This window comes from Parasteatoda tepidariorum, chromosome 5 (genome assembly GCF_982258835.1).
Source record: "Parasteatoda tepidariorum strain Cologne lab strain chromosome 5, Ptep-v5.0, whole genome shotgun sequence".
In the NCBI taxonomy this organism is placed as follows: Eukaryota; Metazoa; Arthropoda; class Arachnida; order Araneae; family Theridiidae; genus Parasteatoda; species Parasteatoda tepidariorum.
Window position 1 is genome coordinate 63,727,859 of NC_141759.1, and position 247,647 is coordinate 63,975,505.

General features: G+C 29.3%; 9 protein-coding genes and 1 long non-coding RNA gene across 13 annotated transcripts; 5 read left to right on the forward strand and 5 right to left on the reverse strand.

The window, feature by feature from the left end:
* The first annotated feature begins 1,405 nt into the window (after positions 1 to 1,405).
* On the forward strand, positions 1,406 to 5,003 carry LOC147809424 (uncharacterized). The gene is made up of 3 exons (XR_015433756.1): positions 1,406 to 1,478; positions 3,939 to 4,088; positions 4,880 to 5,003. It is a non-coding gene; the product is annotated as an uncharacterized LOC147809424 (long non-coding RNA).
* A 4,279-nt stretch (positions 5,004 to 9,282) lies between these two features.
* LOC107438929 (REST corepressor 3) lies at positions 9,283 to 31,245 on the forward strand. Of its 2 annotated transcripts, none has more exons than XM_071185529.2 (14): positions 9,283 to 9,584; positions 11,314 to 11,367; positions 13,349 to 13,423; positions 18,354 to 18,406; positions 19,321 to 19,482; positions 19,625 to 19,746; positions 19,922 to 19,976; positions 20,085 to 20,191; positions 21,893 to 22,088; positions 22,625 to 22,702; positions 26,444 to 26,501; positions 26,584 to 26,756; positions 28,118 to 28,327; positions 31,012 to 31,245. In XM_071185529.2, exons 1-13 carry the CDS (start codon positions 9,470 to 9,472, stop codon positions 28,298 to 28,300), a joined length of 1,431 nt encoding a protein of 476 aa, XP_071041630.2. In that variant the 5' UTR covers positions 9,283 to 9,469; the 3' UTR covers positions 28,301 to 28,327; positions 31,012 to 31,245. The 2 variants fall into 2 exon arrangements, with proteins under 2 accessions (XP_071041630.2, XP_042902485.2); XM_043046551.3 differs by having other exon boundaries at positions 9,285 to 9,584; positions 28,118 to 28,293.
* An 8-nt stretch (positions 31,246 to 31,253) lies between these two features.
* On the reverse strand, positions 31,254 to 129,894 carry LOC107438918 (spectrin beta chain). 3 transcript variants are annotated; one of them, XM_087164089.1, is made up of 48 exons: positions 129,659 to 129,894; positions 123,920 to 124,072; positions 121,015 to 121,166; positions 117,498 to 117,671; positions 115,728 to 115,900; positions 114,268 to 114,383; positions 114,018 to 114,130; positions 112,225 to 112,412; positions 110,099 to 110,281; positions 109,261 to 109,518; positions 107,923 to 108,061; positions 107,083 to 107,239; positions 105,562 to 105,809; positions 103,057 to 103,257; positions 101,868 to 101,984; positions 101,695 to 101,772; positions 100,502 to 100,666; positions 98,547 to 98,749; positions 97,674 to 97,770; positions 97,193 to 97,321; positions 94,040 to 94,090; positions 93,902 to 93,967; positions 91,838 to 92,113; positions 89,795 to 89,962; positions 88,359 to 88,531; positions 86,966 to 87,056; positions 85,549 to 85,695; positions 82,767 to 83,030; positions 80,333 to 80,463; positions 78,575 to 78,761; positions 75,112 to 75,312; positions 72,643 to 72,851; positions 71,346 to 71,550; positions 70,126 to 70,389; positions 68,525 to 68,635; positions 66,273 to 66,517; positions 63,568 to 63,706; positions 61,617 to 61,701; positions 59,241 to 59,332; positions 54,984 to 55,088; positions 53,875 to 53,967; positions 52,451 to 52,545; positions 49,478 to 49,551; positions 46,040 to 46,133; positions 42,477 to 42,552; positions 38,334 to 38,437; positions 36,700 to 36,742; positions 31,254 to 32,344 (listed from the first exon to the last, which is right to left on the reverse strand). In XM_087164089.1, exons 2-48 carry the CDS (start codon positions 124,047 to 124,049, stop codon positions 32,192 to 32,194), a joined length of 6,963 nt encoding a protein of 2,320 aa, XP_087020215.1. In that variant the 5' UTR covers positions 124,050 to 124,072; positions 129,659 to 129,894; the 3' UTR covers positions 31,254 to 32,191. The 3 variants fall into 3 exon arrangements, with proteins under 3 accessions (XP_087020215.1, XP_087020217.1, XP_087020216.1); XM_087164091.1 differs by lacking the exon at positions 53,875 to 53,967; XM_087164090.1 differs by lacking the exons at positions 123,920 to 124,072; positions 129,659 to 129,894 and adding an exon at positions 122,133 to 122,286.
* Positions 129,895 to 138,114: 8,220 nt separating this feature from the next.
* On the reverse strand, positions 138,115 to 145,632 carry LOC107438930 (protein timeless homolog). The gene has a single exon (XM_021147378.4). It carries the CDS (start codon positions 145,297 to 145,299, stop codon positions 140,419 to 140,421), a length of 4,881 nt encoding a protein of 1,626 aa, XP_021003037.3. The 5' UTR covers positions 145,300 to 145,632; the 3' UTR covers positions 138,115 to 140,418.
* Positions 145,633 to 145,767: 135 nt separating this feature from the next.
* SA1 (stromal antigen) lies at positions 145,768 to 157,285 on the forward strand. The gene is made up of 4 exons (XM_043046554.3): positions 145,768 to 148,009; positions 148,731 to 149,277; positions 151,902 to 152,276; positions 156,551 to 157,285. Exons 1-4 carry the CDS (start codon positions 146,064 to 146,066, stop codon positions 156,953 to 156,955), a joined length of 3,273 nt encoding a protein of 1,090 aa, XP_042902488.2. The 5' UTR covers positions 145,768 to 146,063; the 3' UTR covers positions 156,956 to 157,285.
* Positions 157,286 to 163,208: 5,923 nt separating this feature from the next.
* On the reverse strand, positions 163,209 to 171,643 carry LOC107438932 (extracellular tyrosine-protein kinase PKDCC). The gene is made up of 5 exons (XM_016051353.4): positions 170,463 to 171,643; positions 169,461 to 169,592; positions 167,407 to 167,866; positions 164,769 to 164,945; positions 163,209 to 163,396 (listed from the first exon to the last, which is right to left on the reverse strand). Exons 1-5 carry the CDS (start codon positions 171,009 to 171,011, stop codon positions 163,317 to 163,319), a joined length of 1,398 nt encoding a protein of 465 aa, XP_015906839.3. The 5' UTR covers positions 171,012 to 171,643; the 3' UTR covers positions 163,209 to 163,316.
* A 125-nt stretch (positions 171,644 to 171,768) lies between these two features.
* Dhpr (dihydropteridine reductase) lies at positions 171,769 to 181,602 on the forward strand. The gene is made up of 5 exons (XM_016051355.4): positions 171,769 to 172,354; positions 173,579 to 173,768; positions 174,805 to 174,945; positions 175,033 to 175,225; positions 179,850 to 181,602. The coding sequence occupies exons 1-5, from the start codon at positions 172,265 to 172,267 to the stop codon at positions 179,947 to 179,949; spliced, it is 714 nt and encodes a 237-aa protein (XP_015906841.2). The 5' UTR covers positions 171,769 to 172,264; the 3' UTR covers positions 179,950 to 181,602.
* A 2,176-nt stretch (positions 181,603 to 183,778) lies between these two features.
* Nsun5 (Nop2/Sun-like domain containing protein 5) lies at positions 183,779 to 195,276 on the reverse strand. The gene is made up of 6 exons (XM_043046555.3): positions 194,955 to 195,276; positions 193,578 to 193,836; positions 191,183 to 191,309; positions 189,179 to 189,320; positions 188,942 to 189,057; positions 183,779 to 186,005 (listed from the first exon to the last, which is right to left on the reverse strand). Exons 1-6 carry the CDS (start codon positions 195,102 to 195,104, stop codon positions 184,079 to 184,081), a joined length of 2,721 nt encoding a protein of 906 aa, XP_042902489.2. The 5' UTR covers positions 195,105 to 195,276; the 3' UTR covers positions 183,779 to 184,078.
* Positions 195,277 to 195,460: 184 nt separating this feature from the next.
* On the forward strand, positions 195,461 to 218,730 carry LOC107438921 (uncharacterized). The gene is made up of 9 exons (XM_087164092.1): positions 195,461 to 195,813; positions 196,496 to 196,566; positions 197,608 to 197,857; positions 199,808 to 199,913; positions 200,096 to 200,304; positions 202,736 to 202,847; positions 204,033 to 204,276; positions 207,093 to 207,284; positions 209,615 to 218,730. The coding sequence occupies exons 1-9, from the start codon at positions 195,758 to 195,760 to the stop codon at positions 209,713 to 209,715; spliced, it is 1,341 nt and encodes a 446-aa protein (XP_087020218.1). The 5' UTR covers positions 195,461 to 195,757; the 3' UTR covers positions 209,716 to 218,730.
* Positions 218,731 to 219,382: 652 nt separating this feature from the next.
* On the reverse strand, positions 219,383 to 242,103 carry LOC107438919 (fatty-acid amide hydrolase 2). Its single transcript, XM_087164093.1, has 8 exons — positions 241,964 to 242,103; positions 238,385 to 238,567; positions 236,422 to 236,641; positions 233,763 to 233,972; positions 224,795 to 224,914; positions 222,871 to 223,028; positions 222,020 to 222,112; positions 219,383 to 220,220 (listed from the first exon to the last, which is right to left on the reverse strand). The coding sequence occupies exons 1-8, from the start codon at positions 241,982 to 241,984 to the stop codon at positions 219,636 to 219,638; spliced, it is 1,590 nt and encodes a 529-aa protein (XP_087020219.1). The 5' UTR covers positions 241,985 to 242,103; the 3' UTR covers positions 219,383 to 219,635.
* Positions 242,104 to 247,647: the final 5,544 nt, after the last annotated feature.

Genomic DNA, 247,647 nt, shown 5'->3' on the forward strand with positions numbered 1-247,647 from the left:
AATAATAATAAACTAAACTATTATAAATAATTTTGAAAAAAAAAATCGAAAATTTTGAATTGCGCATTTAAGTCTTAGACGCTCAAATCTAAATTAATTTAGATTTTAGATCGCTTTTTTTTCGGTGGTTATCTTCCTACGAATTTCCATAGTTTTAAAAATCCCAATGGTTTAAGCACGACATAATTATGATGCTTGAATTTCGAACTTTAGAAAAAACTTTTGAAATTCATAATTTGTGCCCATTTCATATTCAATCCAAAAGACTCGATCGTGCTTTAGAAGGCTATATTGTCTGATTTCCATGTACATGTGTTTCTTAAAATACTCTTTATATTTATTTGTTTCAATTTTATCGTAAATCCAAGCTGTTTCTCACTCTTTTTTTTTTTTTTAACTATGGTTTTTAAAATCCCGATATTTTTTAATGTGTACGACACTCGAATCGGGCGCTTTATTTGCGCTGATTTTATCGAAAAACTAAGAGATTATTATTATTATTATTATTTTACTCTTCTATCGTTCTTTCAACAGTTACTGCTACGCTTTTCCACGAGGTTTCAAAAATCCTGATTATTATTATTATTTTTTTTTTAATCCGGTGCTACACCCTTATGAAAATTTAAGGTATATTTAAGGATGATTTGAGGTATTTTTGAGGTATTAAGGTTGTTTTGAGGTATATTTGAGGTATATTTAAGGTTGCAGAGAAAACAGAAATAAAAATTATACCTCGTAAAGGTTGTAATTAAGGTGTACGAGGTTGATTTATATATACTTCAGCTTGTTTTGAGGTTGTTTAAAATTCACTTCAAATCATCCAGACTGATAAGGTGATTTTTAAGGTATACCAGGTTTATTTTCTTACATTTGTAACAAAAGAGGTATTTTTGAGGTGTAAAATTTTTTACCTTATTTCAACTAAAAAGAGTGAGATATTTATTGAGGTATATGAAGTCATTTTATTTATACCTAAGCTTATTTTGAGGTTGTTTTAAATTCACTTCAAATCAACCAGACTGATAAGGTGATTTTTAAGGTATATCAAGTTGATTTTCTGATACTTGTAATAAAAGAGGTATTTTTGAGGTATAAAAAAATTGACCTTATTTCAACTAACGAGAGTGAGATATTTATTGAGGTATATGAAGTCCTTTTATTTATACCTAAGCTTATTTTGAGGTTGTTTAAAATTCACTTCATATCAACCAGAATCATGAGGCAGTTTTTAAGGTTCACCAGGTTGTTTTTTTTACACTTGTAACAAAAGAGGTATTTACGAGGTATAAAAAATAAAATTTTTTTCAACTAAAGAGAGTGAGGTCTTTATTGAGATGTATGAAGTCATTTTATTTATACCTAAGGTTGTTTTAAGGTTGTTTAAAGTACACTTCATATCAACTAGCTCACTTCCCAGAGTTCCGTGTTAGCCGGCAAATGGCGTGTGTGTTTACAATCGAAAGTTTCTTTAAAATTCGGTAAGTGTGCGTGACATTTATTAATTTAGCTTTGTCACTTTTAATCAAATATGCCTCAACTTTCAAACTTAAATTTCATTATTTTTGTTTTAAAGACGCGTCCTGATCTTACATTATTTAAGTCGGAGGATATTCTTTGAGGCTATTGTTGTAGGCTTAGCAATAAGACAGATCAATCTAAATATTTCTCGTCACTGTTTAGGGTAACGTTACTGGTGAATCGTTACAGCAGGTTACGCACAGTATATTTTATTGTTTGTAATTTATTCAAATATAACTATTCTTTTTGTTTTGCTTAAATGTATATGTTTTAACGTAGCAGTATGCAAGCTGATTGAGTAAAAGGTTCATAATTTCTCTTATAAATAAATCACTGAAAATTGAAAGTTAACAGTTTCTATATATTGCAGGTAATAAAACAAATAAACAATACTATTGTAAGGAACGAAATGCATATTTGTTGCCTTCAACAAAAATCTAACATACATATTTAACTAATAAAATAAACATATACAATAAAAATTGCAATCAGGGTAAATACATCACACAAAAATTTTAATATTTCTTCAAAAGTTGCATTTTCATAAAAATATATATTTACAAACATGAAGAAAAAAAACAATCCTGTTTTTCGAAGTAAATATTCATTTTTTTAAATTAATGTTTACTATTAACAGGTGGTTCTAAGGTAGGAAACAAGTTTACCATATCAAATCAACAAATTTCATTAAAAAATATATGAGAATTCCTAATAAAATCTGAAATTTTTTTTTAATAAAAATATATGTAATATGAGATAAGATTCAAGCTAATTTTAGTGAACTAATTTTTTAACCCCCCTCAAATTAATAAAGCAAACTTCATAAATTTTCATAATCTGAAAAATATTTTGTTTTTAAACTCCAGAAATGATGAGAAATTGGAAATTCTAACATTATCGCAGAGAAAGAAAAGAATTTTTTTTATTTTTAAATGTGCAGAGTAAATAAAAATATAACGCTAATAAATAAAGAATTTTGAAAATTAAATTCTAATAACATTAAATTATGTAAGGATCACAGAAAACTATAATATCAATGAAAAAAAATCAGAACCGAATAATTTCGGTAATAATAAGTGATTGATATTAGCAGCGATTACATTATATATAAGCGGGGATTACTGAACTTACATATACATTGCCTCTAGAGAGAAAAAAGTTATTCTAATTCTAGATTGTTCACCACATTAGCAAAATAAATTTTTCCAGTGTCATCGCACTGGATGGAAATACAAACAGAAGATATATTTGTCACAGGAATTAAGTTAAAGTTGCCAGAATTAGTTACTTGTGTAATATGGCTTAGTTCAACATTAAAATTAAGATTAAGAGAACGCATCTTTTCACCAGAAATCATTTCTTCAATAACACCATAATAATTCCAGCAACAGCATATTGAATTCTGACAAGTACAAGTTACTAAAATTTTTACGAAGAAATTAATGCAGCCTAGTTTAAGTTTACTTGCCCTTTTATACATAAGCTTGGTTTAGTTGAGTATCTTAAAAGTATTTGTATGTGTATCACCTATTAAATAATATCTGAAGTTAGTTAGCAAAAAGGCAACTATAGAGGTAAAGGAAAACTGGCACCCACTTAAAAAATTCTCATGCAAAATTCAAACTTTTTGTCCGTTTAGTCCACTAAGGCAACTCCCCGCTCTTCCGTGCCACAGGTCCTGGGTTCGATCCTTGGGCCGGGCAAGGTTGACTCAGCCTTTCATCCCTTCAGTGGGTCGATAAATGAGTACCAAGCATGCTTGGGAACTAAACACTGGGGGTTCCGCGTTCGGCTGACCACCTAACCGGAACATCTGCTCCTGCATCCCAGAGCCCAAGGTCAAGAAAACTGAAATGGGCACAGTAGACCTTGGCCCTCTATGGGCTGTCGCGCCACTGTGTTTAGTTTTATTTTAGTTTTTAGTCCGCTAAGGCAAAATCTTGAATATTATTCTAGATCAACATGATGCAGTTTAATATTTTGGAATGATTTTCAATTTATTTTTAATAAGACTCGTGAAGACTCGTAAAGAGACTAAAAGAACATGAAAACTTTTCGTATAAATAGTGTGCTCTAATAAAATAGTTTTTATCCTTAATCCACAAAGAATATTGTATAAAACAAATTTACTGAGACAGCTATTCCAAAAAAATAATTTTATTATTTCAATTAAATATTAAAATCATTTTGGTGAACCTATACTTAATCTGCTTATATTGTAGTTAAAAAAGTTTAAAAGTATTATTGACTCTGGATTTTTGTTGTCAACATTAGTAACTTATCAAAGTTATATAAATATATATTTCAATTTCCTTCAATTTCTTAAAAAAAAAATCTCATCTGAAAATTTCCAAATGAAACTTGCTATGCAACTTTTATATAACTTGATTTTACTCAACTTGAACATGCAACTTTTACAGAGCTGCTCCGTAAATGGCATCCAGAATTTCAAGGTTTGAATAAGGCTGTCAATAATACGTGCTCTGCAGCTAGGAGGAAGTGGAGACTAGTAACTGGAGAGCCTTCCCCTGGGAGTAACTCTAAATATACACCAAAAAGAAAAAAGACAAGTAAATTATTCTCCTTTGATTCAATGAAATCTTTTCACCTAAAAAATTACTGATAAAGTTTGCATGATCTTTGATTTTTGAAAACATTATTTTATAGCATTATCTTAAATTATTCTCTCAGGCAAGTAAACATATAAACTTAATGTTGCTTTTATTTCGATGGGGCATGAAAAACACAAAACATTGATGTTCTACATTCTTTTATTAAAAGATGATTGATTCTTGATCACATTAAATAAAAGGTTGAAAATGACCTTTTGTTTTTAAAAACCTTACGCGATAGACAATTATTTTCGGAATCAGCAGCATTGAGAATTGGTTTTAGTACAATTTCTTTTGCGAAATTGGACTAAAAATTTAAACAAGCAGGCCAGTGTAATTGAATTTATTCAAAATTTGCTGAGAAAAAAATTTAAATATCAGCATAACAATCCATAATTAAAAATGGTCGGTTGAATTATTGGAAAATTAAGAATTTCAATAAGCGTGTTATTTCTACAGCAGTTTTTATATGCATCTTATAGAAAAATTAGCTTTTTTAAGTGATATGTTTAAACAGTCAAAATAAAGAATTGAAATATACTGGAAGGAGAGTTTTGCAGGTCATTATTATTATTCTTATTCATCTGCTGTTACTAAAGAAACCATTTATTTATTCAAAATTGAATAGAAATAATAATAAAAGGTGATTTATGCAACGAAATAAGCTTTAAAATATTATTCTAATCTTTTAAAATTTGTCATTATCAATGTAAATATGACTCTCGCTAATTCAAATTTTTTATTTATAGGTTCCAATGCTCCAAATAACGTAAGCACAGCAAACTTGCAGAAGAAGCAGAGTAATTGTCAAGAATTTTGATTTCTTGAACGAAAAATTAATTTTTTTTTGTTAATAAAAGTTTTTATTTGTAAGCTGGCTAAATTATTTAAATTTGCTGTTATTTCGCTTTTACAAAAAATTAGCGCCTTTAACATCTGTTCTATATAAATGAGTTCCCACATTTTTCTGAAACAAATGTATCCTCTTTTCACGATAGTTTAATTGAAATTATTAAAATTACAGAAACATTTGAAATGTTCTTTTAAGGTTTATGAGTCAGCATACTTAACATTATTCAACTCTACATGTTAATTCAAGATTAATAAATTTTATGAACTATTTAATTGCAAATTAGCACAAGGTTCACAAACTATAAATTAAAGGCGTTAAGTGAAAATTCCTATTTTGAATTGTGTGAGGAAGAATACATTCCAATGGGTTGTATTTCAAAATTAAAGGAAGATATATTCTTTGCATTGCATTTTACTTTTCTTCACACAATACATGGAAATCAGTCGAAAATTCTTTCGAAAGAAAGATTCATCCGTATTCCGCCTATGTGTTTAGAAAATAGTTTCTTAGCATCAGGATTAGCAGTGAAAATTAAGACAGACCGTAAAAAGTTAATAAGTAATTACCACCTAATGTGTAACATTAAAAACTCCATCAGAGTGATAAATACCTCTACAAGTGAAAAGATATATATTTTAGGTTAAAAATTAGCAGTCTAAGGAGAAACATTTTAATTATATTTAATTACCAGCATTAGCATAAAAAAATATAACCTGAAGGGAAAAATGGCATATTTTAGTTTGATTAAAAAAATTTCCTTTACAAGCATAAAAACTTATATTTGAGGTGAAAAATAATACACCTTACGTTAGTAAAAAATCACCTTTCCAACTATCAAAAATTACACCTGAGGTAGATTTGAAATAACCTGAAGAGTAAAATGACATGCCTCAGGTTGAAAAATATATACCTCTACAAGCATAAAATTAGATACCTGAGGTTGAAAAATAATTACCTGAGGTCGAACAACATACACCTGAGGTTGATTTATAATAACCTAAAGTGTAAAATGACACACCTTCGGTTGTTGAATAAATACTTCCACAAGTGTAAAAAAATATATTTCAAGCTGATAAGTAATAACCTAAGGTCGAACAAAATACACCTGAGGTTGATTTGAAATAACCTGAAGTGTAAAATGACACACCATACGTTGAAAAATATATATCTCTACAAGCATAAAATTAGATACCTGAGGTTGAAAAATAATTACCTGAAGTGGAACAAAATACACCTGAGGTTGATTTATAATAACCTGAAGTGTAAAATGACACACTTTAGGTTGTTGAATAAATACTTCCACAAGTGTAAATAAATATACTTCAAGCTGATAAGTAATAACCTAAGGTTGAAAATGAAACACTTTAAAGTAGTAAATATCTACCTCTCCCAAGATGTAAAATTAAACACCTCAAGTTGAAACATATATACCTCTGGAGATATATATTAAGGTATATTTGAGGTTGGTTTTGAGGTATTCATTTGCACCCTTTTCAACCTCAACGACGTCTTTAAATAACAACCTCCTTTATACCTTTAAAATATACCTTGTTTATACCTCATTTATACCTCGATTTTTTCATAAGGGCAGCGACTTTCGAATCAGTCATTTTAATGATCACCTTAATTGACGTGCTTTGTACCGTGCTTTATTCTTGTCGTTGTCGCTTATAACAGTTGGGCTGAAAAGTTCGTAGGCTGACACATAGATGAGGCTACTATTCAGTTATAAATTTGACAGCTGTTGGACTAACAGTTTGTAAGATATAGTATTTTTAGTGAAGCAACATTTGTTAGTTTAAAAACAATGGATAAAAACGAACTTTAATTGATGTGATTTGTACCGTGCTTTATTCTTGCCGTCTATAACATACATGCTATTTTTAATTTTTTTTTTAAATCTTTATATTTTTAATACAATATATTACAAAATATGATATTTGATTGCCGTTTTTTAAACTGCTTACTGCTTTTGAACTTTGTTTCTGATTTTTTGTTGCTTTAAAATTGGTTTTAAGATTTAACATTCATAAAATCTCTTATAATTCACTAAATATAAATGTCTTTAAGTTAAAAATATACTGAACTGAATTCCAACTGAATCTTAAATCTTATTTTGAGCTATAATGCGTTTGTTTTATTTTGAACAATATACAATTTCTTGAATTAAAACATTTAGTTTGCATTTATGTTGTTATAAAATATATATATTTTTTTTGCCTTAATTAAAAAACATTTCAGTTAATTTATTTTAAAATAAACTTTTGTTTTACGTTCCAATATAGTATTACGCTCCAATAACTAAGTTAGCCGGAAAAAAGAACAAAAATTAAGATAATAAAAAAAGAAAATTACTTAAAAGAATTTAATTTTATGCAAATATATCAGTAGTTGACGTAATAAAAGGAATTGTGTCTGAAACAATGATGCTTACAAAAAAAACACTGCATTGTAAAGGTTGTGCACCTCTGCATGAAGTACAATAAAAATAATTTTTTTTCTTTTATAAGAAATTTTTTAATTCAGTTAACAAATAAAAATAATTCTTAACTAAACTTTGAATATAATTATTGTAAGGTAGAAGTTATTTTCTCATATTTTAAAGATTAATTTCATTTCAGTGCAATAAGTCGGTAAATGTTCCATTATCGAACTTCTTTTTAATTTTCGACTTTAAATCGGGATTATTAATTAACATAGCAGTAATTTAAATTACATAAATTAAATTAAAATGAATGATTATAAATACCCGAATGTCTCTTCATTGTGTTCGTTTCATATTATAATTTTAAGAAAATTGTGTTAAGTTTAAGACGGAGCATTTTTATATCTTGCAGGGGTCGCACCTACGTACCTATAAGCCACAGGCATCTAGGAATGAAATAGGTTATTGGTTAGTTTAATAAATATTTTCTTTCCAGAAAGGGCATTTCTTGCTAATTGTGCGTGGCCGTAGAAATTAAGTTCTTTTACAGACGAGATAACCGTGAACACTTTCGAAGTTTATTTTTTGCATGTAAGACAAATAAGCCTTCTAATATATAAGTTTCTCATGAAGGCGAGTTTTTCGCAATGTTTGATCCAAAAGTTACTTTCTTCTGTTGGGTTAAAAATTAGTAAGATACTATATGAATCTATATGGATATTATTATGTAGATTTTCTGTTCAAAGTAGGTATATTCTCCATCCAACAAATAAAAAATTAAGGAGTTTGTACCTAGGTAGTTTGCACGCAAATTAAGTTTGAATTCATTGGGTAAGGGAGAAAAAAATGAAAGTTAAATAATATTTTATTCAATACACTGTCATTTTATGAAAATACTTTAAAATACTATGATTAACAGAAGCTATACAGAAATAAATGGTCTTTGATGTTGAAGTTAGTCAAAGGAAAAATGAATAAATTTAAATATAAAAAGGAATGTGAAAAGGTTTTTCTTTATGTAAAATCGATTTTATAGCACATCCATGTAGCAATAATGCTAAATTACTACTACGATTTTATTAACTGTTTTTCGTCTCTGTGAGGGGAGATGTTCCATTTGAAATTGGGACCACTTTCCAACTAGATAGAGCGATTAAATTTCAACCAGAGTTTTGTGATTGATGCTTTACTACCTTACTAAATGTTTTTTACCATGGTGTTTTCAAAATTAAGCTTTATTTTGTCAAAAATTGAAATTTTAATTACTTTTCTACATGAACAAAATAAATAAATAAAAAAAAAAAATTATAAGCTTCTGTTCAGCAAAATCATACCAATATCTGAGTTTAGCACATGCATAACAAATTTTTATTAAGAAAATGTGGTTTTAGAGTAAGACTTCGCAACAATCATCCTAATAAGCAGAATAAATAAATAAATCAGGCTTTACATAGGAATTGGTTCGATTGTCAAGACATTATTTTCAGTTGTTTTTTAACGGTTTATATCCAATCCTCGGTCTTATTGATGCGAGATCCCGTCGAATCAAGTTTATTTTAAAGGAGGTTATAAATTAGAAATTAAAATACGATCCGTAATAGTCTAAAATTACATTTTAATTATTCTTTATCAAGGCCTCCGTAGATTCAACGCATGCCTCATAGTCGCCACTTTTTTGGTTGTATTACTATTATGTTTTCCAATCGTTTAAGCTATTCATTAGTTACGACTGATTAAGGCAGAGCCTGCAATTTAATTAAGGCCAGGGAAAGTCCAATTCATGACTGAAACTAATAGGATTTTTGTCTTTTTTGTAAAAAAGTGTCATTTTTCAGAAAATAACCCCAAAATGCTTATTTTTTATGTAATACGAAATGGCAACAGTCAAAGTATATTTTCGTTACTTCAGATTTTAAAGAAAGCGCAAAAGTTGATGGAAACTTTTGAAGCAAAATTTGATATCGTGAATTTTTAGGATAATTTTTATTAAGTTCTGTTCTTCATGACGGGGATTGTTGCTATAAAATTCCTGAAACTGGTTGATTAAGTATCTGCTCCAGAATGGTTTTGTCCGAGAGAGGAGTTCAAGATATTAGAAGTGGTAGGAGATCCAGAGCTGCGAGTCCTAATAGTCATAATTCGGATGAAAGTAGTAACACTGATGAATCTGAATATTGTAAGTATGGCATTTTAAAGACTTACATCGTTTTCAGTAACATAATAAATCTTGTAGCTAAATTTAATGATGTCCTACTAAATCTACGTATGCCTCCGCTCTAAGAATATTAGTAACCTTGGAGAACAACCAATTTATATTCTGTCTACATTAACGTCTGTGGTATGTTTATAATAATCTGCTAGTTTAGCAAGTATTAAATTTTTTCTCTATTTGAGGCTGTTAATTTCATTAGCATACTATGTAATTATAATTATACGGAGGCTTCAAATAGTAAGTTCCAAAAATAAGTTCTAAACACTTGCGGCCATCATACCACATATATTTAAAGCTGTCATATGTCTCAATGCTTTTTCTTGCTATAGGTCAAAAGTAAGTTAAATGACATTTTTTAAAATTAAATCGCTAATTAAGTTTACCAATTTAAAAATTTCTAGTCTTATATCCCCCTACAAACCTGTTACTGAACTAGAGTGGTAATTTAAAAGCATGAAAAATATCCCCTTGTTTTTTTTAAGTGTTAGAATGAATAGTAACAGAGAGTAGTGTGAATGTTATTGTTTTTAAAATTTGTTTTATTTGAACTTCAAATAATATTTTTTTTTTTTGGTCGAATACCGATTGATGTAAAAATGAATGTTCAATAATTTATAAAAGTAAATTTTCTTGAATAAATTAGAAGTATTTCATAAAATTTGAAAAATACTGCAAAAAATATATAAAGAATTATAACACATGTATTTTACCTATATCTCGAATTTTGATTAGTTAAATTTAATTGTTCTTAATATTCATTAACAACTATTATATGGTATAGATTCATATTCAAATGTGCGCTTGAAGAGAATAGAAAAATAACAAAAAGTTTATTTGAATGGTAGGTATAATTTGCTCATTTTCATTGAACTGTTATAAATCCTAGCTTGTCTCATAGTGCTAGTAGTGGTTTTAGTAGTTCTAGAATCCTTTGAGGTGTGCAAAATATTGATCAGCAGATTCAAACTTTGATGTAAGAAACAAACCATGATAATTGTAATAAAAAATGAGTAAAATAGTAATTACTACTGTGAAAGGAGAACACTTCTGTATGTCTAAATAACTTGCCTGTGTCTAAATAACATACTTATGTCTAAATATCCATCTTCTGGTTAGTGGCACACAAGGAGCTACAAATAATAGATTATAAAAAAAAAAATGCGACAGGGGGCCGATTAAAAGGGTATCTTAACTCCTGGTCACTTATGGGCAAACAATTACATTTTATTTTAAAAACTATTGTGCTATTTCAAAACTCTTTTGGCACCTTAGCTATTATGGTTGGCACAAACAGGTACTAATGTGGAATTCCCTCGTGAATGATTTGTAGATTTAAAAAAAAAAAAAATTATTTTTTTGATGTGAGCGCATTATATGAATACATTACAAAATGAATCTTCAATCTCTATAAGTTAAGTCTTTTTTTTTCTTCCTCGTTAAATACATTTTTGAGGGATTGTAAGAGAAGGTTTTCATTAGGGCTAATTTTAAACAATAAAAAAATATGTTTGTGATGTTATTCCAAAAAGTTTTTTTACTGTATAATATCAGCTTTGTATCTTTACAAAGCTTTACACTGCTTTGTAATTTAAAATTCTGGGCAATTTTCCCACATAAAAAATTCATGCGGTTGTTTGAATGAATAATAAATCTATAACTAGTTGATATCTTTATAATTGTTATTTTTTTCTAGCTATGAAAGTTGGTGATGAATATCAAGCTTCAATTCCAGCATTGATTTCATCTGGTATGCTTATTTTATCTTTTGTTTTGCTAAATTTTAGTTGAAAAATATAAGAAAAGAAGAAAATGAAGTCAACTTGTAAAATATTTTCATTAAATAAAAATCAACTAATAAAATAATAATAAAAAAATAAATACTTGATTAGAAAATTAAAGTAGTTAATTAAAAAATTTAAATTGTGTATTAAATAACTAAAATTGTATATTAAATAATTAAAATTGTATATTAAATAATTAATATTGTAAATGGATGGATGTCAGCTGTTGAGACCTGTAAGTCTCTTTTATCCAAATATAAAGTTGTTTTAAAAATATGACTGTATTATCAAATTTGCTATCTGTAAATATTATAATGATAACAATATCAATATAAAATCAACTCATGAATTGTTTTTATTCAATAAAAATCAACTAACAAAAAATTCTTTTAATTTAATAAAAATTCAGTCAAAATTGAAATTATTAATTAAATAATTAAAATCGTACTTCGAATTGAGCTTGCAAGTCTTTTGCATACATTTTTCTGGTGTTGAATTGTTTAATAAAGAAGCTTTTTGTAGAATTGTTAAGTGTTACAAAAAATCATGGTTAAAAAGAGATTTTTTTTTCCCTAAAAAAACGATTCAAAAGGATAAGATGTAAAAAAAAAAAAAAAAAAAAAAAAAAAAACAGTTTAACTTTTGATCTAAATGTGTTTTATTATTGCATTTTTTGAATAATTTTATAAACTCTAAACATTGAGATGATGATGATGGCCTGTATTATTTATAGAATTTTTAGAGACATTATGACTTGACTTTAAATTTACTCAAATTATTTCATAATTATATTTTAGCAGAAGAGAATAATACGTAAGCTTTTTTAAAAAATACACATAACATTTATTCATTTAAAGTAACAAAGACTCTCATTTCTCAAAGATTAAAAAGGTTTTTATGGCAAAATTTACTATTTTTATTTTAAGTTTATATGTATTTATGTAAATAATTAATTATTTATAAGACTTTTTTCTATTAAGAAAATCAAGATTGCATTTAAAAAAAAAATGGTTTAGTTTTAATCTAGTTAATTAAAAACAGCTGACTCTGCACAAAATAGATATAAATAAGACATTTTTATTTATTTCAGACATTAATGTAAAAAAGTGAAGAAAAGAACTTTTTTTCTTTCTTACAATCTTAAACACTAATGTGTATGAAGCAAATATGTGTGGCGACCATCTAAGTTGGCTAAGTTATCGTCTTCCAGAAAATAAAAATTCTTCTGTTGTTGGAAATCCTGTTGAACAAAAGATAATGCCTTTTGTTAACTGCTATCCTTTGGATCTTGTGCCAATGAATTCTACATTCAATCAATCAATTAAATGAAATCTATGATGTCACTGATTTTCCATCTTGACAGATTTCATAACGTAACATATGACAGAAAGTGACATTCAGGGTTATCAATGAAGTCAAAAGTTATTGCACTTCATTTTATTTTTTCCTTGCATCTTTCAAAAATTTCTTATGTTAAGGCAACTTGTTGGTTTTTAACTTACTAACTTGTTGGAGTTGAAATGCTAGTCAAAGTTTAGAACTTAGTGTGAGAATATAGAACTAATAAAAGACACATAAATTGATAACTTTATGATATTTCCGGTAAAAACCTAGTTTTATAATGTCTAAAAAAAAACTTATTTCCCTGGTAAAAAAACTCAGCATTGCTCACAATAAGACCTTCACATCTAAAATTGGCAGATTATGTTATTTAGATTTTTCATTTAGCAATCTAGTAATTTGTCCAGCAATGAATTCTTTAAAAAAAGGATATAACTAAAAAAAAATTATGATAAACAAAAAGTTGTAATAAAATCCAGTTTGATTGTAATTATCAGTTGTATTTACGCATGGAGTGCTTTTAGTTTCATTTTATTATGATACATAATGATCCAATTAGGTAAGTTAAAGTTATTAAGCTTTTCATTTGTTTTATTATGATTTTAGGGCCGTGTCCTACTACAGAAGTGGAAAATGCCTTATTGGTATGGGCGCCATGTACAACTATTGATGACGAACGATGTAAGTTAGTTTTCTGAAATAGATAAGCTTTTAAATTACTTTGCTCACTCTTAGGTTTCGGTTATTAATATATTGAATTTTTTTTTTAAAACTATTATTATTCTGATTGCATTCAGTTTAAAAAGTAGTTGCTATCAGTCCATTTCATGTTACTGGGTTCAATTATCAAAATCTGGGCTGAGAATATGATTACACTGTATTTTTTTCTGATTACAAAGTCCAAATGGTTAATGTCTTATTTTAAACCATATGCAAAAGCATATAGAGAAAGTAACTCAAAGCATAAACCAATGCATGACTGCCTTGATTTAACCATGTATTACTGTTGAACTCTCTCATAACGAACGAAAAGGGGCCACACTATTTTTTTGTTTTTTCCAAGTACTCGTGAAATACATGCTTTCGTAAAAAAATCATAAAAGTTCATTTATACTTCCTAAATTATAATTATAGTACTTTATTTATTTTTCTTATTTCTGTACAATAAGAGAGAAGTTAGATAATTCGCTTTGAACTGTTTTATTGTCTTTTTTTGTTATAGTTCTTTGATTAAGACTAGGGGTGCACAACCTTTTTGAGTGAAGGGCCACTTGCACAGCAGGTTGGCTAACGAAGGGCCGCACATGTATTTAGACATGTTAATGACAAATGTAATAATGTTTATTGAAACATTAGCGTTCCATTTTTTTTATCAATAAACTTAGTAATATCAATAGCTTAGTAGTGTTCCATTATTAGAATTCATTCAAAAATAAAAAAAGCTTGATACTTTTTTTTTACGAAAAAAAAAGAAGAAAAAAAATAACTTGCTATTTTTATCATATGAACAATAGATTCATCAAAATAAATGAACATTGAAGAAAAGAAATATTTTTTTTTATTCAAATTAAATATTTTAATTGAAGAAAATTTATAGGTTTTAAACAGAAACCTAAAATAAAAACAAAACTGTGATAGTTCAAAATAAAATTCAATGCTTATTTTGTAATGTACTTTATTATTTTATTTTATTAATTATTAGATTTTTATATCGTAAACATTTTCCAATTTTTTATCGAAAAAGATCACTTAAGCAACAAAAAATTGAAATCTAAACTACAAACAGTGAGCAGTTTAAAAATTCACGTTTTCCGCCATTTTATGAATTTCTCAAGTTGCAATAACATTGCATTTAAATTAGGGAGGGATGTAACGAGTATTTGGCCCTTCTGTGAAAAATTCAGTTGGTTGAATGATCAGTCAAATATTTGGCAGAATATTTTTTAGAAATGTATTTTTTAGAGTTTTTTTTATTTTTGAATTTTTATAAATATTACTTTTTTTTTTAAAAAATATAAGACAAGTCAATTTTGTCATTTTTTCGATACTTTAAGAATTGAGAAGGATCCATTTTTTGCAGTTTTTATTATAACCCAGCATTTTAACAGAACGTCTCATACTATTAATTTATTATCACTCTTTCCCTGTACTGTAATATAAATAACCAGTAACATAGAAAAGTGTGATTTTCAGTATTAAAGTTTTGTTTCAGGAACTAAGAAAAATTTGTTTTTTCTGTTTTTCTTTTTTTAGGCATTTTTATTATGACTCAGCATTTTTTTTTAAAAATAAAGTTACAAATAAAATTTATTTTATAGCAATTTTTTTTCTTCTAAAATTATGGCAATGAGAAAAATTTAAATTGAGATTTTCGGCATAAGATTTTCACTTAAAAAATTAAGAACATTTTTTCTATCTTTTTATTTTCTTTAAATAAAAAAAGTACCGCAGTGGACTGATCGTTAAGACACGGCTCCCAGCAGATCACCGAAGTCAAGCATCACTGGCTGCGGTCAGTGTGCGGGTGGGTGACCCCTTGGATCAGTCTGCGTAGGGACCGAGGGTGTGCGATATTGGTCCTCGTTAAACTGTGTTACCGTAAAGTGCTCGACTTCGCGCGCAGGTCGTCCCCTCCGCAGAGGATCAAAATTGTGATGGCATGTCCTCGGATCATCCTCCGTGATGTTTCCCAGATCGTCGCCAATAGCCCATTGTGCAGCTCTAGTGCGACGTAAATGAATAAATCAAATCAAATTAAATTAAAAAAAAACTTTTTTTAGACGTTTTCATTATAACGCAGTAATTTTTAATAGCATTTCTGTTGACTTAATTCTTTTTTCTTGGCTTTTTCTGGTAATTGAAAAACTGAGATGTTCAGCTTTAAAAAAAAATTTCAAAAATTAAGATTGATTTTTATGTTCTCTGTTTCGCTTTTCGACAGATTCAAAAATGTTCTTGATTGGCCTTATTTTTTAGAGTTAATTTATGAATACATTTTTCAAGGAAATATTATTCTGAGCATTGAAATTTTAGTTTCAGTGTTGCTATACTGCTAAAAGATTTTGCTATTTGGCCCCAAGTGTACGGCTTTCAATAGATTTTTTCTTCTTTTTTTTGCCGAATATTTGGTTTTTGATCAAATCACAATTCATTACCACATTCGACCAAATCATATTCGTTGCGGAAATAAAAACGAAGGAAAGATAAATAGGATTAACGATTAAACTGTACCGTAATACCGTATCAAAAAGTGATTATTTAAATTTGCGATCTGAAACTCGCGTCGTAATAAAAATTCGGAATTTTCAAAATCACGTAGAAAAGCGGAAATAACTGTTTAAAAAAAATCATTTATATTTACGATAAATTCGGCTTCAAGAAAGAGCGTTAAACGTACGTTTACTAAAGAATCTGTTAAAATTGATTGTGTCAAAGCGTGATGACTTAAAAGTGCGATTAAAAATTGCCATTTTTTAAAAAAAAAATTTATTGTATTTAGAAGCTCTTGCGGGCCGCACTTCAGTAGTCGAAGGGCTGCATTTGGCCCGCGGGCCGCAGGTTGTGCACCCCTAATTAAGACTCATTATCAAAATAATATTGTCATTTGCACTCCTGCTTTCAAAAAAAGATCCTGTGTTCGTTTGATTTGTCATTCATCACTAACTTTCAGTTGTCTTTGGAATGCTGAACAAATTTTTCTATGAACAAGAGAGGTGGAATCTATCTATATTACACCTATTCTGGAATATAAATCTATATTCCACCTATCTACATTCTATATTTGAGCAAGAAAGGGGGAAGTAAGTAGAAATTTTATAAATTGCAAACATATTGTTTGCTAAAACCAGGATTCGCTCATTAAATATCACCTATTCTCTAATAGATTTAATGTATCAAACAAGTATTTCCAGTATTTTCATCAAATTCAGTTTCTTGTTAAATCAGTGCCCTTTATAAGAGAGTTCAACTTTATTATATATTATTATAATTTAGTATATGTCTTTATGTAAATAATTCTTAAAGCAGTATTGATTTATTTGAAATGTTGTACAAAATAAGATACTTTGCAATTAATTATGAAATTTAATTGTTTTCTGTAAAAAAAATAGCTGTATTATTTTTGTTAATGTGTTTATTTATGTTATGGCTAATAAAGTCTGCTGTCTTGTTTTATATTAGAAAATTAGTATTTATGTTTTTTATTGCATTATTCAACAGATACTTTTGTCTATCTCATTAGTATCAGTAACCTTTTTTTTTACAGTCTTAATAGTTTTGAAAAAACCGTAGTAAAACATTTTTTTTTACTGAAAATAATGACATTGCTTATGAATTTTATTTCTTTAAATAAGGAAAAGAAAATTAACTTTAACTGTTTGTAAAATACAAATAAAGGGTAACAAATTTTTTAAAATAGGATTCTTCATGCACAGTGGAATGTCCCATATCCACAGTCGTCGGGACTTCGATTAGTCCGGAAAATAGTTTTTCTGGAGAATAGGTCTTTAAGGTTAACAAATATCAAAACATCTTTATTCAATAAAAAGTAACAAAAAGACGGTAATTAATGTCAATTCCAATCAACAACTAATAAATCCACATGGTTGCGCTATTTTTGCAATTTTTGTTACAGATTTCCACACGGTTTTTAGAATCTCAATATTTTAATATGCCAAAATAAAATATATCGCAAATTCCACAGTGAATCCAAATGGCTTTGAAGATCGTTTTTCGGTAGTTATAAAAACGAATTTTGGCTTGGGGTTTTATAATTTCAATGTTTTAATAAGATATTATTTCCTTCAGCAAACTTTGAATTACGCATTTCACACTCAATTATTAATGATTCACCTGCATTCCCGCATGGATTTACGATTGCATTTTTGTCAGTTATTTTTACAGATATAGCTTTTTAATGAATATATGGAAAATTTCGAATCTCATATTTATAGGATTACTTTTTGATGCACTCTCTTAGTGACAATTTTATTGTCTACCTGGTTTTGTCGGTTGCATTTTCAACAGTTTGGAATTTCCACATAGTTTTTAAAATTTTAATTTCATTTTCCATCTAGTATTACGGTCCTTAAATTATAGATTATCAGATTATAATGGACATTGGGTTAAAAGCAAACAAAAATTAGAAGTCTGGTAAAAATCATAAAGAAGCGGAAAAGTGGAGGATTCTCTTCGCTGCATGCTATTTTTTTAACAGGTCGCTATTGTCAAAATGTTTTTTACTTATTTATTTTGAAAAAGGAACTAAGATTTATTTATTTTGATTGTTATAAAGTATCCAAGAAAGAGACCCTTCTAGTAAACAGATGTGCAGATATGGGAATTTACTGTATTTTAATGTCATATGGCCAATGTCTTTAGTTTAACTTTTGTTCAGATAACTTCTAAATAGTAACTTTTTAAAAAAATGTCTTTTATTTTTAATTAATCAGATCATAAATGATTTCTTAACTATAGCTCATTTTTTATTTTAATTAATTAATCTGTGAATTTTTCTTAATTTGTAAGTGGTAAAAAGTCATAGTTGAATTCAATGCTATAATGTTTAGTAATTTACTATCATACTGACTGATTGATTCTCTTTTTTTTTTAGTAGATAAATATATCAATGAAGCTAAAGAAAAATGTGGCTATAATGTGGAACAGGTATGCTTCACTATTTAACATGATTTCCCCCCCCCCCCCCATAAAAGTGCTTTTAATTCTTCAGAAGTTAAACTACATGTCTATTCTAGCTATAATCTGTGGAAAAGTTTTGTATGGTTTAGATGATTGCCTATTAATGTGTATTTCTGTGTAAATGATACAGTGTCAAAACAGGACAAAAATAATTTTGACTAAGACATTTTACTTTTTTTTTCCAGGAGCTTGATTGCCGTATTCATTTTAAGAAGATGAGATCTTTTTTTTTAATATTTAAAATTTTTTTTCCAATAAAATAGCTTTAGGTGGTATTCTTTAATATTTAGAATGGATCTTTTTTAATATTGGGGTTAAAGGTAGATTTTTAAATTTTATTTGTGGAAATAATTTTTTTGTCATCTAATTAAATCTTCAACTTGCATTCTCACAGTTACAAAATAACAAATATAAAAAAATCACACATATAACCTGTAACTGAGTAAATGTAAATTTTTTTAATTAGGCAGGGATTATTTTTTAAAATTGTTTTTTTCCTTCTTTTTTACTGGGTTTGGAGGTAATATACTTGCTATTCCACTCAAAATGGTGGTTTTTTCTTAATGTTAGATTTACATTCCTTTTTTGTCTGTATTATTTTTGTTTTGTTTTGTTTTGTTTTACGAAAGAGGAATTATTCAGGCTTCATTAAGATGAGGATCTTTGTTCATGGAATTAAACATTTGCTGCTAAAAGTTAACACATTTCTGATCACTAAAATCACAGATAATTTTTTTTTAACAGTAAACATTTCTTAGAAATTATAGAACTGCAAATAAAAAGGAAAATATTATATTTTATTTTACTACCTACATTGCAAGTTTCTTGATTTTTATTAAATTTTAAGCGTGTATTTTTATTTCTGTTTTTTTTTTCCTTAGGCTCTTGGCATGTTGTTTTGGCACAAATATGATTTAGAAAAAGCAACCGCAGATCTCCAAAACTATACACCTCTTCCTGATGAATGGACTGTGGAAGACAAGGTTCATTTTGAGCAGGGCTTTCAATATCATGGAAAAAATTTCAATAGAATAAAGCAAATGGTAATAATATAATTTTTTTTTTTTAAAGAAAGTAATTGAAATTTTTTTTAAAAATATATTATTCTATGGATAATTTTTTTCAAAATATCTAATAATTTTTTTGATAATGTTTCACCATTCTACATGGTTCTTTTATTTGTAGCTGCCAGATAAGCCTCTCTCCAGTTTAATAAAGTATTATTACCTCTGGAAGAAAACCAGATCTCGCACGAGTTTAATGGATCGACAAGTACGCAAACTAGGTGCTCAAAAAGATGAAGGAAGGTATGTTTACTACATTCATAAGGTTTTTTTTGCTAAAAAGTTAATTATTTGGTCTTTTAAAATTATGGCAAAATGTTCAGTGATTTTTTGTGTTTTTGCTAAATTAAAAATTAATTTTCTGTATTATTTATTTTATATTTTGGGCTAAAATGACATAACTTTGTAATTTTTTCAGTGGTTCTGAAGCACCCTCAGACAATGAAAGTGATATGGATCAGGACAAAGATAATGTATGATTTTTTTATTATAGTTTTATTATCAATTTGTCTCTGCATGTGTTATAAAATTTATATTGTTATATTTGACCTTTTTTTTTTTTTTTTTTTTTTTTTTTTTAGAAAGCTGAATCTTCCGGTAAAGGAAATTGTGCTAATTGCTTTGTGTCAGCTCAAGTGTATAATACTGCAAAAGGACTATTGTGCCAAGCTTGTATGCAGTATTTCAAGTGAGTATAATAACACTGTTGTATTCATTTTGGGAGACATGCAACCTGCTTCCAGAGATTTAATACCTTAATATAAATACATCGTTTTTCTTCATTTCAAAAATACTTGATTATACTTTCATCTACTTTATGATGTCTGGCTTTTAATACAAGGCCCAGTGATATAACACTGAACAACATAAAAAATGTCTTTTAGGTGAAAATGTTTTTCTTCTAAATTTTTGACTAAAAGTAACAATTTCTGTATTTATTTATTTATTTATTTTTGTTTTCCGGGTATCATTTTCTCAGACATCCTTCTTTTAACTTGGCCACTTGATGCATTTTAAAAGCACATAAATACAACTTACTGTCAAAGGAAAGGTGATCTTATTGACCGAGGGACTGTTGCCAATTTAGCAAATTAGGTGATAATTTTTCGAAAAAAGCTTTATTTATCTTCTCAAAATTTTTAAGGCTCTTGGAAAGCAAGGTATTATAAAATTTAGTATAAGCTTAAAGTAATTTTTCTCCTACAAAACTTTACACAATGGGTTATTTTGATATATGAATCAAACCACATTTGCAGCAAAAAAACCTTATTTACTTTTTGGAGGTTTTGAGGCTCTAGATGCATTAGAAAGCAAGATGCTTCACAACTTTTCTCCTACTAAAGCAATGCATGATAGACCACATTAGTTTTGATATGTGAATCAAACACCCTTTGTTTGAAATCACACAGCTTCATCTAAAATCAAAAGGGGAAAAAAAAGTGTTCAAATTTATTGTACAGTGATAATTGATAAATTTTTTGAAAAACTGATCTCTCTAAATGTTGAGAAACCTTATTTCATGATTTGATGAACAACTTGTACAGTTGACTATTTCTCTTTCTATCTTTATTTTTTATTTCAAGTTAGGTAGGCAGTGTTTTCATCATAGAAAAAAAATGGGTGAGAATTTCTCACCCTTTCTCAAAAACAGGGTGAGATTTCAGAAAGTTAAGTGAGATTTCTAAAAACTGAAAAAATACAAATAGACTTGGAAAAAAAAAATTTTTTTTGTTATAATACATTTTGAAGGTCTTCTATTTTTTAAAGCATTGAATATTTTTGCTGCATCATCATTGAAGATTTTGCCTTTACTAGGTATTTGTCCATCTTACATTAGCGCATAAAAAAATTTGAACGTCTTACATGAAAAACCATACCTACAGTAAACACGTGGTTGCAGAGAAATGTGTTCTGAAAGGGGTTCCGTGGTTCGGAGGGGTTGTGTTCTGTTGTTCGAAAAAGTTCTGAACAATGCCTACTGGTAAATAGGGAAGCTGGATAACGGGGCAAGTGTTGAAAATAATGAAGATCCAGGAAGAAAAGTGAAACGGATTTTATTCTAAATGACATAATTCGAAGCTTTTTCCAAAATGCGAGAAATTCGCGAATTTTGAAATTGATTTATAGAATGCGCGAATTTCTCGCGGCAATCATTTTTTAATGCGAGAAAAGAAAAAAATATGCGAGATTCTCGCGTTCTCGCGCTGTAGTGAAAACACTGGTAGGTATGCATTTACCTGGTATGTTAAACCGCTGCTGCAGGGATTCATAATTTTTATTTTCTGTTTTATCTTTTAAACATGTAGAATTTTTTTTATTTCAAATTTTTTTAGTTTAGGTGGTGTGATAATGTTTATATTCAGGTTTTCTTTTTTAAAAATTCTTTTAGGCGGACTGGCACACTTCGTAGTTCTGGTACAATGAGAACAACATCTCGTCACAATCCAGCCAGAAGTAAGAAAAAGCCACCACGTGGTATGCATTTGAATTATGATGATTTAGTTGCTATAGTTACTAGCGCTAATGGTGAAGAAGATGCTATCTTACGGAGTATGGACTCTGAAATTATTTCTTTCAAGAGACAGGTAATTTGAAATATTTTTCTGTTGCAAGCTAATATGTATGTATGTATGGATGGATATATACTGTACATATGTATGTAACATAAAAAGCTTCAATTCATCTTTTTATTTTATTTCTTTTCTGTAAATTTTTTTCTTTATTTATTATTCAAAATGAAACGATTTCTCACACTTTTAAATTCACATCCTGTCTATTAATCTGTTTTTTGTTCAAGTATGCACTAATTAAAAGACATTTTTCTCTTTGCTTTTTGTGGGAATTGTGCGACCTATTTAATAAAACAATTACAATTACTAAGATTTCCCTGAAACAAGACATTTTGCGGATTTTCTTTGCAAGATTTTCCCTAACTTTTATTAAGGAGCACAATGATTTTGTGTTACTCTCTCTCGTTTCCATCATCACATAATGATTAAATAAAATCAATTTGCTCTTTTTAAAATCCTGTGCCTGTTTGTTCTGCTCACACGACTGCCACCATTATATATTTATACATATATTTGTTGCCAGATAATTATTTTCTCTCACTCTTTTCTAGGTTCAAAATAATAAGCAAATGATATCTCAGCTTAAGCATAAAATGTCAGCTGGTATTGATATGTATCGCCCTCCAGAAGTAAGCATTTTACTCTTATTCTTTTATATTGTTAGCAATACATCTGAATTATTTAAATCTTCAATACCATTAATATCAATTGCAGAGTTGAAAAAAAAAAAAGAATTTTGGTTTAAAACAGATTTTTTCGGATAAAAAATTTTTTTTAAAAATTTTTTTATTTAAGCCTAAGGCTAAATAATAATTTATACTCAAAATTAAAAATGTTTAAGTCGTTATAAGTATATAAGCCATCATAAGTATATTCATAAAATTTTTCAGCTATTAATTAATGTTATCAATAATTAAGTAAAGTATATCTACTTTCATCCCATAGATATACTAACATAACAAAAAAGAATAACTGAAGATTTTGAATGTGCTAATACATTACTTAACATTTCAACTTAGCATGCAAATAAAAATTTAATATTAAAATATTATATTAGTAATGTGCAAAAGAATGAGTTCCCCTTTGTCAGGGTATATGAAAAATCTCATACATTAGCATAATTTATGGTTGTTAATTTATTTAATCTACAATATTTTTATCAATGTAATTGAAAAGGTGATTATTTTTACCCCCTATTAAAATAATACAAATTTTAAGGAGAGCCTGAAAAATTTAAAGCATTAAATTTTTTTTCTAAATTTAAAATCATTTGAAGATAACGTAATGATGAGTAGGACTAAAAATATCAAATTGACCATATAAATATGTGTACAAAAAATAGTAACGGAAGTTTTTATCAGGGGAATTTGACCAATTGTAAGATTAAATTCGGCGGAAGTTCATGCAGCCCTTGAAAAAATTTTGTTCTAATTAAATAAAAAGAGTATGCTACTAAGTTTTTTTTTATTGTAAAAACAAATGTGTTTTACAAAATTTTTCACTTCAGAACAAAAATTAAAAGGAAAATTATCCCTGTTAAAAAATCTTACAAAAAAGAACAAGGATGGGCTAAATTTTTGTGTGATCGGTAAATTATTTCTAATACAATATATTTTGATAAATTTTAATTTTTAACACGTATGCTAGTTCATTTAAGATTAGTGTAAAGCCAATTTTTCTTCTTTTTCTAAGGGAAAAACTATAGTAAAATGCTACAATTTTGGGAGGAATTTCAAACCAAAAAAAATGTGTTCTGAAAAAATATTAGGCTCTGATAATTTTTGGCTCCCTGTGTATTATTACTAATGATTTAATGATAAATTAAAAAGAAATATAATACTTTTTTTGTTGTTTTTTAACACACTGAAAAACCTCATTTTCCCATTTATTCTTCTGACTGTTGACATGATTTATTTATACTTGCTGCAATCAATCATTATGCTGGCTTGCATTTGATCTTAACTTGTTTGATAATTGTAGTTTTTGAATAATTTTAAAAAATATCTGAACGTGTAAATAATGTTGGTCTGTATTACTTTAAGAATTTTTCAAGATATAGCTGAAAAGAAATAAGGTATAAACTTTTAAAAATTACATATTACGTCTATATTAATTTTATGCAACACAGACTCATATGAGCAATTAAACTCAATATAAAAAAGATTTTTATGGGAAAATTTATTATTTTTTCGGTTATATTTAAACTAACAATATTTATGTAAACAATAGAAGCTTAAGTTGAAAGAATTTTCCTCTTAAAAAGACTTATAAGAAGACATATAAGACTTAAAAAGACTTTTAAGAAGAAAACACTTGGTTTAATCCACATTTTGAATCCGCCAACCCTGATTAAATCGTTTTTAATTTAGGCTGTTAGTTTTTAATTTCATATTTTAATACTGCTGGTCATGTAGCCGATGAGGAAGCTATTGGCCATGGTTTGAATCCCGCTCAGGGTCTGGATGTCTTTCTCTGTCCTTTGTTGTGTGAATGTGGCACACCTATGAGTTATCTTTGTCAGTATGTCGTGGTTAATGTTGCTTGTTTCTGTGACTTAAGTTCACAGATGCCTACCAGATAACATTAAATAAGCAGTTCATGCTCATTAGAGGCATCAGTACCAGTCATTAGAAGAAGGAAAAACTAATTTTATTATTTCTTATTAGGGCCTCTGTTTCCATGGTAAACTATTGCAAAATAGCATACATTCTATTGAAAAACATATATAAGGATTCTCATTTGTATTGCATTGCATTAGTTAGAATTGATGTAACATTATTTCTTATTAAGATTAAATAATAGTCTTCAAGAGGCATATAAGTTATGAAATGTTTAAACTAGGTATAATATCGCATGTAATTTTCTTTATTTTGCAGTTAGCGACAAAAAGAAGCGCTATTTTCAAGTCATTATTCCTTAAAGAAAATAAGTATTTTTACAAGCTTTCTAAATCAAGGAGATGAACAATTGCTGTTTTCAAAATTTAAAGTCTTATAAGTTTAATTTACTTTCTGGACTAAAAACAAGAGTCTGTTGTTAATTTAATGTCAAAATTTTTTGCTTTGTATGCATTTGTTTATTAATAAAGCTTCTTTCAATAAATTTTTATTTATTTTTAAGTTAATTAAGTTTTGATAAATTATTTGTAGCAGTAATTGTGCATAATTAGTTATATGTACTTAAAAAATTACGAGCATCAGACTTTAGAATCATGGCACGGATATTAGAGTGTTCGTCACCTAATATGGTGACTCAGGCTCAAATTCCAGTGGTGGCTGTTTGGTAAGAATTTTGCTCCTGGCTTGTACAGACTACAGTGCTGACATAAAATATTTTTAGTGATAGACTAATCCTAGGTTAGAAGACCTTTGCCATCAGACTAAACATGAGAAATTTTTGTGGATTTCCTCTCATGGTTTTAAATCCCCTTGCCAGAGTAACTGTGGGGGGGGGGGGTCGTGGAATTCCACTCCATGCATTGCAAATGCGAGTTAGTCCCATAAAAAATACTTCCACAAAGGCTAGTTTAGTCTCAATACTTGATCCAAGAGTTCCCCTTTTTTCAGGGTTGGGTTCAAAATTACAGGGCTACAAAGTTGAGCATTGATAGTTGTAAATTCAGAATTGGCTTGGCTTAGTTAGGTTTTATGTAATGAACAATATTTATTACCTTGCAATGATTAACATGTTTTTTGATAACCTAGGCTTAAATATGTCTTTAAAATTAAATTACACCAACATTCCATATGCTAATTACTATTAATAGCATATTAACTCCTATAAATATTTAAAAAACCTATTTAAGCTTTATTATAAATTGAAAAAAAAAATCTATTTATTATTGAAACTGATATGATGGCTTTATCAGTAAAAAAAACTTGTATCTTGTTGGAATATTACTTAATTTTAAACTTAATTGTATTATATAGGTACTTTTATACTCTTAAATTAACATTTATTTGAAACTGATGTTTATTGTTTTCATAGAACAATTCAAAACTATTTTCCTAACTTCGATGTGTAGTAACACATTAAAGAACTAAAATAACTAAGCCTTATATTAATAACTTAAATATGTATGTTTCAGTACTAAATAAAAGTTTTGGGACATATTTTTTTATGTTATTTGACTATTAAATACTGAAACTATTGTCCATTTCTTGTAAGGAATACTTCATCAGAGATATTTTTTTTTCCTTCTCAAAAGAAATATTCAATTAACAAAAGTTTATCTGTCTCATTTATTTAAGGTGTTATTACATTCCAAAGTGGCATAGATAATTTTACATCCCACTGTATTTTATTTCATCAATTATTCTATGTAAATGTCTGATAAGCACTTTTATAACATTTGATCTTTTTAATTTCAGGGTGGAAGTAGAATAAATACTCGTTGGAATAGCGACGAATTGCTACTAGCCGTTCAAGGTTTGGGATTTAATTCTTCTAAATAATTACTGTTTATTTTTACAATGGAGGATACACACTCATAATTAAATATTAATTATAGGAATAAGAAAGTATGGAAGAGATTTCAAAGCTGTTGCTGAAGTTGTTGGAAATAAGACAGAAGCGAACATTAAAACATTTTTTGTGAATTACCGTAGGCGATTTAATTTGGATGGTGTATTACAAGAATATGATGCTGAACATGGAACATCTGCTGAAGACTCAGAAGAAAAGGTATTTTACTCTTGTGACCATTCTATTTGATGCTCAGTATAACGAGTATAGCATATTCTGAGATGTCCGCAATTACGACCAATATCCGAGTCACCATCAAAAAGTTTATTAAAGATACAAAAATTGTATATCTATGATGAGTTAAAAGTTATTAACCTTTTCACTGTTACAATAACAATGTTTTTAGGGAAATACATTTTTCCGCTATTTAAGTGAGTAATATTATACGAAAAAGGTTTAAATGGAAGGCATTTTTAGTTATTTCAGATATAAGTGCTGAAAAACAAAAAATGAAAATTGTTTGTGCCTTATAATTTTAAACCCTTATTTTTATAAAGTAGTGTTAATTTAGCTGGTTGTAGCCTCAAAAGAAAGTACTTTAAACTTTTCCAATTTTTAAGACATTCAATTCAAACTTTTTCATTTGTTTCCAAATAAAATTCACTACAAAATTAGTTTTTTTAAAAAAATTTTTTTTCTGCGTAAGCGCAGTTTGAAGGAGCTGCTTTAAATACTCATGTCTTGTGTGGTTTTTAGCGTTTTTTAAAAAAATTTTAAATCTATTAATAATTTTTAATCTATTAAATTGCTCCAAAAATTTTGTTTAATTCCATTGAATATTTTTTAAAAGTTATAGCAAAGAAATGTAAGATAAAAAAATTAGTTTTTCATAAAAATGTCCATATCTCCATAAATATTTACGCTAGGTTTACAAAAAATTATGCAGTTATTAAAAGTAATATAATGATTGAAAATAACAAGTTACTAAAAATAACAGTAATCAATACAAGTTACGAGCCTTTTGTTTGGTTTTTTAGCATAGGGTGTTAAAAAAAACTTTTCTTTTGTCAGTCTCTCAAACCTCTGAAAGTCAGTCTCATCTTATTGCTAAGTATATAAAAAATCGCTTGAAATAATACCTCTATAATCTCTTTAAATATTTCTAGAGAAATTTAAAAAAGTGTCAAAAACTGACCATTATTGTAGGGTTAGTTAATTGTTTATTTTTTTAAAATTAGAATATTTAAAAATCTTAGCCTCTCTTAGTCACAAATTTGTAAGGTATTTTTCCTGTTACTCTTTTTCATTGAATATCCAGAGAATCTTGTTTTTTGCAGCAAAGCCACCAGCTAAAAGTTTAGAAAACAGTATATAGGGTTAATATAAATTATTATTAAATAAAATCAAAAATATTATAAGTGATATAAAAATTTTAATATATTATAATAATATATTATATTATATAATATATTATTTATTATATAATATATTATAACAATATATTTTAATAATATGTATATTATAATATTTGAATTTAAAGAAGGAAATATAGTTTAATGTAGTGTTAAAATTTCATTTAGATTGAGACTGAGAGTGTTACTTCTGTTGGCAACAATAGCCATCCAAACTCTCCTGGTTGTCCTCCACAAACAGCTCCTCCTCTTCTACATCCACCACAGAGTCCTTCTAGTACTTCAAATAATTCTGCTCAACAGAGGTCTTGTCCCCCTTCACTTCAACAGGCAAATTCTACGAGGTATTGAAGGAATTCTCTTGAAAAGAAACTTAAGGTTTCAATACTTTTATTTAAGTATTTTTTTATACTTTTAGGGGAAAAGTAAATGGAAATAATCTTTCCAGCTTAGATATACTGAAGTTGATAAGTTCTTTTGATCTCTTAGTTTATATTATTTATCTTTCAAGTCCCATAGGATGCACAAATTCATACCTGCCCATTCTCCTGTTTTTTAACAAAGACTCCTGTATATGACTATCTCCTGTTAACCTGTATATTCTCAAATTTCTCCGTATTTGTTGAATTTTGCCGATTAAATATCTGCTAATGGCAAAATACTTCTCTAATTCCTCAACAAATGGTGCTATTGGCAGTAGTGCACTGTGTGGAGTGTTTATAGTTTAAGTAATTATAAATAATGGTTTAAAAAAATCTAACTAAACTAAGATTTATATACACATTTTTTACTTCGCTAAGTGCTTAAATTGTTTCCAATTTTGAATTTATTTATTATTTTTTATTGACTTACATGATTATGCATTATGTATCAAAACTTTGCTCGTAGCCTAAGAAATACTGGTACTAAAATCTCCGTTATTTTATTTCTCCGATGTTAGCAGGTATGCATATTTTTGCAGAATTACAGCCAGAAAAAGAAATTTGATTTATCTCGGGCTGTAAAAAAGTTGCTGTTAATTAAAATTGTTTCATTTATTACTGCAATAATAACAATTAATTATTGCTACGATAAGAATAATTAATTAGTTATAACATGTTTCTATTTTTTCTCTATTGCAAAATTATTTTATTTTTTTACTACATAAATTACATACATGTATCTAAATAATGTTGGATTAATATTTTTTTAAAGGAAGGTTTCTTTAATTCTTGATATTTCGAATCTGCATTTTTTAATTTATTTTCTTCGAGTTTATGAAAAAATTGCAGCATTTTCTTTTGCAAATTCTGTAGTTTCTAAATTGTCTCTGGTTAAAATGTGGAAGGCCACTCGTGAGAGTCTTCAAAATCCACAATTAAGTCCCTAGAACATAGCAATTCAATTTTAACTTAAATGTGATATTTAGAGTTGAGATTCTTCAAGGACTTATCTCAGATTAATTTGAAGACAAGAACTGAAACTTTAAAAATACTCTCTAATATGTTAAAGAATTTTTAGATCAAATCTGATTATCCCTTTGATGTTAATTTGACGTGTGACTAATGCTGCATATAATATGTGTAAAGCAATCTATGAATAAGCCACTTATCCGAATGTGATATATATCAAATATATCAAGCTGTTATGAATTGATTCAAAATAGGTGCCTCCCTTAAATTCTTTTAGATAACATCACAAAACATATAAACATCTACCGTAATTTGCAAAATTATTTCCATAAGATGCAATTTACATACTATCAATAAAGATATTGTGGTTTTTTCTTAAAACATTCTTTTGAACAATTTGATAATTTGGCTTATTATTATATTATTGGCCCATAAAGTCATTCAGTATTTTGTTGCTAATTAGTATATTTACCTTTTAAAAAAACTGGAAAATATTTTTAAGTGTAGTTGTATACTGTTTAAAACATGACTAATATACAGGGTGTTTATAAAATACCGGACCCATTTTGATGTTTAATAACTCATAAAATAATAAAGATAGATTAAAATTAATAACATAAATGGTTAGATAGATTAAAAAAGTTTCATGACCCTTGTCAATGAACTTCCACGTGTGCCCCCTTCGTCGCACGGAGAATATCAAGTGGATAGTCAATTTCACGCCAGGTAGCGGCAAGCATGTCGGCATCCACAGAGGCTATTGCGGTTGTAATTCTGGCTTTTAAGTCATCAATGTTCGGCATGATCCTCTTGTAAACATTGTCATTTATAAATCCCCAAAGAAAAAAGTCCAGCGGCGTTATATCAGGTGATCTGTGTGGCCAAGGAATTGGACCTCCTCGCCCAATCCATCTTCCTGGAAAATGGTCATTCAAAGAACTATGAAGAGAAAGAACCATCTTGTTGCAAAAAGACATATGACTGAAGATCTTCTAGTTGAGGAAATACGAAGTTTTCCAACGTGTCTAAGTATACGACTGATGAGACCGTCTTTTCTGTAAAAAAGAAAGACCCAATGACTCGGTCGTGCATTAGTCCACACCACACATTAACCTTTGGGAAATACCTTTGTGTCTCACGGTATTCATGGGGGTTTTCAGATTGCAGATTTCAATATGCGCACATTATGGCGATTAACAATGCCAGAAATATAAAAGGATGCTTCGGCGGAGAACATTATGCGCTTCAGAAAATACTACCGATACCTGGCGTGAAATTGACTATCGACTTGATATTCTCCGTGTGACGAAGGGGGCACACTTGGAAGTTTATTGACAAGGGTCATGAAACGTTTTGAGTCTATCTAACCATTTATGTTATTAATATTAATCTATCTTTATTATTTTATGAGTTATTAAACATCAAAATGGGTCCAGGACTTTATAAACACCCTGTATATATAAAATAAAAAATATTATACAGAAACTGTTGTATGCAGAACTATTTTACAACAACAGAACTTTGAATTATTTTAGTTTTTCTTGCATTTCAAAGTTGTAAAATATTTTTTGTTAATTATACTTATAGTATCTTTTAAAATTTTTTTAAAAATACTTATTTACATAGAAATTGGAAAATATGATGAAGTGTTATGGAATTAATTTGTTTCAGAAATAACACCGGCCGTACACTATTACAACAACCACCTCCATTAATATGCCCATCCAACACATATGTTAATGGCACAACAAAAACTACTTTGTCTGGACATGAAAACATGTAATTTTCTGAACTTGTTGGATTAGTTAACACATCTTGATAGTTGTGGATATTATTTTGTTAACATTATGCGAATCACTGTGGATGAACTGCCAGATAAAGGTGTACTACTATGAAAAAGAAAAATCACAAACTTGCTCATTAATAACTTTATTGAAATCTGAACTGTAACAGTTTAAAAAAGTATAAATATCTCATTCATTAAAAAGTCTTTGAAACCTGTAGAAAAATAAGATTAACGGGATGAGATCCTCAAACCTTTGATTATTTATAAATATATATTATTTTTGTTGTATATTTATATTGTATATAAAATATTTTTCATCATTTTGTATCCAATTCTTCATATTATAGTTCCTTCAAAATATAATACTGCTTAGTGATAGTTTTTTTGTAATTACTGATAAATGAAATATCAGTGAAAAAAAAATCTTTTCACTGAATATTATATACATATTACCTAGTTATAATATAAAAATTCATTTGCTCTCTGTAGCCTATTATATGTGAAATTTCAAAATTAAATCAATAAAGTTGAAATATTTCATATTACATCATAAACATTTTTTTATATGAGTTATCAAAATTGAAAAAATTTATTAATGAAGTTATATAATTAATAAAACACTTTTTTTAGTTTTTTGTTGTACATCTTGTGACCATTTTAATAAATTTTTCTTTTAAATCTTATGCAAATGTTATGTTGATAATGCTTAAATTTTATTGACGGATTAAAGATTTTAGAAATATAAGTTTTCTCAAATATTTACTTAAAAAAAGTTATTAAAAAAACCATTATTAATTTCAACTGTATATGATTGTATTTATGGTTTTATAACTATACACTCTAAAATATAATAATGAGACTTTAATTAGAAAAGAAAAGTCTCATTATTTCTTCACTAAATACACTATTCACAAACAAATGAATGAATGTTTTGAAACAATTATAAATAATGTTGAAGATGAATAAGAATTAGTCATTTAGGCTGTTAGTCTAACTGTGGAAGTTTCTATGAAAGTCAAATTCCATTCAACTTTTCATAGATATAAACAGTATTTTTAAGGGTATTTATTTCTTTTTCATTGCAAAAAGACTTCTTCGTTTTTGTTCATCTTTCCTTTCTTCCCTGCGCAAGGGTAAGGTTTGAGAATAGCCTGGGCCTCCAGGAATACCTTCTGAAGATATTTGTTGGAGTTGAGAAATCCATTTAATCATCTCTTCCTGTTAGAAAAAAAAAAAATTAGTTCTGGAAGTTCTGGCTGATTTAAAAAAAAAAAAAGATGAGTTCTAAATACAAATTTAAATTAAAAATGCTAATTTTTGAATTTTATGTAACAAACTATTGCTGTAAAACAGTTTGTAACCTAAAAATTATTCTAACATGTCTTATTTTATTAAAAAATGTGAAATTTATGTCAGGAGTTATAATTTTTAGAATCCTGTTTAAAAAATGACGTAAATAAGTATAACATCAGGATCACTAATTAATATGCAACTGAAAAAAACAAAACAACTTATTTGATGAAGTTTAGAGGTCTATCTAATGACCCCCTTTCATTAGAAAAAAAAAATTAGTTATGGAAGTTAGGGCTGATTAAAAAAAGATTTTTCTTTTGTTTTTTAAAAAGGTGAGTTCTAAATACAAATTTCAATTAAAAATGCTAATTTTTGAATTTTATGTAACAAACTATTGCTGTAAAACAGTTTGTAACCTAAAATTATTCTAATATGTCTTATTTTATTGAAAAAATGTGACATTTCTGTCAGGAATTATAATTTTTAGAATCCTGTTTAAAAAATGACGTAAATAAGTATAACATTAGGATCACTAATTAATATGCAACTGAAAAAAAAAACTTATTTGATGAAGTTTAGAGGTCTATCTAATGATCCCCTTTCAATTCTCCATTTCCTGTGGCAATAAAACAGGTTTTGATGTTTGCAGTCAAATCTTCCATATTAGTAATTTGTCAGATTTGGATATTTTTTTCTCACTTAATATTTTGAAATTTCTACTTTTTTCACAACGATTCTATAAATTTGCATTAATGATAGACTAAGGAACACCCTTACAACTTTTAGTAAAACCTTTGAATTTATATTTATTTGCTTAAATTATTATATGTATTCTGTAAACTTGCAAAACAATTTCGTAGTTTTTGACAATTAGTTTGCAAAATTGTTATGTCTACTTTGCATTTCTTGATGATAGTATTAAAATTTTAATATTTAAATATATACATACATACTAGTTGTCTGCAATCTAGTTGCAGGTAATTTTGAAATAAAATTTTGTAATCGATCTTCAAGTTGTTAGCAATTCTGGACAAGGGTTAAAATTATGTTCGAAGATTGAGTGTCAAGTTGTTTCTTTAAAAAATTTCAAATTCTATTTTGTTAAAAAATTTTTGTGGTGTACAGTGCATGAAAAAAAAATCTTTCTGAGTACCTTTTGATCTAATGATCGAGTTTTCACATATTGGGACTCAATCTGAAAGGTTTGAGGGAGCAATCTCGAATAAGCTCATTAGTTAGAGCAGTCGATATTTTATGTTATGAAATGAGGCATCAAAACTTATTTTATTTTAATAAACATACCTTTTTCTTAAAAAACGATTCAGATTCTTGACCTCCAAAATATCAAAAGTTTGCACCTTAATTTTACTCTGCGTATTTTGCCATATCTCAAGAACTTTGCAAGCAAATTAAAAAAGATTTTAACGAAATAGGTCCAATAGTTCCTGTGAAATCAAATTTTTTCATTTTCCATATAAAATTATATACTTTAAAATGATAAAAATTTGTATACCTTACAATTCAAAATTTTTCGACTTAATAAATATTGTAAGGAAATTATTTAAATGAAATTTATATAAAATTTGTATGAATCCTTAGATAAACTAAGTTTATAACTGTGTTAAAAATTTTCAATTTGCTGAAAAAATTCTCAAGGTATGACGAAAAACGCAAAAAGTCAAATTAACATTTATGGGATCAAACTTTAGACTACCCTCCTGATCAAACTATTGTGACCATATTTTCTAGATTGTTGCTAAACCTCATCATAATCTGTTGCAGAAAAAGTATGTTTATTCAGAGAAAGAATTTTTTTTGTGTTTTTGTAACTTAAAATATCATCCACATTACCTAATTAGTCTATTTGCGACCACCCCCATGAACCATTCAGTCCTAATACATGAAAATCTGATCATTAGATAGAAAGTTTTTCAAGTTTTTTTTTTTTTTTGCACTACTGTACATTAAATGTTATTAAGAAATTTAATGGTGAATGCTGCTGATTAAACTACCATGTTTTGTTTATAGCAAAAGTTTCTAAACTGTGACTTTAAATTTTTTTTTATTGTATTCGTTTACATTTAAAAACAAAACAAAGTTCTACACTTAAAATTTTGTTTGATTTGCTTTTTTATACATATTACATATCTGGCAACTTTAACAGGTTTTCTGCAAAATTTTAAGTGATATTAACCTAATTAATTTATGAAAGCAAAATTACTAAATTATAAAAGCAAATTAATTCATAAAAGCATATTTATATCTATAAATATAAAATAAATGATTTATTTATAAAAGCAAATTTTATGCTTTTATAAATATAATTTAAGATGATTTTCACCTCTATATATAAATTAATTAGACATATATATGAATGTATGATAATCATATGAAATCTTAAAGCTCTGGCAAAAAAAAAAATTATTCTCATTTTGACTTGGGAAATTCATCTTTAGAAAGATTAAAATTTAACAAGTATGACATGACGTTTTTTTTTTTAACAAAAAATTTCAAGTTATTTTTTTGCTCTTGATGTATAATATGAATGAAAACTATATAAATGAAAACTATATAAATGATTGAAAATGAACAAAATACAGTGAAACTTCCAGGAAAGACCACCTCTTTTTAACGACCTCCTCTATTTGGGGAGGCATGGAATTTTTTCTTTCCATTAACTTTGTGTTGAAGAAAACTTCTCCTAAGCTCCGATAATCCTTCCCACCATATGCGGAAAAAGTTAATTTGGGAAATACAAAAAAATATTAAAAAACAGATAAGTAGATTACAATGTTTATTTAGATGTTTACTATGTTCAATGTGTGTTAGATATGTTTACTCTTATATAGGGAGCTCTTTTTGATGATCTGTGAAAGAGATATACAACTTCATGTAGCAATCAGAGTGCACTAAACACAATGCTACCAATGATTTATTTTTAGAGTTGAAAATTAAATTAGAAAAAAAAAAAGAATTATTTTAGAAAAAAACTAAGCATCTCAAACAAACTTTAAAGTAAACTAATTTTTATGATATAAAATTAAATGCAAACTTAAACGTAATTGTTTATTTCTTTAAAATATTTCTGTCTTTCATATAATTGGTAAATTTGTTTTTATACACAATTATATCAGTAGGGATAAATTTTATTGACGTTGAATTTTATTCATCGATCCAGTTTTCATGACTCCACATTTCAGCATTAAGAAAATGACACTGACTAAAATCAAAATCACTTGGAAAAAAATATACACTTTCATTTTGAAGTTAATGGAAGCAACTCCAAAAAATGACCAACCCCAATAAACAACCATTTTACTGCGATACAGAGAGTGGTCACTCCCGAGAGGTTTTACTGTATGGGCTTTTGTAATGTTAGACTACAATAGAAATTTATGAAAATATTTTTTTACCAATTCATCATGATTCTTATTTGTTTGTATTTAATTATTTTTCATGATTCTTTTTCTTGAATTTTGTATGTGTAACTCTAGGGCAGGGTTTATTTATTTATTTTTGCTCATGTTTTGGTGTTTCAGGACTTAAGTACTTATTAATCACTTACGCTATATTAGTATTTCAGTCTAGAGTTAGGAAGTAGTTGATAGTACAAAGTAGCACACAAATTTTGAAAGAAAAAAAAGACTATTTTTTTTTTATTGACTCTTTCCACAGATGGAAAATGTGATAATTTATAGCTTCCATTGTTATATAGTGTGTTTAGAGGCAGTTCTAAACTTTTTGTTTACCTTTTTCTCCCTGGCAAGCTGCCAGCATTAAAAAAATTATGACTTTTGAAACTATGTTTTTTTTTTTTTTTTAATTCATTTTGTTTCCTTATATTTCTTGTTAGATTGCCAACTAAAAATTAAAAGTAAGAATTGTGGTTAAATGGCACGCTTTCTTCTCAGTTTATGTATATCCAATCAAGTTAGAAGGAATAAAAATTTCACTTAGAAAATCTTGAATTTAGTTATATTTTTATGAGTAAAATAATTTGACTCGATAGTTTGTAAATGTGTATTTGGAATTTTAAAATTCTGATGAAAACATGAGTAAAAATATTTGGATGACTTGAAATTTTCATTATTATATTATTATTATGATTGTTTATTTATTTATATTAGCTTAGAATTGATTTTGTAAAGAATGCTGTTTATTTGTTTTTGTCTATTAAAGTATATCTAAAATTAAAAAAAAAATTTTTTTTTTTGTTTGAAAAAATAAATTTTTTTTTCACGGAATGTGTTGAGTGTATTATTTAAAAATGCAATTTTTACCTCATCCTTTGCCTGGAAAAGATCTTCACCTCCTCCCATCAACCTAAAATAATACAAGATTATACTAGTTTCCTTCCACTAATAAATTCCACAAAAATTATAATTAATTCAAACTCAGTGATTAAGGCACTGAATTGTCATTATGAAGAACTGGAGTTCAATCCCCAGTGGCAGCTTAAAGCCCACCCAGTTCCAGAGAAATAGGTACCAGTTAGTCTGTTAAGTAAAGACAGTGGGTATGCAATGCTCACCACATTGTTGCTCACGAAATTTCAAAGCCTTAACCTTTATGGCTCCCCTGACCCACAATGGGCTGTTTCAGGAGTGCCCTACTTTATTATAATTAATTCAATGATGCTGTTCTTAATTATCTAAATAATCTTTATTGCATACAAAACATAGGGAATTTCACAAAATTGTTAAAATTCTTTCTTAATTTAATGCACTCATTCATTTGAATAGAACATGAATGACTAAGTTTAGATCACTATTTACAGTTATGTACGTATAATTAATTAAAAATTTGTTTGGCATGTAACTTCCAGCTATTAAAAATCCTAACTACCTATCTTTTAGTTTTAATATAAACCTAAAATCTAAACCGCTAAAAATTTTTTTGAATTAACTTAAGGCCATGATAAGTATACTTACCACTATTTTTAATAATTTTTAAATGTCGATTGGAAGCTATTTTTCATTTGTTCATCAATCTGCTGACAACTTCACTAAATACTTAAAAATAAAAAAATGTGTGTAACAGTAAAGGTCAGCATAAGGTCACTGACGAGCTATTTTCTCTTATGCGTTCGTTCACATGCCAATTTCAATTTCTAATCTAGTTTATTGGAGGTATAAACAGAGAATTTCTAAATTCGGTTATTTCATCATCAGCATTGGCACGACAGCACTTCGTGAGCCTGGGCCTTCCTCAGAAGCGTTTCTCATTCTGCCCTTCTCCCAGCACTCCCTCATTCTGTCCTTCTTCCAGTTCTTTACTTTTAGGATGGCAAAATCCTCATCCACACAGTCTTTCCATCTCTTTTTGAGCCTTCCTCTTGGCCTTTTATTGGAGGAGGTTGCATTACAGACTCTTAATGCTGTTCGTTCTCGGCTCATTCTCACCACATGCCCGGCCCATCTCATTCTACTTAGTTTAATAGATTTAATGATATCACTATTAAAGAGCTTATATATTTCAAAATTATATCTTTTTCTCCAGTTGTTGTTATCGAGGATAGCACCACAGATAGTTCTAAGACCTTCCTAATTCGGTTATTTCTAAGCATAAAAGTTCGAGTTTGAGGTCAATTCTTTACAGTGTGTAAGATTTTGAAAAATCTCACCCACCTTTCCTACTAAAAATAAAAGAATCAAGTTCATTTTAGGTAATGAATTAAAAGATTTTATTTTTTATAAATCAATCTCAATCCGAAAAATATTTTAACATAGTATTAAAAAATTTCCCTATAAAGACGAAAAAAAAAAAACTTAAATTATTAATTTTGAGTTCCATTTAGCGAACTGGTTTTAATCTTCACAAAAGCTTCTACTTTCATAAAGCATAGACTGGTAAATATTTTGTAATTTAGTTAACGGAAGTGTAAACAAATCTGTCACAAATATTGTTAACTTACCTTAGCCGGAACACGTGTCTTCGTTTTGTGTAATCAGTTGCAACCTCAGTTGTACTTCCTCTTAAATCTACAGGGGATTCTCCATGATGATAATTTTCAGGTTCCTTAAAAAAAATTAAAAATATTTTTGTGATGTAGTTCATTTACGTCGCACTAGAGCTGCACAATGGGCTATTTGCGACGGTCTGGGAAACATCCCTGAGGATGATCCGAAGACATGCCATCACAATTTTGATCCTCTGCAGAGGGGGTGCCCCCCCCCGCTTTGGCAGCCCAACGACCTGCACGCGAAGTCGAGCACTTTACGGTAGAACAGTTTAACGAGGACCCATACCTCACACCCTCGGTCCCTACGCAGACTGATCCAAGTGGTCACCCACCCGCACACTGACCGCAGCCAGTGATGCTTGACTTCGGTGATCTGCTGGGAGCCGTGTCTTAACGATCAGTCCACTGCGGGACTAAAAATATTTTTATAATTTGCGAAATTAAGGTAGTAGTAATACTTTATGTACATCGCTCTAAAGCTGCATAATGGGCTTTTGGCGACGAGTGGGAAACATCCTTGAAGGTGATCCGAAGACTACCATCACAATTTCAATCCATTGCAGAGGTGATTTGCGATATAAGTTTAATGATATGAAAAGTTTTAAGTTACACACGAGGCAGTTAAATTTGTCTAATATTCAAAGTCTTCCTGGTTTTACTAATGACTTCCTGGTTTACTGAGTTTTCTTCAAAAGTAAAGTTTGGAAGCATTTGTAGAAATCGTAAATAACAAATATTTTTTTTTTTAACAGCCGGCACTGGACTTGTCGTTTTTCGCTATGGAAGGTGCCGGAAGTGTTGCTCATTTTGTGTTGTCCGGTGAGCACCTTGTGACGAAAGTCACACTGCCACGGATACCCGTTCATAGGATGGGCTCATTCACAATCGCACACAACAAAGGACAACCAACACCTCCTAGAAGAAGGAAGGCCTCAGCACGGATCAATTTAGTAGTCCGATGTGACGAAGTTAACTGCGCAGTTGATGAAAAATAAGAAAGATGTCATTACGTTCGGGGTACTAAGCTGCGCAGTGGTTGAAAATACGAAATATGTCATTACGTTTGGACTACTAAAGGATATTTATGGTAACCCGTGATGAGGCCTACTCTTTTATAGGAGGTGTTGGGCATGCTAACCGCTCGGCCATCTAGCCAGCATAACAAAGGATGTGAAACTATCTCCATTCAAAGTTGTTGCTGTTGTTGTTAATTTACGTCGCACTACAGCTGCACAATGGGCTATTGGTGACGGTCTGGGAAACATCCCGGTGGATGATCCGAAGACATGCCATCACAATTTTGATCCTCTGCGGAGGGGACGGCACCCCCGCTTCGGTAGCCCGACGACCTGCGCGCGAAGTCGAGCACTTTACGGTAGCACAGCTTAACGAAGACCAATACCGCACACCCTCGGTCCCTACGCACACTGATCCAAGTGGTCACCCACCCGCACACAGACCGTAGCCAGTGATGCTTTACTTCGGCCATTCAAAGTGATAATAACGCCTCAACAATTAAGAATGTAGGCGAAGGGGATAAAATTATTAAGTAAGCTTATAATGAATTTAATTTTCATCAATAAAAGCTGTTGAATATTTGCTCTACTTAAGACTGTATTGATAATTGTACGAGGTCTCCACTCAATCAACATGGGGGATACGGATTTTTCGTGCCAAAATTACGCCTATACACTTTTGTAATCATTATTTTCAAAATATAATTTAATATTCTGGGAACTATCTTTATCAGTCTGTTTTTAAATATTTTAGAAAATATCAATTTTTGTATAATTTATGTTAAAAGAATTTTTTTGATATCATTCAAATCTATTCTCGTCGGAGGGAGAGAGAACAACGCAAAAGAAATCACACGAATATTCAATAACTAAAATATAGGAGTTATAGTATTCAATGAACCAGTTACCGGTGATGTTTCTATAAGATGTTCACAAATTAATTAATCGGATACTAATTAACCAAATATTTATTAAACAGATACTTTTAGTATATATATATTTATTTCTGTTCTTCAATGTGCTTCTTGCAAGCCACAACCTTTCATAGGATAGTTCAGTATCGAAAATAAAAAAATTCTAAAATAATTGTTCTTTTTTTTTAAATGAAAAAAATTATAAGAGCATTTTGTTATCTCGTTTCCGAAGATAAAGTCGAAAAATTGTTATCAATGTAATAAAATGCTACCATTTGAGTTTTCCTTAAATTGTAAAACTTCACCGCATAATGAAATATCCTGATGGTCCAATATGCTACTATCTGAGTCCACGATTTCAAAAAGTGCAATTCGTTGGAAATAAATCCAGTTCACCTGCATAACTTTTGATTTTATGATTGAACTAGTTAGGTAACGTGATGCAGTCTTACAGGTTCGAGGACATACCTTCTATTCAAAATGGCCACAATATTAACAATCCACAAATGGCCTACAATCCCTTTATTAGTTATTGTATATTTTGCTATATCTCTGGATTTGCTCAAGCAAATTAAAAAATTTCATTTACAACAATAAAACTTGTTAAACCAAATATAATTCTGAAATTTTCACGATTATTTATTTTCTAATTTAATATGATCAAATATTTTTTTAATTGTATAATAGATGCATTTATTATAATATTTTCATATTTTGAAGCTTATTTTGAATTACTAATAATTCCAAAATTATTTGCAAGAAATGAAAATTTATAATACAATCTTTTTAAAATTTTATAACTACTCATAAACTATTTGACTGATTTCGAGCACTTACTTTAATGCATTTAATTACATTTAATGCATAAAATTGTTTAACACTGTCTCTCGAAGCTCTATCGGCAACGAAAATAAAATAGCCATAGTTTAAGTGCCTTACATTCGAAGCAATGTGATATTGCTAAACTATACATATTTATATAATCTGGCCATGAAGAATTATCAGGGCTTTAGAACAGACAAATAATTTAAACATTTTAAAAGTTATAAAACTTATTTAAAAATCACCAATTTGGTGACATTTTTCAACCTAGATGAAAACTATCAAAATCACTACCGTATTCTCAGTTTTTGCAAATTTTTATAAGCCCAGGTAATGCAGCATTGTAGTAAGTTTTTAAATATTAAAAAATTAGACCACAAATGCTTATCATTTTTATAAAGTGGCTCTTCTCCATATTGACGTTTTGCGCCATTTTCAAAATAAGCGTAGACAACTTTGACTTTTGATAAACTAAACTTGACCTAACAGTCATATGTAACAGTTGCAAACTCACAGCAGTTATAAAAATGGCATATTATTCGCAAAAAAGCATCATTTCATTTTACGACATAGCCTTCGAAAAACAGCCTTAAAACTGAAACTGAACAGACTTAAAGCTGACTTATGATTCGAACCATAAAGAAACAGAGAGCTCCTTCCCCAATTAAAGACATTATCCTGAATAACTTTTGTTTTATTGATTGGATTTTCAGGAACTAAGAACCATTTTCAATGGTTCAAAGAATTGATCTCAAATACTATAATTTGCTTTAACTATTAAGGAATTGAACAAAAATTTAATTTTTCTGCATAAATATAATTTTTTCCACAGATTTGGAATCTTGTCTACCAAAACATCTTTCCTGTAGCTTAGTCAGGATAATGCTCAAAAGTTTGAACCCATTAATGTTAATTTCACTTTTTGTATTTTTCGAAATTTTTAAGCAAATCGAAATATTTTAGCAAATTATTATAAAATTCGTTTATACTAAGATAATTTAGAGAAAGTACATTTTTATGACTAATTTCGTAACTTAATCTATCGTTTGAATGTATCAATTTACATATTTTTAGTTGACCCTTTGGACTATTAAAATTGGTTTTTAGAACGTAAAAATTCGATCATTAGAACAAAAGTTATTTAGGGTGATATCTTCTGTTTTTTGCTTGCTGCCAAGAAAAATTGTCGTGTAAAATAATAATTAAACGTATAGATTTTATTACTCTTGCAACAACAGCACAAAAAGGTTATTGTACCAGTATATTCTACATAAAATGGTTTACCTTATTATATTCAATAATTTATTTATATAAATATTCAGCAAAGAAGAATGGATACTTACTTGTTTGCAATGTTTTTGATCTTTGTAGGTATATAACTTGTTATCTTTGACCAAAATGTATACTTTCTCCCATGATCTGCAAAAAAAAAAAAAATAAATCTATATATATGTGAACGGCAAAGTATGAAATGCCGGCATTATATAGAATGCCTAGGCATTCTATATAATGCCGGACGTTTTTAGGGTAAGTATGAAGCGTGAGAAGTATTACATACTTTCCCTAGACATTGTATATAATGCCTAGACATTCTATAGAATGACAAATGCTATTTAGGCAAAGTATGAAATAAACGTCCTGATGGGGTTATTATGTAAATGATGTGCATGTTACTGTGAATGACAGTAATCGGTGGTTGTTGACTTTCACCGGTGAATGTTGACAATCACATAGTCGCTTTGGTGAATGTCCGAAATATTTATTACATCTGATTTGATATTAATTTATTCGTGGATATAATTATATTTATTCGATATTTTAATACTTACTGACGATAGATTAGAAGAAACATCAGTGTTTGGAGTATCGGGCAAATATATACCGGGCAATGGCACTTGACCTTAAAAAAATATCAGTGTCGGATATACCGGGCAAATGTATATCGGGCAGTGGCACTGAGCCTTAAAAAAACTTCAGTGTAGGATATACCGGGCAAATATATACCGGGCAATGGCACTTAACTAGACCTAGTATGACTAGACCTTTGGTAAATGTCCGAAATATATACTAGGTCTAGTATATATACAATGTGTGAAATATAAACCATTTTATACTTTGCCGGCTAGTTTTAGGCATTATATAGAATGCCTAGGCATTCTATGTCCCTATGTTTCATACTTCTACGTTTCAAACTTTGCCGGTAACATACATAATAAGATTTCTCGAATAACGCGTATTCATTCAATCTTTAGCTATAATGCGGAAAAGTTTTGCAAGGGAAAATGGAATTGAATTTTTAAAATCAAGTTTCAAAATGCGATTTTTTTGTGTGGATTTTGCCAAAGAAAAGTAGAGGTTAATATTGCCATCCGTGAAAGAAAGATTTTGTGAACCATTTTGGACGATTAAATTTTTATAGAAGAATTAACCAAATATAGACAAAATTTATAACGATATTGATATAATACAATTAAGATAAACAGAATGAGGTGTGCACGGCATATTTGCCGGTTAGATACTAGACCAACACATAAGTTTTTCAGATATAAAGCAATTGATACTAGAGATAAATGACGTCCAGAACTTCGATGGCTGAACTTCATTAACGTGGATTCCAAAGCCATAAAGCTGGCGAGATCTGGGAACAAAGAAAGTTAAGAGCCACCCCGGCTTTTCTGCCATTGATAAAGACAAGGCTTTTGTTAAAAAATGTGGTGATTTTTTGTCCACAATTTCGTTGTTTTACTATAGAAATGCTTTTTTTAAAAAATGTGGTGACTTTTTGTCCACAATTTCGTTGTTTTACTATCAAAATGCTTTTGTTAAAAAATGTGGTGATTTTTTGTACACAATTTCGCTGTTTTACTATCGAAACGCTTTTGTTAAAAAATGTGGCGATTTTTTGTCCACAATTTCGTTGTTTTACTATCGAAATGCTTTTGTAGTCGAAGTGTATTGTACAGTTGGAAGTGTGGGCTTAGTAGATTGTAGTTGTATTTTTGTAGTGGTAGATACGCTACAGAAGAAAACGGTTGAAAAAGATTATATCAACAACTTTTAATGTTCAGGGTCTGCGCATTGAGTTAATAAATTGTTTTTTTTTCATTTTACTTTCTATATAAATTCTAAATACATAAGACTGCAATGCACGAAAAAAATTTTTACCTTTCGATTTAAATACACTACAAGTGATATTGGATGGCACGTTTTTTCAAGAGCAGGTATAAAAATCAGTCGGAAATAGTAACCAGGAAATCTTACGTCGAACTTTGACCCCCTAGCGCCATAGGGGGTCAAGCACAATCCATGAACTGAAAATCAAAATGGAGGAAGAAATAGTACTAAATTACGGGCCCACAACCTGTGGCCTACTTGCAGCCCGGTCGACTGTTGATGTGCAATTTTTTTTTTTTTTTTTTTTGAAAAATAAGAAAATGTAGAAAATTTCGAATCACACATTTGAGTCATCACTTTTTGATGCGCTTAATTTGAGCTGATTCTATTCCAAATCTATATTGTTTCTTGATCCTTTATCCAACGTTATTACTGCGAAATTCAGCATGATTTCAAAAAATCCAATGTTTTTAATACGATATTACGATGCAAGATTTTATGAATTTTGAGTAATTACTTATCGATTCGCATTATTTTTGCAGACTTCACAGTAAATACAGAGGACCGGTGGCTGAGTTGTAGCGATTAGCGCTCCCGTACCACAGGTCCTGGGTTTGATCCTCGGGCCGGGCAAGGTTGACTCAGTCTTTCATCCCTTCAGTGGGTCGGTAAATGAGTACCAAGCATGCTTGGGAACTAAACACTGGGGGTTTCGCTTTCGGCTGACCACCTAACCGGAACATCTGCTCCTGCACCCCAGAGTCCAAGGTCAAGAAAATTGAGATGGGTACAGTAGGCCTTGGCCCTCTATGGGCTGTCGCACCACTGAGAATAAATAGAATAACCTAGTAAATACAAATGACGTTTCAATTTTTTGTTGTTGGGGGGGGCATTAATAACTACCAATTTTCATTAGGTTTTTAAAAACTTGATACATTTATACCTGATACGTGAGTTAGAAATCGCTCATTTAATTTATCACATTTTGATGTGCTTTATTTGGTCCGATTTTATCGTGAATCTGAATGATCTTTTTCTTCTTTTTTTAAAGGCAGTTATTGCAACGCTTTTCCACGTGTTTTTTCCTGTATTTTTATTACGATATCATTACGACGCGTGAGTTGTGATATTAATCGCCCATTTAATAATCACTTTTTGACGTGCTTTGTTCATTATGCCAAATGATACTGAATATAGTAAATTTTCATATCAATCGGATGAACTACTAAATTCATCCCATCAAATAATCATTATCATTCGATCTTAATTTAATAACGTAAAGTTACTGGGAAAAATAACAAATAATAAAACATTTGAAGAAAAATAGGAGTTATTTTACTTTTATTAACTATGTCGGTATTTGTTTTTAACTTTTTAGTATGATTTCAAAGAGCAAATAAATAATGATTAATTGATTATTTACTTTTTTTCACCTTCATTACGATAAACGGATATACAGCTAGCATTCCATAATATACAGTTTGTTAAAATGTGGTTTTTATTTGGAAAGTAATGTATACCGAATATGCATTTGTGTCAGTACAAATACTGTAATGAGATCATCATTATTAAATTTGTCATGTCAGTCTAGGGTGGGCCAAAGCCTTTTGATAAAGGTTTCGGCAGGACTACCTATTCTTTGACATGAACAGTCAGTCTTTTACCCCAATCATTCTAAAATCAAGATACCACAGATTGAGCCATTGTTGTTTTAACTTTCTACTTTTTCAACTAGTGACAGGCTTTTGCACAAAAATCAGTTGTTAAAAATAACAAAAACTTCAAACCTTACCTGTTGTTAGCTCTTTTGTTCGTTGATTCTAAATTGTGCTTTCTAATTAAAACTCCTTCAAAATCTTTATGTGGTTTAGTGGGCCTCATCAAAACTAAAAATAAACATAAACCAAAGATGAAAATCTCATTAGTTTGAGCAGCAGGGATAATTTATAACTGCGATTGTGTATTGATTCAAAAGACTTAAATATTTGAAGCAATACAAAAACATAAAGATTGTAACCTAAATAAATTGATTATTAGCTTTAATTTCCGACAAGCAAGACATCACATCCACAAGCATATCTTAATAATAAAAATTCATATTCGATTTTGAAATCATATATATTCCAATGTTTGAGGTGTATGCGAAAAATATTTTGCAGAGGTAGTGAACTAACGCAAAAAGTATTAACATAAGTAGAATAGAATTATATATATATTTTTTTAATCAGAAATTAAGAACATGAACATTTGTCAGCATGACCGTGTACATATGGCTGTTTAAATTATTTGAATGTCGTGACGGACAAAATTAATTTAATTCATAGTTATTAAGATACTAATACTTCCACTTTTGCTAATACTAGGAAAACAATTTTCGGAAACTACGGAAAATTCGAAGTAGTTGGAAGTTATGTAATCACATTATTGTCATTTTTTTAAACCAAACTAGTTGCAAAATGTTTTTTTCTTCTTTTTTTTTTTTTTTAAATGGAGCAAAAAGTGTTCCTGATCACCACAATATCTTGAGAACTCCATTACACAAATAGAAATTTGATACATAATAGGTGAAAAATATTTTAAAATTTGAGTGGTATAGCCTTGTCAAAGCGTGAACCAGATTGTGAACTGGTCAGAGAGCTGACCTCATATCAGAAAAGTCCTGGGTTCAAATCCCAGACAAGGCGTGGATGTTCTTTCGTTTTCTGTACTCTTGTCTTATCTCCAGGTAATAAGTTTCATTTTTTAGTAATTATAAACAATACATTAAAAACTTACCTGTATGCTCTCCTCTTTTTAGAGGGTGATTTTCAAGGGTGATTTAAAATGAAAATTGAATTTCATATAGAAAGGCAAGTGAGACATGCTTCGGATGTATTTTTAACGCTAAATTGAATTAAATCAATCCCGAGACAATCAGGCTACTAGTTTAGACGTTACAAGGGTTTCATGTACAAAAAAAAAAATCACAATTTTGTTCATGTACCTATTTACGTATCTATCATAAACAAATTAGACATTGTTTTCTATGTATTTTTTTATGTTTAAGGTATCCGACTGATGAAAAATTCGAATTTCTCCAAAAATTATAATTTTTTAAAATTATTATTATCCATATTGGAACTTCACTTCATTAGCTTCCTAATACCTTTTAAATTTTTAATCTCTGATTTATAGAAATGAAGTAAGGGTAGTTTTTCCGTATGCAGAAAGACAACATTGAAACTTTGAAAGACAAGTAAACTGCAAAAAACGAAACTATAATGTTTTTTGTCGCATTCTGAGTATTTTAAACTTTTTGAATGAATTATATTTTTAAGGGACAAATAAAATTAAGTTTCAGGAATTAATTTTAAAATTTTTAGTTTTTTTTAAATTTTTTTTTCACGTTTTCAGAATTTATTTAGAATTTTTCTTTAAAAATTCAATATTTAGTTACAGATTGTTATATTTAGTATATTTATGTTAAATATATTGTTATATTTAGTTCCATTTCATTGTCTTTTAGAAATTTATTTAAGATTTTAGTTCAAAACAAAAGTAATCTCATTATTGATCTAAAACAAAAAGATTTTTTTTTTTTAAATTTATTCATTACACTTTGTTGTACAGCTGTTAGCTGGACATAAAAAAATTTGCAGTTTTTGAGCTCAAATTTGCCTTTATTTCGAATAATATTTTATAAATATTTAAACTTTACTTTAAATTTGCAATTTTAGGTCCCCTGCTTACTAAAAATAAAATTTTAATTAAGTCATTTAAAAAAAAAAATTGCGTCGAAGCCAATCGGATACCTTAATTGAATTAAACTATTAACAAGTCAAAGTTGCAAGCATCTTCGTGTATAAAAAGTAATAAATACATTTGATGAGTTTCTTATGTATATACACTTTTTACTTTGATATTTGGAGTCTATCTAAACATATAAGGCACTCGTACCGATGTAATTTTTCATGCTAAAATTGAAGGAGATAAATTGCAAGCATAGTAGTTTTAAAGATGTGAACAAGGCCGGGATAGCCTGGCCAGTAGGGCGCTGGGCCCATGCCCGAGAATTCATGGGTTCGAACCCGGTCGGCCGAAGATTCCCCGTGTTCACGTTAAAATTCTGTCGAGTCGCAAAGTCCTCCATGTTCCCATAAAAATCAATACCTCTGGGGGTACTGGATTGGAGATTGATCGTTCTCTGATTCAGGTCAAAATTACGATCTGTGGATGAATGAATGGGTCCGCCTTATAAATAGGTGTGGCGTATGGTGAAGCAGAAGTCGAATTCTTGGCCATAGATGGCGCCACTGAAAAACAGGAATCGCACACTCTGCCTTAAATTTGCTCGCTTTTACCAAGCAGGCGTGCCCGTGTGGCAAGTGGCATTAGAACCAACCAACCAACCAACCAAAGTTATGAAGGGTTCCTTAATTATAAGTGTAATTGCAAAAAAGTACTTTTTGTGCGAAAGAAAGAAAATATGCACATGGAAGAAATTAAGGTAGTGTTCATGTATCATTTAAAATGACCATAGGTCGGGTGAGCCTGGTTTATTGTACGTTGGCTTGTGTTCGTGAAATCGAAAAATCCCCGTGTATTAAAAGGTGACTGGTGCACGTTAAATCTGTCAAGGTCACAAAGTACTCTAAGTTCTCATAACAAATCAATACCTCTGGGATTACTGAATCGGAGATTGATCGTTCTCTGGTTCAGGTCAAAATTACTATCTTTTGATGAATTAATGAAGTATGAACGGGTCTTCCCTGTAAAATGGGCTGTGACGTGTGTGTGCCTGAAATCAGATTCTTGGCCATAGATGTCACCGAAAAACAAGAAACGCACCCTCTGCATTGAAAATTCGCTGTGATTTCTCACAATTCAAATTTATAAGAAAAAAATGTCTAATTTTATCGGACAAAATATATTTAACCCTTCTTACTCAAGGGTGCCTTTCCGGCACCATAAATTATCTACCATTCTGAGAGTTAAAATTTTTACACCCTGGTCATAGGTCAACATCACTCAGAATGAATCATGAGAAATTATTAAACACTCTAAAACTATTTATGTTTCGGAATTGGTGGGTGTTGTATTTCTAAATCAAAATACGTGCCCGGCAGCGAAACTATTCCCACTTATCTAGAAATATCAGAAACGGTATTAGAAATAATTCGGGTAATCATTATAATACTCTATAAAATAAGTTTATTGAATGGTCTTAAATAATAAAATGGTGGATACGTACCTTCAGCTTTTTGGGATTTTTCACGCTCTGACAAAGATGACACTTCAGTAATAGATGTATCGACATCCGTGGAGCTGTGAAAATATTAACAGTTAGGAATTTATTAATTAGCAATAAATTTGATAATTAATTAGTTTAATAGAACATATTTGCAATGTGACAAATTGTCATAATGTGTTAACCAGGTAATCCTTTGTAATGATTAAAAAAAATACATAATTCCTTAAGATTACCAGACATAGCACAACATTCTCGCAGTTAATAAATAAAACTTAGAAGAAATCAACGTACAGAGGTTACTAAATATTATCATATCGTGTAAAAATTTAATATTCAGAATGGTGGGTAGCTTACAGGTAGCAATGGTGATTGTGAGATATCTCTTTATTGTGAACAGTTAAAAATATCTGAAAAGTAAAAAAAAAATTAAGCTGCAGTTATAATAGGTTTAATTTTTTTTTAAAAAGCGGGCACTTGGGTCTATTTTTCATTGACCTCATGCCATTGACCAAATGCCAGAATTGCTACTCTCTTACCATTACCCAGTGAGCACACGTGGCTAAGCCACGACGGTGGATTAGCGTCGTCCACGTCATACAACCACAAATCCGTTTATAGGACGGATTGCATTCACGCAATCATACAGAAGATGCTGTTGCAGTTCATTTACGTCGCACTAGAGCTGCACAATAGGCCATTGGCGACGGTCTGGGAAACATCCCTGAGGATGATCCGAAGACATGCCATCACAATTTTGATCCTCTGTAGAGGAGATGGCACCACCTTTTCGGTAGCCCGACGACCTACACGTGAAGTCGAGCACTTTACGGTAGAACAGTTTAACGAGGACCAATACCGCACACCCTTGGTCCCTATGCAGACTAATCAAGTGGTCACCTACCAGCAAACTGACCGCAGCCAGTGATGCTTGTCTTGCTGGAATCTGCTGGGAACCGTGTCTTAACAATCAGTCCACTGAGGGACTCATACATAAGAAAGGACATAGAACACAAAGAGAAAAATTTACATCTGTGCTAACAGTGGGATCCGAACCCAAACCACTGGCCCAGTAGTCCAGTATAGTAACCACTAGACCAGTGATTGGCAGGACTTAATTTATAAATCTAAAAATGTCTTTATTGGAAGACAAGTCACCTCACAGAGGGGAGGGCGGGTGTGAATTGAAATTTATCATAGATAATTTTCGATCAACAATTACTTTGCTTTCCCCTTAATCCTAATATTTCTAAACAATAAAAATTTTACTTAGCTAACACTTGTCGAAATTTTCCCAAAAAGCATAGAAAGTTGGCAGGCTTGCGTTAGTCCCGATCGAAGCTCTTTTCTTCTTTATTTACAACTGGCGCTGAACTGCCGACTCGATTTTGAGTTAACGATTATCAGAGGAATAAAATATCCATAAATACCAGGACTTTTTCAAAATTGAAGAGCTTAGTGGATGTTCAGTTTACGACTACCAATGTTCAACTCCGTAGCCTTGTAATTTTGAACTCAACCTAGAAGACAAGGGAACTCCTGGACCAAGCAGTGGGAGAAACTAATCTTCGTGGAAGATTTTGATGGAACTAACTCACATATGCGTTAAATGGAGAGAAAAACTATGAAAATCCAAGGCGGTCAGCCTGACTGATCATGCCCATGATCCTCTACCACTGTCTACGCTGTCAACCAACTCCGCGCCCTCCACATCATGTCCTCTTCGTGGTCAGCCCATGATCCTCTACCACTGTCTACGCGGTCAGCCCACTCCGCGTTCTCCAAAGCATGTCCTCTACGCGGTCAGCCCATGATCCTCTACCACTGTCTACGCGGTCAGCCCATTCCGCGTAATCCACAGCATACCCTCTACACTGTCAGCCAATGATCCTCTACCACTGAGGATATTTTAACTCAGCATCGGTGCGCCAGGAGCAGAGTCCACCAGCCACCACTGAGATTCAAATATGGGTTATTTCATTTAGAGGCGAACACTACATTTCTTGAGTCACCGAGGCTCAAATCTAACGCATCAATGTTAAGGGGATTTTAAATATTAATGTACAATAAGGAGGAAAACTAATAACGGTAAAAAGGGGAGATACCGTTATTTTGCAGAGGATGGCAAAAATATATTGGAATTTCGTTTATGAAATATTTTCTACGATGAAATCAGCGATAAGATTTATTTGTAAAATTTTAAAGGAGATTATATTTTTCCTATTCCACCTATGTTAAAATAGCTAATGTTGAGATAATTTTTGTCTCTCCAATATAGAGGTTTTACGGAAATTTTCAAATCGACACAGCTGCGATCTTTTCCCGTCCCCCCGAAAAAGATTTCAGTTTTATATTTAAAGCAGTAGTAAAATGTATGCCTTTATCTTTATATTTTGTTGTTGTTGTTACTTTACGTCGCACTAGAGCTGCACAATGGGCTATTGGCGACGGTCTGGGAAACATCCCGGAGGATGATCCGAAGACATGCCATCACAATTTTGATCCTCTGCGGAAGGGATGGCACCCCCGCTTCGGTAGCCCGACGACCTGCGCGCGAAGTCGAGCACTTTACGGTAGCACAGTTTACCAATACCGCACACCCTCGGTCCCTACGCAGATTGATCCAAGTGGTCACCCACCCGCACACTGACTGCAACCAGTGATGCTTGACTTCGGTGATCTGCTGGGAACCGTGTCTTAACGATCACTCCACTGCGGGACCTTTATATTTTGACTTAATAAGTCAGGTTAAAAATATTAGCCTTTCGAAACCGAACCAGTTTCAACACATATCTAAAAGGTCTGTGTGAGACATTTGCATGTGCTGACGAAATTAAAAATTATTCTGCTAACTGTTATCATTTGAATTATTATTTCGTAATTACTAGGAAAGACGTCAATGAAGAAATGCAAATGTTGGCAGCTTTGCACCGATGCAGAATAAAAATTCTGTCGTTAACAGGTTAATATACATACCTTGGCCTCTCAATTTCTTTAGAGGTCTCTGCAGCCTGACGTTCTTGTTCCTGCTTTCGCTCTGCTTCAGTTTTTAAAGCTTGGTCTCTTTCATACTACATCAAGAAAAAGAACTGTGTCAATAATTCATTTTATTCTGATTTTCTTCTACTCATTGCTAATTTAATTCTAAAACGAACACTGAAAATAATTAATTAAATTGTTAGTGGTGCGCATTTGCTAATACATGGTTCAAAATCTACATGCATGCATATTTGAAATGAGTTATTCATTTTGTTTTGAAAAAATTACCATTCTGACGCCTTCTATTAATTGAATGAAGCAATCAAACTTTTGACGGCTTTGATCATGCATTAATAAAACATGAATAGGGCATAGATAATGGGACAAAAACATATATACTATAGTTTCAGAAACAAGAACCTTACTTTGTGTCGATACGCAGAACGACAGAACAAAATACGATACAAACAAGTTACAACAGGGAAAAAAGTAGTTTAACCAATAGGGGAAGAGAAGATCAAGGTGGGTAAATCACTTCCTCAGTGTTGAAGGGAGATAAGAAAATTATGATTATTTTGTTTGGGGTTAATTATCTCTTTTCTTTTATTTCATAATATTGTTCAGACTTGTTTATCTTTCCCTATTGCTTAAACCATTCAACTTAGTTTCAACTTGCTTATCTCGTGTTTTTTTCTCTCATCATGTGTTTCATCACTGAGGGAGGTTCTTCTTCATAAAAACGAAACTATAGTTTTTCCATAGAAAGTAACTTCCCTCTCCACAAAGTATAAGATATTCTGCTGCTATGGAAACAAGAAATGGCACATTTTAAAGAGGGAAGCTTTTTCTCTCACCAGATTTCTTTCCTCTCACCACAACCCGAACCAAAACCGGTTAATAACCAAACATTTCTACTGAAATAGTTAAATTTGGTAACAAAAGTTACCGCCACTGCACCAGACAAATGGCGAGAGAAGTTTTTTCCATAGACAGACTGTGTATCTTTTTTTGTACCCTTTCTTAACATTGCATGGCTTTATTTATATGCAACAAATAGATATAGATAGAGAATGTTTTTTATAGGAAAAAAACTATACTCTATCCTCATTTGGACATGCATAACTAGATTTTAGTAAAAATTAAAAAAATTTATAGCCGGAATTAATGCAAATTTCATGGTGTTAATACTGTGATATTTCATTTATTCTGTAATGCCACGAAACAACTTTATATTATATTTTATCGTTTGTAGTTCTTATTATCCTCCAATTTCAGCATGCGTATATCAAATAACTGTTAGTTTTGACAAATATCAGATAGAAATATGTTAAAAAATAAGATTTTAGAGAAGTGGTTAGTATAATTGGCTTAAAAAAAGTAATTAGTGCTTCAGGCACATGCATAATTAAAAGTATGAATACCGGCTCATAATAACCAGAATGACGCATGTGGTCATCTAGCTCATAAAATGCTTGCTGATCTCCACTTTTATGACCTTGATCTTTCAACTCAAGCTTCAAATAAAAATATAATTATTAAGAACCATAAGTTTATTAGCATATAAGGAACAAAGTAAAACTGATTGATTTAGAAGTTTTTTGTTTCAGATTTAAATTGCGCATAAAATTATAAAATTATATGTTTTAATTATTTTTATGAAGCAGCAATATTTTGCGTATTGTACTTGTGTACTTGTTAAATATCTATCTAAAAACAACACAAAGGAACAGTTTGATACAAGATTGACAACTTTTGAGAAAGTGTGGCATGTTATTATATTGACTCAAGTTTTTTTATGAAATAGATAAAAGATAAAGTTTTTTCTAACTGATGCGAATGTGTGTATTTTGTTTATTCATTTAAAAAGCATTTTTATTGACGTTTAAAGATATTTCGTAAATCACGAATTCATTGGACACAGAAGTAAGCTCTGCAGAATATTATATACTGTTGTGCATTATAGGGCAAAATTAAGAAATTTTGCTACTAGCCACGGGCCTGTTTTAGCATTACTAACTACTAACAGTGACCCTTTTTTAAAGGAACTGAAAATTTGAAACGAATAAATTGACTGTTGATATCAATAATATAAGGAATGTCTTTTGAAGCATTTTTCAAAATATGGTTAGCATTACAAGAGAAAATTTAAGAAACAAGAATGAAATAATTTTCGAAATGTTATAAAATCTTCATATTTATTTTTAAAAAAACTAATAATGAAATGCACAAGATGAGAATTTTGAACGAAAAAAAGTTTAACCGCCATCTTATTATGTTCAGTCGCTGTCCTGTGACTGTTGGCGACTGCTAATTTTCCCCTGTACTGTATATATATATATATATATATATATATATATATATATATATATATATATATATATATATATATATATATATATATATATATATATATATATATATATATATATATATATATATATATCGTTTTGAATATTAGAACTTAAGAATCAAACTTAAGAAAGAATAAAGTTTATTTTACTATAGTAATTTTCATGAAATAATAACATACCGTTGTAAGTATTTTTAGTGCAGCAAACCTTTCTTCCTGAGCTGCGGCTGACTTTTCGAATGCTTCATGTTTCTTTATTAGTTGGTCAACTTCGTCCAAAGTATGCTGTTAAAATAAATAAGAATATTAGAAGCACAAATAAGCTTAATATCAACACAGTTTCATAACGTTTTTTTTTACTTATTAATCACTAGCCGCAAAGGCGGCCAGCTGTCCGCCACGCTAAAGGTTTCCACAAATAAAGTTTTTTAAAACATAGCAGGAAATCTGAAGATTAGTGGACAATTAAAGTGTTTCTGTCCTGCAATTTTGTCTTCATATCCAGTTCTGCTGCAGATGTGTTATAGCTCTTGAGGATGTTTGAAGATGTAACTTTGCTATGGTAACCTAACCTATAATATAACTATCAGGTGGAGACTTGTTTTTTTTTCTTAAAAAAAGGCCTCAGAAATTGTAAAAGCATACAAAAGTTGCTTTAAATACATGAAAAGAACACGAAAACGAATAAATTTTTTATGGTATCTATTTCTCTATAATTTTTTTATGGTATCAATTTCTATTTCTATATCGCTACAAAAATTAACGTCGGGTAGACTATATTTGAGGGTGCCCCTTGATTCTCGCCAAGTTGTGATCGCCAAGCTGGGTGATGTTGAAACCCAATCGTGATTCTCAACGGTTTAGATTTTAGCGTTATTAATGTTCAACGGTATACGTAATTTCAGAGGTCCATTAGTTCTTCGTTAGATACCGGCTGGTAAGGTTACTTTTACTTCTGGTCAATAAGATCGAAGGTATGTGGGCAGTCATAAAAAGGGACTTTATAAAAAAATGTCATCACCAGTTCGGTACCACAAACGCCATTTTCGATTCATATTTCGCCGAATTTATGTGACGATGGAGGTACACAGATTCTATTCACGATAAATTTAGACAGTATCTAACTGTTATTAGATAATTCTGTGCGCCTAAATCTGAGAATATTCAAGCTTAATGAAGAAGTGAGTTGTTGTTTTTTTCCTTTTCTTTCTGCACCTACTCCATTAATTTTTGCTTCGATTCAAAATCCTTTCTATTGGATTTATTAATTTTGCTTATATTGGGTTCATTGCAAGCTTTATCCGATGTTTTGTTGAAATTTTCCAATGTTTTTTGAAATATCATTATGTTTTGGCCGTTATTTCTGTTACCACGGTGTTCCGCGCATACAGGAATAGCGCCAAACATAAGTCACCAATTTCGCCAAGGGGCATCCTCAAGTATAATTTTCCCTTATCGTCTTCGCTTAAGAAAAAAAAAGAGCGTGGAAAGAAGAAGAAAAACTTATTATAACAATTATGAGCAGCGATAAATATATCAAAGCGTAGCGTTCTATTTACGTATCTAATATGTTGCCACATTTTTAGTACAAAAGTTAAAGTTTTATCCACTTTGATAAATGTAAACTAATGCGAACCTTACAATTAAATTATTAATTCCTTCGTATATTATTGGTTTAAGTTGTCGAAAATTAATGTTTCATTTGTAAGGTTCGCATTAGCATACATTTATAAGAGATATGCATTTTTTAATAGTTTTTTGAATTCGCGATCGCAACGCTCGAGTACGCCGTCTAGCGGGAGCCTGTAAATATCGGACATTAATTTATCACGTTTTCATTTAGTTCCATCAAAGTCATTGACTGAATCATACGCCATTTTTTAGCAGCAAATAAGAAACAAAATTTCCCTAAGGAAAAGGCCGAAGGACTTGAAAAAATCTCCAGAATATTAGTAAATCTTTCAGGAACAGAACACGCCAAACATTTGAAGAAAAATTCCTCAATAATTTTTAATTTCTATTATCAACAAACTTGCAACTGATGACTTCCGATTTCGGATACTGTTACAGATGTGTGTATTAAGGTAAAATGCATTTCTTCTGTCTTCAATTCATTACGAATTAAAGTGAAGTCAACATTGCTTTCGTCATTCCAGTGAATAAATATGAATTCAGAACATACAGAATTGTAATAGTTATAGCATATTCTTCTTCGTTATAGAATAGTATATATTTCTGTATCCATATAATTCGGAAAACAACAATAAAAAATTATCCAAGTTACTTGAAATAGTGCCATTTGTGCTGATTCTTAATTAATTTAAATCGTTTTCTTGGTAAGTTTTTTTTAATTTTGAAAGAATAAGTTCAACTAGAATTCAGCTATTCTGTTTTTAGCTACATATTCAAATTCATATCAATTATAAAATTTTGCTGCTTAGTATGTTATCTAAAAGTAATGAAGGTATAAACTATGTATCTATTATTTGAGAATAAAGTTTTCAAACAAGGAACTTATCATTTTGGAATTCTCCGGGAATCATAAATCAGGTAAGTGCAATGATTTTTACAATAAAAAATTTGCATGTAAATATTTTTTTTCCATTTGATGATGGTTCTCTACAGAATGGTTTTTTACGTCTGATTAAGAACTATAAGAATAATAAAAAAAGAAACAATATGAAAGTTTTTATTTCAATGTTAATAATTCTTAAAATCGTTTTTTTTATCCTAAGAATTCTTTATTTTCCGTTTTTTAGTTTATAATTTTTTGATAAAAATTGTTCTCAAAATACTTTTGAAAAATTAAATAGTATAACATTATGTGTTTATGTATACTTCTTGTATATTCCAATGTTTGAAATAATATGATTCAGAAAAGTATGGAATAAAAATTCGGTACTTACGACGTATTAACGCCACCGCCGCTACAGATTTGGCGGTTTTTAAGTGCCGCCAATCTACACTTAAAATTTTTGCGACAGTTCATAAAATAAAACACTTTATTTAAAATCAAAATAGTTAATTGGATTTCGGTGGAAAATGAGCCGATATAGAGTTTAGCATAGATTCAAAACAATCATATCGCCATATGAACTCTGATGAATAAGATTCCAAATGAAATAACATTTCCAAAACGTACGTTTGCCAAGATAAAGTTTTATGTTGTGGGAATTGGTACATTTTCGTTTTTTCGGTAAAATATTTCCCTCCTGAAAAAATAAAATTGCATCTTGTTTTGTTTTTGGCAAATCCCAAAGACGAATATTCGTAGCACTAAAAATGGCGACAAAAAAGAATTGTTTTTTTTTTTTTTGTTTTTGTTTCGTCAGCATTCTTTATTTTACGTTTCTTAGTTTCTAAATAATGATTTTTATTGAAACTTGAAATTTTTTGATAAAAATTGTTGTCAAAAAACGTTGTTTACAAAATTAAATTTCATAAAATTATGAGGCTTATGTATACTTTTTGTTCATTTTAATTTTTGAACTAATATGATTCTTAAAACTATAGAATGTAAAGTTTAAATGGGCCTTTCATGTTATATCATTAAATTTAGTAATACTATTTCTCGGGCATTAGGTTTTAACTCTTATAAGAATATACATATTTTTTTCTGTTAATGTACAAATATTTTTCCGATGTGTTTTGGATATTCCTTCTCTAATAAAAAGAGATACCATTTTGTTTTCGGTTGTACAAGAAAGAAGATCAAGCATTTTTCTTTTTTAAATTTAATAAGCCACATTAAAGAAGGAACGTTGCAATGCTACACGCTACATTAACGACGTCTCCAGAGTAACTGAATGACGGTTCATATGGAAATCGCAGGTAAGCGTCTCATACAACAACGCCCCCTATAGTTCGTTGCGATCGCGAATATGGCTCTTTGAAGACGAAAAAGCATAGATTTTCTTACAAAATGACTGATAACTAAAAAACTAATCCAAATTTTTGAAAAAGAAAAAAAATACTTCTTCATTATGTCAAAACACAATTGGGTATAATATAAAAAAAACACAACTACTTCCACTTAGTAGGAATAACATTTACCATGACGCAATGCTAAATTCTATGCCACTATCCACATAAATGCCACTATCCACATAAATCAATTATTAATCAAAAATCGAATATCAATTACTTTTCTTTATAATGCAATAAAATCTGGCGAGCAGCTATTTAAACGATCAAACACTTCGTTTGTTTATTTGTGGCTTGAAGTTAGGCTCGCAGAAAATGCCGTTCATGGGTTAAATTTAGTAGGAACAACACAACCTGTGACGTAGGCTATATTATACCCAATTATGTGTCGAGTTTCGAGCCCGGGCGAGGCTTCTGGGGCGATATATTGTGATTACAGACACACACACACACACACAGCCGCTTTTATTATTATGTATAGATGTATAGATTATGATTTCTGTTTTAACTTACCCCTAATTCTTGACTTAAAAGGTAAGGTTCTTGAGCTATGAGCCAGGCTTCCGCTACTGCAGCGTCTCTGGCAAATTGATATACTTCAAGAACTGTGCAAAAGATTAAAAATATAGATATATCCTTCAACTACTACGGAATAACAGTAGATGAAAATATTTTTTCCTAAATATTAATATTTCTTAAATATAGCACAGGCTATGCATTAATAAATTAGAATTAAAAATTTTTGCCAACTATTGCGCAAAATAATTTGAGCAGATAAGGAAAAGTAACAAACATGTTACTTTTCCATACATATACTGAGATGGAAGCCTTGAAGTCAATTCCTAAGGCCACCTATCAAAAACTGGTGGAAAGCAGTCCCAGACGTTTTCAGACTGTCATCGATACAAAAGGGGACCACTATCCTATTAATATGTGCCTCAAGTTCATACCATTGGGTGTCCGGATAATTTTGGCCAGTGTGACAAAATGTAGTGTTTTGGCCAATCAATCTATTGTAGTGTTTTTGCCAATCAAAGTGAGAAAGAAAGATTGAAAGATGTTGCCAAATGTTAATCTTAACAATTATACTAAAAATTTTAAAAATAAAAAAAACTTAATAAAGAGCCATAAAAACCATTTGAATACTGTTATAAATTTCGTCAAGGAGTAAAATTATTCCGCGTTTATTTCTTCTTTCCTTGAACCAAAATCTTCATTTCTTAGGTTAAATTTTTTTATCAAACATTGATGAGTATTTTTCAAATCAAGATAATCGTCTATTTCGTAATCTATAGAAAAGAATTGACGTTTTTAAAATTTTTTTAAATTATTTTATTTTTTACTTTTTCGTCATAAGATTCATTAAATCTTTGAAGAAAAAAAACGCACCTGTATTTATTTTTCTTATAGAAACACGTTTTTAAAGCACCACTATAAACAAAATAAACAAGTCGTTTCAGATAACTTTAGACATGCTGATTCGGAGACGTAGCACCGAACGAGATGATATTTACGTTGATGACTGAACTAGTAAAAAATAAACAATTAAGAACGTGCGATAAAATCTTTCACAGAATCATTCACTCTTTTAATTGTAACAATGATTAATATTAAACTAATGTGAAAATTTTTTTTTTTCAAACATTTCTACCGGACGGAATAACTAAAATTTATAAACGATTTTTTCGGGTCGGAGGTTAGAACTGCTCCTCGTAGTTGATGTTCAATTTTCAGAATCATGTCTCCAACGATTCTGGAGCTATGAGATTCGAAATAGTGTTCCGTGGCAAGGACAGGCAAAATATTGTGAAAACACAAAAGAAAAGTGGAAAAAGAACCACGAAAAAGCACTTTAATTTGCAATAACTGTGTTAAGTATCTAAGCAAATATGGAAATATAGCCATTTCAGCATACCGAATTTCAACACTGTAGTTACATTTCTGCTTCCAGTAAAATCGGCTCGCGTGTTTTTTCCCTACAAGTGTAACTGTCAACAGTTTAACAGTTGTAACAGAAATAATTCTCGAAGGAGTACTAAATGCGAATGGGGTGCAGCTTCTTAACTCTTTAGTTTTGAAATTTACTATTAGTTTTAACCATTTTCTTAACTATTTAGTTTTTTTGGAGTAGTTTTGAATGTTTGTTTGCCTCACAAGTATGATGATATCCGTTAGTTAAGATGTTTTGCCGGTTTTATTACATAACGAGCTTTGTTTTAGGAAGAAAAAAAACCTCTTTGCACGTTTCAGAACCGGTTTTTATTTAAAAAACTGGCTTTTATGAGGAAAATATTAGTGTTTGTCCAGTGAAAGAACTCCCCTCACCACTACGTCTAAGACCGTTTGCTTCTATGGGAAGAAGAAATAGCGCATTTCAAGGAAAGGAGCTTCTCTTTTCCCCCAATTCCCTTTCTAAAGCCGACCTGAAATAAAACGTATTATAAATATTGATCAAACACCCATACTTGAAATAGTTAAACCTCGTAACCATAGTCACCACCGCTGCTCCAGACGGATGGCTAGGGGAGTTCTTTCCATGAACAGACTATAATTTTTTGCTTTAAGTTCCGTTACCAGCTAACTTAGCTATGTCGCTAAATGAAAATTTGACTAGTTGTCCATTATCGAATGTTTAAATTTATTCAAATGTACTCCCAGTACATTTTTCAACTCACTGCCGTAATTTCAAGTTTGGAAGTTTATAGTTTTTGCGTAGCAAAACTAAATGTAACGGTAAGTTGAATACCCAAAATAGCGTCGGCGGCTGCCCTTACGATTTTTTTAATAAATGGATAAAGAGAAAAATCAGAATTTTATTTCCAAACTGTAATTAAAGTAGATATTGATGTCTAAAAACTAACATTCTTCAGATCAAACAATACAACTTACTTAATTGTAAATGCTCCCATCTTTCGTCCCATCTGTCCATCATTAATGTCCTTTGGTTTGTTAAAGATAATAGTTTTTCTTTTATCTAAAATTAAATATATTGGATAAATATATTGATTAAATACTCAGATATCAGTTGAAACTCAACTTTGTAATTGTTGGTGGAAATAGATTAGTAATGCATAGCTGCCAGCTTAAGCTTAGACACTCTTAAAAAGATTTATAACTAAGCTGATTCATTTCGATCCGGAAAAAAGAAAGAGCTTGGTAGTAAGACCATTTCCTTTCTGGCTTGTTTCTGAAAGGAATCGAATATTCAAAATTGAAGAGCTTAGTAGAAGAACCAGGCGTAAGTGACAAATTCAGAGAGTCTATAATCATGGTAAGACGAAAGAAAACTGTCATACGAATTGTTCTATTATAGATTTATCAGAAGACAAGGCTAATAATTCCGTTCCTTATTTTAGGTAACACATCTTAATTTGAGGTAAAAAATTATGCGAGCATACTCAAAACTTTTTTTGATTCATAAATACCCCTCAAAATGTCCCTTACTTAACTCTTTCACTATGCTTTTCAATTATTGTCCAAATCAAAAAAGCGTCATATAAGTTTTAACTGTTAATAAATTTTGGTAATCAGGACTGTTTTATAAAACAAGCTCTATATGAAACAGTATTTAAGTAATTTTTTTCCCATTTTTTCGGGGTACTAACATCTCAGCTTAAATTATTCTCACGATTTGGTAATCACTCTACTTAGCTTATCATCAAGTTACAGACAAGCTTCTACCACTAAATAATTTCTGAAAGCAAACTAATTATATATAAAAATAATTATATAAAATAGTAAAGTTGTTTGCAAAGCAAAATTTACACTCTTATCCAGCAAGATTTTGTAACCGTCGTTGAACAGCCTACCGAATTTTGAGTTTACGACTACCAATGTTCAACTCCGTAGCCTTGTAAGTTTATTCAGTCCAGAAGACAAGGGAGCTCTTCAATCAAGTATATGGAGAAATTTGCCTTTGTGGAGGACTTTTTGATGGAACTAACCCGCATTTGCGTTAAATGGTGAGGAAAACCACGAAAACCTCCAAAGGTTAACTTGACGACAAGGGAACTATAACCCATAATCCGTCTACCAATCAGGATGCTTTACGTCAGCATTATGGTCAGATCAAGTAGAGTGCGGAATTCAAATCAACCAGCCATAGCTAGGATTCGAACCCGATTCACCTCACTGGTAGGTGAGTGCTCTGTCCCTGTCCCCTGAGTCACCACGGCTCCCAGAAAGATTTTTAAGTATATTTATCAGTCTTTAAAATTGTTAAAAAACGCATGTGAAATATGTTAGCTCTTATTAGATTTATTTAAGTGTTGTCCAAAATTTTTTTTTGCAATTTGTTCAATTAATCTTCAGATTCTTTAACTGCTACGGAATTACCGTAATTTTAGGAAATAATTTTTCTAGTGGTAGCAAAAGCAGTTTATTATTGTTCATATTGCAGTGTATTTTAAAGAATTAGAGTTTAAAGAATATTTTCCATTTCATATAAATAATTTAAGCTATACATAATGAATATAAGTTAATTATAGAAGATCAGATAACAAAAATACAAACAAACAAGTACATGAACAATTCTATTTGATTTTCAAAATGTCAGCTTTGTTATACTACCATTGCAAAAATTATTTCGCAAAAACCTAAAATGTTAGAAAGTTTGTATCTCTTTACAACCATTAGTTATATTTTTAGGAACTCTTATAAGCAAGTGAAAAATTGCTGTACTCTTTAACTACTTAATGCATTGACGAATATAATAATGAAACGGTTATTCCGTAGCCGTTATAAGACAGAGATACAAAGGACACTGATTTTATTACCAACAAATGTGGAATGAAAATTAATTTAATTCCTAAAAATTAATAGTGTATGATATTATAATTACCTCATTTGATGCATAATGGTTACGGGCGAGCAATTCTTTCCCCAGATTTATGCATACGGATATATTATCTTCACGGGTATCGATCTCAGCTTTCAAACTCTGGTGGTTGTTCATTAATAGCTCTACCCCAGAAACATCTCTGTTTAAAGAACAATTAAATTTCATTAGGTTACACAAGAAACATAATTCATAAAACACAGTCATGTTCTATAAAGGAGAATCATATTAGTAGTTCTCCTTTAAAAATGAAGGAGCAACATAAATCAGGTAGGTTATTTATGTCGCACTAGAGCTGCACAATGGGCTATTGGCGACAATCTAGGAAACATCCCTGAGGATGATCCGAAGACATGCACTTTTGTGTGCAGGGAAGGAACGTTTACCTGAAATTATTGCTTCTTACCCGTATGGAGACAGCTGATACATCATTTGTACAACAGATATAAACTATTTTAAGGATGGCCAGAGTACAATATCTGTGCCATATGATTTCTCCCCTCGATATTTTTGAAAGCATTTTAACTTTTTGTCAAAGTTGTGTGTAGTAAATGAGCATTTATGTGAGATGGTGTTTTTTTCTTAGTCTCTTGGGGACCGGTAGAAGCAATCTTCTTTAAGGAAGGTAAGAGCACATCTGTTTAATATCTGTGTCATATGATTTCTTCGTCTGTGTCAGGCAGTATAATATTTGTTTCTCATGCATAATCTTATCCTAATAACTTAACTCTATTTACTTTTTGTCAGTCATGTATGTAGTGTATGAACGTTTATGTGAAATGGTATTTTTTCTTAGAATTTTAAGAACAGGTGGAACAACATTTGTATCACAGATATAAGTTCTTTGAGGAAGACAAGAGTACAATGTCTTTGTTATATGACTTCTTTCCTCAGAATATTTGAAAAACTATTAAATTTTTATCAGCTTTGTACATAGTGAATGAAAGTTAATGTGAAATGGTGTTTCTTTCTTAACCTTTTGGCGACAGGGACTGCAACTCTTACACTACAGATATAAACTTCTTTGAGGAAGGAAAGAGCACACTATATGTATCATGTGATTTTTTTACTCCAATAATTTTAAAGCATTTTAACTTTTTGTCCGTCCTTTATGCAGTGAAGGATGTTTACGTTTAATAGCGTTTCTTTGGTAATATTTTGGGGACAGGTGGCACAAAAGTTTTACCACAAATGAACATTTAGGAAGGAAAGGGTGGAAGAGCTGTATCATATAATTCGTTCCCTCACTAGCTAATTACACTTTCCATACCTCAAATCAGAGATGCCTACTTGCTCCTGACTGCTAATGAATATTTTCTAGTGGTAGTGTTTTAATATATGATTCTACTACTACTACTAAACTCAGTGGCACGACAGCCCATAGATTCTTATTTATTAGATATGATTCTATATTATATATGATTATATATGATTTAATATATGATTCTTAGTTTAGAGCTTTTACTTCCACTTCGATTTATAGAGCTTTTACTCTCCAGTATTTTGAAATAATTCAAAGGCGTATAATATGATACGCCACCTTGTTGCAGTTAAGACGTATAGAGCCTTTTAAAAATTTGGCAAAATTAACCGATAATCTACAGTTCATTAAAATGTTTTGTGGAATCCGGAGTACTTGGCATCTCTGTATCAAAGTATACTAATTAAAAAACACCCACTTTTGTTAGATAGATAAGACAATAATTTTGAAAAGGTGGTATGATAAGGCTAGTAGAATTTTGTTTTTAAATATACTACTTCATTGATCAGAGATTTAGCAGCTTAGAGTTCTCTTACAGATATATTTTCTTTGAAAAATAATATGTAAAGATATTTAAATATCGGAGTTTGTCTCAAATTCTGTCATCATTTCTTAAACTTTTCAAAGCTCACGGGAGCCTTGAAATAAATTGACACCCAGATAATGTATATTTGACTTTGTGAATTGGCATACTCAACAAAACAAATGTAATCAATTTTTATGTTTAAGAATAAAATGAATGTAGCCAAAAAGTTTAATCGAAATAAATAAAAAAGCTATAAATTGAGCTTAGGTGTCTTAAAATAAAAGGAAAAACAATGAAAACAAATGTACAATTATTCAATTTAAGGAAAATAACAATAGCTTCCCTAGCAGCAAAATAACTTGGGCTCTTATAGGACAATATTTACGAACCTTGGCTCAATAAGGGTTCAAAGGGCCGATATTTTTCCGATATGGGACCTATATAGATTTGTCCAATTCATCCGATATTTCACTGCCACTTTACAACCAATATCAGCCCCATATAGAATTGTCATATTTACCCGATATTTTATAATCATTATTCAGCTAGTATGAGCCCTATATTGGCCCTATATAGGCCGATATTGACACTGCATAGGACTAATATGAAAAAATCTAGACATCCCAATATTGGTCCCTCGGGGAATGCTTATGTAGGACCTATATTGAGCCAATTTTGAGCCGAACTGGGGCGAAAGTGAAATTGTTGGTGGGGTTGTTTATTCAAGCTAAACTTTATAAAAGAAGAAATTAGCCTTCAACTTTTTTTTTTCTATATTTTAAAAAGACCTGTCATGGTAAAATAAAGTTTGACGTATTACGATAACGCGCGATTTACCGTCCAAAGAGTATACTTCCATTTTACTCGGCTCCTAAAGGTTAAAATTGTATTCCATTACAAAAAGAAATATATGTCCCTTACCTTGGTTTTTCGGATGTGTTCATCATTCGGACAGTCTCTTCCATCCATTGCATGAGGTCTCGGACCATATTCAAGAAACGGAAGAGGTCACCAGTGTCAGCCAGTTTTTCTCTTCTGGTTTCACACATATGCAACAGTTTTTGCCAGGCATTCACAACTTCTGAAACTTTGTTACTGATTTCATTTGCTCGTTCCCCAGCATAAATGGAATTAAATTTAATAGCATCGTCTTGAATTTGTTGCACCTAGAGAAAGACATTCCCCAGAAAGGAAAATATGTATAGAATTTATGATTTGCATGTCAAAGAAAACTTCCTGTTTTTAAAATATTGCTGCACGTTGTGTCATTATGCAAATGTTAACTATATAACTGGTTGAGCTTATGCTAGCTAAGCTTTACTAAGATGATAAGTTAAATAGGCAACCCCCAAAATACTAGTGAGTTATCTTTGTTTTTTTTGTTTTGAGCATAGATGAAGATAAATTTATGCAGTATCTTTCGTTGTATGAACCTACATTGCAAGAAACCTCACGGCAAGCGCTGCATTTTTATTTTCATTTGGTTGGCATAGAAAAGTTGACTAATTAATAATTTTTTGAACTGGTAGAAATATTAATATGCCAAGTTGTTTTTCTAACGGTTGAATAAAGGCATGCAAAAAAATTTTACGAAAAATCTCATTTTTTAGTTTTTACTGCAACCTTTGTTTTTGCCTTTTTTTCATTCTAGCTTTGTCCGAGACCTCAAAAGCAACATTTTGTTTGAGATGAAAACTTAATGAACAGGCCAACCTTCACTTTTTTAAGTATTAAATAAAGTATATAATAGCTTGCGTAAGTAAACCTTGTTTCAGTGATGGTTATTAAATATAAAATAAATCTTCAAAAGGTAAATGTGCTCTTGATTTGAGAACGCTTCGAATTTCGCATTCAGGATTTGCGGAAAATGATTCATCCCCGATTTCGGAAGGTTTACCTAGCCTTGTTTTGTAAAGGCATATTTAATCTTGATATGAAAGGGTTGTCTAAGCAAGCTTAATTAACCTCATTGGGTGTAAATTTGCATAATTATATTCAACATTGTTTTAAGCTGACATGGTTTATTTACCAAACCTTTATAAACCTTGTTGAGCTTAGTGATAAAGGTTGTTGCTGGCATTAAAATCAAACTTACACTGCTGTCTAGAATAGTTTTATGTAAAGTTAAATATTCAATTAGTAATCCACGAGTTACATTTTGTTATTACTGTGAATTTAATTACTGAACAAATTACTGAGTTTTTCATGTATGGCAAAAAAAGACAATTTGTTTGTTAATAAATTGGAAAGTAACAATTAAAATCACATAAGAAAATCAAGAATTAAAAAATTTTCTGTTAGGTAATTTCTGCCAGAGAATTCAGTTCTCAGAATATTAAATTAGAAACGTAAAGCAGTGAATTTATGTAAGTTCTTTTCAGAAATTTTACTACCAGTGTTTTAGATTATTAAATATAAAATATTATTTGATTGTTAAATATTTTTCATACACATTATTATATACATAATTTATATACACCGAAGAGCCATTACATAATGACCACCCTCCATCTATAACAATAAGCTCACCCAGGTTTTCATGGTTTCTCGCCCAGGAACAATGTTGCACATTAGGATCCATAATCCTCATAGAACAATCCCTGACCTCTGTAAGCTACTTGAACATAGTTGCAGACCAGGTTCACCCATTCATGGCAACAGTTTTTCCTGTGGGGGATGGTGTTTACCAACCGGATAATTCACCATGTCATAAGGGTCGAATCGTCGAGGAACATTATAGTGACTCATGTCTTGGCACCTAAATTCACCTGACCTAGATCCAATAGAGCATTTGAGGTCCTACTTGGAAAACCAAATTCGTGCTGCCACGCTTTTCCCTCGCAGTGTGAGGGAATTGCAGGACCAGTTGGTGAGCGCTTGGTACCAGATACCTCAGATTACCTATCAGCACCTTGTGGAATTAATGCCACTACTGGTGCTAGCAGTTTTGAGGGCTAAAGGTGGTCCTACATGTTATTAGCAGGGTGGTCATAATGTAATGGCTCTTCGGTGTATATTATAATTTCAGCAATGATTGCAACAAAATATTTTGGATTGCATTATTATTTTATGATCGCAGCAAAGTTTTTAATGACGCGAATTAAAAATTTTTTACAACACAAATTTATGGGAATATTACATAATAAAGCAAATAAATATGAAAAACAACTTACGGCTGATCCCAATGTCTGCAGGTCGTGCTCGAAGCCAATGTGCTTGCGTTGCAAACTAGACACACTAACTGCGTCTCTTCCAAGTTCATAAGGCATAGCATTTTGTTTTTCCTAAATAAATGAAAATCAATGTTATTACCGAAAAATCTTCATGTACACCTGCAAAGGGCATCCTCGAAACATTGCCTTTGAAGCATGTGTTTGAATCCTGGTTGAAAATAAATTAATGGTAATCTATATAAATGGAATCCCAAATGCATCGATGGCGGATCGGGTTAAGGCACCACGCTGGTGGATGATGCACGTCCTGTCGCTGTTTGAGGTGTGAAAGTTTGGAGAGAAGTGTACCAGATAGGGCCCTACTGAGTTGAAATTGCATAGCATTCCTACCATGGCTATTAAAATATAGAGCCCTGAAAAACAGGGCAAGATGCTTGTGATTGAGAGAAGTGGGGGTAGCAAATAAATAAGTAAATAAAAATAAAAATTCAAGTGAAGTAAAATTATTTATAAAAAAGAATTTAGCGAAAATTGAACTTAAAACTTCAAAATTATTAGTTCCTTTTTTTAAGAATTTTATCTAAAAGAAATTATTTAGAACGTATTTTATTATTAAAATTACGAGGCGCATCCAGAAAGTAAGTTTCCCGAATTTTTTAAAAAGAAAGAGCTCGCACTTTCAGGAACATATTTATTAGCAACTAGTACAGCAATGTTTCAGCTATTTTTCAACATAGCCATCACCAGAATTGAGACACTTGTCGTATCGTGGGATCAACTTTTGTATCCCTCTGTCGTAGAACTCTGCCGGCAATGAATGGAATCAGCGTGTGGCAGACGTCTACCGTTACTGTGAAACACTGCGGAAATTGTGACGTGTCATTCAAAACAAGAGTCGTGGAATGCTTACTGCAAGTGTTGCGCTCCTGCATGACAATGCTTGTCCACATACGGCACGACACACAGCAGCTGTTTTGACGGAATTTGGCGGGGAGTTGTTTGATCATCCACCCTACAGCCCTGATATTGATCCCAGCGATTTTCACGTTTTCCTGCACCTCAAGAAATTCCTGTCCTCCGCTGAGCGTTTTGGCAACGACAAAGAGCTGAAGACGTCTGTCACACGTTGGTTCCATTCACAGGCGGCAGATTTCTACAACGGAGGGATACAAAAGTTGATCCCACGATACGACAAGTGTCTCAATTCTGGGGATGGCTATGATGAAAAATAGCTGAAACATTGCTGTACTTGTTGCCAATAAATATGTTTCTCAAAGTTTTGAAAGTTGAAGTCCTTTTCTTTAATAAATTAGGGAAAATTACTTTCTGGATGCGCCTCGTATTGCTCATTTAAATTCAACAAATATTTTGGTGACCCTTTATAGTGATTGACGTTGATAACTATTCGTCAGTTTTAAAATCGTGTTTTATTTTTCTTATTGTAATCGTGGCTTTCAATTTCTATTATGTTAGTCCTTAAGATTTCCATTTTTAAAGGATTCCACACTACCTAATAATTTAGAAGTAGTGATTACAGAACACCCCACGTTTTGGACAATACTAATTTGTTATTGTTATTAAAATATTTAAAAATAACTTACTATGATTCGACCTAAGACATCGGCACAGTCATAGAAAAATCTGTGTAGTTTCCACGATGCGCTTAACATTTGTGTTCTAGTTTCTACAAGCTCCAAAAGATCAGCCCAAGCTTCATTCAGCATATCCTTCCATTCAGCAATGGTGGCACTGTCAGCATGATGAGCAGTGATTAATTTGTCAGCGTGGAAGTTAACACTTGAAACCCTTTCTCTACCAATGGATTCAGTCTCTTTTGCAAACTCCTTGAATCTAGATCTAAGCATCTGCAAGAAAGTTTCGTAGCGACCAATTAAGAAAATACATTCACAGAGGAAATAAAAATTGCATGCTAGAAACATCAAGCTTTTCCCTCTTTTGATAGATAATTTTTCTTAAATATTCAAAGTAATAACTAAATTCAATCAAAAAAATATTTTGGTATATTTTAATTATAAGAAAACAGTCTAATAGTTATTAAAAAAAATCAGATTATTTGAATTATATTTGTAACAAAATATAAAATCCAATTAAAGTAGTACGAATTTTTTTTTCATTTTTATTCAAAAATTTATCAATAATTGATTTTGAAGAATAAAGAAATTTAAATGATGAATAACTGTTTCGCTCTTATCTAATATGACCGCAAAGAAGTGCAAATTGAAAAATTATTGTTTGGAAGTGAGGCGTGTTAGGAAGATTTTACCTTTAATGCAGGCACCGGTGTTTCATACTGTATATTCTAAAAATAGATCATTAAAATGCTAAATATAATTTTTTTTACTTTTTTCGATCTAAATTAATGCAAAAAAGGAAGAAAGTGTGAAAAATATGCTTAATAAAAATCCTGAGTCAAAAGGTTACGTTCTGATAGCTGTTGTTTAATTAATCATTCTATTTGTATTAACGCATATAATTTTTGCTTTAGTTTTCTATTACTGGAAAAAAATGCATTTCAAGACTCTCAAATGTTGGAGGGTATGCTTTTAAAATGTGTATGTAACATTGTTTGTAAATTATTACAATTATTTGTTTCATACTTAATATACTTAAGCCATTTGAACTTAAAGCATATGACACACAATGAAAGATGAAATATCTAAATTTTAATCTTCATATTGTATATTTATATTTCTCTGCTAACATATTGATAAAAGTTTTTATTGAATACAAAATGTGACATTTTCACTCGCGCGTTTAGTACGTAAAATTAAATTTTAAGTTTATAAACCATATGCTTTACCGTGACGTGATCGTAATCTTGCCCAAGTTCTTGAGAAGCTGCAACTACTTCTTTTTCTCCAATCCATTGCATCAAATCGTCAACTTCTCTATTCAAATTAAACAACTGCAAAGCTTCTTCTAATTTTGTTCTTCTTTCAAGCGCTAGATCTTTCAAGCTATTGTACAACTTGTCAAGCTGAGCTTGCCTTAGAATTATTTCATCACTAAAAATTACAAAATAAGTTAATTATTTTATATTGAATTAATACGTTAAATTTTATATGCAATTAAACAACTGCAAACCAAGCCTATTTCGCATGACTTGCCCGTCTGGCAAAAATGGTAAGTAAATTTGCAATTTTGATAGATTTTACTAGTTTTTTTAAAGGCTTAGCATGACGTACAATAATTTCTTCAAACCATTTTAGTAACGTTAATAATATAAAAATATCAAAAATATACTCGAATTATGTGTTTCTAATAATCTTAGCTTCGCCAGTCACCGGTGATCCCCATGGAGCTACGAAAAAACTCAGTGCTGGTCACCGGTGACCCCATGGCATTCAACGTTTTAATATACTTGCTTCAAGAATATTTCGTCACTAAAAATTACGAGATATGTTAAGTATTTTCAGCTGACTTTATATACTTGCCTCAAGATTATTTTGTCACTAAAAGTTATACGAGATGTGTTAAACATTTTACATTTATCTAATTCTCTTGATTTAAGATTATTTCATCACTAAAAATTACAAAACAAGTTAAGTCTTTTATACTGATTATAATATTTATATGATTTAATATAATTATATAATATTGATTTAATATAATTATATAATATTGATTTGATATATATTTGATATATATTTAATACTTGTTTCAAGACTATTTCGTCACTAAAAATTACGAAGTATGTAAAACATTTCATGGTGATCTTAAATACTTGCCTAAATATATTATTTTGTCACTAAAAATTACCATATATGTCAAGATTTCTACGTTGATCCAATATATTTGCCTCAAGATTATTTTGTTACTAAAAATTACATGAAATCTTAATCAATCTACGTTAATCTAATATGTTTGCCTCAAAATTATTTCAGCTCTAAAAACTATGAGATATGTTAATTTCATTTATGTTTATTTACTATGCTTTCCTCAAGGTTATTTTCTCCCTAAAAATTAGGAATTATGTTAAGAATCTATGTTGAATTCATATACTTGTGCCTGAAGAATGCTTTGTCAATAAAGTTACAACATACATGTTAAGCATTTTACGTTGATCTAATATACTTGCTCAAAAACAAAGATCAAACCTGCTGGGATGCTTCGCAGCCACTAGTTGTTTAGCAATATCTCCGAGTTGCATTACAGTTTCATAAAACAGGTCAATTTCATTTTCAAAGCTGGCATGTTTTTTCATCAAATTTTGAGCACTTATTTCATCTTTGCCACGCTCATCAGACATCATATAAAGTTCCTGTTCACTCATCCAAGATTCAGCTTCCGTCGCATCGAATAAATACTATAAGATGAAAGAATTAGTAAAAGAATATTTGTTTAGCTTCACTACATTGACAGACAATATTGTTGGACAATGACAAAACATCGAATAAATATTAGAAGATAAAAGAATTTTTTTAAAAAAATGTATGTTTAGCTTGGCTAAACTGTGAAATAATATTGTTGTCGTAATATTGTTTGAAAATGATAAATTGTCTACATCGTGGGTATTATACTAAAATTAGATTCTCAAATGTGCCGGCCAGGTGGCCGAGCGGTTAGCGTGCCTGACTGCGAAGCCATAGGCTGCGCGTTCGAGTCCCGCTCTGGGCATGGATGTTTTTCTCTCTCTTTGTGCTGTCCGCTGCTGTGTGTGTGAATGTGGCCCACCCTATAAACGGGTTTGTGGCAGTGTGGCGTGGGCAATGTTGCTCGCCTCCGTGACTTTGGTTCACAGGTGCCCACTGGATAACGCGAAATGAGCAACAATTCTGGCATAGTATAGACAAAGATTCAAATTCAGTGCCTGCCATTGGAGAAAAAAAAAAAAAAGATTCTCAAATGTTGTCCAATTTCGTGTTATGTAAGCCTTTTTAATTAGCTGATTAACTTGTTATAGCTATAAAGTTTATACAAAATCAACAATACACAATAAATACAAAATCAACAACCCAAGGTATATGAAGTTGTTGTATTCATATTTGAGGTAGTTTTAAGGTTGATGGGCACTTGCTTTAGAGCAACCAGCTTAGGGAGGTTGTTTTTTAACCTTACAGGTAATTTTTTTCTACACTTCAAGCAGATAAGTATATTTGAGGTGTGAATAATTTCACTCGATATCAAACAGTATCGCTGTGCTATATCTGAGGTTGATTTTATAAAGTGAAAATGATGTTGAAATTAAGGTTTATTAATGCATGAGGTTATTTTTGTTTCAAAACATAACCTCATTTTCTACCACAGGTGTGTTTTTTATTTCTGTCAATCTCAAAAACACCTTATTTTTTTTGTAAGGGAAGAAGTTCTAGATTTGTGCAAGGTGTAATATGTATAGAGTTACTCCACAACATCTGCTGAGTTGTGTCGCTTTGGTGCAGGATGACCTTTTAAAGCAATCTGACATAGTGCTGGGGTTGATGAGGGCGAACAAACTAATGGGTCTAATATAATTTAGATTAGAAAAATAAAAAAGAAGAATAAGACACAATAAGTAACGTAATATAAAAACAATATATAAGAATGTATAAGAAAAACCGTGTACTATGTAATTAAATTATTATACAGTCGGATCTCTATTTAACGAAGTCGCTAAATCCTGATAATAAGTTCGTTATATGGAAAATTCGTTAAGTAGAAAATTACCTTTGAAATACTAAAACAACACAAAACAAGTTTTACATTCATAAACACTAGACATAATTTTTTTTATTTTTTATTTTTTAATAGCGGGCACTTGGAACTATTGTCCATTTGCCTCAGAAAGTGCCAGAACTGTTACCCTCTTCTCGTTACCCAGTGGGCACCTGTGGCGAAGCCACGGCGGTGGAGCAGCGTCGCCCACGTCACGCAACCACAAACTCGTACTAGACATAAAAAAATAGCAATTACTCCTTTATCTTGTAAATACACCTTTATCTTGAAAATTTGTATCTACTATTTATTTTGTAAATCTTAACCATAAAAGAAATCTGCATAAAAGACAAGAATAGAGTAAAACATTATCCAGTGCTACACTGTTATGCTACATACATTTTTAACTAAAAAAAGATAAATTTACGTATAAAATTATAGTTGCTTTTATTATAAAAGTAATTTTAAGCATATATTACCACATACGTTCTTAAGTTTAATTGCTACTGATAAAACCCATTAATTTTGACTGAGTTTTAGTTTGAAATGCAAACAAAAAGGGAAAGGGATTTTACTGCTCTCTTTAAAAGTTAAGTGGCTTCGAAAATCAATTCAAGGTCATTCCCCCCCATAAAATGTATAAACAAGTTTGAAATTTTCTGAAATATATTGGGCAGCAGGGAATGTGGATCTCAAAGAAAAGTACGTAAAATAGAAAATTCACTTCACTATTTGGAAGTTATTTTACAAAGACATTCCTAAAATGTTCTTGGTTTCTCTAAAAAATAGCAAAATAGAGAAATTCGCAAAATGGAAGTTCGTTAAATATAGATCCAACTGTATTTTTGTCGTATTTTTTATCGTTATTCATCAATTTCGGTTGCATAAGTATTTTAATATTTATAAGCCTGATAAAAAAAATGATGTCTTACTTGTTGGGCTTTTTCTGATTCGTCCAGCTTGAGACGGCGATATTGAACAGCACTCTTCAATTCCAGCCATAAACATTGTAACTCAGCAATCAGTTGCTTAAACTTTGCACCATCTTCATGGCCCTCTCTGATGAGCTTGTTCCCGTTCTCACAAACATATACAATTCTGTGTTCATGGTTGTCGATTTCAGTCTGAAGAGACTAAAATTTGGCAAAGAAAAAGAAACATTTCATCTAAAGTCAATCATCATTGAAAATGTTATTCTTGAATATAGTCAAACCCAGTTATAGTGAACCTTCAAGGGACCGAAATTTCGGTTCACTATAACCGGGTGTTCACTATATCCGTTACGCAGATAATTTACCTAATGGTTCCCAAACTCCTCCCTTTTATTGCACATTATTCAAATAAATGACTGAAAAATATTATGTATTAGCAAAAAATGTGTTATTTTTCATTACTCTTCGTCTTGCGTACAAAAAAAAAATTAGTAATCTTTAGCTGATGAGCAATCCTCAACATCAGTTATGGAAACATTTCCCGACTCTCAGATAATTTTTCCTGAATTTCTGTTATTCCGTTTTTTAAACCTGTCTAACCAGCCATTCGAGCACATGAAAGTAGTCTCATAAAAACATTTAGCAAATTCATCCACATTTGTCCAGATACAGGAAAATTGCGGCTTCTTCGAATGGTGAACCACTTCAGTTATGCTTCTTCGTCATCCTTGTGATCTGCTTTTCTCAACTTATTCTGCCATCTAAATTTTTTTCAGGAGCAGAAATTATTAATTTCCATATGTTACAAACTTCAGATTTGGATAGTTTATATTCCCTGAAAATATCAAAAAAATTAAGAAAAAAATCAGTCGAAGACAGAAAAAAGTTCATTATATCCAACTTCCTCACTTTTTTGGTTCACTATATCCACAAAAAATGACATTATGTGTGTATAGCAAGGCAAGGGACCGAACATTTTGGTTCACTATATCTGGGAGTTCACTATAAGCCATGTTCACCATAGCGGGGTTTGACTGTATTATAAAATAAAATGTAACAGGGGTATTATCAGTGTAATGATAGAAATTTTGGAAAGTCATGAACCATTACATCGCTGAAATTTACTTTAACGTCAATCCGTCAATAATAATTAACGTTATAAATTAATTTAATACAACGAATATAAAATTGAATCAACGAATGAATCAATGAAACGAATATAATACAATGAATATATTTACGTTGAACCGTATTTTAATGTGAATTTATCCATCCTTGATCCCATGTTATTAATATGGTTTAATTTGGATAAGAAATGCTGTTCAATTTAGTAATTTATCCAGACTGCATCAAATGTTCGCAATATTATGGTTCGGCGAGTGAAATCGAGTCATTTTGCGATAGTTTATGTAAATTATGAATATTTATATTTACTTTCATGCGTGAAGCAAAGCTTGAAATAAGAATTGGAAGGCTCTCAAAAATTAACTCACTATTCGATGATGTGTTAGGATCTGAACGACGGACTAACTTGCACGATAACAAGGTTCTACTAGATAACTTAATATAATTGAAACAAATTTACACTACATTATTTTTTAAAATTATCTAGTTCAATTCTAAAATTTCTCTCTAGATTGAGTTCATTAACCAGTTAAGTGCATTTGACGAGCTTACTCGCCGGACCAAGTTTCTATTGAGATGTGTGTTTGACCAACACCTCCTAGTAAAGAGAAGACCTCAGCACGGATCAATTTAGTAGTCCGGCGTAACTGATGTAAACTGCGCAAAGGAGAAAAAAGAAGAAAGATGTCACTACGTTCGGGCTACTAAGGTGCGCAGTAGGGGAAAATACGAAAGATGTCATTACGTTTGGACTACTAAAGGATCAAATTTCTTGTTTATGGTAACCCGTGCTAAGGCCTTCTCTCTTCTAGGAGGTATTGGTTTGACGCGTGTACACGTCATGCAAAATAAAAAAAAAAGTCAGTGACGATCTAAACTTGAAATTCTAATAAAATACAATAAAAAGTATTATTTGGTGATATGTATCCTTTATATTACCAATAGAACTTCACAATGTATATTGCGGAGTGGGGGGGGGCACACAACCTGAAACCACTCAATTTTAATTATAAACTATTCATCTCTATTTTCTTTATCTTAGATGGAAAAAAAATAGTCCCATATATACGCTATAACTGTTAAAGAAATCTTCGTAATACGCATTTCATAAAATTTAGAATAAGACCATTTGCCTTGTGTTCCACGTGTGTAAATACACGTCAAGGCTTGGTTTTAATTACGTACCCGGGAAAGGATTTCTAAAATTAAAGTCTACTCTTAACTGGTCAAATATAAACTCTTCATCACTACTTACTTCACTTAAAGTAAGTAAACAGGCCTAGATGTATGTTAAAATAGTTAAAGAAATCCTGAACGCATTTAAACGCAAGAGCTCTATTTTTAGAGCATATCTCTTTTTTGAAATGTTAAAGACTGGTAACTCTATTCTTTCAGTTTTAGCATTTGTATTGGAGAAAATTGAATATTCCTATCCCAAGCGGAGTATAATATGAAAATCCTATATGTATGTAAATTTTTATTGATTTTTAGAAAAAAAAAGTTGTTTCTAAAAAGCAAGCTACCAAACCAACCAAATATGAAGTTAAGAGAAGAAAAATGCCATTAGATTTATATGCAAACTTGTTGCCACTATTTTCATAAAGAGATATTTCCCATTACTGCAAAATAAGAGTCAGGCATGTTAGTTTGGGATAGGGGTAGCTTCGCGGCCCAGGTGCCCAATAAAATCGAAACACTAGGACTAGGACGGCAGATTAGCGCCGAAATGGTTCAACTAACTGTTTTAGTAGTCGACTCGTTTTCGACCCAATTTACTCAAAGATTTCCGAAAAGAGAAAAAATTTGTAATAAAACTATTAAAAAATTAAGATTTTTAAAAAAATGCAAAATGGAGACTTTAACAAATTTAAGTTATAAACTGTACACTATATTGATTTTTATTTCAGATAAGATATAGTTCTTTGTTTATATGCTAATACCGTTAAAATCAGGAAAAAGTTTACTCCTCCCGAAAAAAAAATTGTATAGTTTATCTACGGCAAGAACTCCCCACCACAAAGTCTGAGGTTGTCTGCTGCTATGGAAACAAGAATAGTGCATTTCAGGGAGGGTAGCTTCTCTTCACTGCAGAGATAAAACATAGACCAGAGAAGAATTACCTTTTTCTCGCCAACCCTAGCCAAAACTTGTCTTGAACAGTGACCCTACATCCTTACTTGAAATAGTAATACCCCGTTCCCATAGTCACTGCCATGGGTCCAGGCGAATGGCTAGGGGAGTTCTTACTTTAGACAAACTACAGATATGAAGGGGTTTTATTTCAAGTTCATCATAATTTTTTTTCATTGAACAAGAGGAATATGCATACGTAACTTACCTGGTTTTTCTTTTTCAGCATTTGAACGCTGTACAAACTATTACCGAAATCAGATGAAGTTGCTAAAGGCATCTTCTCGTGAATCCACAATTTTTCATCTTCCACATCTCGGCAGAACTGGAATGCTTCTTTCTTTTTCATTAGGCGTGATTTACGTTCGTCTAATGGACCCAATAGCTTATTGAATCTAAGAAAAAGGAATTTTACATGATCAGTGTCTCTTTTTTTCGAAAAGTCCCGAAAAAGGCAGATTATTTGAAAAAAAAAAAAAAATTAATAAAAAAATAATAAATATTTACTGCAAGTTATTTTTGCATGAAATTATCTTAGGATAAAGAACTTTTATAATTGTGTGCAAAATTTTTCGATTCACTTTAAAAGTATTTATAATATGGCGAACTATGCAAAAAGTAAAATTAACATTAACCCTTAGACGCAAATGGGACACCGGTGTCCCTTTAATGTATATATTTTCTGATTTGCTAATTACAAGTAAAATATATTTTGGTATTTTTTTATATATAAAAAGCAGTTTATCTGTTACTAAAATTTTTTAGATTATTGGAATTATATTTGTATTAAAATACGAAAGAAAAAAAAAAGTAGTGTACAAATTTTTTTAATCATATTCAAATATTTAATCAATAATTGATTTCGTAAATTAAAGAAATTTCAATGAAAAATAAATATTTCTTTTAGATCTAAATAACTACGAACAACTGAAAATTTTGAAAATTATTGTTTGAAAGTAAGCCGTGTTTGAAAGATTTTACCTTTAACACAGAAAAAGACACCAGTGTTTAATGCTGTATTTCCTAACAATAAATCATTAAAATTTGAATTATAATATTTTCTCTTTACTTTGACTTAAATTAGTCAACCTAATTGCGTCAATTTAGGTTAAGGGGTCCACACTTATAACCACTCACCTGACCAAACTATTGGGACGATATTTCTCAGATTGCGGCTTTCCCCTATACGTTTATTCAGAAAAATAGGTTTTTGTATCCGATTTCATAACTTAAAATATCGTCTTCACTAATTAATAAGCATATTTGAGGTTTCTTCCTCGAACCATTAAGATTCGGTCCTAAAGCGTGAAGATCCGATCATTGCATCAAAAGTTATTCATGGTGATCTTTTTTTTCACACTGTATGTGTTGACCTACTTATGCTTAGTGATCTTTTAAAAATACATTTCTTTTTTGTCCAAAAATGAAAGAACAAGTGTTGCATTATTAGGATTAATTTTTCAGAAACACGATATTTCTGTCTCTACAATTTACAAATAGTATAAATATTTATATTAGAATAATTATTTATTTTTATTATTCTTTTATTATATTTTTTTAAAAACTAAAATGGTCCGTAAGAGAAAGAAATATCCACTTGATATAAAGGCATGCATTACCATTTTTTTTATATAGGTATTTTTTTCTATTTGGATATGGCTTTAATAGGTTAAAATTAATCAAGCCATATGTCATAAGCATACCCTATTTATTTATTTAATATTTTTTTATTAATAAAGATGAAATTAGCAGTTTTGTTCACCATCCTCTCTTATTTAGTTTGCCAGTTTAATTATATTTCAACTTCTAATTTTAGTTTTGAAATGTTTTCCTGGTGGCACGAAAATTTTTCAGGTTTGTATTTAGAATTGTAATTACTATTTTTTCTTCAAAAAAGCACAGAATACTGCTGATTTCGTGAAAAGGTAGAAGCTGCTAAAATATTTCGGATTAGGGAACTACTTACCTATCTTCAACATATGCTTTTTTGTATTCAATTTCATCTGTTTTTTCCGGAGTCATGCTTTCAAGGTATTCAGCTTGACTTTTTAATTCATCAACTTGTTTTGCTTTCAAAGCCATTTGCGTCTCGACAGCCTGAAAGAATAAAACAAAAACAAAATTTAAAAGTAATAAAAAAATACGAACCGTTTTAAGAAAAATTTTTAAATTTAAGGGCTTAACTATTTGTACGATTCTGGTACATCAGGAACTTCATATTAGGTACCTTGTCTCTATATCTGTATTTTATAAGGGTTGTCTAACTGAAAATTGGACAAGTTGTATGAAAAAAATATTTTCATTGGGAATCAAAAGAAATCACTAAGAACGATGTGACACAGGTAACATCGTTTAGGTAGCATGTCTATGCCTTTGCAGTAGAACGACTCTGGTTGATTCTGGTGGAAATCTTGCACAGTTTCCTTAACTTCGTCCTCTGAATGGAAACATGTTCCCTGCAATGTTCTCTTAAGTAGCCCGAAGATGTTGAAGTCACAGGATGACAAACCTGGACTGTACTGTGGGTGCTCCAACACTTCTCAATAGAATTTGTGTAAGGTCGTATAGGCTTCAAAGGAGTGTGCTAGTGGGGCACAGTCAAAGAGAAGAATCACTTGTTGTGTGAGAAGGATTGGCCGATTGCTTTTGATTCCTTTCCGTAGTTTCGTCAGAGTACGGCAGTATTGTGTTCAATTGATTATTCTCCCTTGGGGCAGAAAATAAATTTTTGTTCCGATTTGAAAGCATCCATGTATAGCACGACTTTACTTTCGATCAATTTGCTCTACCACAAACATTTTTCACTGTTAAACGTATTGCGCAATGCTCACATCTCAACACCCTTTATATCCCTGTTCGGTGGAGCTTCTATAGTTGCAGTCGGTCTAACACAATTACACGTGTCCACTTTTCATTTGAGCAATCCTTATAGTTCTTAATTTTGAGTTTGTGATTGATCCAAACAAAATACTTAATTAAACTCCAAGAATAATAATGGAGCTATCTAAGCTGCCATGCCTTCCAAGTATAATGACAAAAATCCAATAATGATAAAAAAAACAAAAAAAAAACATTTTTAGTGTGTTTCTAACGTAATTGAAAATAAAGTGGTTAACAAAATAATGGAACACATAAATACTAACTCTATGTAAACAATTTTACTTTAGGCAGCAGAAGTTTTGGAAGATTTTACATGGCAAAACTGATGGCTCAATTTTAAGGATCTCGCTTGAAGCTTTTAGAAATGGCGCCCATTTCTAAAAGCTGCATCGATTAAAATGAGCTTTGTAAGCTAAAAGGTGATTTCCTATTTTCAATACCACCGTAATTAAGAAAGCATTGTAATATAAATATAGCAATCATACGGAATGATTACAAAATTGCTTGTATTAAAGTTAAAAAGAAGTTGTTAACTTCTTTTCCTTATTTTGATCAATCCGAGTCCTGCACAGAAAAAATGGCATTATTTTTAAATGCTTCAAACATGATCCTTTGAATTATACTAACAATTTTGCTGTGTAAAATCTTCCATGGCTGCTTAATTTTTTTTTTTACATAGAGTCATTATAGAAGCTTTTCCATTATTTTGATAATTCGATAATGCTATCTATAACAAATTTATCTACCACAACAAAGACCATTCAGAGAATTAAAGTTTTGTTAATTTTCTTAAAACCACTATTAAGTTTTTTAATTTTCCTGACAAAAAATTAATAGTTGGGCCGAAAATGAGACAAATCTCTATTCTTTAATACAATTTTGACTTCCACTATATTTTAGTTTGTGAAAACAAATACATCTGTAAAAGAAAATTGTGCCTAACCAGACCTCTAAACGTTAAAGCGGTCGCTTAAAATGAGAAATTACTGCTAACACTAAATTTTTCTAAGACTTGAAGGAATCTTTATTTTTTTCACCCCATTCATTAACTCACTTATTCACTCACTATATCACTATTCTTCTTCTTGATGAACAGTCATCATAGTCACAGTTACCATAACGACACGTAATTTATTTCTAAAAAATATAGAAATTTAATAGTTACTCGTGCCATAACCGAACGTTCACATACTCATTAAACGCCAAACAGATTTCTCTACAACAGAACATACTCACGAGAACGTGCGCAATTAAAAAATATCGCATTCTCTCGTTGCATCCCGCGTTCTCATGCGTAGGTTCTGCGCGAAGTTTGTTTGGGGGTAGCTGTGTTGCCCAGATCTTACGTTGAGGAACATGCCGCATGCAAGGTGAATATGCAAAATTTCTCTAGTCTCTCTAATATCATACGGTGCTCGCTAAATATCACATTTTTTTACCCTTAAAAATATAGATCTTTAAATCTGTTCAGTTAATGAGCTCTTGTTTAGTTGAAATAGAATGTTTTTTTTTTATCTTACTTGTTGTTTTTGCAGTATTAGATTAACACTGGTTAAATCTTGACCAGTTTCTGCAGGCAATACTTGATTTTCTAATTCGGTAATCCAGCCGTCAATATCATCACATGTCTGCATGTAGAGAACTTGCCTGTTTGCATCAAATAGCCGCTCACCCTTGTCTTTGGTAGCATTTTCCAAGGCTTCAAACTGCTGTTCGAGTTCAGAGAGTTGAGGATAAATAATAGCAGCCCAACTTCTTTTTTCAGTAACGAGCTCTTCACCACTCTATAAAATAAAAAAAAGTATCCTCAAATAATCTATTGCAGTGTAATTCATTGAATATTTTTAAAACATGACTTTTTAAAATATCTATACACAGCGACACCGTATAAATTAGTCTTCTTATTGGTATTACGTTTATTTATGTTTCAACATGTAAATCTTTCTTTTTAAATTTCTTATTATTTTACTAACACTTCGCAAGATTTTTCACAACTACTGTACCAATCATCACTTAATTTTTAATGCATATATTTTTTTTACTATTCCAAAAATTTAAACAAATAACCAAAATTACTAAAATTCTTTTAAATTTAATTTAAACATTAATAAATAACACTTAAAATAAGCTAAGTGTATCTGATTTTATTACCAAACTTTAAGCATACCTAACTAAGGTGACGAAATTGCAGCCAACACCCTCACTTTTTTAGAAAAGTTTTCTTAGTAATAGCGAAATTAACAAAACTTGAACAAAACTTTTTGAGCACCGAAAAATTACCAAACCTTTTATATCATATATAATGGTAGTACAAATAAGTTTAAGTCAAATTATGCTACTACTTTAAATATATAAAAATAAAATACTTCCAGAAAATTGGGAAAATTGGTAATCAAGTAATGAAAGGTTAGGTGGCCATCAGGGTTATTCAATCTTTTTTCTTCTACTTTATAAATTGTTCTAGGTCGTTGTCACCGTGGAAAATCCTAACTTTTTGTAGTGATGTAAAAAGTTTACGAAAGGCCTTTGTGCAAAATGGTAAGACATTTGCGCATAAATTAGATTGATTTTTTCAGTATCAGCTACAATTTCAGTAAAAAATTTTTTAAAACAGATCAAAATCTATTTCGTTAAAAAATTAAGGTAATACGAACACCTTGTCTTTTTTAAAATAAATTTGAAGAAAAATTATTGAGCTACCAATTTTTATTTATTTTTCTCTCCATAAAAATACCTAAGCGCTTAAACCTAAGAGCTTAAAGTCTAGTTAATTACCCGATTTTACTTAAGCTAATCTCAGTTAAGTTCTTTTATTTACATACACGGTATTACACAGCTTCAAGTTGTCGGACATTTTTTTTTGAAAAACAGTAGCTTGCTCGAAATTTGTTTCAGTTGCATAAGGGTTTTAATTCTTGGGTCAATTGATAGGTAATCAAGTGATAACATTCGGATGATGACTAACCCAGAAACGAGTCATAACCTACCAGAATGACTGGGCCATCACATGAACAGAAAAACGGACTTATGCAATTTTTTTGGCTTAATTGATATGAGTTAATGTTAAATAATTATTCTAAATTATTTAGTCTTAGTTAGTATGTCAAGTCATTTTGGAATTATGTTTTAACTTGACTTACTTATTGTACATAAGTATTGTGAATATTTCATTTCTTACTCTTATTTTTGCTGAATTTTATTATTCATTTTATGTCGAAAGTTTACGATTTTGCATTGAATTTTGAACTTACTAACTTATTAGTGCATGGCCTCTACTTATTATTTCTTATTACAATAGTTCATATTACATTCGTCTTTAAACTCCAACGAATCAGTTAATGACACTTTGTGACAGAGCACTAAAATAGTTGTCTATTTTTAACGTTCCAACTTAATGACAAGTTATAGGTAGTTATCAAAACTTGTTCTGTCCAATATATATATATATATATCACTGTTTTTGTAAAATTTACTAATTGAGATATTTTCAAAACTTATTTAACACTTACTCAAATTCTTGGTTTACCATATTTTAACTTGATTTCTAATTTAGCGACGCTTATTTCTTAAAACAATGGTTGAAAGTATAAAAATTGAAAAAAAAATACGGATTAGATGTGAATATTTTGCTCTGTGATTTTAAAGTGGCTTAAAAATTCTAAAAGAGTTAAAACAATAAGCAACTTCAATGTTTTCTAAACACCCAAACATGTATCTCAAATCAATATCTGAGTTTAGTATCCCTCTGTAATTTTTGAAAAAGTGTCCATTCTTTTTTCAAGTATGATGTAGTATAATCAAAGCTAGATTTAGGTAAGTGTCTCTGTCTATAGTTTTTTCCTGGTGTTGAATACACGATATATTTCTCTGTAAAAAAATTCTCACCCTAAATATTCAAATTTTATTTTTCTTATTAATTTCAAAATAAAAAAAAGCTAATAAGGAATTTAAGTGTATTAAAAAATTTATAGTTTTATTTTTGTATAGATGCTTTAATTTTTTTTTTACTAAACGCGTTTAGGATTCTGGACAATAAAGCAAACTGCCTTAATACTATTCATCCATTGAAATAAAAGAATCATAATATCAATCAAATGTACATGCATACAAGAAAAACAACAACAATTGCAATTAAAATAAAAGTTGCATTATATTTATTCGAAAAAGTAACTGAAAATTTAAATACCGGCTGTTAATCTTTTTTTTTTAGTGGTTTGATTTTTATTTTTGCAATAACTGCAATATGTTTCATTTTTTTACTTAGGTCATTTTTATATTATTTACGGAGATTAAGCATCGTACCTGTTGCAGTTTTCTTAATCTATCTTTATTGGCCATAACTTCAGCTTCAAATGCTTGATGGCGTGTCCATTTGCTGTGAATAGTTTTAGCACTGCGATATGTATCGTCTTGAGCTGTGATGTACTTCTCTTGAGTCCATTCAGAGAGCTATTTGTAAACAAAATGCAATAAATGTGAAGAATGTTTTATTATAACATCTTGCTAAAATTTCAAAAATATGCTATTTAAATACCACATTGTAGAGCTAATGTACCATTTATTCGAAGTATGCATTAATTAATACATTTTGTCATTCTAGAATTCATGTAATGACTGTATTCCATTAATACCGGAACAAATTTCAGTATGTATGCAATGCACAAACTTTCTATTAAAGTTAGAATATCGGTCCATTTTGCATGTAATGAATACAGCAACACTAAAATATTCTAGTATCTGCGGACTGACTATATTCAATTATTACTAAAAAGTTATTCCAGTATGCTTGTAGTATGCATTTTACTTTTCCAGAATACGATTCTGCGCACGCAATAAATTCATTCCATCAGTACTAGAACATAATTTTCAGTGTAATAATATATCTAATATATCTCTTACGTGGCTCCCAAATTTTGGCTGTATTTCTTTTCCGCCGGTGGCAACGTTTGCTTTGTTTTATTTACGTTACTATTTCTCTTACACGGCGAATCGACCAATGATTGCGGCTAAAAATGTCACATGCCAAATCAAGATAAGGTGGCTCAACATATAGCGCTTTTAAAAACGGAAACTGAAATATCCAGAGAGCATCAGCTGCGGCAATGTCATACTGTTAAGCTAGGCAGAAGTGAGTAATCTTTGTCGATAGATCTCTATTTTCAAATTTTGTTGAAATCGCTTTTTTCACGAATTTATATATTACGAATTTATTTGACGATTTTTGATTCATATCACGAATTATACTATAGCACATTTCTAATAGGTTTAACGAATTACATGTCATTTATTTGAATTCAAATTTATTTTAATGACTTAGTATTTACTAAAAAGATGTAATTTTTTTAAAAAAAAAAGTTTTTATATGGATTTGAATGATTGTTTTGAATTCTTAGAATTCTGTGCTTTTGCAATGTTCCTAAGTTAGTAGCGAGCGAAGCGAGTTTGGTTTGCTAAGCAAACCATATAAGATTACGTAGCAATTTTCTGGGGTTGGCGAGCGTGAGCGAGCTGGGGGCGCAGCCCACTAGTATAATATAATATAATATAATATAATATAATATAATATAATATAATATAATATAATATAATATAATATAATATAATATAATATAATATAATATAATATAATATAATATAATATAATATAATATAATATAATATAATATAATATAATATAATATAATATAATTAATACTAATTATCTTATCGCAATGCTTACTTCTTTGCAATCTTGTAAAAAGTGCTGCAGTTGTAATTGATCTTTTAATTTATCCATTCTATGGGTTGCTTTCTCGTGATTAACGTTTCGTCTGTAAAATAAAACATATTTTTTGTAAAATAGTTCAATTTGAGGGATAGAAAGATATAGATAAAGATATAGAGATCGAATCAAATTGGAGAAGAAAAATAAATTAAAATGGATCAAAAGAAACATGTATGCCAGGATTTCATCAGGGGACATTCTGCTTGCATTTATGTGTAATTTTCTGTGAATAACTGTTTAACAGAACAAAAATGTTATTGTCTTGCAAAAATAATATTGTACAGATGGGTGACGAACTATTTCGTCTAACTGTATGTAAACAATCTTACCTTTATCAGCAAATGTTTTGGAAGATTTACACATCAGAACTGTTGGCACAATTTTAAAGAGAATGTTTGAACCTTTTAGAAATAGTCACATTTTTACCAATGCGAAATTCGGATCGTCCGAAAATAAGGAAAAAATTTTTTAATAACTTCTTTCGAGTTTTAATACCAGCATTTCTGAGAATTCTAATTCCAATTATTATCTACATCTCGGTACCTGTCGCCGCAGGTAACACCAACCTATCAATCTGTGGATATTTAATTAAAATCTAAATTGTCACATAGAATGTATATAGTTGGATAAGGACGTTATTGACAGCAGCTTCGTATCACGTTGACTTCTTTAGTGCTTGTAAATGGTACTAAGGACAGCGTCCAATAGAAAGAAAAAAGCAACTGGATTATATTTGGTTTTTACATCTTGTTGAAATATGGTGTTGAAGTTAGTAGTGCAGTAGTCAATGACTTTGTTGTAAAATGATTTATACAGTTTTTCAATGTAATGACTGATTTTGTCTAATTTCATGTCTTTGTGTACATTTTCGTTGGTCATGTATCTATGTGCGTTTTGCCTGCATCGTAGTAATTTGTTTTGAAAGAAATCGATTTTGTATTTTTGAGGTGTGGTTGCAGTCGCCCATGTGGTTGAGGCTTAAGTGATGATTGAGCGTATGTACATGATATAAAGCAGACATTTGTTGTAAAATTCTGAGGATTCTATAGGATTGTGATATTTATATAAGAATGCTTTTAGAATTATAGCGATATTGAAATAGGAAAAAAGTTTTAAACTTTTTCTCTCCATTTCGGTCGATCTGAATTTCGCATGGGCAAATATGACATATCATTTCTAAAAGTTTTAAGTATGATCTTACACACTGTACCAACAGTTTCATTGTGTAAAATATTCCAAAACAATTTCTGCTTGTTAACATAGAGTTAGTACAGAGTGTTCTTATTATTTTGTCAGCCATTTGTACGTATTTAGCGTCAAAATCATTAAAGTGATGCAAAATTAATACCTTTCAGCCATATTTTCAGCCTTTTTATGGATTTTATCAGCAGCAAAATTACCATCTTCACATAACCTTTGAGCAAACTGTATAACAGCGTTGACCTTTTCATCATTAGCTTCCATTGTTGTCAAAAATGTCTCATGTTCTTTTATGAAACACTCAGCTTGTTCTAGACTAGTCTGAAATAAAACATTTGTCATTCGTCGAAATCGAACTATCATATACATAACTCTCATACCATTTTTCCGAAGCCACAGCAATTACTATACAGATTTAGAAAACTAGTCAAAAACTAAATTTAAAAAAATGCAAATATGTATTACGTTTCGCAAATTAAGATTTAGGTGAAAGGTAAACAAAAACTCAACCGAAAACTGTCAAATAACTGGAACGGGAAATGAGGTTAAAAATATCAATACCAGTCTGATTGTCTGAATGAAACTTAAGAGATGCAAAGTGCAAAATAGAAAAAGGACCACCCTGAATAACTTTTGATCTAATGATCGGATCTTCCCGTTTTACGACTCAATCATAATGGTTTGATGGGGTGACCTCAAGTATGTTAGTTAATTAGTGCAAAAGATATTTTAAGTAGAGAAATCAGACATAAAAATGCTCTTAACATATTTTTCTCCTTCTACGGATTCGGATTTTTGGCGCCCAAAAAAAAGAGATAGTTGCAATCTTGAAGATATGGTTCCAATAATTTGGTCAGGAGAGCGCTTCAAAGTTTGAACCCCTTAATGTTAATTTTACTTCTTGCGTATTTTGCTATGTCTCGAGAACTTTTTAAGCGAATTAAAAAACTTTTGCACACAATTCTAAAATTCGTATATCCAACGATAGCCCATGCAAAAAATAGCTTTTAGTAAATATTTATTATCTTTCATCCATCAGTGGGTCGATAAATGAGTACCAAGCGTGCTTGGGAACTAAACACTGGGGTTTCCGCGTTCGACTGACCACCTGACCGGAACATCTGCTCCTGCACCCCAGATCCCAAGGTCAAGAAAACAGTAGGCCACAGTAGGCCTTGGCCCTCTAGGACTGTCGCGCCGCTGAGTTTAGTTTTAAATATTTATTATTTTTTATTATTTTATTTAATAATAGTCGAAAAATTTGGAATTATAGAGAGCAAAATACAAAACTTGAGCGAAATCGGTCGAATAGTTCTTGTGAATTTTAAAAAAGTCGTATTTTAAAAATATGATTTATAAAACAGGTTTTTATGGTTTCAGTTCTTTTTTACACATTAGCAATTTGCTAGATTTCGAAAGTGCTTTTTTATTGCTTATATATTAGCTTGCGCCGCCTGATGAATATACATTTTTGGCTTGAAATTCAAGGCAAAAGCTTCTAAAGTAATTAGGAATCTTTGCAAAGATTACAATGGCTGTAATTTTGGGATTACTATTTTTATGAGTAGGAGTTTAACTACTTACTGGAGTTTCATCTTTAGCCAGGTAGTGCTCTTGTTGACTCAATAAGACTTCCGCTTGCTTGGCATCACGCATGAATATCTGGAGATCCAAACTGTTCGACAAAACCATTTGTCTGTTTTCCCACATTTGTAGAAGTTCTGTCCAACCATCTTGAAGCGCTCGTAGTCTCTATAAATTAAATATAAACAACTGAAGCAAATCTTGAGCGACAGACACCACTTTTCGATTCATTGAAGGATACAATAATATTGCTCGAAATTTGCATAAAAATTTTGAAAAAAAAAAGAGAGTTTTTGTCACTAATGCAAAACTGTAAAAATATAAATTCAAGCTTGGCATACGGAATAGAATACGATTAAGATTTGAAATAAATGATACATTTCATACTTAAAAGTAAATTATCTAAAGATCATAGATAAATCAAATTTAAATGTTAGGGAGCAAAATTACAAGAAAATAACTTTTTGTTGATTAATCATTACGTTATTCGCATATATATATATATATATATATATATATATATATATATATATATATATATATATATATATATATATATATATATATATATATATATATATATATATATATATATATATATATATATATATATATATATATATATATATATATATATATTTCTCTTACGCGGCGACAAAAAAGCCTCATTACAACTCCCCGAATGGCAACGCTAGAAAATCGACCAATGATTGCCACTAAAAATGTCACATGCCAAATCTAGCTGAGATGGCTCAACATATAGCGCTTTTAAAAACGGAAACTGAAATAACCAGAGAGAGCATAAGCTAGGCAGAAGTGAGTATAGTCTTTGTCGATAGATCTCTATTTTAGTATTTTGCCGAAAGCGCTTTTTTTCACGAATTTATATATTACGAATTTATTTGACGATTTTTGATTTATATCGCGAATTTATTTGTTTTACTAGAATTTATTTGTTTATGCAGGTTTTTCCGTTGCAATTCACTTATTTCAATTTTTAATAGACTTAATTATAGCCAAAATTTTAACCTTTTTAAAGAGATATCAGTTTTAGAAATTTTATCTTAAGATTTTATACTATAGCACATTTCTAATAGGTTTAACGAATTACATGTCATTTATTTGAATTCAAATTTATTTTAATGACTTAGTATTTACTAAAAAGATGTGTTTTTTTTAAAAAAAAAGGTTGTTATATGAATTTTAATTATTGTTTTGAATTCTTAGAATTTTGTGCATTTGCAATGTACCTAAATTAGCAGCGAACGAAGCGAGCTAGGTTTGCGAAGCAAACCATATAAGATTGCGTATAGCAATTTTCGGGAGTTGGCGAGCGTTAGCGAGAAGGGGGCGCAGCCCACTAGTTTATATTTATTTCATTGTTCATCATTGGCAAATTTTTCATCCCCGTGTTTATTCACGATAGGCAAAATTATTGCGTCCAAAATAATACAAACCAAACATTTGAAAATCTTCATCTCATCTACATCTCTTTCAAAGCACAGTAATAATTTATCCTTCATATTTTAGGTAACAGAAGAAAACATTCACTTAGTTTGAGTGAAAACGAATACCACTTTGCAGGGGTGCCAACTGCTCCGCTTTCTACAAAAATTTTAATAAATTGGTGGCAAATTAAGTATTGAACCTTGTAGAATAAGGATAAAATAATAATTGCATTTCATGTGATACTTTGAATTTTTGATACGTAGTGCGTGGTAAAATTACTTAAAACGTAAAATGCAAAACTAAAAGTAACTTAAACTTCGTTACCACTAGAAAATATTTTTTTACAAAGCGGTGCAAATTAACATCTCTGCATTTGTTCATAAAGAATACGTGTTCATATTACTACGACGAAGTTAATTTGGCAAATAAAGGATTAACAGCAACAAAATCAAGTTGGTGCTTTTGCAGTTTTGCAACAGGAAAACTCAATTGAGTCTTTAAATAATAAAACAATAGGACTTTTAACGAATAATTTAAAAAAATCTAGTTAAATGCAAAAAAATGATATATATAATTTCAAGAAGCTCAACTTACTTCTCTGAGGAACATGTATTGCGCATCGGTTTGATCTCTAGTAATTTTTTCACCATACTCCATCATACTATTATAGTCCTCAGTGTAGTTGTCGATTTCTTCTCTGATTTGTTGGTGTTGGGTTATGAGATTTTCAGCTTCCGTGAGGCTTGATGGTATGTCTTCGGATGCAACATCGGTTTGAGATTTAGTTAACCAAGTCTGGAAGTGATCTAAATCTCTCAAGAAACGGTGGAGGTCACCGGCCTCTTCTAACTTTGCATCTCTTTCTTTTAGCTACATTTGAAATAAATAAATAAACAATCAATCATGAAAATCAACAAAAGAAGTTTACAACAAGGTAACTGATTTAAAAACTAGATTGACTGTGCTTTAGTGAACTTACAGTAACTCAAGTGAAATGTATTTTTCTGAAGCAAATAATTATTGCCTCATTTAGGCAAAAGAAATGTTGTACCATATTATGGTTCAACTTATGATTCAAACAGTGAATCAGCATGTTTGACAATACTCTAAAATATAACTGTAAATTCTGCAGAAAAAACAACATATTTTTACAGAAAAAAAAACTGCTTAAAGATAAATATAGAGCTTCTCTGTCTTTAATCGTTACCCGCATGTTGTAAAAATTTTTCGCTTTTTTTAAAAAAAGTATTTTTTTTTACGGATTTTCTTTGTCTATTCAACAGTTTAAAACTGTTTTTTGCACAAAATAGAATTTTGCTGTTTTTCACCCTAATCATAAACATATTGAATGTAACTATAAATTCAAATTCTAGTTTTTGCCATGCAGTTTTGCTTACCGTAAAATAATACTTTTTTCCAAATCATTTTGCGGTTATTTTTTATTCTCGCTCTTACATTCCAGAAATTATTTTATGGTTCTTGAACATCGTATAAATATAATTGCGATTCGATTTCATCGTCGAATTGATACTCTACAGTCAACATGGTAATTATCTATCTTTAGATATAATTTTTCGCTAAGTTAAATTGTCAAACATTTTTATAAAGGTTTTGGACAAAATAATTCTAAACGTTTTTACACTTAAATATGATTTTAATAGGCAAGACTTTTAAAATAAAGACAGTTTAAGGTTTTTCTTCATAACCTAACACCAGAGCCACGATGGCTCAGGGGGACAGAGCCAATGAGGCAGAGCCTTCCAATGAGGTGAACCGGTTTCGAATCCCTGCGATGGCTGGTCTAATTCCGGATCCGGTTTACACCGACCACAGTGCTGACTTAAAATATCCTCAGTGGTAGACGGATCATGGGTTAGAGTTCCTTTGCCATCAGGCTGGCCCTGGAGAGCTCTCGTGGTCTTCCTCTCCATGTAATGCAAATGCAGGTTAGTTCCATCCATAGAAAAGTCCTCCACGAAGGCAATTTTTCTCTCAATACTTGATCCAGGAGTTCCCTTGTCTTCTGGATTGGGTTCAAAATTGCAAGGCGACATAGTTGAACATTAGCAGTCGTAAGTAAACCCACAAATAGGGGTTTAACGATGGTTATAAAATAAAATATCCAAACACCAGAGCCGCCGTGGTTCAGGGAATATAGAGCTCGCCTACCAATAAGACGATCCTGGCGTTGTTTGGTCATGCGAATTCTGCACTCGGCTCGCACCGACCACACTGCTGACATAGTTGCTTTATAGAATTTTTTTGTTAAAACAAGAGTTTGTTAAAATAACAGTGCATAGATGCCTAAAAGTCACGCGTCCGTTTTTAAACAATATTTTTGTGTGAAATAAACGGTTTTAAACTGGCACACTAGCTAAAAGTTTTTTTTCTGAAAATTTAACAGATTATTATTATTATTTATATATTTATTTATTATTTTTTTTTACAGTGGACATGAATCTTTTTTTTTTTTAACGCTACGTGTCAGTTTTTATAAATTAAAAAATTGGTTAACTTAACACCTTATTGAGGCGGAAGAAAAATGGTTCGGTATTTATGGTTCAAACTTATCTCGGCGTTCTGATTCAATTTTGAATCGATATTTTTGACTGCTTAGTTTAATCAAAAAAGGGAAAAAAAAGCATGAAAATTTCTTACTAGATGAGTCAGTTTTCCCCACGATACTTTTATCTGCTCAAGATTTCTTTCGATTAGTTCTGCTTCCTATAAAAGAATAAATTAAGTTGAAATTGTTTAGCTCATAATGTTTTCAAGAATGAAAATTTGGAACCTTACCTCTGGATGCTCAAGTTTGTTTTTCTCAGCTTCTTTTTTCAAATTTTCCAGCTGATATGAAAACGAATAAATTATTACTATTTATTTATAGAACAACATTTAAGAATATTTTAATTAAATTTAACTCTGATTAAACTGGGGAACAAATTTTTTGGGGGTTCCTGTTGCATGAGATTTTTTACCGGATCTTAGAATGAGACTTTTTGACAGATACGATTCTTTCGTATCACTAATTTCCTATCTGCAATCAGTTCCTCTCTTTTCTACAGTTTTTTTTTTTAAAAATAACGATTTCAGCATATTTTTGTCGAAATGTACTTATTGAAAAATGTTATATATAGCTCGCGTAAATGTTGCAAAAAACTTCATAGCCCATTGCATAGGAACCTATGCAATTTACCAGAAATGTCGCTATACGCCGATAGAGGCGTTTTCCTATCATGAACTGTTTTTTCATGTGCTTCTGAACAAGTCATAATAGGAGAAGCATAGCTTGCGACGACATTTCCGGGCATGGGTTTCTTGCCAATTTTAATCCTGATTATGTACCCCAACTCCTCTGGAAGTTTGTTGTAACATTTACGCGACCCCTGTTACGTATAACGTTTTTAAACTTCTATATTTCGACAAACAATATAGGACAAACGAAACTAATTTTAGATTTGAAATCTCACACACGAATTAGACAAGATCAATATTTGTATGAATGTAAAAAAAAAAAAAAAAATTGCTCTCCAGTGTAATCAATCAAGAAAATTCATTAAATTTTCCATTTTATTGCTAAATTATGTTTGTTATAAGTAGCAAAACGAATTTGTTTTAGCATTCGTTTCTGAAAGTAGGTATCATGAGGTATTAATTTTTCCAGTATCACGTGCAATTGTATTCCTGTATAATTGTATCACGAATTAAATACATTGTTCTAAATTAGTTTTAAAATGGCTTAGACGTAATTAAGACTTTCTATAAGTTAAACAATTTATCGTTTCTTTATCTTCTTCTACTTTTTTTTCCTTTTTGACCTGCGAAGTGACTGAAACTAAACGGAACAATGATCGTTCAGTGTGCAATTTACAAGGCTAGTTAACGAAATCACCATTAAAATTATAATTGTTACAAAATTATCATATTTTCGATTTTCTATAATGAGCAAACATTTGGGAGCGAAATTCAAACTTGTTTTGGCCATAATATATTTTTGATGGGCTCTAAAGATTCCCTAAAATGAGCTAACGTTTAGAGGCGAAATTGAAACTTACGGTTACCTGCTTTTAATAAATATAAAAATAATTCAATAATAGAAAAATAATTTTACGCGCAATAATGAAAAATTCAATTATTTTTCATCTAATAAGGAATAAAGTCGATGGGATAGTTTTTGTGTGGTATCAATGGGCTGAAGCTGATAGACAGGTTCTGTGGAAAACGCGATTGAAGTTTGAAGAATAATGGGCGTTTTGTGTAACATAAATTTCTGTATTGGTTACTGAAGCTCCTAAAAGATTGTAACTTCAAAAAACAATAGTTACTTATTCATTTGTACTCTTTATTACTTTCAGAAAATGTATAAAAAAGTTCAGAGTAGAATGCCACTTAAGTAAATGCAAAATAAGATAAACGCAAATTGGCCTCAGCTCTTTCTCTTATGGTATGTATTTTTTATTTTAAGTTATATATAGAGATGCGTCTAAGCTGACCTAAGCTGTCACTTCACTTACCTGCTTTTCTTAAAATTCCTCAATGATCAACCAGTTACTAGTTGCATTCAATAGGAATATGTTTCCATTGGAATATAAATAAGAATCATCCAATAGGAATAGTGTAAGCCTTGGTTGCCATTCACAACCATAAAGTTACGGCTATTAATTGAATTACTCTAGTCAGTGATATAGTTTAGCTTCTGGCTTAGACCAGTGGCGTACGCAGAATTTTTTCAAGGGGGGTGTTCATAATTTTCTGAAACTACTAAAAGAAATTCGAGTCTGTAATAAAGCACTAGTATTTCCCTAATTTAGACAGCTAGACAATTTTGACTTTTTATTTAGACAACATTGCTTAGTTAAATTTTGATTTGATTTTTTAAGTTTAAGAACATAATGCAATATCTTCTGAAAAAAGTCCAACGTCATATGGGTAGGAAGTAACACTTTGAAGGTCACTTTCACATTCATCAGATTTTGTTATGCTAGAAACGTTTTCTTCAACGGAAGTATCACATTTCTGTGCAACAGAAAAACTTACATTGGTACTAGATACTGTCACCTCACTAATTTCAGGTCATGATTTTTTCTCGAAATAATTAAAAATTGTTAAATTCTTGCGTTTTGACATCCAAGAACAACCAAAGAACAGCGAAGATCCAAGAACAGCAAAAAAAAAAAAAAAAAAAAAAAAAAAAAAAAAAAATATATATATATATATATATATATATATATATATATATATATATATATATTGGCACGGAAATATCCGCTTTGCTACGATCTCAAAGTTTCGAGCTGGAATGAATAACTTCAACGAGCACAGTATCTCCAATGGTATTGTTACTGATTTCTTCACTAGTCGAAATAGTGGCGACGACGGATTCGGTGATTGAAGGAACTTTTTGTTAACACAAAACAAAACAGATTTAGCGACAAGTTCCGAAAGACAAGCAGCAGAGATAACTCTTAGTCTGACTAACTAAATCCACTGTACTCCGTTCCCCCTTTTATATAATTTTTCACTGCATCTCCAAAATTCTCGAACTGTCTCAAAGACGACAGAACGTCTAGGATTCCAGAATCATCGCGTAAAGACCTCGCGAATGACAGCCAGTTTCGAAATCTATACTGGCAGGACCGAAAGGAACCAGTCCGTAACAGTATCACGTGAATTTGGTCTTAAAAGTACAACCCTATTATAGTAAATGTTTTTTCAGTATTCTGAGAAATACCGTGAGGAAAAAAAAGTAGGCATAATGTAAACAAAAATGTATAGTCTTAAAAAATAATAGCTCGCAAAATTTCAGCTAAAATTTTTATTTTTGCAATTTTGTTTGAGCTCAAGGGGGGTGTTTGAACCCCTAAACCCCTCCCTTGCGTACGCCACTGGCTTAGACACCTCTACAAAAGTTCATCTATAATGCATTATATGTATCAGATTTATACTTACTTTTGTATGAATAGCAGCTAAATCTCGTTCCATACCGCTCAGTCTTCTTTGTAAAGTCATAATACCAACCAAATCATCGCCGAGGTCTTCTGTCGCTTCCAGTAACTTCTTTTTCTCTTCAATCCATGTCTAATTACGAAAAATATTTCATTTATTTTTAATTACTTAAGACAAGTTTTAAAGAATGCTTTTTTCAAACTACTGCTTTTTACTAAATGCTTTTTTTAAACTACTGCTTTTTACTAAATGCTTTTTTTAAAACTAATTTTTTTTTCTACTTTAAAATAATTAAACAAACTTTGCATAAATTTGATTATCAAGGATTTTGGCTTATCCGGGATGAAACGTTTCTTGACTATCTCGGTTAATCCAAATTTTTAATGCATTAAGTTCTGTATTGATTAAGTTTTGAAAATAAATAAGTTGCTCTAAGTTCTATAGTGAATACATTTTGTTTTGAAATAAATTTCACTAGACTTACAATAGTTTCTTTACACTCGATATGAAATGATTGAATGCCATGAGTCGATGCAATTTGAGCTTTCTTTCGTTCTGCGGCATCTTTCAAAGCAGACCACCTACGAAGAAAAAATAAAGTTTGAAAACATTTGCGAATTCATGCTCACCATAAATTTTTTTTCTTTAAGAAATTTAACAAACTATTAGTACTTTTGATTACTGCTTTTATTAATATCACAAACATTATCAACTTTGAGACAAATTAGTGTTTTTTAATTAAAGCACACTTACACCGAAGAGCCATTACATTATGACCACTCTGCTAATAAAATGTAGGACCACCTTAAGTCCTCAAAACTGACGGCACCCACCGTGTCATTGATTCCACAAGGTGCTGATAGGTAGTCTGAGGTATCTGGTACCAAGCGCTCACCAACTGGTTCTGCAATTCCCTCACATTGCGAGGGGGTAGCGTGGCAGCATGAATTTGGTTTTCCAAGTAGGATCATAAATGCTCGATTGGATTAAGGTCAGGTGAATTTGGGGGCCAAGACATGACTTGAAAGTTACTGGAATGTTCCTCGAACCAAGCCATGACGATTCGACTCTTATGACATGGTACATTATCCTGTTGGTAAACACCATCCCACGCAGGAAAAACTGTTACCATGAATGGGTGAACTATGTTCAAGAAGCTTACAGACGTCAGGGATTGTTGTATGAGGATTATGGGTCCTAATGTGCCCCATGAAGACATTGTTCCTGGGCGAGAAACCCTGAAAACCTGGGCGAGCCCATTGTTATAGATGGAGGGTGATCATAATGTAATGGCTCTTCGGTGTATATGCCTGTATAACTTTGATTACAAGTTGTTTATCATTAAAAATAGACAAACCTTTCATTTAATAAACTCTGTTGTGCTAAGATTTCTTCAGAATTAGGGTGATCAACATGGAGTAATTGTCGTGCTAGCTGATTCACGACAGCAACTCTCGAAGCATTAGCGTTCATTTCTTGCTCAAAACCTTCGAAACGGTGTCTCATCACTTCAATATCTTCGATATCATTGTTCATTACCATTGAGTCTAGCATTTTTTCCTACAAATATAAAAGACATTTTTGTAAATAATTTGCATGCCTTACACAAATTTATACCTAGTGAAGTATCATAAATTTTAAAATTAATAATACGAAGTTATTCCTTTAAGTTTTTACACTATTTTTTAAAAATATTGGATAAAATTTTTTTCTTCATTAACATTACTGAAAAAATTCATTAATGTTAATGAAAAAATTTCATTAACATTAACTCATTTTCATTACAACAAATTTCATTAACATTAATTAAATTTAATAATAACAAATTTCATTAACATTAATTTTTTCATTAACAGAAATGAAAAGCATTTCGTAGTTAAAACAGAACATACTATGATGTTCAGAAAATTTTACATTGTACTGCGTTACTTTATGTAACTTTTAAAACTACAGGGATTTTCAATAAAATATGTATAGAATATTGATTACCCAAATATTATTCGATAGTCACAAGACAAAAAAAAAAAAAAAAAAAAAAAAAAAAAAAAAATCAAAATTACCTACATCATCTGCATATATCATCATCTGCGGACATTGCATCATCGTATCATTTTTCAATTTTAATTTAATTTGGCCATACGGATGTCAAAACACAAAACTTAATTACACAGATTTAGATCATAGAAATAAAAACTACAAATACAAGAATGATCTAATGGCATACTATGTTTAGTAAAATTGTAATAAAAATGTTAAATTCAAATATAGGCTTTGTTAAGAAGTAAAGTTTAATTGTTAAACCTTAATACACGAATTTCTTTGCACTGTAAAAATGTAAATTTAAGAGATATGAAGATATATTACTTGTTTTAAAAGCTTCATATCCCATACTTTTAACAGGGTTTCTTTCTGATTTTGACAGGCATTTTAGGCAAGTATTTTCTGAATATGGCTACTCGTTTTAAAAAAATCTTAAAATTATTTAAATATTTTGTTGATAAGAATCAGTTTAAAGGAAATTTTTTGACATCGATTAGGCACTTTTTTTTATTAATTTAGCGAGATCTTCGGGTAGAACTTGGAGAAGTTGTTAGGTTGGATTTGGTAGAAACGTGATTGTAAAATGAGGTAAAAGTGAATTAAATTGTTCGAACGGAAACACTAACCCTTAAAAAAAGTATATATATATTTTTTGAAATACATATCCTTTGGCATTTCTTTGCTTATCAACAAAAAGCTTTTGCACAAAAGAAGCACGAAGAATATTTGAAACAACCACCAAGTATAGTTTTACCATTCCTGGCTTAAATTTTTATAACTAACCAAAATCTTTTCTAAATTATTAAAATGTCTTGTTGGTCAGAATTAGTTTAAAAAAAGTAGAACATTATTTTATTATTATCATCTTTTCAAAATTTTCTGAATTTTCCGGTAAAACTCGGAAGTTGCAGTTGATAGAGATTTGATAAAAGAGAGATCGAATGTGTTGTGTAAATTCAAAATAGAGATGAATTTTTCATTGGTTGCACGAACTGAAAGCACCGACCTTTTACAAAAATTTTTAAATCCATAATATATTAGAGTTTCTTGGCGTAGTAACAAAGAGCGTTTGTACAAAGAGAATGCAAAGAGCTTCTGCAACAACATCCAAACACAAATTTTAGCATAGTTTTATAATTTCTGGACTAAATTGTATAACATAAGTTAATAAATTGTATTATTTCCTGCATCTTGATTGTTGAGATCTATTTTTATATTAGCCTTTTTAAATTAAAGATCTAATTAAGCACTAATTAAAAAGATTAAATGTACCTTTTCAGCAATCCATTGTTTAATACCATCAGCTTCGTTAAAAAGTTTATACAGAGAAAGGGCGTCTAGAAGCCTCTGTTTTCTTAACTTGGCTAATTCAACCAATTCTTTATACCTACGATCAATGCTCTCAAGTCTTTGCAAAACATCAGGTGCAGTTCGGTCCTAAAGTTAACCAAATAAAAACAGGTGTTCATTGTATAATTTATAAATAACAGAAATTAAATGTAAAAGAAAACTTAAATTCTAAGTAAACTCTTTCCTTTTAATAAACTTTTTGACTAATGAAAATTTCACAATTCAAACAAAAAATATTAGTTTTAAACTCGGTTTATAAAAATGATTATTAAACAAAATTTACAAAAAATTCTGGTTGACTTTTGTACCACAAATTATATTAATTAATAAAGATTTTTTCTTTAAATTTAAATGAATTTATTAATTTATTTCCAAATACGACTGTTTATTAACTTATTCATTCATCGTTGATTCATTAATAAGCAAATTTACTGATTCATAAATACGCTAATTCATTCTTACTCCGATTATCTGATTTGTAAATTTGCCAAATAAAGGGTTCCTTGATTTGCTTTGTTACTTTTCTAATTTATCATTTATTTATTCACTCATTATATTAAAATTCATAGTAATGATTGCCCTAATGGCACGATGACTTTAATATGCATTTAAACCTTACAAAAACAATTCCAAAGCTAACTACGTAAACAAATAAGTGAAAAATCTACTGTTTGTATAGTATAAAAAATGAATGGTCTCCATAATAACGGAAATATTAAATCTATGATCATCCATTGAATGACGTTGGATAAATTGAAGATAACTGCTCCGTTGACTCGTTTTATTATGAACTTATAATCCACTTAGTTTTTATAATCTATTTTAAGTTAATAATTTATAGGTTTGTAATCTTGCTTTAATATAGGATTATAAACATGCAATAAAACTATAAATATTATGCGGGCCTAATCAATTCATACATTTATGAAAAGTGCTATAAATAACTCAAGTTTTGCAAACAAAGTTAAAACAATGTGAAAAGACATAAATATGTCCAATGAGATAGACATATTTGTTTAATTTTTGTTTTTTCACGCTGTTTCAGCTTCTTTGCATGCAGCACTAGATTGATCCCTCTGTATTTCAATTGATTCAGTAATTTAAAAGATGCTTACTTCATCTCCAAGGTTCCCAGCTTGTTGATGCAAGGAATCAATAACATTCGCAAAATGTTTCAAATCATCAGTAGTATCCTAGAAATTTGGTTTAGCATAAATTAGTACTTATAAATTTTTTTATTGAAGTTTATATTAATCCATGCAGTTTTAAATAAAATGTATTTTTATACTTTATGTTTTTTCAGCAACGACTGCACATTTGCCTCGTCTCTACCAATATCTTCACTCGATACCAATCGTAATGTATCAAGCATCCAAGTATCAACATCATCAGCATCGGTAAAAAACTATAAAATATATACATAATTAAAATAATAATTATTAATTAGAAAAATAATATATATATACTTTTATTAATTTAAAATTAAGATTTTTTCCTTTAAAAAAAATGCATAAATACTTATATTCTATTTGCGAAATCAGAACAAACACTTTTGATTCATGAAACAGAAACACTAATTAACAAAACAAAAACGATTAGAAATACATTAATTTGCTAAGAACCACTATAAAAACATACTAATGTATCATGAACGACAAAAAAAAAGATCATTAATTTCACAATAATCGTTACAAGAATAATAATTCACAAAGAAACTCTATAAAAACACTAAATTATATAGGAATATTTGATAAAAAAGAAAAGAAAAACATTCATTAACCACTTAAAAGCAATAAATAATACGAATTCACTAAGAAATGTTTAAAAATTAATAAATATTACTAATTCATTCTGAAACTCGGAAGAATTAATTGTAAAGCATTTAAAATTAATAAATAACGCTATTGCACTAAAACAATTTCGCAATTATAAATAACATTGATTTCAGCTATTAATTTTTGTTTTTTAAGGTCGGCATTGATTATCAAGATGCTAGAAATATCTGTCAGTGCTATGCTTGTCACACATTGTAGTGTTTGTTCTTAACACTATTAAAGAGATTTTGTTCTATCCTGTAACGTATTCCGGCGCACACTCAGGTATCAGCGTCACTCAGAGCAGTGCACTGACCATGCAACCTAAATTCTCTACAGAGCTTGCGCAGAACATTCCCTACGGATGCGCATTTCTGAGATGTTAGGTGGGAGTGCGAAATCTCTCTAATATCAGTTTCGCTTTCTGCCTATGGCGCACAAACGCCACTTTTTTTGCAAATGTTTTATCAGAATAACAGCACCACTTATCAGGATTTTCTTACACTATTTCTTTAGTTTTATTCTTTTAATTTTTTGTAAACACATTTTGCTCGTTTAGTATCAGCTATTCGAATTTCATGTTATTGTGACTCTGAACAAATAGCGTTGATGAAGTTCAATTCTAATCGCTGTATATATTTCCTCACCTGATTAATACCTTACCTGATGGTAATCAACGGCATCAGTTAACCTTTTCATTCGTTGCTGCTGCAAATTAGATAGATTACTGAGCATTGTTTGAATTTCATTGATTCTTTCTTGAATACTTTCGGAACTGAAATGACTGGCGGCAATCAAGTCCTGGCCGGTTTGAACAACAGCTTGAATTTGCTTGGCTTGATTGTTAATTTCCCCTTCTGCGGCCTATGTTAAAAAGTAAAAGAAGAAAGTTCTTTGTTGAAAAATAAGCTTTTGTTAAAAAATTCTGATTGAAAGGTAAAAATAAATCGAATAAAAACTTCTATTTTTAAAAGTTTAAAAATATTTTTTGTTAATATAGGTTATTAAATTGAAAACAGAGCATTTTTTAAAAAAAAATATTGACAATAAAACACAAGGCAATTCTATTATTAAAATGAACACGAGATAATATTTAATTCCGAAAAGAGACATTATTGCTCGAACAAAATTAGAATGTATTCATATTGAATCAATCACCAAGGAAAATTATTAAGATTTAAATTGGAAAATTACTAAAAAGTAGAAAAAATAAAATAAAATTTTTGTCATTGAAAACATAACGAAAAGAAACATGAAAGAGGAAGGCAACAATGAAGAGCAATAAAAAATTATGAAAAGGATTCATCATTATTTTTTATTATGCAATTTTTTTTCCTGGATAAAAAATTTTATTTTTAATTTGTGTCCTTTAAAATGTACTAAAAAATATATTTTTAATTTGTGTCTTTCAAAATGTACTAAAATTTTTTTTTTTAATTTGCGTCTTTCGAAATGTACTAAAAATTTTAACGCTTCAAACTTGGACAGAAAATTGTCATGTTCTCATAAAATAACATGGCATTGCACCATTGTGGGGGAAAAAAACTTATATTTCAAAATTTCCTTGACTGGATTTAGACCGATAGGAAACTTTTATTAATTCGACATTTTTTCCAATTATCTTTCTGGATGACAAGAGTTACTCGTCCAGAGCTGTTTAAACCTTTTTCATTCCTTTTAAATTCAAGTTTTTGTGAACAAGTCCGGAATTGCTTCCAAACCGGCTTGCAGAAACTCTATCACTGAGGTTGAATCACATTGTCGGTTGAAGTTTTACTAAAAGAATACAAGTGCGTCGATTAGACTAGAATGGTATTTACTAGACGTGTTGTACTACACTAATTGCAACACGTCTTCTCCATGATAATAAATAAAAATTTCAAAAAAAATATTTTAAATTTTACTGTTTTCTTTTTGAAAATTCTTCATCGAATTTCAAACACAGGGCATCGGAGGTACGATTAATTACAATTTTGCACGCATAATAATTATGTCAGGAATTTTTGCGAATAGAAAATGTCTTATAGCTGTATTCACGAGAAAAAATATCCATGAAGAAATTCGGAAGAACATATCAAGACATAATTTTCTTATTTTTAGCACAATAGACGTACACTTATTGCAAGCAAAATATTTCAGTGATCTGAGTAAATATCAATAAAATATTGTTCTTTATTACGTTTAGGAATCATGTTAGCTAATACAGGTGATTTGTAAGCTTCGTTAGAGATAAGTTTTCATAATCTGAATATCCGAATTTAATAAACTAACGAGTTTAGAAGAAAATAATTTAAAGTGAGTGTTATCCATGGTGTAGCATCCAACATGGTCCAAGGTACTACATATGATGGTTCAATATATAGTTTGTCTGTGGTAAGAATTCCTCCCGCCACAAAGTCTGAAGCCGTCTGCTGCTTTATGGAAACAAGAATATCACATTTCAGGGAGGGTAGCTTCTCTTCACTCGAGGTCAGGGGCGAATTAAGAGTACGCGGGCACTAGGCCATTCAAATTTTTGGGGCACTTAGATTAAATTTTTTTCTCATATATTTTTTATTTATTCAAATATAAAAGTATTTATGTATCTTTACATTTAAGAAAGCATATTTAAAATTAAAATAAATAATAATAAATTAAATTTTACTTTATTTTATTAAATTAGAACTAAAAAATAATCATAACATTTTGAAATAATTTGAAAAATCATTGTTTTTCTTAATTTTTCTTAATTCATTTTCAAAAAATCCATTTTAAGGGGGTCCCTAATGATTGGGGACTCCAGGCCATGACCTAGTCTGGCCTAATGGGTAATCCGGCCCTGCTCTAGGGCTAACACTATAGCCTGAAGAAAAAGATTCTCTATCTCTCTTTCTCGCTGACTTGAGCCAAAACCTGTCCTCAACAGTGACCCCACACCCCTACTTGAAATTGTTACCCCTCGTTACCATAGTCACCACCACAGGTCCAGACGAATGGCTAGGGGAATTCTTCCTTTAGATAAATTATACAACACTATTGTGCTCCTTGGGCCAATTTTCCTTACTAAGAAAAAGCAGATGACAGAATTCATGAAGAAAATAAATCAAACTGATAGAGAAATATAATACTATGTTATTCGAATTTTAACAATTGAAAAAAAGTTAAAACTGGTTTAAGATACAGCCTTACCTTATTTTTGCTGATGAGAAGATGAATTGCCGTGAGATCGTGGCCAATATCTCCTGATGACAATATTCTCTCCTTCTCCTTGATCCAAGCCTCCTCTTCAGCCATATCCCAGAAGAACTGCCACAATTTACGAGATTCAATGAGGTGGTTGTGTCTGTCTGAAGCCAGCTGAACCAATTCTATGTAAGCCGATTCTAATTGTTGGATCCTCTCTGTGATATATTGGGGATCACAAGCCGTGTAGCCGCCTGGAAACATTTGATACGTTACGAACGATTGAAATTGTTATCTACTCCAGCTAAATTGTTACAGGCAACTAAAATTGTTTTAATGGGTAAGCCGTGTAGCCTCCTGGAAACATTTGATACGTTACGAACGATTGAAATTGTTATCTACTCCAGCTAGATTGTTACAGGCAACTAAAATTGTTTTAATGGTTAAGCCGTGTAGCCGCCTGGAAACATTTGATACGTTACGAACGATTTGATACGATATATATATATATATATATATATATATATATATATATATATATATATATATATATATATATATATATATATATATATATATATATATATATATATAATGTCAATGATATAGTCTAACATTTGATACTGTAAAAAAATTTGATCTATAAAAGCCATCATTTTTGGAGTTGAAGTGAACTAAATACAATTTTAAGTATAGAACAGTAGTTATCGTAGTAAAAATTACATAAAATTGACAAAATAGCAATTGTTTGAAAGAATTAGAGCAAATATATTACTATTATTGTAAATGTTTTTTAAACGAAATGTTTTTGCAAGCCATTGAAATGATTCTAATGCGCATGGAAATCAGTGTTGTAAATAAAAAAACAAAAAGTTAACAAATAAATAAATTAATGAAAAATAAGTTAATAAATAAATAAATAAGTAAATAAATAAATAAATAAATTAGTTAAATAATTAATAAATTAAATTATAACAACGGAAAAGTAATTAAAAAATGTGACTACATGCTCTGTAAAAATTTTTAGTTTACCTCATCACCAAAAAAGATGGTAACTAAACACCTAAGTTTTTTGCAGTGTTGCACAAAATGATCCACGCATTTTTTTTCATGAAAACACTAACATAAGAAGTTTTATATCGAAGTATGCATTATTTCAGTGAAGTTAACTGTTAAAAACTATAAATCAAAATTGTATTAAGAAGAAGGAAAAGAAATCAGCATCGGGGCTTATTTTACATGCAGATTTGTTTAATACTGAAATCCCATAAACACTTTTATGTTAAAATTAATAACTTACTGACTTATAGTAGAAGACTTACTTTTCGATAAAAAGTATTTGTCTGCAAAATATTCATACACTTTTAATATATACACGGTTATTTTAATATATTATACAGCTTTGAGATTAAATGATAGAAATATATTTTTATAAAAACGCCAAGAATAGAAGTTCTATATCAAAATCAGAATCAGTTCATTGGATGTTTTACAAAATTAATGATAATATAACTGTTAATACGTTACCTGTGCCACTGTTATCAACAAATGTCTGTAAATGTTGTATGAGGGCTTTAACGTTTTCACCGAGCACATTAATATCTGCTTCTATTAGACTGTGCTTTTGTAATAAATCGACAACCCCCATCAGATGTTTTCCAGAATCCTCAGTCAGTAGTCTTCCCTTTAATAATTATAATAATAACATAAATTATCATATGAGATGAAAAGAAAAAGTAAATATGAAGAAGAATAATATAAAACCAAATAATAAACATAAATGTGACAAGCTAGAGGAATAACATAAAAAAAAGTTATGTTTCCAGCGATAATTTTTTAACTCCTCTATATTTCTTTCAGTAATCAAAAAGATTTTGATGCTTTTAAATTTTCTTTCATTAGTGATTTACCATATTTTGGTAACATTTTCGTTTTTAGCTAGCTTAAATATCAATTTGCGACTTTAATGCGCTACTTTGTAACGTATTTCAAGCATGCCGTCGTTGGAAGATTTATGCGTTAATGCGTTTCCTGTATATATCAATTTTCAATCATTTTATTTTGTCTAATTTATTATGTTAATTTTATTAATAGAAAATAACCACGAAATAAGCATTAATGTAAGGCAAATTTATTTTTCAATTATTACAATATAGTGTGTACTTAAAGCAAAGACTAAGGAACAGATTTTTTTTATAGTAGTGCGATGTTGGATATTTTTGAAACAAATAAAAATAATATCTTTTATGGTACCTCTGTTTTTAATTAAAGAAAATAATACAAAAAGAAATGCAAATTAAGACCGATAAGGAACTTAACTAAATAATATTGAGAAATAATTTTAAAAAATATTTTTTTTCAGCATACCTTTAATTCCTCCATGGTGTCTAATATATAAATCATTTCTTGGAACGTTTGCTGCAAAGTCAAAGAATCTTCAAGTCTTGAGCGACGAGCTCTCAGGAGTTCTAGTAGATAATTCCACAATCTTAAAACATTGTCACGTCTGCCAAAAAAAGCATATAAATTTAAACTTTTAAGTTATTGTGTTTCACAGAAAGTAGAAAAAAAAATCAATATATTACGAAAATGTATTTTGTTTTGAAATCAAATATCGGTAAGGTAAGTATTTTGGCAGTTATTCACCTAAGAACCGTTGGCATGTGTTTTGAGCTGGAGTCAAATAATAATGAAAATTCTTTAGTATAAAAATTTTGTGCCAGTGAGCTTAATTTTTTGATAAAGTATTGGCTTAAGTGTTTTTAAAACTTGCAAATTTAAAGAATATTGAATATTGAAAAATATTGAATATTGAATTTAAAGAATATTGAATAAAGAATAAAGAAATTGTAAATTTAAAAGGCATTTTAAAGAATTTTACGTTAAAAAAATATAGGCATCGGATTTACCATAGGGAGTTTTTAAAAATCATAGGGAACTTAACCACATAATACTGATATCCTTCAAACATGATGGAATGATAGAGCCCATTTTTTCTTTTTTGAAGAAAATTGTGTTCAATAGATCACAAGCTAAGAATAGTACCTTACCATACTGGTACTTTTTATGCACTACATAATTTTTGAGTTATTGTGGTTCATAAATAATGCGAGAGAAACACAATGTTGTAGTCTCTATAATTACAGCAAATCGATCTATAGTTTCTTTATACATTTTCTCTGTTATTTTTTAAAATGTTTACTTTTAAATATAAAAGTACAGAATATATTTTAAATTGCAGTTATTTATTATTCTTATTATATTTTTTAATTGAATTCCTCGTTGCAGATTTTATTTTAATGACTAACAGATATTTAAAATAAAGCATGATACTTCATAATCTATGATATAATTACTATTGCAATAAGATTGACACAAGATTCTGCATTTTGGTCATATGGTTAATGGATTGGAAGTGGTTTTTATACTTTTACAATATTTTAATATAGATTTTAATGAGTTATAATAAAATAAAATATATAGATTAAAGCAATTTGATTTATATATTTTTAAATAAAACAATTATATTATATTATATTATATTATATTATATTATATTATATTATATTATATTATATTATATTATATTATATTATATTATATTATATTATATTATATTATATTATATTATATTATATTATATTATATTATATTATATTATATTATATTATATTATACATGTATATTAAAGCAATTTGAACAAACCTTGCTTGTATTCTGGAAATATCATGGTAATTTTCAGCTTCTAATTCTTGAGCAACAGCAACAACAGCTTGGACTCTTTCTTCATAAGCATATATGTCAGTTTCAATGGCTTCGTGCTTCTTGGCGGCCGCTTCAACAGATGGAAGATCAAAGCCAAAATTATCTTGTGAAACTAGACGTTGGTTTTCACTTAACCATGCTTCACGCATACCGGACTTGCGATCGAATCTGGCAGCTAGTTGTTCAAGCTTCTCTTGCCTGAAATTAAAAAAGAATATATTAGTTTTGGACGAAGAATTAAATAAGGTTAATCAGGACTCTTGAATCTTTGCTAAAATAAAATTTAAAATATCCTAATCTGCGTTTTTTCTTTGTCCACATGTTTGTATTCTATGCATCAGTTGATGAAAATACCGAAACTTAAAGTGTCGTGGGTTCAGAAATTGGTTGCAGGAGCTGAAAAACCGATGATGACGGCGAAGCGGAATCAATCATTAACCACATATGCGGAATACTTCGAAGTTTTTGAAAAAAATAAGAAACTTTCTGTATTCACGCGAACTCACAGAAAATGTGCAACAATCTTTTACAAATGTCAAACATTCATTGTTTGCGCTGAGAAGAAAAGTGCTTGTTCAAGCTAAAATTTCCAAATATTTTAATTAAATAAATGTGTTTATTAATATTCCTTTTGCAGCATTTGCATTTTGCGTCAATGTTTTTACGTTAATGAACCCACGAGAAACGATCGATCGAAGTTCTACTATATTAAGAAAAATATGCAAAAAATAAATTAAAAAAATAAAATAAAACGAAGAAATTATTATTCTAAAATTACCTTATAAGTTCTTCTCTCAAAGCTAATTCCCTTTCATGTTCTGCTTTTTCTAGATTTTCCCATGCTTTGTTGATGTCTGCTATCATTTTTCCTTCTGGTGGAAAATACATTCTCTGACTGTTTGTTCTCATGCGGCTCTGAATAGTAAACAGTAAAATTTCCAAATTTCCTTTCTCAGCAAATCTATGCAAAAGAAATTTATTAAATTAAGAAAAAAATCAAGCCAATGATAATTTTTTAAATTAATGATTAGAATAAATTTTTTCTTTTGAGCTAACGGTCTTTGAGAACTTATTTAAACTTATAATCTATTAATTTAACTTATGATCTGGTAATTTTTCGAAGTAATTATTAGAGTAATTTTTTTAAATAATGAGTAGAATAATTTTTAAACTAAAGATCAAAATAATTTACACTATCAATTTGAGAAATTACTTAAATTTCAAATAATTGCTAAGGTCATTTTTCGAAAAAAGATATTGGGGTAATTTTTTAAAATATCGAATAGGATCATTTTTAAACTAACGATCCAAATAATTTTTAAAGCTAAAAATTTTAGGAAGAATTTAAACTTCCAACTAATGATCAGGTAATTAGAATAATTTTTTAAAATTACGATTAGAATAATTTTTTCAAGATGACCATAAAAGCAGACTATTTAAATTTTAAATAGATATTGGATATTTTTTCAAAAAATGATCAGAATACTTAATCAACTTAGAATCAATCAACTTAAGAAGAACTTAGAATCATCTTAATCAGAATATTTAAATCAAGAATTATAATGATATTTTTTGGAATAACAATCAGAGTTAATTTATAAACGAATGATCAGTTAACTGTTTAAACTTAAATAAGAATAATTTTGTTAAATCAACGATTAGAGTGATTTGTTTAAAACTTAAAATCAAATAATTTTCAACACAAAAAAATAGAATTACATTTTTTGAAATATTACAAGAGTTATTTAAATATCAGTAGTTCAAATGTTTATTCTAATAGCTTTATTTAAATTAAAAATGATATTTTTTTTAGAAATAAAAAAATGAAAATCACATGTTTTAAAGTTAACTTAACGTAGTTTATTTCAAACGGATTCCATCAAGAATAATAAAAATTTTAGAACCATTAAAAAGATCATCTTAAGTTTTAAAATTTTAAACATATAAGTAAGGATTGTTTCAATTTAATAAATTGAAATCAAATTAAATTTTAATGCAAGATTTAAAAATTAAAAAAAAATATTTATGCTGATAACAAAACACTTTTTATCCTCAGAAATTCCCTTCATTTTCTTCATAGAACTGGGAAATTTTGTTTAACTAAAGAAAAATTTCCTTTCAATTTTAAATCATTTATTAGATTATGTTATAAAATTGCACTGTAAAAAGTACTTAATTCCTTACTGTTTAAAGAATTGAAAAACATATTCATAATCACTAAGGCCTGTATTTTAATACCCTTAAAATTTTTATAAATGTTCTTAAAAGCATAAAAAATAATACCTTTAAGCAGAAAAAATATGTAATAATTAAACGAGAAATTCTATTTGGAGCCTAAGTTCCATATAAGAATAACATTACAAGAAATACTGAAAATTAAAAAGATTTTACTATGCAAAAAACTCGAAACCAATTAGGATAAAAAATTAGGAGAGGAAGAAGAAAAAAAGAGAGAAAAATAAGATATAGAAATCAAGAAGAAAATCAATTTCTTTTTATTTAAAATCTTAAAAAAAGGAAAAAAATGGTTTCTAATAATTGTTAAAAATTGTCCTCGGATAGAAAAAAAGTAGTCCGCAAATTCCAATCATCAAATTCGAATGTCATCAAAATTCGATTTGAATATTATTAAGAGGAACTCTGTCTAGATAAAAAAAGGCATATGTGTATTTACAACATAAAAAATTATTGTTACAATATTACATAAATTTTAACTGTTGTTATTTTTAGTTGTTTTATGTATTTTAGTTACGTCACTGTAGATAATGTACATTTTTTAATTTCTTGTTTGCGTTTTTCAGTTTTATTAAGTTACCATTTAATGTAATCTATAGTGTAAGTAAATGCACTCGTTAAGTAAAACATAAAAAAGAGCACTGGTAAAATAAAATCACGAAATCTTACTTAGGTGGCTTTTCTACAGTTCTATAGGAACTGAAAGCTTGCAGTTGTTGTTGCACTCCAAATAAAGAATTAGCAAATTTTCTGTCTGATAGAGCAATTATAGTTTGTTTAATCCATTTCAGAAGATTTGAGGTTAAAGTCTCATACTCATGAATCATGTTTTCATTTTGCATAGCTTGACCTACAACCTATAAAGTAAAACCATATTTCTTTGTCAAAATGCAAGTAGTAAATGCTACATTATCAATACCTCGGTTATATTATATTTATTTTACTCACTCAAGTTTATTTTTTAGATAAAATATATTCATAAATAAACGTAAGAAAATTAAAATATTTAAATGCTATAACTAACTAAAAAGCATAATATCCGTAAGAAAACTCTATAATTAGCTTTGAAATTTCGCCAAAGTTACACAAACTATTTCCGGGAAATAGTTTAATGCCAAAGATATGTGCGTATGTCTTATTAAAATGAAAAAAAAAATTTTAAATGAGAAAAAAAAAACTACTTGTAAGCAATAGATTCTATTAATTAGATTAGTTTTCTAATTCTTCTTTAATTAATTTTTTTTACAAATTTTTTTTTATTATCTAAAAAGCTTTGGCTAAAAGGTTTTGGAATCGCAGGTTGTAGCAGTCGCGTTAGTTTGTAAGCTATGTAAATTTGAAAGCTCACGAATCTTTTATTAAATTGCGTATATGTATAATTTAATGTGTATGTTTTAATTTGAAGCAATAACAATTTTAAGTAACATAGAAAAATATACTGTTTTAGCTAAATAATTAAAAATACAATTTACTCTCGTTTTAATATAAAAGAAATTTGTTTAAATAGGAAAACCCTTAATAAGCACAAATAGAAATCGATAATGAAAAGCAGACATTATATGCAAAGATCATCATCAATGACTTCCCGTACAAATGATTATGGAATATATGTTTATAATATCAAAAACTTCAAGCCCTATATTTATATCTTTCGTGTTACGTATTTTATCATAAAGATAAATATCCCATTTATTAAAATTTCTTTTGTTCATCATACAAAGAGCGTTCTATAAAAACTGATAGTAAAACCATAAGAAAATCAAGTAATAAATTTAGCAAAAAAATAAACTATTCTGTTTAAAAATAACTTCCCTCGGATAATATGCAATGAACCCGTCATTCAACCAGCTTTTCAAAACGAGTAAAGAAGCCTGTTTTTGGAAAGAAGCCTGTTTTGGAACACTGCACAGATAAAAGAACGTGTAATTTAAATTTTCTTCTATGAAGCTTCTCCTTTAACGTCCAAAACAGCCGGAAATCGCATAAACCAAGTGAAATTTTAATCCAGACCAAACGATATAAGAAATTGCATGACATATTGCATTTCGTATTTTAACTTCGAATCACTCACTTCCATTTTTGTAATGCTAATAAAAACAGTTTTTTCAACATATACTAAACCACGAAAATAAAATCGTCTGCTTCGGTAAGAATACGTATGAACACTCTACTAATCTTTTAAAAAATATTGCTCGCACATTTATTTTTTAGTTTCGTATTGTTGCCACTTCGTAAAAAAATAACTTATAAATTTTATGGAATGTTCTTTGTAATATTCTAGATAACCAAGCATAAGTTACTGTATAGTATTTTGCACAGTATGGCTTATATTATATTTGTTTTACAAAAGTTTTAAATGTGAATATTTTATTTTCTGAATTCTTCTATAATTTAATATTACATTACAAAAATTTTAAAATATGACATCAATAAGAAAATAAAGTAAAATATTTCTGTCTTACATTTCCAATTCTTCTGCCTTGCACTGTTTCAGCTTTCATTTTTGAGAAGTAGTGATAGTACGTTACGACGTATGTAATTATTGATTTTTCATCAGGATATTCTACAAATATATCTAATGGAAGATCGAAAAAAAATATTATCACACTTTTAATATAATATAATTTCAACTTAAAAGTACAAGAAAAATAAATTTATAAACTAAAAATTAATTTAAAAGAAAGAAGGAAAAAACTTGAATCGAAACAATACCTTCAGCATCTAACAGCGGCATTAAACCCAACCGTTGTTCAGCAACAGTAAAGGCATGATTCAAATTATAAATGGCATTGGAACGAGATAGTTTATCATATTGTACCAAATCGGGCCTGTAAAAAAATTAATCTTCTGTTCAAAATTATAATAATATGACGTTTGAAAAAACTTTTTTTTGTAAAAATATAAAACAAAGATTTTTTTATTAGAATAAAAATACATCACATTCAGTAGTAATTGCATTTTTTGAATCAAAGGTAAATTTTTGGATTTTTCAATGAAATAGAAAAGTAAGTGTTTTGAACAGACACTTATTCCTGTTCAATTAATGATGTACTTTGACCAGAACAAGAAAATAACAGCAAAAAGGATGAGGTCAAAGTTAAGCATGAGGTTCTTAAAATAAAATTAGTTTGTAAATCAAACATACACGTAGCACAAAGAGAATATTAGGACAGATTCGAACTAGGTTTGACAGAGCAGAAGCAGATAGAAAATATACATTATAAAAAATTTTTTTTAATACAATTTATAGAGAAAACCTGTATAAGGATATTATTAAAATATAAATATCCACATTACACAACTAAAATCGTACATACATATTTTAACTGTGAATTTTAGCTTTTGTTGATGGAAAAGCTGCATTGGAGACATTAATGTAATATACCTTAGGACACCCAAGTCAAAATTCTGATGGTTTCCATTGATGGACCAACATAATCTTGATAATAACCATCAATAACTTCATCATGAATCATTACATTTTTCGACAGTAACCAACATAGGTAATCACCATAACCAACATAACATAACCAACATAAGTAATCACCATAATGTAGGAATTTGGACTGATTTATGATGGTCCAACATAAGAATAACAACTTGGTTTGTTCATTTTGAACCATCAGAAACTTCCATCATAGTTTCTTAGAAATCAAATGTTGGAACGATCATACACAATCATCATCCCAATGTTGGAATTCAGACTGATTTATGATGGGCAAATTGTTTTGATGGTATATTCATGAGAACCAACAAGAATTCCCATTCAACTATCATGGAAATGAATAGTTGGAACCATCATGGACCATCACAGATCCTCACAGATTGTTGGTCCAGGAGAATCAAACTTCTCTTGATGGTTAACCATCATAGTATTAAAGTATCATTTTCCATCTTGGGATGAAGGAAGTTCGCTGGCTTATAAAAAACCATGAACGCATAATGGAAAATATTGGATGATGGTGACCATCAAATGATATTGGACCATTCTAAATTGCATCGAAACCAACATATACCATCAAAGTGATTTAATGGGACCATCAAGAATTTTGACTTGGGTAAGGTTTTAAGGAATAGAATACTTTAGGATAAAGTTAGACGGAATTGAAAATCAATATATTGCATTATGTTTTAATAAAAGGCTATAAAGAACGGAAATTAGTATACTGTACCTGTGCTTGTGAATCAAAGCATTAAATGCTAAGCCGTCTCTCCAACTGGTAGTGAAATTCCTGACATTGACATTAGGATAACCAGCTGTTTTCATTTGGCACCACAGTAACAATGCATCCTTCGCAGATTTTGTTTCTTGATTGTCCACTTCTTCGATGGTAATGTCTTGAATCTGATAAAGACCAATTTTTTTTAATGTTTTAATGAATGAATAACTTTCTAATCCTAAGTGATTCAATTCAATAATTTTTAATGCAGATTTGGAAGTTGAATGTGGCAAATTAAAAAAATAATATAAAAAATATCAAATTGTACAGTGACTTTTGATAAAAATTTTTTTTTTGTTATAATTATGAAATGTTGACAACGACAATAAGATGTCAATAAATTCGTGATTTTCTAGTTGAAATATCACTTTAACTACGCCTATATTGTTGAACTATTTCCATTCGAATAGCTTTTTCGTACAGATATTTTCGTATTATGCCACACCTTAATCTGTAGCACAGTTTGCGAAAAAAAAAATATTTTCTGAATTACTGTCCGATCAGACTATCCTGATAACTTTGGATCAAATGATCGGATCTTCACGTTCTGAGACTCAATCTCAATGGTTTGAGGGGATAACCTCAAATATGCTAATTAATTAGTGCCGACGATGTTTTAAGTTACGCAAAGAGACAAAAAAACAAAGTATTTCTGAATTAAACGTACCTTTTTTCGAGACGGATTTGGATTTCTGACACTCAAAATAACAGGGGTAGTCGCAATCTGGGAAATATTGTTTCAATAGTTTGATCAGGAGAGCGGTTCAAAGTTTGGACTTTGAACCCCTTATTGTCAATTTTATTTTTTACGTATTTCAAGAACTTTTTAAGCAAATTTAAAACTTTTTGCACACAATTATAAAATTCGTTTATCTAAAGATAATTCCCCCAGGCAAAAACTAACTTAGAGTAAATATTCATTATCTTTCATTATTTTATATAATAATGATCGAAAAAATTTTAAATTGTAAGGTACATAATTTTTTACACCATTTCGGCCATTCGGAACAATTTCGACCAATGAATTCTCGGAACTAATAACTTTTTCTCAGGTTATTTTAATAGTGAAGGACATAGTTTATGAAATTTTTTTCAAGACCCCAAATTTAAAATGCACGGGTTTTCTTTCTTTTCACTATTGAAAATGAAGAATATGAGCAAAATATTGTTTTTGCGATTTGCTTATGCATTTGATTAAATATTTGTTTTTACAGAAAGTAGTTGCTTAAAAGTTAAAATGATTGTTTAAATATTTTTGTTTAAAGCAATGAAAACGCGTACTGCACTTTAAAATACATAAACAGTGATGAAGAATTGATTAAATATCATAAACAGTATCATTTGTAGATCTAAATTAATGCTTAGTATGTAAACTTTTTAATTCATACTCAGTAAAAAATTTCGAATCAAATTACGACCAGCACTTTGGTGCATCAACCGCAAAATCCATTTTTACCTTGAAATATTATATCTTATTTCTTTACAGAGTAATTCAGTGGTTTTACGGTAATTATTGCTGTAAGAATTCCGGTATATCAGATTGTTTGTTCTGTAACATGCTTCGGTAAAAATGAATTTTACGGTAAAAAGTGCCGGCCCCCTGAGGTTCGGTATTTTTACAGTCATTAGATCCGCAATTTTTAACAGAGTAGTTAATTCTTCAAACAACTCCGTTGATCAGATCAAAATCGCATGATCGTTGTCTTGTTGATATAAACTCACCTGGAAACGTAAAATGATAGTCCATATAAGACCGAGGGTGAGGCGTGGATTGCCATCGACAACGTCATGCGATCCTAGATTTTCTAGATGCACTCGCTGATCCCTTAAAAACTGAAGAGCTTTGTCGACGTTTTCAAGGCAATGAATTCTCATTTTCCCTTTAGTTGGTCTTGGCTGTAAGAAGTGAATGGAATAAAAAGGTAAAAACTGAAAATTCGTTCTGCAATATTCTAAACAAAATTTGTTGTTGTTTTTTAAATATTTTTTATTGGTTTAATTTTCAAGTTCTGTTAAACTAAAAATTAGTTTTCTCTAATGTTACTACAAACGATTCAGATGTAAATATAAAACTATAATTTGCTTGCATGAAAATATAAGAAACATTTTTACTAAAAATTGCTTAACTAAAGAAAGTTACTTGAGATAATCACTTAGAGGACGCTATAACACGGGAGAAACTTTTCAACGCAAATTCTTTTTTCACCTTCATAAGCAATCTAATTTTTTTTTTATTCCAATGCCCACCTTTAAGAATGACCCACCTGGGCGTCATACAGACATCTGAAAGGCAGATTTGTTGGCCACTCTTTCAGGGGCACCATATTAGGCGGGCCAACATTGCTTCCACAGTAAGGACGGATAGTACAGAGAAGGAAGGAACATCCATGCCTTGCCCGGGATTTGAACCTAGAACCTTTCTGATGCAAAACCAGTTCCCTAACCCCTACACAGACCGGTCGGCAATCTGTAATTCAAAATCATAGAAAAATTTAATTCGGGCAAATCTAGCGTACTGCATAAAGTTCCAAATACTGAAAATAAAATTCTAAAATATCAGAATGAAGACAAATTATACGAAGATAACTAAGGATTACGCAATGGAGAAGTTCTCTTTCAATAATTTGTTTTCATTTTGACATTTTGAAATTTTTTTTTCAGCAATTGAAACTTCATGGCTTACTCTAGGTTTGCTTGAACTCACTTTTTATACATTTTAAATTACTTATGGAGGTAAAAAAGATTTTGTCACGTAAAGTTTCTGTCGCGCTATAGCATCCTCTTAAAAGCAGAAAAGGAATAATGGTTAAATGCCTCAGAGAAGGGAAGTGTAATCCAGGGCTAAAGAGAATAGAAGGACTGGTTCACTCCTTTGAAGTAGCTCTCGCCGCGCCAATCCTCCGATTTTCTCTAGTGACGTCACTTTGGCGCAAAGCTCGCACTTTTACGTCAAGAACGCAGCGTTCGGCCTTACTAGCCCTAACTAATATTGGAGCATTTCTGTTTGCGAGATATTCTAAGACATTTGTTATTTTCTATAATGACTTTCCTCAGTTTTTGCAGTGAATTTACAAGAATTTAAAACTATTATCGAAATGCCAGTTTGCGCGATTTTGATAGAAAAACAAAAGGAAAAAATATAATTTTCCGCGTGTTCCCTAAAGTAAATGAACAACTATGTAAAGAATGGATTTCGAAATGACACAGTTAATATAAAGCAGCAATACGTTTATTCTGTCGTTAAGAACTTTTGTAAAAATTCATTATCTAAATAGAAACCGCCTCGTTACTTCAAAAAGAAAGGCAGGTGAAAAAAATTAAAAAATGGATAAAGTCAAAGAAAATTAAAATGTAAATAAAAAGTATAAATAAAATATATAGTATATGGTTGGAATTCTCCTAATTTCATAACATATTTTTTAATGTTGTTATTCTAAATATTTATGATTTTTTTTAAAAATTATATTCTCTTAAATTTAAATATCTATAAATTATATCATCGTAAATTTAAATATCTATAAACATTGTAAAATTTCTAATGTCATTATGAACCTAAATTATTATTTTGTTTCAGTAATTAGCATTTAAGGTTGATGTTTCTAATGATTAAGTATGAACAAATTGCTATTAACGGCATATTTTAAAATCAGGGATTCTAAATTTAACTCAACTTATTGTTATAAAAGAATATGTAGATAAAAAAAGTCTCGATATATGCTTTCATTTTTCTTAATAATTAAAGTTAAAACTGAACTTTTAAAAATAAAGTATTTATAGTGTCATTTTCTCCAACTAGTAAAACATTTTTATAAGTTTAAAATGGTATTTTTCTTAATATAATGGCCAAGAAAGTTTTTTTGAACTATGTTTATGAACGGAAATGATGTGTTAATTACGTAAAGTTTGAAAGCTAATAACCAGAAAAAGTCTAACTTATTTTTACAAAGAGAAAGATGCAAAGTTATCATAATATCATATTATCATTTGCTTGCCATCTCCGAGATCTGTGGACACAGTGACGTCGTGAGGAGGGAAATCGTAGCTTCAGGTTTAAGAGCGGAGTGAACTAGCCCTTCTATTCTCTTTAGCCCTGAGTGTAATCATTGCAGGGAAGAAGTCAATTTAATTCAATTTAAAAAAGGCATCAACCGATATTTTTACATTCCACTTCATATAATGTAAGTGGTAATTATTCTAAGATAAAAAATTTATTATTTGCAACAAAATATTCTTAAATTTTTTTTCCCTAAATGCTAAGAATATTTAAATTTTAATGATCAAAATCTTTATAAAATTTGTTTTTAAATCAATATTTATCCTTCGTCAAATAATTAATTTTAGTGAACTATTAACCTGTTAAAAATTCAAATTTTTTTTAGTATATATTATCGGAAAAAATCTATGGGTAGCATAAAGAATGAGAATTTGAAAAATTTGATGAAATAGTTGGTTGAATAGTTCTATGAATCACACGTGGTCAGGTAATCCAATTTTAAAATTATGACGTTAAGACTATGTATCAAATGCAAAAATATTTTGAGAAACTAAAAATATTGGCTACGTATTAGATAGCTCTTTGTTTGGTATCTTCATACTCTTTGTAGTGACTTTTAAAACATCAACACTATTTCAGATAATGATTTAAAATCTTAGGGTTCTTTGTCGTCGATTAGACTAGTCTTTTATTTAGATGCCAGGGGCCGTAGTCCCCCTCTTCACGTATATGATCAAAATAAAATGCTTTATTGAAATCATTAAATTAAACTACAAAACACTTGCTGAACACATTCTTGACCGAGGAATTTACAGAGCAATGTGGCAAATTCATTAAAATTACTTGTCCTTAAATTATATACTAAAAATTTAATTCATGCTGTGAACAATGATATTATAATATGATTTATTCTATTATTGATTAAAATAAATGATTCTTTGAATATTAAAAAAATTTCTAAATCTATATTAACTATTTGGAGACGGCTGGTACAACAGTTGTACCCTAAATATTGTTTTATTTACATTATGTCTTTTTTTTTTATACAGTATTTGATATATAAGAGACACGTTGAGAGACAGTTGGTTGAAAACAAAACAAATATGGTATCATAAAAAGTTAATATCTCTTCATCTAGAAAATACTTTTTACTACAAAAAAGACTTAGGGTACAACTGTTGTACCAGCCGTCTTTAAAAGAAACTATAACTACACATCGATTAAAAAAGCAATTATAATACTCACCATACGTTCACCAGATAATATTTCAAGCAACTTCATGAGCAGTTTCCCATCTCGCATATCTGCATACAAATCAGTTATGCGACAATTTGCTCTTAAGAGATGAGAATTAACCCATTTACAAAATGTTTTCTTCTGAACATTTTCTCTCTCATCTAATAAGAGATATTAAAGTGTTAATTACTTTTATTTTTCTTTACATTCAAGAAAAAAGCAATAATAATAATAGTAATTAATTATTATTGTGCACTTTTTCTTCATTAATTTAGCATTTTGTTACAAATATTATTTTTTCTTTCAATTGGTACCTACTACCAAAATTAATAAATTGTAATTCTCAAAAATAATTATTAACGACACTAATACTTTTAGAATCATTTTTGGCAAACCATCTAATATCGGTACTTATTTCAATCAGATATAAAAAATTGCCAAAATATTATTGACGCCAGTGACGCATAATTAAATGTGGCATTAAATATTACTGGTATATATATATATATATATATATATATATATATATATATATATATATATATATATATATATATATATATATATATATATATATATATATATATATATATATATATATATATATATATATATATATATATATATATATATATATATATATATATATATATATATATATATATATATATATATATATATATATATATATATATCTCCATGGCTTAATAGAGAACTACAAATTTGCTTTATTACTTCTTGTTGAGTTTCCATTACTTGAGTTTATAGAATCACTCTTTAATTAACGAAAAAGTATTAATGTATGATACGCATAATCATGTCTTCGAAAGTATGTATACCAAATACGTTGTGGATCGGTTCAGAATTGCGGATTTGTATTAGGTACATGCATACACACATACATATGAACATTCTGCCCTCATTAAATAGATTGATAAAAAATTTGATAATAACAATTATTTGATAAAACTATTTCAAAACAATTTAAACAATATAATTAAATCAAACATAATACATTCCTTTGCAGTCATTTTTTCTTCCCGCCCAAATTTATTCATTTCTAACTAGCCTAGATAAATACATAACTTTCAATGCACGACTGATACGATATATAAAAGTAAACGTACCTTGCAGTTGCTTTATTAAGTCTTCTAAATCGTCACTCATTTTTAAATTGCAAATAGATTGATTAAACTTAGTTTTTAAAAGCTCATATTGGATATAAACAGATGCTCAAAATGGGAACGTTTCCTATGGTAAAGGAAGAATAAAATCCCAGACAGGAAACAATGCTGCTCATTTCCTTTTAACTCCTTGCAAGTTTAAGAAGCAAACGTTCAAATTTTCATTATTTATTTTCGTTTCGTTAACATTAAACTGCAACTGTGTTTCTTATTAATGCTTTCAAAGTTTAATGCAATTTCATAAATCTTGTTAAACCATACAACTAATTGTATAAGTGCATTATTAAATTATTGCATTTGTTTGTTTGGTATGATTTAATTAAAGTTATGTATTACAGTTGGAGTTGTGTAATGTATAACTCTAAAATGGTAATGTTTCGCTCGAATTTAATTTTAATTGCTCTGAACACAAAAAGTTATTTATAAATCTTAGTTGATGAAATTTTTAAGATTCACATAAAGAAAAACTTATTTAAAGGTATTTATTTATTTAAATTATTTATTTTAATTTATTTATTTAAATTATTTATTTTAATTTATTTATTTAAATTATTTATTTTAATTTATTTATTTAAATTATTTATTTTAATTTATTTATTTAAATTATTTATTTTGATTATTTATTTAAAATTTTTTTAAATCTATTTTACAGAAAAAAATTGAGTTTTTAATTGAGTTTTATTTTTGTAAATTTTAGGAAATTTATTTGAAATGTAAGAAAATTGCAAGAATACATATGTTGCATATAAGTAAGCATTTATGAAAAGATCTGGAAAATGAAGTTCTTAGAAATCTAATAAAATTTATTGGTAGAGGGCACAATGCTTAATTGTTTTATAAAAAAAAAAGAATTCGTGATATTGATTAAAAATAAATAAATAAACGAAAGTCTGAAATATTACCTTTTTTGTGAGCAATTTCTATAAGAAATGAAATATTTCGTGATACAACGTAAAATGAGCATACAATTGGTTCAACATGAAATAGCTTTTTAAAATATTCTGTTGCTCCATTTTAACTAACATTTAGCTATAAAATCTAAAGAAATCAATTAATTTTGAAAAGTATATTTAATTTATTTATAATGCAAGTTGTATATTGCAATGAATTAAAAGTAAAATGAATTTATCAAGCTACTTTATATTTTACCCCATTGTTAATCAACCACCTGTCAGTGGTAGAATATTAATATTTGTAGTAGAATTAATATAAATTTTAATTACATTTTAAATTTTTTTTGGCACAAAATATTTTCAACTGTGGAGAATATGCGAATAATCGGAGACAAACTGGTCAAGTGCCAATAGTGCAAATTACTAACCTTACAGGTCTGCTATGAAACTCTGAAATATATTACCGGTCCTTCGAGTACATATGGTTGAAAAACATTGGTTTAAGCAAATTATTTAAGATTTTATTAAAATTTAAATAACTGAAATCAATTTACATTTATACAGGGTTATTCATAATTCCCTCCGGTGTTTCGAAGCGTTATAGTAAAAAAACGAAGACGAATATGGCAAAAAAGAACATATGATATTATTCCGAAACTATTATAGTTTTAATTTAAGCAGTTGAAGGTAGATGGCAGTAACATGTACCACTGAAGCCAGTTGTAGTAAAGAAAAATGGCGTTTACAGGCGGAGGGAATTATGAATAACCCTGTATAAATGTGTGTATTAAAGTTCAATTAAAAAAGTGAGGTAAAATTAAAAAAAGAAATACGAACCAGCTAAAACTCGAATTCGAGATCGTTCGAAAAGTCGCGATGAACTATTGCCCCCATCATATTCAAATTCATCCATTTCTCCTTGTGTAGCGGGATCCCATCGGACCCCGACTACTACGTCAGTAGTCATTATTAAAGGTAAGTTATTTTAATCTAAAAAAAAAAATTAAGTCAGAAAATACATGAGTAAAAGAAATGCATAAATGTGGTATCAAATAATAAAACACACACACATAATAATAATAATAACAATAATAATAATAATATTAATAATAATAATAATAGTAATATATTCCTACAACTTCATGAGAAAAAAACATTCGCAAAGAAAATAATAGTTTTGCACAAAATAATCCTAACATAATAAATAACATAAAAATAACAAAAAATAGCATAATAATAATAATAATAATAATAATATATTCCTACAACTTCATGAGAAAAAGCATTCACAAAGAAAATAATAATTTTGCACGAAATATTCGACAATTATGCAAATAGTTTAGAGGAAATTATAGAGCGGAAAAACCCTTTCGGCAATTCTCTTTCAATTTTTCTGTTTCTCTCACTCTTTTTTTTTTTTTGGGGGGGGGGGGTAATTTAAAAGTTTATTAAGTACGGAAAAAGGAAGTTGAAGTTTATCGTAGATTAGGAAGTCTCAAATGCTGAAAAAAATCAATATATTAAAATGTATATAAATTAAGGTAGTATTACGTTGAGAGGGGCCGGGATAGCCTGGTCGGTAGGGCGATGGGCCCATATCCGAGAGTTAGCGGGTTCGAGCCCCGACGGCCGGAGACTCCCCGTGTAGTAAAGTGACTAATGCACGTTAAATCTGTCGAGTCGCAAAAGTCATCCATACGAGTCGCAAAAGTCCTCCTCTGGGGGTACTGGATTGATGATCAATCGATCTCTGATTCAGGTCAAAATTACGATCTGTGGATGTATGAATGGGTCCTCCCTATAAACGGGTGCGACGTATGGTGTGGCAGAAGTCGAATTCTTGGCCATAGATGGCGCCACTAAAAAACAAGAACAATCACACCCCCTCTGCCTAAACAGGTATACGTCAACAAGAACAACATTACGTTGAGAGAATTCAACAATTAATTCAACAATTATTTGTTAGTATTTTGATATTTTGAATAGTTTTTTTTCAGGATTTGAAACTTCATGGTTTACTTTAGGCTTACTTGCTGATCGGCCTGTGAAGGGGTCAGGGAACTGGCCTTGCATCAAAAAGGTTCAGGGTTCGAATCCCGGGCAAGGCATGGATGTTCTTTCATTCTCTGTATTATCTGTCCTTACTATGGGAACAACGTTGGCCCACATAATATGGTGCCCCTGAAAAAATGGCAAACAAATTTGCCCTTCAGATGCCTGTCTTGAAGAAAGGTCATTTCGCAGGCGGGCATTGAATAACAATAATAAATAATAATAAAATAAAAAACCTGAGGCTTACATAAACTTACTTTTACTAAACTTTAAATTTGAATTTTGTTGGCAATCGAGAACTTAGCAAGAAGGGTTTCTCCTGATATACTGATGTAATCTATATTTTTCGAAGTACCTAGCCCGAATATCCTGCCACCTACCGTCCTGCTGTATAGCGTCCTCTCAAGGGCTCAAATTAAAACTAACAGTAGTCATAGGCAGGGGACGAACCAGGTTTTATCTTTCGGAGCCGACTTTTGTGAAAAAAAGTAATTTTTGTCACAAATGGAAAATATTTTTGTGAAATTTTTTTTTCCTGAAATCATTCAGCTTTATAATTCACTATATTTTATTCCAATCTACATGTCTCCAATCCACATGTACAATATCTACTTCCAATCCATGTACTTCCAATCTACATGTACAATATCTACATGCTTTTTCCGATTGTTTTTTCGTTCGCTTCCCTTGGTTTCCCAAATTAATCCCGTCACACTTAATGCATTGTTACGATGCACGAATTTCGAATTTAACGATTTGTGACAATTTAATCGTAAATTTACGTCGTTTGATATTTTTTTATTATTTTTTCGGCCCTTTTCACATGGTTTTTCAAATTCTGATATTTTTACTACGATGTTATAACGACGTTCGAATTTCGATTAATTACTTTCTAACGCGTTCGATTCGTGACGATTCAATCATAAAGCCACATCGTTTAGTAATAGTTTCTTCAGAAGTCATTTGAAAAAATTTTTATTTGAAAATTGTTCAAGAAAAATGTCATAACTCTAAAATGCAGCATTTGAGAAAAACCAACTTAAAGAATACGATAACCCTTATTCTGAATGAGACTCAAAACTGTCACAACTGCCCTCAGCTGGATAAATTGTGAGTTAGAGATGTGACACTTTTTGAGCGTCATACATGGGGCACTTCATGCATATTTTTTATTGACATAACCTCAAAATTGCTATATTTCGAGTTGTGGCACTTTTCTTGCAAGGGTGCGATATATATATATATATATATAAAATTTACATTATTGAACAATTGACAACCCAAAAACTTAAAGATGAAAAGATTATTAAAGATTTTGGAATTATAACTGCAACAACTTACAAAATTTAAAAAAAGAAAATAATTTTAATTTAATTAAAATAGCGAACTAATTAAAAATTATTTAATTAATAAATTAACGAATTGACAAGAAAAATTAATTAACGAAAATAATTAGACAAACGTAAACTGTTAATCTAAAAAAATTATACTAAAAAAAATAACCCAGAGTTTTGCAAAATAATTAATAAGAACAGTAACTTAAATAACTGCAATGTGATATATAACAAAAACAACTGTAAAGTAAAAGTTATACTTTTGATGATTTGAACATTATAGCTTTTTATGATCATTAAACAAAAACATTGAACAATAAATCTTTATCAGAGAATTGATTATGAAGCATTAAATTATTTTTAAGAAAACTAAATGAAATATTATTCCAATACCATATAATATTACTTTAAAATATATTATTTTTAATTTACTTATACAAAATATATGAAATTTGAAAAGATAAGAACTATTACGAGTCATTAAGCAACAAAAGAATTTTCTACATTTAGCTATTTGATATTTAGTGTCAGATATATTAAACAGCATTTGATATAATTTTATTAGTTAAATATTACTTTATGTTTTTCTAAAATATTTTTTTATTGTTTCTATGCATTTACAAATCGATTGTCGACAAAAAAATATAACTTGTCTTACTTCTAATTTCAATGAAAAATTATAAGAAATATTAGAAATTTGATTCAAGAAATTAAAACATTAAAACTTACCAGAGAATTGATTACGATAGATTAAATTATTTTTAAGAAAACTAAATGTAATATTATTTCAATACAATATAATATTGATTCGAAATATGTTATTTTTATCTTATTTCAAGAAAATATATGAAATTCAAAAAATTGAAAATTATTACGACTCCTTAAGCTACAACAGAAGTTTCTACATTCTGCCTCTTGATATCCAGCGTTAGATAGATTGGACAACATTTGATATAATTTTATTACTTAATAATTTTTTATTTATTTTTTTATTATTTGTAAGCATTTATAAAGTGATTGTCGACGAAAAAATATAACTGGTTTTACTCTCATTGGTCGAAATTTTAATTTCAATGAAAAATTATAAGAAATGTTAGAAATATGATTCAGGTAACCGTTTATACAGTCTTATGGCATATAAATATCAAATTATTGGAACAATGTGAATTTTCTTTCATAATTAACATGATAAAAAATACACTACAAAACATACTACAATATGTAAAAAAAATGCTAAAAATTAAAACAGATCTTTTTATGCAATAATAAATAGTTAAGATCAATTAATGGAATTTTTTTCGAAATTTTATGTCTTATTTATGAGTTTACTTTCATTTACATAAGTTACATTTTATTATTTAAAACTCTGATCTCAGGAAAATAAGCTACGCTTTTCTTAATTTCGATATTAAATTAAAATATAGCACATTAAAATTTAAATTATTTTGAGGAAAACGAAAAGAAAATTTATTTCAATACAATATAATATTATATTATACTATTACTTTTGGCATATTTCAATAAAATTAATAAAATGTTACTAAACTAAAAATTTCGAAGTCTCTTTAAACAACAAAAACATTTGAGACGTATAGATTAGACTTGATAATTTCGAACATCAAATGAAGACATTTAAACTTTAAATGAAGAAAAAATCGTAGAGAATTATATTATATTCATTCAGAAAATTAATTAAAAATAATTTCAACACATTACATTAAACAATTTTATTTTTCACATATTTCAACAAAATTGATAAAATGTCTCTGAAATAAAAATTACCATGGCTCTTTATACAACAAAAGCATTTGCTAAATGTAGGTCACGCCTAATAAATTGAACATAACATTAAAACATTGGATATTTAAAATTAAAATGGAGAAAAATTGTAAGGAATTAAATTAGATTCAAGGCAAATAAGTGAAAAATAATTTCACCTCAATATAATTCTGCGATAAAATATGATATGTTTAACACATTGCAACTAAATACATAAAATGTTAAAGAAATAACGAGTATTAAGACTCTAACAAACGAGTTTTTCATATTAGAGCTACCTTTAATCTGAACAATAAATCTTACAGTAAGTAAATATTTTAAGCTTATAAAATTATGCTCATTGTCAGGTATGCTTAGTTGTTTGAATACCTAATCCAATTCTAATTCTAATTAAATTAAATTAAAATGGATAAAAAATTGTAAAGAATTAAATTAGATTCAAGACAACTAAATGAAAAATAATTTCAACACAATATAATAGTATGTTAAAATAAGCTGTGTTTAACGCATTTCAACTGAACACATAAAATGTTAAAGAAATAACAGAGTATTAAGACTCTTTAAGCAACAAACGAGTTTACTACACAAGAGCTACCTTAAATCTGAACATTAAATCTTACAGTAGGTAAATATTTTCAGCTTATAAAATTATGCTTATTGTCAGGTACGCTTAGTTGTATGCCTAATCCAATTATAATTATAATTAAATAAAATTAAAATGGAGAAAAAAGTCTGAAAGAATTAAATTATATTCAAGGCAACAAAATGAAAAATAATTTGAACACAATATAATAATGAGTTAAAATACGCTATGTTTAACATCTTTCAACTAAATGCATAAAATGTTAAAGAAATAACGAGTATTAAGACCCTTTAAGCTACAAACAAGTTTTTATATAAGAGCTACCTTTAATCTAAACATCAAATCTTACAGTAGGTAAATATTTTTAGCTTATAAAAGTATGCTTATTGTCAGGTATGCTTAGTTGTATGCCTAATTCAATTCTAATTATATTTAAATGAAATTATATTGGAGAAAAAATCTAAAAGAAATAAATTGTATTCAAGGCAACAAAATGAAAAATAATTTGAACACAATATAATAGTGAGTTAAAATATGCTATGTTTTGTTTAAATATGCATTTGATGTGAGTTTAAATATGCATTTCAACTAAATACATAAAATGTTAAAGAAATAACGAGTATTAAGACTCTTTAAGCAACAAACGAGTTTATTATATTAAAGCTACCTTTAATCTCAACATTAAATCTTACAATGGGTAAATATTTTAAGCTTATAAAAGTATGCTTATTGTCAGGTATGCTAAGTTGTATAGCTAATCCAATTCTAATTATGCTAAATTAATGCCCATGAGTCAGAGAACAAATACAAACAAACGAACAAACATACCTTTATGAAAAAAAGAGTGTATTCCAAGGTATATATCCAAATTAGGAAATTAGTGAAGAAGAAATAAGGGGCCACAAATGAATGAAAGCGCTCATAAATGAAATTGCACTAGTCCACGAAAAGATTTTAGTTAGGGTGGGGACATATCCCGATTTAGAGTCAGGAACGCGATATTTTTGGTTTCGAGAGACGAGGCGTTTACCCTGCTTCTGACGCTACATGATGACTTCGAAGACATCCTTGACAGCATGATCTCAGCGATGGGCTTTCACGCGCCCGTGTGTTTCAAACAATTTTCATTGCCAACAACCGTTTTCAAACACAATTTTATGCATCAGGAAATGTTTTCATTTGTACTAAGAGCAAAATTAATAAAAAAGCAACATTCCTAAGAACTTATGATCTAATGATTGGATTGACACATATTAATAAAAATTAGCGTTGTTTTAATTCTTATTAGAATGGATGACTTTTCCGAACTAAAGCGTTCCGAAATTAAAATAATAATTTTTTCCCGACCAACCAGAGTAATCAGGACATACATCCTTAATAACTTATGATCTAATGATTGGATTGTAACGTATTAACAAAAATTCCTTTATCAAGAAATGTTTTCATTTGTAGCAAGCGCAAAACTAATAAAAAAGCATTAGAATGGGTAATTTTCCCGAACTAAAGCGTTCTAAAATTAAAATCTTTATTTTTTTCCCGACCCACCTGAGTGCTCAGGGCATTGTTAAACCATGTGATTAAACCATAATAAGTCTCTATTTTGAATCTTTACACTAAAAACGCCATCGAAAGTTTTTTCTCATTTTTAATCACTTTCGGAACAAAAATTACTGAAGTGCTGTGTGAAAACTGGAAAAGTGCACTGAAAAAAAATGGTCAAACTACCTGAATATGGTAACTTTTACCGTGTGTCTGGCTTTATGGAACACTAAACGTCTCAGTCATTTTTACCAAAGCCCTTTGGTAATAATTTTGGTGAAATTAATAATAAAATCTTGCTTTATAAACTGTGATAAAATTTGGTAAATTGATAAAATTCGGTAAATGCGATACAATTTGATAATTTTATATTAGAGAGGGTGGCATAAAAACCATTTGTTCCGTTAAATTTACTTTTCAGTTATGTTATGCAGTTATGTCAAACAATGCTTTTCCGTCAAAAAAAAAAAAAAAGTGAAAAAAAGGGAGAGAGTGAGAAAGAATGAAGCTATAGCAAATGCTTTAAAAAAAAAAAAAAAAAACTCGTGCAAATATTAAAAAAATAAAAAAAAATGGAGAAACCCCAAAAATACGCCCTCTCCCTAAAATAACATTAATGCATATAAGTTCTGTATATATATATATATATATATATATATATATATATATATATATATATATATATATATATATATATATATATATATATATTCTGTACCTGTATGGACCGTGACGTAGTTTTAATGTATGTTCGAGGAGGGTTATCGAACCGATAACCCTCCTGGAACATATACATAAAATATTAAAACTGCGCCACTGCCCAGCCTTAAAAACGGCTTTGTACGGTATTTAAACCATTTATTCGGTAATTTTTCCATTCATATGATAATGATTTACTGGAAATTCTGGTTGGTTTTCATAATTATAGTTCTAATCACTACTCATTTAGTAATTCAAATACAAAATTTAAAAGTAAATTTAATCGAATAAATGGTTTTATTCCATACTCTGAGATATGAGAAAATTACCAAATTTCTTCACAGATTATAAAACCATATTTCATCGACAATTTTACCAAAATCATTATCAAGGAGATTCGGTAAAAGTTACCCAACTTTTTGGAGTTCTCATTTAGCCGGAAACACGTTAAATTTTGCCATATTTTGGTAGTTTTAGTCATATTTTTTTTTCTCAGTGCAGGTAAGACTGGTTTATTATATAAAATAAATGAAGAATATAAGAAAAATATTAAAAGAAAAGTTATATGTGAAGCTTGAATGTGGAAACGAAAAGGAAAATTTTTAATTTCTCTTTCGTCCCTCTTCTTTTATGATCATTAAATTAAAAAAAAAAAACGCTTTTTACTCAAAATTAGTTACGTGTAATTTATTTTTTCACAAACATAATAGTACGTTTTTATCGTGAATCAAGACTTATTATAGGAATTAAGGTATCAATTACTTATTGAAGATTCTTTTGAAGCGAAAGAAAGAATTTAATAATTTATTTTATCATTATTATTTTTATCACCAGAAAACTACGCCCACCAATTTTTTTTATTTTTTTATTTATTTATTTATTTATTATTATTATAATTTTTTTTATTATTACAAAAATACGATTGGATTGCCATTTGTTGCATTGTATGGATGACAAAATTTTGGTAAATAACATGGAAAATCGGTACCCGGCCCCTTCTGAGAGTTATTAATCAGTGGAGAAAGGCCGTGCTATGAAAAATCAGACCTTGTTGGTGTGCAAATTAGTTCCCCCCTCAGAATAAGCTTTAAAGTACATAAATCGTTTCCCTTCTTGAATTTCTTTGAAGTTGATAAAATAAAGATCATATTGTATAAAAAATATATAATTATTACAATTTCATGTAAGCACATTTTATTAATATGTTAATCGCAACGAAATGAAAGAATAGCTGAATTTGAAGAATAATCAAATGTAACAGAAAAAAAAAAGGAATTAAACTTTAGAATACAGAATATGCGACATAAAAAGCACTTATAAAAATATATCTAAAGCTTTTGCTTTATTGATACAATATCAGAAAGCACTCTGTTTTGCGGATATAATCGTGTGGGCTGAAGAAAAGATTATATCTTTTTTTTTCCCGGTTTTATTTTTCCGGTTTTTTAAATAAAATTTCATCATTTTTTTTTTTTTTAAATATATTATATGAACTGTTGTTTGTTATTTTTAACTTATTATTCCCCCCCCCCTTTTTTTTTCCATATGTCTATAATTTTTCTTTGTTTTATTCTTCATTTTGAACTTATATATATATATATATATATATATATATATATATATATATATATATATATATATATATATATATATATATATATATATATATATTATATATATATTATATATATATATATTATATATTATTAAATTATATATAAAAAAATATAATCTGGCAACATCTAACCTGTTTTATTTTTCATTTATTCATTTTTTTTTGTTCTTTTCATACCAAGTTAAGCGAGAACTTATGAAATAAAAATCGCCAGAAAGATAAATTTTTGCACAGCAATGCCCAAAAAATAAAAAACGGACAATCCTGAATAACTTTTGATTTAATGATCGGATCTTCAAGTTCTAGGACTCAGTCTTAGTGGTTTGAGGGGGTGACCTCAAGTATTCTAATTAATAAACGCAGGCGATATTTTGAGTTACGACAGTGCTTCCTAAAGTGTGGTTCGCGTACCCCCAGGGGTACGGGAACAGTTTAGCGGGTTAGGCGTTCTTATGCGAAATATCTTGCAACAGAAGAAAATTTCAAAACATTTTATTTAAAAACAAAGCTAGCCGTGAAAATTTACGATTAAGTATCTTTCTATTGGCTATTTTTTGCAGAGTTAACAGTTAATAATTAATGATGTCAACAGCCCAGGGCACGAAAAACCGCCCGTCCTCGGCGGTCACAAATTCCCCGCGGACAACGAATTTCTCGAATCTGACGTCCGCGCGGACGGCCTTTTTCCCGTTAATGTTCGTGATACGTTTTCAATTTTTGCTATCTTTCAAGAGTCTAGCTCCTCATACACAATACAGAAACATACTGCGCTTGGTGGAATTGATGTTTTCTCGGTCTGGGAGTACAGCAGCGATTGAAAGGGGCTTTTCAGCCAAATAAGAGAAAATTACATTTTTATTTATTTAAAAAGCTACGGGTTAGTTTCAAAGGAGGACGGGTACATTGTTAGACAAGCCGTCCTCGGGGACGGGTGAAATTTCCGAGTTCTTTCGAGCCCTGCAACAGCCAGTTGTGATTTTTAACTCTTATGCAATTTTTTTATAATAAAAAATGCATTCATTTTTTTATTAGTGGTTCACAGCGTAACGAAAAATTTAGAAAGGGTACACAAAAGTCATAAGTTTGGGAAACACTGAGTTACGAAATCAGACACAAAAACGCACTTTTTCTGAACAAGCAATTTTTTAAAATTTTTTTTAACGGATTCGGATTTCTGACCCCCAACATATATTTGATCTCCTTAGTTTGGTGAGGAGAGCTATCCAAAATTCGGACACCTTAAATGTTAATTTTACTTTTTGTGTATTTCGCCACATCTCGAGAAATTTTTAAGCGAATTTAAAAAATTTCACATACAATTATGAAATTCTTTATCCAAAGATAATTCCATGGAAAAAATAAATTTTAGTTAATATTTATAATTATATCTAATAACAGTCGAAAAAATCTTGAATTGTAAGGTATACAATTTTTTACATCATTTTAAAGCAAGTAATTTTAAGTGCAGAATACAAAATTTGAGCGAAATCGATTGAATAGTTCCTGAGATATCGAATTTTAAATATATGACTTTTTTTAAACTCGATTTTTCAGAAACTATTCGACCAATTTCCTTCAAGTTTTGTATTTTGCCATGTAAAATTAGATACTTTAAACTAATGTAGAAAAAACTGTATACCTTACAATTCAAATTTTTTTTCGAATATCTTTAAATAAAATGATAAATATGAATTAAAATTTATTTTTCCAATGGAATAATCTTTAAATAAACATATTTTATAATTACATGCAAAAAATCTTCACCTCGCTTAAAAATTTCTTGAGATATGGCGAAATACACAAAAAATAAAATTAATATTTAAGGGGTCTAAACTTTGGATCGCTCTCCTGACTGAAATATGGGGACCATATTTCCCAGAAAGCGGCTACCCTCTTTATTTTGGGGGTCAGAAATCCGAATCCGTAGATAAAAAATATGTTTATTCAGGGTAAATGCGTTTTTATTTTGTCTAATTTCGTAACTTAAAATATCATCTGTTCTAATTAATTAGCATATTTGAGGTCACGCCCTTAAACCATTAAGAGTGAGTCCTTGAAAGTGAAGATCCGATCATTACATCAAAAGTTATTCAGAGTGATCCGTTTTTTTCTTTTTCTGGCGTTCTGTACAATGATGTTTAAATAATTATTATGTAAAGAAAACAGATAGGAAAAAAAAAACTTAAAACTGCAGCAACTTTCGAACAAATAAGAATTTAAAAGGAAAAAAAAAAAAAAAACTGTGAGTTGTTCATAAACAAATGTGGCCCTTTCAGTGTGTTGACCTATAAGCTTTTTCCAGTAAGTTAAACAGTTAATAATTCTCAGACTAATTATCGAATGTTAATTTTTTTTAAAAATTTTATCTTGATTTTCGTACACTTTTCTATACATCTTAGTAATTTCAAGTTTCTAAATCTTAAAATTTTTGCGCAGTAAAATGCAACGTTAAGGTGGGCATTCAAAACAGCGTCAGCGCCCAGCTGTCCTTACGATTTTCTAATATACGGAGATAATCATCAGCGACATTTGTTTCTCGCTTTAAACTGCTGATCCAATTATTTTAAAATTTGAGAATCCAATTGATATCTGAAATAGTATATAGATATAATTAGAGAACCTTGAACATATGACTTAATGCATTAAAATTATCATAAGTAAAATGAGATGGCCAGGAACACATTAATTACTGTTTTTATTATAAATATATCGGCTTAATGCACGCGTAGAATTTACTTAAAACAAGGAAAGAATATAAAGGGTTTTGTGGGGAAAGATCAACTATGCAAAAACTTTTAAATTGTTTTTGTTGGAATTGTTTTGTATAAATCATTTTATCTACATAATAATTGTTTTTTTTTCTTCCTTCTACACAAACTGTAAATTGTTGCTGAGAGTCAAATAAAAACAAAAACTGATCTATGTGGTTCCTTTTCGCAGTTACCATGCAGGTGAAGGCTGATGTTGTTGATGGCGCAGCCAGAATATCCTTCTGGGTGGAGTTTTTATAATTGACAGTTATAATATTCATAAATTGTAAAAATACACGGAAATTTAAATAACGGACTATTTAAAAAAAAATATATATAATAGACTTTTTTTTTTTTAAATAGAATTGAATCCTCAATAACTGGGGATTTAGGGAGGATATATTTTCTACAAAAAGTTTAACTTATCATAATTTTGAATATAACTATTAGCTTTTCTATTTAAAATTAAAACTTCTATCTTCATTTCGAACTCATTACTTACTTGATTATTCCACTTTTTCCTTCCCCTCTCACACTCGTCTTCTATTTTCCTTACAGCTCTCTTTGCGGTTTCGGTTTTTTTTTCTTCTAAAAAAAAGTATGCTTTTTTAACCTTTGTCGCGCAGTTCCTAATAGGTGAACAGCAGCTGCTTGACACATCACATGGAAACTTATGCTTTTTTTTTAATACTGAGAAAAATTTCGCATTGTTTTTACTGCTGTTTATTTTTATTAATTTCTTATTACCATCTAATAGATTTTATAAACCAAATATTTTTTCTAATCGATTAATACGTAATTAACTCTTGAGGATGATTTCTGGGAGGGATTTTATTATCTCACACTCATCTTCTATTTTTCTTTTGCGGTTTCGGATTATATTATTTTTATTTTAAAAGCATGCTTTCACAACCTTTGTCTCTCAGTTCCTAGACACATCAAGCAGTGGAAACTTTCAAATTTTTTTTCAATACTGAGAAAAATTTTGCATTGTCTTTAATGCTATTTATTTTTATTCATTTCTTATTACTATCTAACAGATTTTATAAACCAAATCTCTTTTCTAATCGATCAATACGTAATTAACTCTTGAGGATGATTTCTGGGAGGGACTTTATTATCTCACACTCATCTTCTATTTTCCCTTTGCTGTTTTGGATTATATTATTTTTATTTATTTATTTTAAAAGTATGCTTTCACATTCTTTGTCTTAGTTCCTAATTGCAGCTGCTTGACACATCAAGCACTGGAAACGTTCACAGTTTTTTTCAATATTGAGAAAAATTTTGCATTGTTTTTAATGCTGAAACTTTTTTGCATTGTTTTTAATGCTATTTACTTTTATTCATTTCTTATTACTGTCTAATATATTTTATAAACCAAATCTCTTTTCTAATCGATTAATACGTAATTAACTCTTGATGATAATTTCTGGGAGGGATTTTATTATCTCACACTCATCTTCTATTTTCCTAACAGCTCTTTTGCGGTTTCAGATTTATATTATTTTTATTTATTTATTTTAAAAGTATGCTTTTACAACCTTTGTCTCTCAGTTCCTAATTGCAGCTGCTTGACACATCAAGCACTGAAAACTTTCAATTTTTTTTCTTCAATACTGAGAAAAATTTTGCATTGTTTTTAATGCTGAAACTTTTTTGCACTGTTTTTAATGCTATTTATTTTTATTCATTTCTTATTACTATCTAATAGATTTTATAAACCATATCTCTTTTCAAATCAATTAATACGTAATTAACTCTTGAGGAAGACTTTTGGAAGGGATTTTAACAATGATATAATTCATATGGATATAATTTCACAAAAACAATTGTTTATTCTGTTAAATTTGACTAATCTAAAGGACTTGCACAGTTGCAGAACACAGAGAGTCATTTACTATACCATGGGTATGAAGTAAGAATTATTTAAAAAATTTAAGATCAGTAGATTAAATTCTAGATTATTTAAGAATTATTACATTAAAATTTTACTTTTTCATACAGCTTATGCAATTTATTTAATTAGTGCCCAACAAGAAGAATGCCATAAGTGAGTTTTCTTATAAAAGTTTCAAATCTAAGCTTACCTATAGTTTGTCTACAGTAAGAGCTCCCTCTGCCACAAAGTCTGAGGCCATCTGCAGCTATGGAAACAAGAATAGCACATTTCAGGGAGGGTAACTTCTCGTCACTCTAGGGATAACACAATAGACTGAAGAGAAAGATTCCCTTTCTCTCACCGACTCGAGCCAAAACTTCTCCTAAACAGTGACCATACACACCCCTACTTAAAATAGTTAAACCTTGTTACCATAGTCACCGCCACGGGTCCAGACAAATGGCTAGGGGAATTCTTACTTTAGACAAACTAGAATACAATATTTGTCCCATCAGACAAGAAATAAACACAATTCTTATCTAGCAAATGAAATCTCTTCCTTTATTATTTTAAAACACACTATAACTGACAGATTTGAGGCAATGTAATGATAAATTAATTTTTTTTTAAAAGGTGGCATTTTTAGTAGATCTAACTAAACCTTAGAGCTGTTTCCAATTATTTCTGGAACTTTCACTTGATACCAGCACAACCTATGGCGTACATAGATCTAGAAACATTCTACCTTAGATATACTACAAAAAATTTAAAATTATAATATGAAATAGAAACATCATAATGAAGAGATATTTAATTTTATTGTAATTGACAATAATGCAGAGTTGCAGCAAGGTCTTACAGAGAACAAACAGTACAAACTCAGTTTTTGAGTCCCATTGCAATATTGGACTTAAAAGGGATCTTTTGGGGGATTATTTTAGGTTTTAGATAAAGTAAAAATATAAATCCATCATATTTGGTATTGCTTTCTTTTTATAACTTTACATTGAATAAGATTTTACAACTTTAAATAATATTTTTTTAAGACTAAAAACCTAGATAATCTCATAAATTATCCATATAGAGAGAGAGGCAAAATCTTACAAAACTGAATATACATAAAAGCAAATATAAAAGAAACAAATCTTTTCATGTTAAGAACACAATTGCAAAGATTGTTACATTAAATATTAATAAAAATAATATTAAAAACATATGCTTTTATTAAATTTGGAGACAAAAAATAAGTTATTTTCTTAAAACACAGAAAATATGACACACAAACACATGAGAAGATTTCCGTGTACCAATGTCTATAACAAAATGACCACCATTATTTGGCGACTTCCGAGCAATGGCCAGCAATTAACTTAAAAAATAAAAAAAAATCACAGAAGACTACAAACTACAAAAGTTTAACTCATAGCTAGCCTCCCTCCCACAAACCATAACACATTTTTTTTAAAAATAAAATTTTGCAAGGTTAAAAACCCATTGGTGGCTTGGTAAAAGTAGTAGGCATGAATAGATACTGATACCGAAACATACTTAAATATTTTTCATAAAATCAGGGTTGGCAATTTTTCAGGAAGAAACCAGTTTTTTCCAACAAAAAACAAAATTGGAAAAAAACCAGAAGAAATAGACAAAATAGAAGAAATTAAAATTGACCAATACAATTGTTTAACAATAACTAATAAATGAATAGTTCAAATTTAAAACAAATAAAATAAATATAGTACAAAAAAGCAAATATTTTTTCACATAAATTTTTTTAAAAAGATAACTGTTTTCATGTTATTTATTTTGAATTTATATTATCCTTATTTTCAAAAATAATTTATGTTAACTTTATATTTATAAAAATATATGCTCTTATAGATGAATCAGGCGTACTACTTATATTAAATTTACTGAATATTCGGTTTAAAGATGGAGTTATCTAAAAAAATAACATTTGGTAAAATATTAATTCAAAATTCATTACTTTGCTAAAATTTTTTCTTGAAAATTTTAGGCCATTGTATTTTAATATAATAATTTTGACTTAATTTTTTTTTTTAAATAATTTTAATTTTTTGATTTCTTTAATATTAAAATAAGAACTAGTTTTTCTTCCTAAATTCATAACATAAGTAAATATTAAGTAAAATACCAAAAATGTGGGGGAAAAAACCCCCTTAAATATAGCATTTATATTAAAAAAATTATAAGTTTCATTTTTTAAAAGAAACATGTAAGTTAAAATACAATTTTAGTTCAATTTAAAATGCTTTTAAACTGAATCAAATTTGTTTAATTTTCAAAAACTTATCATTGATTTGAAAGTGAAAATTCTGTAATTTGTGAATAAAAATTTAATAGTTAATAAACAATTAATATAAAAAAAATTTTTGATAAATATTTTTGGCATGCTAATTGCCTTTGTAAAAACTAGATAATGAAATTTAGTATTTGTTTGTAATTATGAATACAATGTATGATTGTTAAATATCATAATAAAATTATATATTTACAATAATATATAATTTGATTAAGATTTTTAGAAGTTTTTTATATTGTAATAAAATTAAGTTGTATTGTATTTCTTTATTTAAAACATTGAAACTACAGTGGTTTTAATTTTTTAAGAAATTCACAAAATTAATTTTGCTTTTAAATTGTTTTTAAATTTATTATTTTCACTTATTTTAATTTATTCATGACTGAGTAATAGTACTACTATTTTTACTAGATAGCAATTATAAAATTTTAATTCAATACTTTTTTCTTTGAGTTACTTTTATTTTTTCCACCAATCGGGGTGGAAGAAATTTATTTCTTCCAGGCCAATTTTTTCCATTATGGAAGAAACTTGTTTCTACATAAAACTAAGATTTTTTTATAAGAAATATATGCTATCTGTTAAAAAGAAAAGTACAATTCAATGTACTAAAAATCAGTTATTCGGTACTCATTCTCCAAGAAATGAGGTGCTTCTTTGAAATGACTAAAACACTTTCATCTTTATATCAGTCAGATTCATCACTTTCTTGTAAAACACGAATTCTTTTGCTGAAATAAGGTGCTTCTTTGAAATGACTAAAACACTTTCATCTTTATATCAGTCAGATTCATCACTTTCTTGTAAAACACGTATTCTTTTTTTAGAAGAAAAGGGTGCTGTCTGTTTAATAGGAGAATTCAATTTCATGACACTTGTATCAGTTATTTCATGTTCATTCACCAACACACGAGGAGCACTAATATCATCATCAGAATCGTCACTGAGATTGATGCGTAACCTTTTCCTTTTATGGACACCAACAACATCATCTAAGCTATTTGGATCTAAATTTTCAGTGTTCATATCAGATAGTGAAACTGAAGCACTCTTTGTAGACAAACTGTCTAATGTTAAGTCGTCCTCATCAGAGGAATCTTCAATAATTTTTCTCTTCTTCTTGTGCATTTTTGTTGAAATCAAATTCTCAACATCTTTGCCTCCGGATTCAGTTTTTTCTAGGTTTTTCTTACTTGAAATTAAACCTAGTTCCGATAACTTTTCAGCAACATCTTTTTCAGTCCTGTGTATTTTCATTTTTGAAATTACTTTGTCCAGTAAGTCTGATTGAGTTTTGTTTTCCTCAAACAACAGCTGCAGTTCAATTATCTCTTCTTCCTGCCACACTTTTGGAATGTTTATTGGGGTATTAGTGATCAATGTTAACGGAACATTATCATCATCATCAGACGAAGAAGAATCAGATTCTTTATTCTTTGCCTCCTCACTTTCTCTTCTTATTCTGACCTCTTTTCTATCTTTTATTAATCCCAAATCTAACATTTTTTCAATAATAATTGGCTTAGGTCGTTTAACAGTTTGATTTCTCATTATATTGCCAACTATATCTTTACGGCCTTTATTCTTTTGAAATAATTCACGCAGCTCTATAACTTCATTTTTTTCCCACACTTTAGAACTTTGCTTTTTATTCTGATTTGAGCTTGATTCAGTAGAACTTTCTGGCTTCTGGCTAGCTTTGGAAGTATTCGCAAGTACTGTTAAAGGAACATCGTCGTTATCAGATGAAGATTCAGATTCTTTATTCTTTTTCCCCTTACTGCTTTTAGTTTCTCTTTTTTTTCTGACCTCTTTTCTATCTTTTATTAATCCCAATTCCAACATTTTTTCTATAATAATTGTCTTAGGTCGTTTAATAGTTTGCTGTTTCATTATATTACCAACTATATCTTTACTGTCTTTATTCTTTTGAAATAATTCATGCAGCTCTATTACTTCATTTTCTTCCCATACTTTAGACAATTGCTTTTTGTTCTGTTTAGTATTTAATTCAGAAGTACTTTCTAGTTTCTGACTAGCTTTGCTTTCTTTTTTCTTTCTTATTTCTTTTCTATCTTTTATTAATCCTAATTCCAACAATTTTTCAATAATTAAAGGTTTTGGGCGCTTCATAGTTTGTTTTTCAAAAATATTTCCAACTGAATCATTGTCATTTTTACATTCTTCAAATAGCTTGTGCAGTTCAATAATTTCACTTTCATCCCACACCTTTGGAGGGCGCTTTTTCACTTGCTTTTGTTTATTTTTATCACTGCTTTTGGTTGATTCATCTTCAGAGTCATCTGATAAAATTTGTCTAAATTTTTTTGACTTTTTATGAGTTATGGTTTCAGAATTTACTGATTCATCATCACTCTGTATTACTTTTTTATCTTTCTTTTTTGTTTTGTTACTCTTTTTCAACATTTCTTTATCATTTATTAAATTCAATTCTAAAAGCTTCTCAACAATTTCCTTTTTCTTTCTTTTTACTGTAAGCAATCTACAGAGAATACTAAGAATATCTTCACTATCCTTATTTTCATTAAAGAATTTGTTTAATTCAAAAATCTCACTTTCATCCCATATTTTATTACTTTCGTTATCAGAATTTGCAAATTTTTTCTGTGCTGAATCAAGATTTTCATTTTCTTCAATGTTTGCAATTCCAGTAGTATTTTCTTTATCAGCTTTTAAACTTCTGAAAAAGTCTTCTTCAGCATCATCATCTGAAGATGCCTGAGATTTATTTTTATTAGATTTTGACCAAAAATCCTCTTCTTCTTCTTCAGGCTCAACATCAGAATCAGAGCCGGAGCTATTGGAGTTGTTGTTCTTTTTCTTAGATTTCTTTTTCAGAACTTCTTTACGGTCTTGAATTATATTCAATTCAAGCAGCTTTTCAACCACTGCCTTCCTAGATCGTTTTATAGATAAACGATTCAAAATATTTGTCATAACATCATCAGAAAGTTTATGATCTTCATATAAATTCTGGAGATCAATTATCTCAGCTTCTTGCCACTCCTTTCTCAGTTGAGGTTTCAGATCTTTAACATTTTGAATCAGACCCAACCTTTTGAGAGCAGAAATTATTTGAAGCTTTGTTCTCTTCTTATGAAGATTAACTAAGATTAAATCAGCAACATCTTGACCTTCAATGTAAATATTTTGGTTTTCTTCAAACAAATACTTGAGTTCTTCTTCATCTTCTGTCCAAGCTATCTTATTAGAACGATTCTCAGCTTCACCATACCCTTCTTCCAACTCATATGCTTCTCTTGAGCCTTTCCAAAACAGAATTTCAACAAATGCCTTTTTATTCTTTTCAGCAGTTTCAAAAAATTTTCTCATGATGTATTTTCCAAATCTGAAAAATTCCTTTATTAATGGATCACGGGAACTATCAGGATCTTGAAAAATTTTTTGGAATGTTAAAAAGACAGTAGCTTGGAAAAATAATGCATGCATTTTGCAGCTCCAAGCTATCCTATGCAAAAACTTTATTAAACATGAATTTGTTTGACGCGAGTTACCTTGATAATTATTCAACAGTAAGCAACATGGAATAACTACTTTGTGTGTTGCATATTTATTGTATATTTCATTAATATCCAATTTTTGTTCAGTGACTGCAGGTAGAGATTCTTCTTCTTCATCTGATTCATATTCAGCTAAATCAGGATCTTCAGTAGCAGGTTTGATAGCATGTCCAGGATCAGTCAAGTCTGATAAAAATATTTCTCTTAACACACAAAACTCATCTTCAGACTCAATGTCAGGAGAGCCAAAAGAATCCCCTTCCGGCCATAGGTCTCGGGCAGCACGCAATAAACCAACAGCTTTATTTGCTTCTTTAGCAAATAAGGCATTTCTTATTTTATACACTGCTTCAATTTTCTGTTCTTCAAATTCAACTTGAGAGGCGCCATCGAAAGGAGAAATGTCTTTTGGAATACTTCGCCGATCTTGTACAGCGGCTGATAATTCACTAGAAATATCAACCCATTTTTCTTCTATTGTTTCTGGGGTATTAGTTTGGTCTAAAGGCTGTGACTTTTTTTTCCGCCTCCGAATTTTACGTTTTTTCTTCTGAATAATTATTTCTGTATTTCGCTTAGAGTGGTCTTCCAACATCTTCAAAAACAAATAAGCACTTTCAACTAATTCTGCTAAATAACTTAGAGGAAATTTAACTTCATCATAATGAGTCAAAAGGGATAACAGCATCTCTCGATATTCGATTACGTAAAAAATATTGCTAATTACAATATCTGCATTTCTCTTTATATTAGAGTCAGAAGACTGTGTCATAGCTCTTAATGTTTGCAACAGCTCCTTGTAAGCACTAACGCCCAATTGCATTCGCTTGGACCAAACTTTAGCTTTCTTTTTATCTGCCATCATCATTTCAAGATAATCAGTTATTTGAGTTTGAATGTGATGAAATATTTGTACAGATATTGTCTCACTAACAAAATCAGGCTGAAATTTATAATGACGATTAAATTTCATAAAATATTCGATAGCCCATAGGTAGTAAGAGTCATCATGATCCCCAGAACTTTTTCGGATTAACTCTTTCTTAACAAGGGCCATTAATTTGTTATAGGTCTTAAGGAATTCTTTACAAAAGTTTTTAAGAAATAATCTAACAGTTAATGTAGATTGTCTTGTTTGATCAACATCTTTAGGAGGAAGTCTATTTTTAGGTTTGCGCTTCGCATTTTTATTCGAGTCAAATTTCACATCTTCCATGTTAGTAATTAATTTATGAGAAATATAATCCTTATCACTAAGGGATTTCATATTTTTGACACTGTAAACACCATTAAATCTAGATGTAATCATAGATTGAGTGTTTTTCACTTTCATAGACTGTTCACGTTGTAAAGCAGACACTAATGAATGTACATCTTTTTCTTTCTCCGCAGCTGAGCGCTGCTCATTAGAGAGCGCAAGAGTTTCAGCAGAATGTTCACGAAGCATCAATGAGACAATTTCTAATACATGCAAAGAAAACTGTTTTTCTTCTTCATTTGCACACAAATACAAGATGGAAACATCAATTTTGGATTTTCGAAGACTCAGTAACACCTTATCATGAGAACTGAGATCGCTATCAGTTTTTGTGAGATTTCTATCGTCAGTTGGTATGTGCAATATATTACGTATTAGTATTAAAATCCTCTCTATGGTTAAACTTTCAGCTTCACTTCGTTCCACAGATCTGGTTTCCAGCAGATTTTGAAGTCGTTTGGATAGTGCATTCCACGCATCAGCATCTGTAAAAGCATCTTTATATGTTTGTAAGTAGGATACTAGCTGTAAATATACATTGTGAGAGAGTTTATCTTCTGGAATTTCTTCTTTAAAGAGCAGAATTGCTGGACTAGAGAGAGCCACTAACAGACGGAGAACAAAATCAAAAATTTCGTCATCTTGTTCATACCGCTTTAATAAAGGTAAAAGATCAGTTTGCACTAAACGAATTGATCCAAGAAAACGAAGTACTGAATGATTATCATCGTCTTTCCTCAGGTATCTAAGCAAGTCTCTTAGACATTCTAAACACTCGACACCCTTTTCATATACACCTGTTACTTCTGTCCCTAAAGCGTTGCAAGTAGCTAATATATCAGCTTCAATCAAGTGATTCATTTTGAAAAATTAATTAGTAAATAATCAAAAATTACTTGAGTAAAATGATAATATTAGATGGATTACAACTCATAAGGTGTATCTCTGCGTACTTTAACATAGCTACTAAGCTAAAACTTCTTACAATGCTCCCATCTCATTTATTTGATAATTTGAAATTTATTTATAATATTGTATAAGCAAAACTAATTCTTAAACATATCTTTATCAACACAAAAATTACGCGCCAATATTTGTTTTGTTTTGATGCCAATCATTTAAAAGTATATTTAACTTTTTAAAAAAAAAATGGAATTCAAAGATTTTGGTTCATTTATAAGTTAAAATAAACTTCTTTTCAAAATTTGAGGAAAATAAAAATATTTGTAAAAATTCGTGAGTTGCATCGATAATTATTAATTAATTATGACTTCTAAGAAACTGAGATTTGGCAACTGCTTTCGTTTGAATTCTGCACGGGTTTTTACAGTTGAGCGATCGTAAAAAGGATATAGGTTAGAAAGTTTTAAAAGTTGAAAACATTTATTGCTAGTTTGAGATTTTACTTTGAAGTTGTTTATTTTGGACATCAACTGTGACAACGGTTTGTTCTCCCTTTTTTAAGTGGTGTTTTGAGGTTTTTAACAGAAAATCTTCCTGTTTTTTTTATGTCCACTGTTTGTGTTTACGTTAAAATGGCGGGGTTGTGGAACTTTTGATAGTTTGACTAAAATATTTTTAAAAGGAATATTCTTCGATTTAAGTGACTTAAAAAAATCAAGAATATGGCTCGAAAAAGGGGTAGGTTAAGTGAAGATGACTGTGATCAGCAAAATATTGAAGTAGACGCGGATGATATATTTCCTGCTGATCTTCACGAACATGATGCTATAGATTTTGAAGAGACTGGCTTCAGAGGTATCAGAAATAAAAGAAGACGAGTTGCTGGAAGAGGTAGAGGAGGCGGTCGAGGTCGTGGTAGAGGGGCTGGCCGGAGGGCTATTCAAGATTCCCCAACAGACGATCCTAATAGCTTGTTCGAAGTCGTTAAACAAGGCCGTAGTGCACTGCAGTGTGTTGTTGATGATTGGATTGAAGCTTATAAACAAGATCGTGATATTGCTCTACTTGATTTGATGCAATTTTTTATTCAATGTGCTGGTTGCAAAGGACGTATTACTCCCCAAATGCAAGCTACTATGGAACACGCTCAGATCATTAGGAAAATGACTGAAGAATTCGAAGAAGAAAGTGGTGATTATCCACTGATTATGAGTGGTCCTCAGTGGAAGAAATTTCGCACCAATTTTTGTGAGTTTGTTCAAGTAATGGTACGTCAGTGCCAATACAGCATTATATACGATCAGTATTTAATGGATAATGTTATATCTTTGCTTACTGGTCTGTCAGATTCTCAAGTTCGAGCGTTTCGCCATACGGCAACCTTGGCTGCTATGAAACTTATGACTGCTTTAGTTGATGTTGCTTTAAATCTTAGTATAAATCTTGATAACACACAGCGTCAGTATGAAGCTGAGCGTCAAAAGAATCGGGATAAGAGAGCCACTGAAAGACTTGAAATGCTGTTAAGCAAACGTCAAGAGCTAGAAGAAAACATGGAAGAAATAAAAAACATGCTTACTTACATGTTTAAAAGTGTGTTCGTGCATAGATATCGAGATACATTGCCAGAAATTCGTTCTATTTGCATGTATGAGATTGGCCAATGGATGAAGAAATTCCATCAACATTTCTTGGATGACAGTTACTTAAAGTACATAGGTTGGACCCTTCATGACAAAGTGGGTGATGTGCGTTTGAAGTGTTTGCAGGCTCTACTTCCTCTTTATGGCGCTGAAGAATTAACAAGCAAAATGGAATTATTTACCAACAAATTTAAAGATCGTATTGTGGCTATGACCTTAGATAAGGAATATGATGTAGCTGTTCATGCTGTGAAATTAGTGATAAGTATACATAAATATCATAGAGAAATATTAACTGATAAAGATTGTGAGCATGTGTATGAACTAGTGTATTCATCTCATAGAGCAGTTGCCCAAGCAGCTGGTGAATTTTTAAATGAACGATTATTTCAACCCGATGAAGAAGCTGTCCAAGGTCTAAGAACTAAACGTGGAAAGAAACGTTCTATAAATACTCCATTGATTAGAGATTTAGTGCAGTTTTTCATTGAAAGTGAACTTCATGAACATGGTGCATATTTAGTTGATAGTTTAATCGAAAGCAATCCGATGATGAAAGATTGGGAGTGTATGACAGATTTGCTTTTAGAAGAACCTGGAGCTCAAGAAGAACCGCTTGATGATCGCCAAGAAACATCTTTGATAGAAATTATGGTTTGCTGTGTTAAACAGGCTGCAACAGGAGAACCTCCTGTTGGAAGGGGCCCAAATCGGAAACAACCTTCTGTAAAAGAGTTAAAACAAGTTTCAGATGATCGCATAAAGTTGACAGAGCATTTCATTATGACTTTGCCATCGTTGTTAGCAAAATTTCTTGCTGATGCTGAAAAAATTGCAAATCTGATGCTCATACCTCAATACTTTGAATTAGAAATATATACTACAAGTCGACAAGAAAAGAATTTAGACAGTTTGTTGAAGTTAATTCATGAAATTGTTGAACGTCACAATGACACTGACGTCTTAGAAGCCTGTGCTAAAACTTATGAATTTTTATGTAACGAAGAACTTGCAATTCATTCAAGGTAATTATTAAGTTTAGTGTAGAATTAATTTTCTTCAAGAAAATAAAGAAAGATTGGAAAAAACTTCATACAATTTTATAAACTTTTTTATTAAGTTTCTAAGTTGTTAATTTCCTCTTCTGTCCTGAGTTGCAAAACTTGGGATTTTTTTATGCGAACATGATTGAAAATTATATCTAGAAACGAATTTTTTGATGACAGTATTAGTTTTATTTGTTAGGACAAATTGTGGTCTTTTCTTACATAATTTATATGATGTATGATATTTCATATTATTTTTTTCACTCTCTTTTAACCAAAGAAGTGTCATCAAATTAAGCTGGTTGGATCTTATAGATAGTGATCCCTGTCTTGCTTTGAATATGTTGTAGTTTGAACATGCATCCTGTTTAGTTGTTTTAAATTACAGATACAATGAAGAAACAGTAATTTTTTTTTAAAATAAATATATTTAAGTTGTTGGATAAAGAAAAATAAAGTTTTTTATGCAATAAATAAATTTTTTTAGATTTTTATTTTTACTGTAGCTTCTTTGGTTATTGTTAATAATATGCTATTTGGATAAACAGTGTAGAGAATATTATCAATGGTTAATAAACCTGAAATAACACCAGGATATAGCAATTTTTTTACTTCTAGTTAAAGTATTCTGTTTTATCTAATTGTAATTCACAATGAGTATTTTTCCATATTTTATTAAAGTTTGTTTTTCTTCTATTAGGTGTGCTGTTGCTAGGGGGACTTTAGTTGATTCCTTGGTACATAAATATAACCAAGCCTCAAATGATTTCTTGCAAGCTGGAGCTGAAGTAGATGAAGATGAAATTTACATCGTAACATCGGCTATGAAGAAAGTGTCTATCTTCTATAGCTGTCACAATCTTGGACCCTGGAGTATTTGGGATAAAATTTATGATTTTTGGGTTAAAGGTGCTCTTCTTGAGAAAGGTTTACCTGAAGAAGTTGTAAAGTATGCTATGTCTTGTTGCTCAATGGGTATTATGTGGGATCTGGCTGTTTTAGATGACACAAGTCCTTTGCCAGTTGCTGTTGCCAGTCTTCAAAATAGACTGAAAGATTTTGTTGAAACGATGCGAGATCTGCTAAACCATCAATCTGATACTTTAGAAGAACATGCATTTGTTATCATCTGTGATTTGCTTATAGTGTTTTGTAAACAACTCGCTGAAAATTCTGGTCTGACTCCCTTGGTTTATGAACCTGATAAGTCTTTGCAGAATCAACTCAGTTTATTTGTCCAAAAAAAGGTATTTTTTTGAAAAATTTAATTGGTTATAAGTGTGTATTGGTTAACAAACTTCTAGCACTAATATTTTTTTGCAAGATACTTTTAATGCTAAACATACCGTATCCAGTCAAAAGACTGGTTTTTGTATGTTGCATTTTATTGTATTGAAAAGTGTTGGTATTTTTAGTGTTAATAATAGCAAACATATATGTTACCAGTTTAAAATAACAAAAGTGCTGTGTTTACAAAAGAAAACTATTATAATTTTTTTATGATTGAACATGTAACAATTTTTTATTCTTGTATTTCGTTGGGGAGTAAACGCACTATTTATTTCCTTCTTCGCATTTTGTAAATCCGTTGCCGAAAAAACGATTGACGACGAAATCATGTTAATTGGACTCCTCAAAAAGGGATTTCTCAAATGCGAGGTTAGGTTGTTGTAATAAAAAATATCGAATTTAAAAACTATGGAGACATCAAAAGCAATAACTGCTCGATAGAATCATTGCCTTGAAAAAGGAAAACTCAAATACACGATTCGAATTTTCCATATTGTTGAAATATATTGGGATATTTAAAAACCATGTGAAAATTAATATCAGTAACTGCTGAAAATTAAATCGGAAAATTACATCTATTTGCGATACTTCGGGCCTAAATTGAGTTCGTCAAAAAGTGATTATCTAAAGCAAAATTTAAATTTGTCTAAATTTCTGTAGAAAAGAAAAAGAAAATTGTTTACTTTTCAAAAGAAAAATCTTTCTGCAAGAACTCTGTAACGTTCTGCGACAGTGTTGTCGTGTAGCTGCGATTCTGCCACCGGGTAATGCACAATAATGTAAATTTAATAAATAATATTGAGAAACTTATAAGAAATTTACTGGTTGAAAAATTCGACATAGTATCGGATTCTCATATTTTCAATGCAAGTTTCATATAAATTTCACACTTCAGCTAAAGAGTTACAATGAAAAGTTAAGTTTACACATTGCAATATAATATTTTCTATTACAAATAAAAGTTCATTTTCCAAAGATTGTATTTTACACTTATTTATTGTATGAAAAAAAGAAAAGGGGTATAATAAAGTCTGCAATTGGTAATGGTTTTATCAATTTGGAGCTTTTTCGTATCCATTGCTTCTTAAAAATCTTCACCCTTAATTTTCAACAACACTTTATGTTATTTTTTAAACTTTGTGGTAATTTCTTTGTTGATACTGAACTATTTTTATTGATTTAAACTGTTTTTCATTTTTGACTCTCCCTTATTTGTGCCACAAACAAGTTTAATGTTTTTACTATAATGAGATTTTTGTTTTATCATTTTAAGCAAAATAATATTAAAACGTAACATTTAACAAATCTAGCATCCAGCCTTTATCATAATAATTAAGCCAAGATCCATGTCATCAAAGTAGACGTTCATTGCACTGAATTAGCTGCTAAAAGTCTGAGAAAAAAATTATTGTAATGTTGTTTATATAAAAAGCTTCAATTAAGGTATCCAAAAGTTAAAGAAAAAAATGTTTTTATATTGAAGTAAATTAAAAGATGCTTAAAAAATTTAGTACTGTTTCCAAGTACTTCTGCATAAGAAACCTAATACAGTCGAACCACGTTAATTCAACACTCTCGGTACCTCTGAAAAACTGACGAATAAACCAAAGTTGCATTGTTTTTCAAAAAAATAGGAAAATACTCATAAATTAACAATTATTACATACAGCAGCGATATTTAAATTTCTTAAAATAAAAAAAACATTAAAGAATTTGCATTAAAACAATTCAATTAAAACTCGGGCCATTCTAAACCATTTAACAAGGGCATTTTCAACGTCTTCGAAGGTCGAAATACGCATTCTTTCTCGCCATCCTGAACACGCAGACAACTTTCAATTTTATCTTTTAAGGACCAAATGGCAATGAATGTTGTGCGAGGGACTCCTTTCCGTTTTGCAAAAGCAGCCTTAGATATTCCAGATTGCCCAAATTCTCTTATCATTTGGAGCTTTTCATCCAATGTCCAAGATTTGTATCCAAGTTTACTCGCCATGGCACTGAACTAAAGACTAGAGAGACTCAAGACCGCACCGCTATGCCGTACTAAGTTTTGCAGGAGAGAGAAGAAAAGGCACGCATTCCAAGATGCTCGTTTATTGCCACCTCTTTCCCCCCCTCCTCGTAGGTGGTGGAAGGAGGGGTGAGACAAAAGGGCAGGGGAAAAACGCTTCCAGTGTCCGAATTCCAAGAACCAGTTGCCTAGTGCCAAAATTAGCCCAGTGGAAATTTCCGCAAAAGTTGACTGGAGAAAAGCAATTTCCCAGTGAAAACATTCTTTAAAGTGTCATTTTATCCAGAGTTTATAATTTCCCCATGACGCATTAAACGGAGTTTGTTAACACTGAATCCAATGCAAATCAATCGGGACTTGAAAAAAAAATGTCGAAATAACCGTAGTGACGAATTAAGCAAGTGTCAAATTATTGAGGTCCGACTGTACAACCAAAACAGCATTAATAATAGTATAACAGTTTTTGGAACCCGTCTCCACTTTCCTGTTTGACAGATATATATGCCCCAAATATCTTTTACAAGTCCTGTACTGTACTACATAAACATAATTCTATCTTTCGTTTAGGTTTTTATTGAAGATGAAGATGATGATCAAGATGAACACACAAAAATTGAAGAGCTTCATAAAAGAAGGAATTTCTTGGCATCGTTCTGTAAATTAATTGTTTACAATATTATAAGTGTGAAACAAGCTGCTGACATATTCAAACATTATGTTAAGTTCTACAATGATTATGGTGATATTATTAAAGCTACATTAGGTAAAGCCAGAGAAATAAACAAAGTGAATTGTGCAAAAACTATGGCAAAGTCTTTGACTTCTTTGTTCATGGATCTCAGAAACTGTGCACCTAATGGTCAAATAAATCGCCAAGAAGAAAGTTTTATTGCTATCCGAGAATTAGCCAAGAGATTTGCATTATCCTTTGGTTTAGATCAGGTAATATGTTTTTATTATATACACTTTTTATTTATTTTTTTCAAATTATTTAAGGATATTTGTAATAGCATTAATTAGAATGACACAAGATACTGTTACGACAAAAGAGTTTCAAATCATATGTTTAAATACTCACTTTTTTAATGTGCTTTGCTTTTGTCAATTTCATCATAAATACCTGTTATTTTTCAATAATTTTTTCGGCATTTCTTGCAATGCATTCTCCAGCGATTTTAAAAATTCAGATGTTTATTACGACATGCGAGTTTCAAGTCCCTTACTTAAATAATTACTTATTGATGTACTTTATTTATGCTGATTTCTTTTTGAAAAATTTGTAAATTGCTTTTTTTCTTCTTCAAATAATTGTGATGTTTTACTACATGACTTTGACAATTTTTACGACACAGGAGTTTTCGGAGTGTTATTACGACACAGGTGTTACTAATAGCACCATTTGAATTCATAACTCTTTGATACTATATATTTGTGCATATTTAATCGCAAATATAAGTTATTTTTTTTGCGTTACTGTAGTTTTTTCGACAGTGAGTGCTATGCTTTTGTACATGGTATTTAAAATCTCGATATTTTGATACAATGTTATTGCTACCTGAAAAATTTAAAAGCTGGAGGAAAATGCAAATTTTTAAACTGCTCGCTGCTTGTAATTTTATTAGTTTTCTGTAGCCTATGTGATTTTTTTTTGTGGAAAAAACTAAAAAGTTTTCTTTTTAAAATTCATACTAAATAAATATTGAACCTTATTTTTGTACCATAATGCTTTTGTTTTAAATTTTGGTTCTTGTTTAAACCTTTTGTTTAATTAGTAATTTTCTTTAATTAAAATAAGTATTAATATTATTTTTACATTTTTATTCTATGAGCATTAGAGTTTTTTTTTTTTTTGTTAGAATTTATATTTTTCCAATAAATACATATATATATTGATAATTTTTTTTTTAAATATGAGTTTTTTTCATTTTTGAATTTTAATAATTAAGAGTATTTAATTTTCTACAAATTACAAATTTTTTTGATAAAAAAACTAGTTGAACGCAAACGTTTCTATAAAAATAACTAAATATGTGCGTAGCCTTTCGTTAGTCAACCTGCTGTGCTAGTGGCCCTTGAATCAATAAGGTTGTGCACCCCTAGTAGTGATATTTTTATTATCAGTTATGTATAGTGTACTATCATGTTATCTCTAATTTAAGAGATTTGTTTTTGTTCCTTTGTTAAAATACATTCATAATTATGTTTGTTATATTATATACAAGCAATAAAAGTAAGAAGCCGAGAGTTTAAAGAAGAATTAACAATTAAGTCATTCATGCTGTGAGAGTTATGTCTTAAATAAAATTTAATTTTGGGAAAATTAAAAATGAATCAGTAGTTACCATTTTCTGTGAGTACATTAAGAGTGTATTCTCTTTTTGAGTGAAGGGCCCCTTGTACGACTGGTTGTTCAATGAAGGACCACATGTCCAAGTATTTAGTTACGTTGACTGCATTTACAGCACTTTTCATATTAAACTAAGTGTTTCAGTCAATAATAACTTTTTATCAGTCAACTTAGTAATAAATTTGCTTAAAATTAAATGCTTTTAAAAATTAATGCTCATTCAAGACTGAAGGTTGATTAACTGATTCTTTTCAAAATAAAAATTAAATTTGAAGCACATTATAGCAGGGATGAGATTAGCCAAAAGGTAAAAAAGCTGAATTTCCACCATAATAAATTTTACGCAAGCACAACCCTTTAATAATAAATTCCAGATAGTTTAAGGTAATAAATAATGTGTTGACATACAATTGTGTACTAATCTATTATTATATAAATGATTACATTGCTACTTAACATTTAGTGAAAATAAAAATTAACAATTGAAAAAATAAAGCTGGAAATTATATTTTTCCTCAGTTCACATAAGAGACAATTATTACTTGAAAAACCACCTGGTTTAGCAAATTAAAACTACTGAAAATATACATTAATATTTAATTTCTTTTAATAAATACTGTTATGTGATTTATATCAAATATATCGGTAATATTACTTTTTAAATTATATTGGAAAAAAAAACTTTAACAATGGACCGAATCATTATGTTCATATTATAGTCTAATCTAACTAGAGCCCTCTGAAACATATCAATAGCAGTGAAGTAGAAATATATAGTAACTCCTTAACATACAAAAATTGCTTTTTAGTTTGAAAAATTACACGACAATCAGCAACTATTTAGATAATTGTTTTTTATTTGATAAGAATTTTGGATTTTATAGCATAAATAACAGAGATTATAAATAAAATTTTGAAGATGAGTTAATTAACTCTTTTTCCAAAAAAAAAAAAAAAAAAATTAATGTAATTCCTTTTTAAGTGATTGCTTTTGTTTGCTATATCTTTTATGTTTGCTATATTTAGTCGTTAGTCCATCTTCACACATCTTGTGACAAATCCTATTTTTTCTTCTTTGCAAGCACAGAATGTAAGTTTTGAATATATTCCCTTCCAGTTTCTCTGATGTTGTAACACTTACATATACTAATAATCCTCGTTAGAAAAACAGTCACCTTCTTACAAGAATCGCGATAGTTGATATTAAAATTGCGTGAATATGAATAACAATTATGGATTTCGAAATCACATGAATATGAAACTAGATATAAGATTTTGAAAATGAGAAAATACAAACTGGGATATAGAATTTTTAAAACGCGTAAATACAAATCACAATTCATAATTTTTAGATCGCGTGAATACGAATCATGATGCGTAATTTTTAGATTGCATAAATAAGAATTATGATGCATAATTTTTAGAATGCGTGAATGCGAATCCCAATGCCTTATTTTAAAATCATGTATAAATACGAAAATCAATGTTTGATATTATAAACCGCATGAGCAAATCAAGACAATGAATTTTAAACTTGCGTGAATACGAATCGCTACATAGGTTTTTAAAAAGGCGTAAATATGAATCATAATATCGGATTTTTAAATCTTGTAAATAAGAATCGCAACGTACAATATTCAAATCGTGTGAATAAGAATCGCAACACGCAAATATGAAAAACTATGTTTGATATTAAAATCGTGTGAATAAGAATCGAGATATTCGCAGATTCCAGGCTTGGCACCTCTAAAAGGCTTGACAGAGGCAGCGCCATTTGAACTACGAAAATCGGATCTATCTGGAGGGCGGGTAAAAAATTCGGAAAATCTTATCTGTTGCGTGTAAAAGGGGAGAAAAAAGCTAAAATAAGTAAAAATGAGAAAGGATTGGTAGCCATGTAGTTTGAATTTTCTGTTTCTCTTTGAAAATCGGTGAATTTTCTGAAAAAGCGGAATACTTATAAAAAAAAAAAGTGAAATTTTTAGAAAATCTGAATTTTTGATAACAAAGCAGAAATTCAATAGATGAAAGTGAAAAAAAGCGGAAAAATCTCATCCCTGTATAGTTCAAAATAAGATTCAACCCTTAGATATGAATATATTTGTAATTTTTGGGTCATTAATATCTTGTGAATTATAAAAAATTTTAAGAATGTCAACACTATTCAAAACTGGGTCGTTATATCTTATTAAAAAATTTGGATTTAAAAAAAAATCACATAGAAAAACATAGCAATAACTGCTGAAAGAATGATTTAAAAAAAAATCTGAAAATAACTTAAAATCACTAGAAAAATAGCTTGGATTCACAATGACGTTGGTGCAAATAAAGCATGCCAAAAGTGTTTATTAAAATGCACGATTTGTAACTTACGAGTCTTAATTGCATTGTATTAAAAATATCCAGATTTTAAAAAATTTGGAAATCCTACAATGACTGCTAAATGGATAAAATGGACAAAAGAGCCTGACAAAAAGTAATAACTTTTATGAAATTTTCTTTTCAGAATAATAACGAATAAAAAATATTAAGATTTTTTAAACTATGTGGAAGTCTGTAGTAATAACCACGGAAAATGCGATCGTAAAACCTCTCAGATTTACAACAAAATCTGTATATTTTGATATTGTTTAAAAGTGTGATGACTCGAATGTACAATTCAAAATGTCCAACTTTTTTTATTTTTCAAAAAGAAATATTGTTTTCCATTATGTGCAGGTGGTGTCGGGGCTTAGGTTGTGATCCCTAGAGTACATTAATAATTACATAATGTAACATTTCAATAGTACTTGTTTGATATGAACATTGGATAACTTTTTTTTTATTTGAAATTTCTTTGGTCATTTATTTATACCTATATATTTTGCAGGTTAAGAATCGAGATGCTGTTGCGGCTTTACATCGTGAAGGCATTTTATTCACTGTAACACCAATTTCAAATCCTAATGATCCACTTGGTCCTCCACCTAATTTGGCATTTTTGGAGATCCTTACAGAGTTTACTAATAAACTGATGAAACTAGACAAAAAAGTAGTTTTAAACTATTTAGATCGTCATATCCAGGCCAGTATGCCCGGTACACGTTCTGAAGATTGGCAACCTCTCATTTTTTATCGTAACAGCTTAGTTCATGGTGAAGCTGAACAGCCTCCTCCAAGAGCGCCTGGGAGACAATATCGTGGGAGAAAACGCCTTCGAGAAGATGATGACCCGAGAAATATGGAAGATGATGGTAACATGGATCAGGACTCTGATCGTGGTTCTGAAAATTAATTATTATTTTAATTTTATAATTATGTTACTATTCATATTAAAGAAAAAAAATTCTATCTTGTATTTTTGATTTTTTCTTCCTATACTTCTATAGATTTTTTACTTAGGTTGTTTCTCAACAGAAAGTTTTAAAATATTGTGTATTTTCATTTATCTCATTGTTTTTATCATTACTATCACATTTTTACGCATATATATTGAGGTTTATTATTGCCTATGCATACAAAAGCAAAAATTATTTAAATTTTATAAGAAAAACAGTTTCGGTTTTTCTACCTGTATTTTAAGAAAATTTTTAAGGTCTATCTAATAAATATATTTGTAGTTATACTTCTCTTGTCAATTCTGTGTACATGTATTTTTATTACTGAATAGAAAACATTTTACTTATATTTCATAAGCAGTTTAGGAACATAATAATATAGTAAGTAAAGTTTACTTAAATAAAAATTAAATCTAATATGCATAAAAAAAAAAACACAGTGAAAAGTGCTTGTTTTATAGTTCAGAGAACAGTCACTATTTTTGATTAATATAAAGTGAAAATAATACTTAAAATACTTTTAATCTATTTTGCTGATCAACAAAATGAAAGCGATTTTTAGTAACTAGCTGTATTTAATTAGCTGGATATTTTTTATACAAAACTACAAAATCTCCTCAGCAAGTGGAAAGTCAGTAGAAAATTTTTTATCAACCCATCAAATGTAAAGATCCGTGTAAAGAATTCTCTTGAGATTTTGCACAACGAAGACAGTGCTAGACTGAGAATTTAAAAATGACTAACTTTTTTAATATTTTCTTTTTAATTTATTTGAAGATCTGAGTAGAAAAAAAAATTTTGAGTGATATTTTGAAATTGGTGAAATTTCTGATTTTTAAGAATATTGTTGGGATTAATGTAAGTTATAAAATATTGCTTAAATCTGTTTAGTCTTAAAATAAGATTATTATAATTTTTTATTTTTTTTTTGGATAAAGATGATTCGTAAATAACTTTCTGGTGTATCTATTAATTCTAAGGATGGTTTTCACAAATTCTATAATTAATGAAAATTATATAATTAATGAATTGTTAATCAAGTTAAAATTGTTTTAAATAAACTGAACTAAGAGATCTCAGTTTTATTTTTAGGAACCACTAATCTCTTTCATACAAGGTTTGATTTCATCATCTAAAAATAGTAAATAAGTATATGTCCCCCAATTCACCCCTAAGAAAATTTATTTAATGGAGTTGTTTTTTTCTTCTTTTTATTATCATACATGGTTTCTTAAAAATTTTGAAACAACAAATTGGTTACAATAGATAAAATACCTTGGAAGCTTTTGTACATTTTGTGGATGGTCTCCAAGCTCAACATATCAAATTTCAGCATTTTAATTATATCACGATTGATTCCGCAGATCTGGAATGTCTGACTGTTAGGGAAGCTGTTCCCTAATTTTAATTACAGGAAACCTTCAGAGTCACACTTTCTATAACAAAATTGGCTTTAATATTTTAAACTACAGCTTTACTACAATTTGTAACACAAAAACTAAAAACAAATTATTTCTTTAAGCCTGAAAGTTTCAACTTTAAAAATACAAAGCTAATTTGCATTGTTGTTAGTTTTCTTTTGTTTATCATCAATATATAAGAAATCAAAACTTTTTTACATGCTGCAAATCATTTTAGTTTTTAACTATCTTTATAATTAATTAGATTAGAAAAAAATCTAGAGCCAGGTAATAATAACAAGTTAAATACATATTGATTATAATAAAACATTTAATAAAGTAAATTCTGTAAATGAACTATACAATAGACATAAATTTTTTACATAAAACACTGCAGATAAAAATTCTATTTTCCATTTTTACAAAATATATGGTGATGGAATACATTAAAATTAGAGACGTTTTATGAATATTGAAATTTTAATGATTTATGTACATAAAATGAAAACACTTCCAAGTTGAAAATGTTTTGGTGTTGTAAAATAATCCAGTTAAAAAACAACTTTTTACCATAAATTGTTAAAATTGATATATTTTGTAATTAAGTACAATAGCTGCCATCATTAGTTTTTTAAATGCTATTTGGATACAAAATACTTTACATTTTAAAAAATGCATGCATACATTAAATGAGAGAAATGAAGTACATATGTCTTTCATTGTTTCTAAGTGTGGTACATATGCTTATTCTAAATGCTGTGCTATTATGATATGTTATAAAGTGGTTTGCTGAAGTATGAAAAAAGTTATCTAGGAATGCAATTTTATTTACTGCATTTGATTCATGGAAAATACCATTAAAAATCCATATGACATCTGCTTTAAATGCATGAACACCATTGTATTGATGAGTGTGTATTGGTTAACAAAGTATTTTAAAAAGAATTCTGCAATATTCTCCCAAATTATTATAGGAAGCTTTTTTCCCAAATTATTATAGGAAATGATTTTCATTTTATGGGTTCAAAACTAAAATTATGTTTTTCTTCGAACTTTATTATACAGATAGAAATTGTTCTTCGATATGTTTCACTTGTTTAAAAAATTATTTCTCTCTATACTGAAAAATCATAATAGCTGCTGTAATTTGGGCCTTACACTTAACGATACATTCTGCTTGGTGACACAAAAATCATAAGGCTTAGAAAAATGTATAGGGAGTAAGATGTGTAATAAAAAAATAATTATTCAATTAATTAGTTCAAGAATTATCTACTGTTAAACTTGTAGTAAAAAAAAGAGCACATGGGACAGGGATGGGCAAACTACGGCCCGCCAGAAGGTTTCATCCGGCTCGCGGGTAGAAGTTTAACTTGCCAATTTGTGGCGGATACAAACAATATACATTCATTTTCTTGTCTACTTTTCATTTTATAACTTTGTTTAAAGCCATTTTTGTTATTTCTTTTTTTAAAAAATTACTGATGACCATTTATTTCCTCTATTTTTGCTTTACAAAACATCAATTGATGAAAATAGTTAGCTCAGACAGCTTCAATTGGTAAAATGTTGAAAGCAAAAGTTCTTTATAGAGCAGCCATCTGAAGCAGTTGTTACTAAGTATGCCAAAGTATGAGTTTTACAAATCATTACCAAAAGCTAGTTTCCCAAACTTAATATTTCATGCCCAGAAAGTCAGTGCTATTTTTGCTTTATCTTATGTATGTGAACAAGTGTTTTCAACTATGAACCTTAGAAAAAATCATTTCAGAAGTAGACAAACAGTTGGCTTCGTACCTTAATATAAATACATCTCACTTGGAACCTCAATAAGGAACTTTTAAAAATGAAATTGCAATTTTATTCATCCCATTAAATATTTAAATTAAAACTTGTATATCGTTTTTTTTTTTTTTTTTTTTTACTTTAGATGTTTTTACCTGGCCCACTAAACTTTTTTCTCTTGATTTTTTGCCCTCGACCAAAAAAGTTTGCCCACCCCTGATGTAGGATGATCAACAGCCCATTAAATTTTTAACAACAAAGTTAAAATTTGACAGACTGAAAGAGCCATTTTCATTCACGAATTTAATGTGAGTTTTTTTCCTCATAAAATTTCAATTTATTCAAAAGTAATTACAATTTTAAGTGCTTTTTTCAGGATTTATTTAATTTTTTTCCACTTTAATTAACAACTTTTTATTTTATAGAAAAACGCATTAATCTTGCTCCAGATTTTCATTTTATGAGTTCATGCTTGCCTTGATGTCCAAGGGTACAAAAATATAAAATAAGAAAGCGACTAGATGTTGTCAGATCCTAATATTTATATCAAATTTTTTAAAATATAAGACTTAAGAGAGATAAAAACATTTTCCAATTTGAACTGTTATGTGATATAGGGTTATCATTATATTGTTAACAAGAGAATGTTAAATTATTGAGACAGTGTTGGTTAACAAGCATTAGAAATACCTTGCATTTACATGTTCTTGACATAATCATTACAATTACAAAATTTTTTCTGATTAACAGATGTTGATTTAAAGGAATATTGAATTAAAGAACCCAAATTCTATGATGTTTCATAGAAGTGAAGAATTTCATTGTATATATATAATAATTGCAGGGTGGCCACCCACCTGGAAAACCTTGAAAACCTGGAATTATCAGGGAATTTTTTTTACACTGGAAAAAACCTGGAAATTTGGATAAAAGCCTGGAAAAATCAGGGAATTTTAAAGAAAACCTGGAAATTTTTTCTTTGATAATTTTTTTAATTTCACCAATTTAAATTATTTACTAATTTTCTTAATTTAAATTATTTCATCCATTATATCCACTTTTTTTAAACAGAAACGTATCGCCAAACAGTTGAAATACCATCAACTTAGCAATACTTTGCTTGCATCAAAATTTGCTCCATTACAGCTCTGTTAAACTTGAATGTCATATAAAATTCTCCCATGGTCGCTAAACGAATGTAGAAATCTTTGATCGCAGTGGGACTGTGCAATTTAGAAAAGATTCTGGTGGAGGTGGAAAAAGGGATTAGGATAGTAGCTTCTGTTTTTAAATTCTGTATCCATTTATGGCTCAAGTTTGTTCCGATGCTTTGGTGGTAATTTTTTTTTTCTATTTTGACAAAATTTTTTTGTATTTTTAACTTTATAAAATTCTCCGAAAATTAGTTGGTTATAATTGAATAATAATAGATTTTATAAAGAACCAACTATATATTAATATTTAATTTTACTCTTTTGTTGGTCAATATATGATGTTTGATTCAAAATTTTGTACTGAAACATTAAAAAATAAATAATCTTGCCAAATTGTCAAAATAAATTATTTTTTTCAAGATGATATGTTAAATAAATAGCATTTTGAATAAAATATTTTATAATATAGACACTTTTCTTGTACACATCCTATACTTTATAAGAAAAAAGAAACAAAAACCTGGAAATTTTAAGATTTTTATCTGGAAAACCTGGAAAAATCAGGGAAATTTGAAATCTGGTTTGAGTGGCCACCCTGAATTGAAATCTATTGTTCTGGTTTTGCTTATTTATTCGAAATGTAGATTATTTTATATGTATATACATACTTATGAATTTCAGTTCTTCAAAAATCTTTTGACATTTTTTAATAAGGAATTTCCTTAAATTTTCAAAATCTTACATTTCTAACTAAACAAACATTAACTTCTTCTATTTGTTACTATTGTGTTTAATTTTATTACATTCTTTCTAAAATGTATAATTTTGGGCAGAGTTATCTCAGGCATTTAAGTTAAGAGGGTTAAATAGCCATGACTGCTCACATTCAGTAGCGTATTATTAGTGGGGCACAAAAAGCTTTCACATAAAACTGCTGGTCAATAATATGTTAAGTGTGATAAATGGAATAAGTTAAATAAGGTACAGTCATTTCGATAGTTAAAACATGCACAGAATGTAAAGTATAAATCACATACACAGACTGATTATAATGTACATTGAAATGATTTAAAAAGAAATCAAAAGTACGCTTTAACATTAACATTTATCTAATTAGTATAACCATTGACAGTACGTAAGACACACAGAGAATAAATAATATTAGAAAAATATAAATACACAGGTTGTAAAAAAATTGCAAGAGAGTAAAATATCTTGAAAACAGTAAAACATCTATCAAAAAAGTAAAAATAGTCACATTAAATATTTTAGTAAAAGCTATCCAATGATTTTAAACTCTATCTTCACCTCCAACCATTCTAGGGGGCAACTCTAAAATCTTGTGTGAAAGATCAAGTTTTGTATCATTAGATAGCTTTTTAAAAAAATATTGAAAGTGACTATTTTCACTTTTTCGATTAGATGTCTACTTTCTTGATATATTTGACCATTTCCAAACTTTTTTTTAACTATAAATACATAAATGTTACAATTTAAGTTCGTAATTACGAAAAGTAACTTTATGTAGACATAATAACTTTAAAGACAAGAATATGCACAAATCTAAATACATATATAAAGCTATTGTGTTTACATAAAGTTAATTTTTTGTAATAATGAACATACATTTCAACAATTAAAAAAAAAATGATTTCAGTAGTTAAAAATTTACTTAACATGAAACTTCGGTCAGATAGGAGAATATTGGATTTTATATGAACATATGGACAAAATGATGAAGAGAACATGATGACTATAACACTTTCTGATTAATTACTAATACTAGCATTGGCAAAATAATTGTGAATAATGATATTTGGGCTAAAGTAATACGGATAAAATTATTAATTCAGTATAGAACTACACAAAACTTAAATAATTTGAATTTATTTTGTCTGAAATGGAGAAATTTCATTTGAACTTATTTTGACACTGGAACACTTTTAGAATGTCCCTTAATTTAATACAAAAGTTACATGTTACAATTTTAAAAATAGAGTTGTTTGATTATTGTGTAGTAGGTTTCCAAATCCACTTTTGAAAAGCACTATTTTTCTTCCTAGAAAAAAAACAACTTGAATTAGAATAATTTTTAGTATCAAGAATTAACAGGTAATAATATATGTATATAAACTAATTATTGTTAAAAATTTTTCATTAAATAAAAAATACTGTTATGTTCCAAGGAATACACAGCATACTAATTTGTTATTATGTAATACGAATAATTCAAAAATTTTGATAAAGATATATATATACATATATTTTTTTTTCGTATTACTGATGGACTAAAGTGATAGTTAAAAAAACAGCTATTGCTCAACACTTTATTGCAAAACGTGATATAATTTGAGAGAGATATTCTAATTTAATGAGAAAATATTATATTGTGTGAAAACTAATTCAGATAATTAGGAAGCCAACATATAATAAGACATACCAAGGTGGGAAGAAAAAAATAAATTAATTTTGCATATTTTTAATAAATTTTTTTTTAAAACACAAAAAGTTTTATTTTTAACACAAATATTGCTTAAGAAATTGTTGAAAATTCTAAAGGAAGGGAAGAAATAAAATCTAATATTTCAAATACACAGCCTACAACTTACAGGGTGACGAGAAATAACTCAGTTACATATAATACAAGATTTTAATGTTTATAAAAATATTGCAACCAAACTTTCAAATAAACATGAAAGCATTATTACTTGTAATACATTTACAAATTTTCAAAATGACTACCTAAGGCCTCTATGTACATTACTGGTTCCATTCCTTGCACAAAAATTTAAACAATACAAAGACATTGTAAATACTTGGGGGAAAAAATCTCCCCGACTTTTTCAGACTGATCTTATACAATTTCTCTGATTTTTGCAACTGGGAGTATAAATTTTGTTATTAAGGTTTTAGTTATGCCTCATTCTCAACAGATAAAATGTAACACAAAATACTTATATAACATTAGTGTTGAAAATAAATGATTTTTTAAAAACCAATTTTTTAAAAAAATATATAAGATTTCTAGGTACTCTAAACCCAAATTGATTAATTTTCTCTGAATTTTTGGGTATTTTCGTTAAACTCTTTACAATTTTTCTGATTTTTCTAGATTTGTAAAATTTTGTTTTAAGGCCGCAATAAAACATTTTAAGAGCTTTAGCACAAACCTTTGTTCTTAAGATGGAGCCAATAGAAAAATTCATTAGATTCTTTCATTGCAAAAAAAAAAAAAATCTCGAAAATGTGCCTTGCACCCTTCTTAAATGCATTTAGTTCTCTGTACTAGATCTAAATCCAGTAAAAAAGTTCATTTTTGGTTTCCAAGAAAGATTTCCAAAATGATAACAGTATTTGGTTTTAAACTTAGTCAATATTATTTCATCTCACAATCTTAAGTAAAAACAATATGGCTGGGAAAAAACTACTACCTGTCCAAGTAGTTGTAGAGGTCAAAACAAATGCTTTGCATCTGATATCAGACCAGCAAAGTTCAGAAGCCTCTTCAGCATCAATGACAGAAGTCATACAACCATAACCAGATATGGTTAATTGGCATCTATAGTCAAATTTTGTAGAAACATCTTTGTGAGAATACATTTTAAAACCTTAAAAAAAAAAGAAAAAAAAAAAAAAGAGAAATATATTTTATAAGCTTAATTATATTTTCAATTAAAAAATATACGTACAGGCAGTATTTATAATGAATTTTTGCACAAATTTTGAAAGCATCTGTAATTTTGTACAGAACCTGATGATTGTAACATAATTTTACTGAGCAACAAGGATTGAGAATCATATAAAGTTAATCACACAGTGGTGTGATTAGCTTTATGATTAGATATATGATAACTTAACATTTAATTACTGGCAACACACATTTAACTGCTGGCGACACGCCTATGGTTAAAATTCGTAGTAAGATTTCCCAGTTACTACTTCTGATTAAAAAAGATGCCATCTTATATTCTTAGTGTACTGTTTACAATATGACTTATGCTATTTACCATTCATTTTTTTTTAAGTCCATCTAACTTTAGCTGATGAAACTGAAGATAACACTTAAAATATGGCAACCCTTATACTTTATTCATGTCATGATATTAATTTACTTATGCTATTTTTGGCTCCTGACCTTTTAGAATTTATAAAATACAGGAAAATCTTATGAATGGTAAAATTATGTGTAAAATTAAATACAAATGTCAATAATAAGACTTTCTAGAATTTCAAGCATGTTCAAACACTGTCTCTTGCCTTATAAATATTAATTAAGCAGAGAGATATATCAGAAGTTTAATATTCTCTTCAAGTTTGCAATTGTTCATACTCAGTTTTCCACCAATAAGATGTAGATGGAATTTTCACTTGTATTGGTAATGTTATATCTTATTTTTGAATAGAGAAAAAAAAAGTAGATTTAAGGAATCAAGAATGATTTTTCAAAAAAATAATTGCGTTGTGAGAACATTTAACTTTAACTAACAAAATTTATCAGATATAACAAGTAGAAGTAATTTAAGTTAATTTAAAACTATTAGCACATTTAAATTTACAGCAATAATAATCTTGGTGATCTGGAAGATAAAAGCAAATTAAATTTTAAGGATTCACATCCAACAGCATAATTAATCCAGACTAAATATTTTTATTCAAAGAACTTAATCATAAGTCAAATAAGTTTACAATTTAAAAATGAGTTGCTTCACTGCTACATAACTTACATTTTAGTTCGACAGGTTATTTAAAAATAATCATTTCTCTTTAGTTACGTCATACCAAAATTATACAACAATAAAAGAAATTACGGGCACATAAAAATATATAAAAAAAAAGGTAAAGGACTTATCCTAGAAGCGCGCGTGGCCGGCCACCCCGCATCCTTCCACAGATCACGTTCAATCTCAGTCGTCAGCAGCAGGGAATACCTAAAATCGAACTGCCGCTCTTTCCTCCCGCTCATGTATTCATCCGCACTGAAGGGTGGCGCTACTATCGCTTTGACTATTCACACCTGTGAATGAATCCATTCTCAAGTAGGGGTGAAGGAAGGAATATTGGAAGGTGTTGAAGGATAGGGGTGTAAGTGAAAATCAGATGGGGTTGTTGATTAAAGTAAAAAAATATAGATTAAAAAAAAATGAGATTATTTAAATTAAACGCGGTGCCCAAAAAGAGTTAAATAAAATTGTGCCCATAAATAACTAACAAAAATAACTTAAACATACCATCATAACAGTAATGTACAGAATAAGATTTGTCGATCATAATTTGTACTTTAAAGTAAAATTAAATAATGAAAGAGGATAATTATAAAATAAAGATTATATAAATATAATATTCACATAAAGCAGAAAAAAGTTAATAAAGCCTTTTTTTTTTTTTTTTAATGATACAATAGATGTTTTACTATCGAAAATTCTAGGTTTTTAAGCACTGGAAATCTCAATTTTTAATATTATCTTATTTTTCAGAAAAAAAGCTTTGCATTAAAAAAGAAAAAATATCAATCAATACTTATAAAATATTAATACTGATAAAGGGAGAAAAACTATACTAGATGCTCAGAAGAATTCATAAAGCTACCTATAAAAAAACGTAACTGCAAAATCGAAATGAGTTGCAAAATAGTTGTCCGTAAAAATTATTAAAATTTGACAGGTGCAAAATAAAATTTAAATTGCAAATTGGGGACAGACTACACTGGAGGAACATGAAAAGAAAATCATATCATCCACTTTTATTAAGTAATAATGCAAATTTTGTTCGTTTATCTAACAATATTTACTATAAAAATAATAAAGATTACACGAAAAGAAACTAAAATATTATAATAGTTCATAAATTATAATTTAAAGAAATTTTTTGTCATAGATCTCTGAAAATTACAATTACTTGAGCTTTCTTGTTAGCAGAATTTTAGATATTCAGGCTTTTACTTTAGTTAAATTATTGGGTAAAATCAAAATATCATAATTTAAAGAGTCCTGTATATTAAATTTATATTATGAAATACTCTCCCTAAATTTTAATGAATCAAAAGTTAGATGACTTAAAGAATTTATTTACCTGATATATATCCTATTTTGGATACATTTCTGTACACTCCACTTTTAAAAATAGTGACTAAATTTTCCATTTGTTTTAAAATAAAATCAGCATCCCAGGAAGCAAATTCAAATGCTGTGCTTATTTTATGAGCTATAGATTTTAAGTTTTTTGGTGCTCCATGAGGCAGAATATATTTTATGAAATGCCTACCAGTTTTTATAATATTTAATTTTTCATTGAAACCTTGACATATATTATTGACACATGGTATACAAATGGAAGAATTGAAAGATAATTGTGAAGAAGAACAGCATGGTGAATTTTCACATCTTTGCTCTTGGAGCCCAATATCATCAACATCAATTAATTTAGGTTCACCATCAACCACAATGAACTGCTGGCGACGGAAATCATTTAGTGCAATTGGCTCTTCAAATGATGACAGGTATTTAAGAAGCCTTGATAAGCCTAAACCGATCTAATAAAGAAATAAATGAAAAAAAAAGAGTAAATTATGTATATGCAAATAAAAGTAATAAATTAATTAATCCTTAAATAGAAACAAATTATTTTTTTTCTAAGTACTAAATTGCTTGCATTTGGATGGTTCCAATGTTTCGTCACACAAATTAATTAATATATTTGTCAAAATTTTTTTTTTAAATATGTATCTAAACCTGAAATATCATAGTACCAAATGATAAAAATAATTTTATTCACATATATTTTATTCACATATCTGCAACATTATTAAATAATTTTATTCTTAAAAAAAATTAAAACATTATAATTTATAACTGCTTCCTTTGTCAAATATCTTAGAAGCCTTAATAAGTCTTAAGCTAATTGAGCAAACAAACAATTATGTGAATAAAAAATAATAAAAAGATTATTTATTAATACAATTAAAGTAATAAGAAATGCCTCATTCAAAGCACCAATTGGACTGGACAATGAAGCTGAATCTTTGAATGATGATGAGTATTTAATGAATGATTGTTGATTTAATTAACAAATTATGAAAAAAAAAAACTAAGACAAGTGTAATCATAACAATTGAATTGTTAATTGCAATAAAAATACAAGGTGAATTTCCCAAGCACTATTAGTGCTGAAAATCATTTTGTGAAATTGTACTTTTGAATGATGACAAATGTACTGCCTATCTATAGTTAAGGTACAACCTGTCTTTTTTGTCTAATTTGAATACATGAACATAAAAACAAAAAAAATTGAGGAATTAGCACTAAGCAGTTATTCCTTGGTTGCCACATAGAAAAAAAAAAAAAAAACTTCACTAAAAAGTCATTTATCAAAGAAAACAGTACATTGTAGTTTTTTTTTGTAAAACCTTTGTAGACAAGTTGCTGTTTTGAGTTCTTTACAGTCATAGGTTACTTCATTTCTAGTCTTTATTCCCCTTTTTGACCCTAAAAAACTTGGTTGGCAATGTGGAATATGATGCCACGAATGCATTGCTGTAAAAAGTCAACACAGTCTTTACTAGAATCCAGTTTTGAAATATGTCAAAGATAATTCTCCATATTAAACTGTAACATATTTTCTGTAAAGTTCGATTTTCATGTTTTAAGTTGAATAAATTTTAATGCGGCAATCAAGAAGTGTTTAGACACATTTCATCGAAATCTCTAGTTGTTTATATGTTTATTTGTTTCCAAATGAAATACGCAAAACATGTTGCAACCTAATTTTTGAAAAACAATGTATTAGACAAAAAAAAGAAAGAAAGAAAAAAAAGGTGAGAACAAATAATAAAAATTAAAAGCAATAAAAATTGCAATATCAATAAATCAAACAAAACCAATTAATCCTTGATCTTTGAAATCTATAATTAGTCAACAACTTGAATAAAATAAATAACTATAACAGTAATAATGTCAACTTTCATGAAATATTGGATTATCACGATCTGCAAAGATCTTCATAGCTGCAATGGCTGAGAAGGTATCAAGATCAAATGAGTTTAAACTAAGATGGACTTCATAAAATTTTTTGCATCACGACAGTTTAATAAACAATAAGAAATTGAGTAATTGATAAATATGACTTACTCTTAGTCTATCTTCCCATGATAACTGAAGGAGATTTATCACATTGATAGCTTCTCCGTATTCCTCAAAAATAGATACTGTGCGATGGGGATCAGAAAATTCTGGTTCAGAAGGAATACAGTAACCTAAAACCTAAAATACGAAAAAACAATTAATAAAATATCTACATAATTCTTTAAGACATAACTTTAATAATTACATAAACAATGAATTATAAATTTAAATATTCCATTTAACAAAACAAAGAAGCTTTAGCCCTCACTTAAGCAGCAAAATTATTTTTTGGGAAATTTTTTTCAATGAAAAAATGGATTACATCAAAATTCTGAGGAATTAAAATTTATAATTTATTATACAATCAATGGATTATAAAATTCAATTTTTCCCTTGCAATAAAAAAATGGCAACTGCATAGCTTTTCTTTGATGAAGCCCCCCCCTTTTTTTTAAATACACAATGCAAGTTAACTGACGTTAACTTAACTTCACTGAACTGATTTTCAGTTAACATTTCAAGTTAACTGAAAATCAAATTTCATCTTAGATTAATAATTTTTGATTAAATATGCATACATCTATAGAAATGTGTAAATTTTTTTTTAATACACCAATTTTTAGAAGAATGGCACCGTTTATAGAAAAATTAAAAATCTTTCTAAAATATGCAAGAAACTTTATTTATAACAAAGAGAAAAAGAAAAAAAATCTTATGTTGTTCGGTTACAAATCTTTCGCACTTAACTTGGAAATTATTTTAGTGCTGGTACAAATATGCAATTCATCCTAAAATGTATAAAAAAAATAATCACACACACAAAATGATTGATGATACAGCCTCACAATATTAAATCATCATCACACATTTTCTGCTAAAACTACTTAAATTAAAATGACATATGTAATATTTATAGTAGTTAAAAATGATTATTTTAAATAACAACAATGAAGAGAAGCATTTTTGGACTCATTCATTCGTTTCAATGAATCTGTTTTTGCCATTTACCTTAATAATATTCTTGTGAGATATGGATCTTAAAAAAACTATTTCCTTCAAAAGTTTGGTTGCTGCTAATAAATAACAATCATATAAAAATCTATCTTCTTCAGCTAAGCAAGTCTTGATATCATGTCCCTCAATGTTTATAGTTTTTAAAGAGATGACTTGATTTTTTAATTGAACTTTGAATGTCGACTTCGTGTAGCCGGCAGCTAAAAATCGCACTTTATCAAAATGAAGCAAGGACGAACAGTTCAGATCTACGTTTATGTTGTGGCTGAAATTAGAAGATGGCAGTAATCTCCACTCATCTTTTACACGAATGAAATTTTTCAAAAGTACATCGTAATAAATTGTCTGTCCCCATTTTTCTTGAGGTAATGATCTGTGCTTTTTGATTAAGCGGCAAGTACCAACTCGTAAACACTCAGGCTGCTCTTCTTTTTCAAATATATAATAAAATAGAAGTACATTTACGATCATAAAGATTGCAATGCTAAATTTAAATGTAGTTGTACAAATAGAAGAAATCTTGCGAGAAATTTTCGCAGGCATTACAATTTTATCCAGCAACAAAATTCATCTTGATTGTGCGACTGAAATTCAAAAAGCCCACAACAAACGGCTAGAAATTCTATTCTAAAACCTATGTCATGAAGATTTCACACATTTTGATTTACTTCAACTAGGTTAAATAACTTAAATCCATCACAAAATGTAAAATTATTGTTTACATTTTGTGATTCAACATATTTTGAGAATTTTATAACTGAAAGTTTGCACTGAATTTTTGCAACTTTTGAGTTTGATTCGCTTAATTGTGCGTAAGTCTTTTTCTGATATTTCCGATCAAAAACTGTCCGAACTGCTGTGTAAGCCCTATATAATAATCCGCTTAAAAACATCCTTTGTTTACATATTAAATTCAATTACTTCATTTTATTTCTTTACGTTTCAAGAACTTTCACATTGCATAATATAGAAGGGAATCATTCTATTCTGAATTATTTCATTTTATCTTAGTCCCGCAGTGGACTGATCGTCAAGACACGGTTCCCAGCAGATCACCGAAGTCAAGCATCACTGGCTACGGTCAGTGTGCGGGTGGGTGACCACTTGGATCAGTCTGCGTAGGGACCGAGGGTGTGCGGTATTGGTCCTCGTTAAACTGTGCTACCGTAAAGTGCTCGACTTCGCGCGCAGGTCGTCGGGCTACCGAAGCGGGGGTGCCATCCCTTCCGCAGAGGATCAAAATTGTGATGGCATGTCTTCGGATCATCCTCCGGGATGTTTCCCAGACCGTCGCCAATAGCCCATTGTGCAGCTCTAGTGCGACGTAAAGTAACAACAACAACAACAACAACATTTTATCTTTTTTCGAGAGCTCTTATAATAAGATATGATGGAATAGATTAATTTATTTTCAAGTATTTTCTTTAATTTATAATATTATAATCGTAATCGTTTTGATCTTTCGATACCGAATCTATTTATTTTTTTATTTTATGATGCAATAAATGTAGATCACAACTGTTCGGCTTAAGCGCTAATATTCCCTTGTCCTCTTTTCCTAATCACATTTAATTCGATTTATCGGTTTAACTTTCTTTTTCATTCTATACGGATTTCCTTGACTCATCCTTATTTGTTAAACTTTCTTCCTTTCACTGAAGATTAAATTTTATTATTTTTCTAAATTAAAGCTCAAGGATATCGAATTTGAAAATCTCTGAGTTGATAGATTTGATATTTCTTTATCTAACATTTATAAGATTATCACTCAGTAAAAAATCACTAATTTTATAAACATGAGTACCAATGCCGGCCGCGTTCTCGTGTATGGTGGAAAAGGAGCATTAGGAAGTACCATTATATCTCATTTTAAAGCGTGTAATTGGGTATGTATTTCATATTAAATTAACTTTATTTTATGATTTTGTAAAAAATACAAAATATTTTCAATAGTACTAAAAATCTATGTAGCTAAATTAATATGTACTCTCTCATTAAAATGAGCAGTTTATTTTAAATGACCTTAAGTATAAAATACAGTAATTCCCCGTCATCTTCTTAAATAAAGCTATCTGTATAGCATATTCATATGGCGTAGGGCAATATTGTGATAAGTCATGCACTATTTGGAAATCTCGGTAGTTGTACACTAAATATGTTCTCCTGAAATTGTTGGAACAATTCTATTTCATGATGGGAAGTCTGGCTCATCATTATATTTCTCAATCTTTTTGTTTAATTAATTAAAAAAATTATGGAAAAAAGCAGCTGAAATAAGATTAAGAAAATGTATAGCTATATCAGAAGATTTTATCATTACTATTTTAAAAACATTTAAACAAATACTGATCAACTTATTTTTTGATAATGAAAGAGATTTTTCATAAATTATTAATATTCAGTCGTAATTTCTTATGTATATGAAATATGTGTTTTAATTAAAACTGTTCATTACCATTAATGTAAAGTACAACTCTTTCCATTTGGATAAGAGAAACTCATAATTTTTATGGCATTCCATAAGTACCAGCAATGAGATTGTTACACATTATACATGTTTGTGTAACTATAAAATTTAATATTATAAAATGAAGGTATGATTGTTGAAAAATTATGTTTAAGCTATTTTGATTGGTATGTAATAATTTTGTAAAATAAAAAATATGCTTTTGCAAAAATGCTCTGCACAAGATTCCCTATGACGAAGTTTCAGTCAATAAATTTTTGCCAAAGTATTGTAAAAATATTTCTGTTAAAATATATAAATACTTAATACTTAATATATATAATACTTAAAATATATAATACTTAAATTTAATAATCATTGACAATAAGTATAATTTTTTAAATATTTTTAATTCTAAATGATTAGAAGGTGGACAAAGAGAATGAATTTCTGAATTAAGAATTCCATAAATTTTCAAATCCAAAAAATATTTAAGAATAAAATATTTTTTCAATTTCTTATTTTACTTTTTCTTATATTTATTTCAAGTGTGTTGGTTCTATAATGTATATTTTTTGAGGACATTTAGCTATTGATAAAATTATTATTCTTTATGTAGTGGAACATATTTTCCTTATGCACTTGTTTTTTTTCTTCATTTTAGTGGGTAGGTTCTATAGATCTTTCTAGTAATGAGGAAGCACATGCTAATGTTGTTGTGAAACCGAGTGAATCCTGGACTGAACAGGAATCTGAAGTTATATCAGGAGTTTCAAAAATTTTAAATAATGAAAAAGTTGATGCAGTCATTTGTGTTGCTGGAGGCTGGGCTGGTGGAAATGCTGCTTCAAAAGGTATGTTTTGAAACAAATGTGTACTTATGAAATTTTTATTAATTTTCACAATTCTGTTTATTTATGTTCAAATCAACTGAAAGTTTGGAGTAAAATAGCTGTTTTTGAGTTGTTTAGGTTATAGCTGTAAAATTTAAAATTTTTTTTTCTTCTTAATAGCCTGGAATAATAATGTTTAATAAAAATTTATTTTATTTGTGTCATTTTCTTTTCTGTTTAGAGGATTATATGGTGTTGCATTATTTAATTTTTACTTTACAGTAAATGAACAGAACAATTTCTAAAATAATTTATTAAGTTTTGGAAAAAATATTTATAATGAGACTCTTAGACTTATTTTTATACTTTAAAGATTGTTTTAAGTTTTTTTGTAATTAAACTTCTTATTTATGATTTAAAGTAAAGAAAATTTTCTATGTTTTATAGTAAAAATGTTTTCATACGTGTGCTATAATGAAAATTTTTATTCGTTTAAGTATGATAAAAGATTAAATGCAAAATCTTTGGATGTTTGAATCTGCATATTATTTTTTCTTTCATTTTACCTGGTTGTTTTCCTGCTATATTCATTTCTGGAGCAAAGAGAAAAGAAATTTTTGAGCAAATTAATATCTAGTCAAATGTCATTAAATGAGGTTTTCTGTAGTTTCTTTTTTTCATTACTATCGTTGCTAATAAAGTTAAAAAAAATAATTTTTTATCTAAAAGTTTTTTTTAAAAATTATTACATAATGTTTGTAGTAAAATAATAATATAATATAAGCAGAAAGTTGCATTAATGATAACATGAAATTAATGATAAATAATAAGTTATAAGATTCTAATCTAAACATAAATGTTTTTATTTTTATTTTTATAAAAGCTGTTTGAATCAGTAAGTTTTAATTATTTATATCTCAACTAAAACATACATTTAATATTTATCTGGTAAATTTTATAAATTTTCTATCAAAATTTATATTTAGATGGAAATTAATGTAAAGAAAATATATTGTTATTCATGATAATTTTATCTGATTACAATTATCACTTCCAGATCTTGTGAAGAATTCTGATCTTATGTGGAAACAGAGTGTATGGACTTCAGTAATCTCAGCTAAATTAGCATCAGAACATCTTAAAGAAGGAGGTGTTCTAACATTGACTGGAGCTAAAGCTGCACTAGAAGGGACCCCTGGTAAAAATACTTTTAAATTTTCTTTTCTAAAAAAATTTTCTCATAATTTTTTTTTCTTTAAAACGTAGCATTTTACTTATTATTTAGGAATGATTGGATATGGGATGGCTAAAGGAGCAGTGCATCATTTGGTCCACAGTTTGGCTGCTCCTAAAAGTGGATTACCTGATGGAGCGACAACTTTAGCAATATTGCCAGTTACTCTAGATACACCAATGAATAGAAAGTTCATGCCAGATGCTGATTTTTCCACCTGGACACCTTTGACTTTTGTTGCTGAGTAAGTTAGAGAGTTCTGTTAAGATAGAGTGCATTCTATATTTTATTTGCTAATTTAGATGAAATATCTATTCAACCTTGTCTTATTACTGCTAAATACTATAATGATATTGCCCTTGAGGTGGCTGCAAGGCAAATGGGCTTGGTCATAAATGTACAGAAAACAAAATATATGTTATTCTCAAGAAACAGAGTCCCAGACGCCTATCCCGAAATAAATTCTTATAGATTTGAAATAGTAAGGAGTTTTACTTAGTATCAATTATTACCATTGACAACAGAATTAATCCTGAAATAAAAAACCAACTCTATTTGGCGAATAGGGCTGTCTATAGGCTGAGAAGATTTATTAAATCTAGGTTTCTTTCTAGAAAAACTAAAGTTCTTAATCTACAAAACTCTTGTCCGGCCAATCTTGACATACGCTTCTGAAGCTTGGACAATGACAAAATTGGAGGAAAATTGTATCGCAATATTTGAGAGAAAGATTTTGCGGGGTATACTTGGTGGTGTAACTGAAAACAATAACTGGAGAAGGAGACTTAACTTTGAACTGTACAAAATTTATAAACAACCGTTATTAAATATATAAAAATAAATAGAATGAATTGGATCGCACACATGATTCGAATGAGTGACGACAACACAATAAAAAAGATACTGCTTTTTAGACCCACTGGAAAAAGAAAGCGGGGAAAGCCACGGTTGAGATGGGGTGACTTAGTGGAGTCTGATTTTCTTGCAATTAATGAAAAAAATTGGAAATCAAAGATAGATCGGAAGTCGTCATGGAGAAATCTTCAGAGGAAGGCACTGGCTCACATTGGGCTGTCTAGCCAACTATGATGATGATGAGTATAATGATATAAAGATGACCCTAGAAAAACTTCAATAGAATTACCGTGAAATCATTGGAAATTGTTTTTTTTCAATAATTCTTTTATTTAAGAGTAATATCAGAGATAGGAAGTTTCTTCTGCAATAGAAAAGACTACAGGAAAAAAAGAAAAGAAAAGCATGGAACAGGTAGCAGGTTGGGTAAAAAACAGGTGTCTTCCTAAGTAGAATAAATTCTTTTTAATAAAGAAATATTAAGTATTAAATTGAAATTTTAAACAATTTTATAATTGCTATCTAGTTGAAACAAGAAACAATAGTATCATTCCTAGTCATTTAATAAATCATTTTTAAATAAGTTTAAATAAAAAAATAAATGTTTCAAGAAAAAAAAAATATAGCAAATTTTCTTATAGAAATTAAAACAGTTGTAGATTCTTGCAATGTTTGACTTAAATAAGCATAGTAGAATTTAATTTTATTGTTATATAAAGAGTTTTTAAAATATCCTAATTAGGGTGACCTGGGGTAATTCCTGATCAAAAAATGCAAACATCTATTTTGTAAAAAAACTATTCAAGATAGAATTATAATATTTACTGGAAGTTTGAGGCTATATGAGATGAGTCCTAGGCTACCTTGTTTTGTTTGAAAATCTAATTAGAATTTAAAATATTTTAAATTTTTAGTGATCAGGAATTACCCCTTCTCTTGATCCTTTCTGGGCTAATTCCTGATCACTTCTGGGGTAATTACTGATCACCAGTTTTAATCATAAAGGGGCCATTTAAAAATAAGTATACAGTGGTAATTAACAAATAAGACATCAAGATCAAACAAATAAACCAAAAATATATGTTTAAGCAGCTAATAAAACGATTTATTTAAAAAGCAGAAATAAAGGTTAACACTTTAAAATTTCCAAAAATCTTTGTATCGTGCCATACATTTTAGGCAAGCAGCCAACTCATTCTCATGTTCTGCTGGAATATAAGAAAGAGTTCCCACATGGGTTACTTTTGCTGGATTTTGTAACTTCATTAAGGGAGAGTGTAAAGTTAAGTAAGGTATGTCAACAGCTCTCACACTGAAATTTTCATTTTCAATCATTAAAAGAAATTTACTAATTAAGAAATTTTAATTACTAGAACTAATTTTGCTTTCCAGAAGCTTAGTATCCTTTTTAGGCTTATAATTTCTCACCATATTTATATTAGGCTAATTTATAAACTTAAAATTTATTCTAACAATGTACACACATAAAATTAAGATAGAAGCAAGGTAAGACAAATCGGAGCACATTTGTCTAGCATACGGTTAAAAACAAATTTTGTGATTAAATTGAGTTAAAATATATTTTATAGTCATTCCACTTGATAAATATGAACTGTTACTTAAGAAAAGACAATCAGCTATTTATTAGCTTATTTTAATACTATTTATGAAAAGAAATGACAATGATCAGGAATTACCCCAGTGATCAATAATTACCCCTTCTGTAGGGGGCAACATTCGATATAGTTTCCTATAATCAATTATAATGTTTACAGTAGATGTGAAACAATTAAACAAGAGCTTACACCATTTTCATATCAAAGAAAAAGAAAGTAACTCAAAATATTTATTATTAAGAGAAGGAGGGAGATCTTTGCAGTAATGTGCACTTTTTGAAACCCATCTTTGAAGTGGAAAATACGGAAAGAAGTTTAAAAGATTCTTATTTTGTTAGATTAAACAAAAAACTATTATTAAGTAAATGTAGTTATACCTTAGTAAAGCGTACAAGCATTCTTGTCCATGTCTCAAATTTAGAAAAAAATTATTTTTTTAAAATAAAACTTAGGTGATCATTATTTACCCCAGAAACAGAGTGATCGTGAATTACCCCGGATCACCCTAAATTGTATATTATTGTGTTATACTACAGATTGTACATTGTATTCATAAATACAAATAGCGTACTAATTTTCATAAAAAAATGCTAAGTATGAATACTGAAAACAATTTTTAGATTGTATGCTAAAGGTATATCAATTAATAATTTTATGCTTATTGTATTTTTACTTAGTTAATCATAAAATTCTAAATTAAGTATAATTTATAAACTAAACTTTAAGAATTTTTAGCCATAAACTTTTATTTACAAATTGCTAAATTTTTATCTTAAAATTTTGATTATTAAAGTAATTAAATGAATGATTAATTTGATAGAATTTTAAAATATTTGATTTGATTAAATTGACTTAAAAGCTTTCTTAATATCTTAGCTGAAAATTGCACCCAAACCTAAAAGTTTCATTTTAAAAATAAATGTTATAGCCATTGTTATTTTTTTAAAAATTCACATATTGACAGCTTTACTGTATTTTGCTTGTGATCTATTGATATAGTAAATTTAGGGCAAAAAATTACTTCTTATAGTTATGCTAAAAAAGTAAAATAAGAAAAATAAAATTACTAAAAAATACATTAGCCTTAAAAAATTGCGATGAAACTTTATGAACATTTGAATTTTCTTTTGTAAAAGTTAAAAGCTTTAATATTCTATCAAATATAATATAAATAGATCAACTAATTATACTGTACTGTATTAGGTTTGCATATAAATTCAAAACCAATTCTTTTAAGTTATCAGGGGTCTGTCCAAACCGAATTTACTACCGTTTAGCGGTACCTTCACAAATTCAACTTTAGTAAAAACGGTAGTTTCACAAATTTAATTTTAGGAAAAACGGTAGTTTCACAAAATACTTTTTCTTAAAATTTTATTTTTGTATTCCTTAAGACATGGTAAATCTATATTCTTGCCATATTTTTGTGTTGCATTTTTAAATATAATTTTTAATTTTTCACAAATTATATCTAAATTTTCACAAAATAGGTACCTCTCAGAAAAACCTAGACAGACCCCTGGTTATATAGATTCTCAAAAAATTAAATATATTTATTTTTACCTTTTTGTTTTACATTAAATTTTATTTCTTAAAAATTTGAACTATTCATTCATTAGTTAGTGTTAAAAAATTCTTTTAGTCAACTTCAGTATCTTTTAATTTGTCCAGTTTTTTCCATGTCCTGGAAGAAAGGTTTCTTTCGATCAAAATGCCAACCCTGATTAAAGTTATTTTTTTAATAAATTAAGCAATTTAGGGTTTAGTGCTACAAATTTATGGTAACTGTAATATACATTAAGTAATAAATCTTCATCATATTGGAAGCTTCTTTTTAAAATTTTCATAGTTAGGGATGTAAGCTTAATGAATTTGCTCTAAATAATGCATTATTTTAAAAGAATTTATTCATAAACCTTATTTTTTGTAAGGGGGTTATTTTTTGTACTTATTTTTTGTATTTTTTTTAACCTTATCAATTGTATAGATACTTTAATTTTAAAATTCAGTATAATAATGCATTGTTTTCCAGTGTAAGGGAAGCAGGTTATTTTATTATTAAATTTTATATGAATGGAATTTTATTTTAAATGAATAATATTAAATGTAACTAGATTTAAGTCGAAGTAAAATTGCATATATTCCTCCAAAGCTAAAACTTCTCTTAAACAAAAAATATTCATCAAATTAAGTTTAGGGTAATCAAGTAATTTCTTTAGCTTGAAAGTTTTTTTTGTTTTCTTTTTTTTTGTGATAAGGTAGTAATTTAGTAAGTGCCATTACTGTTTGTTAAAAAAATGATAAGCATGATTAGTTTAATTTTTTTAATTGAGTATGTGAAACAAAATAATTTTAAAAATAGTGTTTATAATTTTTGAAACATTTAAATCCTTTTAGGTTGCTGCTAAATTGGGCACGTGGAAGCAATTGTCCAAAATCTGGCAGTTTGGTGCAACTTATAACTAAAGATTCTGTGACAGAATTGAAGATGGATTGAGTGTTAAAAATATATCTATTATATATTTGATGTGAGCTTTCAATGTATTGAGTAAAAATTCCAATCAGGAAAATTATAAATGTTAACAAATGATAAATTGAGTAAGATCTGAGTATGCTTGTTAATCTCAATGTGCCAACTAAAATTGTTGCCACCAAATGATGTTTTCTATTTGTAAAATTAAAAACATATCACGTGTGTTTTTAACTATTGTTTAGTGTTTTGATAATAAATTTTTAAAATAAAACTTAAAAAAATATTTTTTAAATCTTTCACAAACATCCCTTTTTGAGTACAAATTAAAATTTTAAAAAATACACAATTAAATACAATTTTTAAGCAATATTCGTTAATATGTTTTAAAAGAAATGCTTAATAAACTGCAGTGTTTAGAAAAAGCTTCTATTAATAGTTACTAAGGGTGTTGAAAGCAATATATGTAGATGATGTTGCTTCTGTGACCTTTAAAATCTCTGCCTGTGATGTTTGTTCACTTGTGTTTATTTATGTTAATGTACTAATTCATATTCTTAAGATTTGCTGCACACACACATCATTTATGAGACACAAGCCTGTGTGCTTAAGTCGTATAAAGGAAATATATATTTTAAAACTAAAGGAAGCTTTTAAAAGGAGAATAAAAAAATAATTTTTATAAATTGTTTAATATTTGTTTGGATAATCAAGTACTTTGATCATATTATGGTATACATAAACTATGGCACAATTATTTCAAGCAAATAGGGTTCTCAGGGTGACACATCTAGATACGTATATATTTGTTATATAATTATTGTTTTTAATCATGAAACTAGTTTTAAAAAACTGTGCAAAGTTTTTTTTAACTAAAGTTTTTTTTAAACTGTCTTTGTCCTTTATGATTAAAATATCTAAGTATCAAATGTTTGAATATATTTTTTTTGCACCAAAATAAACATTCCTTATCATTCAATACCTTTTTTTTAAAAATCAAAATGTGTTCAACATTCCTAATCTAATTATGTTTTTAAAGAAATATTTTGATTGTTGCATTTTTTTAAATAAAGCTTTAAAATAATTTTAAAATTACCATCTATGTTAAATTTCATGTGTTAGGTATATAATTTTTTATATTGATTTAATGTATGCTGAATTCTAATGTAAGTAGCTTTCACCAAATTATTTTCTTTTATATTGATCACATCTCTAATTGTTTATTAAATATTAGTAGACTAGTTGCTAAAATAGTTTTTTCAATACATTAATTTTCAACTAACATATTTTTCAAAACAACTTCTCTTTCTTAATTTTCAAGGAAAAAAAATATTGTACGTAAGAATAAATAATTTTAAGTGCCAAAAATATTTTCTTTTATAAAGAACTTGCCTAGTAATCAATAAAACCTTTTTCGGTCTTATTTTTCATTGCTATTTTGTTTTGCTATGAATTTAAAGTGATTTATATTTTGAATATCTAGTAGATAAATGTTTTAAGTTTTCTGTGTCATTTAAATATATGAATGTTTCTTAATTGCAAATACCTAGATGTTATGCTTCCTTTATTGTTTTTATAGGTTGCAACTCTAAAACAATTGATAAGATTTATTTTAAAATTATTTTTTTCTTGTTGTCTGCTGACCTGTTAATTGTTACAAATAAAGAATATTGATGCATTCTTCTGGTAATTTTTTTCTATGTTTTTTTCACACCAATAAATTTTTATTAATTTGTGCAACTTGTTCAAATATGAAAATTGAGATCTATCTTGACTTGCCAATAAAACTACAGTAGTCTTGATATACAAGTTTCTTGAAAATTCAAGTTTGTGAAAAAAATCAGTTTTGCTCCCAAATAAAGACCACATGCACTTCTCTTTGGTCTTACAGCGATTTCGATTATAACGACTGAATGTTTAAAAATGAAATTACAGTTAGCGATCACATCAATGCTAAAGATTTGCCTCTGTTTAGCCCGATAAAAAAATTTCCAGGTTGCTAAAATACCGACATGACATTGGTACACGAATGGCTAAATAGAGATGAATGATTAGAATTTACAGATTCGGCATTATAGAAATTATCGAGGTTTCGGCAATGAAAGAGGACAATCGGTCAGATTTCCAGGGGTGATTGTGAGCCCAAGTCAAAATTCCGGAAAATTTCTTGAGTTAAAAAAAAAAAAAAAAACTTTAAGCAAGTTTTTTCTCTATATTTCTTGGTTAACTTAAAATATATTTAAAATTTTACACATACCTATAACATTTACATATACCCATGATGACCTGGAGAAGTAATTAAAATTTACAAATATGTCTTTCTTTCTTGAGTTTATGATTATAATAACTATTTACTGGTAAAAAATGAATATTAATCATGAATATAAGCTTATAAAGTATCTGGCTCTCCCTTACAAACAAATAAACTGTGTTTTTAAGTTCCACCTTTGAAAATTTGATTTTCGGAAACTTCTGCGATCTAGGATTTTTTGAAACATCTGGACTTTCGATCTCCGGAAGCATCCGGATCACTGCTAGCGAAAAATCCGGAAATCCGGATTTTTTCCGGAGCACAATCAGCCCTGGATTTCGTACAACTAATGAGTCACAGAGTGGATCTCGCTGCTCTAGATTTTACTATGTGATACGTGGAACAGCTAAAGAAAACATGCTACATTGACGATGGTGCGATTGTTGCTGCATGAAAAATAGAGTAGCGTGTTTAAATAAACACATTACACAATTATTTTAAAGTATAATTAACCTGATGTGGTAATGTAATAAATAATATAACTTGGTGTCAGACTTGGATAAAATGAAAAAACACAAAATCTCAAAAAACTTTCTGCACATATTGATTAACTCTTATAACTAGTTTCAACCAGTTCCAGTTTTAAAAATCAAGGACTATTTTAAAAATGTATGATTTTTATAGAACTTTATATTTATTTCAAAATTTCTAACGCATTATTCATAACATTTGAATTAATCTAAATTTTTAAACAATATTAACTATGCTTATGAATTTTAGTCTGGGATGTTAAATACTGTATTTCTCTAGTATTATGAATATAAAAAACAAATATTTACCAACAAAAAGTTATTAAAACTTTTTAAATAGTGCATAGTTAACAGATAGCAATATTATAGGTTGTTAACCAAAAATAGTTTTCTTACATCTTTTTCATTAAAAAAAAAAAAGTCTAAATTTAGTAAAAGAACAAACAATTCTGTGAAAGTTTCTCAAAGCCTGTCTATACTTTGTTGAAAATATGGTATAAATAGTTAATAAAAATTTATATTAAGTCTATTTTTCAATTATTTTTAAATAAAATACAATTTTACGATTTTTAAATGTGATGTTTTTAAACTGTGCAAAATTTAAAAACTAATTTCATCATATTTCTGGCAAAAATTAAACATTAGGCAGTGGATTAATTTATACATTCCAGGATTATTTTTAAAAGTCACTTAGTATGTTGAATTTAACCAAAGCATTGGCAGAGACATCTATACTAAATATTAATCTTTATTTTATTACTTATCATCTATTCCTTTTTTTGTCTCAATTTTAATGAAAATTTAAAATAATTTTAGGAAAAAAATTTAAGCTTTCACCTTGAGAAGAAAAATTTGATTTAATAAAAACAGAAGGTGAAAAAAACAATGTTTTCGCTACATATTATTTTAAAAATTGAAAATTTTCTGACAAAATTCTGAACATTTTACTGTTTTGTTTAGATTTAGAAATTAAGCTTATGATTTATTTTAAATATTTAATTCTTCCATCATATTAGTGATTAGAATATCTATTGTTCAACAAAACAACAGGTTTCAAACCTTATCACAAAAATAATAAATAAGAACTGATACTTTATTTAATAGATTTTACAGTAAAATTTTTTGTACATAACTATGATCATAATATTAATTTCAATAGTTTACAAAAATTGAACTAGATTCATATGTGATTTTAATTAAGTACATTTCGAAACATTTATTTTAAAGTCATTTTTGATTTACACAAAAATATTTTTTTATACTTATTAAGGTTTGGCAGGAAATATGGAATTGTGCTTAGAGAAAAGATTAATTTTTTTTACTCTATTTTCAATTGATCATTAATAATTTTTATTTTTATAGTTTGTTGTGGAATTTATCTTTCAAAGATTAGATTACTAGTTTCTGCCTCATGTTTTCTTTTATGTTTTTTCTTTTTGTGCGATGTTTCCACTTTTTGCACAGTTTCTGTTATAGTATCCTTCTCAACATTCAAATTTTGTTTTGGTACTTCTGGAGTTAGTGTTTGATAGAAACTATTATTGCATTCTTCTATTTCATGTTTTCTTTTGTGTTTTTTCTTCTTTTTGTGTGAAAATTCCACTTTTTGCACAGTTTCTACAAAAATATCACTACCAACATCAGATATTTCTATCAGTGTTACTGGATTTTGTGTTTCACAGAAGCTATTATTGAAGTCTTCTTTTTCATATTTGTTTTTGTGTTTTTTCTTCTTTTCATGTGAAGACTCAACCTTTTGCACAGTTTCAGTAAAAATATTGTTATCAACATTGGATATTTCTGTCTGTGCTTCGGGATTTTGTATTTCGCAGAAGCTATTATTGGAGTCTTCTTTTTTATGTTTGCTTTTGTGTGTTTTCTTCATTTTGCTTGAAGACTCAATGTTTTGCACAGTTTCTATAAAAATATCATTATCAACATTAGATATTTCTAGATTTTGTGTTTCATGGAAGTTATTATTGGAGTCATCTTTTCCATTTTTGCTTTTGTGTTTTTTCTTCTTTTTGTTTGAAGACTCAACATTTTGCACAGTTTCTGCAAAAATTTCATTATCAACATTAGATATTTCTATCACTGCTTCCAGATTTTGTGTTTCATGAAAGCTACTATTAGAGTCATCTTTTCCTTTTTTGCTTTTGTGTTTTTTCTTCTTTTTGTTTGAAGACTCAACGTTTTGCACAGTTTCTATAAAAATATCATTATCAATGTTAGATATTTCTATCACTGCTTCCAGATTTTGTGTTTCATGGAAGCTACTATTGGAGTTTTCTATTCCATTTTTGCTTTTGTGTTTTTTCTTCTTTTTGTTTGAAGACTCAACGTTTTGTACAGTTTCTGTAAAAATATCATTATCAACATTAGATACTTCTTTCACTGCCTCCAGATTTTGTGTTTTATGGAAGCTACTATTGGAGTCTTCTTTTCCATTTTTGCTTTCGTGTTTTTTCTTCTTTTTGTTTGAAGACTCAACGTTTTGCACAGTTTCCGTAAAAATATCATTATTAACATTAGATATTTCTATCTGTGCTTCAGAGAACCTACTATTTGAGTCTTTTTCATGTTGCTGTTTGTGTTTTTTTTCCAGGTGAAATATTTTTATTTCTGGAGCTGCTTCTGTTAAAGGATCCAATGTAGTGCCTTCCGTTCTTTCCTCACCTACAATTTGATTTTTACTTGCTAAATTTGAATCATTAAATAATTTTTTCTTTTCATGTTTGTGTTGCTTTTTCTCAAAAGGATATTGTTCCCTATGTTCTTCTAACCTCTCAAACATGGCTACAAAAAATCCATTGGTGAAACATTTGTCTGGATACGCTCTTAAACAATGAGACCCAAACTCAAAGTTGTTTGAACCCCTTATTGACCAATCAGGAAGTACAGGGCTAAGTTTAAATCTATGGCTGAAATGATTTAAAACTTCGTGAATAACAAACTCATTTTCTGTTTCAGTTATTGAACAAGTAGAATATACAACTCTCTTGACAGAAGGAAAAAGTAGAGCATGCTTCAACAAAATGATCTGAAACCCAGCCAACTTTTGAATACGCAAATCATTTTTAGACTCTTTGGTATCAGTGATGTAGTCCATACGATTAACCATACCGGATCCAGAGCAAGATGGATCAAGAAGAATGTATTCAACTGAAGAATATTTTTCATCTCTAGGATCAACTGAGTTAAAATCACCACAAAATGTTTGACATATATTTGCATGACCTGATTTTAACATTTTGTTTAAAATTTCAAAGCGTTGTTGGTCTCTTTCACATGCATAAATCACACTGCAAAAAAAGACAAAAATTTTCTATTATTGTAATAGAAATAATTAAATTACAAACAAATGTTGTAATACACTTTTGTAACAAATTGATTGATAATAACAACCAGTATCACAACATATCCATTAAGCCACAGACACAAGGAAGTCATACAGCTTAGAATAGTGTATAAAGTAAAATATAATGTATTACTCAACGTTGGAAACAAACTAAAATATATAATTATTTTGGCCCACATTTTTTATTATATCGACTCATGCATTTTATCTTGTTAATTACAAAAACTTATATGTAACTGCATGTAAACTTATATGAAACTTATATGTCATATTGATTTGCTACATTAAATAGTTACTCGCTTTTAACATTCTATAAAATTTTTTTAAAGACATGCCATTATTAATGTAAATAGTATGTTAAAAATAAAAAATACCGAGAACAGGTAATAAAACAGTTTTCTCACAATCTAAAGTATAAGAATCCATGAATTGTAATTCACCAAAAATAGAAACTATTCACAACTAATATACAAGATTGAAATAATACAAATATACATGTTTTTTTTTTTCCAGTTAAAAACTTATATTTTATGGTTTATTTGAAACAAAGGTAAAAGAAATATTTAATGTCTTAAATTAAAATCAATTAAATCATTAAATATTTCATAAAAATCCTATTTTACAATTAATTAATTTTTTTATAAATGATACAATAACATGAACATGTTCCATAAATTTATGTATAGTTTTATGCTAACATGATAAAAAATAATAAATAGAATTTTAAATATCCTAATACATTACCTTACATCTTTATACAACATGCAAATAAAAATTTTATGCGTTAATATTAGATTAGAATGTCTAAATGTTGTATAATGCATGTAACAGAGATATTTTGCCCTCCTTGCTTGTCAGTATATATAGAAATGCCACATAAATAAACTGACAAATTTTCATTACACTTCTTATTACAGTAGAAAATTTTAATCATTATTTAGTTTCAATTTATATTATACTAATATTTTTCAGAAATGTAGTGATACTTAAATACTTGAAAATTACATTTTAATGTTTATTCAAAGTTATACATAGTCACAAAAGCAATTAAACTCAAAATTGGAAGGAAAAAAAAATTATGTAAATTTTTCATTTATTTGTATTGAAACTAAAGGTATTTATATGCACGAAAAAGGAATTAATAATTTCTGAAATTCTTTCTTAAAACTAAGCCTGTTCTTTTTCCCCCTCAGAAAAACCATTTAGTTAAAGCAATGGTTTAAACTAGTCCGCCCTGATAATATATTAAGGAAATTAAACAAATCTTATAAACAAAATAAAGTCAAATGAATTGTTGCGTAATCAATCAAATTTTTTATTAATACAGTAGGGAACCGATTATCCGGAACGATCGGGACTATCGCTATTCCGGATAACTGATTTTTCCGGTTTTCTGAACCGCTACAAAAAGCAGTTTTTTTTATTGTTAAACCCACCTAAAAAAAAATTATTTGGAAATAATCTTACAAAGAAGAAAAAACGATGAAGTAATACAGCAATGATTATTTCTAAAATGATGGTATGGTAAACATCTTTCAAAAAATAAAGAAAAATCCTAAAATCTTATGAAGAAAAAAATTCTTTTTTAAAAAATGGCGGGAAAATGTATTGAATTTCGTTCCGGTTTTTTGGTTTTCCGGTTTTCTGATTTCCGGATAACGGGTTCTGTACTGTACTATAAATGTATTTCAACAACACACCACCCTGCCACACTTTTAGTGTGGCTACTCTTATTTTTCAATAAGGCTGGAAGCTCTTAACTGAGTGTCATTGGGGCAAATAAGAATAGGCTTTCCCTATTTATATACTTAAATGCCTTTCAAGAATCAAGGCACTATCTTACTTGTGTAATTTCTGGAAGTTTTTGGCATTACTGTGATGATATAGTAACAACACAGATGCATTCAATGATTTAGAACTTATTTATTTTAGAGAGCCTTGAAGAACCTATTATCACTTCATCTATATAAGTATATTAAGTACTCACTATCACAGCACTTGTAAGCTATTTCTACAATATCACAAGTAATACCTATTAACACAATTAATTAAGCATAACTGGAGTTACGATAAGTGGTTTTTTTACAGCCCCCCCCCCCTAAATGGATGAGTAATAATAATTTTTACAATTACTAATGTGAAAAATGCATTTTTTTAAATTACCTTCAGCTTAGTATTTTGTACAAATAGTAAAGAAAATAAAAAAATAGGACACCAAGAATCAGGGTTGCCACAGAAAAAAATGAACAAAATATAATTTCTTTTAGTAGCCCAAAGAACAAAAATAGTTGCGTAAATAAGAACAAAATTTTTTTAATAATATGACTAAAATTTTATTAAATGACTTAATTGTCATATACCATGATCTATTTAGTCAAGTTGGTGGCAAATTTTTACATAAACGTTAGCGTTCTAGCACTAAATTTTTATAAAAAATTAGTATATTTGCTGAAAATTGAATACTTTTAATTAGCGGAATTCATTAAAAAAAAAAAAAAAAAAAAACTCTTTTTCAATAAAAAAACCCTTTTATCAATAATTGCCTTAGCAAATAAATAAATAAATATATATATTGAAAAGTGATGACTCAAATTTGCATTTTAAAATAAATTTATTTTTTAAGAAAAAAAAAATAAATCATTGTGTTAAGAAGCTCCTGCAGACTGCAGGTTGTCAACCCAATTTATGCAAAAATGTGATGCGATGTCACCTCAGGCCAAAAATAGTTTCAAATAGTCTCATTTCAGTCGCTTGTGGCAACCCTGATGGATGCAAGTATTTAAATTTTTATAAACAATCCGATACAACTTATAAACAGATTATAAGTCTTAATTGTTTCAAAGGACATAATAGTAAATAATAATGACATCAAATGATTACCCATTATTCTCCATTAAAGCAGTTAAATGCAATGTCTTCATTCCAGGAGCAGCACAAGCATCTATAACAGTAGCACCAGGAGGAGGAGCCAAGACGTAAGCAGGGATATAGCTAGACTAAAAAATAAATAAATAACTAATCAGTTCACTTGCTTACAGTAAAATGCAAACATTATATTTTGCACAAAGATGGATAAAAAATTTCAAAAATGTCAAATTAAAAATACTTGAAAATTACCTTATCTTGAATTAATACATGTCCTTTCTGATATAATGACCAAGTTGTTAAGTTTTCCTCACTATTAAATACTAGGAGATCCTTAAAATGGTAATCAAGTAGAAAAGTATTCTTTTCCAAATTTTTGATTAATTTGTAAAACCTAAATAATTAAGAATAAATATATATTTTTTTATAAACATAAATAATTATTATCGCAATTTTCTATGCATTCATTTAACATATTTATAACATAATTTTATTACAACAATCAAAAACATTTATGTAACTACTTAACATATAAATGTTGTCATTTTGAGTCATTACAAAGTTTAGATCTATAGATCAACTTTAATTTACTACCTGACTCATAGCAATGAGATCACAGAGAAGAATTTATTAACTTAGGAGTCTCTTAAAATCTTATCATAAGCATTACCTGTTAAAAACTTCATTCACTTAAAAAATACACAAATGGAAAATAACAGTCGACACGTTTCAAGTGCTTCAAAAATATGCGTCTATTTACAAACTTGTCAGACGTGAATGAAAAGAAACAAAAATTATTTGAAATAAAAAGAAGTAAAGCTACCAACAAAAAAGATGAAAAACAAAACGAGAAAAACCACAGTAGCAGAGAGTGAAAAAATATGAAAAACAGAACAAGGAAAACCACCCCCGAGAGGGGAAAATCAGAGAAAACTGCAGTTTCATGTGCTATGGAGAGGTGGAGAGGAACTAATATCATTAACAAGGGAATCAATATTCATATGAATAAAACAAGATTCTAGGGCATCAAGATGAGCTGATGTGACTGGGGTGGAAATAATTTTGGCACTGTCAAAATTGAATTTATGCCCGAAATTCCAATAATGTGCAGCAATTGATGATTTCTTGAATTCTTGATAACGGACTGTGGTCGCTGTGAACTGGAAGTAGAATTTGTATCAACCAGCCATTGTCAGAATTCAAATCTGGCACTTCTTATTGGAAGGCAAATGCTCTATTCTCAGAGAGATACCTTGTAAATTTGAATCAATTTCATTTGTTCTATTTTTACCACTTTTGCACAAATTTTCAACTTTTTGCCACTCTCCAGGCAAAAATCTAACTCTGTTTAAAAACCTTGGTACCATTGGCTGAAAAAATACTCAAGATAATAAATATAGCTAATCATACATCAATTATCATGTGAATAAAAAATGACCAAATCTCTAGATCAAAATCTTGCCATCTAAAAGTACTTAATACTAATTCTATCTGGAGTTTTACACAATTGATCTATCTGTCTCAAGGCAACTAAAACATTTTCATAAGAAAAAAGCCAAGAATAAATAAAATAAAAATGGGATACCATGAATCATTGCACCAAATAATTATTGAAGTTTTGCACCAAACATTTTTTTTAAAAAAAAGCTTCCAAGTTGATAAAAGGCCATCACTGTGGTCACATAATTAGCAAATTTTTTTAAAATCAATTAAAAAATAAAGTTTGGAATGTAAAGTAACAGTTTAAAAAGATGTGTTAAGCTGACATTTAGGTTTCTTGGATCTTCAAAGAAAGTCATAACCTAACCTGATGTCTCATAATAATTTAGCCCAAAGATTTAGTTGAAAACATGCAAGGGATTTTGCTTATGTAAGTTTTCATGAAGATCAAAATATTACAATTATAAATAATTTTTTATTGCTACTTCACACAAAAAACTTAAGATTTTTTAACTTTTTGGATAAAACAAATAATTTTTAATACGACTAAAAATGTTTGGTAAATATGACTTAATGTAAAAACTTTCTACCAGCTTAATATTTTAAATTACAAAAAAAAAAAAAACTCTTGTGATGTACACTAACATTTATAAAAGATATTATTCTCTTTATTCTAAACTCCGATTTCAGATTTATCACCATTTCGATCATATTCAATTCAAAGAATAATTTCAATTAAAATGCATTTAAAATTTTTTTAGTAAACAATTAAAAATATAAGCTGTTTATTGAATGAACAAAATAATGTTGACTTACTCTTCTTCAGAAATGTTGGCATCAAAAACTATTTGTTTCACACCTAAACATTCAAGATCTTCTAAAACTTCAGGTAATGCTATTGCTAATGTATTCACTCTTACGTACTTTGGAATATATGTTAGACCTTTACAAATAAGAAATAATAGGTATAAGTAAGTAACAACAGTTTTGTTACAAAAAAAAAAAAAAAAAGTAATGTATTAAATCACAATAAAATATATAAGTAAGAATTCATACTCAATTTCTGGAAAAAAATTCATTAACTACAATGATATCCATAGCAACATAATATATCAGGTAAGAACACATATAATTAATATTTGTGGACAAAAATAAATAAATGAAATTTTAATAGCATGAAAAATTAAATATTACCCTCAATATCAATATAAAATAACTACTAGTCCCATATCATAACCAGTGACATAGAACACCACAATATATTTAGATATTGATGCACCTATAAATCAAACTATCAAGCTTAAGTCATTTCATAAATTTAGATTTTTAAACTAAAGATTATTTATCTTAAATTGTCTAAAAGTCATGAAACAATTAAAAAACTTTTACCTTTCATTTAAAATTGAAATTATTATTGAATATTCATGCGATTAACATTTGCCTCTTAAAAATATTATTCAAAAACATTACAGCAAACATAGATTTTTACTAAGTTTTAAGTAAAGCTTTTTTCTAACAGATAGTTACATCAACAGAAATGGCTTTATGAAACATTTGCATTGAAAAACTGATAAATTTTACTTGACAGGATTTAAGTAAAAAACATATGACATATTTGGGGAAAAAAAACCTCTTGGACCCTTTTTCATGTTTTTAACTTCTTTCTTCACCTTTTTAGCAAAAACTTTTATTTCCACTAAGTTACGTTTATTTTAAGTCCCTTGAGTTTTCCATGTTTCCTTTGAACCCTGTCTCTTTAAAACTGGTAATAATGAGCAGTAAGCATATGGCTCAGGGCTCATGACATCTCCAATCCAACTTAAGCAGTAAAATAGTAATAATAAATACGGTAAGTAGTAATAGTAAAATATGAGTTTTGTAGTTTTTCTTAACAAAAAAAAAAAGATATTAAAGAATTCATAATAATATATAGTATGCATTTAACACATTGATTTGCAATTTTACTTATTAATATAATATGATGCAATAATGAATATATATAATAATGAATGTGTTGAAAATGTAAGTAGATAGTTTATATTATAAAAAATATGCTCATTCAAACAGTGGAATTTCAGTTTTTAAAACTATACCCATTGTATTTTGTAAAAAGGCAAATATTTAAAAAAATACAATATTGTATTGTAATACAAAATAACTAATCTTTTTACCATATCAAGTATGCAAATGAGTAAATGAAATTTTAGTAAGTCATTGATAAAGTGATGAAAAACTAAACTCAGTGATGCAACAGCTCCAGAAGGACATCATAAAACTTACAACAAGAATTGCCCAAAATCATAATTTAGAAAAAAAAAAAAAAAAGATTTTGATTTAATTTTTTTTTTTTTTTTAAATTTACAAACTAAAACATCTGATAAGATGTATTAATAATACTTAATATTAAAAAACAATTATTATGCTTAAAATATGGTTAAATTATTAAAAGCTAATCATCAAATAAATAAAAATCATACCTTGTTTTTCATGTTCAATTTACAAATGCATTGGAACATTGGGAGACTATTTGTCAATTATATATTTAATGAAGAGTAAATTAGTTCAGATCAGAAAATATAACTGTAAAATTATTTTAAGTTACTCTGGTTGATATACACAAACTATACATTTAATAAGTTTTAAAAGCACCGAATTTAAATAAGCATGAAACTAAACGGGTGTAATTAAAAAATGTTTTTCCAAATAATACTTTGCCAAGTATTCCGGAACAGGGCCAAAAAACCAAATATTCGTCACATCCCTAATTTAAATCATGCAATCATGACAACAACTAAAAACTATACTTCATTAGGGATGCACCAAATACCCGATTTCTTTTTCGTATTCAGGTTGTTTTAAGCAATTATTTAAAAAAATTCACATCAAGCTGAGTTTATACTCATCAGTCAAACATTTGGCAAATAAGTGGATACTTAGTATTTACCTTTCATTTTGCATACAACTCATTAAAAAAAAAAAAAAAAAAAAAACAATTGTTTGATATTAAATTCTCCAGTTTTAAACTTGAAAAACTGTTAATATATTTTCAAAATGAACATTTAAATCAGTCTATCATATAATTTCCTGTTGCTTTGATAATTTTTTTTAAACATCAATAATTTTTTTAAAAGTCATAACTAAAAACATTTCTTCTTAGTCATTTTATTGCAAGAGTTTTACAATCTCATTAAATGAATAAATTGAAACTTACTATTATCGAACAGACTATTATCAGACTTTAACTCATTGTATGCTTTTTCAATTTCAACTTGATATCTAAGTACAGTTTCCACTGGTTTACTTTTTCCAGGTAAACCATTCCCAAAAATCAGCTCATGAATTAATATGCCAGCCAATTCCTTTCTCAAATTTGGTTCTTTTTCCAAGACTTGTGTTTTTTCAATTATTGAATCTAATAGACGTCTTTGTTTTAGTACATTGAATGTTAAACCTGATACCTTATGAAGCACCTAAAAATGAGATGATCCTTTTAAAAATAATAATAAAACAAAAAAAAAGTACTTTGATAATGATCACATAAAAATATTTGTTATAATTAGAGAACTTAACACATTTAAATTTGGTGCACAAAAATAATTTGGCCTGAGAGCAGAATTATATTATAACAAGAATTTTTATAATTACAAATATTTTGCAGCTATTGTCAACAAACAAGTCTCACTGATAAAAACCATATTTTAAAGAAAATTAATTTTATATTGCTAATTAAAATTACAAAAAAAACCTTAATATAAAATTATGTATAAATGCCAAGCATAACAGCAAAATGAAAAAAAAAAAAAATTATAACCAAATATAAAATTTTCTCAGCGACTTTGACATGATTGTTCTGCAACGACAGGATTTTATGTAGTTTTGCTCCAATAATTATTTGATCTTGTGGAGCATTGATTATTCTGCTACTTATTTAGAAATGTTGTGCTTTAGGATAATGAAGTATTATTAATTATTAGATGGATAAAACAGCTGTTAGTAACAACATATAATAAGGATAATTTAATGATAGTCGAAACTAGTATCCTGCAATTTTTACCAAGTCACAATTATATTTAAAAATGCATGATTTTAAAATTAATAAAAAAAATATTGGGGTATTCCTCTCTACCAATTATGACTATATTGCAGCTAGTCATTGGATCAAGGAAAAATGTTAATTAAATGAGTTATTAAGTATACTGAAAGGCAAAGCCTAATATAAATAAAATAAGAATCATTAGTATTATTTTGTTTCGGGGTGTAGAAGCAAACCTCATACTACACTACTTATACTATTTTATTAGGTATTTATTAACACAGTTAATTAATCGCCGGCCAACACATGTTTGAAGGCTCCCGAAAAACATTAGTGCACATTAATTTAATGACCGTCGAAACTATTACTCAGAGAATTTTTGCAGGATACTTAAACAAGGGGAAATTTAAGCAAGCACTATTATAAAAATAATGTAATTTTTTTTTAATAGGCACTTTTTTCGTATTTTTACATTATTTTATAGCCTACAAAATTTTTTCATCAGTTTGAATAACACTTTTATTTGCTTCAATATACGAATAACATAGTACTTACTGCGCCACGTAACTTTGAATTATTAAGCACGGTTTTAACATTAGCTTCGCATCTTTTAACGATATTTAAAATTTTTTCAACTTCTTTATAGCTTTGAGGTAAACGTTGTTCTTTAGTTAAGTGAGATCGGCGATGATTTTCTTGATTCATTTCTTAAGATTTTCTGAGTTTATATTCTAAATAGGTGGAAAATTTATTAAAGTTCAAAATTCAATTGAATATTTAATTCTTTAATGATCTTTGAGATACAATCCATTGCATATTATTCAATCCACATGCGTCTTTGTTTACTAAACAAAAATTTGCTAAGTAAAAATTAGATGTTTTTTACGTAAAAAAATATGCCATCTAGAGTAGCCGAGAGACTCCGGGATCTAAATAACTTTTGGAGGGAAATACTAAGAAATTTATAATTTTTTTATGAAGACTATTAATTTATTATAAAAATATTTCTTCAATGAACTTTACTTCTCATTAATTTTGTACAAGTTCGTTTAAATTGCATAATTTTCAAAATTGCTTTTTAGCAGACGCATTATTTAACAAAAATGAACAGTTGAATGCGTTTCTAATGGTGAAAAACAAATATTTACTTTTGGATGACATTCCAGGAATTAATGGATTACTCACGATTATTGCATTAAACTGACCTTTAAAATCAGCACAATATTTAATAATGAATTTGAAGTGATATATGAATAGCTCGTTTCTCATACCGCTAATAAAGAAAAATGAACAATTTGATTTTTGCTACTTTATTCCTTTTAAATATTTTTCTTCCCATGTCTGAGTAACTTGTAGATATGGGCAATGCTTTTTCTAACTGCTTCTGCAAAAAACATCGTATTGGTTCGATGAGGTATGTTATAGGTTTCTTTTAAAAAAATTGTATAAAATTACATTAAAAAAAAAAAAAACAAACTGTAGTGCTATGTAACAAGAAAATCTTTTCTCATTTTATCTATTTTGAAAAGATATTTTATTATAATCTTGATATTTGCATTAATGTGTTGCATAAGTTATTGGTGTTGTGAAAAGCCTAATTTATTTATTTCATGATAATAATTTTCTATACTACTATTTTAATGTAATAATTTTTTAATATTTGGTAGATTAAATATTTTGTGTGAAGGAAGCTGATTAATTATTATTATTATTAAAGTAGATTATATCAAGTTATTTTTCTTTCCCTAATGTTACTACTGATGGGATATGATATCAAGGTGTTTGTAAATTAAACATTTACCTTAAATTTAACATTTACCTACCTGTTTTTGAAGATTGAGATAGATTTTAAGTTTCATTTTATCACAGTTTCACATGTTGAATATTTCTAGATTTAGTAGTTACCTTTAATTATATCAAAATTAAAAACTAATTGGTTATCCAGATGTAATGTTACAATTATTACTATTAATGTTTTTTAAATGCATGTGTGTAAGTGAAATTTATTGAATTTAAGACATGACATTATTTTACTTTTTAGGTTGATTGAATTTCTTTAATATTAAATATTCATTAAAAAATTTAATTGCTTTCAGGGATATCACATTGCTTATGATTGGACTTGATAATGCAGGTAAAACCTGCACAGTGAAACACCTTTTAGGAGGTATGATAAAAATTTATGATTGTATTGGCATTTTTTTTATTTTTCCTGCATGGGTCAGATGTCCCCTTGCAATTAATTAATTTTAATATTTTTATCATCATATAAAATTTTCACCCAAAACATTTATTGAAAATTAAGCAAAAATCTAACCATTAGTGCTAACTAATTAATAAAAATTATTCATCAATAAAACAATTGAAAATTTTTAAAAACTAGGCAATAATTATTCAATTACTATTAAAATTTTGAAATACGCATTACACATTCAATTTTTATTTTACAAACCTATTTTTGCAATTTTAAATTATTAATTTATTTACCATTAATATCCTAAAAAAGTTTAAAGAAAAAACATTTATTGTTTTATATGAAATGAAATTGCTTAAAAATGAATGACTTCTTAATTTTGTAATAAATGTGACATAATTTTTGGCATTCATAAAATAATTGCTAGAGTGCTCAAATTTCCTAATGTGCCTGATGACTTTATAAGTTTTTTCTTCTTTTTTTTTCGTTAGTTTGAAAAGCATAATTTTTAAATTTTTTTATTTTATTTCGTATCTGGGTATCATTGTCAGAAAATTATTCTCTTTTATAAATAATTTCATTTTGAAAAAGTTGAAAATCTATAAATACTGTTTCAAGGTAAGTTACAATAACTTGATTTTTATAATTTTTTTTTAATCCCTTTTCATATTGATAAAACATGTACATGTACATTCTTACCTTAAGGCAAAAAGTCATAGAAAGACAACAGAGTAACTCTAATATATGACTTAATGTCTATTAATTGGTAGAGTATGAAATAATGTAATGATTTTTTTTCTAATTAATGGAGTTTTTGTTACATTGCTTATAATAGTAAAAATGTTCCAGACTTGAGATCTTTTAAAAATAAACTTTTACTTTCAGACGTGGATTTGATAGTAGTAGCACAAAATTATCCTTAATTTTCAATATTTTTACTTAATCCTAATTATTAATGCAAGATTTTATTATGGTTTTTCAATATGCTAAATTTTATAATTTTTCCCTCTTTAGCATCAACTGCTGATGCTGTTCCTACCATTGGTTTTTCTAGCATTTCTATAAAGGAAGGTAAAAGTCATATAACTATTTATGACCTTGGAGGTGGACCAAAAATTCGGGGTATATGGAAAAAATACTTCGCTTTAGTTCATGGAATTATCTTTGTTGTTGATGCTAGTAATCCTCAGCGATTTGAAGAATGTAAAAATGAAATCAGAAATGTTTTGAAACATGATAAAATTGCTGGGAAACCAATGTTGGTGTAAGTACTTGTGAATAATATTTGTTAAACATCTTTCTTTGACAGTTTTTTTCCTTTTATAATGTTCTTTACTGTCCAGATTTTCTATTTTTTACATGTTATTGTATTTTATGATGGCTGTTGCATATGTGTTGTTCAATAAATGTTTATACTATTTACATCAAATTTTATTAATTTAAAAATTTTTGATAGAAATCTGGTTTTGTAGGTAATTTTGGCAAGAATGAATTACAATTTATTTATTGAACTTGAATTTTTTATAATCGTCCTTGAGCCGCCACCCCAATTTTTTGGGTTTGAGACTATTATTGTTCAACTCCCTTGCCTTGTAATTTTGAACACAATCCAGAAGACAAGGGGACTCCTGGACCAGAAATTTGGCTTTGTGGAGGACAAATTGATAGAACTAATCCGCATTTGCATTACATGGTGAGGAAAACCACGAAAACCTCCCATGGTTAGCCTAACAGCAAGAGGACTTTAACCCATGATCCGTCTACCACTGAGAACATTTCACGTCAGCACTGTGGTCTGTGCAAGCCGGATGCGGAATTCATATCGACCAGCCATCGGTGGGATTTGTACCCGGTACACCTCATTGGAAGGCGAACGCTCTATACACTGAGCCATTATGGCTCAATGAACCTGAATTGACTAATATTTCTGATGACTCAAATTATTTGTTGTGTTCAAATAATATTATGTGTACACAAGATTAGTCAAATTCAATTTAATTTGCTAGCGAATCACATTTTTGTTTATTTTTCTCTATTAATTTAATTATAGTTAAATATGTAAATTACTAATAACAATTTTAGATTTTAATGTTTTCAAATTATTATTTTTTTTCTTCCTGACATGTGCTGATTTTATCTAGTTATTGAAAAAAATTATTCTTACCCCCACCAAAAAAAAAAAAAAAAAAAGGAGTTCTTGTGGTGGTAGTAAAAAAAGCATCAAAACTACAATAATGGGGAAAAATCGCAGAATTGTTCAGTTTATTAATTTTTGCTATTTTCATTACTCATTGTTTCTATGTTGTTTTTATTTTATTTGCAGTTTTTGTGTTTTTAAATTCAGTGTTAGTCAGTTGATATGAATTCAGTGCTGTATCAAGGATCGATAATTTCAAATTTAATTTTTTGAAAGACAAAATAAAATTGCATTGGTGTAATAGCATATTCTCTTCAGGCTTATGATTAACCCTCTCACCATTAGTCATGGCTTTTTTTAACTAAGCTGCAAAAAAAGGGTTAACTTATTATTCATAGAAAAGTGTGTTATTGGAAAATTTCACAACAGCTTTGTCCCAGGCTTAACTGCTTAGAGGGTTAATTAAGTTTCACAAATTGTTTTAGGCAAATATTGTGATGGGAATTATAAGACAGTTGCAAAAATTATTTTGTTCCTTCCATAGTTAGTTTATCACTCGGAATTAATGGTCTATTATTCCTTGATTAATGATCCTGTGCAGGGATCAGGGAACTGGCCTTGCACCAGAAAGATTCTGGGTTCAAATCCCAGACAAGGCATGGATTTTATTTCATTCTCTCTACTATCTGTCCTTACTGTGGGAGCAACGTTGACCCACCTAATACGGTGCCTCTGAAAGAGTGACCAACAAATCTGCCCTTCAGATGCCTGTATGATGTAGGTCATTATCCAGGTGGGCATTGGAAGAAAAAAAGATCAAAAATTAATTCATGAAGAAATCATAAACATAGTCTCATAAATGAGGAATAATCTATTTACTTCTAATAAGCTAAAGTGTTATTTTATTTCTAGGCTCATTAATACAGGGGGAAAAAATTAATAAATTTAAATATAAAGAGAGGACTATTGAATTTTTAAAGAAAAAAAAGTTTATCATTTCAGTTTATTTAATCAAATTTGAAATGTATTTTTTGAAATATTTACTTATTAGTTTGAATATATATTTTGAATTTCTAGTTTGGTTAATAAGCAAGACATTTCTGGAGCAGTTGATGAAACAGAAATTGTAAGGCGTCTAGACTTAGAAGCTTTGGTAAACGAACAGAAATGTCCTACTCGTGTTGTAAGTTGATTTTATTTTATTCATACTTTGTGTGCTGAATTATTTAGAAGTTCAAAACTATTTTTAATCAACTTTAATGTGAAATTATCATATTAAACTTTTCATATAACTCTTAACTTTTATTAAAATTTTTCACTACTTGGTATAGATAAATTCTTTAAATCTTAATTCTTAAAAAACAGGAAGCTTCTTGTGCCATATATGAAGATGCTGAATCTAAAATCAAAGATCCAGGCATCCAAGAAGGGTTTAGTTGGTTAATTGGGCTTATTAGTAGAGATTTTAATGAGCTACATCAGCGAGTACAAGAAGAAGTCGATGAACAAAAAAAGATGGAAGAAATTGAACAGGCTGAACGAATGAAAAGAGTGCAAAGGATACGTGAAGAACGGTAATAATTTAATTTGGAATAATTATTCAATAACTTTTTAATTTTTTGGAAATACTTTTGGAAAATTGTAAGTCATATAATTATTTAATACACAGCAAGAATTTTTAGATTTCACAGGAAGAATTTTTCATTTTTAGTTTTCACTATATGAGGATTTTGGGGCAATCAGAAATGTATTTTTGGTTTAAAAAACTCCAAAATTTTAAAGTAGGCAATAAGTCATTTGTGCAATTAACAAATTCCAGAAAATTTTAAAATACTTCTCCAGAAACAATAAGCAATGTAAAAATGTTTTTTTTTTAAATGTAAAATTTAATGTAAAAATGTGGCTCATGATTGCATTGCTCCAGGCCCTTTATTAAAGAGAGTAATTTGGATTTTGTATTTTTATAAAACATTAATTTAAGATTTAGCATCTTATAAAGAAAATTTATATAATTGTTTTATTTTAAACAACGATTTCAATTTATGCTGATTAAATGTATCATCTTATATTTTGTTTGAACAATATGGAGCTAATCAATGAAATAACTGTAGATATTTTAACAATGTAAATAATTAGAAATGTCGGTTAAGCAAAAGGGAAAAAAGAACCAAAGTACTGGTTTTTAACCATTTTGTTTTGTGAACTATTATTTTACGCTGAAAATCAGGGTTATAAATAGGTTTTAGTTGCAATTTTAAATATTTGTTTAAAATTATTGAATAATATTGAAAAACTCAATTAATTAATTCTCTATTTATTAAAATTAACTATGTATGAATCACAATATTCATAAATAAACTTTTGATAGTTTCATGTCCCCCAATTTCTTCTGAATTTCTTTTGTTTTAGAAATTTTATTTTTCAAGTGATAAAAAAGGTGAAGTATTAATATTTTAATAAATCAAAATTAAAATTTTTTTTTTGTCCACCACTGCCTGTAAATAATTTAATTAGATATATTAAAGGTCAGATAAAAGACAAGTTTATGTTCAAAAGTCTCGATAAAGGTTTTCTAAGAGTTTTATTAGTTTTAAAATTTTTTTATTTTAGTTTACTATTGCTGATAAATATATTATGCCTGACACTTAAATGTTGGAGGTTATATTTTTCTTTCTTTTATTACTTATCTTAGCAAAATATATTGGAATTGTAAAATAAATCAATATTTGATGTGTGGTTCTTGTTAGATAATGTGGATAAACTTCGTTGTATTTTAATCTATATTATTGCAGCTGAGAAAGTTTTGTTTTCCTTATTTTCCTAAGCACTTTTTAAACTTTTTGTATCCTAAGAAGGCAATTACAAACCTTATCAAAATTACCTTTAATTTATTTTGTGTTAAAATTCATATTTTTTGTTCAATCAAAATGAACAGTGCTTAATGTGCATTTTTGTTGATTTATTTAATAAATGCAATCTTTTGAAAGTCCTTAACTACGACTGTATATTTTTATCTGAAATTTAATAAATTTTAATTTTAAAATATTTAATGATTAGATGAAATAATATTTTAAGTAATTTTTTTTGTACCACTCATTTTTTTATTCTATGGTATTTTCAAGTCCATTCATTTTCTAGGTTTTTTTAATACTGTCACACTTGCTTATAACGAGGGCTTGTAAAAAATGGGTGCGAGAAAAATCATAAAAGTTACTTAAAAGTCATACATAGCAGATTAAGCATAAATATAGTACTTTATTTACTTTTTATTTCTGTATAGGACAAAGGAAGTTAGTTAATTTGCTATGGACTGTCATATCATCTCTTTATTTTGTTACTCAGGCAGGAGATTCTTTCGACTTTTGAAATTTCCGACTTTTTGGAGAGAAAATAAAAAATGCTATGTTAAATATCTACTTTTTCTTAATATCTCTACATTATTTTATTGTTTTACTTTATTATTTTTCTCTTTTATCATGATATATATATATAAAGCTTAACAGTTTGTTGAATTGCCATTCTACACTTATGATAAAAAAAAACTTCAATTTAAGTATGAAAATAATTTAAATGTTTTCTTTTTGTTCAAAATAGTTTCACATTCTTTTTTGTTTTATTTTTTCATGATTTTCGTTGATAGGTATTTTCAGACTCCTTGTTTTGTTACCACATACCTGGTTATTTTAATTAGGATAAAACTCATTACCTAAAAAAACATTATAAGTACCAAAAAGGTAATAAAGGTTAAGTGGAAATTTTATGAATCATAAAAATATTCTGGCTATAGTCAAGGTTCGTTCATTAAAAGCGAGCAATGTTCCATTAGAATTAAATTTGTACCTATTAAGTATTTCTGATTTTTTTGTTAAATCTGGATTTTCGTTAAACCAAGGTTTGTTATAAGTGAGTTTAACTGCTATTTAACTTTTCTAAGATAGCAATATATGTCTTTATTTCATAGATCATGCATTCATTTTTGTTGCTATTTTTTTTTGGTTAAAATAGAGAGAGACAGGCTGAAGCTGCTGCATTATCTGAAGAACAATCTAATGAATGTAATGATGATGATGATGATGTTATCATTGGAAATCCTTTTAAGCCATGTGATGTAATTAAGGTATGGTATTTACTATCACACAAATAAAAAATATTTGAATTCTTATTTCGTTCTCAATTCAATGCAACTTATTCATTGGAACCTTGTTTTAAAATAGAAAGTAATTTATTAAATATTTTCCATCATGTTTCATAAGAAATAACTGAAATTAAATTTCTGATCAATAATTTATATAAAATTTTAAATTATTAATAATTGCAATCTGATTTTGGTTGTTTTTAATGTAAAATGTGTTTTATTTTAGTAAATATTTTTAGAGAAAAAATAATATTGATTTTAATGAAATACAATGGTTAACTGATTATAGATGTTTCCATTAATAGTTTTATTGATTGAACTGTACTTAGCAGCTACAGGAAGCATTAGCTGAAATCAGACTTTGCTAAATTGTGAATTCCTAATTGTGGTTCCTATATTTTATTTATACATATAGGAATGCCAAAGTTACAAACCCAAACTTATAAAAGAAATGGGTTCAATTCTATCATAAATAGATGTGGTTTTTTGTTTTGATTTTTGGTAGTTCCTTTTTACAGTAATTTTCCACATAGTTTTAAAAATCTCAATGTTTCAGTACGATGTTAGGAAACATAAATTATGTGGCTTGCTGCTGAGTTATTTTCTTCTATTCTGTCGATTTGCGCTGATTAAATCATAGGTCTTGTCACTCTTGTTTTTGACAGTAATAACAAATTTTTTCATGGTTTTTGTAATCACGATATTTTAGATAAGCATGTAATTTAGAATTGCTCATTTTAGTAATAACTTTTTGACACTCTCAATTTCATAGTAAACTTATGTGATCTTATATAATTTTTTCTGGCAGTAATTGTTACAGAATTTTAATAATATTGAATTTTTTAATAGCATGATAGTATTACGACAAGCGAATTTGAGTAATCACTTTTTAATACTATCAATTCACGACTTTTTAATCTTAAATTAACATGTTTTTTTTTAATGATTTTTTCTGCATTTATTGCTTGGAATTTCTACATAGTTTTTAAAATCGATTATTTTCTTTACACTAGTACTAAGACATATGAATTTTCCCATCTTACCTTTCATTAAAAATTGATAAAATTTGTCCTTATTTTAAAAGTTTGTATTATTTAAGTTACAGTATGTGTGTACATATAAATTTATTTTTTAAAAATATATTTTATATTTACTATTGATTTTAAGGCTGAACTGGAGGAAAGAGATAGAAAAAAAGCATCAGAAACATCAACTCCTCTTGTTAAGGTGATTCATGTGAGTCCGACAAATAGTGTTGAAGCTAGTAATCGGGAAGAAGTTATACTTCAAGCACAACCACTAAATAAACATATGCTGAGTTCGCAAATGAATGGCCAATTTTCTAACCACGCTTTTATTACTGAAACTTCAAATGGGAATTTATCTTCTGTTCTCTTATATGAAGATGAGGGTAAGAAAATAGGTTTTTTTCTTCTTTTTTTTTTAAAAATGAGGGAAGAAGTTATACTTCAAGCTGTTATATATTAATTTTCAGCACATTAAAAAAAAAAAAAAAAATCGAGACATCGCAGACCAATATTTGAATTGTAAATGAGTATTTTAATTTCTTTTAATATTTTTAATCTGTTTTGTAACATTGGATGGTGGCTGGGTGGCATGTAAGCGAATTTCCCTTTTGTAAGTCTAGAAATCCCTTTGCAAATGATAATTCCCTAGCAGGCAGTAAATGGCTAAAGAGGAGTGACACAACGGTACGAGAACTTATCAGTGAATGCCAGATGGTGCTGTTCCCCCCCCTGTTTTCGAATTTTCAACGCGGATCGTGTGGTCAGTCAGTAGAATTTCTTCTTTTCAGATAGCTGAATATCTCTTTTAGGTCAGAGCGCTTTGGCTTAAAAATGGTCTATCAACTTTTCTGGATCCAGGCAGCCGATAAGTACAATTTTGTTTAACCGAACTTTAAATTTAATTTTTTTTATTGTTTAGCAAAGCACCTTAAAGTAATTAATATAAATTATTATAATCGTATAATATAACTTAAACTATGTTCATAAAATAATAATTACTCCGTTCATTTAAAACCATGTGCGGGATAATTTTTTTTTTAACCCATCCAAATTTTGTTCACTTACTAAATGGTTTCAAAAAATAATTTGTCAAAACAGTTAAAAATATTTTTTAGTAGGTGCAGCACTGAAACTTTGAATATCTAATGTATTCTAATTATTGATTTAAGTAGAATTTGTTTGTGTATGTATTTTTTACATATAGTCAAGATTTTTCTGTTTTAATACATTTTTATTTAAAATATTAATTAGTCTTTCACTATTGACTATGTTTCATACTATTTTTTTAACTATGAATAAACGATAGTTCACGTGCAGCCCGGTATCCTAAACCTCAAGGATTATTTATAATTCCTCTAAATAAATCTTTATTTTATTAGATTGCGTAGAGCAGATTAATTTATAATTAATTCTAATCCAAATTGCAACATGGGTAAACCGATTAATATTGTTAATTGATCTTGAGGCAAGTGACAAGCTTGCATGAGCACGTCGGAGAATGGTAATTGATATTAAGCGTAAGAAATGAAACGATTATTTTTTTAATGTTAAATCCCAACGTAATATATTTCAATATTAAGTTGTTTTCATAAATTTTGTTACATTTACACGCAACACAACTTATACTTTTAGTAAGTGGTTATTCCAATTACTATACGATCTAATTTATATCATTATTTTTATTAAATGATTAGTGATAATGGCAAAATATTCCAAAATACATTAAATGTTAGTTTAAAATGAACCATACATTAGAACAACAAAATCAAATTATAACCAAGCACAACCACTGAGTAAGCATATGCTGAGTTTGCAAATGAATGGCCAATATTCTAACCACACTTTTATTACTGAAACTTAAAATGGGAATTAATCTTCTGTTCTCTCATATAAAGAGAAGGGTAAGAAAATAGTTTTTCTTCTTCTTTTTTTTTTTTTTTAAAAAGGGAAGAAGTTATACTTCAGGCACAATACTACTCTTATTAACTTCTTTATTCTGTTTTTAAGTTATGTTTACTCTTTTAAATACTTTCATCATTTGTAAAATAGAATGAAAAAAATACATTAATATATTTTTTTAAGAATATAATAATAATCACATAATTTACAACAACATGCAAGTTATATTTAATTAAATATATTTTAATATTTCATCAGAATAAACTAGTGGTAGATTTAATTTTGAAAATGCAATTCTATTGAAAGTCTTTGTTTGGAATCCTGAAGAGTTTCTCTTCTAATTGCATAAATATTATATGTATTCAATTTTTTTTTAAATCATAGAGCAGTTACGACCATTTATAACTAAAATGTATTTAAAAGTAAAAACCAGTTTTATTTGACTTTATCTAAAGGCTTAATTATTGAGAAATCATATGAAATAAAGCTTTCTTTAGATATTAGACAATTTCCTTAAATGTTTGCTCCACCTATTTTAAGGTATCCCTAAAATAACATGTACGTTAGATATTTCTCACATTTCGAATGTATCAATTTATCCTTTCATTATTTAATAAGTTATTTATTAAGTTATTTTTAAAAGATGCAAGTAGAGTCCATATCTCTTTGAAAAGAAGTTTATTTTTACATATTATGGAAGTTTTTTATGTATAAGTTTGCAATTTATGCATAAATAAACTGTTTGAAAGAAAATATTGGTAGGCAATGTAAATTATATACTTTTTTAAAGAAAAACTACTTTTTTAAAACTAAAAAAAGTAGAAAAAGTAAGTAACGGTCCGAAACCTTAACCAAGATTAATTCAGGATTAAAATCCAGTTGAGACTATTTATAACTAAAAGGCGTTTAAAAGTAAAAACCAGTTTTTTTTGCATTATTTAATGGCTTATTTACTGAGAAATCATATTAAATTAAGCTTGCTTAAGACAATGTTGTTAAATTTTTGTTCCACTTGTTGCATCTCTTAAAATAACATTCAAGTTAAATATTTCTTACAATTTGAATGTATCATTTTATCTTCTCATTACTTAATACTTTATTTATTAAGTTATTATTAAAGGGGCTACCGTATCTTTTCTAAAGGTCACACGATTAAAAAGTTAGAAGTTTTTCTGAAAGTTTTTATTTTTGCATATTTTATGAAAGCATGTGTTTGTAAATTATGTTTAAATATGTAAACTATTAAAAAAAAAGTATTTGTAGACACTGTAAATTATAATTTGTTAAAAAATTTTTTCAGATGCTAAGAAAAAAAGTAGGAAGAGCAAGAAACGATTCAAAAACAGGATTGTTCCTGAAATCTCAGAGTCGAGCAATTTAAGTCACATATCCAGATTAGGAGATCTTCCACCTCTGAGGTCAAGTATAGATGGTGGCCTGAAGGGACAACCTTGCATTTACACATCTCCCAAGAGAAATATGCATCAAAATGGTAAAATCATTTTATCAAAATGATGCACCATGAAAGCAAATACTTTTGATAACTTTTTAATTACCATGAAATCACCACTGTTGGTTTGTTCATATGATTTTATTTTTGCTCAATATCTAATATATATAATTCTCTTACGTGGCTTCCAAATTTTGGCTATATTTCTTTTCCGCCGGTGGCAACGTTTGCTTTGTTTTGTTTACGTTACTATTTCTCTTACACGTCGAATCGCCCAATGATTGCTGCTAAAAATGTCACATGCCAAATCTAGGTGAGGTGGCTCAACATATAGCGCTTTTAAAAACGGAAACTGAAATAACCAGAGAGCATCAGCTGCGGCAATCTCATACTATTAAGCTAGGCAGAAGTGAGTAGTCTTTGTCGATAGATCTCTATTTTAGTATTTTGTCGAAAGCGCTTTATTTATTAGGAATTTATTTGACGATTTTTTATTTATATTACGAATTATACTATGGCACATTTCTAATAGGTTTAACGAATTACACGTCATTTATTTGAATTCAAATTTATTTTAATGGCTTAGTATTTACTAAAAAGATGTAATTTTTTTAAAAAAAAGGTTTTATATGGATTTGAATGATTGTTTTGAATTCTTAGAATTTTGTGCACTTGCAATGTACCTAAGTTAGTAGCGAGCGAAGCGAGCTTGGTTTGCGAAGCAAACCATATAAGATTGCATAGCAATTTTCGGGGGTTGGCGAGCGTTAGCGAGCAGGGGCACAGCCCACTAGTACTTCAATATTCAAATGAATAATTCAAGTAAAATAACTAAGCAGAGATGAAGTGAGAAACTTTTTGTGAGCATAAAAACCCCATTAAAAACATCTGCAAATAATTTATGGATTCTATCTACTAATTACCAACCTTCTTAATCAGTTTTTCATATTGACATATTTTTCTTTTAGCTTAGCTATTTTTCAGTTGTGAGTTGTCTCTAAAAAACAACATATTTCTGGCTTACCATAAAAAAGACTCATTGAATCAAACCATTCTGTTGGTGAAAAGAAAAATTATTTTACTTTTTTTTTTTAATGAATAGCACTAAAAAAGTTTTTTGAAACAATGTTTAATTTTTTTGAAAATTCTGAAATAATTACTATTTATATCAACATATTATTTTGAAGTAGTGTTTCAGATAAAAGAGAAGCATGAGAATCAAATTTAACCTACAGTTTTAGTCAGCCATAAGAACACTCACAATAATTTTTGCAAACTAGCTTTTGCAATAAGTAATGATAAAAAATTTTCAACATAGAAGAACAGAATTCCAACATTTGTGTATATTTTTCCTGTCTAACTATTAATTTATTCATGGTGCGTAGTGTTTTTAAAAAGTGCTGAAAGGGGCTTATTTTTGTTTTTTAAAAGCCCTTAAAGGTACTTTTTTATTGGGTGTTTTTAAAAAATGATTTATATTCTCTTTTTGAAAATGAGATTTTTTTTCTTTACCTTATCAATTTTCACTACGTATTATGCCAAAGCATGGTTTTCTCATTGTTTTACTCAACGTTTTCACAATTCATTGAGAACAATGCATTTCTTTGTATCGACGGTCCGTAGCGTATGAAAGCGCTAATAATTTTTTACATGTTTGATGAAATACTTGTGGTTCCGCATGTGGTATACTGAGCTGGGTTCTGTGAGGTTCTTGCACTCTCATGTGCTACTCAGCTGCATTTTGCAGGATATTCTTAAATTCAGGCTTTATTTTCCACCCTCTAAAATCGAACAGAAAAATCTTTCAATCTCTTTATGGTGGCTAATACAATCAAGAAGCCGGCCAGGTGGCCGAGCGGTCAGCGTGCCTGACTGTGAAGCCAATGGTTGCGGGTTCGAATTCCGCTCAGGGCATGGATGTTTCTCTCTGTGTGTGTTCTCTATTGTGTGATGTGTGAATGTGGTGGCTAGGTCCCTATAAATGAATGTGGTCCCTATAAACGGGTATGTGGCAGTGTGGCGTGGGTAATGTTGCTCGTCTCCGTGACTTAGGTTCACAGGTGCCAACTGGGTAACGTTAAATGAGCAACAACTCCGGCATCTTCCTAGACGAAGAACAAAAGTTCAGTGTCTGCCGTTAAAAAAAAAACGAAAATATAATCAAGAAAAGAGTTTTTTGTCAGACACTAGTCATATCATGATTGTGTAAAGTCTTTGAAAATTATTTTGCATTTTGTTAATGTATAAAGTGCTTTAAAATATTTTTATATGCGTAAAAAGTATTTAAAAGGTGCTTTTTTTGTTGAAAGATTTGGCTATTCACCTTGTTATTTTTATGGTAAATTAAATAAATTTTTTTATTACCTTTATAGGTAAAATAAATTGGGCAGTGGTTGATGAGTTGGAACCGTGCAAAGAAACTTCATTGGCTGGCTCAAAACGAGTGGAAGCTTGGTCAGAAGAACGGCATTAAGTTATGTTGTTTTGTAATCAAATTACAAAGTCGATGTTTTGTTTGTCATTAGGTTTTTTAAAAAACCATATAACATTTTATATTCATTGTATATACTAGTCAATTATAGCTTTAGCTGCATATTTTATACGGTATTTGTTTAGATTCAGTTTCTTATTCTCACAAAAAATTTTCACTTGTTTATGGTATTCATCAAAGATATGAACAAATTATATTTAAATTCACATATCAATTTTTAAATACATTTCATTATTCATTTAATGTGTGATTTTTTAAAAAAATTATTAGTATTTTTTAATTATAGTTTTTTACCTTGTTGGAAGCATGCAGATTTTATTTTGTATTTGCATTACAATTAGTAATTTTTTATAAATTATGAGTGACATATCAATTTTAAAAAACAAATCAGCATTTGTATAATTTTTTTTAGTTAATAAAACTAATCTTCGTTTTCTAATTTATTTTCTTAACTACTGGTATGCAGATTTCATTTTATATTTATGTTAGTCATTTTCTACTTAATTTTTAAAAAAATTATATCTTATTGATTTATGCAGTATGCAGAAATTTTTTTAATTACATCAATCATTACTTAATAGGTTTTTTTTCACGATTCAATAATTTTTTTGAATTTATTTCATAAACTAAAGCCTCTATATATGCTTATATGTTATGGCTCATTTAAGGTTGCTCAATTAGTTAGCTGTAATTTATTTTGTTACAAAATTTTCAATTTTATTGTTCGAACTCATTTTTACGATTATGATTTTACAATCATATTTATAGTTAAAATTTTTTTTTCTTAGCTAACTTGTTGAATTGATATTTTATACATGTGAATTTTTTAAATATAGTTCGATAGAGAGTGCAGTCATGGTGCTTTTTGTATTACAACTATTTTTATGAATCATTTTTAAAATACTATTCATATGCATATTCACATTTACATATTGATAACTGCACATACACAAGATTTATCTTATGCTAGTCTTGATGATGATCTGAAATATTTGATGATTAATGTCATGTTTTATTTTTAAATTCATTGGACAACAATTAAATCAGGATGTTTTTACAGTTTTATGTATCATTCCTCACATCCCTGTTCATAAGATTTGAAGTAACTGTGCATGCTTATCTGAAGCACACTACGTGACAAACCTACATGAACAAAATAAAGAGATTTTGCAAAAACCTGTAAGTTTAAAATTCTGACATAATGAGTGGAAATAAATCCCCAAATGAATGGTAATTTACTTCAGTTTTGTTATACCAATAGGAAAATTATGAACTAATTAATTTTAAAGCTCAACGATTTTGTGATGTATTTATCCTCTGATTAAATTTCATCCCATCACTAGAGAGAATTATGCAACATTATTCTAACGTTATTTTTAATGATTTGCATATAAACAACAAAATATTTATGAATTAATAAAAAAAATATACTTTTTAGGGCCGAATAATATTACATGGATGAAAATTAGACGTTAGTTTCTGTACATAGTAGTGATTAAAACAATAAATGATTTAACATCTTATTTTTGTTCATGTTATTTAAACTACTATATTATTGTTGACATGTTATTTAAAAATTTTTTTTTTTAAGGTGATATATTTTTTTACCCATAAAAATATCAATAAAAGTGTTATGTGAATATTTTATTGAAAAAGGAGCTTTATCAAAATAATTCCGTATGATTAGGCAATTTTGATTTACTTGTACACTATTAAAAATAGCACTAAATTAAAAAAAAAAATGCATGAATGTTTTAATATTTATATATATATATAATTAATAACTATGTATTTATTAATTTTTTAGTTGTATTTAAATAAGTGTCACAAATTAGCATAATAATTAAGTAATTATATGACAAATACTAAACCTCAAAATAATTTCACAAATTTTTTTCTTTTTACTAAGCAATTTTCTTGCTGGTAGAAAGAGTTCATTTGTGTCTTTTATCAATATTTTTCAATAGTTATTAACAACAGTGTATTGTGCTAATGTTTTCAACGGAGTGGTTATAGCCTTAGAATGCTGACCTAGCCCATACAAAGTAAAAGTACAACTCAGAAGCGAAAAAAAAAGAAGAAAAGACGAGCATGTGCAGTTACTTCAAGATTTTCTTCGGAAATGGGACAAAAACTACAACATCTCCCTATTGTCTTGTTTTAGCTAAGAGCTATTTGCCAAAGTATTTATTGTGGCATAGTAATTATTGGATTAAATTGATTGTCTCAATAGTTTCAACGAATATTTAAAAGTGATGTGTTTTGTTATGAAAGTATTTCAATATTATTTTCATTTGAGATAAAACTTAATCTTTAAACATAATTCAAAATGTTTTAACCATGTTCTATTAATTATAAAATTATTACAATTACTGTATTGTTTTAAAATTAATATGTAGCTTTTTTTCCTAATATTTATTCATGCATTCATTAATGATTTTGTACAGATTATTAAGTTTTGTGGAACAGGGCTATTTGAAAGCTAAATTAAAGAGACAATTTATTTTAATGCTTGAAATAAAATTTTTATGTCATTGTTATTTGGGCTAAAGGACTTAGTTGGTGCAAAGAATTTGAAAAATGAACTTTTTTAGTACAGAATGCATTAAAAGTTCAAATACCTTAAAATTCCTTATCTTTAAACATCAAAGATATAAATAAACACTCATTAAATGAGATTAAATACAACAGAAAGGCACAAATTGTCATTAATCTTTTATGACATGCCATTTTATTTTTAATATGAACCTATGCTCTTGATATTTATGTAACATCAAATAATATTTATCTAACAATTTATTACAAAATATAAATAAGCTGATTATTTATATTTTGTAACAGAATTGAGATACAAAGGCATTTTAAATTTTAAAAATTTTGTATGATGTGCTATAATATTTCTTAATCTTTCAATGAAAATATAACTAGATGAATAGTGCGCGAAATGAAAAATGGAACATTTTAATAACTGATTGTCATGCATTAAGATGAATCCTAATGGTGCAAAGAATTGAATTTAAATATATGCACACATGCATTAATGCAAACAATATTTTAAGTTAGCATATCAAAATCACATATCTTTATTGAATAAATTTAGCTTCTTTTTGATGAATTTTTACTTGACCCTCAAAATATGCGGGTGGGGTCATAAAGTCGCAATTCGGAAAAAATAGTTCTAATATTTTAGACCAGAGATCAATCATAAGTTTGTGCTCCTTAATGTTGATTTTGTTTTTGGTATAATTCGTTATTATACCCCTACTAGCAAATAAAAATTTTTTTTGAGCGCATTCAAAAATTCATTTACTCAAAAAGATAATTCTACATAAAAAATTATAATTTTTTTTTAATAATTATTTATTTTAGCATTGTTCAAAATTTTTTTTATGTATAAAGTATACTCATTAAAACATCATTTTTAAAACTGTTATTTTAAATGATAAAGTCTAAAATTTTGTCATAGTATTTTTTTTCTTCTTTTCTTTCTTTTTTTTAATAATAATAGTTTCTGAAAATAGTTTTTTATATTGAAAATTTAATTATATGGCTATTCAAAGTAATATACTTTAAAATAATTCACAAATTTGCAACCTTACAATTTTAAAAGCTGAATTAATCATCTTCATTGAATCAATTTAATTATGTGCAAACATTTTTTGATTTTCTTAAATAGCTCCAAAAATGTGATGAAATGCACCAAAAAGTGATATTAACTATTAGGGACCTAAACTTTCGCCTGTTCTTCTGCCAAACTATTAGCATAATATTTTCCAGATTGCATATTTTGAGTTTCAAGAGTACAAATCCATTGTAAAATGCATGTTTATTCAGAGGAAGTATGTTTTCGTACATAAAAATATTTCTTGCACATGTAAGATAGCATACAGTTGGACCTCTATTTAACCAAGTCGCTAAATCCCAATAAGTTCGTTATATGGAAAATTCGTTAAATAGAAAATTACCTTTTGAAATACTTAACACAAAACAGGTTTTAAATTCATAAACACTAGACGTAATTAAAATAGCAATTGCAACACCTTTTTCTCATAAACTAGTAACTTCTATTTATTGTATAAATTCTTAACCACAAAAAAATATGCATGGAAAGCAGGAATAGAGCAAAACATCATCCAGTGTTACACTATCATGCTACATGCATTTTCAACTAAACCTAAATTTATGTATAAAATTCTACCTGCATTTATTATAAAAGTCATTTTAAACATACATAACCACATGTGTTCTTAAGTTTAATTGCTACTGATAAAATCCATTAATTTTGTCTGAGATTTTCGTTTGAAATGCAAATAAAAAGGGAAAAGGATTTTACTGCTTTCTCTAAAAGTTAAGTGGCTTCAAAAATCGATGCAAGGTCATTTCTCCCATGAAATGCGTTAACAAGTTTGAAATGTTCTGAAATATTTTGGGAAATAGGGAGAGTGGATCTCAAAGAAAAGTTACTTAAAGTGAAAATTCACTTCGCTATTTGGAATTTATTTTACGAAGAAATTTCCAAAGTGCTCTTGGTTCCTTGAAAAAAAAATCGAAAAATGGTAGTTTGTTAAATAGAAGTCCAACTGTATTTACTTTTAGTTTTTGAAACTATTAAGATTAGATTTTAGTTTTTGAAAATTAGACCTTTAGATCAAATGTTATCAAGATGTTCTATTACCCATCACTTTTTCTGTTATATTTACTAATCTATTATAGATAAATGTACTTGAATGTAATTTTATGATAAAAATCAATATTTGAGTACCTGGTTGTTTACAAAAGAGTTGAAATTGTATTTACCATCGATTTGTGGATAATTGGTAAGCTTTACCCCAGTTCCAGTTACTAACATCAACATCATTTTCACTGAAAGCTATAAGACATACTATTTTCTGATAAATTTAGCACTAAGTGTCTTCAAAAAATATATCAACATGTGAATTTTGAAATGTGCAATAGTCATGATAAAGTGCCTCTTTATATTGTTTTTACAGTGTTATTTATTACTGACTTAGCATTGATGAGTAATAAGAACGAAAAGCAATGTTTGTGAGGTTGAAACATGACCAATTTTAATCTTTCTGCAATTTTGTAAATTTAAAATGTAATTATGTGTAAATATGCATTTTTTTATCACAATGCTCTGCTTTTAGGGGTATCAGTACTACTAGTCATTATATATTTTGCATCAGTGTTTTTTATATTCTTCTAAATGTAACTTACTAGTCAGCCAGCATTGTTTTTAAAAGTATATGTACTTTTATTTCCCCTTTATATTATTCTCTCAAAGTCGAAGTATTAAATACATGGACATATATTTCTGTTATGAAACATGTATTTTGTTAAGTTTGATTTATAAGAAGTCCATTTTTAATTTGATTAATTTAAACTCTTGGGCTGATGAGGTAGGGGTGTCACGCCTCCAAAACTTATGATATTGTCTACCATATAAACAAAAGTTCTCCAAATATTCTGGTCCCTAGCTAATGGATAAACATACCCTTTAGCATTTGATGCTTTTGAAATGTATTTTTTTTTCAAGTGATAACGAATTAAAGCAATTTTTTTTAAAAAAAAACCAATAGCATTTTAAGAACTGTCATTTGAATTTAATATCATGTTCACTTATCTAATTGATCATTTACATTTCTATTTAAAATTAATTTATGATTGACGAAATTCATTTAATTCTTATTTAAAGTATTGCGTTTTTTTTGCACCAAATAAGATGTTTTTTAAAACTGTACTATTTTATTTTTTATTTTGTAGTAGTTAGTGCGTATATGGATTAGTACTATTGTTTGTAATTAAATATTCCTGCCATTCTACTTGATTGAGGAACTGAAGTCATTACCTATTTTTTAAACTTAGAATTAATTAGTTATGTGTTTTGATGTTGAAGACTTATCTTATAAAATAGTAATGTTTCTTCCCTCATTTTTTATTTATTTTTATTTATAAAAACTTGTAACAGACTGTAGTCATTGTAATTCCAAATATTTCAATGTACAGTGCAAAAACTGTGACTAAATGTCAACTTATATGGTGCTGCTTTTTACTGCAATAATTTTCTTTTTAACCATGATTCTTCTACTTAGTTTTATAAATGAGTAAGTTTGTTAGGGTACATTGGAGGGTAATTTCATTGGTAAATTTTGTTTGGTCTATATTAAATGTGTTTTGATTGAATTTTGAAGTCTCAGGGATATGTATGAACAATTTAAAGTACTTGTGTAAAATCCCCTCGACCGTCTTCGGCAAAACCTATAAAAAGGCACTAACAATGAGAAACTATGTACGAAATTTCTTGGTTATTCTCTTAAAGTTTTTTATTGAAGTAATTTTGTTGAAAAATTTTGTTGTTGTTAAAATCTAACAATTTCATAGTTTTTTTAAAAATTGTGCCATTTTTTTTTTTACCCCTTCCTTCTCGCTCCCATGAAAATGACGGGGTGATGTTTCGCCCCCTGTTTCTCGCTCCCATGAAATTTCCAGACTGGAGTGTTCAGTAGTAATGCTCCAATAAGAATAAAACTAATTCATTTATTTCGCCCAGAAAACATTTTATTTCTCATTTCACACACCAGATGGCAGTACCAGGATATTTTTAAGGTAATTGTAGATAGTTAGTTTATTTTAAACTAGATGTCAGCACTAATCAAATACACGTATTTGGCAAAATAGACACTTTTATGACCGTTTTATTGAAAATTAACCAATCGCTAAGGGGTTAAATGTATGTATATTCTAAAACATCAATTTCAATATTTTGTTTTTTTAAAAAAATTACTTTTTGTTATAAAAATAAAACCATTCTCGCAACGATCGGCTGTGGGCCAGGGTGGTCATAATGGTTAAGGATCCACAATTTTGTAATTGTGGCAGTTTGGCCAGCACTGTGCACATGTCTCCCTTACTTCCTAGGCAAGCTGCTACCCATTGGTCTGATGCTGGGTAGGCTTAGTTCTACATAATGACAGTAAAGTGCCTTAACCACTGATTCATCGCTGCTCACTTTTTGTTATAGTTCTCATTAAATATGCATATTAAATTATTGGGTGTCGATTTGGCGGAATTTATGCCAACTATCCTGGTTGACGGAACTTTACACATGCACTTATTTTATAGCTACTAAAAGCATTTTTGACAGTAAAATTAAGTACTTTATATGACGAGAGTTTTTTTCAGACTCAATTTAGATCTCCTACAAGTCGAAACCATGTAGCTTGGGTTAGTTTTTAAAAAAAAAATTAATTGTCACATACTTAAAATTTATGGGATGACTTTTATAATTTTACTTGGGTGGGTTAGATTTATTAAGCTATTTTTGGAAGTATAAGGATTCACAGTCTTTTTGTGAGTGCCTGTGACTTCTTTGCAAACAAATTTTTTTACATAAGTTTTTTCTTTAAAAAAAAAAATTGATAGTAGTATTAATAAAATGAAGCAGTTTATAAATTAGTCATCAAACATTTTAATGTGTTTGTAAACAGGTTTCTATTCCTTTGCTTTCATATATCAGAATTTAAATTTTGTGGCTTTGAGTATAGTATATCTCGTTGTATAAATTTTAATTTTTTTATTTCTGGCAGCAGCATTTGATGTGTACATCAGTCGCTGGTCGTTGTATAAGCCTGCCCCCTATTTTTGATTATGAAATAGCAAATTTCTAGTATCTCGGTGGTATAAACCGATCACTGAAATAAACAAATATTAAAAATCTTAATGTTAAAAAAAATAATAACAATTAAGTCTGCAAAATTTTTTTCAAGTTAAAAGATTGCACATTTTTCTCTCTGGACGGCATACATTTTCCCGGGTATAAAGATGCATAACGTTATTGTATTCTATCCTAAAGTTTTTAAATACGTAGCGTTTTAAAAATTTTCATTGTGTTATATATTTTAAAATACTTTTGAATAAATTATCTTAATTTTTCTTATTCTTATTTTTTAAAATTTAATTTAACCCATTGTCGGTTCTGCACATAAAAAGTCGTATTTTAAATTGCAGTCTTCTCCGCATATCAAAACTGGTTTTTCCACGCAATTAGATAGGGAAATAGTGTATTGTAGAAAAATATTCTTCCAATTTTGCCCATATTCTAAACCGCCAATAGGTTAAAATGTTTCTGAAAACAACAACCTTTCTATGTAAAGAAAATGAATAAAAATGCAAAATTAATTGCATATAACATATTAAAAATAATTTTTGAAAGGGGTAAATTGACACAGAGTTAATCGTATCTATTTCATAATATTGTTTATAATGCATCGATATTTCACGATCAACGAATGTCTGACTTTATTATGAGTGTACAAGTTGTCTCCTTAATTTGCGTAAAATTTTGGAGGTTTGAAAAGTCGACTTATACACCGCTATGTAAGACAATTCAATTTCCTCAAAATTAAATTCTTTTTTTAATGTATTTATACGAATGCTTTAATTATTATATAATTTTTGAAAGTCTATTCAATGACAATGTATCGGATCCTCTGACAAATTTTCTCTCCTGAATCGTATAATTAGTAATAGTGTTTTTCTGATATTTTTTTTTAAATGTTAAGAATTTTTCTACATTTCTGTTTAATGCACATCAGATATGCCATATCTTCTTTCCATATTTTTACGTATTTTAAACAGTTAAAATTTATAAAACATTGGAATTATTTCCTTCCACCCTTCCCCCCTCAACAGTGCACAAAAAGGCTGAATTTAAAAGCTCAGTTTTTATACCTAATTTGAATCGAATTTTTTTTTTTACTCTTATTGTCTTGCTTCAAATGATCTTAAGAATATGGTGTATAAAATATGACATGTCATTTTTAAAGAAGCATGTATCAACATAGTTTTTATTAAAAAAAAATAAATTATTTTGTTAATGGTATGAAATAAGTATTTGCAGTTTTGCATTCTTTGATGATGCAATTTGTTACTTACTTATAATAAGCAGTTAATTGTATGAATCTTGTTTTTATCAATAAAAAAATATTTGTAAGATTTTGTTGTGATTATTTTTAAATTTTTTCAGGGGAACTACTTTTATTTGGATTAATTAAAAACCAGAATCAATTCAAATATTTGGATATCTAAATAATTGATTAGAATATTATTTAAAAAAAATTAAAATAGTATTTGGTTTAATGACTACAAACACTATGTTATTGAGATTTCGGAAATCCTAAACTAGTTTTGAACACTGTTTAGTTTTGAAAAATTTAAGATAAAAGGATTTGAACCAACTACTTTGAATTCAGTATTATATATTATATTTAATATATTTTAGGTAACATAGATGAATTATAATAAATTTAATAAAAGTTTTAATTAGCGTGTTAATTTTGTTCTATAGTTAATTGTTAATTTTTTGGTTATGCTTAAATGAAAACTTTTACTAAATCTGGGTAGATGAACAGAATAATTCTAGACAATTGACTGAAGGGCTTTTGACAGTTTTGAACTGGATGGGTATTTTCCATTGTATTTTGAACCTGGTTAACCCCTATCTCTTTACTTGAGTCCACTATATTTCTAGCGTAACAAGACACAATCATTGGTAGATAAATAAATCAATAAACTTCAATTAATGCAGGAAATACTGTAAAAAATAAACCACATATTTAAAGTGACCTGGTAGAGATAAACTGGAGACACATTGTTGAACATTTTATAGAAGTCTATTGCTTGTATATACATGGAAATGGTTCTGACATTAATTCATTAAGTACAGCTGGTTTGCAAAATAATATCTTCTATGGGGCATGAACTATTCCAGCGATTGAATACTTTATCCAATTCTAACTCTTTATCCAATTCTAATGTTGCCACTATTGTTAAATATTCCCGATAGGGTCTACTTAGTTCTTGAATACCTACTGGTTTGAATATTATTGGTTGGAATAATCTCAAACATCTATGGGGCATGGACTAATCCAACCATTGAACACTTTGTCCAATTCTAAGGCTGCTGCTATTGTTAAATGATCCTGGTAGGGTCTACTTATAGCTTGGATACCTATTGGCATACCTTTACTTAAACCAGTTGGTATTTGAGTCGATGGAAATCCTAAAATACAGAATATGCTGGTATATCCTATATTTTTATATTTAGCGATTGTCATAAGATAATGTGGTGGTCTTTCTGGATGAGTTGGCAAGAAGAAAATTGCATCCCCCTGCAGAAGCTCTAGAAACTTTTGTTCCAGATTTTTGTACATTTCGAGGCATTTGTAATAAAATGAATCTTTTTTCCTCCTGTCGCATGCTGCAAAACATAGTGCTGGCAACGTGTGATCCGAGGTCCCCAGTATGTTCTTGACCAACTCCTTGCATATGTTAATGTTGCCTTGCTCTCCAGCTAACATGAATTTGAAAGGTGGAAAACCTGATTCCAGTAATTTACATTCCCAAATAGGAAACGCATATTTCATTTCTTCCATGCTGATTTTTACGGCTATGACATTGTATTCTTCTTCGAAATATCTGACTGCCTAAAATTGAAAGTAAATACTTCTCACCACGGCAAGAAAAGTGACACAAGTCAAAAAACAGCATTTGAGAAAAATCAACTTAAAGAATACTATAAAACTTTTTCTAGAGATAGCACAACCTTTTGAGCTTGATGGGGCACTTCATACATATATTTTATTGACATAATCTCAAAATTGCTGTTTTTTTACTTATGTCACTTTTCTTGCCGGGGTGCGACTTGTGTGTATAATAGTTGCACGCATTTTTGTTGGTTTTGTCTATTATTATTTTTTTCCATTTCAGTATTTTCTCAGCAATGTTAAAATAAAATAAAAATACCTTTTTCAAGAACACTAAAAAGGAGAGAAAAATTTGATTTTTGTCGCACTTGATATACAAAATTGTTAGGTAAATAGCTTACGAAAAGCTCAAGAAGAATTGTCGGTGGCGATAAAAGTTTTATTACAAAAAATTTGACAAAAATCGAAATAGTTTCCCCTTTTCAGTACAATTAAAAAACGAAATTTTAATTTTTCTCAATGATTATTTTCCCCATCCCAGTTTTTTGTTAATCAGTTTGTTAAAGTCGGAAAGTGGTCAGAATTTTTAAAGCAGAGATAAACTTTGCTTGCAACATTTAGGAAACACTCGTAATTTTTATTGCCATCAGGCTCAGACCGATTGAAATTTGAGCCCTTTGGCTAGCTGGATAGTGGTCGAAATTCTATTTGTAGATAATGTTTGCTTGAAGTGGTCAAGAAACGATTTAAACTTGTATTCTCATCAGGTACAAAGTTCTAGTTTAGGTTTGATACAGTGAGTCAAAAATTGGTTGAAATTTTAATGAACAAGAAAGTCTCCTGAATTTATTATGTAATTTTCCTGAATTCTGATAGATATGATTTCCTGAATTGTCATATAATTTTTTTTTCATTATAAGTTTGTTATAAATTTCTAAACGTATGTAAGAAGCAGCTGAAAACTGAACGGGGACAACGTGACAATGGAATTCGTTTCATTCAAATATAATAGCCAAATGTGTTCATATGTTTATCTCACTGCAGTGAGATAAACATATGAACACATTTGGGGAACAAGACATAACTTGTCCAATCTTGCAGATAAAAGTAGATCGCTGGCGGATTCACAACTTTACCAACTCTTGCAATCTAATAAACCGACTACCACAAATGTCTGTCTTCAGGTCACAGAAAAAAAGGAAGTCCCCAGGGAGAAGATTTGGATTGTACGTCGGAGAGGATGAAGTGTTTCCTAGCAAAATCTCAAGATTATTTCTCCAGATTGGTATTATAGGAACGGGCCTTATCGTGCAAAATAATGAATCCATTCGGCAGCATTCAAAGGCTTTTTGACTTTATAGTGCGAGATGTGCCATCTTCTCGGAATCTGTTCTGCAGCTTGCACATTCTTATTAAGGATATGCAGTGTCCCTCATCTACAGTAGACAATCGACTTCGACAATCGATGAATTTCTTTCGTTCCCTTTAACCTCAGTTACAATGAAAGTGACCACACATCTCTGTTCTTTGATAGCTTCCATTTCCAATGCTAAATAATTATAGTTTTCACCACGTTCCCACCACTTCAGAGCAATTAAGAAACAGATGTGTAGACCTGTGCATTTTCACCATGCATTTCTTTTACCGTTACAAATGCTGGAATGATATGATGTTGCCATCTTAGACGAAGAATGTATTTTATAGTAGGTGTTCGGTTTTCATTTGACTTCATCACAATAGTAATATGCCTAAGAAGCATTTTATTATTAAATTTTGAGGTTTATAAATCGAAGCCTTACTTTTTTAATTGCAGCTCTAATGTCTGGAATAGCTCCTAATAAGGGGCCAGGGATTTCTTCCATATAATAAATCTTCACTTGTCGGAAATCAATCTAAAAATTAGAACATAACTGTACTCAATTTGTGGGCAATAATAAATTAAATGAAAACGAAAATCAATTTTACTTTCCTCACGTATTATGTTGTCCCGCAGTTGACTGATAGTTAAGACACGGTTCCTAACAGATCACCGAAGTCAAGCATCACAGGCTACTGTCAGTGTGCGGGTGGGTGACCACTTGGATCAGTCTGCGTAGGGACCGAGGGTGTGCGGTATTGGTCTTCGTTAAACTGTTCTACCGTAAAGTGCTCGACTTCGCGTGCAGGTCGTTGGGCTACCGAAGCGGGGGTGCCATCCCCTCTGCAGAGGATCAAAATTGTGATGGCATGTCTTCGGATCGTCCTCAGGGGCGTTTCCCAGACCGTCGCAAATAGCCCATTGTGCAGCTCTAGTGCGACGTAAATTAACAACAACAGCAACGTATTGTGTTCACGTAAATATATTCTTGTGTAAAATATAGGGCCTGATGTGTAGTCATACTTTAAGGATAGCAAAACTGAAAACTATCTGAGGGATTTATTCAGTGATAATATTAAGCCGATAAACGCGTGCCGTATCTCAAAATTTCAGGAATGTTCCGAAGTTAAAAATATACAACGTATTATATTAAGTGGTTAAAAACGTTTTGAAACCAGAAGTTTTTTAACAACCGAAAATCAGTTAGGAATATTATCTACTAACATTCTTTCAACGAACGTGAGAATTTTTTCGAGAAATAAGTTTTTGAACGGATATGTTATGAGTACTTACTTTTTTATCCCATGGGACAAGTTTATTATTGTCTGCCAATATCCTCGTTAACAATTGTAGGTCTTCAGCGTAACGACACATTGGCCCTGTGCTGACAAGTCGGTCATATTTTTTATAATCTGGAAGTTCAGGGCACCCAACCTCATTTGGTATAATACCTAAGTGAATAAGAATAAATAGCAAGTTTAAGAACAATGAGATCACTTTGGGATCGAGTTCTTTCGACGCTTTTTTTATATCTTTTATCCTGTTGAATAGGCGGATCAATACTGAGTAATAATCGAACAAGCGAATCTCCAATGTTGTGTAATCTAAAAAAATTTCCATAGCGATTTCACAATTTGATTGATCTTAAAACTCCAAAATAATAAAAACTGCTTACCTTTCTATTCTGAAAATTATTCAAATAATAACTAATATTTAATAATGTGCAAAACAGTAGAAAATACACTTGTAATAGATTATTACCACTGATCGACGGTGAACTGATATTTTTATTTCAAACCATGGAGATTTCTACCTCCATGATTCAAATAGATATTATTTTTTGAAAATATCTTTTTGAAAATGTTGTTTTTATGATTATTAGAACTCAAAAAAATATATTAAAAAGTAGAAATTGATTATAGTATTTGTTATGTCTTTTTATATTCTATGAAAATAATAATTTTTTTTTCTTTTTTTTGAATATATATATATATATATATATATATATATATATATATATATATATATATATATATATATATATATATATATTTCCCTAATTCTGCATCGATCATTCGTTGGTTCCCTTATTATGAAAGAGGGGAATCATCAAAAGGAATTCCTTTTTAAGAACCACTGTGAAGTTGCAGAAGTTATATAACATATTATTTGTACATAAAGGCTTTGAACTACTGCGTTCTATTTATCATTATGTAATAATCATCCACCAGTCACGTGCGTTTTATTATCGGGGCAAAAATTGTTCTGCTTGGCACACTCTAACTATATTGCAGATTTGTGGTTTTATATCGCCTCGATTGATAATAATGTTACTTAATCAACATAAAATTGATAGCAACATTTGTTATCAAGATTATTTCTTATGGGACACCGGTTCCATAAAAATTACTGCCATGTTAAACACGCGTCTGGGTCAACCACATGCAGTTGGCTTAGATGCATGTGAGAATATTAAGAAACTACATGTAAAACGAACTGCTCATTAAAGGGCGATTGCATATGTGAATTGCATGCAGGGAAAGTGCTCTATTTCTGTTGGAACGATGCTTATTGCAGTTATATGATCTATAAAGCCTCCAAACTTAAAACTTTTTTATCGGTTTCAAAATCAAGACAGAAATTAGACAAACCTCCTATTCTTATGGCTATCCATACGCTACTGAGGCTGTTTCTACACTGATGAAGTCCGCACGAGGCATTTGGGAGATGATTTTTATTGCGTGGCCGGTCTTATGTTTAAAACATGATTAGTATAAGTAAAGAACTCTGCTTATAAGCGTCATCTATAGGTCATCGCAATCGCGAATATATGTTTTACGGTTTCGTCTAAATGAGATAAAATGGCAGAATTTCTTTATCACTGCAAAACATTTATATTACAGCGTTAAATATTCCTTTCTTCTAAATACTTGAAGTTTGCACGAATTTCGAGACACGAATTTCCTACATTACGTGTCACAATTACGAATTTTGTTTTTTCTGCCACTTGAGTCTCCCTCGAGGAAATTATTGCCAAGACAAAAGAAGTGCCCATATCATATTTTCCCACGTAATTGCAGTTACATTTTATTTCTTAGTGTCGAAAGGAATACTTTAAGAAATAAAGTAAAAAATCACTTTTGTGAAGACTTTTGTAAAATACAATACCTTGGAAGCTTTTTAAATCTATATGTTTGATGATTTTAGGAAATATTACCAGCAGAAGGTTTATGGCCATAGATTCCGCAGAATGAGGAAGGGATTCTAATGCTGCCAGCAATATCATTGCCAATGCCGATGGTAGCTCCCGCAGAAGTTATCAAGGCCCCTTCGCCTCCTAAAATAATAAGAAGGAGTATATTCAAGCGTAAACTGTAAAGAAATGGTAGCAACTACTTAACACCAAAATGGAAGTACTATATACTATATCCACTATACTAAATTTGTTCTATTACGCTACTTAGTGTAAAGTAGCCGCCACCATTTTCTTTCGCATTCAGTAGCACTAAATATTATAATTGCAGTAAAATAAGATCCACGTAAAAATCAGTAAATGTATTATTATGATACAATATAAACTAATAATCATTAATTTAGTATACATTAACTTTGAAAATAGAGTTAGTTTGTAAATCAAACATATGAGTAGTAAATCGAAGTGTATTGCATAATATAAAGACAAATTCGAACTAGGCTTAACAGAACGAAAGCTAATAGAAATTATGCATGTTAAAATCACTTCGCTGTCTGTCGCTGTCGCGGACCTATCCTTTTTGGCTAGAAGTCTCAAATAATAAGGTCATGAGCCGGCGTTGTTGCCATTTTGAGGACTTGACCATGTCAGTGGACCTCTGTTCCTGTCTTTGTGAGCTGTTTCTACAAGTGGATACCACATACACATTTCTCATAACACTCAGGTCCCTACAGCAGGAAGTCTGTCATTGGTCAGCCTTGTGTCTTCCAATTATCCGTTATCTTGTGGTATCGTCTAGACCAGTGGTGCCAGAGCCGTTTTTAAGGATGGGCCCAGTGGGCCCTGGCCCAGGGCCCCGAGTTCTGATGGGGCCCCCTAAAAGACTAAAATCTCATTGCATTAATTTTTTTTTTTTTTTTTTTTTTAATTCTAACTCATTTATTATAACTAAAGAGGGCCCCCAGATCCCACTTTTTTTCTTCTTTTACATAGTCAGATGCTTTTCAAAATCTAACCGAAGTGTTTACAAATATAAAATAATTGTTACTCTTCACTTTTCTAACCAAAAGAGCAATAAAACGCTCTTTCCACAGATGAAAATATCCCCACTTTCGTAACTACCACCCACAGAGTTGTCAAATAGCCTCCTCACTTTACACTGTGAGAAAATGTTTTTAGCTTCTTTATATTGCCTTGGGACTCTTTTTTCCTAACTTCGGAAATATCAGATATCCACAGAAACACCCTTTTGTCTGATTTCTGGTCATAAATTTCTAGGAAGAAAACATTTCAAGGGCTGTAAATAGGGGGAGGGTCTTGCTAGAATCTGTCTTGAGATTTCCATTAGTGCCCTTAAATTGGGCCTCGCTCAATTCGAATTTTTCTCTCTTACAAAATTTTGTTATTTTTTCTAATTTATTATAAAAGCTTTTTTTCCCCTGTAATCATCCTAAATGATTCCACTAGCCTAATTGTTTAATTTATTTAATTATTGTGGTTGATTTTATTTTGTTATTTTTCAAATCAATCGTAAGAGAATCTGTGAACTAGGCATATATAGATCAAATTTTCGTAGGATATTAAGAAGACAAATCTTTCACGTTGGAGGTAAGCAAATGTTTTTATTAAATCAATTTTGGTTGTGGTTAGGGAAAACGCGAAAAGTTTGCGCAATTTTTTGTATATACATTGTGATTTTTTTTATTTTTATTTTATTTAAATTTCGGGCCACTATTCAATTCCCTCTTTGACTGGCCTGTCTGCCAAAACACTTGATTTGGTCTGTTCTGGATGAAACTGAGATAGCAAATGTAATTTTATTTTAATTTTACTTACTGCTAATAGACAGAAGCAACATATGATTTTGTTTAATAGAGCATTGAAATCAAATGATCATCAGCTAAGAAAATTTTTAAATATGAGAAAAAAATTGTTTAAAACTCCCGTATGACCAAATTTTCCGTGTTTCCCCTAAATATGAAATATGTTTAATTTGTAATATTATTTTTCGCACACAAAATTAATTTATTCTGTTAGCTTATGATTTTATTGTTTATTGATCATATTTGTTTCCATTTTTAACTCTTTGATTTTTGTTATTATGTGTTTAAAGTTAATAAGGTTTCTTAATTTTTTAATTAATAAGGCTTTTAAATTTCCAAATCAAAGTTGAAACAAATTCTTAAAATTGTAAATTGAAACTATATATGAAATTTTGACAGCTTTGCTTTTATTTTAAACTTTTGCATTTAATTTAATGAAATAAAAATAAATTAAAAAAATGAAAAAATATAAATAAGTGACTGAATAAAATAAAAAACTTCGTTGTCATTTCATCTTCTAAGCAATTTGAGTATTAATAAATTATTTAAATATAAGTAAATTTTTAGTTTAAAAAGTAAAAAGATTTTTTTGATTTGTTTAAAAGGTAATTATGCTCCATCATGAGACTATTTAATTTCTGTTCCTAATGATCAGAATTATTTTTTATTTTACTTTATTGTAAAAATGATATATTTAATACTTTCATGTGATATACTACAGTTTTAAATACCTAAAAGATGACTGAAATTGTCAATTCAAAAAACAATTAATACTTTTGAACATGAATTTAAATGACTTCATATGTTTTGTTTGGCTATCTCATTTTATATTATCGCAGTATTTAGAGCAGACAGTTGCTTGTGGGTGTGGATGATATAAGTAAAAGGAGCATGCAAAAAAAAAATTCAGTTAATGCCCAATATTATATTTTTAAACTTCTCGCAAAAATGTAGTAAGAACGACGCTGACGTGAAATATCCTGAATGGTAGGCGGATCATGGATTAGAGTACCCTTGCTATCAGACTAACCGTGGAAGGATTTCGTGGTTTTCCTCTCCATGTAACTCAAATGCGGGCTAGTTCCTCCACGAAGACAAAAATTTCTTCCAATACTTGATCCTGGAGTTCTCTTGTCTGCTGGATAGGGTTCAAAATTACAAGGCTACGGAGTTGAACATTAGTAGTAGTAAACTCGAAATTGGGTGGACTACTGAATGACTGTTATAAAACAAACTAATAATTTGGCCACGATAGCTTGGTTGATGGTAAGGCTATGGACTCGTGTTCGTGAGAATGGGAGTTTGAATTGAGCTGGCCGAATAATACCCAAGTATAAAATGGTGAATGTTAAATCTGTCGAGGTCATTAACTCCTCCAAGTTCTCATAACTATTCAATACCTCTGGGTACTGATCCAGGAGTTTCCTTGTCTTCTGGATTGGTTTTAAAATTTCAAGACTACGTAATTAAACATTAGCTCAAAATTTAGTCAGTTTTTCAATGGTGATTATAAAAAACATAATAATTAAACTGTATTTTTTTGTACTCTTTTTAATTCCTTGCATATTTTCTACACACCTTCATAATTTGATGCTTCTAAGTCTTACAGATTTTGAGCTGAGAAGCAAAATGTATGTCTTACAGGAAATTGATTTTGATGATGTGATAAAAGATTCGCCTCTCAAAAAGTGCGAAAAGTATTGTTACCTTAAATTTTCGATAAAAATAATGTATATAAACTTTTATAATTAATTTAAATGTTTTTTTACTCTTAAAATAAAATAATTTTTAAAAATTATTCAAAATTACATCTTTTTCTCTAAATTTACTCATAAATGCCTATAAACATAAAAACGGCTCTGTTTATATGTTCTTTACTCTTAAAATAAAATAATTTTTAAAAATTATTTTAATTTTTTCTCTAAATTTACTCATAAAGGGCCCCCAGAAAATGACAGGCCCAGGGCCCCTATGAACATAAAAACGGCTCTGAGTGGTGCGCAAACTTTTTTCAACTGCGACCCCTTTTGAAGAGAGAAAATGTTTGTCGACCCCTAGAGATAAATGTTCACAAATACGATGTATATTTCGCGCATTTCTTTCGTTTCATCGAATAAAAACATCATCATATTTGACTCGTATAATTTTATTTATAATTTTAAGAAAATACTTTTTGTATAACACAAAAATCAGTAAATTGCCCTTTAATGAGATGTATGTGGCTGCAAGTTTCTAATTATCTCATCGATGTTTGGATGTATGTTGCTAATTGCAATTCGCATATCATCTTCAGGGTTTAAACGCGAGCGGTATTTAGCTTTTATTGAAACTAGTTTGCTAAATCCAGTTTCACATAAATACGTTGATGCAAATTGTATTAACACTCTGATGGCATTCTCGAATAAAACGGGATATTGTTTTTCCACGGATAGCCAAAATTTTTGGCAAGGCTGAGTCTTAAATTGATTTCGAAGAGTATAATCACTTATTAGAACTATCAATTGCTCTTTCTCACTAATTTTAAGAGTTGAACTGCATATGTCAAAGGAAAATGGATCACGAATCCAACCAAGATCGTTTTCAGGAAATTCATCGAATTTTCTCCAAAACATTTTTTCTTTAACTTTTCAATGTGATTGGAAATGATGTTTTTAAATGTAAATATATCTATATTATTTTCCTTGATAAAATCGTTAAAGCAAGGGAACATGTCGGTGCTGTTTTTATTCAGTTCAGTTTGCCAGAGACTAAGCTTATTCTTAAAAGCTTGAATTTTACTGGCTGCAGTTATGATAGTTGAATTCTCACCCTGCAAGCTTAAATTTAAGTCGTTAAGTTTTTCGAAAATATCAATTAAATAGCTAAGCTTCCCTAGCCAAACTTCATTGATATAATAAATTGTCAATCTATGTTTCTTTTCGATTAAAAACATGTACACTTCATTTCTCAAATCAAATATCTGTCGTAGTATTTTCCCACGTGAAAGCCATCTGACTTCGGTGTGTAACAGTAATCTCTCATACGTTGAGCCCATCTCATTGCAAAGTATTGAAAAGAGACGGCTGTTGTGGCTGTTGCATTTAATGTAGTTAATTGAACTAACGGCGTCTTGTAATACGTTGTGCAACTCTTCATCCATATCTTTTGCAACAAGAGCTTGCCGATGAATCATACAGTGATTAAATACCATATGAGGCGCCACCTTCTGAATTAAGCCTCTGAGCCCTTTATTCGAACCTGATAATGCTGCAGCACCATCTGTACAAACCGCAACACAGTTTGCCCAGGGACTTTGTTTCAAAATATTCATTTGTTACTTCGAATATTTTTTCTCCAGTTGTTTTTCCTTCCAAACTTTTGCAACATAAAAACGTTTCTGCTGTATCTTTATTAAAAATAAACCTAACGTAAATAATTAGTTGTGACATTTCAGTAATATCGGTAGTCTCGTCCAGTTGTAAAGCAAATACAGATGAATTTTGTATGCGTTTTATGACTTCTGACTCGATATTTCGTGACATTTCGGAAATCCGCCGAGACACGGTATCTCTTGATAATGGTATTGTTTTTAGTTCATTTCCATATTTATCGCCATGCATAATTGATGCCATCTTAGTTGCTGCAGGAAGGATAAGGGATTCTCCAATTGTATGGGGTTTCATTGTTTTCCTATTAGATAAGAAACTTCTAAAGAAGCTCGTAATGCTTTCTGAGGTATTGTTGTAAATTTCTTTAAATGTGGACTTTGAATTTTCAGATTTTCAGCTCGTCTTTGAAAAAAATCGGCATGTTTATTTTGAAGTTCTTTATGTTTAGTTTCCAGTTTCCTTTTTAATTTAGCTGGCTTCATGCTCTCATTTGCAAATTTTTCGTTGCAAATGACACATATCGAGCGTTCTTCATCATCAACAACACAAAATGTAAAACCATACTTAATAAATTCCTCATTGTATATTCTTATTTTTTTAGATCGGGCATTTAGTGCAGTATTTTGCGACTCCTCATCAGTATTTGTTCGTTTGTTAGTTGAAGATGTACCTGGTGTACGTATTACCCATTTATCCATTACGAAGATGGGGGTTAAATTATTTAAACTAAAGCAAATAATATATAAAATTTTATCATTTTTTTTCGAGAAATTCAATAAAATTAACAGATCTTTCTCTAATGATAGTAATTACCTGATAACAAAGAGTAGCAAGGCCCGATAAAAATATAAAAAATCAAAATTACACAACGTCACATGATAAAACTCAAGGATAAACTAAAACAATTGCAGGCCACTTGCTACATGCTACAACTTCATGCGAACATTTCACGTCTTCACTCTGACTATCAGATACACCGCGTACCTCGCCATCTGATTGGCTGATCACGGAAGCGAATTTTTGCCCTTTCCCTGCGGTTAACGTCTAGTCAAATAGGCACTTTTCTGTAAAACTGGCGAATTACCGCGAAGAGGGCGCTATCTACCGGAGTGAAAAACTTGCGTCTTCACACTTTACATATTACGCATTACGGTCAAAGAAAGAGTGGACAGCATGAAATTGCAATTAAACAGTGAGTGACGGCACTTCACTCTTTATATGTACACTGTATGGTATGGGATAATGCATTTCATGAAAATTTGGCGACCCCCAAAAAACTTCTAGCGACCCCCACAGGGGTCGCGACCCCTAGTTTGCGCACCACTGGTCTAGACCAGAGGTGTCAAACTCAATTTTCCAGAGGGCCGTATATTAAATTTAGAATGTGTAGGCGGGCCAGATTCAAAAAAATAAAATGTACTGAATTATTATAACATTTTATTTATTTAATTATATAGTATATAATATACGGTTGTTAAAAATCGCATCGAAGTTTAAAAGAGGATAATTATTTTGAGCTCGAGGATCCAGATACTGACTTCTCCTGTTTTTGACAAGCTCATTGATGTCCGGTTTCATATTTGTTGTAATTATTTTAAGAATTGATTGGAAATGTTCATTCGTAAGTCTTGTACGATGTTCATACCTGCCAACTTATAATCCTTTCAAGGATGATATTCCCCAGTGGTAGTAATATAAAATTTAAATTACAATTTTAAGCAGAAAAATTTGCTGTATTTTGTACAAGCTTGTGCGGATTACTACAACAGGGTTACATATTTTTATATATGCTTAATTTTTTTAAAAATAGTGGTGGATCAAAAATATTATAAATTAAGTTTATAAATGCAAGGAACATATAGAAAGCATACATTTTACTACCACTTTAAATATAGAAATAAAATTTTACGATAAATGCGTAAAAGTTGGCAGGTATGGATGTTTGTTCTTATTTATTTTCATGACGGAAAACATCTGCTCGCATAAATAGGTGCGACCCAGCATGCATAGACTCGAAGCGCGTGGAAGATTCCGTTTGCTGCTAGGAAATGGCGTTACTGTCTATCTCTCTCGCTTGTCTAGGCCCGCGCTGCCCTTGAAATTACTTATAAATGTAGTGTGCGCACTTTAAAACGTCTGTAGAGGAATCGAGTGAAGTCTAAAAGCTCTAAAAAACATGATTCTTCTGTCTGTGAGACATTGTGATCGCGGGCCGTATCTTTGACATGACTGGTCTAGACGAAGACGACTGGCAATGCCGATGTGTAAATAAAGAAATAAAAAAAAGAAGGATTGGAAACTACGAATAGAAAATATATTTACGTTACAGTACTATACAAACGCTATACTTTATATTAACGCTATACTCTATACAAACGCGATCACAGTGCCACTGCCTTAAGACGATACAGGCCATTGCGTGGTGTCTGCGAAATGCTTAGTTATCATCTGATATCTTATTTGCGTATAGGCGTTACTTATTTTGCTCTTTAAAAAAAATCCGTTCCCCCCTTTAATTGTTTTCACCAGTGTATATATTACCTATCCTATTTGGCTTTTTGAAAGCGTGTTTAAGTCTTACCTAAATTTTACTGAAATACCAGCTTAAAATTTCAATTGACATTGCATTTCCCAACCCCTAAAAAATAACTACTTTATAATGAGTAAACTTTGGAGGATATGCTGCTCAATTTCAGTAATTAATGTAGAATTTAATATTATTAATATATTTGCGTTAATGATGTTAATGTTCATATTTTTCAATATAAAAGCTAAATGAAATAATTGAGATACCAGTCTTAAACATTTTGAAGAAGAGAAACGTTTCAAAAATGGAACATAGGTGTTATTAATCGGTTAGATATTAATTTGCTCAAGTTTTCGTTCACAATTTTGGGTAAAGTTACTTTTATCGATTCAAATTCTACAGATAGATATTTTAGGCATAAATCTATACCAAACGTTTTTTTCCCACTAAAATATTAATTTATTTCCACTAAAATATTAATTTATAAGCAATCTTTTTTTTAACAGCAAATGTTTAGAAAGGTTTTACATGGCGAAATTGTTATCACAATTTAAAATATCATGCTTGAAGGTTTTATAAATGGCGTCATTTTTACTCATGCAAAATTTGTGTCGACCAAAATGAGCGTCGGAAGTTTAAGGCTTTTTTTTCCTTTTTTAACCCCTTCCTTCTCGCTCCCGTGAAAATGACGGAGTGAGGTTTCGCCCTTTATTTCTCACTCCAGTAAAATTTCCGAGCTGGAGTGTTCAGTAGTAACGAGCCAATAAGAATAAAACTAGTTCATTTCTTTTGCTCGAAAAATATTTTATTTCTCATTTTACACACCAGATGGCAGTACCAGGATATTTTTAAGGTAATTGTATATAGTTAGTTTATTTTAAACTAGATGTCAGCACTAATCAAATACGTGTATTTGGCAAAATAGGCACTTTTATGACAGTTTTCTTGAAAATTAACCTATCGTTAAGAGGTTAATAAACTACAACATTAAAACATTTTTGCATAAATATCACAATATTTCAGAATGGTTTCAAAATTGCTAATATTAAAGCTGAAAAGAAGCTAATAACTTCCTTTCCTCATTCTGACAAATCTGAATTTTGTATGAGTAAAAATAACATCATTTCTAAATCCTTTAAGCATGATCTTTTAAATTGTGCCAACAATTTTGCTACGTTAATTTTCACGAAACATTTGCTGTTAAAATTGTTTACATAGAGTTAGTATAGAAGGATTCGTATTATTTTGTTTTCCATCAATGTGAAGATGCTTACCCGAGCTGCCACCGGCAGTTCTTGCATTATCATATGGATTCTTAGTCATTCCAAATACATGATTGGCACTCTCCCACCACATGCAGTATTCTGGGACATTTGTGACTGTAAGAGGAATGGCACCAGCTTTCCTGTACAGTGCTGCTGTTTTAGAATCTTGTTCAGCTTTTCTATCCTTAAAACACATCGCACCGAAAGTGATTAACAAACCTACATCCGAGATAAATCATTTAATTTAAAACAAGTATTTTTTTTTCATGAAAAATTGGTTTGAATACAATAAATACAAAATACGTTTTAGTTTTTCAGCATATCATGGATGTTTTGAAAATTCAAACTCGTTTCTCAAAAACTTTTATCAATAATGTCTACAATATTCTGTTATTCACATTTTCAAGTTCCGAAGTGGTTTCGATCCGAGTGGGCGCGATCCTGTGCAGTTACGAGTATATGTGCCGTGGATTGATTTTCACAATTATTTTAAAGAACATGTTTACATGAAAGTGAAGGTCTGTGAAACGGCACTGCTTTATCTTTTTAAACACGTTTCACCTCTCCAGGTGATTATTGTATTCATGTATAATTTGTCTATGGAATGAACTCTCCTCGCCATTCGTCTGGAGCAATGGTGATAGATTTATAGGTCTAACTATTTCCAGCAGAGGTGTAGGGTCAAAATTTAAGACATGTTCTGGCTCGGGCCGAAGAGAGAAGCTCCCTTTATTGAAATGTGCTATTTCTCGCTTCCACAGCAGCAGACTACCTTTAGTCTATTGAAAGAAATCTCTTCCTTCCTTTCTCGCCACAAAGTCTATTTTATGCCCAGGGGTGTTCTTTCTATAGACAAACTACACTGAAGAGCCAAAAAAAACTGGTATACCTGCCTAATAGCGTGTAGGGTACCCGCGAGTACGCAGAAGCGCCGCAACACAACGTGGCATGGATTCGATCAATGTGTGAAGTAGTGCTGGAGATAATTGACACCATGAATCCTGAAGGGCTGTTCATAAGTGGGAGTAAGAGGGGGTGGGGTTATCTTCTGAACATCACGTTGGAAGGCATCCAAATATATTCAATAATGTTCATGTCTGGGGATTTTGGAGGCCAGCGGCACTCTTCTGAATTTAGACACTTCCGCTGGCCACCAAAATTCCCTGACATGAACTTTATTGAACATATTTGGGATGCCTTCCAACGTCATGTTCAGAAGATATCCCCAGCCCCTCTTACTCCCACTGGTTTATGGACAGCACTGCAGGATTCATGGTGTCAATTGTCTCCAGCACCACTTCACACATTGATCGAATCCATGCCACGTCGTGTTGCCGCGCTTCTGCGTACTCGCGGGTACCCTACACGCTATTAGGCAGGTATAGCAGTTTTTTTTGGCTCTTCAGTGTGCATTTCTGTTTTATGCAGTGGACATATTCAAATCTGGCTTACAAAGTGGTCAAAGGTTTGGAAAAATTTAAAAAAATTTAAAAAGAGGCGATAAATGTTTTATAATGTTATCGTAAATTTTATAGGCTTTAATTTCACATCAATTTTCGGAATCAGTTGGTCAGTTGTAACACAGATAATTACTTTGCAAATATTTTCAGTTGATAGTAATTTTTTAAAAAAGTTTTAGTTCCTCAATCTTTTCTGGAATGTGGCTACTAATTATTTTCAAATCAAATTTACAATTACCACTTAGGCAGAGTAATAGAAACTTTTCACAGTTCGGGGTTGAAAATTCAAGGCCAAAACTTTGCCAATCCAAAGCAATACGTTAATAAAGCTTTGCCGATCCCTAACTTCACGGGTACAAAACTTAGCTGGTCTAAAACTGCCCCCACTTAGAACTTCTAAATTGACATTGAACATTTTTTTTAATTATTTTTAAATAAAAATAATAAAATAATAATATTTATTTAATATTTTTATTACTATCAATTTATTAAAAATCATTATGTTATTAATAATAATTTAATCAATTAATTAATTAATAATTTTATTTTATTAAAATTAAATTATTTGTAAATTTAAAGCTTTAAAACATTTACTTTTCAAAATTAACCTAACGCTTTTTCTTAAAATTAAACATTTTGTTAAAATAGCAACATTAAGCAATAAATTAATTATGCATTGGAAGTTATTAAAATTCGATAAAGCACGAAATATTTTCATTAAAATTAATACATAAATAAATTATTCAAAAGGAAATTTTCTTACAAATAAAACGAAAAAATTAAGCTTGTAACACAAATTTCTTTAAATAACATGAAGCTTTTTTTCGTCCATTTTTTTTACTAAAATTATAAAATATAAAAAATAAAAAAAAACATTTAATTCAGTATTTTAAATTTTATTAAAATTAAATTATGAGCTGAAATTATTAACATTTTCAAATCTATACAACTTATTTTATTAAAATTAACTTGTAATTAATGTTATGTTGATTAATTATAGATTTCCATTCAAAGTTTTGTCCACGCGAAGTTTTATCCCCGTGAAGTTTTGTCCTCGTGATGTTTTGTTCAAGCGAAGTTTTAGCCGCCAAGTTTACCAATTCGATTTCATGGTTGGTTTTAATTTAATCGATATTATGGTTCAGTAGAACCTTCATTTTTAACTATGTCGTTTTTAAGTGCATTTAATGAAAATATGATAATTTTACCTTTAACACCGATTGCTTCTTTGCATGTAAATGGAACTCCCAAAAGTGGTGTATCTTCAGCTATTGAGGATTCACATTTCCATGTTGCTGCTAGAAATGCATCGACATTCTTCGCGTCTTCTAAGGCTTCGTCATATCGTTCGTCAGTGACAGCGTTTATAAATGGATGGACTTGTTTGGATCTTTCAATGTAGGCTCTGACAACTTCTTCACACTTCAGCTGAAATATTTATTGTTCTACGGTAAATGTCCATGCTATAAGATGGCCAAAATTTAATACAAAATTATAGTACATTGATAAGATAATGTTAATTACATTTTTACAATAGAACTAAATACTTATTGGGAAGTAATGACAAAAAATGAATTTTCTATTCTCTGGATTCTATTTTAAGTACATAAACCTTTTCTGGACAGGTGAGTCATGAATGTGTTCGTACAGAATCAGAATCAGGAGGAACAAAATTAAAAAGCGGTAGCTCAAGCTTGGGCATGGCTTATTTTTTATAGTCTTATTTTTGCTTTCATTTTAATTCCAACATATCTTATCAATGCCACTTAAAAGTGTAACTATATAATTTTTTATTTTGAATTAAGTAGTGATTCATTAAGTAAATCAAACTATTGTTACTACTTCTCTCAACTAATGTGCTATAGAAATATTTTGCTTTCCAGTTTTACTTATTTTACCCTGATTGCACCATTTTCAGAATGCATATATGACTCCCCCGTCGAGAAGTGGTCAACAGCAAAAAATATTTATAATTTAATAGTAAAATAAAATAGTTTGATAACGGTGATTATTTTCCATTAAATGTTATACTAGTAACTGGCCCAATATTCAAACCGTTAACCCTTTCTGGAACAGTAAATTTTGATTAAAAAGTTTCCGCAGGACATTAGCAAGCATTAACAAAAATAAAACTCTACACACATGGGTATAAGATACACATTAGCCCTGCCTATCAGTATCCACATATGTTAGCTTAGTTAATCTTTCATAAGAGATATCTTTATTTCCATCTTTTACCAAATGGTGGGATAATTAATTTTACTCCTATTTGCTGAAATTTTAAATTATGTTACTTTGGTGTTCAAAATTAAGAGATTAGCTGGATTGTCTTCCGAATTGATGCACAAATTTTAATAAAGTTTGATATTAGCATAGGTTGAAATAGTCAAAAAAGTGCCTCTGAACAGTTATAATATACGCCACACTCTTATGAGTTGGAAAATATGAAACTGGTAGTTACAAATACGGTAAAAATATCTTTAAGTCAGTGAAGCTTCTCTCAAAAAACATACATTATACATTCCGGATTTCAAATTGGAAATAAGGCAATTTAATAGCTCCTGAGTCCAACTTGCTTAGCAACGTTGTTTTCAGATCATCAATGGAGTCAAAAAGGTATGGCGAGTTTCACTAGCCGCCCTCCTAGTGCGTCCTAGTTACGCTATGTGAGGTTGATGTCTGGTGATTTGACTGGCAAATCTATCTGGTGAAGAGTCTCAGAAATTGGTCCAACAGATTAAACCTGCATAATCATGTGTTGACGTAGAATGAAATGAAATTATTGGAGACTGCACCCTTGAAAAAGCTAAAAAAGAGCTTTCAGAATTTTATAAGATTTCTAAAAGAGATAGAGTGTTCTGCAGCTAGTCAGCTTGATGACTGGCTAAGCCATCAGACTTTCATTGCCATGACGGTCAATTTTTCGGATATTGGCAGGTACCATGTTTTCTTCATATGAAAGTAATAACATTAGAAATCACCTTAAACATTGAACGAAAAATAAAGATAAATAGCAATTTTGTAACGCTTAGTAATATATTTCAAAAGGTAACACGTTTTTACTTTAAGATCAGTAAGATAACTATTATAAAATGAAAATTTTCGTTGCATGAAATATTAACTATCTTTAGAGCATTGTGTAAATTGAAGATTTCTGTATCCTTTTTTTACCTCTTTTTTGCGAATTCTCTCTGCGAGTTCTGTAGCTGACATCAGGAGAATAGCATTTTTGATGGGAGGGAGGATCTTAGATCGACCCATGACCAGATGGTAAATGAAATCTAAAACGTAATCGGATACGGGCCATGTTAACGTCACAAGTATGCGTACCAAATCCGCAAAAAACTGAGAAATCTAAGGGAAAAATAGTTAAATAAATATAGTTAATATTAATAAAAAAATTTCGTAGCCTAGAAATATATAAAAATGATTCGTTTTTTAAAAAGTAGAAGACATGTTGTTCATGTTTCATTTTCAGAAGCTTTCTGTTTTAAATTATAGCTATTGAATACGAAAAGAATTGGAAATGTGCTGTCTGACGCTATCTGCTGCTGAAAAAAACTGTGAAACAACGTTTCTTGCTTCATGTCAGAATTTAATCTAAATAGTTGGACTGGTATTCTTTACATTTGTCGTTCGACTGTGTTACATTAGCGTCGCAAATAGTTGTTACAGTGAAACTTCCAGGAAAGACCACTTCTATGCAGCGACTTCCTCTATTTACAACTTTTGGGTGGCACGGAATTTTTTCTATAGACTTTGTGTTGAAGAAAACCTTCAGGAGAGATCATCAAAACTTTCAGAGATCGGGCAAACCTCTGCACCAAATGTGAAAAAGATCAAATAAGGAAACTCGAAAAAATATCAAAACAAAGAATATTAACAAAACAAATAAAGTAGATCAAAATGTATTTGAAATGTTTGTGCTGGGCTGTTATTAAGACAGCTCTTTTGGACTATCACTGAAATAGACCTACACCGAAGAGCCATTACATTATGACCACCCTGCTAATAACATGTAGGACCACCTTTAGCCCTCAAAACTGCTAGCACCTGCCGTGGCATTGATTCCACAAGGTGCTGATAGGTAGTCTCAGGTATCTGGTACCAAGCGCTCACCAACTGGTCCTGCAATTCCCTCACATTGCGAGGGGGTAGCGTGACAGCACGAATTTGGGTTTCCAAGTAGGACCACAAATGCTCTATTGGATTAAGGTCAGGTGAATTTGGGGGTCAAGACATGACTTGAAAGTCACTGGAATGTTCCTCGACGATTCGATCCTTATGGCATGGTGCATTATCTTGCTGGTAAACACCATCCCCAGCAGGAAAAATTGTTGCCATGAATGGGTGAACCTGGTCTGCAACTATGTTCAAGTAGCTTACAGACGTCAGGGATTGTTCTATGAGGATTATGGGTCCTAATGTGCTCCATGAAAACATTGTTCCTGGGCAAGAAACCATGAAAACCTGGGCTAGCCCATTGTTATAGATGGAGGGTGGTCATAATGTAATGGCTCTTCGGTGTATAACCTCAAGCTGTTGTCAGAGTGCACAGTGATTATTTTTTGATTATTATTCAGAATGATTTCTTTAGAGTCGAAAGTTAAATTAGAAAAGTTAATTAGTTAAATGAGTTATTTTATAAAAAAAAATAAGCATCTTAAACAAATAAACCTCTTCTCATTTTTATAAGCTAACTAATTTTTATGATATAAAATCAAATGCAAACTTAAACATAAAACATAATTGTTTATTTATTTAAACTAATTCTATCATTTATAATTTTATTTTATTTTATAATCGTCGTTGAACAGATGACCCAATTTTTTGGATTTACGACTACTATTGTATAACTTCGTAGTTTTGTAATTTTGAAGCCAATCAAGAGCACAAGGGAACTCCTGGATCAAGTATTGGGAGAAATTTGCTTTCGTGGAGCACTTTTTGATGAAACTAACGCGCATTTGCGTTACTTGGAGAGGAGGACCACGAGACCTCACAAGGTTAGCCCGGCGACCAGGAGTCTCTAACCCACGATCTGTCTACCACTGAGGATATTTTACGTCAGCACTGTGGTCGGTGCAAGCCAGATGCGGAAGTCGTATCGATCAGACATCGCTAAGATTTGAAAACGGTTCACCTCATTGGAAGGCGAACGTTCTATCCCTTGATTCATAATTAATCATTTTGTTTTTACACAAATAATTAGATCAGTAGGGATCATTTTATTGACTCTAAATTTTATTCATTGATCCGGTTTTCATGATGCCAATACAAGTGACATTTCCGCACGAAGAAAATGACGCTGCAAAAATTAAAATCGTTTGCGAAAAATCATGTACCTTCGATAACATTTCGAAGACAATGGAAGTTACCCTTAAGAACGACCAACCTAAGAACGGCCATTTTTCTATTTTTCTGCGGAACAGAGAGTGGTCGCTCCAGAGAGGTTTCTTTGTATTTTGTAACTTAATTTTTCCCGATTTACGGAGTAATCTGTTGGCGAACTTGGTAACTAATTTAAAAACTTGGTGAGAATAAATCTTCTGGTTTCCTAAGCAGAACGCATAAACGCATTTCCATCCCCTAATGCTTATTTTTAATTAATTTTTCAAATTACTGGTCATTTTGGGTTGCCGTTTACAGGCGACTAGAGACAGGTGACTTAGAGGAAAATTGCGAGTGAGGCCATGGGCCAACATGGACTGTAATGCCATGGAGTTAGTTAGTTTACATTTCATACACGATACATGTTTATACATGTTTGAATTTCTTGATTTCATTCATGTTGATTTCATTCATTCTTACATAACATGTTTACATTACACAACGATACATGTTTACATTTCTTGATTGTAAAAGCTGACTTTCTGTTTGTTTATATTTCATAACCTCTCTCCTTCTCAATAATAGAATTGCCAAATTCTCATTGAAAAGAGTTGCTACATTTACTATTTTCTTCTGCTTTTTTCTGCTTTAAAGAAGTTTTCTTCCTTTAATTAATGCATTGATTATTATTTATCGCAGTTGGATAAGGATATACGGTAGAGTGGAACGAAAATAATATATTCGATAATTGAAAAGCCCTGCTTTCTAAAAGTTGGATGGATACATATTTTCATAAAGGATATTTATAAATTCATTTAGTGAAATATATTGGCATTAAAATACTGTACATAATTATCTTTCTCAGAATTTTTAGAAACGAGTTCCATAGTTGAAAGTGAATTACTGGCGATTTTAAGTTGTTTATGTGTTTTGTCACATTTGTAGTCACAAAATTTTTCTTTTAATGGCAATGCAAGAATTTGAAAAATTGAATTGTCTGAATTATCTTACTGAATTGGCTAAAATATCTTATAACAATATTAAAAATAAAACATTTTTTATTGATATATCATTAATTGTGATTTTAATAAATAAATTAACAATTCATTTGCCTCATCACGAATTACAGCAACTTCGACGATATTGGCTGAACAAGTATTGCTATTCAAATTAAGTATGAAGTAAACGTTCAACTGAAAACGATTATTTTGTTGATTAATATCAGGAATTTGCTTATTACATTAAAATTTATTTCTAAGTCTATAAAATTATATGAATATAAAGTAAATAAACTTTCGACTAACAATGATAATTTTGTTGTTGAATATCAGGAATTTAATTTAGCATTGCATTAAAATAATTAACAAGACTTTAAAACCATATGAACATAAAGTAAGAAAATATGAAAAATATATTTACTAGTTTCACAAGTCTTGCCATTATTTCAGCGTTCGAGACTTTTACTTTTAAAGAGGATTCATCTTCGTCCTAAAAGATATAGACAATGAAACGAAAATTGAATTCGCTTCCTCATTTTTTACAGTTATTAAGATTTTGACTCCACGCGCTCGAGAAATTTGCAATAAATTTGATGATGGCAATGTAATAATGAGCTTAAAAACTTCGTGAAAATGATTCGCACGTGAAATGATGAGCTTTAAAACTTCGATGTTTTGCTTTCCTCAAAAATTATTTAAAATAAAGTAAACAGAAAGTTAATGTTTTTAAAATTGCCACAAGGAAGTAACTTTAAAATATTAGTTTGAAGAAATTTAACTTCAAGTAAACAAGTTTTGTTATTCTACCTTTAACTTTAACAGCATGTTGAACACCACGCTAATTTTACATGACTTGCCATCTGGCCACGGTAAATAACTACGAACTAAATTTGCAAATATTAGACGGATTTTGCTATTTTTTTAGAAGGTGTATCATGATCTATCCGACAAAAGTGGTGAATTATATAAGCCTACGAATTGTTTAAGAATAGTGGTGGATAAAAATCTACTAAATTGAATTTATTAAACCAAGAATCACAATAATTAAGTAAATTTTGAATTAATTTTCTGCAATTCCATAAGAGAGTGTAAATTTTATAGTTCTATATCATGTTATACGATGTCAGCCAGCTGTTTTTCGCGGCCTATGTGAAAGGTCAGCGTCAGCAAGTGGTGGCAGAAGCAGCCTAAATGTAATTTCAGCGTCAACCACCGGTGGTTGACGCGGCCTAAATGTAATTTCAGTGCCAGCCACCGGTGGCTGACGCGGCCTAAATGGAAAGTCCAGTGTCAGCCACCGATGGCTGAACCGGCGATCAACGTGTTAAATGTGGCTCCGGTGAAAAAGACAGACTTATTTTTTGTTTTTATTTTAATTTTAACACATCAAATGGATGCTAGTTCAAAGTGTAACTATACAATTTTAACCTTGAACTAAGTAACTAACTATTAAAACCCCGCCCACAAATAAACTGCTGAAGAAATAGCTTTCTTACTACTTTCATCTTTTTTACACCAATTGCTGCCACCTTGAGAATGCTTGCATGATTCGTTCGATTCGAAGAGGTTAATGTTACAGTTAACAAGAATCGCCGATTCCAAAAGTTAAAAATCTCATAACTTCGACATTTAATAGTGGCAACCATGCAGAGATGCCAACTTGCGCCGCTTTGTAAAAATTATTTTCTTATGGTAACAAAATTTAAGTTATTTTTAGTTTAGCAATTTTCCTCTTAAGTAATTTTTCCACCGCTACATATCAAAAATTAAAAGTATGATATAAAATGCAACTTTAATACATATTTATCATTATGAAATTTTTAAAGAGTATGTGTGATTATACTTATTTTACGAGTTTTACAATATAATTTTATAGCGATTTATTAAAACTTATGAAGAAAGTGGAGCATTTGATTTTGCATCCATACTTCATTGCAGTTATCTCGTGGTGACATTTTTAAGGAGTGGGCGTAATTATCCTTATTCTGCACCTTTTACTACTTAATTTACTACAGCCTTATTAAAACGTTCGCAGACGTACTTGTAACTTCTGAATGAAAATTTATTCCTTGCGTGGACAGCGTAAAGCTGAAACAAACATAATTGGGAAGAAACATATAAATTGGGAAGAAATGAGAAGTTAACTTCGGATAATTCATTGCAAAAAATTGTTCTACATTTTTGTTTTAATTTTACTTATCAATTCACGCAGGCTCAAAAATAATTTAGAGTTTCTTTTTATAGCTTTAATAGATTTCTTAATTACCGGAAAAGACAGATGCGTTTTATCGACAAAGATTGGCCAGATGTGATTTTATTCTTTATTTTCTCTTTTTTCGCTTTGGTTTTTATTCATTTGGGAGTTTATATTAAATTAAGGTTTTATGAGTTTATGACATAATATAGAACATATTGTACTTTCTAATACTAAAAATTAGAGTTTTTATACTATATTATTTTATATAATCATCTTGAGCATAAATTGAATTAAGTGTTTATGAATCAATTTAGTATATTTTTGTAATTTTATTTTAAAAAGAGTGTCAGCATACATACAAAGATAGATTAAAATATCCAATAAGCAAGCAAAGTGATTCGAAAGAAACTGCGACAACAGTTCCGGGGTTTGACAAGCGCAGTGAGCATGGGGTTGAACCCCCTAGTATTCTATACCAGAATCACAATTCCTACTTTGAATTAGTAATCTCAACTACTAGTTGAATGATAAATTATTGTTTTTTAAAATTATTTTATGGACTTAATGAAGTCTTTTTTAAATCGTTTGATTACTTTTTTTAAAAAAATTTTATTCTATAAAATGCTTTGATGGTTTTTCTTTATCAGTATTTTCAAGTCAAGTGTTTTGAGAGTTCATAAAGACAGAAATATATTTATTTGGAGATTTACATGGTATTTTTTTTTTCAAGAAGAAAAAATTCTGAGGTGTATCATAGAATTTGTTCGCAAAAGATATAAAAGTACAATATGTCCTCAAAAATTTCTTAATTATTTAATTAGCTACTTTCGGCATAACAATTAAACAAAAATAATAATAATATGATTCCAGATGCAATAGTCTCCCTTACACTAAAGTATTATATAATAGTGTTTTAACCCCTTAACGATCGGTTAATTTCCAAGAAAACGGTCATAAAAGTACCTATTTTTATTATCCCTGTATCCCTGATTAGTGCTGACATCTAGTTTAAAATAAACTATCTATAATTACCTTAAAAATATCCTACTGCTATCTGGTGTGTAAAATGAGAAATACATTTTTTTCCGGGCAAAAGAAATGAATTAGTTTTATTCTTATTGGCGCGTTACTACTGAACACTCCAGCCCGGAAACATCACGGGAGCGCAAAATTAAGGGCGAAACCTCACCCCGTCATTTTCACGGGAGCGAGAAGGAAGAGGTTAATGAGTTTATTTGATCAGTTATTCATGAAAATTCAGTTTTTTCACGAAAATTCTCAATGGCTGTAATCGTCACTTACTCCTTCCCACATTTTTGTTATTTTCCCCCACAAACAGAGAAAATTAAAATAATAGATATGTTATCTGGAATGCTGCATCTTTTATTCGATATATTATTGAATAATGGGATGCCGGCAAGTGACGTAGTATGTGTATCTCGATCCTAATTGTCTGTTGAAGAGTGGCATTTCTTTACGTTTTCAACAGTTCTTTCCATTCTATTTCGAGTAAGCCTAACCCGTCAATTTTCAATTCTGATAAGTGACATTCTATTTTCTTTCCCTAAGATTCTTTAACAAAGATTTCAATTCTTTCACTACATATTTCTTACTTAACACAAAGACTGGCTCGAAGCCATGTACAGCATAAACAAAGTAGCAAAGTGCATGGAAGTTGTCAGGTACGCAAAAATATATCACGGTTTCAATAAAATACATAAAGAAATAATAAATCTATGTAATGTAAAAGGCGTAGAAGAGGAATAATTGCATTTTAACAAATTAGATTTGCGATATGGTGTTGTATCTAAATAACTTTCTAACTTATGTAAAGACATTTGACTTTAAAACACTATCTTGTTTATAAATACCATCTTGTTTGTAAGCGATCAGCTGACGCTGAGGTCATAGGTCACGTGTCTGGGTATCAGTGATCATCTTCTGATCGAGTTTCAAGCACCCAATTAACAAATAAATGCACTAGTTTACTTTGTACTATTGATGTTATTTTTATATAAATTAAAATGTTAAGGACCAGTGTGTCTACCGGTCACGAATATTTTCGTGACCTTTATTCCAAATTCGATAATTTTCAAGAATTTTTAAGATGCAATTTCTCAAACGAATCTCATATTGAGGAATAGGAATTAGACTTTTAAAGGAAGTGGTAAACCTTAGGAAAATGTGCCATAGGTTTGCCATAAAAAATGGCATAGGATATTCCTATGGGGTTTTGCTTATGGTAAAATTTTGCCATACATGTATGCCAAAATTTTGCCTTATAAAAAATGCCATAGGATATTCCTATGGGGATTTGCCTATGGCAAATTTTTGCCATACGTATATGGCAAAAGTGCATGGCAAACTTTTACCATAGGCAAAACCCCATAGGAATATCCAATGGCATTTTTTTATGGCAAACCTATGGCAAATTTTCCTAAGGGTATTAAAAAAATATTAGCAATTTTCATAATAATAGTTGCTTTCCTGTTTTCTTTCCTTGGAAAAATTTCTACGTTATTGTATTTGGATTTTGTTTCAGGTGCTTTGTTAATAAAATTTCAGATACTAAAAGAATAAAGTTACGTAAGTATTTCTCCATTTAATTTCCGTGAAAAAAGAAGGGGAAGAAAATGTGTGTAAATTTGTTGAAGTAAGTAATTTGAGTATTTTTAAATTATGTTTTTTGCTGTGTCAATTATTACAATAAATGACAACTTAAAAATTGAACCATTTTATTTTGGGATTATAAGGGGGGAAATTAAATTTAAAATTTCCACTGAGTTCAATTGTAAATACATAACTTTTTATAATTATATAGTGTAGCTTTTTATTATATAATTTCAGAATAAAATTAAAGAATGATAATTGTGAAATTACAAGTGGCTTACATTACGACTTTTATAAAGCATGTTTTACAAACAATTAACAAAAGAAAGTGGTAAATAACAAATCCACAAAAAAAATGTTTTTGTTTGAAACGTTAGATACTATGAGAACAGCTAGTCGTCATTTACAGCAACGTGTTAAAGTACCAAAAAGAAGATTCCATTAGCTTTCTGACAAGTTAAATTCTGATAATGAAAGTTCTCAGTAGGTTACATTTTTTAGTTGATATTATTTTTTTCATTTTCTGTGTATGAGTAAATTGAATGTATTAAAGAAAATTATAGGTGACAAATAAACAACCGACTGATGCAGTAATAATGGAGCTTGGCTATCGTTTGGTATTCAGCTAACGGACAAGAAAAATATTAATTATAATAATAAAAATAAATAATAATAAAACTATGACAGAATACCATTACTGCTACTGTTAATAATAATAACAATAAAACAATAATAGATCCTGTGCTTCAGTTTTTAAAAACAAGATTATAATGTTTTACCGCTCTTGTGACTTAAAATATATTTGCAAAATACTATTGAGATTCTAAGTAATTTTTTTTCCCTTCACGATATTCAATCGTTATTAATAAATATGATTGCTGTGGTTAGTTCCTTTTATAACTAAATACTTTAATTTTAATCATATTCAAATTTTTTGCTGCACTTACACCACTACTTGATCTTACCTAATTGGGATGTGCTAATTTCAAATCTGAAATTAGTTTTGTTAGGAAAGCTACAGATCTTTCTTAAAACTATATTTTTATTTAGTTTGTTTTTTGTCTGAATGTACTAGTTTATTAAGAATGTACAGGTTTTTGTACATATACATACACTTGTCTGCTCTTGAGAAAATACCACTTAAAGTCGATTAACATATGACATTAACTTATCGCATCATGAACTGAAATGCATTATTGCTTTCTTCCCACCACTCCTTCGTTTAACATATTTTTAACCAGGTATAACGTATTCTTAACCATGATATAAAAATTCTTGGTTAAGAATATGTTATTAAA

Excerpts from the sequence above, each read along its gene's own strand:
- LOC107438929 (XM_043046551.3), top strand. The coding sequence starts at position 9,470 with ATGGTTTTGTCCGAGAGAGGAGTTCAAGATATTAGAAGTGGTAGGAGA. Across the intron at positions 9,585-11,313 it reads CACTGATGAATCTGAATATT|CTATGAAAGTTGGTGATGAA; the intron begins GTAAGTATGGCA and ends ATTTTTTTCTAG. Across the intron at positions 19,483-19,624 it reads TCAATAGAATAAAGCAAATG|CTGCCAGATAAGCCTCTCTC; the intron begins GTAATAATATAA and ends TTTTATTTGTAG.
- LOC107438919 (XM_087164093.1), bottom strand. The coding sequence starts at position 241,984 with ATGGCAAGACTTGTGAAACTA. Across the intron at positions 236,642-238,384 it reads AGAGAATTCGCAAAAAAGAG|CTGAAGTGTGAAGAAGTTGT; the intron begins GTAAAAAAAGGA and ends TAAATATTTCAG. Across the intron at positions 233,973-236,421 it reads AGAAGCAATCGGTGTTAAAG|GTTTGTTAATCACTTTCGGT; the intron begins GTAAAATTATCA and ends TCTCGGATGTAG.
- Nsun5 (XM_043046555.3), bottom strand. The coding sequence starts at position 195,104 with ATGAATCAAGAAAATCATCGCCGATCTCACTTAACTAAAGAACAACGT. Across the intron at positions 189,321-191,182 it reads GCCAACATTTCTGAAGAAGA|GTTTTACAAATTAATCAAAA; the intron begins GTAAGTCAACAT and ends TTAATTATTTAG. Across the intron at positions 189,058-189,178 it reads ATGTATTAATTCAAGATAAG|TCTAGCTATATCCCTGCTTA; the intron begins GTAATTTTCAAG and ends TTTATTTTTTAG.
- SA1 (XM_043046554.3), top strand. The coding sequence starts at position 146,064 with ATGGCTCGAAAAAGGGGTAGGTTAAGTGAAGATGACTGTGATCAGCAA. Across the intron at positions 148,010-148,730 it reads GAACTTGCAATTCATTCAAG|GTGTGCTGTTGCTAGGGGGA; the intron begins GTAATTATTAAG and ends TTCTTCTATTAG. Across the intron at positions 152,277-156,550 it reads TATCCTTTGGTTTAGATCAG|GTTAAGAATCGAGATGCTGT; the intron begins GTAATATGTTTT and ends TATATTTTGCAG.
- LOC107438918 (XM_087164089.1), bottom strand. The coding sequence starts at position 124,049 with ATGACTACTGACGTAGTAGTCGGGGTCCGATGGGATCCCGCTACACAA. Across the intron at positions 107,240-107,922 it reads ACACCATGGAGGAATTAAAG|GGAAGACTACTGACTGAGGA; the intron begins GTATGCTGAAAA and ends TAATTATTAAAG. Across the intron at positions 97,771-98,546 it reads CAGAGTTTATTAAATGAAAG|GTGGTCTGCTTTGAAAGATG; the intron begins GTTTGTCTATTT and ends TTTTCTTCGTAG.
- LOC107438930 (XM_021147378.4), bottom strand. The coding sequence starts at position 145,299 with ATGAATCACTTGATTGAAGCTGATATATTAGCTACTTGCAACGCTTTA.
- LOC107438921 (XM_087164092.1), top strand. The coding sequence starts at position 195,758 with ATGGGCAATGCTTTTTCTAACTGCTTCTGCAAAAAACATCGTATTGGT. Across the intron at positions 197,858-199,807 it reads GCTGGGAAACCAATGTTGGT|TTTGGTTAATAAGCAAGACA; the intron begins GTAAGTACTTGT and ends TTGAATTTCTAG. Across the intron at positions 199,914-200,095 it reads AGAAATGTCCTACTCGTGTT|GAAGCTTCTTGTGCCATATA; the intron begins GTAAGTTGATTT and ends CTTAAAAAACAG.
- LOC107438932 (XM_016051353.4), bottom strand. The coding sequence starts at position 171,011 with ATGCCTGCGAAAATTTCTCGCAAGATTTCTTCTATTTGTACAACTACA. Across the intron at positions 169,593-170,462 it reads CTCACAAGAATATTATTAAG|GTTTTAGGTTACTGTATTCC; the intron begins GTAAATGGCAAA and ends TTCGTATTTTAG. Across the intron at positions 164,946-167,406 it reads CAAAATAGGATATATATCAG|GTTTTAAAATGTATTCTCAC; the intron begins GTAAATAAATTC and ends TTTTTTTTTAAG.
- Dhpr (XM_016051355.4), top strand. The coding sequence starts at position 172,265 with ATGAGTACCAATGCCGGCCGCGTTCTCGTGTATGGTGGAAAAGGAGCA. Across the intron at positions 172,355-173,578 it reads ATTTTAAAGCGTGTAATTGG|TGGGTAGGTTCTATAGATCT; the intron begins GTATGTATTTCA and ends TCTTCATTTTAG. Across the intron at positions 173,769-174,804 it reads TGGAAATGCTGCTTCAAAAG|ATCTTGTGAAGAATTCTGAT; the intron begins GTATGTTTTGAA and ends TATCACTTCCAG.